Source organism: Euprymna scolopes, chromosome 7 (genome assembly GCF_053919585.1).
Source record: "Euprymna scolopes isolate OS-2025 chromosome 7, ASM5391958v1, whole genome shotgun sequence".
Classification (NCBI taxonomy): domain Eukaryota; kingdom Metazoa; phylum Mollusca; class Cephalopoda; order Sepiida; family Sepiolidae; genus Euprymna; species Euprymna scolopes.
Window position 1 is genome coordinate 49,792,723 of NC_136488.1, and position 213,876 is coordinate 50,006,598.

At 33.4% G+C, this 213,876-nt stretch overlaps 3 protein-coding genes across 8 annotated transcripts; 2 read left to right on the forward strand and 1 right to left on the reverse strand.

The window, feature by feature from the left end:
- Positions 1 to 44,331: 44,331 nt before the first annotated feature.
- On the forward strand, positions 44,332 to 115,895 carry LOC145279731 (transportin-1-like). 4 transcript variants are annotated; one of them, XM_080131025.1, is made up of 22 exons: positions 44,332 to 44,535; positions 44,854 to 44,929; positions 80,978 to 81,234; positions 81,654 to 81,787; positions 82,000 to 82,081; positions 89,411 to 89,533; positions 89,650 to 89,829; positions 91,085 to 91,189; positions 91,938 to 91,998; positions 92,519 to 92,844; positions 95,407 to 95,556; positions 95,668 to 95,742; positions 96,909 to 96,995; positions 97,161 to 97,268; positions 97,360 to 97,530; positions 97,645 to 97,732; positions 103,310 to 103,408; positions 104,370 to 104,465; positions 106,183 to 106,258; positions 110,762 to 110,936; positions 111,095 to 111,228; positions 115,234 to 115,895. In XM_080131025.1, the coding sequence occupies exons 1-21, from the start codon at positions 44,437 to 44,439 to the stop codon at positions 111,200 to 111,202; spliced, it is 2,676 nt and encodes an 891-aa protein (XP_079987151.1). In that variant the 5' UTR covers positions 44,332 to 44,436; the 3' UTR covers positions 111,203 to 111,228; positions 115,234 to 115,895. The 4 variants fall into 4 exon arrangements, 2 of the variants coding, with proteins under 2 accessions (XP_079987151.1, XP_079987152.1); XM_080131026.1 differs by having other exon boundaries at positions 97,360 to 97,518; XR_013868437.1 differs by lacking the exon at positions 106,183 to 106,258.
- Positions 115,896 to 117,464: 1,569 nt separating this feature from the next.
- On the reverse strand, positions 117,465 to 190,868 carry LOC145279729 (DNA ligase 4-like). 3 transcript variants are annotated; one of them, XM_080131022.1, is made up of 19 exons: positions 190,730 to 190,868; positions 180,501 to 180,749; positions 176,708 to 176,785; positions 173,288 to 173,389; positions 168,059 to 168,367; positions 162,950 to 163,054; positions 160,246 to 160,352; positions 158,316 to 158,461; positions 154,487 to 154,688; positions 150,864 to 151,146; positions 134,247 to 134,414; positions 131,073 to 131,210; positions 129,207 to 129,359; positions 122,852 to 122,969; positions 122,624 to 122,756; positions 121,697 to 121,835; positions 118,010 to 118,104; positions 117,769 to 117,921; positions 117,465 to 117,654 (listed from the first exon to the last, which is right to left on the reverse strand). In XM_080131022.1, the coding sequence occupies exons 2-19, from the start codon at positions 180,699 to 180,701 to the stop codon at positions 117,519 to 117,521; spliced, it is 2,766 nt and encodes a 921-aa protein (XP_079987148.1). In that variant the 5' UTR covers positions 180,702 to 180,749; positions 190,730 to 190,868; the 3' UTR covers positions 117,465 to 117,518. The 3 variants fall into 3 exon arrangements, with proteins under 3 accessions (XP_079987148.1, XP_079987146.1, XP_079987147.1); XM_080131020.1 differs by lacking the exon at positions 190,730 to 190,868 and adding an exon at positions 189,456 to 189,965; XM_080131021.1 differs by lacking the exon at positions 190,730 to 190,868 and adding an exon at positions 189,456 to 189,943 and having other exon boundaries at positions 180,501 to 180,746.
- Positions 190,751 to 213,377, forward strand: LOC145279734 (intraflagellar transport protein 25 homolog). The gene is made up of 4 exons (XM_080131029.1): positions 190,751 to 190,884; positions 206,684 to 206,790; positions 210,142 to 210,216; positions 213,035 to 213,377. The coding sequence occupies exons 1-4, from the start codon at positions 190,784 to 190,786 to the stop codon at positions 213,172 to 213,174; spliced, it is 423 nt and encodes a 140-aa protein (XP_079987155.1). The 5' UTR covers positions 190,751 to 190,783; the 3' UTR covers positions 213,175 to 213,377.
- The last annotated feature ends 499 nt before the right edge of the window (positions 213,378 to 213,876 follow it).

A 213,876-nucleotide genomic window follows, 5' to 3' on the forward strand; every position in this document is an offset into this window, starting at 1 on the left:
TAATGATGAAATAATATTTATTCTGTTTTTTTGGCTGTATCTTGTCAAACTCTTTTTGTATGTGGAATTTGGGAATTTGCATGAAAGTTCAAATAGAACACTTCATAGAAGTTTTAAGTAATTTGCAATTGTATTCTTAGTATCACGCACACTGAAGATTGAATCATCAACGTTCAGAACAGTGACACTTAGAACTGAATTTTACTTAGTACTGCATCTGTTAAATAATGGGTCATTGTGGACAATTTTGTGAACCTTAAACCTATTGTTTTCAGATGTATAATCTTACTACATATGACTATATATATTTTTTTTATTACATGTTATTAGTAGTATATATAAAGCAAAAGGTAAAATGATTTATAGAAAAATCGTTTACTTGAGGCTTCAATTCAACATCAATAACTAATCAGTGTACAATCGTTTCTAAGACGATGCAAATTATTTTTAGGTGAATAGTCTCATCATCAACACCAGAATTAAACACCTTAAATATATGATCAACGCCAAAGTGAAATTTCATCAAAAGATTATTCAACAAATCATGGTTATAAGAGATAGATAGATAACCATAATTTACTTAGAGAAAGACTTATAAGGTCTATATCCGGCAATAACAAATACTATTTAAACAAAGGGTTACAATAATTTTTGTAGGCAGTTTACATATCAAGTACCAAAACAAAGTGAGGAAACAAGATGGCAAGTTGCTGATTAGAGATTATTGAAAAACATAATAATTTCAAAGGAAAAGTATTGAAAGAAAATTTCATGAAAATGCAGAAATATAGCCCAAATAATAAATAATATTTTAAAAAATGCAGATTATCTAAAATAAAAATAATATAAAAAAATAGTAATGATAAATAATAAAGATAAAAATTAATGAGTAATATAAAAATATGTAGAAATAAAAGTGCAAATAATATTAAGTTACAACACGTCTGATATTAATAAATTGTGCATCTGAAATAAATTAATTTCCAATTTCTGTGAACCTGCTCCATGTACAGTAAAACCCGTCATGCACATTTGAAAGTCGAACACACGCCTGACAAAGGGAAGGCATCCCGAAATATAGCATCAGAGGCACACCACTTAACTGTGTGACACAAGTAAGAATATCCCACAAGTAAAATATTGTATAAAAATAAAATATGTATGTATGGTTATACATATACACATGAATTGCATCAATAAAAGTGAAACTGTATAACTAGTTCCACAATTATATTTTAAGTTTCTGTTTGAATCTATCCATCACACCTTTGCATTGTTCTGCCCACTATAAACTTAAATTTCTTTTTATCTACACATTAAACAATGCTTCAAGCAAAAGACTTTAATATATTAAAACTGAAGTGTTCAAGTAGTGCACAAATTTGTATACAATAATTAAAAAATAATTGTCAACTTATCTGTGTTTAAATTAAATATTACACTATTTTTTCAAATTATATATGATAATACTAGTAGGGAGACCCGACATTACCCAGGATTGAATAATGAGCAACAAATGTTTCACACTCCTATATTTTTATTGTCATCAAAATCAGTAAAACCACCCATTTTTGAATCAAATCAATTGCTTAGTTGGAGACCCATCGCAGTACACCAAGAGGAAGATTCACATGTCTCCCTTGCAGTGACAGTCCACAATTCATGGTAGTCTACATTGCACCGTAGAGAATCTACTGTTGATTTTATGAAATTATTTTTTATATATAATGGCTTGAATTAAAGTTTAAAATATAAAATCAAGTATTATACTTCAATTGTACTTTAAACAGAAACATTTATTTCAAACACGCCCCTGTCATATCAAAGAACCTACTGTTGATTTTATATGTCAGACCTTTCGGCTTGCATAGTAATAAATTTCTCAAATGCACTTGTGATGTTAGGCTGTGTTAGGTGTTAATTTTGGTCAAAATCGCCTGTTCCTTCTTTCATCAGATTATTTTGATTATCAACACTTATCGAAGACATTTCAATACAACACCTATCTAAGAACACTGCCAGGCACATAAAGTACCTTCATGTGAAATTTCATAAAAATCGACCCAGCCGTTTTCAAGTGTATAGGGAACAAAAACACACAAAGTTCCTTTTATATAATAAAAGAGATTTAAAATAATTTATTTCTACAACCTACTTCCGCAGTTGTCTTAGTGCTATGCTATAAAGAGGCCTTAAATATGAAAATTACAAATGGTTGGTTGCTTAGTAAGTCATTTCTTAATCTGTTTTCTATTTTGTATTTTTAACTCACTAACTCCTCTACAGGTACATAATGTATTTAAATATCGAACATTAGTATAATTTTCTTTCAAATGCAACACTATATTCCATTTTTTTTTTTTTTTTAGTATTAATTTAATTTATATTTTCTGTTATTTTATTTTTTCTTTGATTCATACCTTATTGTTTTTTGTTTTTTTGTTAACTATAATTAAGACATTTCTTTTTCATAATGGTGTAACTGAACAACACAACATGTAATAATATAAAGTAGTTTGAAAATAAATAATTACGCTTACTCTTTTCTTTTCAACACTAAAACATCTTCTGTTGGTTGGTAAACAAAAATGTCTCTTAAATAGCAAATGAATTTCTCATTCTCAGCAAAAACAAAATATAAGAAAATTGGGGAAAAAATAATAAGCATCCAATTAGAAACATACCTAATAACATGTTAAACACAACCTCCTATAGCTTATTACAACACACACACATTAATACAGTAAAGAATTGCACACTGCTGTTAAATTGCCATAAGCTCTGTAAAAACGCTTTAAGACATGAAATATATCAAGGACAAGGACAATGACTATCAATGTAACAAACAATAAGTATTTTCAAGATAGAAAGTCTTATAAAATGCTGTGTTTGTAGATGCATAAGTATTAGTATCTATTTCAACAAAAGTTAAATTAAAAATGAATAATTCAGTAGGTGATTAGCTAAATTATTGGAAGGAGTTAAATGTTATACACACACAGGAATAAAAGTCATATTAACTTAGCAGTTTTATTCATGGTGTTACTGATAATTTATTGCTCCTTTGTATTATAGATGCTGTGGGTCTCACGTAGCATAGCGAAGTATTGTCACAGTGTTATCTGTTAGTGTTATTAAAAAGTGAATAAAGTTTGTTGCTTTTGTAGTTGGCAGTATATTCTTTTAGTGGATGGAAGAAAAAGTTGGTGATGAGTTGATCATTGCATTTTTAATGGTGTGAAAATTCCAGTAAAAAGTGTAGAAAAAAAGTTTTGTGTGGTAGTGTAAACATTTTGGATTATACTAATTTCTTTTCTTTTTAAACCGATGATTTCTTAGTCAACTTTGTAGAAGGTTCTAGATTCAATTGTTTCTTGAAATACATGCATTTGATTGGACAACCTGTGCATGGATAATTAACTCACATATGCATATTCAACTTTCCATCCTCTGGATGAGAAAGTATCCATATAATAAAGTGAAACCGGTTTATTTCTCAAGGTTTATCATTGATATGTACTCGCCTACAAAATCAATATTTGATTCTGATTAGCCATTTTTCTACAGCTCAGCTAGCTAGTTTTATGATTTAGAAAATAAGTGAATGCCAACACAGCAAACGCATTACAGATGTTTTATTTGGTAATTGACCAACATCACTTGTTACATTTGTAAAAAAAAAACAAAAAAACTTTACTGTCTTTTCTACTTAACTATGAAAAAATATTCAATTGAATTTGTATAAAGTTCTTGTTTATTTATTTGAACATTATCCCAAAGAAGATTTTCAGAGAGTAGAATTTTGATTTACTTCTGAAAGTCTTATAACTCTTGCTTCCGTTTTTTTTTTTTTTAGTCCTTTAGTTCTCACATACCTCGAGCAACATTTCTGACAAAGGGAGAAGAATGGAATACTTATTGTTAGTTAGTTTTTTACTTTGCAGTAGTATTTTTTTTAACTTCTTACATCAAGTGGTTTAATGCCTTGTCTAGAGCGATTTCCATTAAAAGAAGAAAAATATCTTGTATTGAGTGATCTTTTGAGTTGCTTGTTCTTTTCACTTTTCTTTACTAGTTGAGCCTGCGATGACAATTTCTGATTTTAGAAATGAAGTTGTAGAAGCAAGACCGCAATTCTTTGTTAAAAGCAATCAACAAGATAGGATTAATGGAACTGTTGGAGAAAGCAAAGAATGTTGTAACGAGATTTGCCATATACGAAATTGGCTGAGTGTTGTGGCTTAATGACCAGATGTTTACGATGATATATGGACCCCAACACACGAAAAAGGCACCTGCAAGAATAAAAAAATAGAATTTTTGTAACAAGTTTACATACATGTGTCATTTACTTCATCCTCTCTCTCTCTCTGTCTGTCTGTCTCTCTCTCTCTCTCTCTCTCACACACATATACATATATATATATATATATATATAATGTTACGACGTATCCCAGCCCTACTGAGGATGGTAGAGGTGGGTGACGTAATGAGATATATAAAAAAAAGGAAATTTCCCAGGTTCCTTGATAAGGCGTGGTTATGGGAAGGGATTAACCGTCTCGAAGACAACAATAAAAAGAAATGTACTGGACAACGAAATCACAAGAAATAACGAGGACAAATATCGTTTAAAAAATCAACAAACTTATATTTATATAAAAATGAATAAAATTCAAGAAAAGAAAAAGAAATATATCTAACTAAATGGAATGGTTTTATATTATTTAAATTCTACCGAAAGAAGAATATATAGTCAACACATAACGCAGTCAATGTTCACATCAAAGACAAGAAATCGTCTGCTCAATTAAATACAAGTTTTAGGATAAGAGAGAGATCTTAGAGAGATGGAAGTTTTGATAGAAAAACTCACTAAATGTTTGTTTTTTTATATATATGTTTCTTTCCTGTAAATTGTTTACGTTTCATTATGTGCATGCATATTAATTGCTCTAAGTCTTTGTTTCTGAAGCTCATCGAAGTCCTTGATCTAAAGTTAATATTTCACTGCTCCTGTGATCCTTCCTTCGCTGGGTTCATTTTTTTCTTTCAGTCAATATTCTAACTTTGATCGCTGATCAAAACAGATTTTGGCCATCACCGCTGTCTTCGCTGATAGCGATACGACGCCACTGACGTCGCCTTCCTCCTTCGCCTCTTGCAACCTGTCACTTCGAAACGCAAAGCTTCACTGACTGTTGACAACTTTTTTCAGTACCCTCTCTCTCCATACGGTTTATCTCTCTCTATATACGGCCTATTTCTCTCTATATATACAGTGTATTTCTCTCTATCTTTTCTCTCTCCTCTCTTTCTCGTCTATGAGCTTTCTTTTCTCATCCCTCTTCCGCCCTTCATTCATAATATCTCTTTCTCTTCCTTCTCATCCTGCTCGCAGGCTTCCTCCTCTCCTTATTTTTTGTTTTGTTTACAAAATGCAAACAAGCAGACGAGAATGGGCCTTTTTAGGTGCAAAAAAACAAAGTGAATAAAATATAGGGAAAATATATCTCCTCTCAGGTTTAAAAATCAATAAAATAATTTATTATACATTTTTATAAATGTATCACAATATATATATATATATATATATATATATATATATATATATATATATATATATAAGAATGACAGTGTAGCTACATTCCAAGTTCCAAATATTTATTTTTCTTACCAAACAGTTCTTTCAGTATATCAAAACTTCAGTAAATTTATTACAGATCTGTTCCATTATGCAGAAACAATCAATTATTATTATGTCAATATCAAATCTTCATGCGTATACTCATCAGAAAAATAGAATTTTTTTACTTAGAAAGAAATATGAATGACAATATAATGTCAAAAATAGAAATTTCAGAGAAGATGCGGTATCACATATTTATTTAGGTAGTTATCTTAGTTTTGAATCATTAAAGTTAAGATGGCTACTTAAATACGTTTTTTCTTAAAATGGAAACAGTATTTTTATGTAAAGGATTTTACATACTATTCCAGCTGGCTTTTCTATATGTTGGTGAACAATTTCCTATACATTTGTTCTGCTGCTAAACTTATTTCCCCTTTTTTTTTTTTGTTGTATATTTTTTTCTCTTATTTCACTTCCTAATACTCGGTGGGGATGAGGTGGGTCAATAGTATCCAACTTGAATACGATATGGAAAAATGTAAATTCATCTGACAAGTACAATTATTTCTTGCTTTGTCATTGATGATTTCTTTAATGATTTTTGAGACCAGCAAGTGACCTGCACTATAATCTACAATAGGTACAGGGTAGATAATTATTACCAATTTGCTTAGAAATCCTTTACAATTTTTTAATTCATTAAAAAATATCTGTATAATAAAATGAAGTCGGTCTATTTCTTGAAATTTGTCATCAATACATTCTCTAATTAATACTTTTTTTCCTTTTTTTTTTTTATTACATTTTCACCCCAAACAAGGCACATCACCGCTTTGGTGTAGGGGGCCACTATCAGGGGCAACAGCTCCTAGGGTACTATGTAAGGAGTTGGGCAGTAAGATGTTGGTTCACGTTACACTTGAACTTCTGCATGTCAGTACAATTGGGGAAGCAGGGACCCGGAATGGAATTCCAAAGTCTAGCGGTTCTGGGGTAGAAAGCTTTCCTACATCTAAGTTCTCCACTGTGTAGGGGGTGGGGTTTAGCGGCTTGTCGGGTTTGTCAAGGGTATTTACGTCAAGGGGGCACAAGTGCTTGCAGTTCGTCGGAGGATTCACCATTAAAATACTTATAGAACAAGCAGAGGGATGCAACATTTCGTCGGTGGAACAGAGGCTGCAGCTTAAATGACAGTTCAAGACCTATCAGGTTGGCGACTCTTTTTTTTAACCTTATCTAGGAGTGAGAGACTAGTAGCAGATGCACCAGCCCAAATATGACAACAATACTCCATACATGGGCGAATGGTGGTCTTATAGAGGTACAGGATACTTTCGGGCATTAGTAGCTTTCTAGCACAGTAGAGAGAGCCTACCTTCTTTGCAGCGGTCCTGGCAATGCTCTCAATGTAATTGTTCCAATTCATGTTTCCTGTGAACTTAAGATTGAGGAGTTTAAAAGAAGTACTTTCAGATAATGAATCTTTGGCCATTGCTATTGGTGGTAGAGAAGGTTGCTTGTAATTATTGAAGGAAACAAGTTTAGTCTTGGCAGCATTGAATGTGACCACCCATTTTTGTACCCATTCTACTACAGATTGGAGGCCATCCTCCAGTGTTTCTGCCATTTCTTTAGATATGTGTTCATTTGTTTTCCTGTCGTACCTGTTATAGAGCGTGGTGTCATCAGCATATATATTCATCTCAGAGGCAATTTTGTCGGAGAGGTAATTTATGAATATTAGGAATAATAAAGGCCCAAGGATAGACCCCTGAGGACAACCTGGATTTTTCTGTTATCTAAGAAGGATTTAATTATGTTAAGTATTCATCCAGTGATACCGTATGATCTGATTTTCCTGAGAAGACCTTCATGCCATATCCTGTCAAAAGGCTTAGATATATCTAGAGCTACTGCTCTACCCTCCCCTGCTTTGTCCAGTGAATGGTATATACATTCAGAGATCACAGTTAGGATATCTGCTGTGGAATGGGCTTGCCTAAATCCATATTGTTGGTCGGTCAGAAATTTAGCATCTGTAAGGTGATGGACTAGAGCTTGGTTAATTATGGACTCAAATATTTTGGCGAAAAGTTGGAGGAGGCTAATGGGGCGATAATTTAATGTGTCAGTTCTTTCGCCAGAATTCTTGAAAACTGATACCACAGAAGCAGTTTTCCAGCAGTCTGGAAAGCAAGATTCATTAAGGCATTTGTTGTAAAATTTAGAGAGAACTGGAGCTCCTTCGGCAGAGCATTTTTTTAATATCACAGCTGGGATGAGATCAGATCCACATGCTTTTGAAGTGTCAAGGTTTTTTATGATAGCATGCACCTGTGATAGGATGATTTTCAGATTGTCTAGAGTGACGTCTGTCTGCAAAGGAAAGTCAGGGAGAGGGTGGTTGGCAGAGTCCAGTGTGGAGTTTGAGGCAAACTGACTGGCAAGCATATTAGCCTTGTCGGTTGCTGAGCAAACAACCTCATGATTGTTGGTTAGTGAGGGAATTGTTGATTGCCCATCATTTACTACACTGTTGTAGATTTTCCAGAAATCTTTTGAGTAGCAATTTTCTTCTATTTGCCATTTAGTTAAGACCAATAAAATTTAACATTACATTTCTGAATTTTTGAGATAAGGATTAATTATTCATATTATTTGGAGTCTTGAGTGTTATTTGCACAACATTTCTGCCGATAGTACCTCCAACCTTCGTCAGATGTATATTGTTGAACTCCGGAACATTTCTGTAAATCTGTCTAGAATTTCAAATGGGATCCTTTATTTAATCCATGGTGAGGGGGGGGGTGATACTATAGTCAGTTAAGAAGTAGGAGAGAAAAGTACAAAGACAAAAGAAATAGGAAATAGAATTTATCACTAGACAGTAGGGTAGATAAAAGACTATACAGTAGGGTAGATAAAAGAAACTTGACATGGAATGGTTGGTCTAATTGATTGGAACAATGGACTTGAGATATATTTAGATTTAGTTTATGGATACTTATGGATTGATATTGGGTTTTATTACCTTAGGGAGTGGCTATGATTTAATGACAATAGAAATGATTGATGGACAACAAAATTGGACTTAACGGTTGGGAGTGTTTGATAACAGTAAGTTGATGAGACCATGGTCAACTGATGACAGTCAGAGTTGAGAGTTGAGTTGGACACAGTTAAAGATGGATGAAGCTTTGGGAGATTAATGAATTGATCAACTAACTGACAGAAATGGCCTCAACAGTAGATACAAATGTTAGCGTGTAGAGGTTCGATGGTGACACACAAACCCAGAGTCCAACCAACATATATGTGAAGCATTCTTTTTTGTTTCCTGTTTATTTTTATACTTGTGGACCTGTGTGTTATCCTCAACAGTCATCAGTGTGAGAAATGATGACAATATGGCCTTAAGAAGATCAAGAAGAAATCCGCAACACACCACACTGGGGTCAGTGACTTGTCGGTGGGGCCATGTGATGTCACAGGAGTAGCATGTTCTCATTCCATCATGACTGGGTAAAAGTTCTAAGTAATTCACAATTGTATTTTTGAGTTACCCGCACTCAGGATTGAACCTTCAATCTCCAGGAATGTAACTTTTACAACTGAGTTTCACTAAGTAGTCTATCCACTGCACCATGGATCCTTGCAGATTTTAGTATGAATTTTAGGAGTCTTAAACATATTTTTTATTGTTAGATGTAGATATCACTATTTATATATATATATATATATATATATATATATATATATATATATATATATATATATATATATTCGAGGATAAATAAACAAAAATCATATACACCAGACATTTCTCTCATAAACAGACATCTTCTTTTACTTACACATACCAATAATACAATAATTAGCAACACACTAAACAGACTAGGAATTCAAATCATACAAACCACATCACAAATTATAAAACAAATTTAAAAAACAACACAACATCTCCAAAACAAACCAATTTCCAATCCTTGCCAAAATTGCCATCATATATACATTGGTGAAACATAACATAGATTAGAGAAAACGCTCAATAAACATATAAGAAATAGCAATTCTCTGAATGCATTATTCTCTCATTCATGACAACATAATCATACTTTTGACTTCAAACAAACAAAAAATAGTTAAATTTATTTCAAATAAACTGACGTAGACTTATTGAATTTACCCCAAATTCAAGCACACTTAAAAAACGTGGAGCTTTTTATAATGTATTAATGAGTAAATTTCTATTAAAAGAACATAATTTAATTTTAGACAAAGATTAACTCTCTCACACCATAGAAAACACAGCCTATAACTTTGTTTCTTCTCTCTCTGTCTCTGTCTCTGTCTCTGTCTCTGTCTCTGTCTCTCTCTCTCTCTCTCTCTCTCTCTCTCTCTCTCTCTCTCTCTCTCTCTCTCTCTCTACACACATAAAAACTGAAAAGCTCTCCATTAATAAAATTAATTTTGATAACAGTAAAAACATCCTAAAATGCTTTTAACACTAATATAAATATTCTATTAATACTATAACTAATCATACGGTTCCTGCTAAAACTATCAGTAAACATTGAAAATACACATTCTTTACTTGATACCCACTCCTGAAGATGGCTTCAGATAGATTCATAAGTATTAGGGTACACAAAGAGCATGGCAAATACACTGACCAGTTCCAGGCTGAAGCTTGAAAACTAATAATATATATATATATACTAGCTGGCCACCTGGCATTGATCCGGTCGTACAATATGCTTAAACATGATATTTTTATTTATGCAGATTGTGTATGTATTGTTATAAAATCAATCCTCAATTGTTTTTTATATACTAGCCTGGGTACCCAGCATTACCAGGGTGTTTGGAGGTGTGTGTTGAGGGGGTGAGGAGTGGTAGTCGGCAGGCAGGCTCAAACCCAACAAAAAAATTTGATGTCTTTGCTGTTGCACCCATCGCCGAACCGGAAGTGGTGAAGGTTTAAATTAAGATTAGTAAATCAAAAAGAGGGATAACTTTCAAAAACATTGGTGAAAAAAGCGACTCCTCCCTGTAGAAAAGAACCCAGTTGAGGATGACAGAATTAATGTTTTTAGCCAATTTTTCAATATTTGTCGTCCGAAGGTCGAGCTTCAAAACAATACTGATCTTGTGAAAATCTATCGCTTCTGTTGAAAGTTTTAGGCCGACATACATACATACACATATACATACATACATATATACGTACATACATTTAAACAGACGAGTGAGATTTATATTGTAGATTATGAAGAATAATTTACCTGATGGACTAATTCACAAAAAATAAAATTAAAAAAATGATAATGATAATCTCGTTTATCTGTCAATGTTTGTTTACAATATCATGTCAGCTGATATGTGGGCTTGACGATCTTAAACGTATTCTTCATTCTCTTATAGATAAAAAAAAAGAATTTTTACAGGGGGATATTTTACGTTATGCCAGCCGATGTACCGTAAAATATTTCCCTGTAAAAATTCTTCTTTTTTATCTATAAGAGAAGAAAGACTATTTTTGATACTTATAAAATGGATTTCTGTACAAAACATATCCAAGAACACCACCAGACATATAAATTGCCTTTGTGTGAGATTTACAAAAGATAGGCTCAGCCGTTTTGAAACCTATGAGGAAGGACCCCCCTACACACACACACAAAGTGATTTTTATATAATAGTGTGTGTATATATATATATATATATATATATATATATATATATATATATATATTGTATATTGGAAGGTTTTTTTATTGACTGACATTTTTCAAACATTTTACTTATTTGCCTTAACCTTTATAATTTATTGTAGAAATACGACCATGCGACATGCAGAAGGAAATGTCAATTCTACAAAAATTTGATATTTGGGAATGAAAAAAAAAAAAAGATAACAAGCAAGGTCATTGTGAAAAAATTTGAATAATTTCGGTTTGTGAATTAAATAAATCTGTAACGTCATCATCAGTTTGTTAAAGCAAAGAATTTTTTTCCTCCCTCTCTCTCTCTCTCTTTCTCTCTCTCGTATATATATATATATATATATATATATATATATATATATATATATATATATACTTTTTATTTGTTTTACATAAGCGTTAATATATATATATATATATAATTTTAGTCATTCAATGAATTCAAAAATTTATGACGTGAAATGCTTAAATTTCAAATCAAAAGATTTTTATTATTCTATGTAAGACAAAGAATACATTTGAAATACTATAACTCCTTATCCTATAGGATTTCGATGTCTATCGTCTCTTCAGAGGAGAAAATATTAGCAAATAGTTATAATGGTTTACACCTTATTTGCTAAAGTCAGTGAGACATGGAAAATCACAATTAAGAGTTGTTTAAGTATTTAAATGTCATAGAGTAAGGAAAGTTAATGAAAAGAATATAAAAGTTCACATCCAAATTGCATGGTAAAATCCAAAGTGAATGTCTTTGATAGCAGTGTGGTAAAATGATCCAAACTGTATTTTGAGTAACCACATCACAATGTAATGGTCCAAAGTAGGCATTTTCCTGGAGCAATTTTCTTTGTTTATATAATGAATCCGGTACAAAAAAAAAATTTATATAGGTCTGGTGGATCTGTTTATTAATAAACATATAAATTGATATATTTAATATTTTTTATAATTATAGAACATGAGCTTCAAATTCCACTCCAAAATAACTTCAAATTGTTAATAAATTAAAATTAAAACCGCTTTCAGTAGACAGGCCAAGCAAAATGAGAGAAACTGAACTGATAAGAAAAATGAAAAATGAAAAAAGAAAAAGAAAAAAAAAATTAAAAAGTTAAAAAAGAAAAAATAAAAATAAAATTAAGAATAAAAATAAAAATATAGATATAAAATGGAAAATGAAAATAAATAAATAAAATATAATAAAATAAAGTAAAAGAAAGAAAAGAAAATAGAAGAAAATGCTTACGCGTAATAAAACAGCGAATACAAGATAAGATAAGATAAAAATAAAAAAATATATATATATATACTTTTTTTTGTTTTACATAAGCATTAATATGTTGTTACACATTCATGAGCATGTTTCGGTCAGCCAGTTACTAGTAACTAGAGACTTCTTCAGGCGATGTTGCTTATACAAAAGCACACACACACACACGCAGGCACACACGCACACACACACACACACACACACACATATATCCTAGAAAAACTGTGCCCTATTGGATCAACCATTGAGCTTATGTTAAATTGTTTGTATTAAAAAAGGGTGTTTGCAAAGCTTGTTAAATTAAAAAAAAAAAAAAAATTCTCCCTTTTTTTCTCTCTTTCTATTTTTTTCTTGTAATTATTTTTCTCCTAGATGATTTTTGATAATTTTTGGAATTTTTGCTAATTTCGACATGACATGTAATTATGTAATGTTTGACTTAAATGCATATTTTAGATATCTACTTATAATGTACATGTACCGTTTTTTATTTTTCAAACATAATTTCAAAACCAAGAAATATTTCATGAGATCAAACTACATAGGAAAAAAGTCTTACAGAAACAAACATTGATCAATTCAGTTTTAAGTTTACTAACTAGATTACCTGTGACCTGTTGGATCATAGTCATTTTTATTTTTTATTATTTTAATTTTTATTCATCCCAAACAAGGCATATTGCCACTGAAGTATAAGAGGTTACTGTGATAAGAGATAGATTTATAGGGAGGATGTGGGAGGAATCAAGATGTTTGTTTACATTACATTTAAATTTCTGCATGTTTATACTGTTCTGTTGAGGCAACAAAGAGTAGGAAGGGAATTCCAAAGGTAAGTGATATGAACAAAAGAGCTATCAGAGAAAGTCGTTCAGTATCTAAGGACTTTTGTAATCAAGGAGGTGGGGGTGGATTTAGCAGTTAGTCGGGTCGTTTTTTAGGGAGTATAAGTGCAGTAAGTTCATTGGAGCACATTCCGTGGAAGTATTTATAAATAAGCAGAGGGATGCAACAGGGGTCATAGCTTGGCAGATCGTGCGGACCTATAAGGTTAAAAAGTCTTATCCATTACAAAGAGGCTAGTGGTTGGTGCACCAGTCCAGATGTGGCAACAATGCTCCATGTGTGGATGAATGATGGCTTTATAAAGATATAACATACTAGCAGGTGTGAGACGTTTACTAGCTGAGTAGAGGGGGTGGGGGCTCTCATCTTTGCAGTAACCTTCGTAACATTTTCTATGTACTTTTTTCCATTTCAATTTGCCTGAAAATGTAAGGCCGAGAGGTTTGAACAACTGACTCTCAGGAAGGGGGCTATTGGTCATGAGAATTGATAGTAACGTTAGACTGTATAAGGGTGTTAACTTTGATCAAAATCGGAATGTTCTTTTGCTAATCGGACTTTTTTGATTATCGATTTTTTATACTTATTGGAAGCATTCTGATAAAAAACCTATCTAAGAACACTGCCAGTACATTTGTGTGAAATTTCAAAAAATTTGGGACTGTCATTTTGGAGTCCATAGGGAACGAGCTCACACACACACACACACACACACACACACACACACACACACACACACAAAGTTTCTTTTATAAAATAGTAGATACATGATGATGCCAGTGATGATGCCACACACACACACACACACACACACACATATATATATATATATATATATATATATATATATATATATATATATATATATATATATATATAAGTGCTTTTCATATATAAGTAGATTGAGATTAGACGAATTAAAATGGAATTTTTTCAAACATAATTCAATTCCAAAGCTAAGGAATATTTTAGTATGTATACCCTGTGATTAAACAAGAAGTTTTTACTCTGAACTTTTGGGAAGGGTGCTATCGGTTATAAAAATTGGTAAGTGGAAGGTTTCTTATTGTTGTTAAAGGAAAGAAACTTTTCTTGGTAACATTACTATATGATCATCTATTTTTCTCCCCATTCTGCTACAGACTGGAGGTCATTCTTTAAGAATTAAGTCATTGCCTTCGAAGTGTGGATCTTCAATATGCCCTTATACCAGTAATAGACCATAGTGTTATAAACAAAAATATTCATCGCAGACACTATTTGCTCCATTTGGATTTCATTTAAAAAATTCATAAACTCTGATATATTATTTAGGAATGTGCAATGAAAGTGAAAACAATTTTTTGTCAAGCAAAAGATTAATTAAATCCATAAATGATTTTTTTAGTATAAATGTAGTACAAGCTCTGAAACCATTAATTTTTTTACATTAAAATTTGCGATTTTTAAGTACAATTTACTGAGAACAGTATTCATTTTATTTTTTAGTTACACCTCCAGGATGTCATCTCTTTGTGAAGATGACAACTTAGCTTTTACCTGTTCACATTTGACTTTTAATTGAAGTATCCTAGTGTTCACGTCAATTTAAAAAATTAACTTCAAATCAAGAAGGCAAAAAGAAACTCCACAGCAACAAATGAGCTTAAAACCAGTTTAAAATATCCACCTTTTAGGCAACAAAGCATCACTAATCGTAATTGTTGTTGCTCCAGGTCATACAACATAACATTTAGTCCATATGCCTCGACTTTCTCTTAGTGATTGTCAGGAGCTCATTAATTTCCACCTTTTTGATTTATCCAATCGAGAAATCGGGTGCAGATTGAAATGTGATTAAAAAACGGCAGGAATGTCTGTGCAAAAACACCAAAACACTGGCAGTGTTCATAATGTCCCTAAATCTAGGTGTCCTAGAGTTACTTCTGAAAGGGAAGACAATGCTATCAAGATCTGCAGCTTCAGAAACAGATTTGAAATGGCTCCTCACATCCTATAACAGTGTAATCTTGTTTAAAAAAAAGCTCTCTTTCTACAGTAAGAATAGCTTGAAGGAATTTAATTTGCTAGCATGATATTCTGTGTTTGGATTGACCTGTACAATCTTCAGACCTCAATCCTATCAAAAACGTATGGCAATTCATCAAGCAACAGCTACACAATGATAAAATTTGAAATCTATAAGAACTTTGGACAAAAATTAAAAAAGAAGTAGGATGCCCTTTCACCAGAGTATTGCCGCAGACTAATTTAAGGAATGTCCAAAAGATTACAGGCTGTCAAATTGCAGAAAGGTTATGCTACTAAATATTAACTCGTTCATTGTGTTCCTGTTGTATTTGCATTGCATTAATGCTCTAAAATTACATTTAAATAACAATTTTCGATTGTGCAGAGTTTCTTCTTGCCGTCTTGATGTGAAGTTAATTTTTTAAATAGACGTGAACACTAGGATATTTCAATTAAAAGTCAAATATGAGCAGGTAAAATTATAAAGGAATAAAAGGCGAATCAAACGAGGTATAGGTAGTTTAAACAGTTACTTAAATTTAGTTTAAATTTGCAGTTTTTGAAAAAATGCCAAGTGTGGACTTTCTTTTTGGCGCCACTGTATATATTACTGTTCCGCAAGTTTATCTTTGTTGATCTAAACTTTACTTAGGCAAAACTGTGTAGTGCCATTGTTGTAATAAGAAAATGATAAAAAAAATGGATAACATAAGAAATAATTGTATCAGAGAGAAAAGAAAATTATACAATTTTAAATCTTAAATATACTTGTCTCAAGCAAAGTTTAGTAGTATTAATCCAGTCAGAGACATTTTGAATTGTAAAGAATTCCAAGTAAAGAATGATAGTCTTAATCAAATTAAGGTCAGTAATGGTCCTCCTCTTATGTTAAGGGAAAAAGCTATGACTGAAAAATTCAAAGAGATTTTTTTTTTTTTTTTTTACAAGAGAGTCACCACTTACCAAGGCCTGAAGGTCACTCGAAGATAAGGGTTAATGAATATGAGGTGGTTGTGCAGTAATCGTTAACGGTGTAGATTGGGTAGAATTTAGATTGTTTGAGGAGACGGCTCAACAAGAACTTGTTTACATTGGACTTGAAGGCTACCATATTATAATCAGTCAGGAAGCAGACCAGTGGAACAGTGTTTCACAGGCAGACAGTTCTAGGAAAGAATCTTTGTTCATGGAATCTTTGTTTAGATTTAGGCACAGATAGAGAGTGAGGGAAATTGTTGATAGGAGTTGTAACTAGTCAAGAGATTCAGTATATTCTAAACAACGATTCTGGTACCTGATTCAGTTTGTTCTTTACACTCTTGGCATTAAATATAAATGTTCAAATCTGTGATTATACTCAGTACAATTATGCCCAAAATATTGAGCCTCTACTATGGAATTTGAACCTGGACTCTGTGGTTTTCATAGTGTCTTTTGAGAAACATTTTCTTGAGTGGGGAGTCATTGTAATAGGAAAATGATTAAAAAAAAATGGATAACATAAATAATTGTATCATAAAGAAAAGAAAATTATACAATTTTAAATCTTAAATATACTTGTTTCAAGCAAAGTTTAGTAGTATTAATCCAGTCAGAGACATTTTGAATTGTAAAGAATTCCAAGTAAAGAATGATAGTCAAAATTAAGGTCAGTAATGGTCTTCCTCTTATCTCAAGACTAAAGTCTATGACTGAAAACTTCAGAGATTCAGTATATTTTATACAGCGATTCTGATACCTGATTGGTTTGTTCTTATCACACATGGCTATAAATATAATCGTCCAAATCTTTGTGATCATGCCCAGTACACTTATGCCAAAAATATTGCTACACATACATTTCCATTGTCTGAGCTAACTGACATTAGAGAAGAAAGAGGCTGTTCCAATTTACTTTTCCTTCTTTTACCACATGCAACTCACGTCTAATCATTCGACATTTAAAATATTTGGTAGCTGTCTGTGTACTTTGAAATCTGTCAGCTTGTCATGCAGTTTTATAGGTCAACCTCAAAGTGGTTTACTGTTTGTTTCACACCTGTGCTAGTCTGGAAAATATCTGTTGGCCTTGATTATTTTCTTTTTAAAACACTACTTGTAAACGCTATTGAAACTGTTCTTTTTCTAACATGTGGATTCCTAAATCATGTGATCATGTGATGATCAACCATTGGCTGAAGAGGGTGTTACTGAAAAATCCACTTCCTCTTTCTGTCTGCCCTTTTTATCTAACCATTGAGAGAGCACCATGTTTGCCAAATCCCTATCTCTTTCCCTTTTCTGGTTTTATCATCAAAGCAACAAACATTCATTTGTTAATATGTAAATAAAATGTAATTATTATTTTTGGTCACATCTTTACCTTATTCTGTGTGTCCCATAGCATTAAGTTTAGCAGATATGTTTTTCCCTTACAGAGTAGTAAAGGTCATGTAAATAAGAACTAACAAAATGAGCATACATGAACATAATATGTATGTGCTTGGCAAAATATTAAATTATATCATTATATCATTATCAATTATGGAATATATACTCTAGGCAACAGGGTAATTACATAGGTAAATTATTATTATTTATTTTTTTATTTATTTTATTTTAAAACTTTACCATTTAGGGAGTGCTACTGAAAACCTATCACCATAACCCACAAATAAAGAAAAATACATTTAAACTAATGCTATATTTATTGCTTATATCTGTTCTTGGGCATATTTTGTAATTTAGTGTTATTGAAGAAATTAATCAGTGCTCAATTACTTGTGCAAGAACATTTTTCTTATTTAATTATCTCCATCTCCATATATAATATTTTGATTGTAGAAATTCCTCTCCGAACCAAAGTATCATAGGTTTGCAACAACAGATGCAACATAGAAATTCAATACATCTACCCTGACAGCCACTATCTTATGTAGCTTATGACCACCATTTCTGTCGCATTCACTCGTGATAATAAAATGCTACATTACATCTGATGATCAACACCATCACAATTACCACATCTAAAACAGAAGAAGTTCCTATTTTTCTCTCCCAATATTTAGTGCACCCACCACTACCAGTTCAGACCAGATCAAATTCTATATTTTCCTATGATACTGTGCTTGCGCCACCATTAACTGGTTATTACATACATACACATGAGATAATCTTTCCATTTCCCGATTCAAAAATAATAAATTCTCCATTCTCAAATTCTGCCCATTTTGGTTGGTTGATACCTGACTAATTTTTATTTATTGTGGACTATTATTTTCATTTTTTCTTAGAATAATAGTCTGCAATAAATAAAAATTAATAAATAATACTCATCCAAATAATGAATTCCAATTAAATAATAGATACCTGACTATTTGCATATTCCGGAATTCACTTCTATAATAAATAAATGAATGCTCCAGAAATTATACAATATGGTATCACTCTCTACAAAAGAAAATCGTACTAAAAAACTAACTAGATTAAACATTTTAACCAATTGTCATTGCACTCTATGCATTACAATCGTGTTAAAAAAAAAAATTAAACATATTAACCGATTAGCATCGCTCTATGCAGAAGGCAATAACTGTTTTTTTGTGAGTAAGTTTTTACATTAGCTCCATATCCACAATTTTCTTTAACATGATGACTTTTCTAGGTTTTCGACTATGCTGATTACAAAAATCCTATTTAAATTTGGCAGAAACAAGTACTTTTTGATGGTTGGGGGTGTCTATTCCAAAAGCTGTTCTTAAAATGAGGCGGTTAAGGTTGTCTATTCTGAAAACCGTTTTTAACCCGGGGAGGTTGAGGAAATCTAGTCCTAAAGCTGTTCTGAACATGCAGAGGTTGGGGGAAGTCTATTCCAAAAGCCGTTCTTAACATAAGGAAGTTGGGGGTTGGCCACCAACAACAACCGTACTTTAATTTTTTACAAGGGAGGAGAGCCTGAGTCAACCGGGCAATGTTGGTTAACAGGTCCTGCTAGTATACAATAATGTCCAATGTGTAACAAACCCATTCTGGCTTAATTACAATCCCACCATTATCTCAATATTCCTGCGACTATCCCTCTCACTCCTCTCTATGTTATAACCTCTAGGCAGGAGATCTTAATATTTCACTCCTACTATCCCTATTGCTAGTCTTTGCATTCATTATTTGTTACCTAGCACCCTCTCTCCTCTTCTGATAAGAAGCATTAGGCTTCAAAATGCTCAACTTTTATAACCCATACTCCTATGATGTATCTTCCTTACTGAATTGATAATTAAATCTATATGCATCAGCATACACGTTTGTATTATCAATATTTTTCCATGTGTGTAAAGATATATATATATATATATATATATATATATATATATATATATATATATACTCCTATAAATTCAGTTTTCTTTTGTGTGTATCGATATTCATATTAAAAACCCTCTTTTCTATTTATTTAATGTATTTATTTGCTTCCCCACCAAAGAAAATTAGGCACAAGGACGTTTTTAATGTGGGGTAAAAACCAACTCCCCTAAAAGTAGGCAAAAAAAGGGGCACTCTAAATATAATAATAATTGTCCCAATATAAAGGGTTTCCTCTCCATTGACTGGTACAAATTATCTTAAGTGCAGCATCTGCAGAACAGATACTACACTTTGATCCCGGCCCAAAGGCCAAGGTATTTATTTGCTCCCAACCGAGCAAATTAGGCACAAGGCCGATTTTTAATGTGATGATTGAAGGGGAAATGGGGACCAACTCCCCGGGGAGTAGGGGAGCTGGATAGTGACAATTGGTATGAAGGGTTTCCCTTACATTGACCAAGGTCTTATATGTGGGGTTGCCCCCACATATGGTCTTTGCTTGCAGTATCTCTCGGAGCAGATACTACACTTTGCCCCGAAGGCCAGGAACAACAGAAAAAAGGCAAACCTCTTTTCTACTTATTGTATTTATTTGCTTCCCCAACAAAGCAAATTAGGCACAAGACTGTTTTTAATGTGGGGTAAAAACCAGCTCCCCTAAAAGTAGGCAAAAAAGAGGGCACTCTGGTTACCAAAAATAATAATTGTCCCAGTATAGAAGGTTTCTCCTCCATTGACTGGGACAAATTCTCTTAAGTGCAGCATCTGCAGAAAAGATACCACACTTTGATCCTGTCCCGAAGGCCAAGAACAACAGAAAAAAGGCAAGGTATTTATTTACTCCCCCACTAAGCAAATTAGGCACAAGGTCGATTTTTAATGTGAGGAGTGAAGGGGAAATGGGGACCAGCTCCCCGGGGAGTAGGGGAGCTGAATAGTGACAATTGGTATGTAGGGTTGCCTCTACATTGAACAAGGTCTTACATGTGGGGGTCACCCCCACATATGATCTTTGCTTGCAGTATCTGCCGGACCCGGAGCCAAGAACAACAGAAAAAAGGCTAAAAAAAAAAAAAAAAAATATAATTTTTCTGATATCTTCATTGTGGAATTGCATTCATTAGCAAACGATCTAGCTAATTTGCATATTCTTTTAAACATTCATTTTAATTAATTCCCTATTAGTTGTTTCAGTTTTTTAATGGGATAATCATCTTTAGTTAACTATTACCTGTAATTATATTCATACAGATATTCTACATGATTTATACTTGCATAATATTTGCGAAAAAAGTTTATAGTAAACACAAAATTGTTTCCATATATATTTATGTATACGTATATATTTTTGTTAAACAAATCTATCTATCTATATCTATATATCTATAAAATGTGTGTGTGTGTGTGTGTGTGTCTGTCTGTCTGTCTGGCTGTGTACATTTTCCCTTGCAATAACTCCGTTAATTTTCAGTCTACAGACTCGAAATTTGATATACAGGGTACTGAGATTTGGGGAAATCGATGTGATTGATTTTTGGCCAGAAATTTGGCTGTTAAGGGGCCAAAGTTCAACGATTTGACTTTTGAAAACTCTACCAAACTCTTCCGACAATTTTGGGTCTAAACACTTGAAATTTTAGATATAGGTTCCTTGGACATGGATCTAACTTAATAACTCAATTTGAGTCCAAAACAATAAATGTTAAGGGGTCATAATAGGGGTCAAAGTTTAAAAAATTGACCTTTTTTTTTTTTTTTTCTCAGCATACACCTCCGAACACCCAGGCAACACCGAGCACCCATGCTAGTATATCCATAAAAATGAACACGTGTGTGTGTGTGTGTGTGTGTGTGTGTGTGTGTGTGTATCTGCCTGTCTGTCTGTGGTCTGTGTGTCTGTGTACATTTCCCTATGCAATAACTCTGTCAATTTTTAGTCTACAGACTCGAAATTTGATATACAGGATACTGAGATTTGGGAAAACCTATGTGATCGGTTTTCGGCCAGAAATTTGGCTGTTAAGGTGTCAAAGTTCAACGATTTGACCTTTGAGAACTCTACCAAACTCCTCCGACAATTTTTGGTCTAAACACTTGAAATTTTAGATATAGGTTCCTTGGACATGGATCTAACTTAATAACTCAATTTGAGTCCAAAACAATAAATGTTAAGGGGTCATAATAGGGGTCAAAGTTTAAAAAATTGACCTTTTTTTTTTTTTTTTTCTCAGCATACACCTCCGAACACCCAGGCAACACCGAGCACCCATGCTAGTATATCCATAAAAATGAACACGTGTGTGTGTGTGTGTGTGTGTGTGTGTGTGTGTGTGTGTGTGTGTGTGTGTATCTGCCTGTCTGTCTGTGGTCTGTGTGTCTGTGTACATTTCCCTATGCAATAACTCTGTCAATTTTTAGTCTACAGACTCGAAATTTGATATACAGGATACTGAGATTTGGGAAAACCTATGTGATCGGTTTTCGGCCAGAAATTTGGCTGTTAAGGTGTCAAAGTTCAACGATTTGACCTTTGAGAACTCTACCAAACTCCTCCGACAATTTTTGGTCTAAACACTTGAAATTTTAGATATAGGTTCCTTGGACATGGATCTAACTTAATAACTTGATTATAGCCCTAAACAGTAAATGTTAAGGGGTCATAATAGAAGTCAAAGTTAAAAAAATTTACCGTTGTTTTTGTTTTTTTGTTTTTTTTGATCAGCATACACCTCACACCCGGGCAACACGGGGCACCCATGTTAGTATATATATATATATATATATATATATATATATATATATATATATATATATATATATGAGGGGAACCAAGATGAATTAGAGAAATTCTTTACAAGGAGACTTATTGGGATAATACAAAGCTCAACAATTGAGGTGGAGCTTATATACAGAAGGAAAAAGAAAAAAAATGACATATAAAGGTGTATACTAGTTCATATAAATTTAATCGTTCATTTAATAGGGAGGTTATATCAATTAAGAGTATTAGGTATATATCCTCTTTTTACCGAGGAATTTCGAATCCTAATGCTTCTCATCAAAACAGGAGATAAGGTGCTAAGTAACATATTAGAAATGTCAACACATATCATCTTAAATATGTTTTTAAGAGAAAATATATTGATTACGTGGTAGAAACATTGATTACTATAAATTAAATGGTCGGTATCGATAAAGGTGGTACGGCACAATCACGTTGACACACCGGTTCTCGCCAGATCACTGGAGTTAAGCAATGTTGAGCCTAGCCAGTACCAGATGGGTGACCATTTGGGAAGGCAAGGCGCTGTATGTACCTTCTGGGAAGGTTGGGTGTGAGGCCAGCATCCTCACCCCGTAAAAAGAAGTCAGTTGCTACAAAAGCGTCTACAAAATTGTAGATGGCCTATTCCCCTTAGAGGCTCAAGGCTATGGATGAATGGATAAAGGTAAATACACATAAATTGCATGTTGTTTCACCATTATTCAAACTTCAGGGTTTGGACTTCCATTTCTTTGAACTTCTGGAATGCTCAGCAGCAGGGAGGTCTCTCTTTAGATTCCAACAGAAGTTAGCCGTCTATAATATAAATCTCACCTGTCTGTTTAAATGTATGTATGTATGTATATATGTATGTTTCACAAAAATGTTGAATAGAGGCGACAGATTTTCACATGTTAAATGTGCAGATATTTTCTACTAGTTTAACTATAAAGTTGTAATTTTCCACGATTACCGTAAAAACGCATGTTAAACGCACAGATATTTTCTTAAACGTAAGGATACACTTGTGAGGGATGATCTATCGATTTTAGTTTAACTAATAGATTAAAATCAGCAGATATTCACTATTTTAGTATCATTATCAGTGGTAGAATATTTTTTTTTTAAAGAATATCAAATAAAAAAGCCAATCAAAACAATCGTTGTTCGCATCAGAAAATAGGCACAAATTTTTCCGATTCCGATATCCCCAAAATTTCCGATTTTTTCGATTCTTGATTCCAATTAATTAACCCAACACTAATATATATATATATATATATATATATATATATATATATATATATATATAGTTTTGTGGTGAACTTTGAAGGATAATTTATGATTGGATTTTATAATACGTATGTCTAGAACACGTAATGAGTGATTGTTTTCTGTTTCATAGATAAACTTTATGGAGGGTTCAACTGAGTCTAATTTGTCTTTAATATCATCTATGTGCATGTTTTCAGGAAGAAAAATTAAAATGTTGTCAATGTATAAAAATGGTTACATACATTTCTACTCACACCATATATATATATACATATATATGATATATCCTGATAGATATTACTTGAAATAATACTTTCAAGGAGATCCTAGCCAAAAAGGAAAAGCTCAATATTTAAAAATAGAGCAATAAAGAAGTTTCGTGGTTTAATTTTAAATTCTGAAAAAGCAACATATAGAGACATATATTCGATTTAAGAATTTATTGCTTGACAAAGGAATATATAAAGAAGGGGTTATTTTAATTTCCTTCCGATAATGGACTACTCAGGTTGTATCAACTTCTCTTTTTGTATAATTTTCTCCATATAATTATCCACAACCACTCAAAAACTATTTTCAATAATTGTGCTGAAAAGCAAAATAGCGTCCATTCGCAGCTGAACATTTTGCTAACTGCATTTCATTTCCTCTGATGATATGAGCCATTGTTGAAAATCCATGGATTAAGGAAATTAAAACAACGCCGTTTATATATTCCTTTGTCAAGCAATAAATTCTTAAATCGAATATATGTCTCTATATGTTGTTTTTTCAGAATTTAAAATTAAACCACGAAACTCATTCATATATATATATATATATATATATATAGAGAGAGAGAGAGAGAGAGAGAGAGAAAGAGAGAGAGAGATAGAGTCTGTTTATTATACAAACATTATTGGTTACATATGTACATACATATTTCAATGGTATCTCAATTCAATGAGACCACCTCATCAGACGAAAGAAAAGGGGCGATATTGAAACAAGAGTCAAGGTTACATTCGTTTTTTATAAAATATATTCAGGTGTGATTTACACTCTGAAAGAAAGGGGTGTGTATAGTTTGTGAATGTAAACAGTAGAGGTTTTGGAGGGAGGTGTGGTGAAGAAAGGAAGTAGGGGTGGAGGTGAAGGAAAGGGGAAAGTATGATCCCATATGGTCAAGCTGTTGCAGTGGGGAGGTATGGGTTTCATTTTAGCTTAGTGGTTGTTTGTTGGCCTAAGTTTTCACTGAAATAATATTATATCCTCATCATTGCTACTTTCCTATCTTAGGTCTTTATGGTTAGTTTTTCTTTTCTGGTGGTGACTTTCTTATCCATCTATTTTATTTATAAGCTCTATTTATTTATTTGTTTATTTTATTCATCGCATTTTTTTATCCGTTCATTTGTTTCTCATTTTTAATTATTTATTTATTTGCTTATTTATTTCAAAATAAAATATGCTAGGATATTTCAATTAAAAGTCAAATATGAACAGGTAAAATTATAGAGGAATAAAAGGCAAATCAAATGAGGTATAGGTTGTTTAAACAGTTTTTTTTTGTTTTTTTTTTACATGGTAGTCACCACTTATCAAGGCCCGGAAGCCACTCGGGGATAAGGGTTATTGCGTGTACAGTAATCAGTTACATTCAATTTAGCTTAAATTTGCGTTTTTTGAAAAAATGAGAAGTGCAGACTTTCTTTTTGGCACCACTGCATGTATAATTCCTGAGTTTCTTTTACTCTTAGCCACTAAAAAAATGTTTCTTTTAAAATAATATTTATGAATTTAAGAGAAAAACTCAAATTTTTTGTATTGTCTTATATACTTTAATGAAGACTCAAACGTGTGCGTTTTGATAATGAGTTTTATTGTTTTGTGAATCGTTTTCCGATTTTGCTTAAAATCTTATCACACACACACACACACACACACACACACACACACACACACACACACAAACGTAAAAAAAAGAAAAACAAAAAACAAAGAATGTAAAATACTCACCAATCACAGGAAAGATTGTTTTGATGGATTTATGCCTGTAAAAAAACAGATGAATAATCCTGTATGGTTTTCCATAAAGCTCTCGACTGATAGCATCCGATCTGCTGGATAGTTGAGGCAGTTGCGATTCCAGCGTTCCAATTCTTTGAAGTTGGTGCTTAACTGCTTTCAGAATGAGACAATATGAACACACTATCGTGGTGATGGGTAAAAAAATGATGACCGTCCACAGAAACGAAGAGTAGCCAACATAGCCACTAAACACTGAACTACATATCGGTATTTTCTGAGGCCTGAATGTATACTCACCCCAACCATAAAATGGTGCACTTGCCAGGATGAGACCTAAGATCCAGATGGAAAGGATCAAGATACATATCCGTTTGTGTGTGACGAAGATCGGATAGCGTAATGGGTGACAGATACACAGGTATCTGTCCACTGATATGGCGGCTAATGTCAGTGTGGAACTTGTTATCAAGACAATCGACATAAAGGCGTTGATCGAACAAATGGTCATGGGTAAATGCCAGTCTTGCCAAAATGTGGCTACTGCCCAGAAAGGTAAACTAATGCACCCGATTAAAAGATCGGCTAAAGATAAATTAATACAAAATAAATTGGCGGGTATTTTTAGGTTTTCGTTCGAGCAAAGCATGATGCAAAGAAGGGAATTTCCAACTACACAAAATAAAATTAGAATGGCAATGATGCTTACTTCAACGATTTGGGCCCAAAATGGTGGGAAGAAGAAAAAATCAGAAGGATTATTGAAACTTGAGTTTGTTGAGCAATTCTTTACTTCATCCATTTTGTCATTTGAAAAAAAAAATGAACTCATTTTGTTAATATTGAACTCATTTTGTTAATATTGAACTCATTTTGTTCTTGAGATTGTTGCTGGTGGATGTCTTTAATTCAAATGGACAAAATGGAAAAAGAATCTGATTCAGAATCGATAGAAAAAGAAACACATTTTTTTTTTATGCTAAAACATTTTATCTTGTTTTTTTATGCAAGAAAAATATTTTTACCGTTAAGCAAGTTATTCATCACTAGTCATAAAAAGAGAGAATTAAAAATATTGTTTAACAAATCTGTCTATATATCTATAAAAGTGAAAATGTGTGTGCATATGTGTGAGGACACTTCTTAACCTATATACTCAACAAATTTTTTATCTACAGACTTGAAAATTGGTATATAGGGTATTCAGACATGTGAAAAACTTTTTGATCTGTTTACATTCAGCAAAAGGGGCTGCTAGTCTATCTTTAAAAGTGTGTGTGTATGTGTGTGTGTGGGTGTGGGTGTGTGTGTGTGAGAACACTGTCAACGTGTTTTAGATCTACAAACTTGAAATTTCATATAAAGGGTATTCAAACAAAGAAAACATTTTAATCAGTTTTCATCTGGAGAAAAGGGGTCAAAATTGAAAAATTAGTATATGGGGGGGTATTGGATTTTTATCTGTTTGGTGTTTTACGACTGCGCATGCGTGAACTGTTCACATGACAGATTTATTGTTAAGAATAAATAGGTTCAAAACACTTTTTGAAAAATCATATCAAGCTGGCCTAATGGTTATCGTACTTGACTCACTGTCTTTAGGTTTTGGTTTGGATCACAACTGGAGTATTTTTTTTTACTTACAAAAAGTGAACTGTTTAGAAAAAACATAATACTATTATGCACATGTCTCAGCTCTTGTATGAATTAAAATATAATATTTATGCATATTTTATGACCGCACAACGCTGGGCGGCCTGCTAGTACATAAATAAAAATAAAATTTGCATGAAAGAAATTTTTTATGGATTCAAATAAGTAAAATATTGTTTTCAAACAGCAAACCACATCATTTCCAGATCCTCACTGGCTGTACTTGTGTCAAATATATCATGAAGAGCTCTTAGACCTTTACACGTTTTGTAGGCACATGCTAGAGACACAGAGATCCTGAGACAAATGTATTATATACCGAGATGGTATTGAAAGACGTTAATACCATTCATTATTTTCAATCCTCTCAGAATATTCTTCATCATTCAACTGATAATCTATTCATCTCATTAACCCTTATCCTTAAATTGATTTTTACCTTGATAAGTATTGACTTAGAAAGAAAAATGGAGTCAGTATTAATTAAGATTTAATAAATATATATTTTAAGTAAAACTTTTTCCTTTATCATGTATGCACATTGATATAATGCTGGAAAAGGGATATATATCGTTTGAAGTAGCTGAGCAGTTTTGCTTCAGTTTGAGTAATAAATCTGGTATGTCACAGTATGAGCAAGTGTTGTAGTTAAAGCGGAGTTCTTAGAGTGAAGCTTGTGTACTTTTTGATGTATCTCTCAAATGTCTCTACCAGTCAGTGTTTATGGCTTAACCAGCCAATCACAATATTGCAGGAGGAAAGACCCGGATGTCCTTATATTCATTACATCACTCATGTGTTTCCAACTGCTCAAGAAACTAAACCACAACATCAAGGCTGACCTTAAAATGAGAATAGAGAAGCGACTACTATCTATGGCTCCATGAAGATGACCCTCAAAATGACAAGGATATGATTCCACAGCATAGATGATTTGTTCTTCGATTCAACAATGAAAGTAAAAAATATATTTTAGTTTGATAACATTTCTAGTTTTGATTCCATTTTTTTTTTTTTTTTCTATGATTTTGTGATATCCTGGGATTAGTTTTCAGATTAGGGAATCAGTGTTTATAAGGATGATGCGCATTGATTTGTGTAAAATTTTAACTTGACATGTAGAACGGTCTGTTCCAAGTCAAATAATGATCAGTTGGTCAGCATGTTCTTGGAAATTTCATTTTAGAAATAATAATGTTGATATAAAGTTATTTTTGGAAGAAGCAACACATTCAAGTTTTTTTTTTTTTGTTTTGTATTTCATAAAAATATCTGCGCAAATAAGAAGAAATATGATAAGCAATTATGAATCATATGTTAAAAAAAAACAATCCAACGCTTTCGAGCAGCTTTAAAAGACCCCACAATCTCGCCATCCGATGTGTCTGTCTGACACACAAGTTTGAAGAGTAAAAAGCAGACCTTGGGTTTACTTTCATTAACCTTGTAACTCTTACTTCTTTTATTTTATCATTTAGTTTTTACAGTCCATGAGCAATGTTTCTGACAAAGAGGGAAGAATTGCTGTTTTCTGGGGTATAATCTATCCATCTAACACTTATTACAGGTTAGTTTTTGACCATGAAGTGGTATTTTTTAGCTCCTTATATCAAGTGGCTTCATACTTTGTCTGGAATGATTTCCTTTATAAAATAGCATTTTCATCACAAAGAGTGCAGATTGAATGAATTAAGAATATTCCTTCTTGTTAATTCTCCATTGTGTGGCAAAACAACAATCTGCGGCGACCAGATATGACCAAAAAAAAAATATTGCAAACTAAAGATTGTTAATCATGGGGGAAAAATGTACTGCAGTTAAAATAAAGACAATTGTATATATATAAAAAAAAAATGGCAAATCGAGTAAATATTTCTAACAAACTGTTGAAGACATTAAATGAATATTCATAGAAATTATGCTTAGCACAATATTAAATTATTGGAAGAACCTTCTTTTGTCCTCTGATTAACGTTTCTGCTTTCACTACAAAAATATTAATTATCGTCTGTCCATGATTTAATGATTTTTTTTTCTTGATTGATTTCTTGATATAGGCAACTTGGAAGAGATAATAGTGAAAAACATGATTCTGCTGTGGTCAATTCATATCTAAGTTGTATGGAACATGATCAGTTGTGATATCAAAACAATTTCTTTTGTATAAAAAAAAACAGAAAAAGAAAATTGATTTCAGAAGATCCATAAAACATCCCCATTCTACAAAATAAAATAGCCTTGTGTCAGACTTGGCTGGTCCAGATATTACATGTTTTATATAAAATTGTGTGCATTTCTTCTCCTATAGAAGAGTGCTTGTGGAACTCTGAATGTAACTGTTAAACAAAACACTTACTTTATATAAGAAATTTGGTTCTGTTTTCCTTTGCAGAACGATGCGTCCAGCATAACCACAACTTGTAAATGGTTATCAAGTAGCTAGAAACTCCACCAGACTAGATGAATTCTTATTCTGAAATCCAGTAAGACCAAGCGACAACAAAAAAGATATACTATAACACAGTTTGGGAATTTTATTTTTTTAACCTTCTCGGCTTTAAGTGATGTAGGGATGTGAGTAGGGGATTCGCCCCTTTTCTTCTGTGTGGCATGGCTAGTACGACTCATCTGCCATCCTTATCTCCATAGTAGTCAACCAGGTGTGAAAGAGAGAGAGAGAGAGAGAGAGAGAGAGAGAGAGAGAGAGGATGTTTGAGGAAGGAAGTACCTTTGCCCATTTTAATCAGTTTTTTTCAATTTCTCTCCTGTTGAACGGTCATGAATTTTTTTTTTTATAGACATTAAATTTTTAACTGGATCGACAAAAATAAAGAAAAAGTAAGAATTTCGGCTGTGTCTCCAGTATTCCGGAAAAAATACACTTTCCTTTTGAATAAAGAAGGAAAAAAAAATCCCTTACATTACATGAGAACTTCTACAAGTTTTTTTTATTAAAAATAATGAGAGTCACAGACGAAAAATTTCAACATATTTTGAAGGGAAAGAAGGCTATAGCGGACATGTTCTTTTTAAACATGGAATGCAGAGGTATAAATGTACAGAAGCTATCTCAGTCAGCCATAGAGTATTGATATACTGTACAATGAAGAGGTACGTTTAAGGACTTATTACATTTTGTTTTTATCTTAACTGAGACAACCAAGTGATCAAATTATCCCAGTGGAGATAGAATATCCAGGAGTGAGAGACAAGCAGCTGATGCACCAGCCCAAATGTGACAACAGTACTCCATACATGGGCGAATGGTGGCCTTATAGCGGTACAGGATATTTTCAGGCATAAGTAATTTTCTAGCATGGTAAAGAGAGCCCACCATCTTTGCAGCAGCCTTGGCAATGCTCTCAATGTATCTATTCCAGTTCATGTTCCCTGTAAACGTTAGGCCGAGGAGTTTAAAAGAAGTACTTTCAGGTAATGTGTTTTTGGCCATTGCTATTGGTGGTAGAGAAGGTTTCTTATACTTATTGAAGGAAACAAGTTTAGTCTTGGCAGCATTGAATGTGACCATCCATTTTTGTCCCCATTCCATTACAGATTGGAGGACATCCTCTTATGTTTCTGCCATTTCCTTAGATATGTGTTCATTTCTTTTTCCCTCATGCCTGTTATAGAGAGTGGTGTCATCGGCAAATATACCCGTCTCAAACAATCAAACAATATTATCATTTATGAATATCAGGAATAATAAAGGTCCAAGGATAGACCCCTGGGGTCGTCCCGCATTTATATCATATTGTTTAGATGTACGACTGTCGAGGACAACTTGGATTTTTCTCTTACTTAAGAAGGATTTAATTACATTATATATTCTTCCAGTGATACCATATGATCTAATTTTCCTTTGAAGGATTTAATTACATTATGTGTTTTTTTTTACATAGGCATAACCACTTATCAAGGCAAAGAGACCACTCGAGGATAAGGGTTAAGAGTGTACAGTAGTCAATTGGACAATATAGTAATCGTTAGTAATGGAAATTTGGTAAATTTGTTAATAAGTGGAAAGGCTAATCAAGAACTTGTTTACGTTGGACTTGAAGACAACCAAGACAATTCCACAGGCATGCAGTTCTAAGAAAGAAGCCTTGTTCATGGAATCTACATTTAGGTTTAGGCACAGATAAAGAGTGGGGGGAATTATTGATAGTGTTTTCAGCTAGACGAGTGTTTCTTGTGAAAGTTTGGTGAGGAGGTACCATAGATTGAAGCTCAGTCGAACACTTTCCATGAAAATAATGATAAAGCAGAGAAAATTTGCAACATCTCTTCTGTGAGATTGAGGTTGCAGTGAAGAAAAAAGGACATCTCCTACGAGGCTACGAATTCTATTTTAAACTCTATCAAGAGAGCACAAGTCCTTTCTAGCAGCTCCTGCCCAGATGTGGCAACAGTATTCCATCCTTGGACATACCTGGCTCTTATATAGATAGAGAAATTGCATCAGCAGTGAGATATCTACTGGATCAATAGAAGGATCAGATTTGATGTACATGTTCCATTTAAGATCAGGAGTAAAGGTCAAGCCCAGAAGCTTGTCAAAACTTAAGGCCACCCCAAGACAAGAGCCATTCATTTCAATTGATGCCAGATGTGGATTAGAACGCTAATGATGTAAAGAGAGAAGCTTGGTTTTAGATGCATTAAAATTAATCAGCCACTCCTTTCCCCATCGTACCACATACTCAGGATCAGAGGAGAGAGAATCAGACAGACCTTGGTCATTTATAGCCTTCATGTCTTGCCATAGATGGTAGTGTCGTCAGCATAAATGCCTACGAATGATGTAAGGATGTGATTTGGAAGATAATTAATGTAAATCAGGAAAAGATTTGGGCCCAGGATGGACCCCTGAGGGACTCCGGCATTAATACTGTGAGCTTCTGATTTTTGCCCATCAACTACTACTCTTATGAACCTATCAGAGAGAAATGATTTAATAATTGAAAAGACATTTCCAGCTATACCATAGCTGGAGATCTTGTGAAGTAAACCTTTATGCTATACCCTATCAAAGGCCTTTGATATGTCAAAAGCAATTGCCCTAGAAAGGTTGTCTCCGTCGAGAGATTCGTTAATCCTATGAGATATAACTGTAAGCACATCTGCTGTAGATCTAACAGAACGGAAACCATATTGTGCGTCACTAAGAAGGTTATTTTTGCTGAGATGATTGATTACTTCCCTATTTAACACAGATTCAGGCAACTTACTCATGACGCACAGGGGACTTACTGGTCTGTACTGAGAGTGGGATGAGCGATCACCTGAATTCTTAAATACAGGGCATACTGATGAGATTTTCCAGGGTGATGGGAAGCAGTTCTCCTTAAGACAACGTTGTAACAGTTTTGTAAGTATGGGTGCTAGTTCTGGTTGAAGTGTTTTGAGTACTATAATTGGAATACCGTCAGGGGCAGTTGCTTTACTGGAATCAAGGTTTTTGATTAGCTTGGCAACATCACGTACAGAAGGATTTAATTACATTATGCATTCTTCTAGTGATACCATATGATCTAATTTTCCTTAGAAGACCATCGTACCATACCCTGTCAAAAGCCTTAGATATATCAAGGGCTATCGGTCTACCCTCCCCTGTTTTGTCCATTGAATGTTCAGAGACTACAGTTAAGATATCTGCTGTTGAACGGGCTTGCCCAAATCCATATTGTTTGTCGGTCAGGAGTTTAGCAGTTGTTAGGTATTGGACTAGGGCTTGATTAACTAAGGACTGAAATATTTTGGCGAAAAGCGGGAGGAGGCTAATGGGGCAATAATATAGTGGGTCAGTTCTTTCACCAGAATTCTTGAAGACTGGTAACACAGAAATAGTTTTCCAGGGAAAGCAAGATTTGTTAAGGCATTTATTGTACAGTTTGGAGAGAACTGGAGCAACCTCAGCAGAACATTTTTTATTAGTACAGCCGGGATGAAATCTGGTCGACATGTTTTTGAGGTGTCTAGGTTTTTTATGATAGCATGTACCTGAGAAGGGGTGATTTTCAAATCGTCTAGTGTGGCGTCTGTCTGCAAAAGAAAGTCCAGGAGGGAGTGGTGTGCCGAGTCCAGTGTGGAGTTTGAGGAAAACTGGCTGGTAAGCAGATTAGCCTTGTCGGTTGTCATGCAAGCAACCTCATGATTGTTTGATAGTGGGGGAATCGTTGACTGCCCATTATTTACTACACTGTTGTAGATTTTCCAAAAATCACGGGTTCCTAATTTCTGTGCTTCTATGTGTTTTCTGGTGGTTTCAGTGGATTCTGTCTTAGCTGTCACTATTACTCTCTTACAATTACTTCTAGCTTCTATATACTTCTGTCTGAACTGAACTTATGTCGGTTGAATCTGCGGAATGCATGCTACCTTTGAGCAATGGCAGCTGCACAAGCAAAAGTAAACCATTGCGGAGAGTGGGGCTTGCTATAGAATTTCCGTGCGGGAACATGTGCTTCAATTGAAGTTTTTAACCATTCAATGGTCTCATTTGCACACTGTTCAGCTGGAAGAAAAAAGATATTTCGCCATGGGGCATCTCTGATGAGTTCCCTGATGGCTTCCCAGTCAGCCTTTTTGTAATACCTCGTTGTTTTGAGTAGTGGGTCTTCAGTTTTAGGATGAGAATTTAGGGTGATTTCTACCATTATCACAGCATGATCAGCATTCTCGAGTAGGCTGTAGGCATTTGTTGTACAATCATTGGGAACTGTTGTCAAAAATAGATCTAGAAGTGAGGCATGTTGATCGTGCTGGTCTGGGAAACGTGTTGGGAATGTAACCATCTGAGATAGGGAATGGAATATAGCAAAGCTATGTGTTGTGCTACCAGCTATTTCTGTGTAATTAGAGAATCCAAGCCAGTTACTGTGGTGGACATTTAAGTCACCAAATACATGTACTTATGCGCTAGTATTGAGGGAGAGTGCTATATCTATGCTGTCAGAGACTTTGTTTATTAGGGTACAGTCCTGGGTTGAGGGAGAGCAGTAGAGAAATACTAACATATCCGGGGTGTTTACAAGGAGAAATGATTCAACGTCATCTAATTTAGATCTAAGTCCATGGATATTTGTAAATGCAAGCCTCAAGGGAGGAGGCAGGTTGCTTTTCTTTGAGTTTGGTTCTGGTTTAAACGTAACTTCTGCTTGAGATGTCATTTCATTTTATTTAATTTAAAAGTTTCAGTTAGGGTGAGGGAGTGAGGGGTGCTGGACAAGTGGTTGTGCAGAATATCAGACATGCAACACAAGTAGACCATCAGCTGTCCTCACCCACAGGATTGTGGCCTCAGGAAAGCTCACCGTGTATGAGTGCAGGGTCCCTTTCCATGTGCGACATGGCACTACAAACATCCCGATATTATACAACTGTTGATGGAGCAGCCACTCTAAGCACTACCAAAGAGTTAGGGCTTCTGTACTATCAGTCGGAAACAGCAGCCAGGAAACTGTCAATCCGGTACTCTCAATCCATTAGGCAAAGCCAGCCGAGTCCAACTGCACTGACATATATGATATTGAAGCACCCCCACTGTGTCCAGTTTAGGAGGATGGAATGTGGCGGGAGCGGGGAAAAAATGGCGTTCATTGCCCTTGTCAGAAAACAAGGTCAACCACTGGGCGATTCTGACAAGTCCTTGTGATAGCACCTCTACGCCTGGCTAATAGGCAAAGAAGGAGTATGAGAGCCGGGCGATAGACAGGGCCTATCTCCTCCTTAAGCAGTTTAGGTTTGCCAACCGGTGATTTGTTTGAGTCACCAGCTCTAGGAAGGTTATTGTCCAGGACTGAAGAGGCCTCCCTCCCCTAGGTTTAGCGTCAGAGTTTTTCTTCTAGATGGATGACCTGGGAAGATGTACGGGTCTATCAGCATCGAGAGGGTTTGCCCCGTGCCTGGGTCCTAATCCAGGTATTTCTGCGACCCTGCATGGGTAGTTAATATTAATCGTTTTTTTAGATTAATATCTACTGAAAAAGCGGTTATTTAGGTTAACATCTACTGTAAAATTATACTCCTCAAAGTGATTACTATGCTTTCCATTTTCATTGTTAACAGGATAGGTAAGAATTCATGCAGTGGAAGCACTAAATTTGCAACAGCATTGATTTGAGAGAGACGAGTTAATGTATGGTTAGATATAGTTTTGTAAGTTCAGGAATAGGATAATATGAATAAATAAATAAATGGAATAGTTTTGTAAGTTCAGGAATAGGATAACATGTAAAAGTATGATCTACTTAATATCAGAAATTTAAATTTGGTGCCCAGACTGAGTATTTAATACGACTGAAAGATAAGATATATGCTCAATATAGATACAAGAGAACATTTGATTTGAAGTGCAGTTAAGTACAGGTATACCTGGAAGATACAAGTTATGACATATTCTGTAAGTATAGTTAAATATAAGTGGCATGTTTTCAGTGTATGTGAATGCATGGAATTTTAGGCATTGAGTATGTTGTCTTCAGACTTCTAACGAGGGAAGATGGTTTCGCTTTTCTCTTAATATCCGGAAGTTTGTATTATGATGAGTACCGGTTCAGTTTGTGCATAAATTATTGCAATACTATCTCCTATCAAAAGAAGATATTAAGGGTTGATGTTGATTACAGATCACTTTTAATCTATGTATAGGACTATGGCTAGTAAGTATTTACTTATAAGCTTAGTTTTGGGATAAGAGTATAATTAATTAGAAGCATGCCTAAGAAATCTTTAAGTGTATCGATTTATGAGAAGTCAGTCTATTAGGGTTTAGGGTTGAGAGTTAGGACCCCTCTAAGTTTCGTGCAATGGATTAGATTTAATGGCAACTTAGGAAATAGAGCAGTTGGTTAGTTAGTGATCAGGAGAGAGGATTTAAGTAACAGTGCAGTATACTTACACATTTTCATTCTTCATTTATAAGAATTGTCCATATTTATATTTTATATTCCATGTATTTTTTGCTCATACCCAGGCGCTGTTGCATGCATCTACCGACATTGACCACATTCAGATGGAAAGCATGCTCAATCAAGCAAGAGCTGTCATGAACAATGAAAGGGTTGCTGTCACTGTCAACCGATCAGTCACAGAAAAAGTGCTTTTACCCAAGTCCTTGCGGCATTCTTTTAATTGCTCCAGGCCCAATCATCTGGGTAATCACTGCCAGTTTGAACAACTGAGACAGGGCCATGTCACATCAAAATGTCCAGAAAATAGAGACAGGGGTGAAATATGAGTGTCACTCTAGCCCCAGATAAAATGAACATCAACCTGTCAGTTATACACGTGTGTGTGTCAATGGAGTGATGAATTTTTTTTTTTTTTTTTTTTACATAGGAATCATTACTTATCAAAGCCTGGAGGCTACTTAATGAGTGTACAGTAGTCACTGGGACAATATCGTAGTAATCGTTAGTCATGGAAATTTGATAAATTAGATTACTTAAAGGGGACAGCTCATATTGAACTTTTTTACCTTGAACTTGAAGACGACCATATTCTAGTCGGCTAGAAAGCAGGCGAATGGAAGAGAGGAAGAAAGAAGCTTTGTTCATGGAATCTACATTTAGGTTTAAGCACAGATAAAAAGTAGGGTAAATTATTGATAGTGGTTTCAACTAGATGAGTGTTTTTTTGTGAAAGTTTGGTGGGGGGGACCATAAATTGGAGCTCAGACGAGCACTTGCCATGAAAATAACAATAAAGCAGAGACAGGCTTGCAGCATCTCTTCTGTGAAAAAGAGGTTGCAGGAAAGAGAAAAGGACCCCCCCCCACTAGGCTACGAAGTTTATTTTGAATTGTCAAGGCAGGTAAGTGCTACTAGCAGCTTCTGCCCAGATGTGGCAATAGTACTCCATCCTTGGACGTAGCTGGCTCTTATACAGGTAGAGAATTGTATCAGCAGTGAGATACCTACTGGAGCGGTAGAAGAATCCCACCATTTTTCCAGTGATCTTAGCAACGGACTAGATGTACATATTTCATCTCAGATCAGGAGGAACAGTCAGATACAGAAGCTTGTCAGAACATGGAACTTTCCCAAGACGAGAGCCATTCATTTCAATTAATGCCAGATAGGTATCAGAGCGTTAATGATGGAAAGATAGAAGCTTGGTTTTAGATGCATTAAAATTAACCAGCCACAATTTTCCCCATTGTACCACATGCTCATGATCAGAGGAGAGAGAATCAGACAGATCTTGGTCATTTATAGCCTTGATGTCTTGCCATAGTGTCGTCAGCATAAATGCCTACGAATGATTTTGCATGTGATTTGGGAGCTCATTGATATAGATCAGGAAGAGAGTTAGGCCCAGAATGAATCCCTGAGAGGCTTCAGCATTAATACTGTGAGCTTCTGATTTTTGCCCATCAACCACTACTCTTATGAACCTATCAGAGAGAAATGATTTAATAATTGAGAAGACATTTCCAACTATATCATAGTTGGAAATCTTATAGTTGACCTTTATGCCATACCCTATCAAACGCCTTAGATATGTCAAAAGAAATTGCCCTAGAAAGGAAGCTTCCGTCAAGATGTCTTGATTAACTCAGGGTGTACACAATTTCTTATGAGGAGTTCAGTTTATGATCTACTGAATGGACACCAACCAGAGGTGCTGAATGTTGATGCAAAGAGCATGATCAGCTGGGAAGTGACCACAGTCAATCTGCAGGTAGATAAAAGGATCCGTGTTTTGGTAGAGATGGTGGCCATGGATGGAGATCTATTGGGGTTTGATCTCCAGCTCAGACTTGACATCATCTATCTGTTGAATTGTGTTCATATAAATAAACGTCAATTTCCTGAATGAAGTTACCAGTAAAAAATAGAATGACCCAATTTCAATGTTGTGTTCAACCCAACTAAGGAACATTGGACTGCGACATGGAAGTGGTCGGCTGAGTGGCAAATAAAACAGTTGATCAACTGTTACAAGCAAAACAAGAAAAACATTAGATAGACCGAGATTCAAACTTTGTATGCAAGGTTCAGAAATAGATTCAGAAAGGAATTTGGCATTGTTCAGTTTCACATGAAATAGTTTAGAGATGTTGTTGGAAAAGGAATTTTAATTGTTCAATTCTTTTTATGAAAACTGAATTAAAATAAGGTCAGAGAAAATAAAGAACAATGAAAGTTAAATATGTTGAAAAATAGGTTAGGTCGAAAAATAGATTAGTGAGAATTCTTTGTCTGCAGAGATGGTGGAGACATGTCCGAACCACGCATATTCAGGCCATGTGGGTCGATCACGTTTTTGCACACACGTATGATGTCATGGCAGAAATGAATTCTCAATATAGGAGCTAGAGTCGAAGATGAGTTAGAGAGAGTTGGAGACGACAATAGGAGACAGAGTCGGACAGAGACAGAGTTGAACGGAGACAGAGCTGACATGAGGAGGTTCCACCTTTAGAAGCGAAGGGTTAGAACATTAAACATGTAGAAACAACTTTGAATTCCTGGATGTGATCATCATTTTGACCGGTCAAATTGAATAAAAAACATCTCATATTTTTGTAACTGTCATCTTTGTGTCATCATTCTACCAAATTGAAGGCAATGTGAAATCATCGTTATTAATGAACTTTGTTTTCACTCATCTTTTAATGAACATTGTGTATAACTCATCTAAGTAATGTGTCACCCTCTCCATCTAAGTAATGAGTTGTCGCCTCCTCTTGTGATATAAGAACTGATCACCCTCCCTCAACTCTCCTACAAGATATGTTATAAGAAACCACAGACTGTAAAATGTTATAAATGTCACTTCTCTTTTCCATCTCCTCCTCATCAGCACCGTTTCCCTAATATGAAATCCCTTATGCAACACAATCAGACACCTGTATACACCATGCCTGAACACATTCAGGAAAATTAAAATTCCAAATTTCAAACTTGGATTCACAACAGAAGGAAAAATGCAATCTGTTATGGATTACTTTAAACTGAACGACCAGCGGTTTCAGTGTGCCTATGTCCCAGCAGGCAATGGCATTGCAGAATGATGCCACTGCAGTATTAAACAAATTACAGCTAGAAAGAGGTGCTCCATTCAAGAAGCAGTGTATTCATACAACATCATGCCCAAAGATGATGAATCATCATTGACTGCATCTGTCAACAGGATTTACAGATATAAGGTTAGGATAAAGAATATTGACAAAGTACTCACATCACTGGCCTCGACACAAAACCAGTACCAAGACAACACAGTATGGGTCAAGTAGCGATACACATTCAAGTTCCAAGAAGGAATGGTAATAGAAGTAATTAGCCTGCAAGCCATTATTATTGATGGTATCCTGTACCATATGAAGAATGTTCAATGCCAGAATAATGTCAGCTGTCTGGTAGAGCAGATGATGAAATTTCAGATTACACTGGGTTTATTACTCTACCTGGCCAACAGACAAAACAAAATGGAGAAATCTTAGGAACCCAGATGAATACCATCCCATCTGGCAGAACATATGATGAAATTTCAGATAACCCTGAGCATATCACACTATCTGGCCAAGATGACACCAAATCTCAGAACCACTCATGCGATGAAGCACACACCGGAGATTACCAACGTGACCTTGCACATGTTGTGATTAGGGGTCAGGGGAGTAGTATAGACAAAGCATGATGAGGTGATTGGCATGTTGACTGTACCACAACTGGACACAAAGCAAGGCTCATACTCATTTGCATATGTGCAATCCTCAAGGGGCATAAAAGACAATGAATTTTCTTGCATGGGCAGTATTTGTTTCGAACAGATCCCACGCATCATTCATTTCAGAAAAAAGAGAAGGGGAAGAAGTAGGAGACAACCAAAACAAAAAAAAACTCAAACACCTTGTCATGTCAAATTAAGTAACACATCAAAAAATTACAAAAAACGATAAGATAGAAATGTAATTATTAATGAAAATAGTTTTTGAAATAAATTTCAAGTTTATACATAAACAAACAGCATGAAGGCGGCAGAATAACTGCAATTCGTTTTGTTTAAATTAATGGTGGATATCACAATCATAGATTCTTCAAAATACATATTTTATGTAATAATGCAGGAACATTTAACTAATTGCGACATGACAATTAAATAACATTGCTTTTAGGTGAAATTGATATAAAAAGTAAGTAGATAGCATTTTTTTAAAAATAAAAATTCATTTTTTTTGACTATCGGATTTCACTATTATAATGAAGAAGAGTCAATAAAACTACTTTGATCAATATATGTGATTTTTTGTGTATGCTATTTTCTTTCCATTACGATTACATACATCATAAGGATTTGCCAATTCTTCTTCATTATTGTAGGAAAATTTGACAATTGAAGTATAGAATTTCAAGTGAAACCAATGGTATCTACTAAATTGTTATGTCGCAGTAATAAAAATATCAAAAATTACAAAAATGATAGGGTAGAATATTAATTATTAATGGAAACAGTTTTTGAAGACAATTAGTGGAAATTAAGTTTTGCTAGATTTGTCAAAGGTTTTCATTTTTCAGAAAATATTTACCCCCCCTTTTTGAGAATTTTATTTTTTTAATCCTAGCAGCCATCAAGTCGTGCTAGGAAGCAGGGTTGGGTTCATCCCTTTTTTTTGCCTTTGTTAAGTAGAATGCCTACACTTCTTGACCTGGCATCATCATCATTATTATCATCAACATTATTATCATCATCATTTCCTTCCAGTGGTCATCTCCTCTTGCCCTGTCAAGTGTGGTCGGTGGGAGGAAGGGCTTTTGCTCGTTTTCCTCAGTTTTCGAGTTTCACTTGTTTGTGAAGGACGTGCTGATTTTAACTCCGGCAAGAAGAAAATTTTTGACATTAAATATTATGTTCTACACTTTTCTCCGTTAGGAAAAGACGTTTACGATTTCATTCTCAGTAACCTTTTTGATAATGACAACTACAAAATATGTTATCTTCTGTTTCAATTAGAACACCTCAGATTTTTTTTTTTTTTTTTCAAAAATTTTCAAGAAAAATGGCCGGAACTTGGCACCTAATATTTAAAGTTTTGATAATGACTTAAAAATAAAAAATATACAAACTACTGTTATAAACCCACCCAATATATATTACCATGACATATATTGGGTAGATTTTTTACAGTATTTTTTTTTTTTTTTTCTATTTTTAAGTTATTTTCAAGACTTCAAATATTTAGATATCCATTCATGGTCATTAGGGGCTGCCAAAATTCACTACAGAATTACCCCACCCTATATGTAACACGATGTAACTTTATCATAAATTAATATTATCAATATAACTTTTGTACCATTTAAAAGAAGGGCAAAATAAACCAGTAATAATTTTAAAAAGTTTTTTTCCTCAAACGAAAATAATAAAATTGCAAGACGAAAATCGTGTTTACATAATTGGCGCTTTAAAATAACGTTCCCATGTAGTAGACATTCCGAACGTGAAAACATACCCGTGTTTAATAAATCTGGCAAAAATCAACTAATGGTCAAATTTTTGTGAAATTTTCGATACTTATCCATTTTAGAATGAAATTACATATAAAATGCAGTTTCCGTAAAATATATGAGGGGAAATATTTTTTAGTGCGTGCCCCCCCCCTATTTATTTTTTCGAACAAAATATATTTAAATCTATCCAAATTTCTATTTATTATGAAACATAAGAGTTCAAATAAGTAAAAAATATTTATTTATTAAAAGTTTAAATTCACGTATTGAACAAAAATTTACCTTGAAGTTGCTATTAAAAAAATGATATAAATTTAATATTATTATTATTATTTTTTTAAATAACATTTTTTCGAATTAATGTATACTATAATTAGTTGAATTGCCAGAAAAAAAGAAACTTCGTAAACATTAATTAATTTAAAAAAAATGAAAATTCCATTATTTCAAAATGTTTCGTTACAACATAGATTTTTAATTAATTGTGTTTAACTTTTTTTTTTTTAAATATTAAGTTTTTACATAAACATGGCTCTTGTCACCCATTTTATCGCCAGATTAAAACAGATTTGAAAATATTATTGCACAAATATTAAGCATTTTGTAGCCCCCCTCATATTTTGTTCGTCTCTTTTTACCGAACAAAATATGGAAGCCCGTAGTTAACCAAAAGAACATTAAATAAAACCGTATTTCATATTTAATATACAAATGTTTATAATATTATTAATCATTAAACTGTGTAAATCTTAAAACCTAACAAAATTATAACAAAGATTAATTATTAATTGCAGTTTGAAGAAGATAAACAAAGGTTTTAAAAAATCATTAAGTCGCTTCTGCTTTTTCATAGTTCGTACAGTTAACACAAGTTTGACGTCACGGGAACATGCGCTCCGTTTTTCACATTGTTTTGGGGGATACCTAATAGTCATTCTTCTGGTTCCCATTTAACGCTCAACACTATATGTTTTTTTTTTTTTTTCAAACTGAATAAACGTTTTAAAGTAACTAAAACTAGGTGGAAGAATAACTTCTCTTGTCTTTCATAACATTTATTTGTTATAGATGTGAATTTTTTAAATTACTTTTTCGAATTTATGCGGATTGCAAAACATCCCCGTAAATCAAATTTTATGAGTAAGCAAAAAGGAACTGTTTCACGTCGCCATCTTAAAAAAACAAACAAACAAAAAACAAACAAGGGCAGATGTCCACAATAATACAAACTTGCGAGATCAGCCTTGTATGGTACCAATTTCACATTAATAGCTTTAAATCGTTTAAAATTTTGTTTATAAAAATAAAACTACTTCATCAATTTACGCGATTTTTTGGAATATGACATTTTCGTTCTGTGACGAACGAGTACGTACGTCGTACATTACAAAGATTTTTCTGCAGTTTTGTATTCTTTTTTTTTTTTTAATTTAGGTTGATTTCTACTGTTTGAATAACAGTTTATCATGAATTATATTATAAATATTTTGCAAATTTCTCCTTTCATATTATCTGAATACGAAGATAACAAAATTGGAATCATTTCTGTCTAGTCATTGTATAGCTAGCTACAATGCAGTAACCGGAAGTAAAATTTAATACTAAAGTATTTTTCTGTTTCTAAATTGTCACTTTTTTATAAAACAAAACAAAAAAAAACTAAGAGCAACAATTTACAAATAATACAACAATGTAATTCTAATTATATAAGGAACGTGATATAAATAAATTGCTGTTTTTTTTTTCTCTCAGGAACTCGAGTTTAATTTTGTGTAGTCTCGTTTCGGCTGAACTCGTTACTAGATTTTAACGAGGCAGTATTAGCAGTAAATGATTTTTCTAGAGTTCCACGCGAATATTTGTCTTTTTATTGCATTGGATGAATTAATGTCAAAAATAAAATAAATAAACAGGGCTATGAAATATGTTTCTTTTTTCTGGGGGAATAGATTAATAGTAATGAGCAAATTGAGAATGGCCGCCTAAAACGATTCTTCTGATTGGTCAGTTAGAAATCTATAGGAAAATTTGAAATCGATATAACGTTTTAAAATATTCATTTATTATTTAAGTCATGATTATGTAAATATTATTATGTGATTCTGTAAATAATTTCATAAACCAGTCGAAGAAAACATTTCAAAATAGTTATATATGGATATAGACATGAAAATGTTCTCATAATTCTATAGTTTATGTTTAACCAATCAAATCATTCGTTTCGTGCTTGTTGTGGCAATCCCCGGAAGATTCCGATATTAATATTAATATAATGGAATAAAAACGTTTTTTTTTTAATTTAAAAAACTAAAGCTATGTTTGTTTTTAAAAACTAAGCTAAATATATTAATAGCAACAAAAAAACTTGCGTTATTTAAAACATATAATATTGCAAGAAGTATATCGTTCATTTTCGTTGTGTGTAAGTGTTGCAACTACAAGGAAAAATGGCGTGGTCTCCAGAAGAGGCCGGACTTCGCCAAATTTTACAGCTATTGAAAGAATCTCAATCTCCTGACACAGCTACACAGCGAGCAGTTCAACAAGTATCCTTAAAAAAACATTATTTTCTGAAAACTATGTAATTATTTTTGTCTTAAAAAAAGATTTTTTTTTCTTAAGTAATGAATGTGGAAATGACACCCCACGTGTTTTATTCTATGTTCGACACTTTCTTTCCGTTTTTAATCTCTTATTTAATTAGAGACTGTTGAATAATTTACTTTTAAAAATCCCTTTATTTCGTTTTAGGAAGGTTTATTTTAAGACTAATAATTTCTCCTTATAATGTTTAACCTAGTTATTTTTTCTTTTTTTTTTTTTTTTTTTTGTCTGTTGAACATAATTCCTTAACAGCTGTTCAGAAACTCGAAGAATTGAACACCTATCCAGATTTTAATAATTATCTCATCTTCGTGCTGACTAAATTAAAATCTGAAGGTAAGATTTGCTGTTATTTTTAGGTTTATTTTAAGTTACTAATTGAATCCTTTTAATTTTCAAAGAGAAAGTACTTCCTTATGGTTAAACAGTATATTTAAAACGTAATAAAAATCAATGGAGACTACTTGAAATGTATCAGTTGTAGTAGCAAGCAAATTCTTAATGGCCGAATTATAAGGAAAGCTCGTTTACGGATTTTCTCGGAGTTTTATTTCTCGTTTTAGATATTTCCTTAATGTCGATTTAAATTTTTTTTATTTATTTATACAAAGAAAATATAACACAAAATCATCTTTTTATTTAAAGGAACGAAAATCCGTTATAAACTGACGCTTGTTTTTTTTTTTTTGTTTTTTTCAAAAGTAAAGCTATCTTAGCTAGGCGATATTAATAATATAAAATATTGAGCGTCCAATATTAATACCGATAATAAGTGATCATTTATTTTTTTAATTTTTTTTTTTAAGACAAGATCTTCCGTCCGTTACTCTGTGGGTCAATATATTTATGATTTATGAAAATCTTTAGGAATTTCCTATAGATGAGAATAAGGGAAAGGGTCGATTATGTCTTTAAGAGAGTTAAATATTTGGAAATTCCAAAATGTTTTCGTGAATATTTTTTGACCATTTAGAATTTTCAAACATGAAATTCTCTTTATTTCCCTTCCCCTCTACACTTTATCTTTTTTTCTCTTTCCTTCTCTACTTCCCCCCTTTCCTTCCCTTCTCTTCCCTTCCTCCTTCATCTTCTCACCTCAACTTATCCTTTTTCCTCTTCTCCCTCGCCTCAACTTATCCTCTATATACTCTTATCTCTTCTTCCTCCTTTTCTACCTTCCCACTATTATTCTCCATCCTCTTCCCCGTCTTTATCCTCCACCCTTCCCCGTCTTTATCCTCCACCCCTTCCCCGTCTTTATCCTCCACCCCTTCCCCGTCTTTATCCTCCATCCTCTTCCACCCATCTTTATCCTCCATCCTCTTCCCCCCATCTTTATCCTCCATCCTCTTCCCCCCATCTTTATCCTCCATCCTCTTCCCCCCATCTTTATCCTCCATCCTCTTCCCCCCATCTTTATCCTCCATCCTCTTCCCCCCATCTTTATCCTCCATCCTCTTCCCCCCATCTTTATCCTCCATCCTCTTCCCCCCATCTTTATCCTCCATCCTCTTCCCCCCCATCTTTATCCTCCATCCTCTTCCCCCCATCTTTATCCTCCATCCTCTTCCCCATCTTTATCCTCCATCCTCTTCCCCCCCATCTTTATCCTCCATCCTCTTCCCCCCCATCTTTATCCTCCATCCTCTTCCCCCCCATCTTTATCCTCCATCCTCTTCCCCCCATCTTTATCCTCCATCCTCTTCCCCCCCCCTCTTTATCCTCCATCCTCTTCCCCCCCCATCTTTATCCTCCATCCTCTTCCCCCCCCATCTTTATCCTCCATCCTCTTCCCCCCCCATCTTTATCCTCCATCCTCTTCCCCCCCATCTTTATCCTCCATCCTTTTTCCCCCCCCATCTTTATCCTCCATCCTCTTCCCCCCCATCTTTATCCTCCATCCTCTTCCCCCCATCTTTATCCTCCATCCTCTTCCCCCCATCTTTATCCTCCATCCTCTTCCGCCCCATCTTTATCCTCCATCCTCTTCCGCCCCATCTTTATCCTCCATCCTCTTCCGCCCCATCTTTATCCTCCATCCTCTTCCGCCCCATCTTTATCCTCCATCCTCTTCCGCCCCATCTTTATCCTCCATCCTCTTCCGCCCCATCTTTATCCTCCATCCTCTTCCGCCCCATCTTTATCCTCCATCCTCTTCGCCCCATCTTTATCCTCCATCATCTTCCCCCCCCCATCTTTATCCTACATCCTCTTCCCCCCCCATCTTTATCCTACATCCTCTTCCCCTGTCTTTATTCTCCATCCTCTTCCCCCCCGTCTTTATACTCCATCCTCTTCCCCCCATCTTTATCCTCCATCCTCTTCCCCCCATCTTTATCCTCCATCCTCTTCCCCCCATCCTTATCCTCCATCCTCTTCCCCCCATCTTTATCCTCCATCCTCTTCCCCCATCTTTATCCTCCATCCTCTTCCCCCCATCTTTATCCTCCATCCTCTTCCCCCCATCTTTATCCTCCATCCTCTTCCCCCCATCTTTATCCTCCATCCTCTTCCCCCCATCTTTATCCTCCATCCTCTTCCCCCCATCTTTATCCTCCATCCTCTTCTCCCTTCCCTTATCCTCCCATCCTCTTCTCCCTTCCCTTATCCTCCCATCCTCTTCTCCCTTTCCTTATCCTCCCATCCTCTTCTCCCTTTCCTTATCCTCCCATCCTCTTCTCCCTTTCCTTATCCTCCCATCCTCTTCTCCCTTTCCTTATCCTACCATCCTCTTCTCCCTTTCCTTATCCTACCATCCTCTTCTCCCTTTCCTTATCCTACAATCCTCTTCTCCCTTTCCTTATCCTACCATCCTCTTCTCCCTTTCCTTATCCTCCCATCCTCTTCTCCCCTTCCTCATCCTCCCATCCTCTTCTCCCCTTCCTCATCCTCCCATCCTCTTCTCCCCTTCCTCATCCTCCCATCCTCTTCTCCCCTTCCTCATCCTCCCATCCTCTTCTCCCCTTTCTCATCCTCCCATCCTCTTCTCCCCTTTCTCGTCATCCTCCCATCCTCTTCTCCCCTTTCTCGTCATCCTCCCATCCTCTTCTCCCCTTTCTCGTCATCCTCCCATCCTCTTCTCCCCTTTCTCGTCATCCTCCCATCCTCTTCTCCCCTTTCTCGTCATCCTCCCATCCTCTTCTCCCCTTTCTCGTCATCCTCCCATCCTCTTCTCCCCTTTCTCGTCATCCTCCCATCCTCTTCTCCCCTTTCTCGTCATCCTCCCATCCTCTTCTCCCCTTTCTCGTCATCCTCCCATCCTCTTCTCCCCTTTCTCGTCATCCTCCCATCCTCTTCTCCCCTTTCTCGTCATCCTCCCATCCTCTTCTCCCCTTTCTCGTCATCCTCCCATCCTCTTCTCCCCTTTCTCGTCATCCTCCCATCCTCTTCTCCCCTTTCTCGTCATCCTCCCATCCTCTTCTCCCCTTTCTCGTCATCCTCCCATCCTCTTCTCCCCTTTCTCGTCATCCTCCCATCCTCTTCTCCCCTTTCTCGTCATCCTCCCATCCTCTTCTCCCCTTTCTCGTCATCCTCCCATCCTCTTCTCCCCTTTCTCGTCATCCTCCCATCCTCTTCTCCCCTTTCTCGTCATCCTCCCATCCCTTTCTCAACTTCATTTTCTGCCTTCCCTTTCTTATCTTTACTATTTTATCTTCCCCCTACTTATCCTCCTTCCTTTTCTCCCCTACCTCCGTTTCTTATTCTCCATCCTCTTTTTCCCTTTTTCTTTTTCTCATCCTTCTTCCCCTACCTATCCTCCTCACCCTCCTACCTATCCTCCATCCTCCTCACCTTCCTACCTATCCTCTATCCTCCTCCTACTTACCTTCCTCTCTTCCGCTATTATTCCTTTTTCTTTTTACATCTCCTTTTCTAGATTTTTCCATTTATCTATCTTCCCTCTCTCTTCCCCTTTTATTTCGGCTTAAACCATTCTTATTAAATTTTTCAATTTTATTTAAATTGCCGATTTTTATTTTTCGTGAAATTTTATTTCATATTAAAAATACTATATTTATTACAATTTTTTATTTTAATATATGTTGCATCACCTCAGTGAATATAATAAATATCGGTACTCGTGCACTTGTTATCGCGCTGAAATAATGTTATTTAGAAAGCCATTCTTAACATGAGGATGTTTTGTAACTTCCACTTAACAATTTAATAAAAAGATATCGTGAAACTTAAGTTTAATATGAAAATACTACTTGAAATAAATAACACGGTAACATAAGTCCATAAGCACCTAAATATCTAACAATTCATACTAATGCTGATTACTTTTCTGTGATCGTTCTTGTTCGTCGTCAATATCGATTGATAAATCGATAACGTTTCGAACGTCTTCTACTTCCGGAAGGAAGGGGGTGTATTCGACCCTGACACAAAAAGAAATGAATCACAGCTCCCCTCCTACTCCATTAGTATTCGTTCTCAAAAATTCCTACGGCTGAAAATAAAAATAAATATATATGTATTTTATTTAGTTCTCTGCACTCGAGGGCAAAGTTAGACACAATGTCGATTTTAATGGGTGGTGGGGTGGGTGGGGTGTTGAGAACAACAGATATTACATCAGTAGCTTAGATTTACGTCTTTCAAATTTCAAAGGTTAACCAATCCCATCCTGTAAAACTACCAGACCTCGAAATGAAAATTTAATTTAGTCTAAATTTATCTGTTCTATTTCGCTTCATTTCTATATTAAAGACTTTTCATGTTTTTCCCCCTTTAAATGACATTTTTTTTTACTGTTTATCTAATTCAAATTAAAGCAATAGCGTAAAGTACAGAAACAAGCATTTTTTTTTATTTCAAAATTAATTTCATGAGAATTCATCCATTTGATTTAAAAAAAAAAAAAAAAAAAAAAAAAAAAAATGAATTTCTCCGAAATTTGGAAGGATTTTTTGCCACAATTTATCAAGGCCAAAAGTCACTAGAAGATAATTTGGAAGCATTTCACTTGTCGAATAGAAAATTTTGAAAGCTTTAGATCCATTAATTTTACCATAACACTAATTTAATGATCTAACAATGTAATAATTAAATTTAATTTTGAAAACAAAAAAGGTAATACTCCCGGACAACACGTATAGAAAAATTTTATTTATTTTATTTTTTTCACGATGTTTGACATTCCCAAAATATTTTTTAAGAGGATGGTAAAGTTCATTTTTTTTTTTTTTTTTTTTTTTCCTTCAATATTTCTTTGTTCGTTGTGACGAATTTCCGTCATGTTGAAATCTGTGAGCTAGGAATTTTATGAGGAGTGACACTGATAGAGAAAAAAAAACTACTGCTGAAACACGAGTAGATGTGTTCATACCAATTGAAGATACGTCCTCGACAATTAGTCCAACAGAGGGTGGATCATTGTTTTTTTGTTTTTTTTTCTTTTGGTTTGTGTTTTGTTAGTCTTAAGATGTCTTTGAGAAGAGATTCGTCTATTGCTAATAAGTTAGTGTCTGAGGTGTCCCTACCGGGGAATAGCTAGTGGCTGCTCAGGCTTTCTTGGTTTGTTTGTAGCCTAGAGCGCACCAATTCTAGTGTTCTGACTTTTCAAAATCACACTTGACTTTGTCTAACCTCTTGCACAAGAAGTAACTAAAATATTGAAGCCCAAATTGGATTTTGCTTTGCATCCTTTATGGCGTCATTTATTTTCAAGCGTATTTATATATAATATATAACAATTTCGTATGAGAGTAGCCTGGTACAGTATTAAGCTTACATTTAAATCTAAATTACCTATTTTTACTCAATTCCCACTAAAACTTTGCACATAACATCGGCATTTAAAAAACGCATAAATTTCACTTATAAACGCTTTAGAATTTTAATGTCCGTTTCGAAAAAAGAAAAAAAAATGGCGTCGTAGATGCATTACGTATTTTCAAATTTTCACGTTTTTTTTTTTTTCCTAGAAAAAGTCATTTCAGTTTTCATTAGCAGAGAGATCCGAAATTGAACGAGGATTAACGAATGTTCCACACTTCTCATACCTTCGTCATCGAAATCTATAAAATCACTCGTTCGTCAATCAAAATTGGACTGTTATGTAATTTCTTCGATTTTCGATACTTATTGAAGGTATTCCGATACAAAACCTAGTGTTTAACACTTCCGTGTTCGAAATTTAAAACAAAAATAAATCGACACAGCTGTTTTGGAATCTATAGGGAACGAACTCGCATACACATTTTTTTTGATTACGTCATTGGTGCAGACTCTAGCTTATCACATTCGGTCTGATGAGGAGGCAGGTGAATAATATTCTGAAGTATTTGACAACGGAGCACGGATGTCTTATTCTGCTTGACAATGTGCACACTTTTCACCTGTACGTGAATGTTTTAAATGGGAGGAAGGGGGAATAAGTGGGGGCTAGTTGTTGATGGGCAGATGTCCAAAACTCATATCAGGTATCCATTCTAAATGATCTTCCGAATATGCAAACTATCTATGGCAACACATTGAAGAGCACTGATAACAAAGATCTTTTGACTTTCTCTTTAGACTTGGAGCATGTGGTAAATGGAAGGCGAGAAGTAGCTTGTTAATTTTTATCAACCTTCTCTCTTTTTACCATGCTTTGATTCTCATTTCTCCCTAGTCGAAATAACTTTCTCCTTAAAAAAAGCTCACTGGTCTGACTTAAGATTGGAAGTGGAAAACTTGCATCAAATCTATTGCTAAAGTTACTAGAAAAATGGTTGGATCATTCTATCTCTCCGGAAGGTACCTCAATGTAGTTTTCTACCTGTATAAGAGCCAGATCGTCTTAGATCTAATATCACATCTGGCAATATTTCCCTTTCAGCATCCTTGACTAATTTTTTTAATTTTTTTTTTTTATTTTCCTAAAGCATACCTCTGTGGAACAAAATATGGCATATATTTTTTCTTATATACAAAGGAATCACTACTTATCAAGGCCCAGAGGCTACTCGGAGATAAGGATTAATGAGTATACAGTAGTCAATGAGACGTCGTAGTAATCATTAGTAGCGGAAATTCAGTAAATTGGATTACTTAAGGGCATGACTCGTCAAGAACTTGTTTATGTTAAACTTGAAGATCACCCTATTGTAATCAGCTGGAAAGCAGGCAAATGGAAGAGTTCCACAGGTGTGCAGTTCTAAGAAAGAAGCTTTGTTCATGGAGTCTGTTTAGGTTTAGGCACAAATAAAGAGTGGGGGAAATTAGTGATAGTGGTTTCAGCTAGATAAGTGTTTTTCATGTGGAGGTCAGATGGGCACTTGCCATGAAAATAAGGGTAAAGTAGAAACATGTTCACCATATCTCTTCTGTGGGAAAGAGGTTGCAAGGAAGAGAAAAGGACATCTCCTACTAGGCTACAAAGTCTATTCTGAACTCTGTCAAAACAGGGTGGGCTCTTTCTAGCAGCTCCTGCCCAGATGTGACAACCACACTCCATCCTTGGACGCACTTGGCTCTTATACAGATAGAGAATTATATAAACAGTGATATCTACTTAAACGGTAGAATTCTAATATATATTTTCCATCAACTTTGTCTTACTTCAAATACTTGTTGATCCATCCTCCTTGATAACCAAATCTTCTGCCCAATCCTTGTGTTGTGGTACCCATTGTCCAATTGATACCTTTAACTCTTCTATTAGAGTGTACCCCCTTCCCTAAACCGGGCCTTGATAAGCGATGATCGTTCAGTTAAAAAAAAAAAAAAAAAAAAAAACGGTGACGGGGGGGGGGGACAATTTTATATATTTCCAAATATTTAAAAACAAAATTGACATTTTAAAATGTTTTGCTTTTATGCCCTTCTCCCCGTTTACGAATATAATAAATATGGATTCAACAAGTCACCTTAATTCAAACCAGAAATGATTTATGAATCTGCCATGAAAATCAAGAACTTTCTACTTCGTTAATTTTATTTTAATCTATGAAATGATTAATGGGTTGTTACTTCATAGCCCTATAAAGACTTTGTGTATGATTTGATGGCATCCACTCGATATTGGCTTAGTAAAATCCGGTAACAAATTAAAACAATCAAAAAACAACCTAACAAAATTAATTCTGGTTTTTGATATGTAAAAATTGATTTATTTACATATATATGTACTAGCAAGCTGCCCAGCATTGCCCGGTTGTAAAATACGCTTCAATATATTTTGATTCATGCAGATTTCATATTTATTATATTACTAGCAGTTCAGCCTGGCTTTGCTCAGGCCCTACGTACTGTTCATAACTTGCCCTACGTGTGAATACACTTTATGTAAGATTTCAAATGTTTAAACCAAAAATTGTCTGAGTAATCTCGTAGAGACTATGACCTTCACCTTCACTGAGGTGCGCAACTTGACACACAAAAAAAAACCAGCCTCTTAATCACCTGCTAACGCACGCGTCACTGTAACGTCCAATGACAACAACAACAACCTTCTCACTCGACCTGCCTTTTATACCACTATCTCAATCCCTTCTCTTGCGCATACGCCTGTAGATTCCTGACAACCTCGAGACTTCCGCTTATAAAAATCCAAGTTTTGTTGTCGCGCATGCCTATACAAGGCACAAACACGTGGGCGTTTGTTTTGTTGGTAAGTACTACACTCCCCCCTGATCTGATGATCACATAGAGTGCACTCCGGGGGTGGCCTCTTAGTTCGTTGGCTTCTGCCAATCTCGGATTCAGGTTCTGGTTCTGATTCTGGTTCTGATCCTGCCTGATCAGACGAACTACAACTACCACTCTCTTGCTCGGTGACCTCGCTCATCAGCAGCTCATCATCTGATGATTCATCACTGTGTAGTTGTGGGATGTACTTCACTAGCTCGGAGAAGATCGCGCACATGGCTTGGGGTTCCATCAACAAGGACCGACTGCTGGCTGACCACTCCAGATATTCGTCCTCGCTTGAACTTGGTGGTGCACCGGTTTCCAGGGGTTCTAACCCAAACTGGATCCCCTACCTTGTATTTGTAATGACTCTCCTCGTCGATTGGTTGGACAGTGTCAATGCCCTTTATCCTAATACGGTATTTGTGTATGGCATTGGCCGGTGCTGTTGTTAGTGTCTTCCCATCCTTTGGTGTGATGTTATACCAATACGTGGCCTCCGTAATGGTACATTGCTTTCTGGCAGCAATTCTCTTCATGCTGCAATGGCTCCTCTCAGCAATGCCATTCTCTGATGGCACATGAGCACATCGCAGTCGTAGTCGGACACCCCACTCATTCAACAACTGCCGAACTTGGTGGCTACAAAAAGCAGCATCGTTGTCCGTCAATATCTCTTCCGGCGCACCTCGCTCAGAAAAGATAGATGACAGTTGGCGGACAACATTCGCTGAGTCCTGCCTGGTCATTTGCCGCCACACCGCAAAACGAGTGGGTCCACAGTCGATAAGGGTTAGAAAGGGCTTACCACTGTAATGGGTGATATCCATCGCTAATCGTTGCCACACATGCTCAACTTCCAATCGCCCCTTCTGCCATTGCTCCGGTGCAGGATCGATAGACTGGCATGCCTCACAGTGCTTGATGATCTGCCTGACATCTGCCCTTGTCACTGCCGGGTCCACACGCCTCGCAAAATACAAAGTTCTTTTGATACCTGGATGTCCACTCTGCACATGAATTCTTTGTATTTGGCATGAACTAATCGCGCAACTGCGCAAGATCGAGCAGTGAACTCCACGCCTGTCTTCACAGCTTCATACCATTTGTGAGGCGCACGGGTTAGTTGGTCTGCACGATTACAGTGTGATGCCACGAGCGTTACACTCACTGACAGGTCATACTCTGATACCAGACTCTTCAGGGTGTTTAGCCTCCGCATGATTAACATCTCACTGGCTGCCTTAGTGCGGACTCTCGTTCGTCCCGAAAGAGTGTCGGACACCCAGTGGTAGACGCAGAGAGAATCCGTGTACAAGTGTAACTTCTTTGACTGCCATTGCAGTGCCAGATTTAAACACTTCACAACAGCATCCAGTTCCGCCAGGTTGATGTGTTGAGCATCATTCACGGGTCGCAGCCAGCACGCGTCTTCAATTACATTTCCACGTTGCTCCAATAACACTCCCAATGCCAAAGAACTAGCGTCAACCCACACATTCACAGTGTCCCCATCGACACACCATTCTCCACGAGCAGGGTCCTCCTTGTTAACTCTCTCTAGGGTTTCTGTCGTCATCAGAGTTAGAAGAGCATCATCAGATACATCATCCCAACCTGTAGTTACTAAACTTGCCCTGCGTTTGATGATGCCCACAGCTGCTCGGAGCCAGCCACACGCTGGTAAGTGACCAATAAGTTTCCCACACAAGGAAAAAATAGTCCGCCGCGTAATAACATCAGGAATGTTTGAAATCTCACTGCCACGCCTCCATCGTAAGGTACCGTCTTTCCCGCAAACGTCCAATCTTAATACCCGTGCTCCATCCCTCAGACGTTCGGGATCCTTGCACTCCAACCCGAATTGAGCTAACTTTTCTCTGACGTGCGACGCAGATTGTACGTCTTCATTGACGTACACATCGTCAATATAGGCCGATGTTGCGTCCTCAGTAGTCTTTTCCTGTGACAACACTGCATTTACGATGGTCTTCATGATTTGTGGTGCCACATTCAGCCCAAAGCCAAGTCGAGTAAAGCAGTATCTCTGACCCCGGAACCACACTGTCTGGAACGGCCACAATGTCTCATCCACATCCTGCAAATAAGCCTTCCGCAAGTCTACTATACACACATTGGAGCCCTTCTGGCGCCATTCTCTCAGCTTGCTGGCGCACACGTCAGCATCGGCCTCAATGTATCTATTGAGTTCACAATAGTCCAGCACCGAACGAACTTTTGATTTGTTATGCTGGACTACCGCCATTAAGGGAATCAGACCCTTGGGTGGTCCCAGCTTGTTGAGGTAGGGGATCAGCCATCCATCCTGGATCCATGCCTCAAGTTCCTTCTGGTATTCATAACGGGCCTTGTCGGGTATCGAGTACTCTGCAATGCTATTCTTGAGTTCGGTTGGCGCCCTTCCTTCTGTCCACTTCCACGATGCAGTCCATGCTTTTCGGTGAGGGTCGTAGTCCACCTTAAAATCAGGCCAATCAATGTGAACTGCAGCACACACTGGGCTTTCCAAAAATCGCACAGTCCCATCTCTTCCGATAACCACTCCCCCCAGTGCCTTAATAGCATCATATCCCAACAGTACATCGAATCCCAGCAAATCCCCCTCGCATCATCAGCACATTAATGTCTGCGGCCACACCAGTCTGTGTGGACTTTGACAGTTCCGACTCCACAGCAAGCTTGCGTATTGCCACCTATTGTGGTTACTTTGATGTTCTGCTTTGTCCAGTTTCGACAACTTGGCACTCATGATGGTGTGTGAGCACCCGGAGAGTCGAGAAGAGCTGAACAAGGCACTTGGTTCACGTACACATTTATTGTCGGTTGCGCCTCAATTAAATCTTGTCCGGGGAACAGGGCGGCGCTGACGTCCTGCCTCCTGATGCATTTCCCGCACAATTTTGGGATAAATGTCCATAACTACCACATTGGAAACAGCGCGGGCGCGCCCGCCCCTTGTTGGTACAATTTCTTGCGAAATGGCCTCGCTGGCCGCAGCAGAAACATCTCCCATTGGTCGTGGGTCTCAAACTGGGACTCTTTTCAGCATTAGTCTTGGCTGTCTGCGCCATCATTACAACCGGTTCCCTCAGGTCCTCTTCATCTCTGATAATGGCTCGAGCGCGTTCTAACAAATGTTCCATGGGCGTTACAGATACGCTAGTGGAAGCCCTCAACAGTTGCTTAACATGGGTGGGAAGGCCGGCCACAAACGCATACGCCAGTGTTTGCTCTGACACTCCATTGCCAAATAGAACTGCAAGTTTCTTCAGCTCCGCGAAGAAAACGTCCACGGTTTCTCCTGGCATGAGCTTCCTAGCGGCAAATGTTTCGTAGGCCGTGCAGGGATCCATGGCAAATGCCTTGTATAAAGCATTTTTTATACAGGTAACATCAGCCTTCTCCACGGCACTAAGTTGCTGATATACACTTAGGGCGCCTCCAGCCAATCTCAGGGGAATCACGGTATGCACCCCCTTTACTTCACAGAGGCTGCAGGTCAGCTCGACCCAGTCGACAACAGAAGTGGATCCGTCGAATTCGGGTATCAGTTTTAAATCAAACTTTGCCCCAGCCATAGTTGTCCAGGAAAAGAGACAAAACAAAATAGCCGAAATAGCTTATGACCTTCACCTTCACCGAGGTGCACGACTTATATGATCTTCACCGAGGTGCGCGACTTGACACACAAAAAAAAAACCAGCCTCTTAATCACCTGCTAACGCACGCGTCACTGTAATGTCCAATGACAACAACAACAACCTTCTCACTCGACCTGCATTTTATACCACTATCTCAATCCCTTCTCTTGCGCATGCGCCTGTAGATTCCTGACAACCTCGAGACTTCCGCTTATAAAAATCCAAGTTTTGTTGTCGCGCATGCCTATACAAGGCACAAACACGTGGGCGTTTGTTTTGTTGGTAAGTACTAGAGACCACAGAGGTAATTTTTAAAACTTTGACCCCTTAACATTTATTATTTTGGTCTCAAATCAAAATAAAGTTTTACCCATGTTCAATTTACCTACATCTAAAATTTGCGGAGGAATTTGGTAGAATCTGCAACGGTCAACTTTTTCAACTTTGACCTTTTGGCAGTCAAATCTTTTGAAGTTTGACCTCTTGGCAGCTCCTTGCCCTATCTCTGAATACCCTTTATGTAAAATTTCAAATGTTTAGAATAGAAATTGGCTGAGTAATTTGGTAGAGACTGCAGAGGTCAAATTTTTTTAAACATTTTTTGGGGGGCTCAAATCAAATTAGAGTTTAATCTGTCCAAGTAACGTACATCTAAAATTTCAAGTGTTTAGACCCAAAATTGGCAGAGGAGTTTGATAGTTTTCAAAGGTCAAATCGTTGAACTTTGACCCCTTGACAGCCAAATTTCTAGCCGAAAACCAATTAAAGATTTTCCCAAATCTCAATACCCCTAATATCAAATCTCGAGTCTCTAGACTGAAAATTGACAGTTATTTGGTAGGGAAATGTACACACACACACACACACACAGACATTTTCACTTTTATATATGTATAGATATTGGACCCAATATATAGTAACGATTTAGAAAGGTTTAAAAAAAAAAAAAAAAAAAAAACCTGACTCGTGCACCACTAGGTGTGTCAGAAATTTCGTGAAAATAGTGAATAATTCCACCCCATCTTTCCAAGCTTATAACTCCTCGAAAAATGCAATTCAAGCCCTAATTTTTTTTTTTTCAATTAAAGAAGCAAGGACCAAGGTTTCATTAAAAAAAAAAAAAAAAAAACGTGTTTTTTTTTTTTTTTAAAGGTTTTAAACTTCGGACTTTACAGGTAAATTTCTAAAAAACAGTATATTTTTTTTGTTTTAAATTTGAATATATTATGTATTGACCTTTTCTCTTCAATTTGTGAGTAAATAATTATTTACTTTTCGGTGTCTAAATTAATTATTATTAGACATTTCAAAATGGGAGGCGTGAATTATTCGACCCCCTGTCTTTCCAAGCTTATAACTCCTCGAAAAATGTAATTCAAGCCCTAATTTTTTTTTCAATTAAAGGAGCAAGGACCAAGGTTCCATTTTAAAAAAAAAAAAAAAAAAAAAAAAAAAAAAAATAACGTGGTTTTAAAAAAAAGGTTTTAAACTTCAAACTTTACAGGTAAAATTCTAAAAGAACAGTTTTTTTTTTTTTTTTTTAATTTGAATATATTATTTATTGACCTTTTCTCTTCAATTTGTGAGTAAATAATTATTTACTTTTCGGTGACTAAATTAATTATTTACTTTTTAATAGACACTTAAAAATGGGGGGGGGGGCGTGAATTTAAAAAAAAAAAACGTTTGTCTAAAATATATTCGATTTATTGGAAAGAACATAAAATTTCACATTGACCCTGAAAATATCGTAAAAATAGAATCAATAGAAAAATTTTGATAGATTTTTAAAGTTTAAAAATTGAAAAATATTGAGTTTAAAAATTGAAAAATATTGAGTTCGGAAAATTCATTACTGTTTAAAAAAAAAAAAAAAATATTTCTATTACTTTTAAAACAACTGTAATAGTTTATTTTGGAAGTATAATCCATAAAGAAAATAAATAACCCAGTTTTAACAGAGAAATTCCGAGATTTTTATATTGTATTCGCAGTTTCGTGTTAGGGGTGTCAAAAATTCCTACAAAAATTCTGATACTGCTAGTGCACCACCTCCAAAAATCGAAACCAAAACGTTTAGCTGACGATTTACTTTTTCCTTTGTTGTTAATACGTGGTCTATGAAGACCTTTTTGCTGCAAGGGTAAAAATTAAAACATGAGTGCATGCATATTCGTAATGCTGTCGTTCAAACTTCACCTGGCAAATTCCATTTAAAAACTTTCATTTTTGCACAGATTTTCCCCGGCTAAAACCAGAGTTTCGTATGGATTCAAATATGCTATATATTAAGTTTCATGTTTGTAGACCAAAAACTGACAGGAGTTTGGTAGGCAAAATTTTTTTAAGCAAATATATATATATATATATATAAAAAGAGGTCTGTCTACTATAACCCTTTTACACAAGTATAAATCATAATATATATATATATATAGAGAGAGAGAGAATATCTATATTTTTTTATATTCATGCTGATATTATATCTGCATAAATATAATTACACGTAATAGTTAAGTAAAGATGATCATCACATAAGAAAACTGGAAAAAAACTAATAGGGAATTAATTAAAATGAATATTTAAAAGAATATGCAAATTAGCTAGATCTTTTGCTAGTGAATACAATTCTATGATCCATATATAACAAAGTTGTATTTTCTTTTTAAATAAATAGAAAAAAGGGGTTTTAATATGAATATCAATACACACACACACAAAAAAAAACATTTATAGTATAGATTTGTTGAATGTGGTTTTAAAATATTAAAAATAAATGCCTGTGTCACTGGGAAAAAAAGCTAAGAAAACAATTACAAAAATCTAATGCAACAGTGTAAATATATTGGTAAATAAAAAAAATCAAAACAAAAAAAAATACTTAACTTTTCCTTTTAGAAGCCAGTGTTTAATTTTGTGTAGTCTCCTCTTTACTGGATTTTATCCAGCCAAATCATCCAGGGTTCAACCTTACATCTTCAGATTTTGGATATGAAACTGCTTTTCTTTTACTATTTAACTTCTCAAAATCATATTGTAATATGAACTTTATATAAATTTAGAGGGTCTTCCCAACTTCATCTCACATACCCAAACTAGTTGCTTCCCTCAATGAACTATTTCTGAACCCTTAGCAAAAAGACCTAACTTGGAATAACCACTGAATGAACAAAGAAATTTTAATTGCTTTTAGTCCAGAAATGCTTCATAGTGTTTGTTTGAATGCCCAAAAGAAAAAATCCTGGTGCCATATTGGCCTCTTTTTTTTTTTCTTCCCCTATATTGTAGATATGAAAAATTTAAACTCTGATAAAACTTGCACAGAAAGATTAATTTCTGAGCAAATTTGTTATTTTTGGATTCATCAGATCAAAAAAACCTTACCTAAGTGGACTTTCGGGTTCACATTATGTCCCAAATTGAAAATATTTAAGAAAATATAATTATTAAAATATTGCCCAGGCATTGGTAACCATTAAGTTACATGCCCAAATTTCAGGATTTCTTAGTTTTTATAATATCCATCTCTGGTGCAAGTTACAACAAAATCTGAGTATGCGTTTCAAAACCTTAAATTTATAGATTTCACATCGAATTGCCTTACTTGTAGTGCTTAAAAAATATTAAATATGCAAAAATGAAAGTTCATTGCTTTTTAGTAGAATTCTACTTTTTAAACCAGAAAAAGCCAATTTCCGCTTAAATCACTAGAGCCTCAATGGTTTAGAAATTCTGCTAAATTACAAATTTTTTTTTTTCATTATTTTGCTGGATTTTCTTTCTTCATCTTGTCTTGGCTTTTTCCCTATGAAAATATTAATTTTGCTGTGAAGATAATTCATGAGGGATAGGGGAGTTAGATGACTTTCATTTCAAACAATTGCTTTCTATCTCCTATCCATAATATGCACACTTGACGTTATTTTTGGAATTCTGATGCCCCAAACACACGAGTCATGACCTACTGGGGTTGGGAAATTTCTCTAGATTTCAGCCGTTTTGCCATTAGCTGCTCTCATTCTTGAGTATGACGTTTTATACATGAAGTAATATGATTTTTCCCCTGTTCTAAGGTTATAATTTGCTTTTGCTTCGTTGGTGACAGTTACTGGTATATTTTCTGAAATTTAATTTCATTCAAGTCTATTGAGAAATCTTAATCCTTATTTTAACCCATTATATTGTAGGTAAATCTAATTATTTATTGTCATATTTACTAAACGTTAGAATAATTCATGGTTAATAATAATACTCGAAATTTCATTTTCTTAGAATATGCATTTCAAAAATACATTTTTAGTTTTAAACAAACTTAAACATTAGCACTATTTTCCACTTTTCTTTTTTAACACTGGTACTTTTGATATATATAATTACTCCTATGACATGTCCAAGAAATATATTTAATTTTATGTAATCATAATGATGTAGCGGAGTATTTTATTAATATATAAGTAATTATTACAATATATTCAATTGATTAACAAAAAATATTCATTGCAAACAAGCATAAAATCAAATGACATAACTGTGAATATACTTAATAAAACACTATTGAAGAACAACATTTTTGTATCCATAACTTAGATGTTTTAATCTGCAATGGCAACCATGTGTACATTTTTAGCATTTAAAATTCTTTTTCCCTCTTTAAAATAACTTATTTACGTTTCATTACTTGGTAAAACCATATTGACAAGCTCTTGGAACTTAAATGTTCAATTCGGATTGTCGACCATTATTTATAATAAAAAAAGAATCTTTGCTGTTTCTTTTAATAAATATTTGTTTCTCTTTATAACATATCTAAACTTTCACATTTTTCCTTTTTAAATTAGTTTTTTCCATTCACTAAATGAACTTAGAAATTTGATTATAAAGTTCTTGTATGACGTTTTTGGGTCTGTGCACTGCATGAGTTTCTTGGATTCCTTAATTTTTCCAGGGCATGTCTTGCTCGTTTAAGATTGGAAACAGAAACGGCACTAACCAGCTTCCTCCAAAAGAGGAAGTTCTGTTTAACGCTAAATCAAGTTTTGTTTAGTTAACCTAAAGTAAGTTTGGTTCAGTTGAAAATTTACACACACACACACACAATTATTTGTGTGTGTGTGTATGTATGTATATATATATATATATATATATATATATATATATATTCTGTGTGGTGGCTACTTTTGGTTACCTTAAACAAAATTATTTTCTTATTTATCCATCATTGCCTAGGTGGAGAATTAAAAATAAAGAATCTTTTTAAATTGGATTTTTAAGAATTTGTTATGGTTTTCTGTTATCTTTTATTCAATATTTGATTAATAGTAATTGAAAAAAAAATGAAATGCTTAAACATGGGGCATATAAGAATCTTGTCTCAGTTTTAATACAGATGATCACATCAAAATCTTAACTGTTGGCTTTAAAATTTCATTTAATTTCGAATTTCTTATTACAATTAAATTTTTAATGAAAACTGACAGAATTTAAATGTCATTTGAAATTCATTCAAGGAAAGTTTTCACCCTTATTGATGGAAAGTATTGCATAAAACCAGAATAAATTATTCTATTTACAACTTAAAAGAAAAATTGAAAATGAAAGATTAAATTAAGAGCATTTAAGAGCATTTTTCTCTTACTATTCTAAATCTTCTATGTGCAATCATAAAGTGAAACATCCCTCACTATAGCTTCATTTGCTTTGCTTTTAGGTCAGTTGTTGGTACATGTTTAAAAAAAGAAAAAAGAAAAATTCATAGTTTTCTTTTTTATCTGATCACCAGTTTTCTCTTGGATTACTAATTTCAGTGCAGGAGAATAAGTGATTAGAGTACTATCCTCATCCTTTGAAGTGCGATAGAATGCTAATTAGGACCACACCCCATATTGCACCGTTTGCTTACTTAATATTTGCTATGCCTATCTACAATTACTCTGCTAATAAGGCTTTCTAAATTTATGGTTTTTAAATTATGGTTCAGGGAACTTGTCATTACAAATCAGCAGAGCATTACTATTTGTGACTAAAGGAAGAGCCTATCAGGCATGTATATGCAATGTAATGTATGGAAGTGAAATCTAGATAATGAGAGTTGAGGACATGCGTTGTATGGAAAGATGTGTAATGTTTGGAAGAAAGGCTTGCATAAGAGGAAGATTAAAACAGGACAATATAGCGAGATGTGTTCAGAACAGAAGACTGTATGACCACATTGAAAGAATGGATGAGAGTTCTTATGTTAGATGTATAACAGTTTAAGTGGCAAGTTCAGTTGACAGAGGAAAGCCAGGGAAATTATGGGAGGAAGTAATAATCATGAATTTGGAGAATAAAGAGCTGGTTAGAGATAGGTTATTTTGGAAGTGAATTTTTTAAAGCTTTCCAACATATGCCAATATGTAAAAATGAAAATAAGACGGAATATAATGACAAACAGCCATAAGCTTCTTTCTATGATGTTATACATAACAAAACATTCCCTATACGTTTGTTTTAAACACAGATCTAATAATTATGCATTATTTTTCACTTTAGTTTGTAAAGTATATGTTTTGGTTATTGTTATAAGTAGCAATACCACACCATTTTTTTTTTCTTTAGATCGAATAAACTCAAATCAAGCATTATTGAAAAGAGCACAAAAACAAAAAAAATTAGTTTTTTTTTAAATCGGCCCATTGGAATTGGAGTTATGACCATTCAAAGTATCAAAAAATGTGTGGTTCACTGGACATTTTGCCTTAAGTCAGTCCTATTCACTAAGTACTTTTTAACGGACCGTCTTTTTAAAAATTTACCAAAAATCAGGTAATTATCCAATCAATACGAAATTTTCAGAGATTATTAAGAGAAGAATGAACTTTATAACAGAATACTTATTTTTCATAAACGATATATATATATATATATATATATATATATTTTATTTTTATTTTTTTTGCTTACAAAATCCCCCCTTGTTTTGAGGGGGTTCTAAATATGCTTAAAATAATCATCTGAAACTGAACAAAGCATATTGTCTTGTTGTAAGGGACAGGATTATAGATTTTAAAAAAAATTTAAAAAAACTTGTTTGCATACCTTATTTTGACGTATGAATATCAGAAATTTAATTGTGTTTAATTCTGCTTTTGAGTTTGGAAGTGTGAAATTCAGTGAATATGTTAAAGTAAAATAATTTAAACAAAACAAAAAAAAATTTTTAATATTTATACGAAAAAAGCCATTTTAAAATCTTCGATAAATTAACAATTTTTCCTTTTTTTTTTTGTGAGCCGAATAATGCATGACCATTATTAAACAGGGAATGCTTTGAAGAATTGATACAAAAAAAAAAAAAAAATCAATAAATATTGTGTCCTTTGTGTTAAAAATATAATTTTTTCCGATCCCATTTGAAAACGTTTGCCGCCTTTTGACTACGGTGGACCAAATGCGCTGAAATAATTTTTTTTATTCTGCTTTAAATTGTGTTCCCCTCCCATTTTGGGGGCCTGACCCCCACACACATACACATTAAAAACCAAACTCGTACAAATGATCACCCATCTGGTACTGGCCAGCCTCAGTGTTAATAATACATTGAAATTTTCGTCACTGAAAAATAAGTTGTTTTTTTTTTTTTTGGCCTGTTTGGTCTTCGGTAGTTTGCTTTTTATCAAGTACAAATCTAAACATTGTCTCAAATTGATGCGAAGTAACTGGTTGCCTATATGAATAAGTGGAATTATTTGAAATCCAGGTACTTATATTATAATATTTTTGCATATTCTCATAGAAAATCACCCTAGATCTTAGACAAGTAATAAACAAATTCTTTCAAAAACCTTTTTTTGTTTTTTCTTTTTTTTTTTTACTATTTATATACGTTTCTTGTGCAAAACAAAAAATGTCAATTGTTAACTTTGGGGAAATTTTAACATTTAAAATTTAATTAAAAATAGAAAAAGTTCTACATTATTCTGCTTTCTATATGATAAAATTCAGGGTTTTATCATTCTGGATAAAAAAAAGTTACTCAGAAATAATGGATTTTAATAAATGTAATTTCGTTTTAAAAAACAACTTGATTTTTCGGCCATTTTTGGCGGTGTCTAATCTAATCTGTTAACAAAGCCACTGGAAAAATGGTGGGATCCTTCTATCGATCCAGTAGATATCTCACTGCTGATGCAATTCTCTATCTATATAAGAGCCAGTTACGTCGAAGGATGGAGTACTGTTGCCACATTAGGGCAGGTCGATTTGCAACTTTTTTCAGAAAATCAACATGGCACTGGTGATGATAGTTGAGATTTGATGTGATAAGAACAGATACCAAAAATTAGATTGAACAGAAAATTGAGCATTTAATTTTAAAAATCGTGTAGAAACATGCTGAAAAATCCTTTATTTTCATAGCATTTTACACAACACCGACTTTGAAATTTCACTATTTTTATAAAAAATCCAATTAAAATTGATATATTTATATGAAATACATTGAAAGAAAATAAATACATGAATTATAATTTTAATTATGAATCACAACTAGCAAAATGTCTCAACTTTTTCTACATTGATTAAACAAAAATTGTAAAAAAACCTAATAAGCAACTAAGTCTTTTAAATTTCACAATCTAAAAAGATGTGGAGATGTATTACACAATATTGTAATTCTGTAACTTGATACAAGTTACAGAACCATGTATTTTAATTTTTTATCAAACACAATAATATAAACTGTTATGATAGAACTAAATTGTTCTGTATTTCAAGGAAAATGAAGGTCTAATTTGCTGGCATGATGACTTTATAATAATGTATCTATGTCTTGCTTCCTGCCCATATACAACTTTTTAGAAAAATCAATCAAATTTGACTAGTGTTTGGCTTCAAAATTGATAGCAGTAATCTTTTTCAGTCTTTTAAGTTGTTCACTATTTCTGGAAAAAACAACACGCAAAAACAATTATTTGAAAACACTTATTTTTTTATATTTTTGTGATGAAATATGAATAAAACTGACTATTGTTTGGGTAAATTGAGAAAACTAATAAAATTTAATGGATAAATATTTATTTACCTAATGAACAAAATCGTTTGAATGCCCTCTTCTCTCACATCTAATTCATCTGAGTTTATCATCGATATGATATTTTCCGAAAGTAGTGCAAAAGTATCATATTTGGAACTGTTTAAAACAGTAATTTGGATTTCAGTTAACTGTTTTGTTCTCTGAACATTAAAATATATTGTTATTGGTTAAAAAAAAATTGTCGGTTTTGATCTCAAACCAACTAACTGTATACACTTAGATGATAAATTTGACCAGAATGTTTGATTTATCATAGTGTTTGAGGATAGACACCTCTGGTCCATAAACACATTAACCTTGTGGCTTATGTTAGCCATCTTGCTTGATTCAAGGGACCAATTTTCTAAGCTTCATATCTTAGTTTAACTTTAAGAGAAATGCCATCAGCATACTCTCAAAAAGTAGACTCTGGTCATCACACTTAAATTATTTGTTTCTTCTGCTGTCAGATAATGATGATCGGGAGGGACACTATTTTTTTAGAATTCTACTTGAGGCAAATCTTGATAATTGTTGATACAAAGTTTCCCCAAAGGACCAGTAAATGTTGTTAGGCTTTTTCTTGTTACATCAATTAATTTAAAAATTGCTCTAAATGGCAGTTCTTCTAGTGGAACCTGAAAATTGCAAAATTTGTATGTTTAATAATACAGCCAGATTACATGATAAATACCAATATATTATTTTATTTTCCACAAAAAAAGAACATAATTGCAGGTGAATCTATAGAATTAATTTTACCTCCTTGTTAGCAGGACAAGTGCAGACAATGTGCCTTTTTGACAATTTCCTGTCTTGCACTTTACGGCAAAGTCATCACATCTCAAGTCGGGAAGTTTACAGCTACAAGAAAATATATCAAACAATCTGTCTTGCAGTTCCTTCATTCTTTTCACTTTGGTTGCTGGAAGAGATTTCCTGTCAATCTATTTGGTCCTCTTATAGCAAAATATAATTTACATTTTTGTCCTATATAACGTTCTTCTAACAAAGGCGATTGTGGATTAACTACTTGCCAAATACTAATTAATTCCTTAGCAATTAACATAGAAATCCCACTATTTTTTAAGTGGGGATAACTGTTTTGAGGAAATAACTAAAGTGGATGACTTGTCGTGAAGTTGGAGGTGCTGTTTCATCCAAACGACAAGGTGGACCAGCAAATTTTGTGAACCACGGGTTAAAACTGAATTTTGTGCTTTTACTGACATTTTAATCTGAAAAGTAAAATAAATAAATGGATTATAACTGAGGGAAACTGTTTTAGATTATCTTCCAGTTTCATAAGTAAAAAATAAGTGCTAGTTATAAGAAATAATGAAAAACTTTGTAGAGTTGCATTAGATGTATTGAAGAGAGGACAAAACCAAATCAGAGGCATAGTAGTGTTTAGTTTAGACATTTTTAGCAGACTTTAGCTCTTCCTTTGATAACATGAATTTAATCATAAAGAGATTCATTCTTGTCATTTTAAACGAGTGTTTAGAGTTTGAAAAACCAGTGCTTGTCCATCTATGTTACCATGCTATTTTTAATAGTATTTTCAAGTTAAATTTAATTTTTTAATTTTTATGAAATTTTGGTTTATTAAATTTTTAGGTGAAAGTACAGAATAGTCTCCTGTCTTCATGTTTAGAATGGTTTTCTAACTAATAAAGTTATTTTAGCACAATAACATAGATACACAAATAAGGAAAACCTTTAAAGCAGTTTCCTTATTTACTCGTATCTTTTGTGTTATCTGATTTTGAAACTATAATATTTAGAAGAAAAATACTGCTTAAAAACAATTACTCCTTGAAAATAAGAAATAAAAATTTGACATTAATTTTCTGCAAAGTATTTTTTTTATTAAGTAGAAAAACTTGAGAATTTATGTGGTTATGTTTCGTAAAGAATGTGTAGAATAAAATTGTATGGACTATTTATTTATTTTTTTTTTTAATATAAAACTGGAGTATTACCATATTTTAATAAAATTTTCAAATAGGATTTTGATGTGAAATATAAGGTTGGTGCAACCTAATAGAAAAACAAATTAAAAGATAAAACAATTATGTTTAAATTCACTGCAGACACTAATGATATATATTTTAAACAAGTCTTTTTCATTTTTCCTTTCGAAATAATTAAGCCTAAATCGTAATGCTTTCAAATTAAATAATAAACAAACGCTAATTTTCAATATCAATAACTAGCGTGTTTTGCGACCGTGAAATCTAAAATGTTTCCACCCCCAAAAAGTTCCTGAAATGAAAAAGCGAATTTTGGTCGCTATTATTTTAAAAAACATAATTTTGCCTTTACACTTAATATTTATTTTATTAATTCGTTATCCTCACTCATTTAATTTAAAAATGTATTTTAAAATTTTCTAAATAATTCCATTTTCTTAAGTGTTGTGGGTTTTGATGACTGGACGTTCTTAGCAATTCACCAAAAAACTTTTAATAGCTTCAGTTTTTTGATTTTTAAAGTCATTTCCTCAAGCAAAGATAATAATTTTGAAAAAAATATTTTGTGTAGTTCTTTTCTATGTCAAACCCCAACTATCATCACCATTGCCTCACCGGGGTTCCAAAATCGACCTACCCTATTGCCACATCTGGGCAGGAGTTGCTAGAAAGGACTTGTCCTGCCTTGATAGTTCAAAAGACTTTGTAGCCTCATAGGAGATGCCCTTTTCTCTTCCCTGCAACCTCTATCTCACAGAAGAGATGTTGCAAGTTTGTCTCTGCTTTATCGTTATTTTCATGGGAAGTGTTCGACTGAGCTTCAATCTATGGGCCCCCTTCGCTAAACTTTCACAAAAAACACTCGTCTAGCTGAAAACACTATCAATAATTCCCCCCACTCTTTATCTGTGCCTAAACCTAAATGTAGATTCCATGAACAAAGCTTCTTTCTTAGAACTGCACGCCTGTGGAATTGTCTTCCATTTTCCTGCTTTCCAGCTGACTACAATATGGTTGTCTTCAAGTTCAACGTAAACAAGTTCTTGATGAGCCGTTCCACTTAACAAATTTACTGAATTTCCATTACTAACGATTACTATATTGACCAATTGACTACTGTACACTCTTAACCCTTATCCTCGAGAGTCTCTGGGCCTTGATAAGTGGTTATGCCTATGTAAAAAAAAATAAATAAATAAATAAAAAATAAAATTTTGTAGAGATTATTTGTTTTTAAATACATTAAACTAATAAGGATAATTAAAATTCATTTTAATGGCTTCATGTTACCTTGACAATTATCGAGTGAGTTTCTAGCAGTGTCAGAAACCGATCTTAAGAATGCGTGAAAAAAATTGAATAATTCGACCTCTATCTTTACAAGCTTATAACTACTATATTATAACTACTTTTTTTTTTTTTTTTTTTCAATTAAAGGAGCAAAGACCAAATCTAAAAAAAAAATAACAAGTTAACAAATTATGCAATATTTGTTTTTTGTTTTTTTTTTTTTTTTTTTTACATCGGTTTTCTTTAAAAAAGATTTGAGAAAATCAACAAAATTTTACTTACTTCGGTTATAAAAATCGATATAAATTCGAAAAAACCACTTGCCTATAAAAAATACTATTGGAGGTTTAGTTCCATTCTTCATTGTTCAGAATTTATCCATATTTATATTTTAAATGCCATTTATTTTTTAAATAAAAGAATTTTTTAAACGACTGTTTGAAAAAAGCGCGATTATGCAAGCATTTTTACGTCTTTATCGAAAAAACGGAAGTAGCCGTTTGTCCTTGTTTAGAACTACGGATGGACAGAAGGCAGTAAAAACCACACGTTCGCGTTAGCCGTCTAGCTTTGTCCCTGAAGAAATGTGTTCCCATAGTTTAAAAATAGTCAAATTTTACTTATAAGTTTTTGCCTTTAAAAAAAAACATTCAAATTTTTTTTTTTTTCTTTTCTCAAATACATAAATATTTGGTTTATTATATTTTCATTCTTCTTTATCGAGTGAATTTTATATTTTTTTTTAATATCTAAAAAAGGGAAACATTAAATGAAATAGAAAAAATTGTCGTCAGCGTCCATTACTTACTGGACAATATAAGTAGAACAATTGAAAAAAAAAAAAAATCAATGTGGTTTTAAAAAAAAAAGGTTTTACACTTTGGACTTTAAAGGTAAATTTCAAAAACACTTTTTTTGTTTTAATTTACAATATATTATTTATTGATCTTTTATCTTCAATTTGTGATATGTAAAACTTTGGTACATAAATTATTAAAATTTTAATAGACTTTCAAAATATGGGGTGGGGGGTAAGAAACGTTTGTCTAAAATATTATGTTCGGTTTATTGGAAAGAGCATAACATTTCACATTGACCTTGAAAATATCGTAAAAATTGAACCAATAGAAAAATTTTGATAGATTTTTAAAGTTTAAAAATTGAAAAATATTTAACTCGTAAAATTCAATTGATTTCATTACATAAAAAAAGAAAATGGCTGCATGAAAGCTCGCGGGCACTTTGTAAACACTGTTTTTTAAAAAATATTTCTATTTTTTAAACAACTTTAATAGTTTATTTTGGAAGTATATTCCATAAAGAAAATAAACAACCCACTTTTAAAAGAGAAATTACGAGTTTTTTTATATTCGCATACATGTTAGGGGTGTCAAAAATTCTGATACACCTAGTGAGTTTCTACCACTATTTTGTATAATTTTTTTAAATTTATTTTTAAGTCATTAAAACTTCAAGATACATCGCGGCCATTTTTCCTTGTTCTTATGTAATGCTCGATACTACTTGTTTTTTTTAACAGAATAAACATTTACAACATCAAAAATTTATCGAGGTAGGTAGAAGAGTAACTTGCCTTCGGTAACATTTGTTATTTGACCACTTTTTCATACCTTTGTGGATTGAAAGTTATTTTACTTAACTGGATAAGTGGTTTGTGTGTAACTCATTTAAAAGCGTGGTCATTGTCTGTCATTCTTTTTAAAAAAAAAAATTATTTAAAAAAAAAAAATTCTTTTCCTTTCCTTTCCATTCCATAATTAAAACTTATATTTTCTAAATAATAACAAAAATAAAAGGAATACTTTGTAAGTTAATTGAACATGTGTTTACAGATTTTTTTTTTTTGTGTGCCACGACGCACAAATTCTCATGTTTATATGTGCTTGTCACTATTAACGACTAGCATAAAAAGTTTTATCCAATTCTTTTTGAATTTTAGGACAAAAGAAATTAATATATTCGCTATTAAATAGCGCTTGAACACAGTTTCTATCTTTGTTATATTTGTATTACAAAGCATCAACTTTGAGATTAACTTTTGACTGGAAATATGTACGTGCTGTATTCAAATTCCGTAGCAAAGACAATTATTTTACCTGATTAGCTAAAATAACTAGAAATGGTGTCGGCAGGTACAACTTCCGCTTTGAGTGTTTAAACACACACACACACCCAACCACTTATTTGCAAAAAGTGATCTACCGTCAGCGGGCATGCTATGTTAACATGTTTCGTCATTAATAGTCCGGTTTAAATAGCGATTTCTTCAAACATACAAATCACAAAAAAAATATTAAAATACCATTTTAAAGTAAATTTTATTGTGAATCCAGTTATATAAGTTTTATTTTGATGGACATAGGAGAAATGTACTTATTACTGATTTAAAGACTGAGTGTCAAATTAAGTAACAGTGTGCGCCTTGTCCAGCGCTAAATGCTATGGTATCTGGTATTGCTATTATAATTACTTTTGGGTTTCCATGTATTGAAATAAACTTCTATAAAGATGCACTTTTAGCAGCTTTTACATATTCCTGTAACTATAATTAATGGTGGAGAAAATAGCAAAGGTGCATATTCATTGTTACTCTGTAAGGAAATGTTAGTTGTAATGGATAGTTACCATAGAAACTATTGTCTGTATGCTTGCATTTTTGTAGGGTTTAGAAAAATGACAAATTTAATTCTATAAAATAGTACCTTTCTTCTGTGTTTGTGTATGGGCACTATCATCTATCCTTGTCTCCAAATAACAAAACAAACGTTGATGCAATGATGTTCATTCTTAGTTTAGAAATAATACAAATATTTATAAATTTAATTAAAGAACATAACTTATATGAGATTCAAGGGTTGGAACAAGAGTTTCTTGTGTAATGTTGGTGCACAGGCCCTGCTAGTTTAAAAAATTGCAGGTAAAATTTTAAATGCTATTCAAACTTTTCTCAACCATCACCATGTCTGCTTTCTTTTTCAGTCTAGCAATCGGTTACTACCTTCTCCCCCCCCCTCCCTCCCTCTAGAAAACTTCTCTTTCAGATAAATAAACCGTTTTTTTTTTTTTTTTCATCTATCCTAACTATATTAACATAACATCCTACCCTTATTTAATTTTGATTCAAAATATTTTGAAATAGTAATTTGCAAATCCCTACTGAATTATTTTAGAAATGGTTTCTAATTCATTAATGTTCTGTAATATACATTTCTAATTTGTATTGTCATATTTTATTATATACAAATAGTTTTGTTAACAGTAATATAATCATTAAAATTAATCTATATGATTACACAAAAAAATTTTCTCAGAATGTATTTCATTATTTTTCAAATGAGATTTACATGGAAACTTCAGGTTTAATTTTTACAGGCTTAGTACTAAGAACAGATACTGCACTATGATCTTAGCCAAAAGATAATGTTTTTATGAATAAATCAGTAATAATAAAAAAAATATTTAATCAGAAATCTATTGTATTCTTTAAATGGATGTGGATAGTGTAGTTTATGTCCTCCTTCCAGGAATTAACTCCTTTTTTGTGGTGGTAAGATGAGAAATTGTTTGTTCCCTCATGATACTATCTGTTCAGGGTAGTAAAAATATGCGACTTGAGGGAGCATATATTCTCTAGTTAATAAACTCATTTTCTATAAGTTTTCCTCCTATCTAAAACTATTGGCATTGGAAAGAAATCAATATTTTCTAAGTTTCTGAAATATGGCATGAAAATAGCATGACCACTTGTCTGTTTCTTGTTTCTATGTAACTTAAATTTTTATTTATTATAAAGTGAGTTATTAGAATTAAAAAAAAAATACAATAGCATAAAGTACTAAATTTCTATTTAAAAAAAAATAATTACAAAATTAAACTCACTAAAGTATATTTCAATTTATTAAGCAATTTGACTATTTCAATCTTTTAATAGTTAAAAAGTTATTAATATGACCTTTTGAAATTTGAAAGTTTCAACTGTCAAATCATTTTGGCTTTAAATCTTGATTAAGTTTACATCCAATATAATACATAGCAAAATTTAATTTTATAGCAATTTTATATTTGTTCAATGTAAATTACAATGCAGTCATTAAATTTTACTTTCAAAATCCACTATAAATTTTAAAATTGTACAAAGTGAATCAAGTATGTAATTAAGACTATGAAGTTCATTGAAACAAAAATACTCGTTTTTCAATATTCGTAAAACTGATTTTTCCAGTGTGTGTATAATGACTGCAATGTCTTGTCCAAGTGCCACCCCTTCATCCAGAAAAGTCGTTAGTATAATCCTAATGTTGCCAGTGTGCAAATAAAACTGTCACCTCAACATTTTCATTGCCACAGTCATCATCTGAAGGAATATCTGTTAATATAAAGATCTAACTTTGTATGACAGTTCCCATCTTGGTTCAAAATCTTTATCCAGCATAAAGTTAAAACTGATCATGTGAGAAATGTTCTACTTTATTTTTTTAATAAAAACAAGTCTCTACATATCAAAATTTTTATATATATATCTATATACCTATAAAGTTGATTTAATTTTATTCTCGCTCTAACATTGATATTAAAAACTTTCTTTTTCTAATTAAAAATTATTAAAACGCACTTAATATACCCTGTCATGAATATGCAAGTGACTACATGCAGGTTAACTAATTTGCATATTTCTTGGAAACAGAGCGTTAATTAATTACTTAGTTTTTATGGTTTCATTTCACTATTACACTGAATTCTATTTATGCATAATTTTTACATTCTGAATATTTGCATAAAATTTAAGAGGAAAATATTCTAGTACATGGAAATATTTTATGTATAAAAGTAACCGTATCGGTGTGTGTGAAAAATTTCTACCAAACTCCTCTGAATATTTGGTCTAAAGTTGAAATTTGTCATGTAGGGTATTTGGACCTGTAGCACACTTTCGATTTGTTTTTAGCCAGCAAAAATTGCTGCAAAGTGATCCAAATTAAAAACAAAACTTTCACTTTTTGTATTCATTTTTTTTTTTTTTTTTTTTTTTTCTCCCCCAATTGTTATCCTTATCTTCATAGTTGTTTCACCACGTTTCGGCCAACTCATCCTCTGGCCTTCTTCAGGTGGCTAATCACAGCAGGATAGAAATGCTGAGTCTTGTAACCGTATCTCCAATAATTACTGCCTTCCATAGTTGTTGTATCACCATGTTTTTGGCCAACTGATCCTCTGGCCTACTATAATACCATTTGAACAAACCTGACTATGTAAGATATAAATACCAAATTGGATTTATAAGACTATAAAATCCAACCTTGATTGCCCTTCAGGGCCCATGGTCAAGTGAATAGTGATGAGTCTCTATGGTTCCAGATAAGCATTGTCTGAAAATAGTGGTTTCAATCCTACCTAAAGCAGGCCAGAGGATTAGTTAGCCAAAACATGTTGTTGCAACAACTATGGAAGGCAGTAATTATTGGAGATACGGTTACAAGACTAAGCATTTCTATCCTGCTGTGATTAACCACCTGAAGAAGGCCAGAGGATGAGTTAGCCAAAACGTGGTGAAACAACAACTATAAAGATAAAGATTAACAGCCCCCCCCCCAAAAAAAAAATGAATACACTAATTATGGCGCTCCATCTCAAAGGATTCCAAAAAAATAAAATAATATAGAACATCGTTGACCATGACAGGTTAAGTCGAATAAAACATTACACCTGCTGTTTCTTTTGTGCATGCTCACAATTAAACATTCATAGCTAAAAAAGTCTCTTAATTTTAAACCTTACATATACATCTGTCAGTAGCTCATACAGGGATAGACGCTGGAAAGATAAATAACACTTAACGTTCTGGTTTTAATTCTAGTGGTTGGTGCTCAAGTCATATTTTTTTATAACTTTTGAAATCATTACTATATTGGATATATATATATTAGATAATGATCAATAAAGAATTGGCTCTATAATAAATACAGAATCTGCATGAATTAAAATATATTTATACATATTTTATGACTGGGCACACTGCTAGTGTGTGTATAATCATTCATTGAAGCAGCACTTACCATACGCTGGTTTAACTGACTTCTTCCAAAGGAAGAAGTTTCATGGGAGTATGAAATTCACAAGCGATCCTCCAGTCACATTTTTATGTAATATATATATATATATATATATATATATATATACACACACACACACATTCGTTTTCTATAACTGAAATTTTTCAGAAATATTGAGTTATTTCCACTTGTGCATTTTCTCCTTTTTATTTCAAGATGAAAAATTGGTCTTAGTTATTAATTTAGTCAGATTATAATATATGCTAGTATGGATTAAAAAAAAATTTGTTGTTTGTTTTTAACTTCTGCCAGCAAGCTGAATATAATTTGTCAGTATTTTATAACCAGCTTGTGACCATACTGAATTCCAATATTTTCTCCTAAATGTGTTTTGTAATTTGAGTTTAGCAGGACACATGCATGACATTATTTATATAAAAACTCTAAAAGAAAAGTATTCTTTTTGAATGTCATTTTTAAAGAAGCCAATTACTTCATAAATGAATGCAATTATGTAGAAAAGAAGCTAAATGTGTAAATTTTCTATTTAAAGAAATAGATTTTGGTTAAAGAAAATTCTTTTCTTTTCTTCTTTGCATTATTTGGCTTCTTTGAATGATTGTTGTAATCTTGGATGTTATTCTCATAATGTTTCAGCCAGTGTAACTGGAATCTGTGCAGAATTTCGAATGGAACCCTTTATTTAATCCAGAGTGTTAGCTTGCTCTCAATCAACTATGACCGGGTAGAAGTCTTGAGTAATTTGTAATCTTATTCTTAGTATCACCTGTACTGAAGATTAAACTTTTCTCACAGGAGATTATTACTTAGCACTTACAAGTTGCATCAGTTTCTTGCGAGCAATGAAAATTTTTAAACCTTAAACCTATTGGTTTTGATGTTTAGTATTTATTATGAAACCACTTTCTCTGTATTACTAAAAGTAATTTATATCTTGTGTTGATATAAAAATAAAATTTACGTAAAATTAATTTATGAAAATTTTTAATTACTGCTCCAAAAAACCCAAAAAGAATGAACAAAATTACTGTATAAAAAGAGGAAAAGCTTTTTTTTTTTTTTTTTTAAATATACCGATTTTTACTTTGACAGTGATTCTGTAACATTTAATTAAAATTTAGAGGCAGACAAACGTTAGCTATGTTGGAAATGTTCGACTAAAGAATTGTATGTTATAAGAGGCAAGAGTTACATTTTTTTTTTTCAATATTTATTAGATCGAATAGTTATACAAGGTAAATATTTTTGTAGGAACAGATTTTCTAATTTTTTTTTCCCCACTTTTCTATATGAATAAAAATATTTATAAAATAACCTTGTCTGTAAATAACGGTCTCTACCAAACTCTTATCAATTTTTGGTCTAGACTTGAAACTTGATATATATAGGGGGTTTGGATCTGTAAAACAAATTGGTCTTTAGCCATAAAAATAGTTGCTAAAATCAAAATTGCAAAACAAATGTAACTTTGCCAATAGTTGATTTCTTAAGTATCTTTCTATGCATGCACAAATATACATTCATAGGTTAAATGTTATTTAACTTTTTATATGGATATGGCTCGTAAGAGCTGTTTTGGTTTTAATGCTAGTTGATGGCACCCACATGTTTTTTACCTTTGAAATCACTACTATATATTGAATACCATATAATTGATAGAGAACTGGTTTTATACTAATAAACATGAAATCTGCATAAATTAAAATATATTTAAACATACTTTACAACTGGGCGGCCTGCTAGTAAATTAATGAAACTATTTACTATTAATAAACTATAATTGCTGTTAACAAAGACTGCTGATTTTAATTAAAAATTAAAATTTACTAGCAGATAGCATCCATCTAAAGAATATTAGTTATCTAAGTATTTTATAAAAAATTAAATCAAATTACATTTTCCTTTTCTAAAGAACATGGTACCATGCGATTTACAATAATTGGCTTTCAGAATAGAATCTTTATCTTGTAACAAGGAACATAAAAAATATATATTAGTACTTTAGAAAAACTTTTCATTACTGAAAAAGCAGTTTTAGATTTTCCTGAAATCATTTAGATGTTTATTTATTAGTAACATAATATTTAAAAACACCCTTAATTAAAAAATTTTTTTTAATTCTTGGGAGCTTTTACACTATCAGAACAAAATTTTGTAGTTGATAAATGGAGTTTTAAGATAAAAAAAAAAACAATGGCTTCTACTGTTTTTTTTTTTTTTTTTTTGTCAATTCTAATAAATTACAATATTAGCTTCCAAATTATGCAGTCAAAATTACCTGAATATTACTGAATTATTTAAAAACAAAAAACAACTTAAATCTTATTAGCAGGTGAAAAATTGTGGCCATCTTGTTTAAATCGAAATGGAAAATTCTCTCTTTTGGACTCTTATACAATAAGCAAATACGATTGTTTTCTTCGAATTCTATTTTCTTTAACAAATTTGCTACCATATCAATTTTTGTAATTTTTGTATAAAAATATGAGGAATACTTAAATACCATTGTTTTTGTGTGAAATTCAGTATTATGATTTTCAAAATTTTGTTCTGATGGTGTAGAAGCACCAATTCTTGCATTTACTAGTATCCGAAATTTCATATCGCATTCACAATATTTGGTAATGTTAATAACAAAAATAAAAATTATTGCTTTTACAGTATATAAAATTTTTTATTCACTTTTAATTCTCTCATTTAGTGTGCGTGTCTATGTATATACTTAGTGTGTCTGTGAATTTGTTAGACTCCAAAGTAACTGGATGTTTTTATAACTTTTACACAAATGTTCTTTGTATCTGTGAATAGTCTTAGATAGGTTTTGTATAGGAATGCTTCTGATAAGTATCATTGATAATCTAAAAATCTGATTAAAGAAGGAACCGTCTGATTTTTTTAAGTAAAAGTTAAAATCCTTATGCAGCCTAATATCACAAGTGCATTTAAGAAATTTTATCACCATACAAGCAGAACATAAAATTAAGTCGATTCTTTATAAAACAAGGGTATGTGAGAAAGGAATCTTTCTGTTTAGTGCATTATTGAACAATGATACTTAGCTTTTGCATTTAATTCAAGCCATTATATAAAATAATTTTATAAAATCAATGTTAGGTTCTCTACAGTGCAATTTAGACAATACTGGGTGGACCAAGTCACTGAAGCTAGGCGTATGAAGCAGTGGGTCCCTGATTAGAGCAAGCAATCGATGATTTGATTGAAAAATGAGTGATTTTGATGACAAAAGTATTGGAAGTGTGGAACATTTGTTGATCCTCGTTCAATCCTGTGCAATGTCGGGTCTCACTGCCAGTAAATTAAAAATATAAAACACTGAAGTCTTAAAAAATGGAACTTATTTAGTTAAAAATGAATAGAAAATTAGTTCTGCTTTTTTAATGTGGAGAACTTTTTTCTAAATTATAACTACATATCAAAGATACTGTGTAGAATGTTTTTCCTAAAATAAAATTCATGGTCCTAGGATTGAGTATTGTTGCCACATATAGGCAGGAGCTGCTCGAAACCCCTATTCTGCCTTGACAGTTCAAAACAGATGTTGTAACCTAGGTGATACCCTTTTCTCTTTCTTGCAGCGTTTTTTGATATAAAAGAGACATTGCTAGTCTGTCTCTGCTCTATCGTTATTTTTATGGCATGTGCTCATCTGAGCTCCAATCCCTTTGCCAAACATTCACAAAAAAAAGTTAAATGACCAGTTAAAACCACTATCAATAATTTCTCCTACTCTATCAATGCCTAGAACTCTCACTTGTAGAACTCTGTTTTTCAACTGACTACAATATGGCAGTCTTCAAATCCAAAGTAAACAAGTTCTTGTTGAACTGTCCCTTTAAATAATCAAATTATATACTAAGTTTCTACTAACAATTACTATGCTATTGTCCAATGACTACCTTACTCATTAACCCTTATCCTCGAGTGGCCTCTGGACCTTTATAAAAAAAAGTTTAGGCTGGGATCCCCTGATAAGTGATACATATCTAAAGCCATTGCTTTAAATAGTAAAGCTAGAGTGACTTAAGTGTCAAAGGTGACTCCAGAACACATCGACAAAATCATGTGACTTCTAGATGGAAATTTTCTGTCTTTTTCCTAGCAAGACTTCAGAGGAGAGGTGTCCAAAGAAGAGGGTATAGTGAAACCAGCTTTCTCTCTCTCTCTTGCATGTAACAGTCTTATTTTTTTCGATGATTGTTTTTCTCTTTTTAAAAAACTTTTTTTTATAAATTAATATCAGTATTTGTGGTTTTGTCAGCAAACAATGCAGAACCTTGATTTCTAACAGGTGTAGAGTAGTTTATACATATATCAGTAAGTTAAAATACAATAGACAAAGAAAATGGTTTGAAATATATAAGGGTTCAAATTGGAATTGTTTATTTCCTTCTTATATACCAAAGGGCAGACAGGCTCAACATAAAGTTGAAATCCCCCCCCCCTCAATTGGTATTTGATTAGATTGTATTTCTTTTGCTTTATCTTTATCTTTCTCTTCTTGCTGTGAAAATTGTCTGTCTCTGGATTTTGACTTTTTGATGGGAATTGTTTGGGGGAGTTCAAAGCTCTCAAACCAATTATCTGGGAAAAAAAAATTGACCTTTGATTTTGATTAATCTGATCATAACTTATTTGTAAATTTTGCAATTATCTCCACACAAACAAATGGGGGTGGGTAACTTAATTTCAATTTTTTTTTTCTTTTAGTTACCATTTCTATTTTTAAACAGAAAACATTAGAAAATATAGTTACAGAATTGTAATTAATATAATAGGAAATCCTTTAAAATTAAAGCTTTCAAATAAATCCATGAATTTTAAACTTTTTCAATTATTACAATATACATTTATGCATCCCACTTTTTTCATTAGAAATATACTTTTTATCGATCTATTTTTTAAAACAAGAGCCAACGGAACAAATTTTAGATTTTAATGTTATTTTAATTAAGATTTTAAAGTAGAGTTTTTATGAAGTTAAAATGGAAGGTGTGTATACTATTAAAATTTAAGTGTGATTTAAAAATATTTAACCCCCCCCCCCCCATTTTTTTTTTTTTTTTTTTTTTATTAATATTTTTTATTATTTAAGGGACAGCTGTCGGTGTCCTGAAATATAAAACCTATCTCCAATGAATATTTCATTTTGCATATCGTACAAACATTTAAGATGTAAAAGAAATAAGAAGCTAATGCCATCTTTAAAAATAGTTTCAAAATAATTTTGGAACATAATTTAGAATGAGACCCAAGAAACTGACATTGCAATTTTGAGAAATACGAAACAATAACATTCCTTAAGAATAAGACCTTAATTAAATTTCAAATATTAAAGACTTTGAATATTCGATTTATTTACATGTGACAAATATTTAAATTTCTTTTTGCTTCTTAGTAACAAGTATACAAAGAGAAAATCCTCAAATAAAAAATTTTTTGTAATATTGCTGAACAAAAATCAACACAAAGCATCTTAATACATAATATTCGGTTGGAAATTTCCAATAATAAAAACATTTGAAGATAAACAAAAACAAGCAAAGAAAGTAAGAATGAGGAGACATTTTTAATAAAATGAATTTTTGTATATTTTTATACATGTATTTCATAACACTTTGGTTTTGTTTTATATGGTTCATCTTTTGAATTTTTTATTTTTTAATTTATTTCAGATGATCCAACTCGGTCATTGAGTGGTCTCATTCTTAAGAATAATGTGAGAGCCCATTTTGAAAAATTTCCAGCTGAAGTGACCAACTTTATAAAGTCAGAATGTTTACAAAGTATTGGCGACTCGTCTCCTTTAATTCGAGCCACAATTGGGATTTTAATCACGACTATTGTGGCTAAAGGAGAACCTCGGAACTGGCCAGAATTATTGCCAAGTCTTTGTCAATGTCTTGACTCAGAAGATTACAGTGTTTGCGAGGTGAGCACAGCTAATTAATATTTCAAATCCACTTGAATGTGCATGAATAATGATCTGATGGATACCATCACAGGCTATGAAATCAGCTATGCTAAATTTACATCCTGTCCAATCTATTGTGGCACTAATACTATTGGGAAGTGAACCCTCCATCAAAATAGCAATTTGTGTTCAAATAATTGTATATTGTTAAAATAGTTTTTTGCATTAAATAATTTCAAAGGAACTTGATGTTAAAGTTATGGGTTGTTTTTATGAAAATCTGCACTTGTACAATATGGGTGCATTCATCTTTTAAAGTTTAAAAAATTTATAACTGTACCAGAAATCTATCCAATTTACTTTGAATTGAGTTCTTTTCTGTTTAAAATATTTTTGTCATGTTTATCTTTTTATTTATTTATTTTTTTTCTTTTTAGGGTGCTTTTGGTGCCATGCAAAAAATCTGCGAAGATTCTGCAGAGGCTCTTGACAGTGATGTTGTCAACAGGCCATTAAATGTCCTCATACCAAAATTCTTACAGTTCTTCAAGCACAATAATGCAAAGATTCGGTAAGTAAATGTTAGTTTTATTAAGGTTTTTTTTTTTTTCAAAAATCTTTTCTGCTTAGATTAAATTTTTTAGCTTGTAATAAGTTTTATCACAGTGCCATTATGAAAAAGTACGTTTCTTTTTTATATACCTATTAAAAATTTTTATATTTATTTTATTTTTATTCTTTATAATAAAAAAAACATTGATTTTTATCTTTTCCCTTCTTCAGTTCCCATGCAATTGCATGTGCCAACCAGTTCATCATAAGTCGTACACAAGCATTGATGATGCATATTGATGCTTTTATTGAGGTAATTTTTTTTTTTTTTTTTTTTTTTTTCCATTGTGTATTAGATTTATTTTATTATATACTAGCGAGGGGTATCTGGCGTTGCCTGGGTGTTTTTCAGTGTATGTGAAAAAACCCCGGAAATATGAAAAAAAAACAAAAAAACAGGTGCCCGTGAAAAAAAAACGAAGTCTTCACGACGCGCAGTTGGAAAATAGTAAAGTGTTGAAAAAAACAGGTGCACGTTTTTTATTGACGTGACGGCGATAGGTATTCAGCAGTTACGATTTTGTGCGGGACAGTTTTGAATGAGGTGAATAAATCGGTTTGTTTGTTTTTAAAAACTCGCTTCCTGTTTATTAGGAGGAGCGAAATGAAAGCTACAGTCTGATATGACGAAGTCGACATTGAACAAACGTTACTTAGCTCTCTTGAGACAACTGGCTTTCGGCCTGTGATTAGAGTCGAGTTTCGCTTTTTTTTATACCGAAAACCAAATGTAACGCGTGCCGGTGCGGGAAATGTGGAATAATTAACGTTTGAAAGTCAATAAAATTAAATAGACAGGCGAGCTCCATGGATAACTCTAAGATATTACAATTTATAGATGATATAAAAAGTTTTAAGAAGTTGTGAACCGAGCAAGCGCTTCTTTGAAAGAAGCCTTTTGTGGACATCGAGGAAAAGCGTACATACATACACACATACATTTTCGCTTTTATATATATAGATAACTAACAGAAATAACCAGCTGTAAGTTATAATTTTAAAATGTATAACTATTTTGATTATAATATAAACATTTCCATTACCTGGTTTGTAACAGTCATTAGAGGTAGGGAGTACTGGGTCGGGTCTTCAGATTTTGGTGGAGACCCCCTCAGATCAAAATATGCACTAAACCTAGGTAAGAATCGAAAAAATTTTGAAAAAAAAATCAAAATTCATCTGTTAGCACCATTTTTTAGATTTATAGGCTCCGGGGGCCCAAAAACGCCCATTTACCCATCTTTGCAAAAGAAGGGATAAGAAATAGCAGTTGAAACTTAGGTATTTTCACTTCTTTTGACTTGGTCAATGAATTAGGATAGGAATGACACAATGTATAGCTAAATTGAGTTTTATTTTAGCATATAAAAGTCATTTTTTAGTACAAAATCGGGATTTTAGCACAATTTTCACGGTGATTTACACCCTAGATGTCATTCATTTTGCGGAAAGAAATACCCTTAATCGTCCAGTGTTCCAAATCTGGTAAATTTTACATAAGAATGTTTCTTACAAAGCTTCATACAAAAATTGTAAGTGTTATTTAACTAGTTTCCCAAGGGGCTTGGGGACTAGTACTAGTAGAATCGAATGATTGATAACATTGTAGTGTTATCTGAGAAAGGAGTTTTGTTTATTTGGTCAGTTCAAAATGAGACTCTGAAATGTAGAGTCTCCTTGCTATGTTATTTTTATCATAATCATAGCACACAGTTGAAATCTCCTTCTCCTTGGGTCCATTCATATTTTTATTTGGGTCCATTTTGAATATCCTGACACAGTTATATTTCTCTTTCAGGATTGTATTGAAGAGTAAGCCGGTAGAATGAGTAGTGTTGCAGAGCAGTTCACAACTTTCTCTTTTGGTGATGTTCTTCCTTCAGAATATGAAGTCATTGCTAAAATTCTTGAAGTCGCACCATCTGGACAACCAACTGAAGAGAAAGAGACTAGACTCAGAAAACAAGCTGTGTCAGATTGCGCCAAGGGATTAATGATAACCTGGTCGAAGGCGTTCTCCGCATCTAATGTTCTGTCTGCGAAATCGGTGAAGAAGAAGATTCGCAAATTTTTGCAGTCATACTACAATGCTGTTACAACCAGCAAGAAGAAGAAAAGACGTGCAGAGATGGAGTGTAAGAAGGAACATTCCGAACTCTTCAACATCAAAAGCATGGCGGTAGATCCTGAGAAGTTTGCTCTAGCGGAAAAGACATTCTACTATGATCAGTTGAAAATGAATCGAAATTAGGGAATCGACTTGACACAAGTAGACAAGGAGTTTGAAAAAGAGATGGAGGACATGCGACAAAAAGAAGCAGCTGAGGTAGAAATGGTGGAGGATGAACTTTCATACATGATGGATGAGGTGGTTGACACACTCAACAGTACTACTAGTAGGTAGTGAAAAGAACAGTCAAGAAGGAGTTAGCATGACTCGTTCAGGTCTGGTTCGAGTTCTTGTAGATTGCGCTGACGCTGCGTCACAAACAGACCGGTATCCACAAGAATTCCTCTGCCCACTAATGATGATGCCCTAAAAGCCATCACTTGCATTCCACGAGTTGCAGAGGAAATGGTTGAGTTACCTTTAATCCTGAATGTGAATCAGATGTGTGTGGTGTTGTGGATAGTAAAGGGGGTGCCAACATGGTTTCTGGGGTACTGTACTAAAATCCTAGACAACCAGAAATACGAAATTGAACATTTGGAGCGTGTTTATGAAAGGAAGAACTTAAAATGGAGGTACCCAAACCCAGATGATAAGCAAACTATCGATGCAGATCAAATTGTCGAATGCGAAATCAACGGAGACTGGGATGTTCTTTCGGACCGAAACCTGCAATTCACACTGCACAACCACAAAGAGATTGCAGCCAAGTTTGATGGATTATTTTAGTGCTTGTAGTGTATATCTGAGTCACTTTTGTTAAGTCTGTTAAGCACTTGGAAATCATAAAAGGACGGGATTATGTCGATTTCAGCCTATTTTCAGCAATTTAAGGTCCAATTTGGCCAAATTCACCCCTAAAATTGCCCTTAAAGACCCCAAGACCTGTCAATAATCATGGTTCTCTGCCTTATATGTGTGTCTGAAGTCATTCATATCCATTGGGAATGAACAAGGATCGATTAAGTGACCGAGAACAGGATTTTGGCAATTTCGTCCTATTTTTGGCAATTTTGGGTCAAAATTTGGTCTATTTCTCTTCAAAAAAGGCTCAAAAAGATCTGAGACCTGTATATAATCGTACTCCAATGTCTATTTTAGGTATCTACAGCAATATATACCTTTATAAAGGTGGACGAGGATAATTTATGTGACCCAAGATGGTTTTTGTGATTTTTGCCTGTTTTTCGGCCAATTTATGGCCAATTTTGGCCATTTTTTGACCGAAATTGACCAAGAATACCACAAAACCTGTTTAAATACATGACCCTGTGTCATTTGAAACTATTTATATCCATTAATGGGCATTGGAGATACACAAGAAGCAAAATTATGTCTTGAAATCACTCATATTGACATTTCGGACACATATTTCTTGAAAAACCAGCCCCAGATCTAAAAAATGCCGCCAACAGATGAAAAAAATTTTTTTTTCAAATTTTTTTTCGATTTTGACCTAGATACACCTTATATTTTGATTTGAGGGGGTCCCCACCAGATTTTGAAGATGTGACCTTTTTTCGACCCAGTACTCCCTACCTCTACAGTCATTTGGTCATTCTTAGCCTTTTCTTTTAAATAAAAAAAAAATTAACTCTTCCACCCCTTCATTTGTTTTACAGACTATGAAATGTAAAATAACACCGAATAGTTATTCATTTTAAAAGTATTTTATAAAAATTCTGTAGAAACTTAAAAATATGACATGTAAATTTAGTTAAATTGATGGTTGTTTATTTACATATAAATGTATAAATATTTTAAAGATTTTGTGTTCCTATAGATGGTCAAAGAAGAATTTAAGAATTTCTGATTTTTTTTTTATACAAAGAAGATAATAATTGTAATATTTTAATAGTATCAAGTAAACAATGTAGTTTTTTCATGTACAGAAATCTTTTAATGAAGATATGCGGGGTGGAGAGAAAAAGCTTTAAATAGAATTTTTGGGTCTGATTTTCAATAACTTTTTTCTTTTTTTTAATGATATTCTGATAGAGTAGATTTACAAATTTGGTTTTATCAAAGGATATTGTGGGTTTTCATTAAAAAAATATTTCTTCCTTTATCAAAACCCCTCTTGATTAAAAATCTGATTTATACTCTAATCTTTTTGTTCTCCTCTTTCAAATGTCCGGGTATCATAGATATGTTTAACCACTGTCTTTGTCTCCATGCATAATTAAAGAAATGTTTTGTTCTAAATCCATCCCTCCGCCCACTCACATACAGACTAAGGTAATTCAGTTCATATGTATTGATAGGGGGGGGGCAGTGTTTTTATATTTAATTAAAACTAATAACTTTCAAAACTTTAAAATAAACAATTTCTTTAATAGTTGTATTTCCATGGGTCCTTTATAAGAAATTGAAATTTCTTTGATACATTTGGCTAAATCAATTGCCACTGCTAAGCATGTTATATATATAATTATTTACTATAATTATTAAATACCTACAGACATCATCCTTTTGGGAATCTTCAGTGCAGGGTGTCACGATTAACACCAGTCGATAGATTTGGACCCGGCTGCAGAATCCATCTCTGGCAAAGACTGTATCCATTCGGCTACCATTAACTGCGAGAGATGTTGTTGAATTTTAAACATTTCATTAAGTGTTTTTAATGTCAGAGTGATCTGGTCATTATATGATGATCTGCGCTTAATATGTTTGTTCATGACTGATAATCTAAATAACCACTGGACCAATTTTGGTATAGAATTTTCATCGTACCCATGCGTATTTTTATATATATTCTTTTTAATTATAACATTATACTTAATTTTTTTAATAAATTAGGTTGTTTTCTTTGTAACGATGTTGCCATTTTTTTTATTTAGGGAAATGTCACCGCCTGCTGGTGATTCATTAATCACGTCACATCACTAAAAGGAACTTTCGGTCAACATCAGTATCTCTCTTAATGTAAACAGAATTTGTTTACAGTATGGGTATATTAGAAATGTTTAACAAATTTTAAATGGGAAAATTTAATCATGTGATTAAAGTTTAATTTAAATTAACTATGTGTGGTCGCTTTCCTGTCAGTTATTCATCAAAAATGGATATTAGCAGCAAAGTGACCCTTGTGGATCATGTTTTTACTGTTAAGGAAATTAAAGATGTATATTTGTTCAGTGACTAATGAAATTCCTATTTCAGTCACCTAAATTATTTAGAGTGAAATGAGTTTAGGAATTTATATCCAAACCTAAATATTATTTTTACTTAAAAAACTATTAATAATACAATAAGTTATAACAAGTTTCATCGTGAAACCACCACAAACTTCTATATCTACTTAAATTATATTAGAAACTGAGCGACCCCTAAAAATCTTTAAATATTTAATTTTTGGCATTTAAAAAAAAAAAAAATTGAATCTTATATGAGTGGCAAATCGATAATAATCTGCTGAAAATATTGAAAAAAAAAAAAAAAAAAAAAAAAAGAACTCTTCCCATATGGGCAATGATTTGGTTTTGTGTTTCCAATAAGGGGGATCGATTTACTAGAACTTTGTATTAGAAAGTAAGGCCCCCCCCTCCCCCTTAAAAATCTTTAAATATTAAATTTTTTGCATTTTTGGTTAAATTTGTTAGTTTGCAATCACCAATAATCCGCTCCAAAAAAATTGTAAAAAAAAAAAAAAAAACGAAATTAGAAAGAATCTTGTGGAATTTGACCTGAATCCTCGGGATTTTCCGTCAATTATGGTTAGGGCTCGACTGGCAATCACTGGATGAATCCTATTTGTTCTCCAAATGCTGAATCAACATTATTTTTTGTATACAAAAATGTATTTTTATAACATCTGTTGGCAAAAAATAGTTTTAATTCTTTTGAATAATAATTTTTCTCTTAATTTCACCTAACCATTTACCGTTTTCTATAAAAAGCATTCATCTTTTCTTATAAAAAAATTGTTCACAAAAACAAAAAAGTTTTGTTAAACTTTCACCTAACAATTTACGGTAAAAATATTTATCTTTTCCTATTGATGACAAAAAAAATTGCAAAAAAATAAAAGTAAATAAACAAAATGCAATTCTCTTGAGGAAAATAAAAATATATTTATTCAGTAAATTTACAATAGGTTTTTATTTATTGTATTTCTTTTTTTGGTTTGTTTATTTATTTTGAAATTTGGGCTGCGCCTGTTACTTTGCTTGGTTTGATTTGGTGACCTCTGGTCAAGCCCAAACCATAATTGACAAATAAATCCTGAGGATGCGGGTCAAATTTTGCAAGAGTACCAAAAAACATATGGGGTGTTCATTGTACAGATCTGCCGATTTATAAAAAAAAAAAAAAAAAAAAACTTTTTTTTGGGCAGTTTCAACAATAAGCAATGTTATCTCCCTAATTGTCATGTCACAATTATTTGTCTTCCATGAATCAACCCAAAAGTGATGTCGACTATGTTTGTTTTATCATACCTAAACACAAGGGAAAATTTCTAATTTCTTCAAAAACTATTTTCTTTAATAATTAATTTCTATCTTATCGTTTTTTGTAAGTTTTGGATATTTTAATTGCTGGGACATGTAAATTCAGTAGATACTATTGGTTTCACTTGAAAATTGATATTTTGATTTGCGAATTTTGATACAATAACAAAGAAGCACCAAAATGTTTACAAATATTCTCATTAATTATATTTGAAAGCAATATATTTTCTCAAAAACAATATGCGAAAATAGGGATATATTTGAATAGAAAAAACAAATTTGCCAAACTATTTTTTTTCTTCCTTCTGAATTATCATTGGTCTTCTACTGTGTTGGTTTATTCTTTAAACAGTTTTCTTTTCAATTCTTCAATTTATTTTTGATAAAACACTTTTTATACCAAAAGAAAATAGGCAAGATTTTCCAGTGCATACTCACATACATGTCTATAGTAAAATTAAACCCTCATGTTTTACCCTCTGTCAACCGCAGGGAGAACGGACAGTAAACATGCATTTAATGATTTAAATGGATATACTATTTTAATTTAAGATATTGCACTTCACAATTCGCTTGGCATTTGCAATACCTATTAACAAGGCTCAAAGACAATTTTTACATTGTGTGACATCTACACTCTTATTGCTTCTCACATCGACAAGTGTATGTTGCGTGTTCTACAGTCTGAAAATCAGACAATCTGTCCACCTGCACAGAAAAAAGGAACACCTCAAAATATTGTGTATCTACAAATATTGAGAACATAAAAATAAGAAACATACAATGTTTTTTTTGTTTTTTTTTGTGTGTTCCATTTAAACAAACTGAGCCACAGCAACGCGTGGTCAGGTACAGCTAGTATATATACAATTTAGCGACTACTTATCAATAGAAATTTCCTCAGATGGAATTTTTTTAATGAAATTTAATTGGATTCTTTTGTTTCTATTTATTTCAGAACTTGTTTTATTTGGCCACTGATGAGGACACAGAAGTTCGTAAGAATGTATGTCGGGCTTTGGTAATGCTTGTTGAAGTGCGAATGGATAGGCTCATTCCTCACATTAATGACATTATTGGTGTAAGTTCATCTGCATTCTCTTCATTTTATGTTTTAAAATTATTAAATTAACCCTAACCCATTTTGTATTATTTTATTGCTTATTGAAGAGAAAACTTTTAATTTCTTTTTGATAGTATATGATGCTTCGTACTCAAGATGATGATGATGCTGTTTCCTTGGAAGCATGTGAATTCTGGTTATCCCTGGCAGAACAACCCATTTGCAAGGAAGTTCTAGCACCACACATCGTACGTTTAGTACCAATATTAGTCAAGGGAATGAAATACTCTGAAATTGACATCATTCTTTTGAAGGTTTGTAAATATTTGGAGATCAAAAGTTTTTGTTTGTTTTAATTAAATATTGACACGGTATACACAGTTGAAGCTAATACAGTTTCATTTTAGTAATAAAAAAAACTTAAACACCTAAAGATCTTTAGGAGAGTAGCAATTTAAGGTTTTTATGATCTTAAGATTCAAATTCATTCAAGTTTTAAGTGGATAAATAGCAGTGCATAACTCAAGATTTTAAAGGAATCTTCTGATTTATAACTGAATTTTTTGTGATCATTTTTTTTTTTTTTTTTTTTTTTTTTTACATAGTTATCGCCACTAATCAAGGCCAAGAGGCCACTCGAGGATAAGGGTTAAAGAGTGCGCAGTAGAAATTGGACAATATAGTAACCGTTAGTAATGGAGATTCGGTAAATTTGTTAACTTATATGGAATGACTCATAAAAAAACTTGTTTACGTTAGACTTGAAGACAACCATATTGTAGTTAGCTGGAAAGGAGAAAAACGGAAGACAATTCCATAGTTGTGCAGTTCTAAGAAAGAAGCTTTGCTCATGGAATCTACGCTTAGGTTTAGGCATAGATAAAGAGTGGGGGAAACTAGTGATAGTATTTTCTGCTAGTCGGGTGTTTCTTGTGAAAATTTGGCGAGGGGGGGGGGCATAGAATGGACCTCAGCCGAGCACCTGCCATGAAAATAACAATAAAGCAGAGACAAACTCGCAGCATCTCTTCTGTGAGAAAGAGGTTGCAAGGAAGAGAAAAGGACATCCCCCACAAGGCTACGAAGTCTATTTTGAACTCTATGAAGGCAGGATAAGTCCTTTCTAGCAGCTCCTGCTCAGATGTGGCAACAGTACTCCATAGAATTGAACCCACTTTTCTTTTATGAAATAAATTTACAAAGTAGGGCACTTTATCTAATGTCTGAAACTTTCTTGTGAATTTTTGTCTATGCATTTAACTTTTGATAAATACACTTTGATATATACACAAACACATACTATTAAAGTATTAAAATCAAATAAGGGAAAACTAAAACTATTTTTAATCTTTAAAAATAAAGAACTGTAAACATACTATGATTTTTAATTATGCCCCCCCCCCTCTTTCACCATTCTGTTAATGCTGGGTAAGTCTACTTTGGTTTAGATAAATTTCTAAGGAATTGTTTCCTTCTCTCTTTATTTTCAAATGGTGTGGTAATAGTAGTGAACTACATTTTGGATATTTTTTGTAAAAAAATTTTTCTCTCTTCTCATTTTGTGTGCAGGGTGATGTTGAAGAAGATGCCACTGTACCCGATAAAGAATCTGATATCAAACCAAGATTTCACAGATCCCGAACGCACAGTCAAAAACATCAAGAGGGTGAAGGGGTGAGTTTATTTCTTGTGCAAATAAGGGCATATTAAAACGGGGGAGGGGCATTCTGCTTTAAACTTTTTACAAATATTTATATTCATTTTTCATAGTATTTTGTCTATGATGACGCATCTACGATCAGCTACATAAATTTAAGAATCCAAACTCTAAACTAAGTAACATGTAAGGAGTCAAGAGCTGTTAAATCAAAGGGAACTATGTGATGGCATGGTTAAGGAAAGGTCTTTTACTTTCAACATGAATACAAATTGTAAAATGAAATTTATGCTATGGAAAAGTTTTTTATTGCCCAGAAAGCCAATTTGTGTTAAAATTCAGGTAAAAAAAATTTTTTTAATCTATTTACTTGGTATATATATTTTTACAAAATATTTTTTTTTTTTTTTTTTTCGGGTAGATGGAGTCAGGATACTGTGCATGTTAACCATTCTTTACTTAAATCAAGTTTATATTGTCTTAAATTTTTTTTTTTTTTTTTTAAATCCTCTTAATGATTTTTTTTGATTTTTGTGCTATTAATTTTATTGAATTTTACTGTTTTTAAAATAATTATTTTTTAAAAATTAAAATAATTTTTAGATGCATTTGCATAAAATTCTGTTATCAATTAGACACACATAAGCTTAAAATTTTAGGCAATAAAAGTGCACCATAATTGATGCACTTTTTAGGAATTTTTATTTTTCCTCATAACTTTAGAACAAATTTATTAATTGAACTTTACACGTTTATCATTTTAAGGATGGTGAATATTCTGATGAAGGATTTGATGATGATGATAGTCTGTCGGATTGGAACTTGCGTAAGTTTTTATTTTTTTTTTTTTTTAACATTTACAAATATTTGCATTTTGATCAATTGTTTTTGTAAATCGTATTTAAATCTGCCTTTTTAATGTAGTACATTTTTATAGGGAATTTTTTTTAAAGTGTCATCAATGACTAGTATCCTCTGCAAAATCAACACTGAATTCAATTGTGCATTGTTGAAATAAATGTATTGCTACTTTTATCTGCTCATCTGTGGATCAATAGAGTTCAAGATCTACTGGAATGTAGTACGACTTGTTGCTTTGTATATCTGCATGTTGCTTATTGACAATGAAAATAGCTAAAACAAAAGGGGTTGGATATTCTATGCCAAAGATCTCAAAACGGTTTGACTTGATCCTGACCAGACAATTGACTTTGTAGGGAAAATTCAGTATGAACTTTAGGGGGGGGGGGGGTATCTCTATAGGGAAAGGAAAATGCTGAACAAATTTCCAGAATAACTTTTTTATCTATCCAACTTCTAATGCAAGTATCATTAATGTTTTTCAGGTAAATGTTCTGCTGCTGCACTTGATGTCCTTGCCAATGTATTCCGTGATGAACTGCTGCCAATTTTATTGCCTATATTGAAAGAAACGCTGTTCCATGATGATTGGGATATCAAGGAATCTGGCATTTTGGTGCTTGGGGCAATTGCTGAAGGCTGCATGAATGGGATGGTACCTCACCTCCCTGAACTTATTCCCTACTTGATCAATTGCCTTGCTGATAAGAAAGCCCTGGTCCGCTCAATTACTTGCTGGACTCTAAGTCGTTATGCCCACTGGGTTGTTGGGCAACCGCATGAACTTTACTTGAAGCCTCTCATGACTGAGGTAAGTTTGATTTCTATACCATGCACACTTCACATGACCGGAAGGAAGGACAACTAACATAAATACAAAGCAAATGGTAGTAGTGAGAAGAATGGAATGATGTAAATAACTATTGTCAACATAATTGTTTCAACATGATTAGTTATGTTATGCTAAGTAAAATAATACAAAATGCAAAAAAATTAAATTATTTGTAAACCAAGTATACAAAAATATATTAAATAAGTACTTTAAAATCTCTTGGAAATTTCAAAATGTTTTCATAAATATTTAATACTAGCAAGACTGTATTGGCGTATGACAAAGGCGGAATACATTTGGTAACCCCCTCCCATCCTATTAAGCTATCGTTATCAATCCTAGAAAATAGTGGACACTGACGGCCATGGCTAAAATAAAATTATCTGTCGGGCATTATCTGGCAGTGAGCAGAAATCATTGTCATCACTAAGTTACTGGTGGTAGGAACTGGCAGTTAATGGCGGTCGTGATCAGTGATGGTTTCTAGCTGAAATAGTCTGTCCTCAATGATTCTTGGGCACTGACATCCACTGATGGTTATTCGTGGTTAGTGCTATGTTGAGGCTATTACTTAAGTTTACTGGTGGACACTGGCTGTCTTTCCAACTTGTCATTGTTGGTTCCAAGTGTTCACTGTTGACTATGGCCAGTATTAGACTAAACTGGACTGCTCTGAAATTAAATTGCTTGTTTTCAATGGCGAGCACTGGTGATCATAGACATTTTTATTGTCAGTCACTATCGATCATGACCAGTGTTGAGCCCTATTGGATTGCTCTGAAATGAAATGGCCTGTCTTCAATATTCATGCACTGTCATCCATTATATGGTACTTTTGTCCAGTGGCAGTTATAATGGTGATTTACAGTGATTGTCAAGTGGGTACTGTCACTTTTAGATAGGGGTCGATCGAGCACTATCTTCAAGTGGCGGGTACCATCATCCATGTTTGTTATTGCTCTTTTGAGTTGGCTACTGTCACTTAGCAGTAGCAAACACCGCTGCTGTTTTAATGTGATTACTTGCGGGTATTGAGGTTTATCCACCAGCACTGGTGGCGATTCCCTGCCTTAACAACTGTTGTACACTGGTTGTAACTGTGGCGCAAAGGTGGACATGACTAATGTGGTGTCTTTTTTCCAGGCTGAGCAAAGCAAGGAGCACCAATGCAGAATAAAGATTCTGTTATTTGTTAGCCGAAGAGGTCTGTTTAAATATAACTATATACAGTAGTGTTTGTGTATGAAAATGTTATTGGAAAGTCCTTAATAGTTAACAAAATCTGTCATTATTTTAGTACAGTCTATATTTTGCATAAGTAACTATTTATGAAGTGGTAAGTGACTACGCAGACAGCAAAGAAAAAAAAAAAATGCAAAGCATGAACAACAAAATCTAATGATTAGAAAAGGCTAGAATACAATATTTTGTTTTATGAAGTTGATACTTATTCTGTATTTACGAAAGTAAACATTTCTGAAGAGAAATCCTTCTAGACTGAGTAAAATGTTACAACAATGTACTCGTTAAAGAAAGCGATAATGTAGGAAAATAGTTATTAATGACAACAATTCGAAGATAGTTACTAAAAGTAGAGTTTTGTTAAGTGTCGGAGGTAGGTTTATTTTGAAAAAAATCGATCTGAGGAAAAAAACTTCTAGAACGAAGTAAATGATTTTACAATGTACTCATTCGGGAAAACCCTGAGATAGAAAAGTAATTATTACTGAAAACAGTTTTCGAAGAGAATGACCGAAAATTGAGTTATACTAAGAGCTTCAAGATTTGTTTATTTATCAAAATGTGATGATCCTTTAGTTAAGAATCAATGAGTCCGTATTAAGACATTTTCGTAATTGGATGAAAGGAATGACAAGGTTCTGAAATGTGGTGGCCATGTTAGAGTACTGAACAACCATTCTGTAGTGTTCGGTTAATCTGGAACCTAGAATGATGGTTTATGTCTGTTCAGCCAATGAAAGTGTTGCAAATAGAAATGAAATTAACAGGAGCATTCCATTAGTTATCAAGGTAATGGTCTGCTCATGTAAGGTAGAATAATATACTGTCAAAATGAAATAGTTACAGTGAATCATAAGTGTAGATTAGGAAATATTATCTCTGATCACTGGGGTAGTGGAAGTATAAAATAATTAGTAGGTAAGTTGCCTTGCTACCACCTGAGTATGTTGTAATTGGGAGAGTGGATCAAATTGGAGATAACTATTTACGAATTGTAATTAAACCGATTGATTATTAGAGAAAAGCATGCATGAGATGCAGGCAGGTAATGTGGCCATTTTCGTTTAATGTCTAGCCTCAGTGTTTCTTTTTGCTATAGTGTCATTTTTAGGCTGAAATAATTGTTCCTATTTTATTATATAGAAGTAAAAGCTATACATAAACAAATACTAACAGATAGGGCCATGGATGGTTTGATTAAAAATAAACCTGAGTTCCAATATGTCTAAGTAAAATTTTTTGGTTTTAATCTTATTTTTTTCCTTGTTAACTTTTATTTATTTATTTTTTTCTTTGTAGTTGTTAAAATGTGTTCTGGATACGAATAAACGTGTCCAAGAGGCAGCCTGTTCAGCTTTTGCTACCCTGGAGGAAGAAGCTTGTACTGAACTCGTTCCATATTTGGGTTATATTTTGGAAACTTTGGTTTATGCTTTCAATAAATATCAGGTACATCTGAGAACACTATTTTTAGTGATGAAATTTTGTAAAATGGTTTGAACTTTTTGTTTAAATTTCAAGTAAATGCTCTAATTTGTGGTTATTTGCTTTTCTTTTTAGCACAAGAATCTGCTGATCCTTTATGATGCAATTGGGACGTTAGCTGATTCTGTTGGGCATCATTTGAATAAACCTGTGAGTTTTTTCTTTACAGATTGGGGGGGGTCTTTTGTTTGGGGACTGAGGTTTTAATTTTACTTGTAGTTCCATCAATTTGTAATATTGCAATCAGACGTAATTTTTATCTTTATCAGTCATGATTTATCAAAGATTTTAAATGTTGGGCCGACATGGGTTAAAGGCTTGTATTTATTATGGAGAGGCTGGTTTTCAGCTGACCAGATTGTTGTTTTTGTTAATTTATTTAAGCTATTTTAGTTGCTTGTAAGGAGATTAGTCATGGTGAAACCCATGGGCCAAACAGTTATGAGGTGCTTTTTCACTTCAAAGCAAATCTTTATGCATGTAATAGCAAACAATTCTTAATTCACTATTCTTATAGTTTATTATATGAGGATTTTAATTTGAATTATCAAACTTTGGTTTTAATATTCTGGATAGTTTTTATTAACATATTCCCACAATAACAAACTTCCAAAAAATTTTGTTTTGATATAAGAATGGAATACTTAAAATCCTCAAGTTATTTTTACAAGAAATTCTTATTATTTTACTAATCAAAAATGTCTTAGAGTGAGCCAGTTTTAATGAAGTGTCTCAGATGTTTAAAAATTGAATTTTAAATATTGATGGTAAAATACATTATATAGATCTTTCTGAGAACAGGTGGAGGCATACAGTAATGTGCTGGTGCTACATTGCTCTGTTTACCAAATATATCTATATTTCTCGTTTCCCTTTTGTAGACACTTCATCTTGCTCTGGATCTTAAGTCGCAGATTATTGGACAGGATATTTTGCAGGTTTAATTCATTAGTTTGTAGTTATGAGTTATTCCTCAATATACACGTTGAGGTGCTAACCTGGATTGCTGTCTTCCCAGCAGTCTCTTTAGTAGTGGTGTGGTCACCTGTTGTTTTTTTTCCCCATTGATAATTCAAGATGGGTTCTCGCTGTATTTAAGTCTCATAAAACAGAATAACAAAACCTGACTTATGTCTAATTATTCGTACCTATTTTCTTCAACTGGTTACTTTGTGTTGATTTTTTTTTTTCTTCTTCTTCATTGGAGAATTACCCCCCCCCCCCCCAAAAAAAAAAACTTTATTTAACCCCTCCATCCTCCCCCCCTTATAAATTTTTGGATAGAAAAGTTCATGATTATTTGTTTTATTTTAAAGGAATACGTTAATCTGCTGATGCCGCCATTAATTCAGAAATGGAATGTGCTGAAAGATGAAGATAAAGATCTTTTCCCCCTGTTAGAAGTAAGTATTTCTTTAAACTTGTCTCTATATATTTGTATATATATCTTCAGTTACTATTATTTTTAATAGTTGTCACAATATTTGCTTGTGTAGGAAATTTACAACAAAGCTTTTACTCTAATTTTTATTTTCTAACGCTCTATTGATTTTTCTTTGTTTCTTCAGTGTCTGTCTAGTGTGGCGACAGCTTTACAGTCTGGATTCCTTCCTTATTGCGAACCAGTTTATAAGCGTTGTGTCTCTCTTGTAGAACAAACTTTGAATCAGAATTTTGTAAGTAGTTTTTAAAGTTTCTATTGACCTATCTTTACCTCTCTCATCATTTCTTCCATTCTCCTTATCATTCCCCTCTCTCTCTTATTAGGCCAATCTTACTCACCCTGACCAATATGATCCACCAGATAAAGATTTCATGATAGTGGCTTTGGATCTTCTCAGTGGTTTGGCCGAGGGTCTTGAGCATCACATTGAGGGCCTAGTGGCCAACAGCAATATCCTCAAGCTGCTCTTTCAATGCATGCAGGTAAGTGAAAAGGTGCACACATAAACTTTTTTCTTTTTTACTGACTTTTGCATCAAATTCATTTCATTTACTATTTTGATCTTTGCAAAGAAAATAATTGTAATAAAATGAATTAACTCGTTGAAGGATCCGATGCCTGAAGTTCGACAGAGTTCATTTGCTTTATTGGGTGATTTGACCAAGGCCTGTTTTCAGCATGTCAAGCCATGCATAGGTAATCTTTATTTCTTTTCCCTTCTATTTCTAAATATATATTAGTTCATTAGACATCTGTTTTGCCTTATTGTAGATTTTCAGTGCCGTTGAAATTTGAATGCCTATTGCTTGCACAAACGTTGGCAAGCTTACTCATATGTTCAACGGAAAGGGAAATTATTTTTATATTTTACATCACTGGTTGCCGAGAGTTCAAATCTAATGAAATGTGAATCAGATGTGAATAAACACAAAATTTTTCAGATTTTTGTTGACATTAATATCAAAACAGCTAATTTGTCATTCTGTTATGTACCTTAAATGCTACTCTTAAAACAATTAATCAGTGTACATCACATAATTCATTTATTTATTTTTTTCAATCATTGCTTTGTTCAGAATGCTTTATGCATAAAGAAATTCTAAAACATATTTTGGCAAATTTATTGCTTTAGTGTAACAAGAAAATGAAGCAGATGTATAACCGACCTGTTTACTATTTTAATTTAACGTAAATCATGAATATTTCTAGTTTGTCATAAAAAAAAACAAATGAAAAGAAAAATAACTTTCCAACAATGAAACTAGCCAATGGGATCTTGATGTTTTCAATGATATAATGAACTCACAGAAGTCGTATCAACCAGTATCAAAACTTGTTTTAGTTGTGAAGGATTTTGTTATGAAATTTAGACCTCTTTTAAGATACAAAATGGATGTACGCTCTGTTTATTAACAATTAAAAAAATAACTTCTCTAAGGAAAACTAATGAAAATGTCTTAAGGTTTTTGCAAGATAATGTAGTTTTTTTTATTTATTTTTTTGTTGCATTTTCATCTCAAACAAAGCACAGGATTTTGCTGCTTGTTTAGTTTGTCAGGGGTATTTACGTTGAGGGGGTACTATGGCTTGTAGTTTGTCGAAGCATTTACCATTAAAGTACTTGTAAAACAGGCAGAGGGATGCAACATTTTGTTGATGGGACAGCAATTGAAGATTAGCTGATAGTGCAGGACCTATTAGGTTGGCGACACTTTTGAACTCTTGTCTAAGAGGGAGAGACTAGTAACAGATGCACCAGCCCAAATGTGACAATACTCCATACATGGGCGAATGGTGGCTTTGTAAAGATAGAGGATACATGCAGGCATAAGTAACTTTCTAGCACGGTAGAGAGAGCACACCTTTGCAGCAGTATTGGCAATGCACTCCATGTATATGTTCCAACTGGGTTCCTTGTGAACGTTAAGCCAAGGAGTTTAAACAAAGTAATTTCAGCTAATGTATCATTAGGCATGCCTATTAGTAGTTTAGAAGGCTCATGTTTGTTATAGAACATGGTGTCGTCGGCAAATATACCCATCTCTGAGACAATTTTATCAGGGAGGTTATTTTTGAATATCAGGAATAATAAAGGTTCAATGACCCCCATTCCCTCCCCATCCTCTGGAGATACACCCGCATTTATATCATTGTTTTGATGTACAACCATTGTAGTCAACCTAGATTCTTTTGCTTAAGAAGGATTTAATTATGTTAAGTATTCGTCCAGTAATATCATTGGATCTGGTTTTCATAAGACCATCATGCCATACCCTGTCAAAGGCCTTAGATGTAGGACTACTCCCTTGCTTTATCCAGTGCATTGTATGTATGTTCAGAGATTAGTTAGGATATCTGCAGTAGAACAGGCTGTTGGTCGGACAGAAATTTGGCAGCTGTGAAATGGTGGATTAGAGCTTGATTAATTATGAACTCAAATATTTTGTCGAAAAGAGGGAGAAGGCTAATGGGACAATAATTTAATTCTTGTAAACTGGTACCACAGAAGCAGTTTTTCAGCAGTCAGGAAAGCAAGATTCATTAAGGCATTTGTTGAAAAGTTTGGAGAGAACTAGAGCATTATTTTAATAACACAGCTGAAATGAGATCAGGTCCACATGCTTTTGAGGTGTCTAGGTTTATTATGATATCATGTATTTAAGAAGAGGTGATTTTTCAGATCATCTGATGTGGTTTCTGTCTGCAGAGAAAAATCTGGAAGGGAGTAGTTTGCTGGGGCCAAAGTAGAGTTATAGGCGAACCGACAGGCAAGTAGATTAGCCTTCTTGTTTGCTGTTCAAACAACTTCAAGATTGTTGGATAGTGGGGAATTGTTGATTGGCATTATATGCTACGCGGTTATAGATTTTCCAGAAGTCAAGAGTTCCTAATTTCTGCACTTTTAATGCGTTTTCTGGTGGTTTTAGTATATTCTCTCTTGGCTGTGGCTATTTCCTTTTTACAATTACTTCTAGCTTCTATAAACTTTTGTCTATTTGTACTGGATTTATGTTGGATAAATCTGCGGTATGCATGCTGCCTTTGAGCAATGGCAGTAGCGCAAGTAGAAGTAAACCATTGGGAAAGTGGAGTTTGCTATAGAACTTTGCGCACTGTTCAAATATTTCCCCATGGAGCATCTCTGATGTGATCCCTGATGACATCCCAGTTGGCCTTATTGTAAAACCTTGTTGCTTTGAGCAGTGGATCTTCAACTTCGAGAGAATTTAAGGTGATGTCTATCATTATCACAGCATGATCAGCATTCTCAAAAGGGCAATGGGTATTTGTTAGACAATCCTCAGTCGGTCAGAAATAGATCCAAAAGTAAGGCTTGCTGGTCCTGGCAATTTGGGGAACGGGTCTGGAACGTTACTGCCTGTGTCAAGGAATCGGATATAGAAAAGTTATGTGTAATGCTACCAGCTGTGTCAGTGTAGTTAAAGAAGCCAAGCTAACTACTGTGGTGGACATTAAAGTCACCAAATGCATGTATTTGGGTGCTAGTGTCTAGGGAGATTGCTGCATCTATACTGTCAGACATGATTGATTAGAGTACAGTCTTGGATCAAGAGAGTAAGAGATAAAGAAAATGTAAGTAGCTAATGTTATGTTGTAAAGTTAGTCTAAACCACATGAAGGCCTGCTCGTCTGATTTTAGTTCAGATTTCCTAGTCATGAAGAGGGTGTTACGAATATAGACTCCAATGTGTCTGTCTGAGTCTTTACAACAAAGTGGAAGATAATCAGACATGTTAAAGTGGTTAGAAGGGTGAAGGAGTGCAAGTTAGTTTCACTTAGTGCGAAGATATCCGGGGAATTTGTTAAGAGAAATGATTATATATCCTTTAAGTTAGTCCACGGATATTTATAAATGCGGACCTCAAGGGAAGAGGCGAAGCGATGTTCAAGTGTGTGTCTGGTTTGATCATTATTTTAAATTAGCTGTCATTTTTATAGTTTGCGTTTAGGGTGAGGGATGCTAGGCAAGGTGGATATGCATTGCCACCATCATGTAACACAAGTTGATCATCAACCGACTCCTCGTCCACAAGAATGTGGCCTCAAGAATGCCCACTAGAGATGAGTGCAGGATCCCTTTTTATGTGCGACATGGCACTACACCAATCCCGATATTATACAACTAGTGATAGAGCAGCCACTTTAAGTGCTGCCAAAGAGTTAGGGCTTCCGTACTGTTAGTCGGAATACAGCAACCAGACAAACTGCCAAACCAATACCCACAAACCTGTTAGAAAAGAGTGGCCCAGTCCAATCATGTTAGCAGACATGGTAAACACGCACCCCCAAGATGCCCAGTTTTAGGGAAAGGGAATGAGGCACGTATAGGGGATGGCGTTCATTGTCCTAGTCAAGAAACAAGGCCACACACTGAACGTCTCTAAACTTCTGCTTCTGGCCTAATAGGCAAAGGAGATTGGAAGCCAGACGATAGGCAGAGCCTATCTACTCGTTAAGCAGTTTAGGTTTGCAAACCAGTGATTTGAGTCACTAGCTCTAGAGAGGTTAATGACCAGAACTGAGGCGGCCTCTCTTCCTCATTTGGTGCCAAGAAATATGAAGTCAGTGGCACAGGTTTAACATTGGAGTTTTCCTTCTAGGTGAATGACCTGATGAGATCTACAGGTCCATCAACACCGAGAGGATTAGCCCCATGCCTGGTTTCAAAGCCAGGTATTTCTACCCCCTCCCCTCCCCGCAAGGGTAGTTAGGATTAATTAGGTTAGTATAAAAAGCAGTTAGTACCTGCTATGGAGTTGCACACCTCAAAATAAGATTAAGATTGGAAGATGTGGTTATTCACATTATGAATGGAAGACTTGGGGGTATGTATGTATGTATGTATGTATGTGAGTAGGGGGTGTAGGTTTAAGATTAATATCTACTGGAGTTAAACGAGGATTAAATATGGTTTAAGGAGTTAGGGTATGATTCAAAATGAGTTTCCAGCTTGATTTAGTTTTCATGTAGGGACAATCTGGATCATCTAAGGGAAAGAAAAATGTAGTTTCTACTTTAGGTATAAGTTCAAACTATGGATCCATCTTATAATACAGGGTGTTTCAAAAGTCTTGGGAACATAAAGATTTTTAATAACTCAAAAACTATTAGGAGTTAAAAAATGAAATTGGTACCGTTGGAAAGGTTAAAGTTTCAAGTTTTGTGGGGAATCTTCAAACTTGCTCAATATGAGCACCATTCGTCACACGGCAGACATCTAGTCGATAGTCCATTTCCTGCCAAACGCGTTCCAGCATCTTGACGTCAATGGTTCCCACAACTGCCGTTATTCGAGCCTTTAGTTCGTCAATATCTCTTGGAAGGGGCGGCACATAGACTTGTTGCTTGACAAAGCCCCAAAGGAAAAAGTCACACTCAGTACCCCATATGCGAGTGCTATGCTTGTTAACTTTGCCATTCAGATAGAAGGTCGCCTCATCGCTAAAAACAAGCCGGTCATCAAAGCCGTTATCTTCCAACTTCTCTTGCATTGCAATGCAAAAGTCACGGCGAAGTGGCTTATCAGTGTCATTCAACTTTTGGACCAACTTGAGCTTGTAAGGTACCATTTGCAGTCGTTTCCTTAAGACACGCCAGACAGTTGCTGGAGCAAGCTGAAGTTCCCTGCTGGCTCTTCTCACTGATTTACGGGGGCTTTGCTGAAAGGCTTCCGGACTTGCTCAACTGCATCTTCTGAAGTTGAAGGGCGACCTGTTCGCTTACTTGGGCACAAACACCCATCTTTCACAAATTTAGCATGCCATCTGACAATGGGTTTCCTTTCAGGGACTTCTTTTTTAAATTTCCTGCGAAATGCACGCTGAACACATGTCCACGATTCAGTCTTTGCAAATTGGAGGACGCAAAACGCCTTGTCTTGTTTAGAGAACGCCATTACTGCACATGGAAAGATAAGACGAAAATCATTAGTATGACCAAAAACTTGATTAAGCAAGCTTTAAAATGACACCAGTTTCATTTTTCTACCTGGAATAGTTCAGGAGATATACGCATTTGTAATGTTCCCAAGACTTTTGAAACACCCTGTACATAGAGTATAGGTATATATTATAGATACTACATGTCTACTAATATAGATTACTATAGATTTATACAAAATACTAACATTAGGATACCATAATTTATAATAGGCTATTGTTAAAAACAGACTAAAGTCTATGTAAACCATTTCAAATATAAACTTATGAAAATTTTTTTCAATTTAGATAATTAAAACTTTTTGTTTCTTAGGTGAATTTATGCCAATACTTGGAGCCAATTTAAACCCGGAGTACATATCTGTGTGTAACAATGCTACTTGGGCAATTGGAGAAATTGCCATCAAGATGGGTAAGTGTTCTGAATCATATAGGGAATTTAAGAAAAAAGTATTTACTTAAGTCTAAACCTAAGTTCCTTTCTGTAGATTCTTTCTGTCATTCTAATTGCTCCAATAACGGCTAATATAATTTATCTTTATAAACAAAAGTATCAAACAAGCTTGTGCTTTTCATTTATATGCAACTTTGAGATACTTAAATTTTTGTTTACTAATAGCGAATTGTTGAAATCATAAATAAGGGTAAATTAAAATTATTTTTGAAAAAAAAAAAAAAAAAAATGCAAACCTGACTATATTTTGAATTGTTTTTCTTGAAACCCTTCATCCTGGTAAATACACTTCTCTATTAAAAATAAATCTTTTCTTAATGAGAAACTTTTGTGCTTTTAAAATTATATTCTTCCTATAATTGAAACCTTTCAAAACAATTATTAAAATGATAATCCAATTTGGTCAATAATTGCCATTGATTGGAGTAGAGATAGAAGTTATTTCTGCTCAAATGAGTTTTTGATTGAAGTTTTTTTTTTTTTTTTTTTTTATCCCTAGCAAATTGCTTGAATCCTTTTATCTCTTTTCTGCTTCCATTTTATCTTGCCTTCTTATGACAATTTATGAAAAACATGTTATTGCTGCTATAAAAATAGGCTGCAAATGAAGCTAAATTATGTCAAGTAGATGCAAGCATAAAAAAAAATAAATTTAAGAGATTGTTTCTAGTGGCAGTAATGGAGACTTCCAAGGTACACATGGGTATAAGACGTAGCTCCACAAGTTTGGAAATTCAGTATTTTTTTTTTCTATTGACCACTTGCATCCCTGTCAGATTGATGAGATGTCAGAAGTGCAGTGGATCCTTTCTATTCTAGTCTCAAATTATTTGTAAAAATAGCCAAAAAGTTTTCATAAAATGTTTTTAAACAATTTAAAACTTGGGATTTTAAAATCTTTTTCCTTTTTGCCTTTCAGGTCATGAGATGCAACCTTATATTACGTTGGTTGTGACTCCTTTAATAGATATAATCAATAGACCAAACACACCAAAAACTTTGCTAGAAAACACAGGTAAGCTCTTCAGAGGTTAAATTTTTACTCATTTTAGATGCATTTTAAAAAAAAAATTTTTTTTTATATAGGTTTGAGGAATAATTCCAAAAATTAGGTATCTGTATTTTCTTGACAAAATCTTGTATCTTTATTCATTTAAAACTTTGTTGTAAAATAAAAATTTACAAACTTTGGCATTTGGTTGGATGCTGAGACAAATTGCAATTTATTCTCGGAATACAAAACCATTTACAACCTTAATCCCCTCTACACACACCTAAGTAATTATATACTTTGGTTGTTTCTTTTTGAAATTGTTAGAAAAATTTATCTTCCTAGTGTTTTATGAGTTTTATCATTGCCATTTCTTTTGTTTTGACACAGTCAATTGGGATGTAGACATAAGGGTTTTTTTTTTGTTTTTGTTTTTTTCTCAAGCCACTAAAGACCTTCCATTTTGCTGAGACTAGAATGTTTTCCTAGCATTTTGCCTTAACTTTAAATATATTTTTGATCTATAGTTTGTTTGGCAGCTAATGATTCAAAACAATTTTTTTTTTTTTTTAGTTGCAACTGTACCTGTTACTACATATTTAAAAATCTGATTTAACCTTCAACAATTTCATTGCTAATACCTCTACTCAAATTTAGAAAACTTTTAAAAAACCCTAGGAATTTAAAAAGCATTTCACTCTTTAATTTGCTCCATAACATATTGCTATGTTGGACTTCAAATTATACATGAATTGGTTGAAACAATCCAGCTGATAAAATGGCTAAGTCTGCTATAAATAAATGTCTAGCATTCCATATATAAATTTAAAAATAAAACTAAACAAATATATACACCAGCAGTAATAAACATGAAGTCTTAAGGATCAAATATATATTAGAATTGAAAGGAACTAATGTTATCCAGACCTTGCATAAAAATTGTACTTTTTTATAAGTAATGAATGTTATGTTTGTAAGACTGCATACTCCATAAAACCCGTTATTACTGAATGCTTTCAGTTGGCTTTCATAAAAAAAAAAAAATGAACAGCACAAGCAATATCAAAGAATTGTTTGAACAAACTAGACACTATATCCTTTTGTCCCGGGAAAATTTTTTTTAATTGATCAAATAAATTGTATCAAAGTATAGGAATTAATATTTGAAAATTACTGCATAAAACACTGCACAGAAATCTACAGTATAAATAGGTAATTGAAGCATGAAATATTTTTTTGTCAAAATCACAGAATTTCTGTTTGTCTACTTTTGAGACATGTAATTTTATAGTCAAATTTATTTTTTTTATTTTTTTCACTTTATGCATTCCTATAACCACCTCTCTCCTAACTGCCTATCATTTTTGGTTGGCATAGAAAGTTGTAGGCTGAAAAACGAGAACCATTTCAATTCTGTTCTCCTCCTCTCCCCATTGAAACTAATAAGTGATTCAATCCAATCAGCATCCAGCTTCCACCAAAATGGCCTTGTTGTTGTTATCATTGTCATTAGTAGTGTTGTCTTTTTTTCTTTTTTCTTTACTTTTGCTCTTTTTCTCTGCTTTGTGCTGCAATGTAATTGTTGCTATGATTTAAAATTATTTATTTTACTTTATTTTTCAGCTGTTTAATTTGAATTCTTGCTGATTGCATTTAATTTGAACTTTTTTGTTGACTTGTCTTTTTCTTTGTTCTCTTCCCGATATATTTGAATCCCCGTCTTGTCACCATGGTAACATAGCCATAACAATTGGTCGCCTCGGTTTAGTATGTCCGCAAGAAGTCGCCCCTTTGTTACAACAGTTTATCAGGCAGTGGTGTGTAAAACTTTTTTTTCTTTTTCTTTTCTCTTTTTCTCTTTGGTTTTTAATTCCATCCTTTTTTTATTTTTCAGTCGTGGATTCTTTTTGCTGACTGATCTCTGCCCTCCTCGACTGCTCTCTTGCTTACTTTTTAAGCATTGCTGCAGCAGTCGAGGTGTGTACAGACATTAGTCAATAACTAACTTTTATATAAATTTTTATTTTTTTTTATATATATAGTTTTATTTTATTTTTTCCTTTTTTACCTTTTAAAAATTTTTCTTTCCTCAATCAGTTTCCTAATAATAGATTTATCAATTTAAATATTTTTATTTTAATTTTTATTTTTATCTTTTTTTTTTTTAATTACATCATTGCCAACTTTTATTCTATAAAAATATTTGGGTTATTTGTGTTTGCAAATAATAGCATTTAATTTTTGTAATAAATTCCCTTTCTTTTGCGTGGCTTGTAAAGCCTGGTCCTAGTTGCTGGGGGCCATCTACTGATCTAGAAAAACAAACAGTCATGGACTGTTTGGTGCGATCCGTGTTTACCAGACACTAGCCAGCAATGAGATTCATTTCAGAAAGGCATATGAAAATAGTATAAAACTATTTTTTGAATTTATAGACCAGCAGAATACTTGTTCCGAAATGGGTATTTTGCTAGTGAGTTATATTATTTATATTTTTATATCCACATGTTGAATTTTTATGAAGAATCCTCAATGTGACAATATATAACTACCACCAGTCGCAAGTATCAAATCTGTACTAAAAGTCACTCTCTGACACCTTTACCCACATGATCGCTGGAACAGGGAAATATTAAGTTGTTACAAAAATAGCCGATTCCAGTGATCCTGCCATTGGTATCATAAAGGATTCACTTTTTGTCACAAGTGACTATTCGGTTAAGGAAGGGGTCATTATTAGTATTACAGATGGAGCATTGGGCATTTAAAACCACTTTTATGATCATGAGGAACCTTTTCAAAAAACTTTATCTTTCTATAAAATGTGTAAACGTAAAATGTGAAACTGTTGTAGTGCTAGTGTCCGAGATGCTGACTTGATATGGATTTTGCTCAACCAGTGCAATTGTTCATTATCAAGGCTTGCTGTTTTCTACCTTCATCTTCAAGGCTCTCTGGGACCACTGTTGTATTGTTTGATCATTGTAGATTCATTTCCATGCTCTATTGATATTGGCAGAAGTTTTGGAGGCATATGTTCAGGTTTGAACTGTAACATAAGCTTATGTTTTAATTTGATTATCATTGACGGTTTTCTATGTTTCAAAAATACTTTCTATCTGAAAATAAGTTACAAATATTGAATGAGAAAATATTAAAATTTACCAGAAATGAATAAGATATTCTGTATTAAAATGATTTTTAAAATCCAGCACTTCAGGCAAACATTTTTGTAATGACCTTAATAACACAATAAGCCTATCTATGGAAAAACGAAGCATTCAATTTCCATAACTGAATATTTTCATAATCGTGTGTGTATGTGTGTATATATGAGAGAGAGAAATTTGATTGGCAGTCATAATATAAGATTCTTGTTAACAAAGATTTTACTACAAAAACTAATTGCATAAAATTTCATTGTTTGAAAAAAAAAATTTCTTGTAAAAGAAACAATTTGAATCTGAAATTGGAAATGAAACAAAAACTTCAAAAAAGATAAATTTGTATTTCTACAAAACATCTGATGTGTTTTGATAAATCATCTTTTTTCCACTTTAAGTTGGACTTAAAACATTTTTGGTAAGTTTTTAAGAATTCTAAATGTAGTTTTTTAAAATAAACACATGCAAAATAATTAAAAATATATTTGAAGTGAGAATTGGACAAAAAAGAAATGGCAAATTATACTTGAATCATCTTTATTTTTTCCTTTTTTTTAAGCTTTTTAAATGTGGCTGCCTGCAGCATTTCAAAAATTATAACCATTTCTGTACAATTTTCAAAAGTTTAGTTTACATTTTCTCAATGTAAAAATGCACCACTGCCATCTTTGTTTATGAAAATGAATGTCTGGAGTTGCTTGACTGGGTCTTTTTTTTTTTTTTTTTCAGAGGCTGACAGCCAAGTAATTGGCAGTCTTTTTCTTTTCCTGACTACCATTTTTATGCTGCTTCAAATTTCATCTCCTCTTTTAAGAAATGCCAATTCTTAAACTTCAAAAAAAACTAAAATAACATCTTCCAATTTGAATTTACAAGAAAATTTATTGATAAAAATCATGATCCTAATGAACAATTTTTTTATCAATTCCCCCCCCTTCTCGGTTATATTTTTTTGTCTTTTTTATTTTTTGTTTCAGACTACACTCTGCCTGATTTTGCTTAATATGTTGGTTGTAAAAGTAGGAAATGACTCTTCACACCTACTGCGACCACAGCCCAAAGTGTTTCTGCACTTAGTGTATTTTTTTTTTTTTTTTTTATCTAATGGAAACTGATTGTGGGGAGAATCCCAACCCTCACATTTTTTTTCTTTCCAATAAATTTGTCTTTCAGAGTTTCACCCATTTTCCTCTAAGAGTTTGGAAATTCCCTCCTACCCTACGTTATGTTCATTGTTGTTAAAGTAAAAAGAAGTTTGCATTTTCCTTCTCTGTGAGAACGTTCATTTTCATTTTTTGTTTTTTGCTTGTTCGTTGTTCCATTTACCGGGGTGGGGAATTGGTTGTGCTTATTGTACCCCACCCGTTTGTTTTGTGAAACCCCTATTCATTCCAATCTTTTCTATATTTTTACCTCTGCAGCATATTTGATTTGTTAATATTTGCCGAACAATTGGGATCAAGATTTCTAATTCTTCTAACCTTAGCTTTTTATGAAAAAAAAAAAAGATACTATCAATAATATTAGTTATCTGGCATTGTTTGGGTGTAGAAATATTAAATTTTTATTAAAAAAATATTTTAATTTCAAGTAACTTTCAAACCTAAAGATATCTGGCCTACTGCCATGAAATGAGTCTATTTTGTTCTCACTCAGAAGTGCTTAGTAACTTAAACAATTACTTCCAAATCAGAGTACCTCCTTTTTAAAATTATTTATTTATTAACTAATAAGCCGTTCAAATTATTTGGATTCTTAAGATTATTATTCTCATCTTGTGAACTGTGACACAGTGGTTAGAGTACTTAGAAAAAAATCAGTTGTAAAAGTGACCTCTTGAAGGTTCAAGTCTTAATGTGTGTGACCAAAAATTACAATTGCAAATTTCTCAGGACCTCTACCCAGTCATGACTAACAGAATGAGAGCATGCTACCCTCATGAAGTAAATAAAGGGCTTCGTTCGAAATTCCATCCAAATTCCCAAGTTTGACGAGATATACCTGAAAAAGGTTGGAGTTTAGATTGACCAAAATGTTGTAAAAATGACACTCAAGATGAGAATAGTAGTCTGAAGAATCCAAATAAGAATAACCAATCCTCATTTCCTAAAATTCAAATACTAATAAGCCAACGTTAAAGTAGGTAATATATTTATGAGAAAATTTTTAATACTAGAAGACAGGATGATTGGAAGTTTTTTAATTTTGGAATTTTTATTTATAGTGAACACAAAGATTAGCTAATGGACAGTGATGATTATCCACTGTAATTAGCTACATTAATCATAGAAGGTTCTTTTAGTATGAACTTGTAATTTCTTTTTCATTATTCAAAGAAAAATTTGGATAGTATATGTAGAACTATTGCGGTAGCAACGTCAGAGGAAATCCAATGAAAACTTGGGAAGTTATAAGGTTAGATTTGAGAAAAAGTATGGAAAAATAAAAATTTGGCCAGAGATTTGCTAGTTTAGGAAATCAATTTCTACAAATCTCTCGCTGTGAAAAATGTGACATGTAAAATAGACGCTAAATTGAAGATAAGATGGATTGAACAATTTCATAATTCACTGTCTAGAAGAATTGATTGCAATCTCTTTGAGAAGGGGTTAGTTTATTGCTAATCACCTGAGGCACCCCTACTGTGGAATGCAATTGGTGCTGCCCAGGCCCTTTTTCCAGCTTAATACTTAGAGATGCTGACTTTTCAATCCCACTTTCTTACTCTTGTCACATTTTTCACAGTGAGAGAGATAAATACCTAGAAATTATTGATTTGTCAGATAAAATGCTATTTGGGCATAAAGTCAAATTAAAAGAAGCGTGTAGAGTTAGTATTTATATATTTTCAATTTTCATTGCAAGTTTCATATTTCTGCACAACTTCATATTGTGAGGTCATAATTTTCTCTTCCCCTTCTCCATTTCGTCCTCATATCTTAAAATTGTATTATTCACGTTAAATAAATTGAATATAGTTAATTTCATATCTTACTGCTCATACTTTTTGTAAAAATTATTTTCTAAATTTTCATTAAATGTAAAATTTTCAGAATCTTTTTTTCTCTTGGCGTGGAAATCCAATTCCTTCGTTTTATCCCAACTCAGACTTGAAAAAAAAAAAAAATTATTTTTTTCCTGAAATATCTGCTACAGGTGCACTTCCCTACGTAACATCAGAGACAACGAAGAGAAAGATTCTGCTTTCCGTGGAGTGTGCAATATGATCAATGTTAATCCGGGTGGCGTTGTACAAGACTTCATTTTCTTCTGTGATGCTGTTGCCTCATGGGTACACCCCAAACATGATCTAAAGGACATGTTCTACAAGGTAAAAAAAACAAAAAAAAAACAAAACTTTTTTCCTTTTTCTTTTATGAAAGCTTCTGTAACAATTCTATTTCAAAGTGTATTGCTTGACATATTTATTTCTCTTCAATAATTAAAATGTTTGACAAAAAACATTTCCTTTTGTTCCTTTGTCTTTAGATTCTTCATGGATTCAAACAACAGGTTGGCGAGGAAAATTGGTCCAAATTCTCTGACCAATTTCCGCAGCCTCTCAGGGAACGGCTTGCTGCTAATTATTGTGTCTGATCATCTAAGGTTACTCATCAAAGATGGTAAGTGCTCCACTTCTATTCGATTGAAATCGTTGCTTTTTTTTTTTTTTTTTTTTTGAGGTGGGGGGCACATACCATTCCAAAGAGAATTGGTCGAATGGTATTAATCTTCTGCATAGGCAATTTCATAGACTACAACAATTTATACATTAACACCCCCTCCCCTGTTTAATTGACATATTACCAATTATAATACCATTAGTTTGGAAACAAGGCAAAGATTTTTTGTCTTTGATTATTATGGTAGGTTCCACCTCCCCTTTTATTTCTAGCTTTTATTCTTTCAGAAATTTGCTAACTTTCTCTGAATTCAACACCATCACACTTGTAGCTTGATCTGTAGTTTTCAAATTGCTAAATTGGTTGACATAATCTTTGCATTTGACTGCAAACAATTGTTGCATACTCATTTGTGCAGCTTTCTAATTGTACAAAGTGAAACAATGCAACTATTACATTACATCAGCCAGAAGCAAAACCGAAAGCAAAATTTTGTATTAAAAAAAAAAAAAAAAATTGCGAGTACAAAAAAAAATAGTAGGCAGGTAAGCTCAAACCTGTAATACGAAGGAGAAAAAGTGAAGAAAAAGGCAACCGTTTAGCTCCAACACCCAGTGACAAATGATGTCTGTGGGTTTCAAAATAAGACTAGTCATTGCCAGACGTGTGGTGACTTTGCAAAAATATCAAAGAAGTGACCCCCTCTTTGTAGAAAACTGCCCAGTTGACAGTGAAAGAATGAATGTTTTTGGCAAATTTTTGGATATTTTTGGCTGAAAGACTGATCTATCAGTGTTGGTCACATGTCAAAAGCTTTTAATAGACATATGCACAAACACATTTGCCCTTTATAATAGACTAGCAGGGGTGCCCGGCATTGCTTGGATGTTTGTAGGTGTGTAAAAAAAAAAAAAAATAGTAGGCAGGCAGGCTCGAACCTGTGACACTAAGGTGGAAAAGAAAGTGAAAGAAAACCTGACATCTTACCGCTACGCTATGACACGACTGGAAGTGTAAAGTGTTGAAATTTAGCAATGTCAGTCATTACACTATAGCGAAATGAATGAGTAAATTTGGCTGTAGGCCAGTTAAGCTTTGTCGTATTTGTTTCCCCACGATGTTGGGGAAAACCAGCTCCTCCCAAAAAGGAGGAACTCTGGCATTATCCAAATGAATAGCAATTGTCTGATATGAAGGGGTTTCCCCACATTGATCAAAGCCTTCAAGATGTCCTGGCCTTCCAGGCTAGGAGGCGCTTGTTTGCTTTGATCAGTTTCGCTTTTATACGAAAAAGGCATTGGATACAGGGGCTTTTTTTTTAAACTCTATCAAATAAGATAGACGATATCTGTTCGCAAATCGGAGAGATTACGATCTAGGAAGTATAACAAAACTTCTCCATAAATGTAATCGCCGTGAGAAGGCCAACGGAAAAGGCCTTTCTTGGACATACACAAACGCTTGTGCTTATTTTGCCTTTTATATAATAGAAGATGGGAGACAACTTAATTTTAATTACAATTTATGCTATTAAAATCGCAAAATGATTTTCTATATAAAACTACTTTATAAATTTGATTTTTGGAATATGACCTTTGTTCTGTGACGGGTACATACACAGGTGGAAAAAAAAGAAAGTCCACACTTGTAATTTTTTCAAAAACTGCAAATTTAAGCTAAATTTAATGTAACTGTTTAAACAAACTATAACCATTTGATTGGCCTTTTCTTCTATAATTCTACCTGTTCATATTTGACTTTTAATTGAAATATTCTAGTGTTCACGTCAATTTAAAAAAAAATAACTTCAAATTGAGGAGGGAAAAAGAAAGTCCGCACAATGAAAAATTGTTATTTAAATGTAACTTTAGGACATTAATGCAACACAATGAACTAGTTAATATTTAGTAGCATAGCCCTTCTGCAATTTGACAGCCTGCAGTCTTTTGGGAATTCCTGCAGCAATACTACGGGGAAAGGGCATCCCACTTTTCTTTAATTTTTGTCCAAATTTCTTCCAAATTTAAATTTTTATCATTGCGTAGCTGTTGCTTGATGTGATGCCATACGTTTTCGATAGGATTGAGGTCTGGAGATTGTACAGGCCAATCCAAACATGGAATATCATGCTCTTCCAAGAACCTCTCGACATTGCCAGATGTGTGAATGGAAGCATTATCCTGCATGAAGATGGGATTATGATCCAAATTCCGACCAAAGTAGGTTAGAAAATACTCAGTCAATATATTATTGTACTTGATCGAATTAATTCACCTTACAAGCGAACTATAGGCCTTGGACCATAATGCCCTACACCAAAACTGAACCTCCACCACCTTGCAGCGTTGAAATTGAGCACCTAGGACTTTTCCTCCGGACGTAATGCCTACCATCACTGCCTAGCCTATTGAACTTGCTTTTTTTGCTAAAAAGTACTTTTGACCAATATGAAGAGTCACGATCTTCATTGCATATGACGAAGTCCAGACGGCACTTTCTGTTCTTTACAGAAATCATTGGCTTGTCTTGCAAAATATCCTCACAAATTAAATTCCTTTAATTTGTTCTTGACAGTAGAAAAAGAGCACTTTTTAACAAGATTGCACTGTTGTTGGATGGGGGGGGGGGGGTCAAATCTGTTTCTTAGGCTGCGGATCTTGATGGCATTGTCTTCCCTGTTAGAAGTAACTCTGGTACGATCAGATTTAGGAGCATCACAATCATTGCCGGTGTTTTGGTAGTTTTGCACAGATTTCTCATCACATTTCAATTTGCGGCTGATTTCTTGATTGGATAAACCAGAAAGGTGGAGATTAATGAGCTGACGATCACTAAGAGAAAGTCGTGGCATGTGGACTAAATGTTACGTTGTATATCACATTTCAATTTGCGGCTGATTTCTTGATTGGATAAACCAGAAAGGTGGAGATTAATGAGCTGACGATCACTAAGAGAAAGTCGTGGCATGTGGACTAAATGTTACGTTGTATATCACATTTCAATTTGCGGCTGATTTCTTGATTGGATAAACCAGAAAGGTGGAGATTAATGAGCTGACGATCACTAAGAGAAAGTTGTGGCATGTGGACTAAATGTTACGTTGTATAACCTGGAACAACAATTATTACGATTAGAGATGCTTTGTTGCCTGTTGGTAGATATTTAAAACTGATTTAGGGGCGATAATTTAAGCTGGTTTTAAGCGAATTTGTTGCGGACTTTTTGCCTCCTCAATTTGAAGTTATTTTTTTAAATTGATGTGAACACTAAAATATTTCAATTAAAAGTCAAATATGAATAGGTAAAATTATGAAGAAATTAGACGAATCAAGCAAGGTATAGGTTGTTTAAACAGTTACATTAAATTTAGCTTAAATTTGCAGTTTTTGAAAAAATTACAAGTGCAGACTTTCTTTTTGCTGGCACTGTACATCAGAGATTTTTCTGTAATTTATTTTTATTTAAATTTTTTTTTTAATTTTTTTTTTTTTTTTACTATGTTTAATTCTAAAACACCAAACTTTTTATTCTTGCCCCTTCCTCTTCCAAAAAAAAAAAAAAATTTCCCTTATATTAAAAACAAAAATAAAAATTTTGGTGAGGTTTGTACCTTTAACAAAAGGAAAATATCTTTAAAAAATCACGTAAATTGATCAAGTAGTTTTTTTTTTTTTGTTTTATATATAAGAAAATCAAATTTTATGAATAACCGAAAATGAACTTGTCCGCCATTTTAAAGCCAAAAAAACAAAAATAATTCAAACTTTAAACTAGACTTAATGTTGTAATGCTTACAAATTTTTATTAATTGCTTAAATATTTTATTAGTAAAAAAAAAAAAAAAAAAAAAATACATTAATTTTTTTTATTTTTTTATATTTTTTTTTATTTCATTTCATTGTGGGTACACACAATATAGATTTTTCTTTATTTTTGTTTAATAACGGGTAAATTCTTTTATAAAAAATTTTTCTCCACACTAATTTTTTTTATTTTTTGTTTCAGGGACGGGGTTCTAGGGATGGTCATCAAGTAATCGGGGCAGCGGCGGCAGTAGCTGTTGCTACTACAGCAACAGCAGTATCAGTGGCGGCAGCAGCCTTAATCTCATGGCTACTACTCCAGGGGGGCCGTCCGTTACAAGGGTTGGCGTAGGGGAGGGTAGGGCCAGCTCAGCTAAGTCAGGAGGGGGGTGGGTCCCTGCAGACGACAGTTCCCCAGATTGGAGGAGTTTAACAATGATAATTACTATTATAAGTAACAAACCAGGGGGGGTGGATAAGATTAGTCCATCTATGACCTAATTGCTACTACTACTACTACTACTACTATTAATACTACTACTACTACTAGGGGATTGTCAGGTGTCCCTGCAGCAGTTTAATCAAATATAAAGTGAAGGAACACCAACCCAAAAAAAAAAAATAAACATTTTAAAAACACATGTCAAATAAAAAAACAAAAACTCCAACCTACTTGAGCTCGATCAGCTTCATGGGGAAGGGATTGTCATTGGGAGGGATTTTTCTTTTCTTTCTTTTTCTCCATGTAACTTGTTCTTTTAGAGTGTGTCTTGCATTTTCTGCCTCTGTCAACAAATGCTGACGATGCAAAACCACTGCACGTGCACGCAACAGCTATCAGGCATTTTCCTTCTAACAAATAAGCACTTCACCTCCTCTTCCTACTCCTTTATCCCAAATGATCCTCTCTTTCTAACCATTTGTTACTCAACCACCAATCGTAACATCACTCTAAAACTTTTATTCTCTTTTGCACATGCACATATGCATTGTGGCAAGCCACTTGATACATTCTGAAATATACAATACAAACACACCTACGCATGGTCACATAACAAAAATATTCTGTGGCCCCTATAGTTGGGAGGAGAGGCATAAAAGAAAGAATTTTGGTATATTAGAATTGCTTTTGTGTGCATGCAAGACTTTTAATGACTTTTTTGCCACCAGTGGTCGGCCTGGTTTGATTAGCTCGGAAGATTTAGCCTAAATCCCTCTTATGCCCTCGTGATTTAAGGAAAGTTTGGTTTTTCCTCGTATCCTCATTCATCTAGACATATCCATTTGGCATGCTTTGCCCCCTCCCCACAAATATTGTTTCTACCCTACCCCAATCTATTCCAATTAAATATCATTCATTGCTTCTGTTTGTCAATCAGTTTTAAAAAAAAACGAACTATTTTTGAAAATGAAGTTTATTTCTCAAAATGCTTTAGAATTTTAACTAAATATGAATCTTTTTTGTAATTTATGATTTTGCAAGTACTTATATACATATTTAAATATATTTTATTTTTTTAACATCCCATCCCTCAAAAAAAAAAAAAAAAGTCTTTGTAGTATTCCAGAACTTTCTATTCATTCCCTTTTCATAAAAAAATCAGCTTTGAATTTGGCTAATTTAAAATCTGTGATAAAAGTTTTTCTTTTGTAAATTTTTTTTTTTTTTTAATTATTTTTGTTAAATATTGAAACAAAAATTTGAGTAACTTGGATTTCAAGTAAATTTTGCAATCAGTTAAAATTCTTTAGAAAAGCAAATGTGAAAAATATCCAGACAGGAGGCTTCTAAATCTGAGGAGAATTGTTTTCCTTTCTTTTGAAAATGAGACAAATCAACCTATATTCTTTCCTTTCAATATTTCAATTGGGTTGACTAAGTGATGCTGGCTTCCTTCTCATGTGTTAAGTTTCTTTTTCCGAGTTTTTAAAGTTTGTGCTGCCATGGTGGTTGTCGTTAATGGAACGTTTACAAGAGGGGCAATATTTAAGTTCACACATACTCTTATCTGGTCATGCAATTTTTTTTTTTCCTATGGATTATTCCTTCTCTTTAAAAATTCAATAATGCCACTCTTTCAAAGGTGTTAATACGAAATTCTCTCTCCTCCTCCTCCCATTTCTTTCCACTCTTTAAAATAAAAATGTCACAGCTATGACAAACCAATTACCCCCCCCCCCTATTCCAAGGTTCCAGGTGGTTATAACTTAATTCATTGGGAAATTTGCTGGCGGTGGGGATGGGAGTTATATTTTGCCCTGATGGGAGAGGTTCATTATTACTTTGCCCCCAGCATGTTTATTTCCCCAAAGAAGAAAAAATATACTTGAACTAATGAAGATGTTTGTTGGCTGATTTTTTTTTTTTTTTTTTTCCACTTCCTTTCCCTTTAAAACAAAACATGGAAAAATAATAAAAAAAAAAAAAACTGATAGCAAATGAAATGTTTTTATTTTTATTTGTCAAAAATGAAAGTGTTTTTCTTTTTACAAACTGTATGCTTCTTCTGCAGTTAATTCGCCTTCTGACAAGCAGACTTTAATCCAATCTGAAGTGACAATGTGAAATTTTTTGTTACGTTGACGCCGTTTATCTTTAAACAGATCCAGTCTTTTGAGGTCACTATAAAAAAAAAAAGTTTCTTTTCAACATTTGAGTTAGATAACTTAGTTAAAAAAAAGATGAAAGATTGAAAATGAAAGAAACTGATAACTATAAAGCCAGAAAATTACTCACTTTTTGTCTAACACGACATGTGATACTTGGTCATCTAAGGTTGAAGTAATGCATGCCCCAAAGTAGCGGACTTCTAAAGATAATAAATCCAATGGAGAGTGAGGAATTGGTGTTGAGGCCACAATTGGATCCAATTGGTTATCTATATATATTCTGAGAAAATAAGAATTGCTGTTTAGTTTTTTTTTTTTTTTTTTTTTAAATGTTGAAAGATCTATAAAAAAAAAAAAATCTCACCAACCTGCATAAACGAAATAATCCATAGGGAGATTCGCCAGGAAAATATTCTTCTTCAACCGCTGCAATTTCTGAAGGTGTCAATTGACAGAAACCAACCTATGGGGAAAAGAAAAAGAAATGCGAAGTTATTTATTACAATGTTTGTCTGCAACACAGAATTGACAGTCAATTATATCAAAATGAAGTTTACAACGTATGCACTAACATAGAATGATAATTTTAACTTTTTCTGCAATGACTTGATAGTTTTGATTTGATATTTTGGAAAGAAAAATGAGAATTCACTAATGTTTAACAAAGCATACATGTTGTACAGGGGGGTTTGATAAATTTGACTTTTTTTTTTTTTTTTTTTTGAGATGTGATACAGCGCGGTTTTCTATGGTTACATTTAAAACCTTCTCGCTCTCCACCTAATGCTTAACAGTAATGGATAGCAACTCAACACTGCTGTCTAAATTCACTTTCAAAGATGTGGGGTGGCCTTCATTGGAAACGCATCCAAAGATCATAGTTTGATGAAATTGACTTTATTTAAGAGTAGGCATGTAATTGGTCCTGGCAGAAGTTCTTGTCTAAGGCATCCATGGTTCAAGTTTCTTTGCTTTGTAAAGCGGTCATCTTAGGATTTGATGAGTGATTGGGCCCCTTACAACCTTTGTTTCAGAGAGGAGTTCTCCACTCATTTGGTGGATTTGTTTCCTCTTTTTATTTATGAAAATTGAAAATGTTAATTTTGTCATGAAAGCTAAGACTTCAAATAATTGGGTTAGAATAAGATGACCCCCTTTCTTTCTCCCATAATTTTTCTCATCTGAAACTAGTTATTTGACTAGGAGGAAGTATATTTATTCTGATGCTACACTTTATCTGTCTCTTTTTTTTGGATGAGGAAACGATCCTTCTAAATTTAGGGTATTTTTATTTTTGTCCCCATCCAGTGCCCCTCCCCCTCTTTGCAAACTGGATTTTTGTTTAACTCTATCCTCAAGGGGAGACAAGTAAATAGAGCTTTCTGCCATTAACCATACACATCCCTATGTATGAGAAAATCCTTGGTTCAGCACTTGTAGTTGCGACTGTCAAACCTTACCCTGCCTGGATCTTGTTGCAATTATTAAATTTTCAACAAATTTTGTTGTGCAAACACTGCTTCCGTATGTGTTATGATTCTCACTGCCTTTGAATAATACTGAACAACTTTTTTCAATATTCTGGTGTTTTCCAGTTCTCATACCTACCAATAGTACATAGAGGGTGCATTTTAATGTTATTAAAAATACTTCAAATGATTTTAAAATGAAAAAAAAAAAATGTCAACTTTGTTGCAAAAACATTGCATTTGTCAAATTATTTGATGTGATCAGTAATTTTAAAACTTTCTTAATTATACTTAGCCCAGATTGATTTTCTCTTTAGATGGTCATTCCTGAAATTTACTTCCCAGGAAAACTTTTTTTTATACATTTAAAAACATACTTTTTGTTTATACATTTAAAAACACATACTTGGGTATTGGGCAAATATGTTTATCCTCACTAAAAATTATCTTAATTAAAAAATAAATTTTTTTTCTTTTTACTGAATCCACTGGTTATACCAGCAAAGTATATAAAACAAAATCTATCAGTTTGATTCCTACCTCTAGGAGCAAAGTGTAGTATCTGTTTTGATACTGCACTTCACCTTTTCTAACCTCAATCAGTGGAGAAGAAATCCTAGATTAAGGCAATTTTTATTTTTGTTCCTATCCAGGGTGCCCATCTTTGGAGACTGGAGTACGATCGCTTAAGAGTTAATTATTTACATTTATTGAATAATTCGCCTTGTCTAGGATTCATTAACTGATCTTGACTGGATGTTATTTCATTCTTCTGCAAATGCTCCATTTAACAAATAAATGACTGCCTTGTTTTTAAAATACAGACTAATTGCTTAGATTAAACATTTCACTTCATAATGCTGGTGTCCCAATGTGGGAACACCTAATACAACAGTAGCAGTTCTATCGTTACACTAAATGTTGCCACTACATGCCTTAAGAGTCCTTCATAACATTCACGATTATCGGCTATTATGTTGTCACACATCACAATAAGCGTTCATGGATGTAGCAGCTATTTCAATGAAATCCTGAGAAAAAGCATTACAAAAATTGAATTAAATCTACTAAATGGCTTTTCAATCTTTATATATATATATATATATATTAAAATGATAATGCATACATTATACCTATTATAAGTCATTTTGGTTTCTTATAAAACAATGTTTCAATGAATTTGAAATGTTTACGAAATATTTCACTTATAAAAACTTACAATCAAGAAGTCACACATTTTTATAAAATAAACATTTTTTTTTTTTTTTTACCAAACTTTAATTATATTCCCTAGAATAAATTTCTGTTCTAGACAACAAATCAGGCATTTAAATGAAATACTCTCTATATTTATAATGTTTTAAACATTGGTGAGCCTAGGTGATAATTTTGTGAAGTGCTATTTCTTTGCCAGGTTTATTAAATTTATGTCATTTGATTCTTCTGGGAACTAAAATTTCTGATAAAAATGAAAAAAAAAATTTTAAGTACTGTTTTCTGATTATAAACTTTTTAAAAACTACATTGAGGGTAGGGGGGTATTTATGCTAAATGAGAATGTTTTTCTCAACTGTTTCATTAGTTTTGTCAGTTCTAATCTGAATACAAATAGTCTTATCAAAAATGAACTTTGTATGCATATATCTAATTCCATTTATTAATGAAAATCTACCAAATGTTAAATATTAGTTATTTAAATTAATCATGCCCCCCCCCCTTCCCCACACAAAATCTTTCTATTTAAGAGTAAAATAAGTGACTTTGATTGTTACCTTCAAAATTAGTTTTTTTTTTTTTTCTTTTTCAGATTTTTGGTTAATGAAAAATGTTTAAAAATTGTCTACATTTTACTTTTCAAATATTTGGTTAAGTCCTCCCACCACCACCAAAAATTTGGTTGAGAACTTAAGTAACGTGTTATAGTAATTTCACTTTTTCTTATTTAAATATTGAAGACGAACTGAATTTGTTTTTCTAAATATCAAAACTCTAATAAGTAAAATTAAACTTTTAACTGAATTAACATTTTTCACTTAGTAAATTTTAAAAACTTGTCTCAGTTTATCCATAATTAGAAAATTAGTACTAAAACGTGACACTAAATATTTATCCATATAAAAAGACAAAACTATTTATACAGGGTGGGCCATAAGTTGCGCACCAAAGGATTTGAAATAATTCTGATAGTAATAAACGTTATTTATTAAAACCAAACTAAACTGAAATACACGTACACGCTCATACAATCATAAAAGATGTATCTTATACCCAAATAAAATATATTTTGCCCAGCAGATTTTACAGTTTCACATCACTTAATTCTTTGGTGCGTGACTTATGGCCCACCCTGTATATCCTGTTTATTCTACATTGCTCACGTTATGAGCAAATTATTTTTTAATCTTCAAACTTTGATAGTCATTGCAAATTATCTCTGAAAAGCAGCATTTTGTGGACATGAAATGTTGCTTTTCAGAGACAAAATCTTTATTTTTACAGTGCCCCCATAACACAGGTTTAGCTTATACTGAACTTAGAACTGTTTTAAAAGAGGTTTATAAATTAAAAATAAAAACTGTTTTTTACCTGTTGTTGAATGTTCTGAAAAACTTGTTTCAAGTCTTCAACTGTTGAGGCATTTGTATAGCTGTCACCAAACTCATCAAAATCCTTCTCAAAATTGAACAAGGTTTTCGAAGAAGCATGAATCATGTCTTGAGGCGTCCTGCAACCGCAAAAATTAGTGGATGAAAATTTTTAGAAGAATTTTGATGCATCCATTCAATGATATGAGCCAATCTATGTTAGGTTCAGAGAAAAATCAGCAAATACAAATCTGATTTGCTTTGTCAAAATTGCTCTGACAAAATTGATGATATGGCTGTGAGATATTCACACACATGTACTGCTTGTGATGTATCTGTTTCTCTGACCAAATCTCAAACTGATATGGAGACTGCTGGTTTGGTCATGGAAGAATTCATTTACAAGTTGGTAGCTTCAATCACACCTGCTGGCTAGAGAAAGCACAGACATTATCTATTAAAATGTGGACTGACATGGAATTAGTAATTGTCTATTTTTGAGATGAGGTGTTTTCATTTATTGAGATTGTCGGACTGACTTCCTCATCTTGGTTGTTATAGTCACAACGTTTTGGGCGGTTTGCCCTCAGGCCTTCATCAGGTGTTTTGTATCGAACTGGGGAACCATTTGTTAGGAGTCTCGAACCCAACCCTTTATTATTATTACGGGGGTACCATGTTCGGACTCCAGCTAGACTCTGGGACATAGTTGCTGATTCTGTTTTGAATGTTAGTTTTTACTGCCTTCGTTCAGGATTGAACTCAGCACCTTTGGGTAACTGTAATGGAATTAGTTGTAGACTTTTTTTGTATGCTTGGAACAACTGAAGGGTGGACAGTCTTCAAGTGTCCAACTTGTTTTGAGCCACTTAAACCCACCCCAAGAGTGAATGGTGTTGGAGCTTTCGTGTTAAACAAAAAAACTTACCATGGTAACATATTGCTTGCTTGTGTAGCTTTTTGAAACCAGGATACTTTCACAATGTCATGAGAATTGGCCTTGATGAGATTCTGAACTCGAACTGTCACTTTATCAGCTAAAACAAAACTAGTAATGGAATCTACAACAAAAGAAGAAAGTATAGCAGAGAATTTTCAAACTTTTAAAAGCTGACAATGAGAACTAAGAAAAGGTGGGAAGACGAGGTAAACTTACCCGGGTTCTGAACAACTTTGCCACCAAATTTCACTATCAGCTTCTCAAGATCAGCCTTTGAACATTCCAAAGATCCATTGTAGACACAAATTTCTTTCCCGGAAAACATGTTGGATTCCTGTAGAAATAAAGTTAGGACAAGCAGCTTTCATAAGAAATGTATTTTTTTGTGGATTAATAAATCTGGTATTTACTGAACAAAACATTCTTTATTTGGTATTTTTAACAAATTTTTTGTTTTTAAATGTTCGGAAATAACATTTGCTTTGTTTGACTAATTTCTATCAATATCACACATGGCTACAAAAATTCTTCAGAGCAGGACGCAAGTTATATAAGGATAAATTCCACAATATATCAATAAAATATGGTGACAATGTATGAAAAAAAAAAAAGATCAACACCAAAATAAAAACCAAACAAGAGGTTGTTAATCTAAATGAAACCAGTCAAACTTCAGAAAAAAGTGGAGATTTAGACTGGGGGTAAACATGGGAAAATTGGATGAAATGCAACAAAATTATAAGTACTTAATCAGAAACAAATCAACATACAACAATTTCCTCAGCAATATCACCAGCACTAAGTTTAATAAAAATTAATCTTAAATAGTTATCTAATTCCATGGCTATTGCCTTACAAAAACAATTTAAACCTGACTTAAAAATGGCATTAACTGCTAAATCAATTAATTTACTTGACACCAAACCTATCTTCACCCCTTTTGATGCGATATCTTCCCTATCCAATATCTATAAAATAAAATGTGCATCATGTCCAATGTTTTATATTTGGTGAAACACATTAAATCCCATATTTAGGAATATAGACAAGACCTGAAACAACAATCTCATTAACATAAGTCACAAACTGAATTTTCTCTCCCACACAGCAAGTGCATCAAAAGTGCTATAATTCTACTCATCACCATATAGTGTAAACTTTTGATATGACTTTTACTTAACCAAACATCTGACAAAAATCACATAATGCAATATATCTCAACACCTCATCAACTGATCCTCATTAAGTACTACTTACTGCATTTAATTCAGGTTTGTACTTTTTCTTAGTTTTTTTTTTTTTTTATAGTTAAGCACATGATAAAAAACCCCTCCTATTTGACTTCCCTTTCAATGTTTGTTGATTTAAACAGAACTGGTCAACAGTTTCATTTGATTTACTTTTTTCCTGTGTCTTTTACATACATATATAAACGTAGTAGAATCAGCCAACAAAAAAAAAATTGACTTTCATGTTCATTTTTCTTATGGCTTTTAAATTGACAAGCAGGCACACACATTCATTCTAATCTTCCAATTAAATATATCAAATATACGATATATATCTGTACTCAATTTTTTTTGTGTGTGTGTACAACTTTATTATATGGGTTGTGGAATTTCATCTACAAAAAAATCTAGCTAATTTGCATATCCTTTTAAACATTCGTTTTAATTCCGTATGTTTTTGGTTTTATAGGATGATCATCTTTAGTGAACTATTACATGTAATTATGTTAATGTAGATATTCTACATGATTTATTCTTGCATAAAAAGGTTACTGTAAACACAAACCTCTTTCTATATATATTTAGGTATGCATATTTTGCCTACCAAACTCCTAGTATTTGGTCTACGGACGTGAAATTTAATAGAGTATTCAAACCCATGCAAAACTATATTTGGGTTTTAGGCGGGGGGGATTGGTGAAAATTAAAAAAAAAAAAAAAAAAAATAGAATTTACCAGGTGGAGGTCGAATGACGGTATTATGAATATACATGCGTAACGTAATAGCTATTGATTTGTTTTAATTTTTAGCTTTGCAGCAAACATGTCTTCAAAGCTCAGGCATTAACGTCAAAGGAAAAAGTAAATCATAAGCTAAATGTTTTGGTTTCGATTCTCTGTTGGCACACAAGTTTTTTTATTTATTTATTTATTTTTTTTTTTTTAAATCATTACAATATATTGGGTCCAATATTAAATTTAAACATATTTTATGACCGGGTAACCTGTTATATATTATCCAGACAAGTAAAATTAACTGCATGAAAATTGGTTTTATCACCACTTTCATATATTACAAGATCAAAATCAAGATATTAAACCTTATGTCCAGAATCTTAATTCAAATTTTTATCAAAGTAAGGCTTAAGGTGGTCTTAAGAAATTGCGTAGTTTAATAAATGGATCAAATTTAATGCCAATCTGAAATATTTGAAACTTAAATGGAAAAATTCTTTAAACTACTCTTAATAAAAAAAAAAATAAATAAACCCTAAAATTTGGGAATTTAAAATTTCACAAAAAATCAGAGGTATCTGAATTAAAACTAAACTAAATATAGCCCGTATTACTCACCCTTATACCTATTGCTATGTTACAAAATCTATGAGTGGCTAATTAGTTTTAATGCATAGATATACCTAACACACGCATAAATGTTGCAAAATTTTAACTTCTTATTCAAAACAAGTGGTATTGCCTTATTCCACAGAGTTTCAAATAATGGCTCTAATCCCTAAGAAAAAGTTAGCAAAATAACATTTATATAAACTAGCTATAAATTTGCTGGTCTGCACAGTTTAAAAACATCAAGGACTGAGAAGTAATGCATTAAAGATAATATATGCAGATTAAAATGGATGTTAAAAGATGAAAATAAAAAATGGAGCTTTAAAAAATCCCAAAACAGTGGAATTGGTTTGAACTTGAATGGTAAGGGTAGATCCTTTGGTATTATTGGTGAAATGTCCATCTGTAAAGCTGAGAAATCCAAATCCTGTAGATCTATAATTCTTGTAGATTGTTACCTTGAAAAGTTTAGAAAATTAGCTTGAGATTGAAAAGCTCCCATTGGCATTAAACCAGTGTGAAAATATATACTTCCATGAACCGGCTTCCATTACCAAGAAATGAAAAGTAAATTAAAAAAAAAAAAAAAAAAAAATTAAAGATGAGAAAATTGGCAGGACATGAGTGAGGAATTTGTTGAAAAAGAAGAGGCTTTTACGTATGAAAAGTGAACTTAATGTAAAGCACTGAGATGCTTGCGACTAAGCAGCAACGGCAAGCTTAATGGATGTCTTTGAGGATCAAATTACTGGGGCCCGTGGCGCAGTTGACAGACGTTGAATCTCTACGGTTCCAGATGAGCATTGTCTGAAGATAGCGGTTTCAATCCTACCCAAAGCCGGCCAGAGGCTTACTTGGCCAAAAACGTGGTGAGACTACAACTACAGATGGCAGTGATTGCTGAGAATGCAGTTAGGAGATTCTTAGTTCCTATCCATCGCGGTTACCACATGACGAAGGCCAGAGGAATAGTTGGCCGAAACGTCATGCAACAACAATAAAGATGAGAATGATAGTTCGCAATAAAATAAATTAATATAAATTACTGGGTGTAATAAAATTTTGGTTAATGTTCACTGTTACGCCAACTGAAAACGCCTCCACAGTTTTCAATAAAAACTTATAGGTTCTTGGCTATACTGAACATGAATATCACAGGGAAAATTAGCACAGACAAATGGTTTTCAAGATATAAATATCTGTGTTATGCATTGCAATTTCTAGTAGTTTGAATTGACCACCATCTTTGTTGTTTCAATGAAATGGGATAGTGAGCATGCGCAGACGATGTGTGTAGTCAAGTCTACGAGATGCAAATGTTTATTCAATGTCATTTCTTTCGGAATAAACATCCCTCCACCTCCCCATGTTAAGAACGGCTTTTGGAACCCCCCCCCCCCCCCAATGGCTTTCGGAATTGCATTGAATTAACTACACAAGTTGTCTGTTCACTGCAGTGTGTGGGTGCATTGCTCAATATAGCATTTCATTGAAACAACGAAGATTGCAGCCAATTAGAAATTATGTAACAAAATACAGGTATTTATATCTTAAACTATTTGTCTGCGCTAATTTTCCTTGTGATATTTATTTTCATGTATTCTGAAAACATAAAAGTCGTCATTTTTTAAGAAAATGTTGAGGCGTCTTCAGTTGGCGTAACAGTGAACATTAACCAAAATTTTTATTAAAGATGGATAGAAACATTCTCACATGACTAGACAGATATAGATAAAAGTATACATGCACACAAAGGTAAGTCCATATCCATCTATAAATACATATACTATCCACATGTATAAATAAGTAAAGCCAGTTAGAAATTCAGGGTTGGAAATTAAAAATATGGAAGAATGAGGTTTATGGTTGCATATATGTTAAAGAACTTAGCAGGTGACTTAAAATATCTAAATTGGCGGACTTAATTTGTTATGAAAGTTAAATCATTTAAAAGGATCTATTTTAGTTAGTCAGGTTGAAGTAAATTAAGGCAATTGGTCAGATTATGGAGATAAAATAAATTTCAGCCTCTTGCTTAGCTAAATAGTTTTTAATATGGTTTGTGTGATATTTTAGGACAGGAATTCGGTTTAAGTGGGGTGGTGTTAAGAGTAATTGTTAGGTGTCTAGAAGTTTAGAGTTTATTTTAGTTGCGAGCAGTAAAAAGTATGAGGATTAAATTGATGTGATGGGAGATCCTTATACAAATTAGAGCAAGACCTGATAGAGGCAAAGAAGAGCGGAGTATGAAAAAATGTCAAGCATAAATTTATCTATCTGGGTGGCAATAATATAAAAAATATTTTATTTTTTCCTTAAGTTTTATTCACCCCAAACAAGTAATATTACCACTAAGATGTAAAGGCCTACTATAAATTAGGATGCCTTTGTAGGTGTGGCACCTAAGTAGAATTGTGCAGTAAGATGTTTGTTCACATTACATTTACAATTCTGTATGTTGGGAAACTGACTAGGGAGGGAATTTCAAAGTTTAGCAATTTGAGGAAAGATGCTGTTGGTTAAAAAAAAACAAAAAACTTTCAACATCTGGGGATCGCTACAGTGAATGGGTTAGATTTTGATGATTGTTGCGGGTATTATCATCAAGGGACTATCAATGCAACAAGTTTGTTGCAGCACGTACCGTTAAAGCTAGAGTTTGAAAGATAGGGAGTTACACTTGCTCAGATATGACAACAACACTACATGCATGGGTGAATGATGGCTTTGTAGCGATATAGGATACTGGCAGGTATGAATATTTTTCTAGCACAATGGAGGGAGCCCACCTTCTTTGCAGCAACTTTAGCAATGTCTTCTATGTATTTGTTCCAATCTACAGTTGAGGTTTCTTATATTTGTTAAAAGAAAGGAGTTTTGCCTTACTAGCATTAAATTTTACTGTTTCCATTCCACTACAGTTTTGAGGTCATTTTCTAAGGATTCTGCCATTGACTTGGATATGTGTGCATGTTAAGAATAGTGGGGGTATCAAGGTTTTTTATGATATCTCAGATTTGGGGAAGGATGATGATCATATTAAATATGGCGTCTGTTTGCAGTGGAAATTTGGAAGGCAGTTGTTGATGGAGTTCAGTGTGAACTTCTAGGCAAGCAGTTCAGCCTTATCAGTTGCCATACAAATGACTTCATGTTCTATCATATAGATTTTTCAGAAATCGCAAATTCTTAATTTCTGTGACAATGCATTTTCTGGTATAACTTCTTGTGAGAGAAGTGGGGAGTGGCAGTTATTTTAGAATTTAGAGTGAGGGATCAAAATGATCTTTCCCAATTGATTAGCAAACAGTCAAATTAAATTTGATAATTACAGAAAATTAATAATTATAAAAAAAAAATTGAAAGACAAGTTGGTGAAAACATTTAATTCAAAACTCCAAATGTCATTTACATAGATCAGAAAAAATAAATATAAAATCGGTTGTTAGATTAATTTAATAAATTTAACATAAATTATTAATCACAAGATACTTCATATTTACATTTTTGTATGTCTTAACCTTTCTGTGATCCCTGAAAATATTTCATAGGCTTGCAAGGGAATTAATCCAGTTCATCTGGGATTGTCAAAAATTTCTAAAATTAGGTTTATTTTTCAAAATTGATCTTTGCTCCACAACAGTTGTGCGTAGATGTTCGGGACCTTGATTGTATGTTCCAGACTCGAATATAAATTCTAGTTCTGAGAAATATTATGAGGAAGGGAGATAATTTGAATATGATTGGATGCTCCCCAACAGTTAGAAGTGTAAAAAAAAAAAAAAAAAAAATTTTTTTTTCGAATACCACAGTTATTGTGTGTATTCTGTGATTTTTTTTTTATTTTCATATTTTTGTAGATAGGAAAGAAAGGTAAATGTTGAAGAGTCAATTCAAAATTGAACTTTTTTTTTTTTATGTGGTATGAAAACGGGTGATAAGACGAAGAATCTCCTTCTCCCAACAAAGGTCATGAAAAATTTGAAAGGACTTACTTGTTTTACTTGTGACGTGTCAGCAGGTTGAAAATTCATGCCAACTTTAACCCGTTCTGTTTGGGCGATGTTTTTTTTCCTTTTCTTTAATTCTGGGGGTTGGATTTCTGTGCCTAATTCCATAAACTTGCCAGCCAGTTTGCCCCCAGATTTCTAAAAATGCAAGGAAAAAAAAAAAAACTTAAATTATTTCAACATCATTCATAGGAATCGACAATAAAAGTCAAAACAAGAAACCATAATTAGCAGATTTTTCCATGAAGGAAAATATCTTAAGAATGCTGTATATTTTTTCCATCATTTCAATTTTAATGATGTAAACATTTTTTTAAAAATTCTATAATCTATATATTATTCTGCTTGTTCTTTCCTTAGTTAGTCTGTACGTTACGTTCTGAAAAAAATGCAAATACAATTTTTGAAGTTCAAACTGCTTAAAAAAAAATTATAAAAATTAAAAAAAAAATCAAATTTGTGAATAGCCAATCTGGACAAGCATATAAGAGTGACCTCCCTTTGACGTAGCCTCGTTTTTTAATATCATAATGTCATTGTTGTAATGGTGTGAGAAAGGTAATTTCAATGTGCAGAAGTCAGCGAAATGTTATGTAAAAAAGGGAATGTTCAAAAGAAACAGGGCAAAACAGAATATTGTCTATGCTGGACTGAAGGAGTAAATTAAAGATTATCTCTTACACTGTGATTTTATTATTTGTATTGAACTATGTATCATAATATTACTTTTTGAGTATTTATTATTACTCATTAATTTATCTTGTTTAAGTCAGTTCTATATTTAAAATACAATAGAAATGTCAATAAACTCATATTTGCTGAGTGCTATTGGTTTTTCTGTCCAAGTAAAACTAATTATTTATGCTATCCAGAAAAATATCAGCTCTATAAAAACATTTGTTAATTCCATATATTTCTAAGTCCATGGAATTTTCACGAATCCTGCTAGTATTAAAAATTTTATGACAGAAAAAAAAATCTTGAAAAATAGAATCAGTTATTAAATTATACATTTTCTGAATTAACATTTTATTTATTTTTTTTATTGAAATATTTTTAATTTAAAAAAGAAAAGTAACAGGTTATTGATCAAATGTATGTTCTGTTATTTTGTTTTACGGCATATATCAGCCATTTTCAGGTTATTTCATACGGAATCTAATAATTTTGGGAAAAGTTTTTATGCATCAAGTTCTTTATATATTCAAATATGTACTTATGGTAAATTGTTATTTTTGGCTTTGTGAAACATGATTGAGTTTTGAAAAGAGAAAGGAAAAAAATGATAACATCAATGTTTGCTGTATTTTAGGTCACAAAGCCAGTATCTTCAAACGGCCTGATCTAGTAACATCAACAATCAAATTTCGGGGCTATGTGGAGAGAGAAATATAAGTATTCATGTGAAAATTCAACAGGAACCTTTTCAATCAAAACAAAAGGTTACTTTTCAGAGAGGAATATTTTCAAAGGTTAAAAAGAACAGACTTGAAAACATTGTCTTCAGCTATTTCATTATCGAAGCATCTGATATTTTGCCACTTGCTTGTTATAATTATAATAGCAAATACTTTTAGAAAATATGTATTGAGATTTTGAGGACCCTGACAAGGAATCTCCCGGGAGTATGTCAAATTTAGTGCAAATTGTTCAGATATTCATCAGATGATGCTATGTCTCTGTTATAACTGTATTGATATGACACCATAGATGTCTTTTGTCTGAAGTTCCATGAAAAATCAAAGCAAAAAAAAAAAAAAAAAAAAAAATGGTAGAACATTCTTGGTAAGGAGGGGTGGGGGGCTTTACATAAACATCGAAATAAAGAATAACACTAAAATTGGAACGTACATTTCTCAGATCGTTTAGATCTTCAGTTGTCATGCATTCAAACCAAGGTTTATCTTCACGAATCTTTTCTACGCGAGGAAATCTCAAAGTGTAGCCAGTCTTGAATCGACCACTTGAAACGATTTCAGCTGCTTTCACCTAAAAGAAGAAATAATAAAATCAAGTATCATTAGCAAAATCAGGATTTTCTTCTAAGGAGGTTCATTGACAGAGAACAAAATTGACTTTGAAATCTAGTGGAAGATGTTTCCTAAACTCTCTTGCTCACAGAAGAGAATTCGCTAGCCTTTCTCTACTCTGTCTTTATTTACATGGTAGGTGCTCGACTAAGTTCTAATCTATGGTTACCCCTGTAAACATTCACAAAACAAAAAACTCGTCTATCTACAACCACTATAAATAATTTTCTTTTCCTCCTCTATGTATCTAAAACTTAGTGGAAATTCCATGAACAAAGTTTCTTTACTGGAACCATCCAGCTGTGAAACAATGCTATGGAGCTGCTTTCCAGCTGACTACAATATGACCATTTTCAAGTATAATGTTAACAAATTCTGGTTGAGCAGTCCTGTTAAATAATCAAATTCTGCCTGGTTGAACATTGTTACCAACCCTTAGTGTTGCCTCGTCATCCACCTAACAACCTCATTAGCCCTTATCCTTGAGTAGCTTTGAGATCTGGATAAGTGGTGACTCGTTATTACATGAATATTAATTCATTTTTATTCAAATGTATTCGATTATCTGCATTAGAGATTCTATCAATGATGCTTAAAATGGACGCATCCTAAGAACATTTGTTCATATTTGTATCTCAACCACATTAACCCTTTATCGCCAAGTTTTACGTTCAAGTCGCATTTAAAAAAAAACAAAAAAAAAACACCTGTATAGGAAATATTTCTTACTGTAATGGCTTGTTAGTCCAACTGGTCTTCAAAGTACAGGTCTATGCATTGTTCAACAATTGAATGAGGAGTTTGTTTATGTTAATGTGTCAGTTCCACGGTAACTTCCCATCACATGTGGGTTTCATAATAAAAAAAATTATTTATTACATAAAAAAGATTGTGGTGGTAAAGAGTTAAATTTAAATTGTCCGTCATTACTACCAAGATAGACACACAAGTCTAACCACGTGGTACTCTGCTTAACAATAATTACCAACCCCAATGTTGTATGCCATGGTATTCTCTTTCATCTTTCTGATTCTCATGTTGGCTGTATTGTTGTCTCTCACATTGGTGGCTGTCAAGTGGGGTGAACAGTGGTTTACAAGTATATTAGGTACGCACAAAATGAATGCCGATGCTACAAATGTATAAACATTTTGACCCCTCACTATACTTAATAATTCATCAAAAATCAAGAAATTAATTTTAATGAAATTTTCAGTATTTATCAAATAATGATCACGGAATATATTGAACTCATTTTTATTTAAATCTTCATAGAAATATATTATTTTTTTAAACAAAAAATACTTTTACTAAAGTTATGGTTTCTGTAGTATAAAAAAAAAAAATGAATGAATTTATTTTTACTTTTTTTATGAAAATAAAGCATCGTAAATTATAACAATTAAAAAAAAAAAAATTTAATTTTTACAGGAACATTACAAAAAAATGCCCCTAAAGTCCGTATTAATGAATTCGATATATCTTGAAGAAAACTTAATTTCTCGAACTACTGATATTATTATTGAATTAAGCATTGTTTATTTAATATTTTCACACAAAAAAAAATTATAATAATAACAAAAAATATTTCTACTTTTTTTTTAAAATTACAGGTTTCGCATAATTTTTATATGTAAAATTTTAATATTTTCCTTGCTTGCATGAATGTGAAACTTTCGGCATAAAATAATTTTTATATAATCTTGAACAATAATTAAAAAAACATTAAATTTAAAAACAGGTACATAGAAAAATAATTAAATTAAAAAATGGTAAAAATGATACAAACGTTCAGGATAGGAATGTATGGATGCATATCTGGGGGGGGGGAACTACCCCCCCCATCCCTTTTAATTACATGACATCATTTTCACAGTCTTTTGACTGGCTGAAATTTTGGGCTTCCATATAATCCGTGTTTACAAAACTTTCATTTGTTGTGATTTTGCGAAGAGCAAAATCGCTCGTTTTTTTTTTTTTTTGGCTAATTAAGATATTTTTTGTGCAAACAAGGTGTTTTATTTTTTATTTATTTAATTCAATATCTTAGGACTTTACTTTAATAATTATCTTTGAAATAGACACAGAAAACTAATATATATCTTTTAAAGGATTTTTAGAATAAATTTATTTAACTTAAAAATTTAGCTGAATTGTTTAGCTTGCTGTGAAAACATTTTTTATAACTTTTTTCACGTGTACAAATATTTTTTTCCTTTTGGAAATCAAGTTTAGTCTTTAATCTTTCAAATACAATAAAAAAGTAGTCGGAAACCTACAAAAAATTATGATAAATCGACTTTCAAAACTAGCCCCCCCCCCTATCTTTATTCGGCCATTTTTGCCTGTACCTAACAAATATAAAAAAATAAACAAACTGAAAACACAGAAGACACAAACTTTAACACATTCCATAATTCCAGTTCAGCTCTGGGTGCTTGTGTGACACCACCATGGAAAACAGTGCTCTAAATGCTAACGTCCACATCTTAGTCATATGTCGAGGGCAGTTTTATCAGTCAGTAATCAATTCATATTCGCATCTGCTTCAGACCACAACTTGCCTTCAACTGTTCCAAACTAGAAACAGTCCTAAACTGTCGCAAACTCAAGACAGTCCGTGAATTGTCACAAAACCGACTCCGACTCCTAAAACTGTCTGCAAACTAAGTTAATATCAACTTCTAAGTGAGAATTTTTTCCCCTGTTACTGCCACACCTTGATTAATGATCCTTTTTCAGCTTCCTTTTGTGTACCTTGGTGAACAACTTCCTCTCCATTATCTTTCCACCAACTCCATTTCCCATACTTTTGTTCTGTTGATAAATTTATTTCCTCTTTCTTTTTCCTTCCTAACACATTTTTTTTGGGGGGGGGGGGCAAGTAATAGTATCACACACAGACACTGTTGCAGATGATGGAAGTCAATACAAAGAGTTTATGCTACAAAACCAAGAAAAAGCAGAAATAAAATCAAGAATTTCCAACATTCACCTGGACGAGGAAGGATTTTGATGGCTCAATCCAAGCATCTGGTTGTTCTTTAAATCCTGGTGCTAAAATGATGGAGGTTGGAGGATTTTTGCGATCGAATGGTTGCCAATGATCAGCCAGTTTCTTATTGAAGTCAATCAATTCTTTTTTAGTGTAACCAGAACCAACCTGTTTAGACAAAAAAAATTTTTTTCTTTTCAAAGTCTTCATTAATAAAACAGTTTTTGTTTTTTGCTGAGAAATTTCCAAATTTATGGATATTTATGATCTTATAGGCATGATCAAAGAATTTGGATTTTTTTTTTGTTATGAGGGTTTTAGAAGCAAAGTTAAAAACTTGTGAAAACAATGTATTATAAATTATTTTAAAAAATAAACCTTAAATTCATGAAAATAAAGAAAAATGAATAAACTAAATCAATAAAAACTAATCTTTAAAAATGTTAAACATTTTTAAGTTCAAAATCAATAATGACACTTTTTTATTAACATTTTTAGTCCATTTAAATTATACGTTTTTTAACAAAATATTAATAATAACAGGACCCATAGAAATTCCACAAAATGAGAAATATATTTAATCAGCAAATATGTTTTCATAAAGTTGATATTTTTCTGAATAGTGCAAAAATTAGTTTTTTTGTACAGAAAAACCAATAACACACAGCAAATATGAGTTTAAGATTACTATGAAAATGGTGTATTTGAAATATGGAACTGACCCAAATAAGATAAGTCCTAATAAATACTTAGAAAGTAATATTGTGATACATAGTTCAACACAAATAAAATGTTGTAAAAGACAATCTTTAATTTACTCCTTCAGTCCAGCACTTCTTGGCAGACAATGTTCTTTCAATATTCCCATTTTTTTATATAATATTTCACTGATTTCTTTCTTCAGTGAAGAACTGCTGCACGTCAAAATTACTGGAAGTTCCTTTCTCACACCATCACAACAACGATTATATATTATTAGAATGATATTCGAAAACGAGGCAGCAACAAAAAGAAAAAAAAGAAAAGGAGGTCACTTTCATATGTTTATCCAGGGTTGCCAGATTGGCTATTTTTAAGCCAAATTTCATGAATTTAGCCTTTTTTTTTTTTTTCTTTTTTTTTAAGCAGTTTAGTCTTAAAAATTTTTATTTAGCCTTTTTCAAAGCATAACATATGGACTAAGAAATAATATAAATAATATTCAATTGTCAGATAAGCCAATTTTTAATGACTAGAACTGTATATATTTTTGATGCAAGTCTACAGTTCAATTAAATAAAAAACAAAATGTTTCTAATGTGCATACCCGTAATATTTAAAAAAAAAAAAAAATCACATAAATTGATCAAGTTGTTTTTTTTTTTAACTAAAAAAAAGCAAGTTTTATGAGGGAGTAAAACATCTTCTGATCCATGATGCTTAATAAATAAAGAAAACTCAATTTGAACTACCAAGATCAAAATCCGCATTGTAATGGTATATCACTAAAAATTGTAAAAAAAAAAAAATTGGTTTTTATATATATATCATTAATTTACACAATTTTTGAAATATGACATTTTTGTTCCGTGACAGGTATGTACATCATGTAATTTTTTTTTTTTTTTTTTTAATAAGGTTGAACTCTGGACTTGCACCATATTTTTTTATAGTGTCATATAATCGCCTTTTTTTTTCTTTTAATTTTAATAAGGAATAAACATAAACAAATTAATGGCAATATTTTATATAAAATGAACAAACAACAAAAAATGACAATCTGGCCAAGATAATAGTGTAGTATCTGTTTTGTCCTTTGTCAAAAGAAGAAGTAATCCTTCTCGATTAGAGCTATTTTTATTTTTGTACCATCCAGAATTCCCCTTTTTTAATATAAACTTTCCTTTTAGGGTTAGGGTTACTTTCCTTTTAGGGATAGACAGTAAATAAAGCAAGAGAAAATTATTTAATTTGACGACATAAAGTTCATTTTAATTTTGATAGGGTAATAATTTTTTGTTCAAAATTAATTTTAGATTATACAGAGTTTAATCTCATTTTAATAAGATTAAGAGAAACATAACTATAGTAGGATTGAAAAGGCTTTTGACAGGGTATGGCATGAAGTCTTCTCAGGAAAATCAGATCATACGGTATCACTAGACGAATACTTAACATAATTAAATCCTTCTTAGATAAGAGAAAAATCCAGGTTGTCCTCGACAGTCGTACATTTAAGCAATATGATATAAATGCGGGAGTGCCTCAGGGGTCTATCCTTGAACTTTTATTATTCCTAATATTCATAAATTACCTCCCTGACAAAATTGCCTCTGAGATGGGTATATATGCTGATAACACCACGCTCTATAACAGGCACAACAGGAAAACAAATGAACACATATCAAAGGAAATGGCAGAAACACTAGAGGATGACCTCCATTATCTGAAAGTACTTCTTTTAAACTCTTCGGCCTAACGTTCACAGGAAACATGAGTTGGAACAATTACATTGAGAGCATTGTCAGGACCGCTGCAAAGAAAGTAGGCTCTCTCTACTGTGCTAGAAAGCTACTAACGCCCAAAAGTATCATGTACCTCTATAAAGCCACCATTCACCCATGTATGGAGTATATTTGGACTGGTGCATCTGCTACTAGTCTCTCGCTCCTAGATAAGGTCCAATCCAAAAGAGTGTCTCCAACCTGATAGGTCCTGAACTGTCATCTAAGCTTCAGCCTCTGTCCCACCGATGAAATGTTGTATCCCTTTGCCTGTTCTATAAGTATTTTAATGGCGAATGCTCTGACGAACTGCATGCACTTGTACCCCCACGATGAAAATACCCCCGACAAACCCAACAAGCAGCTAAATCCCACCCCTACACAGTAGAGATCCCTAGATGTAAGAGAGCTTTCTACTCCAGTAGTTTCTTCCCCAGGACAGCTAGACTTTGGAATTCCATTCCGGGTCCCTGCTTCCCCAACTGTACTGACATGCAGAAATTCAAGTGTAACATGAACCAACATCTTGCTGCCCAACTTCCTACATAGTACCCCAGTAGCTTTTGTCCCTGATAGTAGCCCCCTACACCAAAGTGGCAATGTGCCTTGTTTAGGGTGAAAATGTAAAAAAAAAAAATAAATAAAGTTACACAGAGGCATTTCGTCCCTGCAGGGAATCACCACATAAGAACTGATGATTTCATGGACGTCTGTGTAACTTAATTGCCATAGATATAATACTATTACTAAGCTCTACTCGGCTATTGAGCACTGTAGATCGATGCTTTGTCTGGTAATCTTTTGATTAGGATTGTTTTATTGTGTATGGCTGCACATCCAACATTATCTCCATCTTTTGAACCGTCTGTATAAATTGTTGAGTGTTCGGAATATTTATCTTTAATTATTTGGAATTTTTCTTGTTATATGATTGGATTGGTTTTTGTTTTAGGGTATTTAATTAGGTCTGATATTATTTTTGGTTGTTTTGTCAGCTAGGGGGGATATTTAAGTTTTAAAGATTCATGTCTTGTTGCAATGTCTATCTGAGCATTATTTATGGATTCTTCCATACGCAAGCTAAATAGTTTTATAGCATTTTCTTTTCTTTCAAAGAAGTTTTTGTATTAGGAGTGGAAGACACATTTATAGGCAAGATTAGTTGGACATGAAGCCAATTTTGTATAATATTGTAGTCATAGTTTTTCTCTTCTAAGTGATAATGACAGTTCATCCGTTTCTACATGTAAACTTTCCACTGGGGAGATGGGGAAGGCTCCTAGAACCAATCTTAGCATCCACATAGAGGGCACATTCTGTTCCTACATTTATATTTTTAACAATGTTATTTATTTTAATGCTAAAAAGTGTGACGGACAGGATGCTTCCTTGTGGTACTCCCGTTTCTTGTTTTTTACGGATGGATAGGGTATCACCTAATCATACATTAAATTGTCTATCATTTATAAAATTTGTGATAAAAATGAGCAGTCTGTCTTTTCATCCAAGCTCTTGTAGATCTTTTATAATGCCATGCCTCCATACCGAGTCGTATGCTTTTTCAATATCGAAAAAGACTGCTGTAAGATGTTTTCTTGATGAAGGTTTCTAGCTGAATCAGGTGGTCCATGGGGCTTCTTTCATTCCTAAATCCTGACTGATGATCTGTAATCAGATTATTTGTCTCAAGGTACCATTCTGCTGTTAATCATTCTTTCCATTATTTTGCAAATACAACTAGTGAGTGCTATAGATTGGTAATTCATGGGATTTGTAGAGTCCTTTGATGGTTTAGGTATAGGGATTACTATGGCCTGCCTCCATATTTCAGGGACATTGCTACTTTCCCAAATATCATTAAATATTTGTAGTAGGTAATCTGTTGATGTATCAGGAAGTTGTTTTATAAATTGATAGTGGATTTGATCAGGTCCGATAGCCGAGTCATGAGCTTTGTTTAGGGATACTTTCAATTCATTTTTAGAGAATGGCTGGTTGTATTTTTCTGAATTATTTGTCTGAAACTGGAGTTTTCCTTTTTCTGTTTTTTCCTTAATAATTTGGAATTTTTTGTTAGAGTTTTTGGAGGAAGAGGAGTTTTTTTTTTCAAAAGTTTCAGCAAGACAATCTACCATTTCTTTCTTGCTAGTAGTTTTTGGTTATTATAGGTCATGCAATTTGATTTGGTGTTTAGTAGGGTTGCTGTTACTTTCCCTGAGATTTTACGGCTCATGTCCCAGACCTTTTTACTTTTTGTATTTATTTTTGATACATAGTTTTTCCATGATGTTCGCTTTGATTCTTTAATGGTTTTGCGAGCTTTAGCTCTACTGTTTTTATATTTATCGAGATTTTCTTTAGTTGTTCTTTTTTGAATTTCCTTAGCATAGCTTGACGAGTTCTGATGGCTACTTTGCATTTTTTGTCAAACCAGGATTTATTATGTTTTGGGAGGTAGGGCTTTTTGGAATGCATTCCTCAGCAATAATATACAGTGTATTCGTAAAGTAAATGGTATTATTTTGGTTTGGATTATTATCCGATGTTAGTTTAGTCCAGCATAAATTTTGGAATTTTTTCCAATCAGCCTTCTGTAAGTTCCATTGGGATATTTTGTTTTCTGGCATTGGATCATTGTTTTCAAGTGTAATGGGAAAGTGGTCACTTCCATATGAATCTTCTAGTACATTCCATTTGTAATCCAAGGCAAGTGTTGGATCACACAATGTTAAATCAATTGATGTGAATGTACCAGTTCCTGGGTATAAATAAGTGTGTGTTTTATCATTAAAGAGGTATGGGTTTTCGTTATTTATTATATTTTCTATAATTTTTCCCCTTTTGCTTGTTTTTTCACTTCCCCATATCTTATTATGGCCGTTTAAATCTCCCATAAGGATGTATAGCTTTAGAAATTGCTGTATTAGTTTGTTCAAATGTTTCTATGATGCTTTCATTGGGGGGGTATGTATAGTGAGCAAATGTTGATGGTTTTGGGGAGTATTACTTTTATTGCAGTAGCCTGTAGTTTAGTATTAAGTTGTATTTGACTTTGAGGTATGTCATTTCTAATAAGGATTGATGTACCTCCAGAGGCTCTGAGTCCAGTATTGTCTATATAGTTATACTGATTGTAGTTTTTAATTTTTATATTGTCATCCGATTTCATAAAGGCTTCTTGGAGACAGACTACTACTAGGAGTAATTTATCGAGTAGAATAGTGAGCTCATTTAGGTTTGCCTTTAAACCATGACAATTCCACTGGATTATATTATTTGTCTTATTTCTATCCGGTATGATTCTATGTGTCATGTTTAGTATTTTAGTTTGTTATTTGGGTGTTTTGGGTTTAGTTATCATTTTTTAGTTCTTATCTATCTTCATCTCTTTGGCTGTAGGGGGGGGGGTCTCTTGTTAGTGTCTGTGTCTCAGCTGAGAAATGTTGCTGAGTTTTTTTTTATGTTTTGGTTTGGGGCTTTTTGATTTGTTCTGTCTTATGTGTCCTTCCCGGCTCTCTATCTCGATTAATTCAAATTTATTTTCGTTTTTAATTAATACTGTTTCTGTTTATTTTGGTTTTTGGAAGGGGGTTTTGTGTTTCCCTGTTCTGTTTCCATCTTTCTTGATATTGTGTGTTTAATGTCTGCTTTTGTACTTGTTCATGACTTGGATCTTTCACGTTGATTTATTTGTAGTTTTTGTTGATCGGATTCTATTTTGCTCTTTGGAGCTTGTTTTTGGTTTTGGTTACTTAATTGAGTTTTCAAGGATACTAGTAATTGTTTCTTATTAGTTTCATTTTGGTTTGTTTTTAAAGTTTTAATTAGATTTTTGAGTTCAAAAACTAATTTATTGAGTAACTCTTGGTAGTTTATTTGGTTAGTTTGGCTTGAATTTTTTGTGATATTTGCATAGGTGTTTACTTTTTGGTAGGAATCTACCATTTTCCTTGCTTCAGGGAAGGATATATTTTCTTTGTATTTTACTTCCACAATTTCTTTTTCCTTTTTGAAAATTTTGCATATTTTGGAGTATGCTGGATGGTTTTCCAGGCAATTTGGGCATTTTGTTTCATTGGGGCATTCGTCTTCCGTGTGGTTGGGTTCTTTTAGACCACATTTTCCATGTTTTGTGCCCTACGCAAATTTCTCTATGGTGCCCATATTTTTTGCACCTAAAACATCTCAGAGGGGCTGGTATATATGTAACGGGATCCCAGGCAGTGCCAGGTATCCTGTTCAGCTAGATGAAGATGGGAGAGGATGAGGTATGGTTAGGGGGGGGGGGCATGCTGACACTTGGTCAAGGAAAAACAGATGTTTATGAGATTTCTGTCCACCAGAGAAGAAATAGTATCTTTTTCAATGAAAATAAAATATAAAATCTGATAATAGGATTTGTGGAACAAGAGATTGTTTTTCTAGTTGGATTTGGTAAAAATGAATTTTAACTACTAATTGAGTAGACAGGTACAATGACTTGGGTTCAAAAGGTCTACTTTGGTGTCTGGGAGATGTTGTCATTTGGGTCCACCTGTTGTATTTAACTACCAGGCCACCAAGTCAGTGATAAGTTAGTTGGACAGATAAATAAATAAATTGAACCTAGGGAGAGATATGGTCATGAAAGAGGAAGAAGAGGGTCACAAGAAAATAGAAAATGAAAAGAATAAAATAAGGGGATAGAGAAAGGAGTTCACGAGAGAAGAAAAAGAATAAGATAATGGGATAGAAAAAAAAAGAGGTTCAGAGGAAAAAAACAAAAGGAAAGTAATCTTCAATATGACAGAGGGGAGAAGAGGCCAGTTTTATAAAAACGATTGGTTTTTTAGAGTTAGGGTTCTTTTACTGGCTGGCATCGAGGCGTCCACATCACTCTCACCCTGCCTGGGGGGGGGGGCGAAACCCTCATAAGAGTTAAGTTGAAAAGATCTTGTTCTTAGCTGGGAAATTAATTAGAGGAACTTAAGTTATACAACTTGCATCATGAAGCTCGGATCAAGGAACTCGACTTTAAACAAGTGTAGAACGATTTATGAATAATTATTTTGTTGATTTTTACGAAAATGAACCAGAGTTTTTCTTTGTTTCTCAATTGCTGGCCTGAATGGAGATGCAGTTTGTTTCAGGTATGCCCTGACGCCAGATGATGAAAGAGATAGACTGGATCCAGCACAAAGCCAGAGTGACGGCCGAAATCGACAATGTTGCCACACGGACTTAGGGTCAAGCACCTTTCATGTGCCCCGAACAGCAGAAGGATATTTTCCAGTGACCAGTGAGAGTCTGGTCACCCTTGAGGGGTCCACCACTAGACAAGTAAGAACGTAGCCTTGCTGGGTTGTATCTACGGTCCTGTGTGCTAGGAGCGACAAACACGGCCAGAAGTACATCACAAGTATGCTCCCGTGAACCAGGTTAGCGACGGATGCGGCCCGGCCCTCGGACAAGAGAGGGAGTTAGGGTTATATATATATAGTTCCACTTTTTCAATTGTATATCCAATTTTTACTTCTTTTGGAATTTTAGGAGTATTAAATGTTAGTATATACGTTGTTATAGATATAGATTGACCGTTCCTTTTTATATTGATTCGGACATGGTCAATTACTCCCCGTTTTCTTAGAGCATTTTTGATTTCTTCTGTTGTAGCTAAGATTAGTTCATGGCTTCTTATGACGCCTTTTGAAGTGTTGAACCTTACGTGAGCAAAAGTCTTGCATTTATAAATATGGAATTTTTCCATTCCTAGGAGGTTTTTTGCATCTTTGTAATTGTCTATCATAACAAGTAGGTTGCCATTTTTCATTTTTTTAACTATTTTAGGATTGCTATTTTGAGTTAATACTTTTTCAATTAGAAATGCAGACAGATTGCTGGCCTTTTTTCCTTCCAAGGTTTCAATTACTATGAATCTTGGGAAGTTTTCTTTATCAATATGTTCAAGATTGAAATTCTTGCTCACTGTCTGAGCTGGCGACATCTGAAACGTCAGAGTGAGTTCTTTTCGTTTTTCTGGGTTTTTGAATTATTAGATCCATGTATAGTTGATTAGTTTTTCATTTTTCTTGCTCCCCACTCTCCTTGGAGTCCAAATGTGGGAGATGTTAGGGGGGAAACCCATTTGCCCTTTCATCCCAAGGATACAAAAAAAAATATACTCAATTGGTTCAGTTTGTGCCATCGCTTCCAGATTCCTCCTTTAGTTTCATTTTCCCAGTTTAAGAGAAACATTGGGTAGGGAACAGTTGTGTGGTTTTATCTCAGCAATTGATTGACCCTTGCCATCGCCTTCTAACACTTATTTGGTTTGCCTGTGTTTGTAGTAAGAGTAAGATATTGTATTATCTTTAGACTTCATTTTTTTTTTTTTGATGTTGTAATTAACATTTGCCAGTGTAAGTGGTTAGGATTTGGCATGACTAGCCGATTGATCGGATCAGGCTTCTCCAACCTCCCGTCTAGTCGAGGTAAAGGCTGAAGTGGTGTGTTGCAGAGCCACAACTTTTTTTTCCCTAGTCATGGACTCCTCAACCACCAGGATCCTGTCCCAAGACATTACAGGTTGCTACCTATGGTCAACAGGTAGCTTCACTTAAAGACTTCTACTCTCTACAGGGGGGCAGTTGGCATATTCTGATGCCCCGCCAACGGAGTCTAGTGAAATCTGGTTCATTTCTTCAAATAAACATTCTTGGATTTTAGTTTGGTTGTTTTTATTATTTCCTTTCTTATCATAAGCTTGGTTTGATATTCTTGGTGGATTGTTGTTTTCATTCTTGGCTTTGCAGAAAATAATTGAGTTTTTTTTTTTGTTTTGTTTTTTACATTTTCACCCCAAACAAGGCATATTGCCACTTTGTTGTAGGGGGCTACTATCAGGGACATAGGCATCAGGGATACTATGTAAGGAGTTGGACAGCAAGATGTCGGTTCACGCTGCACTTGAACTTCTGCATGTCAGTACAGTTGGGGAAGCAGGGACCCGGCAGGGAATTCCAAAGTCTAGCTGTCCTGGGGAAGAAACTACTGGAGTAGAAGGCTCTCTTACATCTAGGGATCTCTACTGTGAAGGGGTGGGATTTAGCTGCTTGTCGGGCTTGTCAGGGGTATTTACATCGAGGAGGCACAAGTGCTTGCAGTTCGTCAGAGCATTCACTATTAAAGTACTTGTAGAAAAGGCAGAGGGATGCAACATTTCATCGATGGGACAGAGGCTGAAGTTTAGATGACAGTTCAGGACCTATCAGATTGGCGACTCTCTTTTGAACCTTGTCTAGGAGCGAGAGACTAGTGGTAGATGCACCAGCCCAAATATGATAACAATACTCCATACATGAGCGAATGGTGGCCTTATAGAGGTATAGGATACTTTCGGGCTTTAGTATCTTTCTAGCACGGTAGAGAGAGCCTACCTTCTTCGCAGTGGTCCTGGCGATACTCTCGATGTAATTGTTCCAACTCATGTTTCCTGAGAGTGTTAGGCTGAGGAGTTTAAAGGATGTACTTTCAGATAAAGAATCATTGGCCATTGCTATTGGTGGTAGAGAAGGTTTCTTGTAATTATTGAAGGAAACAAGTTTAGTCTTGGCAGCAATGAATATGACCATCCATTTATGTCCCCATTCCACTACAGATTGGAGGTCATCCTTTAGTGCTTCTGTCATTTCTTTAGATATGTGTTCATTTGTTTTCCTGTTGTGTCTGTTATAGAGTGTGGTGTCGTCAGCATATATACCCATCTCAGAGGCAATTTTGTCAGGAAGGACATTTATGAATATTAGGAATAACAGAGGTCCCAGGATAGACCCCTGAGGCACCTGCATTTATATCGCATTGTTTAGATGTATGACCGTCAAGAACAACCTGGATTTTCTCTTATCTAAGAAGGATTTAATTATGTCATGTATTCTTCCAGTGATACCATATGATCTTATTTTCCTGAAAAGACCTTCATGCCATACCTTGTCAAAAGCCTTAGATATATCTAGAGCTACCGCTCTACCCTCCTCCGCTTTGTTCAGTGACTGGTATATATGTTCTGAGATTACAGTTAGGATGTCTGCTGTTGAACGGGCTTATCTAAATCCACATTGTTGGTCAGTCAGAAGTTTAGCATCTGTAAGGTGATGGACTAGAGTTTGGTTAATTATTGTCTCAAATATTTTGGCAAAAAATGGAAGGAGGCTAATGGAACGATAATTTACTGGGTCAGTTCTTTTGCCAGAATTCTTGAAAATTGGTACTACAGAATCAGTTTTCTAGCAGGTAGGAAAGCAAGATTCATTAAGGCATTTGTTGTAAAGTTTGGAGAGAACTGGAGCTACTTCGGCGGAGCACTTTTTTTATAGCACAGCCGGGATGAGATCAGGTCCAAATGCTTTTGCAGTGTCAAGATTTCTTATGATAGCATGCACCTGAAAAGGGGTGATTTTCAGATCGTCTAGTGTAGCGTCTGTCCGCAAAGGAAAGTCAGAGAGGGGGTGGTTGGCAGGGTCCAGTGTGGAGTTGGCGGCAAATCGACTGGCAAGCATGTTAGCCTTCTCGGTTGCAGAGCAAAAAATCTCATGATTGTTGGATAGTGGGGGGATTGTTGATTGCCCATTATTTACTACACTGTTGTAGATTTTCCAGAAGTCGCAGGTTCCTAATTTATGTGCTTCGATGCGTTTTTTGGTGGTTTACTTCTGGCTTCTATATACGTCTGTCTGTTTGAACTGGACTTATGTTGGTTAAATCTGTGGTACGCATGCTGCCTTTGCACGATGGTGGCTGCACAAGTAGAAGTAAAACACTGGGGAGAGTGGGGTTTGCTATAAAAGTTCCGTGTGGGAACATGTGCTTCAATGTCTGTTTTGAACCATTCAGTGGTCTCATTTGCGCACTGTTCAGCAGGAAGTGAAACAGATATTTTGCCATGGGGCGTCCCTGATGAGATCCCTGATAGCTTCCCAGTCAGCCTTTTTATAATATCTCGTTGTTTTGAGCAGTGGCTCTTCAGTTTTGGCTCTAAAGTTTAGGGCTATTTCAATTATTACCACTGCATGATCGGCGTTCCCAAGTGGGCTGTGGGCATTAGTTACACAGTCATCAGGAACTGTGGTCGGAAACAGATTAGAAGTAATGCGTGTTGTTCTTGCTGGTCTGGGAAACGGGTTGGAAATATAACCATCTGTGATAGGGAATGAGATATAGAGAAGTTATATGTAGTCATACCAGCTACGTCTGTGGGAGTAGAAAATCCAAGCCAGTTGCTGTGGTGGACATTAAAGTCACCAAACACATGCACTTGTGCGCTAGTGTCGAGGGAAAGTGCTGTATCTATGCTGTCAGAGACTTTGTTTATTAGGGTACAGTCCTGGGTCAAGGGAGAGCGGTAGAGAAAATAAAAGTAGCTAATGTTATGTTGCATGTTAAGTCTAAAACACATAAAGGCTTGATCGTTCGATTCTAGTTTAGTTTCTATAGTCAAGGGAAAGGTGTTTCGAATATATACTCCAAGCCTGTGCATATGTCTGTCAGAGTCCTTACGGCAGAGTGGGAGATATCTAGGCATGTTAAAGTAGTTAGGGTGGATGGAGGAGTGTAGGTTAGTCTCACTTAGTGCTAAGATATCCGGGTTGTTTGTTAGGAGAAATGCTTCGACATCATTTAAATTAGTTCTAAGCTCACGGATGTTCGTAAATGCAAGCCTCAAGGGAGAAGGCAGGTTGGTTTTGTTTGAGTTTGGGCCTGGTTTTAGCGTAATTTTTTTTATTGTACTGTCATTTTTTTTTTTTTTAAAGAGTTTCAGTTTAGGTAAGAGATGCTGAACAAGTGGTTATGCAGAATACCAGATATGCAACACAAGCAGACCATCAGTTGTCCTGCCATCTACTAGGATTGTGGCCTCGGGATAGCCCACTGGGGATAAGTGCAGGGTCCCTTTCCATGTGCGACATGGCACTACAAACAACCCGATATTATACAACTGTTGATGGAGCAGCTGCTCTAAGCGCTACCAAAGTGTTAGAGCTCCTGTAGTACCAGTCGGGAACAGCAGCCAGAAACTGTCTATCCGGTACCCTCAACCCATCAGACGATGGTCAACCCAATCTACTTGTACTGGCATTATGGCATTCAAGCACTCCCATGTACCCAGTTTAAGGGATGGGATGTGAATGTGTCGGGAGTGGAGAAAACGGTGTTCATTGTCCTAGTCAAGAAACAAGATCAATCACTGAAGGTCTGTTGACTCCCTGTGATTCGACCTCTACGCCTAACTAATAGGCAAAGAAGGAGTATGGAAGCCGGGCGATAGACAGTGCCTATCTACTCCTTAAGCAGTTTAGGTTTGCAGACCGGTACGTTGTTTGAGTCACCAGCTCTAGGAAGGTTGTCATCCAAGACTGGAGAGGCCTTCCTCCCCTTAGGTTTAGCTTCAGAGTTTTCCTTCTCCTAGACGGATGACCTGGGAAGATCTATGGGCCCATCAGCACCGAGAGGGTTTTCCCCGCGCCTGGGTCCTAATCCAGATATTTCTGCACCCCCGTGTTGGTGGTTAATGTTAACAGATTAATTTATAAGGGTTATATATCAACTGGGCCCATCAGCACCGAGAGGGTTTTCCCCGCGCCTGGGTCCTAATCCAGATATTTCTGCACCCCCGTGTTGGTGGTTAATGTTAACAGATTAATTTATAAGGGTTATATATCAACTAAAAAATTATACTCCTCAAAGTGATTACAGGGCATTGCTATTTCATTATTTGTTACTGGAGGAGGTGGAAGCAGCTATATTTGCAAACAGGTCTGTTGGAAGGAGTTAACATGGTTTGTTTTTTCCTTCAGGTTAAAAAAAAAAAGAAAAAAGTTTCCTTTTCTTATTTTTATGTTGGCTTAGGAATAGGTATGGTATTACAAATTAGAATGGTATGGTATTACAAATTAACTAGAAAAAGTTGTACAAGCTCTGGATATTTTAGATAGCAGGAGGGTTAAGTTGTATATTCAATAGATACAAGTAACTTCATTTTTGATATGAAGTACATTACAGTACAGGTATAATTGGGAGTAAATTATATGCTATGTCGTATACAGTATGTATAGTACAATAAATAGTTATATGGGCATATTTCCAGTAGATGTGAATTGATGGAAATTGTAGGTATTAAGTGGGTTACCATTTCTAATGAAGATATCTTCAGCCTTCTTTTAAAAATCAGGAAGTTGTATTTTGCATTATAGAGTATTGGTTCAGTTTTTGTATTTAACATTGCAAGGCTAAGGAAGGGACAGCTATTGCTATGTAATATAGATAGTTGTAAATCTAAGTACAGACTGTTGTTAGTGAGTATCTACCTGGATAAGAATAAACTAATGCATACCTAAGGGGTAGAAATGTACAGATGTTTAGTGATCATGACTTCCAATCGGTCAGCATGCGAAGGTTAATGGTTGAAAGCTAAAGACCCCCATCAAAGTCGGGTGTATTGTATGAGTGTTAGTGGCAGCTTGGGGAGTGGAGCAGATTGTTAGTTTTCAGGAGAGGATTAAACTTACAGAATACAGTTAGGATTAATTATAAGAGTTTTGAGTGCCAAGTAACGTCTAGTTTGAGAAAAAAAGAAAAAAATTTTTTTTTTTAACTTAGCATGCAAATCAGACATAGGCAGTTGTCTTGGAGGCAAAGTACATATTGGATATACGTAGTAATCCAGCAAGGGTGCTTGTACCGTAATGAGAAAAAACTATTAGTATATAGCGCGTCGGGATTAATTAAATGCAGTCAATTTGGTCAAGCTCAAAGCATTATGTATCTATTCAGCAATAGTCCTAGCGACGTAGCTAATGTCACTGTGTATTTTAGTTTCAAATATAATTGAAAGCAAGACTAACTATATTAGATGGTTTGATTGGCTAGCAAGGAAGCAAGCATTTTCAATACAAGCAAGCTTATAGTAATATAATATATTAAGTATATTATTTAAATAAAGTCCTAACTTCATCTAATGTAATAGAGAATAATTCCCGGCTTTTGTTTTTTATTGCTAGTTTACTTGAATATAGCATGAGTGAGCAGTGTTTTGCCTGTTCGAATAGAAGTCGGGTAGGGGGGGGGGGGGTGACGAATCTCATCTTAAAAGTTTTACAAGACAGGAAAAGTAGAGACAGATAAATAAATATACATAAATAAAACAAGAAAAACAAATTTAAACAAAACAACATGAAATACATTTGTTAGGAGTTAAGATGAATTTTAAAATTAGTACTTAACGTCTGTTTGACACAATGGTTCGGCATCCGTTTTTTTTTTTTGTTTTTTTTTGGCCGACTGGAATATGGCTGTGTCTTTCTAGAGCGGAAGAAGATTTCTATTTCCGGATGACTTGTGCACACGTGCCTATCTATTTATAGAATAATAGTCGTTACGTTCAAATGTGTAAATGTTAATTTAATTTTAATTTTTTTTTTTTTTGTAAATAAAGTCCTAACTTCATCTAATGCAATAGAGAATAATTCTCGGCTTTTGTTTTTTATCGCTAGTTTACTTGAATATAGCATGAGTGAGCAGTGTTTGCAAAGGAAAAAGATTGTATTATTGGCTGGACTGTTTTAATTTAGGACGTCAGTAAGAAAGTGGGGGGGGGAGGGGAAGGAGGGGAAGGGGGCTGTTGTTTTTGTTTTTGCAGAACATATTTAAGTTTTACAAAAGAGAATAGAAAACAAAAACAGAAATTCAATGTAGGTGCATTTCGTCTCAGGAAGCCAATGGACAGCCTGATCTGGTATCACCAGCTATACAATATGACAAAATGGAGTGTGTAGATATCCTTATTGGAGCACCTGTAAAAAGTTGAATATCAAATATAACAACAAGTCTTGGGAACCTTCGAGGGTCATTCCCAAAAGTAAAGCCTCCTATTTCTTTTTTACTCAAAAAGTTGAAAAGCCATGAAGATGAGAGTGGTACCATTAAATCGAACAACCATTTGTGCTAAAGAATGTATTTTTCTGCATAGTGAACACCATTCTCAATGCACTTTTGCCAAGAATTCAATGAAACCGCTTTGCTTTTAACACATGTGCAGGGGTTGCTTCTTTAGAGTCCCACACCATCAACATCTGCAACAGGGAGATGAAACTTTCAAGTCACGAATGCATAAGTTTAGTCATCATAGCAATGCAATTTGTAATCCCGTCTGATCCATTTGGGTATAATAAAAATAGGAGACATTACTTTTGGAATGCCCTTCGTACACCAGAAAGAAGAGTTGGAAATAAATCATACACCATCCATTATGACTAGGCAATTTCTACTGCTAACACAGATGTGAAACAAAAAGGAGAAAGAAGCAACCTTAGTAGAAGTTAGTGTTCCCAATGATGCTGGGTTAAACAGAACTGAGAGGAGGAAAGATAACATAATATCAACGCCTTATAACTGAATACCAAAGTCTTATGTACGACATGAAAAGAAACTGGATAAACTATAACATAGTTAAATGATCAATTGGGGAAATAAATAAGTGTAGGTTAAAGAAGTAGACGAAAACCTTAAGTGAACACTTAAATATCTATGTCTCGTATAAAGTAAATGGAGTCTCTTGACCTCTGAGAGCTAACTGAACTAAAATGCAAACAAAAAGTGAGAATAAGATGCTCTGTTCATGTGTCACTTTGTCTTAAATTTCATAACAAAATATGAACATCGAATGAGCATTATGGATAAAGTACAAGTAAAATTTAGTTGTGACACTATTCTGGAGGTTGAAGATTCAATCCTAATTGTGAACAATACAAAGAATACAATTACAAATTACTTCAGATTTCTACTTGATCATGGCTGATGGAACGAGAACATGCTACTCTTGTGGATTAATTAAAAGGTTCTGCTCAAAAGCAGATTCCCTGAGTTTGACAAGATACAACTGAAGAAGGTTGGAGGTTACATCAACCAAAACATGAAAATAACATTCAAGATGAGAACAGTAGTTCAAAGAATCCAAATAATACACATAATCAGTCAACATCTCAAAAATGAAGAAACATAGTAATACAAAAAGAATAGACACATCTTAGTGTCTATTCTGTTTATCTTTCGATGCCAAATCTTCTGAAAACATTGAAGGAAAAATAAAATCTCAAATTCTTACTTTACAAAATGACCAGAACACACTGGGCTTTTTGCCTGCTGCGGTTGGAAGGGCCAAAGCACAAAGGAAATGTGACATCAAGCCAGATCGATGGCCGACGCCCCAAAATCCACCCACAATTAGGATATCAAGCTGATCCATCAAACCGTCTACATATTCGGGTTTCAGTTTGAACCATCCACCTCGTCGGGCACTCGGTCGGTAGACAGACTCGCAGTCTTTTATCATGACACCCTCTTCATTGTTATCGATAGCAGTATTCAAAGCCTCAATGCAGTCATCTCTAGAAGGAGAAGTAAAAAATAACAGCAAATCTCAACAAGAGTTTCAGGGTTCTAGCATTTATCCATCTACATATACATGTATACATATTTGCAAACAAATGGAGATTAATTGTTTCTTAAACCCACAAATTCAGGGTCATTTTTTTCATTTTTTACGCTTTAAAATTTTTAAGATAAGAATTTGTATTTTTACTTGACATTTTAGCTGTTGGGTCATATAGACATGTGCTGCAAAGAATAAAGTGTTAACACTAGTGCCCAAATGCATGTATTTGGTGACTTTAATGCCCACCACAGAAATTGGCTTGGCTTCTCTAACTACACTGACACAGCTGGTAGCGTCATCCATAACTGCTATATCCCATCCCTTGACACAGACAGTAACATTTCCGACCCGTCTCCCAGATCGCCAGGACCAGCAAGCCTCACTTTTGGATCTATTTCTGACAAAAGTTCCTGAGGATTGTGTAACAAATGTTCATTGCCCACTCGGGAATGCTGATCACAATGTGATAATGATAGACATCACTCTAAACTCTCGACCCCAATTTGAAGAGCCACTGCTCAAAACGACAAGGTACTACAATTAGGCGAACTGGGATGCCATTAGAGATCACATCAGAGACGCCTCATGGGGAAATATCTTTTCTCTTCCAGCAGAACAGTGTGCAAATGAGACTACTGAATGGTTCAAAGCAGCAACTGAAGCACATGTTCCTACACGGAAGCTCTATAGCAAACCCCATTCTCCCCAATGTGCAGCTGCCATTGCTCAGAGACAACATGCATACCGTAGATTTATCTGGCATAAGTCCTGTACAAACAGACAAAAGTATATAGAAGCTAGAAATAATTGTAAGAAAGAAGCAGCAACAGCTAAGAGTGAATATACTGAATCCACTAGAAAACACAAAAATTAGGAACTCGTGATTTCTGGAAAATCTACAATAGTGTAGTAAATAATGGGTTATCAACAATATCCCCACTAGTCAACAATCATGAGGTTGTTTGCACAGCAACTGAAAAAGCTAACATGCTTGCCCGTCAGTTTTCATCAAACTCTACCTTGGACCCAGCAAGCCATTCCCTCCCTGATTTTCCTCTGCAGACAGAAACCACACTAGATGATCTGAAAATCACCCCTTATCAAGTACATGACATTATAAAAAACCTAGACACCTCAAAAGCATGTGGACCTGATCTCATCCCAGCTGTGCTATTAAAAAAATGCTCCGCTGAGATTGCTCCAGATCTCTCAATTCTTTAACAAATGTCTTAATGAATCTTGTTTTCCTGACTGCTGGAAAACTGCTTCTGTGGTACCAGTTTACAAAAACTCTGGCAAAAGAACTGACCCATTAAATTATCGCCCAATTAGCCTCCTCCCTCTTTTCGTCAAAATATTGGAGTCCTTAATTAATCAAGCTCTAGTCCACCACCCTACAGCTGCTAAACTTCTATCTGACCACCAATATGGATTTAGGCAAGCCCATTCTACTGCAGATATTCTAACTGTAATCTCTGAACGATTATACCAAGCATTGGATAAGGCATGAGAGAAGAGGGATATAGCTCTAGATATATCTAAGGCTTTTGACAGGGTATGGCACGATGGTCTTCTCATGAAAATAAAATCCTATGGTATTACTGGACGAATGCTTAGCATAATTAGATCTTTCTTAAATGAGAGAAGAATCCAGGTTGTCCTTGATGGGCATACGTCCAAAATATTTTATATAAATGCGGGTGTACCTCAGGGATCAATCCTTGCACCTTTATTATTTGATATTTACAAATGACTTACCTGATAAAACTGTCTCTGAGATGGGTATATTTGCCAACGACACCACGCTCTATAGCAGGCACGTGGGGAAGACTAATGAGCACATATCTAAGGTAATGACAGAAACCCTAGAGGAAGACCTTCAGTCTGTAGTGGAATGGGGTCAAAAATGGATGGTAACGTTCAATGCTGCCAAGACAAAGCTTGTTTCCTTTAATAATTACATGAACCAACCACCAATAGCTATAGCTAGAAATATTTTACCTGAAAGAACTTTGTTCAAGCTCCTTGGCTTAACGTTCACAGGAAACATATCAGAATAGATACAGCGAGATCATTGCCAAGGCTGCTGCAAAGAAGGTGGACTCTCTATACCGTGCTAGAAAGTTATTTACGCCTGAAAGTATCCTGTATCTCTACAAAGCCACCATTCACCTATGTATGGAGTGCTGCTGTCACATTTGGGCTGGTGCATCTGCTGCTAGTCTCTCGCTCCTAGATAGGGTCCAAAAGAGAGTCACCAACCGAACTGTCATCTAAGCTTCAGCCCCTGTCCCATCGACGAAATGTTGCATCCCTCTACTTGTTTTACAAGTATTTCAATGGTGGATGCTCTGATGAACTACAAGGCCTTGTACCCCCTCGACGAAAATACCCCAACAAACCCGACAAGCAGCGAAGTCCCACCCCGTACACAGTTGAGATTCTTAGATGTTAGAAAGCCTTCTACTCTAATAGCTTCTTTCCCAGAACTGCAGGACTTTAGAATTCTCTTTCAGTTTCCTGCTTCCCCAACTGTATTTGCATGCAAAAGTTCAAATGTAATGTGAACAGACATCTTGCTGCTAAACTCCCTACATAGTACCTCTGCAACTTAGGTCCCTGATAGTAGCCCCCTACATCAAAGTGGCAATGTGCCTTGTTTGGGGTGAAAATGTAATTAAAAAAAATAAATAAATAAAAAATAAAATATGTCTTGCTAAAACTTGAAAAATATTCAACAAACCTCTATCAAGTTGGTATTTTTTAAAAATCAGCATAACACGAAAAAATTAATATCGAAAAATTAGAGAAAAAAAAATGATTCATTCTTTGGGGGTCAAATGGCCATTAATATTATTTAATATTATAAAAAAAATAAACACGATTTTTAATGCTATCATTTAACATGAAGTAACTGAGTTTTTTCACAGTTATTTCCCTGATATTGACTCAAACTAGAGAGGAATGGGCTGAGGGAAGAAGAAAGAAAGCGTGGGAAGGGAGAAAACAAAGAATGAGAGAAAAGAAAGGGATAGAAGTTATTTTACAATTTTCTTCCAAGTAATGCTGGGTAGCCCTGCTAGTCAATTCTAAGAGATAATCTTCTGGAAGTGATACTAACTTAACTGAAAATTAAATAAAAATTACCAAAAACTTCTACCCCATGAATTATATAGGATTCAGTTCAAAATTCTGTATAAATGACAAAGTTCGACAAGATGCACCTGAAGAAACATCGAAGATGAGAACAATGGATAGAAATATTAAAATGTTGAAATTATTTTCAAACTCACCTTGTATTTCCAATTTTTGATTCACTGATGTGAATCCGGCCCTCAATTGGGTGGAACACTTTCTTCAAAAAGCTCATTCTTTCTCGAATCGGACGGTTGGATAGAACTAAATCGTTGTAGAGAAGAATGTCAAACACAAAATAACAAGCTTGATAGTCTCCAAGATTTGTGGCTTTGATGTCATAATGGTCAGCTTTTGTGCCTTTAAAAACAAATATGATAACAGGAAAATGAGTGATGCGCTTCAAGCAAAATTTTAAAAGAAATGAGATTTATATTAACATGTGAAATCAAGTCTGCATCCAGGATATATCAATCAGAGTTATTCCAAAGTGTAACAGTCTTAGGGAAGAAACTATTAGAGTAGAAGGCTTTCTTACATCTAAGGTTTTCTGTGTGTAGGGGGTGTAATTTTGCTGCTTGTTGCGTTTGTCGAGGGTATTTACGTCGGGCTTATAGTTCGTCAGAGCATCTACCATTAATGTACTTGTAAAACAGGCAGAGGAATGGAACGTTTCGTTGATAAAACAGCAGTTGAAGACTAGCTGATAGTGCGGGAGCTATTAAGTTGGCAACTTTCTTTTGAACCCTGTCAAAGAGTGAGGGACTAGTAGCAGATGCATCAGCACAAATGTGGCAACAATACTTTATACATGGGCAAATGGTGGCCTTACAAAATTTCAGGATACTTTCAGGCGTAAAAGGGGCGTGCAATAAGTAATACCCCTGACCCACTTCCCATAGCAGTAGAGCAATGAAACTTGGCACAGTTATTAGTCTTTCTCTACATAGGAACCACTCAGAGTTATGCATTTCTCCCATCGTTTGATGCAGTTCTGGAGACCGTTTTTGTAGAACACCCCAGGTTGGTCCTCCAACCACGACGTGACTTCAGAAATCAAAGCTGCATCATCTGGGAAGAAATGAAAGCAGCATCATCTGGGACAATTTTATCATGGAAGTTTATTATGAATATCAGGAATAATAAAGGTCCAAGGATTGATCCCCTGAGGTACACCTGCATTTATATCATATTGCTTTGATGTACGACCATCAAGGACAACCTGGATTCTTCTCTTATTTAAGAAGGATTTAATTATGTTAAGTATTCGTTCTATGATAACATAGGATCTGATTTTCAAATGTGCAGTGGTGAATTAGAGCTTGATTAATTATAGACTCAAATATTTTGTCAAAAAGGAGGAGGCTAATGAGGCAATAATTTAAACAGAAGCGGTTTTCCAGCAATCACGAAAGCAAGATTCATTTAGGCATTTGTTGAAAAGTTTGGAGAGAACCAGAGCAACCTCGGCGGAGTATTATTTTAATAGTACAGTCGGGATGAGATCATGTCCACATGCTTTTGAGATGTCTAGGTTTTTATGATATCATGTACTTGAGAAAGGGTGATTTTCAGATCATCTAGTGTAGTTTCTGTCCGCAGAGGAAAATCTGGGAGGGAGTAGTTTGTTAGGTCCAAAGTAGAGTTGCAGGCAAAAATGTAGAATTAACAATATTGCCTGTCAAACCAGTAACAATATTTTAAAATGCTTTTTATAATACCACTCTTTTCCATGTGGTTGGTTGCTTTTGTTTTACGGCATATCAACCATTTTCAGGTTATTTAATGCCAAATCCAGTTATTTTGAAGAAAAATTTTTTAATAGAATATATTTGTTTGTTTTTTTTAAGTCTGTTTCTATTCAACCCATAGTTGGGACCTTAACAGGTACTACGACTCTGGGTCAGAGTGGACCTGGGAGCAATGGCAACTAAAGGCTCACTTCACACTCCCCAAATACCGCAAGCTGGGGTATCACCATCGAATATAGTTTAAGGTCATATCCAGAACACTTTTCCATGTGACCCAAATTCTGAGCTCAGAATTCAGCTTTCTAATGGTCCCCCAAAGCACTGACATCCTGCTGTCTTTGAATATTCCAGTTTTCCTATCCTACTTGAACTTGTTTATTTTCTCTCTCGCCAAGAGATAATTTGATGTAGAATCGAAAACAGAACTTATATTTTTTGATTTTCACACGAAAAAGATGAAACGAAGAAACATATTCCAAAAATTATGTAAATTGATTAAATAGTTTTATTTTTAAATAAAATCAAATTCTATGAGTAATCACCTCACCTGTCATTTTGAAAACAATCTCAAGAAACAAAGGGAGATAACTCAATCTAAACTTGCCAGGTTCATATTGTAATGCCTACAAATTCCCATTAATCACTTAAAAATGATTTTCTTTATAAAAATAAAAATAACTTCATCAATTTCTGTGATTTTTGGAAGATGATATTTATTGTTTCATCATGATTGTTTTAAAGCACATCACTTTTCAGATTGTTTAATGTCGAATCCAATAATTTCTGAAAAAGTTTTTATTCTTCAAGTTGTTTATATTTCCAAATATGGTGTTCAATCTGGTTGTTTTGTTTTATGGCATTTTCAGGTTATTTAATGCAAAATCTAATAATTTTGAAAAAAAAGTTTTCATGTTTCAAGTTCTTTATATCTTCAAATACTAAAACTAACCCTGGCATGCGGCAACTCACAAAGGGGCTACAATTGCTGAATCCGCATGCAATGAAGAGAACATGTGACATTAGAAAAGACAGAGCAGTCAGCACCTCTGATACAGAATTATCCCACAGGTGTCCAACAGGTGCAAAAATACTTCAGTGCTTAAATTGCTCTAACAAGCCATCTTTGAACCCACAAAACAATTGCATGATCACTGTCAAGTGATAAACAAACATCATCATCATATCTTCAAATAATTATTCATGGTGTTTGGTTTAGTTGTTTTGTAGAGGAAATTGTTTTGTTTTTAAATTTGCAGAACATGATTGAATTTTGCAAAGGGGAATCAAAAGAAAACAATAACATCAATTCTTGGTGCATTTAAATCAGAAAGCTGATATCTTTAGACAGACTGATCTAGTAACATTAGGTATGAAAGTGGAAATTTTCTGGTTGGCCGTCGGAGATGTTTTTTCTCTTCAATTTTGATTTGATGATCAACATATATAATGCCACTCTCACTCCCTAAAACTGATTTTTATTGATTTTTTTAAGAACCCCCTTCCATAAATGAAACCAATCAGTTCTTAAAAAATGCTCTTATGACCTGAAAACTTGCATTGCAAAAAACGATTACATAAACATTTTATTTAAAGAATAAAAATTTGTTATATATATATATATGTATACCAACTGGTATTTTGACGCCCTCCCCCCTGCTTCTTCACAATAATGCTGAAAAAAAAAAAAAAAAAAACAACAACAAAAAAATAAAAAAATGAGTAAACAGAAGGTTGGTATCCTTAAACTGATTGATAGTTAAAATTATTTTTGATACTTGTCCAAAATTCCACATATTAAAAAACAAAAATACAGAAAAATCTTTATGATGTACGCACACATGATGAAATGAAAAGATCATTCAAACATCATGTAAATTCATCAACTAGCTTTATTTTTATAAAGAAAATAATTTTTAAATGATTTTAAGCGATTAATGGGAAATCGTAGGCATTACATTGCTGATCTCACAAGTTTAACTTACTGTGTTATCTTTCCTTGTTTCTTCAAGATGGCAAGATGAGACGATCCCCTTTTACTTACTTATGAAATTTGATTTTCTTAGTTAAAAATAAAATTACTTGAGCAATTTACATAATTTTTGGAATATGACATTTTTGTTCCATCACAAGTACACATATCATACAGATATTCTTATTTTTGTTTTTTCAATATAGGGGAAATTCCGGGCAACTTTTTTTTTTTTCAAACAGTAAACATTGCAAATTACAAACTTACCAAATGTTTTTGTGGCTGAATGATATCCAAGCATTTCTCCATCCAAAATGCATGTATGAATTTCGTCATAAAAACAATTGTGGATGTATTGACTTAAATTTCCATCATATTTTGTGCAACCAAATGAATTGCTATAATCATTTCCACTAAAATATAAAGAAAAATTAAAAATTAATTTTCTATGAAGAAGTAATTAAGGAGAGAGTAAGTCCGCACAAAAAAGGATATCAAAAAAATAAATTTTCCCATAGTGACTAAGGAGGTTATAGTTAGCTAATGTACTTCCTAATTTTCAGTGTAACACTAATGGAAACGGCAACAAGGCAAATTGATTCCTTCATGTTTATTGTTCTTCAATATTTCTATTGTGAAGCGATTTATTAAAATAAAATATAAGAAAAAGGACATTATTGAAAAATATACAATAAAAATTAACAACATTATAAAAAGATAAAAATAACACAATTAGTCTTTATTTGCACTTTTAATAACAAAATTTAAAAAATAAAAATTTTATTTTATTTGAAACTTTATAAGAAATATATGTTTATGAAATTTTAAAAATAATTTTTTTTATTTGAATTTATATAATAAATATGTGATTATGAAAATATAAAAATAAAATTATTGAAAGCAAAATAACAAATATATAACAGATATAGGCATGAGAGAAAAAAAATGAAGGAATGATTTGCCTTGTCATCGCATCCGGTAGCGCAATGCCGGAAATTAGGAAGTATGTTAGCTGACTATAACCACCAAGGAAATATATAGAAATAAAAAACAAAAATCCCAGACAAAAAATCTTGGCAAAAGGTCATAAGGTCTTCAGAGTCAACCTTTCTACATATTTATGTACATCCTCAAAATTAAGGGTTCAAATGAAGGCTTGCTGATAGTGGTAATGAGGGGTTTCAGTATATTTCCCTGCAAAAAAATAAAACAAACTTTGCTCACCTCAAAATTGATAGATTGAATCCAAAGTAAAATTTAATATTGATAATGTCAAAATATGGAAAGGGTGAGGAACTAGTTAATAAAATTTGATGAAAACATTGGTTGCCCAAATGGTTTCCTGTGGGTTGCACATGGTCGGTTTGAAATCCTAGGTTTAGAGAACGATGATTTTCTGGACACAAAACAACCTTCCTATTCCTATTTGTTTTTCTTTTTGGTAAGACTAATTTTTAGGAAATTTTCACAGAATCCTAAACAGATTCAAATTTTTCTAAATTCAAATAGAAAAGCAAAACAGAAAAAAAAAATTAGGAAGAGAAAGCATTGATACAATGCAAGGGAAGATTGCAGCTTAAAAATCAAAAGATCCTTTTTCTTTTTTCAAAATAAAATCTATATTATATTTCTCTTTGCTTGTCTGTCTGTCTGTTCCACTTTTTCTTGGAAAATACTTGACGGATATGGCTGAAATTTTGTACATACCTTTGTTATGATAAAGTGCAGCAAATTATTATGGTGTCAGTTTGGTGTACAGTGTGGGATATGAATTAATAAAATTAGTCACCACAATCCCACATTTACTCTAGAAGTTTTCTCAGAAACTAGTGGGCCAATATGGCTGAAATTTTGTATGAACCTTTGTTATTATAAGGTGCAGCAAATTAAGCATTATGGTATTTGTTTGATGCACAACTAGGGATCAGTATTTAAATTCAATTTTTTATTGGAGACTATTGAGCTGATATGGTTGAAATTTTGTATGGACGTTTGTTATGAAAAGATGCAGTGAACTAAGTATTATGTATTCGTTCTATACACTGTTAAGGATTAATGCAAAAATGAGCATAGATTTAACCATATTCAACCATCAAGTATTCATTCTAATTGAACAAACTAAAAGTTTAGTTATTGTTAATCCTCCTTATAATCAATATAAATGAATAAATGAAATAGTTTTGTTTTTCTGACTAACCTTCGAGAGAAATACTTGTATTCACCTTTTCGTTTATGAAGCAACATTCTTTCACCATCAAATTTTGTTTCAATAAAAAATTGCTTTCCGGCCATTACTTTAGCAATCTGCAATTATGAGAAAAAAAAATAGAAAAGAAAAAATAGAAAATCATTGCTTTCCCCCCTACAGAAAACAATGTTTTGTTTTTTTAAGAATTATGATTATTTTATAAATTATCTTTGTAATCATTGACATATTTTAGGGAATTACAAAGTGGAAAACTGAAGGAAAAAGAATGATTAAGGTTTTCGATTTCCTTGTAAGACAGACTTGCACAGCATCACCCTCATCTGTCTCAAATAATCCATGTAACTATTTGGCATTTCTTTTTTCTTCCCTAAAGGAAGTTGACACATATTGCCCTTGCAAATGTAAAATGGTAAGTTTCCAGTTGGTAGAGATCACAAAGGCTACCAGTGGTAAACGCTATCTCCTTCACAGATATGAACTAACTAATAAAATCAAAAAGCTTATTAAGCCATGTCCATCTCTGCAGAAAATCTCAGGAAGAAAACAGATTATAGCTTTGGACTAGAAAGGAGAAAATGTTAGCATAGGGGTTCTCCTTTCTGAAATATCTCCTTCTGGTTCATAAGCACCATGAGTCCAATGAATAGTTTTACTATTTATGCAAGACAAATTAAGACATGACAAATGTGTTGTTTTTTTTTTAGATTTAGGAGAATATTTTTTTAAAAAAAGTAGGAGTCAAAAATATGAAAAAAAATTTGTTTATTTTAAAAAAATGTTTTTTTTTTACATCAAGTGTTTTTGAAGAGTAACTGACAAAAATGTTTGACTCATATTTTTAAAAAATATTCTTTCAAGTTTGAAAAAAAAAAAAAAAAAAAAAAAAAAACTTATTTTATTTACAAAGATTTTCAACAAAAATAAAAACAACAGCATGTCAATTAGTGTAAATTAAATTAAAATCAGTTGTTTCTGCAATTAAAAAACATTAAATTTGACACACTGCTTCCAAAAACTTGATACTTCAAATCTCTGCTATCAAAAACTAAACTCTAAATCTTAACACTCTACTGTTAAAACTCAACTCTAGAACACAACACACTGCTAACAACGTTTGCTACTCTGACATCCAAGTCCAAAATCAACCCTGTCTCCGAAAAATCAGGCCCTTTATATCCAACTGGAAGCATCTTATTTGCATGTTATGTCACAGCATATAAAAAGAAAAGGTGGCTATTTTTTTTTTTCATTATTTTTTCTGTCTACACGGAGCTGCAGACTGCACCCCAACCAACTTTATACTAATTTTCAATCACAGTTTCTTGTTTTTGACACAAGAATCCCAGGTTGTTTGAATGACGTGCTTAAATATCTCACAAATACAAAATCAACAGGAGTCATTTGTCGTGCCTTAATTTGTTGTAGCTTTTATTTGCTTATTTTTTTTTCTTCTTTTTTCTGCAGTTCTCTTAGGATCGTTGGGAGTTTTCATTTTATTTTTTTAATATTTTTTGGCATTCAATATTATTTATAGTTTTTAATTAATATTTAACTTTAATTACTTTGTATTATTAGCTAGTTTTTATTCGTTTATTGTATTTTTTTTTTTTTTTATTATTTTCTGCTGTTCTATCATATTTTTTTCTGCAATTCTTATTAGGTGTTTTGACATTTTTTATAATTAAGTGGGAGTAACTATTTATATAGTTATTCTCAGTTTAAGATTTTTTTTTAATTAAAGGGATGTAACATTTTTTCTTTTTTAAAGACTAGTTAATAATACAAACATAAGTAATGAAGGTTAGAAATTAATATAAAACTGCAACTATCAAGTTTTAATTTTTAACATAAATAGCTTCCGAAAATTGTAACCTTTTAATATGAGAATTTGATAAGAATTTTAAATCTAGTTTAAGTAACTTTATTTGATAGATAATGCTTCCAAATTTGAAAGGGTGATGAAATAATTCGTTCTTTTTGTTTTTAAATATTAGCAAAAGCAAAAGATCAACATGGCATACTTGTTTACAAATAAAACAAAAACGTTTTAATGAATTTTAGAACTTTTGTTTAATAGGATTTTTCAATTTCGTTTTATCTTATACTACTGCATTTCTTTATTTCAATAAATGATCGATCTATGATTCAATGTGTAAGTATCAAAGTTACGTAGATATGAGAAACTCAATACAATTTAGTGCTTATACAGTGTGGGGCATAGGTAAAAGTCGTAGTTACATAAGCAGAAATCATAGTTATATAATAAATTAACAGTAAATCTCTTTGATATATTTACGGTTTAAAAATAGGTACCTATACCAAAGTTTAAGAAAAATTATTTAGTAAAATTTTAACTCCAAATAAAAATCAGTTTTATCGCATTTTGCTAATCTGCATTTGATAAAAGCAGAAATCCTGTAAAGCAAGGGGAGATAAGTCAGTCTATCATTTAGTCAAATGATAATAAAAGCAAAAAACAGAAACTGATTTTTACCTTTAATTAAAATACTAATAATAATTTTTTTCCCTAATTTTTGGCAAGGATACTTATGTTTGTCTGGTACGTAAGTAAATCGAATAATTTTTACTTGGAATGCGATTTTCACTTCTGTGCTATACTGTATAAGTACCAACAATTTAATTAATTTATCAAGATTTTGTCAGGTTATGTATTTCAATTTGTGTTACTTACTTTGTCTGGGTTTCCAAACTCACCTAACATGGGAGAGAATGGAGAGAAAACACTGACGGCGATTTCGTGTGATCTCAGATTTAGATCATGAAGCTGTACACAAACCTGGTGTGGAGAAAGAGAAAAAGAAATTGTATTGCAGGATTCATTTTTACTACAAAAAGATAATCTCCAACATAAAATTGATTTTACTCTTGTAATAATAAGACAGGAAACTTGTTTGGGTAAAACATTGTTAAAATTCACACAAACAGATTACTTTGATGTACTACTTCATTTACATTTGCTAAAAAGAAAAGGAGTTTTTTCTGCTCCATCTTAATTATTGTATTCTATATACATATTTATCTTCTCTTTATTTTGGTTCATCGTACATGTTTACCTAAATTGTCTCATTATTTATTATAACAATGTATGTTCATTTAAATTTAGCACTATTTAAATAGATATGACAGCTGCGATTCAAATTTTTTTTTGTTTTTTTTTTTAAAAAATCGCTCCAGATAAGGCATGAAACTACTCGATGTAACAAGAATGAAAGCTGATTATTGCAAAGAGAGGAGATGCCTATTGAGCTTAGTCTTGAAAAGGGTCAAGGATATAGGTAGGAAGAAAACAGTCAGCAGGAAAAGAGTTCCACAAGCTTGCACTTCTTGTAAAGAAGCTACTGGAATAGGAAACTGTACTACAATGACATATTAAAATAGTGAATCGGCGGGGACCACTAGACCAATGAGTCAAATGAGCTGTAACAATCATAGGCCCTTAACGTCGAGGACGACGATTGGCAAGGCGCTTCAGTCTTCTACAGTTCAGGAAGTCTGTGTATTGCTGGCAGGATCTTTTGGCACCAGATCTTATAGCAGCTTGCCACTTTGCTCGGTTGCCGGCAGAGGTTTCCCAAGTGTTGTGAGGGATGCCGAAGACCTGGAGGTCACGTTTCAGGACATCCTTGTAGCGGAGGCGTGGCCTGCCAGCACAGCGAGGGGCATCAGCTATCTCTCCAAAGAGAAGTGCTTTTGGTAGCCGGCTGTCGTCCATGCGGCAGGTGTGGCCAGCCCAACGTAAGCGACGGATGCGCAGCACTGTGTACATGTCAGTACTCTTGGTCGTGGAGAGGATAGCTGTGTTTGGTACATGATCCTTCCATGTGAATCCAAGAATTGTGCGCAGGCATCGGAAGTGGAAGGCGTTCAGACGGTGTTCGTGTCGGCGGTAGGTGCACCAAGTCTCACTGCCATACAGGAGAGTGCTGAGGATGCAGGCCTCGTAAACCTTGATCTTTAGGTGTAGCGAGAGGGACTTGTTCTTCCAGACTCTCTCACTAAGCCTGCCGAAAGTTGTTGATGCCTTTCCAATGCGGGAGTCCAGTTCACAATCAAGACTGTTGGTGTTATCAACTGTAGAACCCAAGTAAGTGAACTTGGTGACGTTTGACAGTACATGATTGTTTACGGTTATTATGGGTGAAAGCCCAGCAGGCTGGGCAAAGACCACCGTCTTGCCTAGGCTGATTTTGAGACCAAACTCCTCGCAGGCAGAAGCAAAGGAGGAGCACATTGCCTGAAGCTCAACCTCCGAGTTGGCGATGAAGGCAGCATCATCAGCGTACAGGAGTTCACGGATCTGTACGCGGTTAACCATAGTTTTTGAGCGTAGCCTGGCCAGGTTGAATAGGCCTCCAGTACTGCGAGTGTGAAGGAGCACTCCAGTTGGGTTTGGGAAGGCTCGGCGCAGAACAGCTGAGAAATATATTCCGAACAGAGTAGGAGCTAACACGCAGCCTTGCTTGACACCACAAGAGATGGGGAACTCTTTAGAACGAGAGCCCTCAAACTGTACTGTAGCCTTCATCTGATCGTGAAATTCTTGTATGGTTTTCAGGAGTTTGGGAGGGCAGCCCAGTAGACGGAGGACTAGAAATAGCCCTGATCTGCTAACATAATCAAAGGCCTTCGTCAAGTCAACGAAAACTGCATAGAGAGGACGGCCTTGCTCAATGCATTTCTCCTGGATCTGACGAACAGAAAAGATCATGTCAGTGGTAGAGCGGCCAGGTCGAAAGCCACATTGACTCTCAGGAAGAATTCTGTTGGCAATAATCTGGAGACGTGGCAGGACTAAGCGGGCATAGATCTTTCCAGGCTGGGAAAGTAGAGATATGCCACGGTAGTTGTTGCAGTCGCAGCGAAACCCTTTGTTCTTATACAGGGTAACTATGTTGGCGTTACGAAGTTCATCGGGAATAGTACCTTCATTCCAGCAGATTGAGAAGAGATGATGGAGTTCCTCAGTTAGTGAGTCACCACCGCATCTGAAGATTTCTGAAGGTAGCCCATCCACGCCGGGGGCTTTGTTGTTCCTCAGTAGCTTGATGGTCTTGTGTACTTCATCGATGGTGATGTCGTAATCTAGCTCATGGAGGACTGGTAGTTGGGGAACAGCAGCTATTATAGCAGCCTCACTAGCTGCTACAGGTTGAGCATACAGTGAGCTGTAGTGCTCCACCCAACGGTCAAGCTGATCATCAGGATTGGTGAGTAGTTCTCCGGTCAGAGATCGCAAAGGAGATGATTTCTTCACAGGAGGACCTAGAGCCTCTTTCAGAGCTTGGTACATGCCACCGGTGTTGCCGGTGGCAGAGCAGTCTTCAGCACGCTTGGAGATGTCACTCCAATAGTTGTGTTTAACCTCTCGAGTTAGGCGCTGCACTTTTGAGCGGCTCTGCTTCCAGAGGCTAGTAGCTTGAGGAGAGGGGTCCTGCATCACAGCCAGTCTTGCCGCTCGCTTTTCTGCTAGTGCTTGATGGAGTGTGTCCGCGTGGTGTCTGAACCAGTCCGGCTGCTTTACTGTACGTCTACCAAAACTGGAGAGTGCGCAAACTCCAACAGTGTCACGAATCCGCAGCCAGGCAGAGGCAGCATCCTGAGGGGGTGCAGACTGGACAAAGGTGGATTGTATTGAAGCTTGAAAATGTTGGCATTTCTCCTTGGACTTAGTAGCAAGAACATTGAGCGTTGAAAGTGGTTTTGAGCAAGACAGGTGGATTTTCTTTGGCTTTAGTTTAAGCTTACAGCGCACAAGTGAGTGGTCTGTGTCACAGTCCGCAGAGTGCATTGTCCTGCAGTGGATGATATCCTGGAGGTGCTTCTTTTGAGTGATCACATGGTCCAGCTGGTGCCAGCGCTTAGAGCGTGGGTGTTGCCATGTCATCTTCGACCACGGTGAGCCCTTAAAGAAGGTTGATGGGATGCACAGCCTGTGTGTAGCACAGAGTTCCAGAAGACGCTGTCCATTTTCATTCATAGAGCCCACTCCGTGAGGACCCAGGACATCAGGCCAGGCATTGGTGTTACTGCCTACTCGAGCGTTGAGATCACCCAGGATGATTATGCGGTGACCGCGGTCGATTTTGGAGAGGGTCTCACTCAGCTGGAGATAGAAAGCATCTTTCTGGTCATCCGGCGAGGTGAGGGTTGGGGCGTAGGCAGACAATAGGGACACTGGACCAGAGGTGGTGTGTAGCTGTAGTGACATTAATCTGGGAGAGATGGCGACGGGAGTTTCGACAAAGCTGAGCAGCTTGTTGCAGATGGCAAAACCCACTCCATGTTTTGGTCTCTCCAAGTCAGGGCAGCCAGTCCAGTAAAATGTGAAGTTAGCTTCACGTATGGAGCCATTTCCAGTGAGCCATGTCTCGCCTAGTGCTGAGACATCCACCCCCAACCGGAGTAATTCCAGGTCGATAACAGCAGACTTCCGAGGATGAAAACTGTCAAGAGAGGAAGTCACCCCAAGGGAGCGGACATTCCAGCAGGCCAGGTGTAGTGGGGAGGCAGTAGCAGGATGTCGACCGGGGCGCGCCTGCCTAGAACGCGGGCCCTGCCGAGCAACGACAGCACCCCCGACTGCAGGGGGCTCCCGAATTGCCAGTCGCTGAGAATTTATTCTTGACATATCCATAGTAGTTGCCTGAAACGTCAAGCGCCGGGGCAGGGAAGTAGTGGATGAGTGCATGCCCAGAACAGAACATCCACCTCTGGACCCAACATTGCGGACCCCAGCGGAGCACAGGAGTGCGACAGCTGGAGCAGTGGTAGGTTGCCCCGCAGTACCCGCTAACTGGGTGTTGATCCCTGACCGTTGATCGTTCTTGATTCATCCGCTCAGTGATCCGCCATGGGAGACCGGTGGTTGAAAAATATATCAGCTGCGCTCATACCATGACTGCCAACTCCTGCTGCCGAGATGACATTTTGCTATTTGACCACATAGCTGGGGTCTGGATTGGTGTAAGCCAGGGCGTGTCCTCACGCCGGAGGGCCATGCACTCAACACCTCTGGGGCTCCAGACTACTCCGAGATCCCACATACACTTAGCCTGGGGCCGCAAGGTACCCAGTTAAACCGTGATGTACCACGAGGAGGTGGCATGCGAGTCTTGACCAGTGAGACGCTCTAACCACCAGTGGGCAGGGCTTACTAAACTGCCTCCCCTTCACTCTTGCGAGTATAGGTGGCGGTTACAGCTGGAAGCAAGAGGAGCAAAGCACCTGAAAGCCAAGCAGCTAAGCACTCTACACATTCACTAAGCTACAACACTACACGCTCAAAGGCCCTGTGTGCAACACACCACATCATTACTGCAGGGGGCTCCCGAATTGCCAGTCGCTGTAACAAAAGAAGCAGGAAATAGATCAATTATGAATAACACATGCCATACTATTATGGTATGTGTTTTTCAGAATTTTTTAATCTATTTCTTGCTTCCTTTGTTCCAGCTCTTCTGACTTGTTGGTCTAGTGGTCTCCATTAATTCACTGTATTAATACCTCATTGTCATGCAGTTTCCTATTCCAGTAGCTTTTTTTTCAAGTACCATGCAGACTTGTGGAACTCTTCCTGCTGACTGTTTTTCTTCTACTTATAGCCTTCTATACCCATACTCTTTTCAAGAATAAGGCCAATAGACATATCATGCCATTGTGATAATCATCTTTTGTTCTTGTTAGCTCTTTACATCAAATGGCTTCATGCTTTGTCTAGAGCGATTTCCATTAAAAAAAAATTTGCAGGCAGCCTGTAAATAAACATCTTGGAATTCCTTACTTTTTCCAAACTGTTATTGACGTTGTACATTTCATCGGCATCTGGATGAAACACAGCTAATACAGATTGTTGGCTGAGGCCAACTTTCAAATCCTTCAAGATCATTCGAATCAACCATTTTTGTTCCAAGGCGGTCAAATTACGTAGTAGGTGCATCATGTTCTTGCGCACCAATTCTTTGTTCTTGCTGGAATTATTGATTGCAATGGCATCCAGGCAACGATTCACGTCAGCAATGGTCAGTGTTCCCTGTTCTGGGCAGCGGTTCTTAAGGACAAAGTAAGCCATGTTTGCAAAATCTCCAACACCCTAACAGATTAAAGAAAATAAAATAAGCATAATTCAAAGAAATCTTTAGAAAATAATGAAGATAAATTGTCAAAGGAAATATCAGTGTTAATTCAGATTGGAATATATATATACATATACATATATATATACATATACATATATATACATATATATATATATATACATATACATATACAGCAATAAACAAAAAAACTTTTATGTTGTACCTACTTGTCAGGAATGAAGATTTTATAAAAAAAAAACCCCAAAAAATTGATTAAGTTACTTTTGTTTTTACTTATGAAAAATAAATTTGCCGTATTTTACTGATGAGTGACGGGGACGAGGCCATGTTTTACTAGAGAACATAGCAATGGAAGGTAATCAGTGTCAAAACAATCACCGATTGCCTCCATTACTATGTTCTCTAGTAAAACATGGCCTCGTCCGTGTCACTTATCGGTAATTTTGACAGTTTCCACGTGCATTAGGGTTGTCTGCCCTTGTCTACCGATTTGTTGCATGTTTCCCCCCCCCATCAAAATAGTAAAATTCGATTTTCTTGAATAAAAAAAAAAAAACTACTTGATCAAATTCTGTGATTTTTTAAATCTTTCATCTTCATCCCGTGACTAGTATGTATATCACACAGACATTTGTGTATTTTCTTTAAATTTTAAATGCCGCCATAAGTGCCAATCTGAATAAACACTGAAATATCAAAAATAAATAATGAAAAGCATAACAAAAAGTCAGCAGTCTTATGTTGTCTGCTTTTTTTTTTTTTTTTTTTTAAACACTCAATCGCAGTTAGGCATGGAGATCAGTGGACTTCATTCATTTGATATAAATCAGATGATTCTGTTGTTGGCATTGGTTTCCCCAATATAGTTCTAGTCAAAATTCTTTCTAGAAAAACATTGGGTACCTACAGAAGGAACCATGCAAAGGCTGCCAATATCTTAAATGAAAATGTTTCTGTGGAACGAACAGAATTTGAACTTGGCACACCCAGGTTGGCAGTCTGCATTGTTATTAACTTAGCCACCATCACCTCCTAATCATCAGGTTGAGAAACAATGTTGATGTCGAATAGATTTTTCCATCTCTCCAAGATGTGAAATACATGCACTGGGTCAAAAGTTTGGACATTATGATGGGTGGAAGCAAGTAGTAACAGGGCTCTACATTGCGACTGAAACAGTCGCATTTACGAGTGACTTTTTCAAAATGGCGACTAGAAATAATGAAATGCTTATCTTTTGGCGATTGTATTTCTTTTGCTAACGATCTTCCAAAGCTCACTACTGAGTGAAAAATATCTTTTCAACTATTTTTTTAAATATAAACGTGCAAAGTTAAATTATTTAAATAATAAAAGTTTAATAGAACAATATACTTTTTTTTTAATGAAGGCTGTTTAAAAAACATCTGAAGACATTAGAATGTTTATACGTTCAAGTATCAACATAAAATTTGTTGTATATTTAGATTTACACTTATTAAAAAAAAAAACTTTATGATGTACAAACTCATCACAGAACGAAGATGTCATATTCTAAAAATCATATGGGTTTGGCTAGTAACTTTTCTATTTGGCTAGTGCACGAAAATATTTAGTTGCCAAAGGTCAACTAAAGATAAATTTATCCATAGAGCTCTGAGTAAGTGCTAGTGAACTCTTTCTTAAGAGGCTGCTGAGCATCATTCATTTTCATACAAATCAGATGATTATTGTTGGCATCGTTTTCTTCAATATATTTCAAGCTAGAATCCTTTCTAGAAAGACATAGGGTACTTATAGTAGGGACTATATGAAAGTTGCCAACATCCCTAAGTGAAAGTATTTCTGTGGAAATTAGATTTGAACTTGGTACATGCATATTGTCAATTTGTGCTGTTAACCATTGAAACATTGTCGTCTTCCTGCTACTGCTCCATAACCATCTAAGACAAGTGGATAGTAGACAACAAACATTTTCTATACTATATTTTTGGCCTCTTTCTATTTTATATTTTTTGGAATGTAATTGAAAACAATAGCGTACATGTAGATCAAATAGCATCAATAGCCGACAAAACAAAATGAAAAGATGAAAAACATAAATACACAACAAATAAATGTTATCGAAGGCAAGATAAGTTACTCTTCTAACTACATGGATAATGTTTTTATGTTTTAACTTATTTTTAAAGGTTTTTTTTTTTTAATTTACTACATACCTAGTGTTAACTCAGTTAAGTTAGAATGGAAAAAAAAGGCTAACATTAGATGATCACAAAATAAATAAAAATTAGACAGAATCACAGCTAATAGCTGTCATCAATTGTGTGAAAATATGCTTTACAAAACTGCATAATTTTATTACCGGTATTTTTGTGTAATTTTTGATTTTTGAGCAATTATTGAAACTCCACATGATTGTCTAATGCCAACCATTTTTTTTTCTTGTTCTAACCAGACACTAGATGTGTATTAAACTAAAAACAATGCTTTAAATTAAGTTAAAACACATGCAAATAAAGAAACTTATATAGGTAAGTAATATTTATTTGCTGTATATTTGTTTTTTTTTCACCCCATTTTCTGTTGTGGCTATTATTTATAAATTGTTGTTTCAGCTAATGCATCAACCAGCAAATTCTAGCTTTGCTACAATTATAATTTGGTAATTTCCTATTGTCCTCTGATGATAAAAATAGCAAGAGTGACATTCTTTGAAACTCCATAGAATAAGGACTTTGAAAATTTTTTTTGGAGTATTCTGCTGAATAATAAATTTAATTGTAAATTTTAATTTACAGTTTTAAATTCTTTTATTTTTCCCTATAATAATCTCTACTTTCTATTGTGTTTGTATTGAGCTTTTTTATTTGGTTGGGATCAATTCATTAATATATGAATATTAATATTTACATTAAATTGAAGTTTACCTCTGATTATATCGGGTAAACATTTCTTTTCTGCTGTATTGATAGTTTATATATATATATATATATATATATATATATATATACACTCCTATGAATTTTTTTTTTTGTGTATTGATATTCATATTAAAAACCTCTTTTCTATTTCTTTAAAAAGAAAATACAACTTTGTTATATATGGGTCGTGGAATTGCATTCATCTGCAAAAGATCTAGCTAATTTGCATATTCTTTTAAACATTCATTTTAATTCTCTATTTGTTTTTTTTTTTCAGTTTTCTTATGGGGTGATCATCTTTAGTTAACTATTACGTGTAATTATATTCATCCATGCAGATATTCTACATGATTTATACTTGCATAAGGTTATACTTAGCACAAATCTCTTTCTATATATATATTTATGTATGCATATATATATATATATATATATATATATATATATATTTGTTTAAAAAATTTTGCTTAACACACTTCAGTCAATTTTTAGTCCACATACATGAAACTTAATATATAGGGTATTCGAACCCATGTGAAACTTTGTATTTGGGTTTTAGCCAGAGAAAATCGGTGCAAAAGTGAAAATTAAAAAAATGAAATTTGCCAGATGAAGGTTGAACGACAGCATTACGAATATGCATGCATAAGGTAATAGCTATTGGGTTCATGTTTTAATTTGTAGCCTTGCAGCAAACACGTGTTCATAGTTCAGGCATTAATGTCGAAGGAAAAAGTTGTAAGCTAAACATTTTGATTTTGATTCTCAGTGGTGGCGCTCGAGTCATTGTTTTTAACTTTTTAAATCATTACAATATACTGGCTCCAATATAATATAATAAATACGAAATCTGCATTAATCAAAATATCATATTTAAGTATATTGTACGACCAGGCAATGCTGGGTGGTCTGTTTTATATATATATATATATATATATATATATATATATATATATATATATATATATATAAAGAAGCATAAATAACAGTAAATTAAAATTTACATTTAAAATTTATTTTTTGACAGAATAGCTCAAACAAAGATAATCCTTATTCCGCAGTTCAATTTGTTTAACAATCTTTTTGCATTTTATGACCACCTTCATGTAATGAATACAGTTTCATACTATGCTAAAATCAGCAAATTTTTAGCTTTGCTTTATGTATAAATTTGCTAACATTTCTTTCCATCTGAAGAGAAAAAATTTATAATCTTTGAAACTTCACGGAATATGGATTATGCTTCTTGTGTCAAGCTCTACTTCCTATTGTCATCGTACTGAGATTTTTTATTTGGTTGAGATTAATATATAAATATTTTTATTAGATTGAAGTTACATTTGCTTTTATCTAGTAAACTTTTCTTATCTATTACCTGATTGATATATATATATACGTACTAGCAGGCTGCCTGCTAATGCCCAGTCGTAAAATAGGTTTAAATGATATTGTAATTTATATTTATTGTCATAGAGCCAATTCTCTATTGATTATCATATTGTACCCAATATATAGTAGTAATTTCAAAAGTTAAAAAAAATATGACTTGAGTGCCATCAGCTAGAATTGGAGCCAAAATATAGCTCTTCAGCCTTATTTGTTACTATTTGCACATATAAAAACTAAAATAACATTGTAAAAAAGTATAAAAGTATATTTGCATATGTGTAGAATGGAATTTTAAGTTGACTTACTCTTGCCAAGTTCCAATTTTTTTTCAATTTTGACCCCCTTAATAGCTATTTTTGCCAGCTAAAAACCAAATCAAATTTTTTCCACAGGTCCAAAGATCCTATATATCAAGTTTCAAGTCTGTAGACAAGGTCATTTTTATATATCTATATATAGATATACACACACACACACACACACACACACACACACACACACACACAACAATAATTGATAGTGAAATGATATTTTGAAATAGTTGAGTAAAAAATTTTTTTTTAGATATTAAATGATTTCGAAACTCAAGTTGACAAATTGAAAGAAATTCATAAAACGTACAAACTGAGTAGTTTTGGTAGTTTTGTAGTGCAACAATTTCAATGCATCTGCGCTGTCCTTTGCTAAACACAATACATCAATCAGAAGCCGAGCCAACATGTGCTGAAAAAAATAAATAAAAAGATGAGGAGTCAAAATAAATATTTTCTACAAAACTTGTTTAAATATTTGGTGGAGGTATTTCATTTTCAGACAGAACTTGTCTAGTAGGTTTAGATATATTTTAATTATATTAGCTTATATATATTGATATATGATGAATTAAACATGTTTTGGTGAGTATTCCAATTAGGCAGATATATATATATATATATCTGCTATTTTTTTTAAAAGAAAATTTTTTTATAGTTGCACAGAAAATTTGGGATGCATGTATAAAAAGCAACACAATAAAATTATAAATATAAAATAGTAGGAGAAATGTAAAAAGAGAAGTAAATGCTACAGGAACGGGTTATGTAATAGGAAAAATATAAAGCGAAAGTAAAGCAGAAAATCCAAATGAAATATACAAATATATATATAGAGAAAAAATTTACCAAAGAAAATTTAAAGTCGTTTTTACAGATAGCTTTGCATTACCACAATGGCAGCGGTTATATATATATATATATATATATATATATATATACATATATATGGCAATTAAGCTACACAGAATATTCCGAGTTTCATTCTCGTAAGAATTCCTCAAGCCTGACAAATTCTCCCAAAAATGAAACATGGAATATTCTGTGTAGTTTAATTGCCATATATATATATATATATATATATATATATATATATATATATATATATATATATATATACATACATACACACACACACACACAAAAATGACAAAAAGTCTATATTCCAAATTCCAAGATGTTGTTCATCTTAGCATTTATTTATTTCAGCATGTTAAAATGTTCAATTTTTGACAGCACCTGTTTTGTAGCGCAGAAACACTCATATAATTATTATGTCAATTTTTTTAATATTTCTTACCCTGACTCATCAGAAAAATAAGAACTCGTTAACTTTAAAATGAACAGGAAAAAGAATTTCAGCATGATTACTTAAATCCGAAAAAAAATATGAAGATTAATTGCATTGTTTTTATGATATTTGTGCCATCTTTGATTTTTTTCTTTCTTTGTAAAATTAAGGAGTTATTCTTATTATGCAAAAAAAAAAAAAAAAATTTTATGACTGTTTCTGTGCTACGAAACATGTCAACAATTGAACATTTTAACATGTTGAAAGAAATAAACGACAAGATGAACAACGTTTTGGAATTTGGAAATCGACTTTTGTCATTTATTTGTATATGCTCTGTAATTATATTATATTTAACATACATTGAGCTTCATAGATAAAAGGATTGATATAAATAAAGAGTGTAATATAATTGAATATGCATATTTTCCCCACAAACATATATATATATACATATATATATATATGACAAAATTGAAAAGGAAACAAAAGGATTAAAATGTCTTTATGAACATAACAGAGCCATTAAACTCATCGATGTGAAAAATGCTCTTGTTTTGCGCTTGAATGTTCGCTTATGTTGCAATAATCAAATAAATTCATAAATTGCATCACAGATGCTTCATGGAAAGAAACCTGATTGCACGCTTAATCAATAATATAAAGTAATGCCTGTTTTTGTTGTAATTTTCTCAACCCTTGCCAAAAAACAATTGTGGAAAAGCTATTCTAATAGACAAGTTATGTCCCAATTTTACCTCTCATTATATTTTTTGAGTCTCCCTTCTCTTCACTTTGGACATTACACATACCTCCTTTGCTTCCATCTTTTCACAGTAAATCTATCGTATGACCCCTTCCTTTCTCCATCTACTGTGTTAGTCTTTTTCTCTTATTAGGTTGGTGCAAAAATAATGTCGTTTTTGACGTTCAACTATATATAAAAAAACATTATTTTTGCACAAACCTAATAACATGATTATCTTCTACATACACACACCTTTCTAACCCATTATACCTACTCTCCATTCACTCACTACCTAACTGGCAGGCCAACCATCTCTTACTACAGCCCATTCTGCATATATTTTGAAAAGCTAGCAAATTAGGTAAAGTGTGCTTGGACCTACAAAAAACGCCTGAATAGTCCCATCAACATTCTTCAGCAGGAGTGCTGCAAGTGAATAGCAATAAACTCCTTTGAGAGAAGGTAAAGACTGGGAAGGAGGACTTTTTAGGGTGAAACAGAACCATGCCTGACAGCAACAAAGCCATTCTCGATATACATGCTTACTTCTTTACTTACATATACCCAAGTTTTTCCCCGCACCGTTTCAAATCATTTCTTCTACTGTTATATTGAGAAATTATCTGTTATCTATCTTTATATCTGTTCATCTAGCTATTGATCTATCAATCAATCTATCTATCTAATTGGAAGTAATCAAGAGATGAGATGTAAAACTATGTTTTGATAAAAGTTGTCAAAACATGTTAAGGTGTAAACTGGACAAGTGCACCCGAAGCATTTGATCAACTGATCGGAAGTACGCGTCGCTGTTGTCACATGTTCAGGTTAGTAGAGATAATAGATGAATTGGAAAGAAGACATCAAACAGATGACGGTTTAACAGGTCGTCCCCCCCTCCCCTCACCTGGGAGAGAGCTGACGTGTCTCAAAATGGAGACTAGAATTACCCCCCCCCCCAGCAAAGGTATTCACTTTTCATTCTTCTGCGATCGACACCTGCGAAGTAATAAAAAACTATATAAAACCAACAATCGTCTTGGAGTTGAAATGCATTCGTCTAGTTTCCAGTTTCCATCCAAGAACAGATGAAATTTTCAGGTAGACCAAAAGACCAATGATGCAGTTGAAAAGTTGATGAGGTATGTCGAAATACATGTATATGTTTATGTCATGTCTGACACATACACACACGCAACACACACACACACACACACACGCAACACATTTTGATGATCACGGAACATAAATAGACTGCAAAATGATAATTTAAGGTTCAGATAGTGAAGAAGCCACTATTTAGTAACACGACACGCAATCACACGACACATATATATATAAACACCACCCCACAACGTAACACTACTGCCTAAGTCTGTATGCATGATTGAATTATTTTTCCCATAACATGCCTTTATCTTGAAAAAGCCTAAATAAACTCTTTGGTGAAATATTGATCTCTTCCCTATGCATTTCTTTGTTGTTGATTTTATTTCATTTCATACAGACATGTTTATTTTAATCCCTTTGTTTCTTTCAAATTTAACTTTTACATTTTGTCAGATTTTTGCCCTTTTAATCTATTTCACGTATAAATAATAGATTTGTTCCTTAGCTTTTAAATGTGTAAAAAAAAAAAAAAAAAAAAAAAGAAGAAGAAGAAAGAAAGTGTTGCTCTTTGTGCCACTGACTTCTTTGATGCCATAAGCTAATCGTTCTCTTTCCAAATGTGGCAGCAAGAGACGTAATGCAGGATAAAAAGAGTCGGCCTGAAAATAAATAAAAATCATTTAGAAAAAAAGTAAACATGCATGTATCTCTTAAATTTTCATCTTTGTCATTTATAGTCAATTAATCGTTCGACTTTTTTCTTTTAAAAAAGTTTTCTAACCAACATGTCTTAAAAACCTATCCAGGTACTCTTAAAGTTTTATGTTATGTTTATGAAAATTTACAATGCTAATCTATCCCATCCCCCTAAAAAATATCAAAATTAAAGAAAAAAATTCTGTATGATGTATCTACCCATGATGGAAAGAAACTATTGAACACCAAAAAATCACATAAATTAATCAAGTAGTTATGTCTTAAAAAGAAAATAAAATTTTATGGTTAAATGACAATCAATGATCTCTTGATGTAACATAGCATGGATGCGTGTTTGTAAATGTATGAGAATTGATGTCACTGGTGGGTGGTGGGGAGCTATAAAAAAAAGAAAAAGACAAAGATCTTGTGAGAGACATGGATAACGTTCATGATCATGTGCGAGGTGTGAAGGATGCTTGAGATCATGTGAGTGGTGTCACGGCTGTAATAACGAGGAAATAAATGTTGTTAAAAAGAACAAGCAAGTCAGAGTTATTTTCTATTCTTTGTCTTGGTCTCCTTTGTGCTTGAAACTGCACACAATATGTGTTGGTCCATAGACGACGTTACATCGACACCATTTTGCAAGAAAAAGATAATTCCAAATAATTCAAACTTTTGTGAAATCTTAGAAAGCGATTTTTAATACGGGGAGGGCATTAGAAAAAAAAAAAATCAAATTTGTTTAAAAATGATTTTTATTATAAAAGTAAAACTACTTGATCAATTTACATGATTTTTGGTGTATGATATTTTTTCCATCACAAGAAATTAGCACCAAATTTGACAAAGGTGATATCTATGAATTTTTTTTAAGTATGATTTACTTTAATGATAGATTAATTAAACAAAAAATATCTATAATGCACAAATCCAATATTAAACTGGAAATTATATCAAATAATAGATGCAGTAACATGAAACTGAGAGTATGTTAATATGTTTAAAACTGCCAACACATCAAAACACAGGTTTTGCACAAGCATGCTAAATGGAGCTCATGGGAAAAAGAAGAGAAATTCATATAACTAGCATCAATGTGTTTGTTTTTAGGAGTGATTATAAAGAACGAAGAGACAGAAATTACTATTTTTTAATCCGTGTTGGTGAATAGGTGTGGCAACATGATGGCAGGCTGACAAGTGAGTAGATGCAACCCAAGTGCCGAGTTAAGTCATCAAATTTCTACTGGTTAATTTTTGGATTTCATCACCTTTTTATGGTCTTGTTTTATGGGCTCACAAAACAATTTCTTATTTAAGATTTAAACACAGACATTTTTGTTTCAAAATGAAAGCATTTTATATTTATTATTTTTACTAGATGTTCTGTGTGGAGCCATTTGCACACAAACCTGAAAGCAGAGAAAAAAAGGGTCAGAACTCGTCTTAATTCTCAGTATTGTACTTTTCATTTCACTTTGCTGATTCAACCAAGCAGTAATCACACTTTTCTTTTTGTCTTCTTCCCAACTCACAATGAACACACATGAACAAGATATTAAAAAAAAAAAAAAAAAAAAAAAAAAAAGTCTCCTTATGCTGCCAGCTCGAATCCAGACATTCATCTTATTCTTATCTTATTTTTTTTTGTTTTGGACGAGTTTCATGTTTGAGTGCCAGTGCTTCTTTACAGTCGGTGCACACCAACTCTCCACACATTTTTATCACAAACAGTTTACACACTTTATTTTCATATTATTACAATAGACAGGTTATCAATATGTTTGTTATTATAAGGCATTTTAACACATGTTCTTTGGTGTTTCTTTTTCATTTAAATAATAATCAAAGTTTTTGTATTGGCATCTGCTTTATTATGTGGCTTTTCATTGAAATAAAATAAATTGGCTGAGCAGAGAGAACATCTACAAATAAATAAATGACTGAGACATCTTATTTTAAATGTAGTAATATTGGATGTGGTGTGTTTTAAAATAATGTTTAAAATGGAAGTTTCTACATAAGGTTATATTAAGCAGAAAATCTGAAAATTCCATTAGAAGTTAAAGATTAGAATTAGAGCTATGTGTTTAAGATGTTGTATCACAAACAAAAAGTCTCTAGTGACACAGTGGATAAGCAGATAAAATCTTTGTGTTCTTTTTGAACTGTGAAAGAAAGCAGTTGTGTTTAAGATAGCTAGATCGAGTAGGGGAGAACCCACATGTATGTGTACTGTAAACAAAAAATAGAAACTGCAACAAAAAAAATCATTCAATTCTTAATCATCGTGTGCTGTCATTCTTAATAACTTTTACAACTGATGTTATTAAAAAAATAAGATGGCTATAAGGGAGACAACTACTTCTGTTATGTGCCACTTACACAACAAGAATCCAGCTGTTTGCATATGAGCCATTGTCTGGATTGTCCACTAGTCAAAGAATTGGTTCATCATAGCACTACATAAATCATCATTGTCATCATATTCAGTCTAACATCTGTTTTACATGGTGGCAGGTGTTGGATAGCTTTGAGAAATTGACTTCCAAACTAACCTATCTCTGGCTAGGTCTTTATTTCTCCCTCTTTTTCTCAAGTCCATCCTTATCATTTCCTCCCAGGTTTATATGAGACTTCTCTTGTGAACTGAACCTGCTACCTTACCTATTCTACATCTATTAACACAAGAACTCTTTCAATGTGACCATACTATCAAAGCATCTTGTTCTGCACACATCTCCCTATACTCTTCAGGTTTAATCTTTCTGAAGTCATAAGATCTAAGACTGTCTTTAAGACTCACATTACGCATCCACCATATTATTCTCATGTCATTTCTCTTGATGCAATTATCATTATTTAATACTAATAGATTATTACTGATAATAATAGATATTACACATCTATCTAATACCATTTCTCTCCATTGCGACATTTATCTTCAACCCTTACTGACCAAATTTCATTTCCATACATCATCACACTATGCACACACGTCTGATACTCTTTCCTTCGTCAACAGTTGCAATGCTCTGCTGGTTAGTAATAGCAAAAGTTCCCTGAACTTACTTCATCTACTTCTGTTGCAATCACACTAAAACAAAAACTAGCGAACACCATTTTTGATGGCTAATTGTCGTTATATTTGGTTTAACACCAATTTTACATATTTGCAAGCATGTGACAGCTTTAAGAAATTAAATTCTGAACAGTGATTTATTTATCCCTCTTTCTCTAATTTTTATCACTTCTTCCCATGTTTTCCTTGTCCTTTTCCCTGTGAAGTGACACTGCTATTTTAATGGTTCCATATCTACTGACCCAAGAAATCTCATCCACTCTTTCAACATAGTCACACCATTGAAGTCTCCTGTTTTGCAGACATCTCCCTATATTGTGCAGATTTAATCTTTTTCTAAGATCATCAGAACCAAACCAGTCTTTAAGACTCATATAACACATTCATTGTATTAGTCTCATATCATTTCTATCCATACAACACGTTCTCAACCCTTATCGGCCAAATCTGAGAGAAGCAAAATCATCAATTTGTCTTGTTTAGAAATTGAACTCTAAAATTGATCAATGCAATATTTAGCAATTGTTAAAAAAAAAAGAAAAATTATATATATATATATATATATATATATATATATATATATATATTTACCGTTTTTTGGTCTTTATGGAGATTCTTATGTATCTCCCTCCAGTGTTGAATAAAGCGATGGAGAATTTCTCGTTTCTTTGCATTTCCATTCACCTTTTGAATTTTTTCCAATAAGGTCACTAAATCTCCAAAGGAAACATTTTCTGCTACTTTAGGTTCAGCAGCTGGAGGGTCAGCTGTTAGGGGTTCGTTGGGATCCATCAGAATATTTTGGGGGTTTATTGCAGAAGATGTGTAGGTTGGTTCCTGCTGAAAAAAAATTAAAGCTTACAGATCAACTTCAGAATTTTCTTTTTCTAAATCAAATTATGATGAATGTGATTTAAATCATTTGTGTGATATTTCGTTTGTTGTGTGATATTTCGTTTGTTGCGTGATATTTCGTTTGTTGTGTGATATTTCAATAAATAAAGATTATAAATAAATGGAGAAAATTATTGCTAAAAATTACGAAGAAATTGTAATGAATGAGTAGTTAAAGAATTTCAGTATTTTGATGATGTCAATTCTGGAAATGATCAAAGCAGTTTACAATTCGAAAAAAAAAAAAAAAAAATGTAAAAAGCATGTGATGTTAGGTAATTTTTTATTTTAGGAGTATAAATTTTTTTTAAACCTAATATACTTGGTATCATATACTGTAAACTGTTTCTGCCATTTCTGAAAATAACTCAAGATTCTTAGTTAAATAACTGAAATGTTCTGGGTATCCATTCATTACAAACATTCAATTTAAACTTCTTAGAATATTGTTTTAATGTTTTTCACAAAAAGTAAATAATTATATTTTTTTAAAACTGGATTTTTAGTTGAGAGTTTAGTCAGTTTCTTCTCTGGGGTTGTTGTTGTTTTTTTTTTTATTATTGTTAATTTACACAACACAAGGCACAGTACCACGAAGTCATAAGTGGCTACTATATGGGGCCAGATTTGCAGAGATACTATGTAGGGAGTTGGGCAGTGAGATGTCTGTTCACATCACATTTGAACTTCTGCATATCAGTACAGTCAGGGAAGCAGGGGCCCCCCAGGAGGGAATTACAAAGTCTAGCAGTTCAAGGGAAGAAGATATTTGAGTAGAAAGCTTTATGGCATCTGGAGATGGAATGGGATGAAAATGGTCAAATAATCATCTTTGTAAGTAGGAACAGGCATTTAGACAGTTGTAAGGTCGTTTGACTTTTGTCACAAATAGAATGTGGTATCCTGGAGTTCCATCTCTTGCTTGGCCGGTTCTAGCAGAGGATAGATTTTATCAACACAATATTTATTTGGGCAGAGATATGTCTTTGATGCCAAATCCACACAATGGAAGTGCTAATCACCTTTGACTGAACTTCAACTCAATATAACGCAAGATATTACACGTACATATAAACAAAATAAATCTAATGTAAATCTACTACAAATGAAATGTAATATGCAAAAAAAAAAAAAAATCAATAATTGGACTTCTGCTTCTAATAGTTTTTTTCGTTACAATCAAATTGAAACCACAAAAAATATATCGGTTTGAAACATTGTCGCTTGACTCACCATTCCTCTAATACATACACATATTTCCGTTTAATAAATGTTTTTGTCTTAACTAGAAAATTACGAACTTGAGTAATCAGCTTTTGGATTTGCTTTATAATGACTGAAATTACATTTTTCAGCATTTTTGTTTCGCCTTTTCCCTTGCCTGATAAAACCTGCTATAGCCTCGTGTTTTATTTATTTTGATACTTATGCAAAATGCAGATTGGACTATTTTTTTAGATTAGATTTAGGAGTTCAATTCGAATTTTATAATATTTTGTTTGTTAAATTATATGGTAAAAAAATATAGATGCATTAATTTGCATATAAACGAATTAGCTGTTATTAGAACAACGAATTTGAGAGAAGAGTGGATGGAGTGTTTGGCAGCGAAGGGAACATGCTGAAATTAAGTTTTGTGTATGTCCTGGGTTTGTTATCAATTTCTTTTCTTTTTAGATAACAAGCTATTTTTGGCAGAAAAGTAAAGTTGATGCGATTATGTTATGGAGGAGTTTAAATTGCAAGTCGAGAGTTGAATTTTTTTTATAGTGTCATCATGTTTTGGAGAATTGTTTATACAATGCAAGAGTCAGATTTTTTTTAAATGGTTGCCGTCATGTTATCATGATAAGCATAAATAATGATTTAATAGTAAAACAGTTTGAACATTGTTGTCATGTTTTATGAATTATTTAAATAATTATTTGATAATCAAACAGTTGGTTAAGTTGGAGTTTTCATTTTATGGAGAATGATATGATTTGAATTGGACTTTTTCTATTCAAAGGCTGTCTAGCCATGTGTGGAGGGCTAGTTGGGTCTTGCCTGTCTGTGGAGGGCTAGTTGGGTCTTGCCTGTCTGTGGAGGGCTAGTTGGGTCTTGCCTGTCTGTGGAGGGCTAGTTGGGTCTTGCCTGTCTGTGGAGGGCTAGTTGGGTCTTGCCTGTCTGTGAAGGGCTAGTTGGGTCTTGCCTGTGTGTCGAGGGCTAGTTGGGTCTTGCCTGTCTGTGGAGGGCTAGTTGGGTCTTGCCTGTCTGTGGAGGACTAGTTGGGTCTTGCCTGTCTGTGGAGGACTAGTTGGGTCTTGCCTGTCTGTGGAGGGCTAGTTGGGTCTTGCCTGTCTGTGGAGGGCTAGTTGGGTCTTGCCTGTCTGTGGAGGGCTAGTTGGGTCTTGCCTGTCTGTGGAGGGCTAGTTGGGTCTTGCCTTTCTGTGGAGGGCTAGTTGTGTCTTGCCTTTCTGTGGAGGGCTAGTTGGGTCTTGCCTTTCTGTGGAGGGCTAGTTGGGTCTTGCCTGTCTGTGGAGGGCTAGTTGGGTCTTGCCTTTCTGTGGAGGGCTAGTTGGGTCTTGCCTGTCTGTGGAGGGCTAGTTGGGTCTTGCCTGTCTGTGGAGGGCTAGTTGGGTCTTGCCTGTCTGTGGAGGGCTAGTTGGGTCTTGCCTTTCTGTGGAGGGCTAGTTGGGTCTTGCCTTTCTGTGGAGGGCTAGTTGGGTCTTGCCTTTCTGTGGAGGGCTAGTTGGGTCTTGCCTGTCTGTGGAGGGCTAGTTGGGTCTTGCCTGTCTGTGAAGGGCTAGTTGGGTCTTGCCTGTCTGTGAAGGGCTAGTTGGGTCTTGCCTGTCTGTGGAGGGCTAGTTGGGTCTTGCCTGTGTGTCGAGGGCTAGTTGGGTCTTGCCTGTGTGTCGAGGGCTAGTTGGGTCTTGCCTGTCTGTGGAGGGCTAGTTGGGTCTTGCCTGTCTGTGGAGGGCTAGTTGGGTCTTGCCTGTCTGTGGAGGGCTAGTTGGGTCTTGCCTGTCTGTGGAGGGCTAGTTGGGTCTTGCCTGTCTGTGGAGGGCTAGTTGGGTCTTGCCTGTCTGTGGAGGGCTAGTTGGGTCTTGCCTGTCTGTGAAGGGCTAGTTGGGTCTTGCCTGTCTGTGAAGGGCTAGTTGGGTCTTGCCTGTGTGTCGAGGGCTAGTTGGGTCTTGCCTGTCTGTGGAGGGCTAGTTGGGTCTTGCCTGTCTGTGGAGGGCTAGTTGGGTCTTGCCTGTCTGTGGAGGGCTAGTTGGGTCTTGCCTGTCTGTGGAGGGCTAGTTGGGTCTTGCCTGTCTGTGAAGGGCTAGTTGGGTCTTGCCTGTCTGTGAAGGGCTAGTTGGGTCTTGCCTGTGTGTCGAGGGCTAGTTGGGTCTTGCCTGTGTGTCGAGGGCTAGTTGGGTCTTGCCTGTGTGTCGAGGGCTAGTTGGGTCTTGCCTGTGTGTCGAGGGCTAGTTGCGTCTGCCTGTGTGTCGAGGGCTAGTTGCGTCTGCCTGTGTGTCGAGGGCTAGTTGGGCCTGCCTGTGTGTTGAGGGCTAGTTGCGTCTGCCTGTGTCAAGGGCTAGTTGGGTCTGCTTGTGTGTCAAGGGTTAGTTGTGTCTTTAAGTCATATGAATGTCATGAGAGTACTGTCAATTTCTTTTTTTTTCTCTTTATCAATTACAAATTGTTAGATAAAAGTATAGAATAGTTACAAAAAACCTTTTCCATATTAAGAATGGATTTCTAAATAAAGCTATTATTTCAGCATAGTTCGTATTCTGCATAAGTACCCTTTCTTTAACGAAATGATGACGAAGTGGATAATTTTTATCAAACTGGTTAGAGTTAGTTTAGGATTTGTGAGACTGAATGGCCAATGCTAACATATTTATATTGGTTTTAGGTTTGATCATTTTTGTTTTTAATTGTGGTCTGCCAGAAATATTTTTCACAGCTTCCGATTCGAAAAATGCTTTATGTTCAAATTCTGTAGAAATATCATAGCTTATATTCCTGAAATATTAATATTATTTATAGACTAGCATCTTTAGCTAGCCTGCCCCCATCATCATTACAAGCGTATATTTACCAAGACAAACAACTTCCTGCTGTAAAAGTGACCCGCACTAAACAATGTAGCTAAATGAAAAATAAATTTTTCTGGTAATATCTACTGGATCCATGCTTATTATGAAGTTGAATTATTTTTGGAAAAATGCACATTTTCTTTTCTATTAAGTTTTATTTTATGGTACTTATGCAGAGAAGGTACCATGCTAAAATAATGTTATTTAAAACCCCATTCTTAACACGGGGAAAATGTTTTGTAAGTATTCTGTACTTTCACCGAGCAATTTAATAAACAAAAGATACCATAGAACTTGAAAATACTATAAAAGAATAGCACGGTACCTTCTGTGCATAAGTACCAATTTAATTTATTACATATGAAAATTCTTAAGGGATTGTGCAGTTAAGCCAACAAATGACTAATTATTTTTTTGGTGATGGGTGATCGATTACCAAACTGGAATTTGTTTCAGTTTAAAATAAATAAGTCAATTGGCATGAAAGAAAATATGTAAAACTTTTGAACACGTTCTTTTTTTATTTATTTTAGGCATGGCCAAAACGGAAGGAGGAAGTAAGTATTTATGATGAAGTCTCTCTTTAAAAATTTACCAAAAATTAAGTATCCATTCAATACAAAATTTTGACCAATTATTAAGTGAAGAATGAACTTTATAATGGTGTACTTTTTTTTTTCATAATCGATATTTATATATATTTCTTTTTGTCTACAACCCCCCCCCCTCCCCTTCTTATTTGTGGTTACAAATATGCTTAAAATAATCAGCCGGAACTGAACAAAATATATTGTATTGTGAAAGGGTAAGAATTGTAGATAATAAAAAAAACAACTGCGCACGTATTAGATTTTAAAGTTGAAAATACAAATTTTTTAATGCGTTCAATTTTTCATGTTTTGTATTTTGAAGTGTGAAATTTGCTGAATATGTTTAGATAATAATTATTATCAAAAAATAAAAAGCATATATTTTCATTATTTTTACGAAAAACACTACTTTTAAATCTCTGAAAAATGAATTAATAATTTTCTTTTAGTGGGCCCAATATTGCTAAGATACCATTAAATAGGAAATGCTTTGAAGAATCGATAAAAAAAAAAGACTTGATAAATAAGTGCGCATTTTGCTAAAGATACTATTTCTTTTGGCAAGTTCTTGTTACTTGATATTAACTCACCTTTTTTTTAATTTTTTTTAACATAAGAGTAACCACTTATCAAGGCCTAGAGGCCATTTGAGGATGAGTTAAAAAGTGTATAGTAGTTAATAGGAAAATATCGTAGTAATCGTTAGTAGTGGAAATTTGGTAAATTGGATTACTTAAGGGGACGGTTCATCAAAAATTGTTTATGCTGAACTTGAAGGCACCATATTGTAGTCAGCTGGAAAGCAGGCAAACGAAAGCGAGTTCCACAAGTGTGCAGTTCTAAGAAAGAAACTTTGTTCATGGAATCTATGTTTAGGTTTAGGTACAGATAAAGAGTGGGGGAAATTATTGATAGTGTTTTCTGCTAGACGAGTGTTTCTCTGAAAGTTAGGCGAGAGGGGACCATAGATTGGAGCTCAGACGAGCACTTGCCGTGAAAATAGCGATAAAACAGCGACAGGCCCAACGTCTCTTCTGTGAGAAAGAGGTTGCAGGGAAGAGAAAAGGGCATCCCACACTAGGCTTTGAACTCTGTCAAGGTAGGATAAGGTCTTTCTAGCAGCTTCTGCCCAAATGTGGCAACAATACTCCATCCTTGGACATACCTGGCTCTTATATAGATAGAGAATTGCATCAGCAGTGAGATATCTTCTTCTTCTTCTTCAAAAAAGAAAAAAAGTACTTTGCTTATAAAAGTCTGTTTTCAGATGAACAACAAAAAAACTAGTGTTTTCCACATTCTCTGTATTAAAAGAAGTCAATTTATTTATTTATTATCCCTAAAAATCGTAAAATTTGATTTTCTTAAAAAAAGAAAAAAAAAAAGTACTTGGTTGATAAAATATTCGATGGTCTGCATGTACTGCCCTTGTTGACCCATATTTCTGCCAGGGGTCGTTAGTGGCATTATCTCTCAAACAAGATGGCATCTGGCTTTTTCTTTGATAAAGCATCCGATAATATTTGATTTTCTTAAATAAAAAAAAAAACTACTTGATCGATTTACATGATTTTTGGAATATGACATTTTCATGCAGTGACAAGTACGTACATTATAAAGATTTTTTCCAGATTTTTATTGTAAAATAGATTACTTGTGGACCATTTAGTGCCCATACTTACAAAACTGTTTAAACGTTGTCTTAAGGAGAAGTGCTTCCCATCACCCTGGAAAATCTCATCAGTATGCCCTGTATTTAAGAATTCAGGTGATCGCTCATCCCCCTCTCAGTACAGGCCAATAAGTCTCCTGTGCGTCATGAGTAAGTTGCTGGAATCTGTGTTAAATACAGAAGTAATCAACCATCTCAACAAAAATAACCTTCTTAGTGACACTCAATATGGTTTCCATTCTGCTAGATCTACAGCAGATGTGCTTACAGTTATATCTCATAGGATTAGCAAATCTCTCGACGGAGGCAACCTTTCTAGGGCAATTGCTCTTGACATATCTAAGGCCTTTGATAGGGTATGGCATAAAGGTTTACTTCTCAAGATCTCTAGCTATGGTATAGCTGGAAATGTCTTCTCAATTATTAAATCATTTCTTTCTGATAGTTTCATAAGAGTAGTAGTTGAGGGGCAAAAATCAGAAGCTCACAGTATTAATGCTGGGGTCCATCTTGGGCCCAACTCTTTTCCTGATCTACATTAATGATCTTCCAAATCACATCCTTACATCATTTGTAGACATATATGCTGATGACACTACCATTTATGGTAGCACATCTAAGATAGTAAACGACCAAGTTCTCTCTGATTCTCTCTCCTCTGATCTTGAGGTACAATGGGGAAAGGAGTGGCTGGTTACTTTTAATGCATCTAAAACCAAGCTTCTGTCTTTACATCATCAACATTCTGATCCACATCTGGCATCAATTGAAATGAATGGCTCTCGTCTTCAGGAGGCCTCAAGTTTTGACAAGCTTCTAGGCTTGACAATTACTCCTGATCTTGAATGGAACACGTACATCAATCTGTTGCCAGGGCCGCTGGAAAAATGGTGGGATCTTTCTATCGATCCAGTAGATATCTAACTGCTGATGCTATTCTCTATCTATATAAGAGCCAGGTATGTCTAAGGATGGAATACTGTTGCCACATCTGGGCAGGAGCTGCTAGAAAGAACTTGTCCTGCCTTGATAGAGTTCAAAATAGACTTCGTAGTCTCGTAGATGTCCTTTTCTCTTCCCTGCAACCTCTATCTCATAGAAGAGATGTTGCGAGCTTGTCTCTGATGTATCGTTATTTTCATGGAAAGTGTTCGACTGAGCTTCAGTCTATGGTCCCCCCCTTGCCAAACTTTCACAAGAAACACTTGTCTAGCTGAAAACACTATCAATAATTCCCCCCACTCTTTATCTGTGCCGAAACCTAAACGCAGATTCCATGAACAAAGCTTCTTTCTTAGAACTGCATGCCTGTGGAATTGTCTTCCGTTTTCCTGCTTTCCGGCTGAGTACAATATGGTTGTCTTCAAGTCTAACATAAATAAGTTCTTGATGAGCCGTTCCATATGAGTTAACAAATTTACCGAATTTTCATTAATGATTATATTGTCCAATTTCTACTGTACACTCTTTAACCCTTATCTTTGAGTGGCCTCTTGGCCTGGATAATGTGGTGATGACTGATGTCAGCCTGTGTAAAAAAAAAAAAAAAAAAAAAAAAAAAAAAAAAATTCACTTAATTTCATCAAGTAGTTTGTTTTTTTTTTACAGCGGAAAAAACACGTTTTTTTTTTATGAGAGCGCGTTGAAGGCAGCCATCTTGGATTAAAAAATTGTTTGAATTTTAGAAATGCCAAAGGGAGATAACTCCAGTTAAAGCGCTGACACCCCTTCCCATGTTTAATACTAGCTTTTCTTCCTAAAAATCGAACAGTTTGTTCGGTATCATAACAAATTGTTTTTTCCGTTGTAAAATAAAAACTACTTGATGAAATTAAGTGAAATTTTTTTTTCGGAGAACTTCGTTCCATAACGATACATACAATTTAAACTTTTTTTCGATATTTTCATTTTTTAATGTCTTGACTAAACTGTACAAGTACCAAAAAAATAAAAAAAAAATAAATTAAACAAATTTTTTTTTTTATTATTATTTTTTTAATATATTTTAAACTAAAACAGGAAGTCCCGTTTTGTAATCGGAACATTTTCACATCGAGACTAGGTTTTCACCCGACACCGGGACGGTCGCACTTAGGGTCGCCTATGCTTCTGAATAGCCGGCCATAAACAGGGAAACAAAAAGGTCCATGAGAATCCTTTTTTTCTTGTTAACGATAGTGCACAATTACCGGAAATAGTATTTTTAAGTGTCGTATTATTAAACGATATTTAATGAACGTGAACGAAAATATTAATTTAAAACTTTGGTTTTCTAATTTACTTAGTTGGAATGAATCAGAATAAAAATAAAATAAAATACCTGTTTTTTTTTTTTCATGTAAAGAAATTTTCCATTTTTTCCTGTCAATCAGATTTTGCTTGTGTCGCAAAGTGCCGCCCCGAGGAGAGGAACGAGCACGATCCCAAATTGCGATCTAATGGAAATATTTTCTAGTTAAAGAAAAAACTGTTCTGAAAAATCGGCCGATACCAGAATGTAATTTTTAAAAAATCAGAGAACTTTGGTTGTCGAGAAAAAAAATCGCAGTTAGATATGGCCAAACGGCGAAAAGACAAAGTTAAAGTAAGAAACACAACGACATGGGAGAAGGAAAAACTGGCTGTTTTAAACAATTGGTTGGCCAGACCTAATAAAACTAGCACAATTGACAGAGTTGAGCTGAACTGAATACATTATATGAGATGAGTTTGACATTCAAATTTAATTCCTTAAGCATTTCTTAAACGTTTTAAGAAAAATATTCACAGCTAAAAAAATCGTAAATAAAAATGAAAACAAACGGAAGTGATATCCGGTTTCGTCAAATCTAATCCGGATATCACATCCGCCACGTGAGAAATTGTTTACAACACTGGATGAAACAATAACAAAGTAGAGTTTAGTATTATATTAAATACAATTAACAAAAAAATATCAAAACTTTTTTTTCCATACATTTAATTACACACACATGCAGTATTATTATAGATGATCAACACCCTCAGCTAAATCACTGGCATAAAAAAATGATTTACTTTTTTAGGCGATTTACGTGTGAATACCTTTAGAAACTGCGTAAAAAATAATATATATACACTTAGAATTTAGAGTGTGAGATCAGTTTCGCATATAAATTTGACGTAAAATGGTTCAATTTCCTGCAGCTAACCATTTTTTTTCCATGAAACATAAATAGTTTTTTTTTGTTCTTTTTTTGGTAAAAGCGGTCTACATTTTTAGGCGATTATATATAAAGAATAATACAATCGTGTCAAATTCAAATATAACTAAATTTAAATCTGTAATATATATATATATATATATATATATATATATATATATATATATATATATATATATATATATATATATATATATAAAGTGAATGAATACATAATTACTTTAAGTGCGTTCAATCCATAAAGCCATAAACCTAATGTGTCCACCCACCTGGTGAGGGAGTTAAAAACAATAGGTTTGGACTTATTTTATTTTCTTTTTCATTAATTTACTTCTAAATTTAAAAAAAAACACAATAAATTGTTAGGATTTTTTTTTTTTATATATATTTTTCGTCAAGGGAAATAACTCACTTTAAAAAAGTTAACATCCGCTTTTCACAAAAAAAGGTCAAACGTTGTCCGAGGATGGAAATTATGTCATCTGCTCCCTTGCTAAAAATTGGGGCCAAAATTGCTTTGGCTACTTCCAGGGATGAAGATTATCCACCCGAAAATATTATCGATGGGTAGGTACAGTTTTGGCCTTTCCATTTTTTTTTTTTTTTTTTTTTTTTCACTATTAAATAATGTGTAAAAGCTTCCTTCATCCTTCTGGTTGGCATGGCAACGATGATTACACGTACCTCAAATTTTAATTTCAGTTTCGTGTGAAGTACGCTCAAATAAAAAATTAGAATAAAAGTAATTAGTTAAGCTATTTATATGTAAAAAGTTCCAAATTATTAAGCCATTAAAACAATCGGTACTTGTTAAGTCAACAGTTGATTGTTTTTGTTTTTTTTTATTTTAAATATGTGGTATTAAGCCCAAACAACAGTACTTAATTGTCATGTCGAAAATAGTAAAAAAACAAAAACAAAACAAAACGAAAATTCATTGAGTAGAACAATTGCTATTGTGTTTTTAGTTAAAAATAATAATAGAAACAAAAAGGGTAAATTTATACAAACACCGTGACAGCGAATTAACCCTAACCCTAACCCTAACCCTAAACCCTAACCCTAACCCTAACGCTGTCACGGTGTTTGTATAATAATACCCAAAAAAGAGGTTTATCGCTATCGGTTAAAGCAAAATGTCAACCATTACATTTTAAACAATTTAACTCTCATGCGGATTATCTTCTGAATTGCATTGGTACCATTAATCGGAATCGGGACTCGGAAACATCAGAAGTTTTGGGGGATATCGCAATCGTTAAAATTGGTTCATATTTTCCGATGCCAAAACGATTCTTTTTAATTATCTTTTCTTTTATTTTTTATTTGATTTTGTTTAAAACAAAACCTACCAATGCTGGTAAGTGATAACAAAATAATAAGTATTTATTAATTTTAAACTACCAGTAACGCTAAAATCTATAGATCAACCCCCACCCACAAGTATGATTTTACGTTTGAGAAAATGTGTGCACATTTAACACGTGTTTTTACCGTAATAGAGAAAAATAGTTAAATATTTAGAGATTTATGAAGAATCGGAATCGGTAATTGTATCGGAAACGGAAAAAATATTAGAATCGTCCTATCACTAGTATAATCCAAGTTGAAACTCAACTTTCTCTCATAAACATTTTGTGGTTCACCGACATTTCATCACCTGACATTTATCACTCGACTATTAATCACGGACATATAATCATTAGATATTTAATCACATGCGTTTCATCACGTAGACACTTAATCACTCCACACCGAGAGTATTAATTACCTCTCAAGGAAAAAATAAAATTTATTTATGTAATAATGTTGTAGTGGACTGGTGGATATGTTATATATATATATATATATCCTCCAGTCGTTAGGAAAAATAGGAGAAATGATTTGAATTGGGAAAGGAAAAATGAATTGCTTTGAGGAAGGAATAAAGAACTAGGATTTGTTTCATGAAGAAACAAGTGAAAGAAAAGGGTACTACACGTGTTTAGTTTGGCGTGCGTCTCTCGCTGTTTACTGGTGAGGAGAAAAGTCTATTGTTGTAGAGAGAGAAAGAGAGAAAGTTAATCCAGTTTGGTGTGCGTCTCTCGCTGTTAGCTGGTGAAGAGGAAAGTCTATTGTAGTATAGAGAGAGAGAAAGAAAGAGAGAAAGTCAATCCAGTTTGGTGTGTGTCTCTCGCTGTTAGCTGGTGAGGAGGAAAGTCTATTGTAGTATAGAGAGAGAATGAGAAAAAGTCACTCCAGGCCATGGAGATAGAAAACGTATAAAGTGTACATATTGTCTGTTAGGTTTTTGGCCCCACATAGTAGCAAGTGGCGTAAGGCACGGACGCACGCCTCCCTTTTGGGAGGCAGCTGGTTCGCCGAACCTCTCAGCTCGAGAGCTGGTCTGAAATAGGGAGATGCTGCTTATTGCTCTTGCTTTTATAATTGTTTCCGGTGGTATTTTGCGCATGTGTGGATTTCCTTTGAAAGGGAATTGACGTTGTCCATCTGTGCGTACATGTGCATACGTTAGCGTGTGTTTGCATACACATGAATATGAGTGTATGTACACGAACATGAATATATGTGCTGTGTGGACGTGCGCGCGTATGTTTGTGTGCGCGTATGTATGTGACAAGTAATATAGCTTGAGATGTGAACGCGTGTTTTTGTGTGAGGCTAGAAAAGGCTCCCACAATGTTATGTGATTATGTCGTTATTACATTAAATTTTTAGCCCCTTTGACAATTTTGGGGTTATTTGTACAAGAGATTTAAATCTACAGGGTAAAACGGTCCCCCTGCCAATCGTCTAAGAGTAAGAGGAGAGGCTATCTGTTAGCTTAAAGTAAATATCAGACATTTTTTAAGACTTTTAAACAAATAAACAATAGACATAAGATTTATTTTAATTTATTTTTCATTTAAATATGTAAAACTTCTGCAAATAGTTTGTTGTATAAACAATAGGGTCTGCCAAACGATTGTGAAAAATAGACCGCATGTTTCGATGATGTCAAATTTGTGTTAACTGCTATGGAAAAGCAGAAGCGACTTAATGATTTTTTAAAACCTTTATCTTCTTCAAACTGCAATTAATAATTAATCTTTGTTATAATTTTGTTAGGTTTTAAGATTTACATAGTTTAACGATTAATATTATAAACATTTGTATATTAAATATGAAATATGGATTTACTGAATGTTCATTTGGTTACCTACGGGGTTCCATATTTTGTTCTGTAAAAAGAGACAAACAAAATATGAGGGAGGGGGGACCTACAAAATACTTAATATTTGTGCAATAATATTTTCAAATTGGTTTTAATCTGGCGATAAAATAGCTGACAAGAGCCATGTTTATGTAAAAACTTAATATTAAAAAAAAATTTAAACACAATTAATTAAAAGTCTATGTTGTAACGGAACATTTTGAAATAATGGAATTTTAATCGTTTTAATCTTTTAAAAGTTAATTAATGTTTACGAAGTTTCTTTTTCTTGGCAATTCAACTGATTATAGTATATATTAATTAGAAAAAACGCTATTAAAAAAAAATAATAATATTAAGTTTATATCAATTTTTTAATTGCAACTTCAAGGTAAATTTTTGTTCAATACGTGTATTTAAACTTTTAATAAATAAATATTTTTTACTTATTTGAACTCTTATGTTTCATAATAAATAGAAATTTCGATAGATTTAAATATATTTTGCTTGAACTTTGAAAAAATAAATATGGGGGGGGACACGCACTAAAAAAATATTTCCCCTCATATATTTTACAAAAACTGCATTTTATATGTAATCTCATTCTAAAATGGATAAGTATCGAAAATGTGACGAAAATCTGACCATTAGTTGATTTTTGCTAGATTTATTAAATACGGGTATGTTTTCACGTTCGGAATGTCTACTACATGGGAACGTTATTTTAAAGCGATGTAAACACGATTTTCGTCTCACAATTTCATTATTTTCGTTCGATGAAAAAAATTAAAAAAATTTATTACTGGTTTATTTTGCCCTTCTTCTTTTAAATGGTACAAAAGTTATACTGATAATATTAATTTATGATAAAGTTACATCGTTTTACATATGGGGTGGGGTAATTCTGTGGTGAATTTTGGCAGTCCCTAATAAACAACTATGAAGATGAGGGCAATAGTTCGTAAAAATAATGAAGAATTCTCTTAAAGGATTTCAAAAAAGTAGGCGAATATAATGTGGTGAAAAAAAATAATAGTCTTCAAGCGCTTTCGAAATTCCTAAGTGATTAAATGTCCACGTGATAAAAACGTGATTAAATGTCTAGTTATTAATAGTTCGTGATTAATAGTCGTGTGATGAAATCTTGGGTGATGAAAAGACCGTTAATTGTGTAGTTAAAGTTGTTCTTTGCTTACCGGTTTGATATATCCTTTGACCCCCTATTTTCATGTTAGGTTTTAATCTTGTATAATGTTTTAATATTTTTTTTCTCAATTTATAAAAATAAATATCTGTGACTTTATAATTTGGTTGCTTGATATTATTTCACATTTGTTTGTGTATTGCTTTTCTTTACTGTATTAAATTGGAGAACCTTTTCTCCTGTGTTTTCATTTATTTGGTAAATCAGAACCCTGGGACCTCCAGCCATATTTTTCATATTATCTTGCATAAAAGTTTTCGTAATAAAATATATATATCCTTTCATTTGTTCCTTATTAATTGCTCGTTCATTTACTTTGACATTTTTATTTTCTTTCATGCCGTTGAAGATGCCTTTTAGTTAAAAAAAAAAATGGTTTTATTTATTTTCGACTTGATGCTAACCAGTAACACACTTTTTACTGATTTTTATTCTCTGATGAAAAAAGCCTGTCTTTGAAAATTTATGAGTTAATGATTAAGAATTTTGGTTATAGGGGGTAAACCAAAAATATTGGTTATCTTTTACTGATTCATGTAATGCATTTGTTACTTTAACATTCTAATGGCAGGGAGGGTTAGGGTACTCATTGGTGGCAGGAAAAAAAATCTACAAACATTGAAAGAATATATATATTCAACATTAGATCTCTGTGTCACTTTGATTTTGGTTTCATGGAACAAACTACTGTATATTTTGGCATATAAGGCGACTGTCAGATAAGATGAGATACAAAATTGGAGCAAATGTTAATAAATTTATCAGATATCAGTTGTATATGACGACTGCTAAATCACGAAACCATGTTTGTTTAGCCTAGGTTAGAGATTGCAATACTGGGTATCTTATGAAATATTGTTTTTTAAAGATGATTTTTTAACTTTAAGGGTCGTCTTATACGCCAAAATATACAGTAATCTTTTTTTTCTGCTGAGACACAGTGAACGTACACTAATTTCTTTTAATGTTGGCATAATTTGGCACTCTTTGAACCTCTTCAAAGAAATCTAATTTAATCATAAGTTTTTTTTTATTCATATACTTGAAATTAATCGTTTTAGATTTGGATTAAGTGTTTATTTGTATGCATTACTCTCCCAGCAACTTTGAAATTCTCTTCACAATGGTATTTTTCTCTTTTTAAATAGGTTTTTGTCTTCTGCTAATGATAAATTCTTTTTTTACTGAATTTTATGTATTTTTCTTTTGACATTTAATACAAAAGCATTTTTTAAATATTAACTTTTAAAATATGGTTGAACCAATTGTTAACAACAAATGTTAAAGAAAACAAAAAACTTTAATAAAACTCAATTTTTCTTTCCCATAAAAAATAGATTATAGTAAATTTTATATTATGTGGTCTGTATTAGTAAAAGGTTAGCGATAAGATGGAGAGAAGAGAGACACACATGTGAACGTAACAGAAGCTTTATTAACGCTAAAGAAGGAGTAGTAGTTTTTGCTACTACGATATACGACATGATTGTGTGGTGGGAGGTTGCAGACAATGATGGTGGGAGTAATCCCAGCCAAGGGGAGATAACTTGTGTTACTTGATGTATATAACAGTAAGTTAACATACTTCCAAACTTTCTGCATGGCTGCTACCGGAAACGATGACAAAGCAAATCAATTCCTTCGCTTTTATTGTTCTTCAGTATTTCTATTGTGAAGCAATTTATTGAAATAAAATATAAGAAAAGGACATTATTGAAAAATATACAATAAAATTTTTTTAAATTATACAGATTAAAATAACACAATTAGTCTTTATTTGCGCTTTTAATTACAAAATTAAAAATAAAAGCTTTTATTTTATTTGAAATTTTATTATAAATATGTTTATGAAATTATAACAATATGTTTCTTTTTTTTAAATTTTAATAAAAGTTTTTTATTTGAATTTATATGATAAATATATATTTCTGAAAGTATAAAAATAAAATGATTGAAATTAAAATAACAATATTTCAAACATTATATAAAAATGTAATCAATACATAATATTCCTAAAATATGAGGTGCCTTAAATAAGTTTCCAGACTTTTTTGTACAGGCATTTAAAATTGTCATAGACTTTTAAAAATTCAGTATGTTATTGCTATATATCTTATGAGATGACTGACCAATTATTAAGATTTCAGATTCAAATGAACAGCTAGAGCAGGAATTGGAATACACCTTACTAAAGCCTGATTGTCACAGCTGGTGAATTACAAAAATGCAATCTGGACGTGAGGACACTTTAGAAGAACAATATGCAATAAAATTCTGTTTTTAACTTGGAAAAAAATGTCAGAGAAACGTATGGAATGCTTCAGACGGCTTTCAGATCATCTTACATGAATCGAGCATCAGTTTTTGAATGGCATAAGAGATTCAAGGAAGGCAGGGAGTCTGTGAGGGATGATGAGAGGTGTGGAAGGAGTAAGGAAGACAGAACACCAGAGTTGATTGGGCAAATAAAGAATTTCATGGATTGTCGTGTGTCTATAGAGGCAATACGTGCACAGTTTTATGTAAGTGTGGGAATTGTACACATAATTATTCGTAAGGAATTGAAGATACAGAAGATTTGCACAAAGTTTGTCCTAAGGGTGCTCAGAGAATATAAGAAAGAAAGACGTTGTTATGACAGCAGGAAGCGGATCAATTCCGATCCTGCAGTTCTTGATACTCTGATGACTTGTGATGGAAACTGGATCTACTGCTATGACCCAGAGACCAAGAGACAGTTCTCTGTGAAAGCATGCTGGCTCACCCAGACCCAAAAAAGGCCAGACAGAGCCAATCCCTCCCAGAAACTTATGATGATTCTTTTTTTTTTTTTTGATAGCACAGGCATGATCTACATGCAATGGGTTTCCACTGGACAGACAGTCAACAAGGAATACTATGTTGAGGTTTTAAAGGAGTTCAGGAAAAGAAAGTGGCCAGCACTCTTCAAATCAGGTCAGTGGTATATCTCTAAGTAAAATGCACCAGTCCACAACTTCATCCTCCTCACAGACTATTTGACCAAGATGGGCATCAAGACATTTCCTCACCCTTCCTATAGTCCAGACCTTGCTCCCTGTGACTTTTGGTTATTCCCTAGGCTAAAGGAAAACCTTAGAGGCTGTCATTATGAGACAATTCAGGAGATGAAAGAGGCTGTGATGAGAGTCATTGACATGCTCACACAAGAGGACATCCATGGGGCTTTCCAGAAGTTGTTAGAACAACAAGGGCATTACAGCTAGAGGAAATTACTTCGAATGGGACTAAAGTTTCGTGTGTGTATAAGCAATAAAAGTGCCTATACAAAAAAAAAGTCTGGAAACTTATTGAAGGCACCTTGTAGTTTAAAAAGATTTTAAAATGTTTTCAATAACATAAAACAAAGAAGAAACAAAAAACATGTTTTCAATAATTTGAAAAAAAAAAAAAAATTATTTCAATAATTCTTAATTAAAATAAGACCAAAAAAAAACTTTTCAATGATTATTAAATAAAAAAAAAGAAGGACCGGAAAAACATAATTAAAGAGAGTACATGCGCACAGAAGATATAGGCGTGAGAAAAAAAAAATGAAGGAACTGATTTGTCTTCTCATTGCTTCCAGTAGAAGCTACACAGTTAGACAGGAAGTATGTTAGCTGACTATAACCAGAATTATTTATTGTTTATTTTAATCTCTTGTTTTTTTTCATTAATAAATATTGTAATGTATTCAATTTTTACTTTCATCATCAATTTTCTTAAAAAGATCTATCTAGTATATTGAACTTTGTATCATCGCAATAGATTCTAATTTAAACATAATATTGATCCTTGTAATTATATATATATATATATATATATATATATATATATATATATATATCAGTTTGTGATGATTAATCGGAAATCAGAAAAATCGAAACTTTTGTGGGTATCGGAATCGAAACAATTTGAGTCTAGTTTCCAATGCCAAAATGATTCCTTTACTTATCTTTTTTATTTTTTTTTTTGTCTGAAACAAAATCTTCACCAGTTGGTAGTAATAATAAAGTTATAAATATTTATTGATTTTAAACTATCAGTAATAATAAAATTATAAATATTTATTGATTTAAAACTATCAGTAATAATAAAATTATAAATATTTATTGATTTTAAACTATCAGTAATAATAAAATTATAAATATTTATTGATTTTAAATTATCAGTAATAATAAAATTATAAATATTTATTGATTTTGAACCATCAGTAATAATAAAATTATAAATATTTATTGATTTTAAACTATCAGTAATAATAAAATTATAAATATTTATTGATTTTGAACCATCAGTAATAATAAAATTATAAATATTTATTGATTTTAAACTATCAGTAATAATAAAATTATAAATATTTATTGATTTTAAACTATCAGTAATAATAAACTTATAAATATTTATTGATTTTAAACTATCAGTAATAATAAAATTATAAATATCTATTGATTTTAAATTATCAGTAATAATAAAATCATAAATATCTATTGATTTTAAACTATCAGTAATAATAAAATTATAAATATTTATTGATTTTAAACTATCAGTAATAATAAAATTATAAATATCTATTGATTTTAAACTATCAGTAATAATAAAATTATAAATATCTATTGATATTAAACTATCAGTAATAATAAAATCATAAATATTTATTGATTTTAAACTATCAGTAATAATAAAATTATAAATATCTATTGATTTTAAACTATCAGTAATAATAAAATCATAAATATTTATTGATTTTAAACTATCAGTAATAATAAAATTATAAATATCTATTGGTTTTAAACTATCAGTAATAATAAAATCATAAATATCTATTGATTTTAAATTATCAGTAATAATAAAATCATAAATATTTATTGACTTTAAACTATCAGTAATAATAAAATCATAAATATCTATTGATTTTAAATTATCAGTAATAATAAAATCATAAATATTTATTGATTTTAAACTATCAGTAATAATAAAATCATAAATATTTATTGATTTTAAATTATCAGTAATAATAAAATCATAAATATTTATTGATTTTAAACTATCAGTAATAATAAAATTATAAATATCTATTGGTTTTAAACTATCAGTAATAATAAAATCATAAATATTTATTGATTTTAAACTATCAGTAATAAAATCTTTAGATCATCCACACACAAATTGGTTTTTATCTTTGAGAAAATATTTACACATCAAACATGTGTTTTTATGATAATTGAGACAAAATATTAACTTTATGATTAAATATTTAGAGATTTATAAAGAATCGGAATCAGTAATTGTATCGGAATCAGATAATTAGTATGGGATTGGTAATTGTATCGGAATTGGGAAAGATATTGGAATCGCCCCACCACTAATATTATATATATATATATATATTATATATATATATATATATATATATATATATATATATATAATGTATGTATGTATCCTTTATTGATCTGTATACATACATATATATATATATATATATATATATATATATATATATAGTAAATTATAAAATATATATGGCGATTAAGCTACACTGAATATCCCGTGTTTCATCCACTCTAGGACCTTTCAGTTCTTCATGCTGAAGAGTCCTAGAGTGGATGAAACGCGGAATATTCAGTGTAGCTTAATCGCCATATACATTTTATAACTTACTAACTAGCTCTACATACATATTGAGCACTTTTGAAGTAAATACTTAAAGTTTACGCATAAATCTATACTTTCGTATATTAATTTTATGTGAGTAAATTAAGTAGTTATATATATATATATATATATATATATATATATATAATCAGTTTTGGCAAATAGCAAACAGAATTCTGAACAGAAGCGTGTGCTCCATCCCAACTATCATCAATGGACCTGAGGTAATCTCGTCAGCATCAGACAAAGCCAAACTCTTTGTCAAGAACTTTGCAGCTAATTCTACCTTTTGCGATCAAGGCCGCCAACCCCCAATATTTCCTCCTGTATCTGAAAACACACTATGTGATATACGTATATCTGTACGTGATGTTGCCAAGCTAATCAAAAACCTTGATTCCATTAAAGCAACTGGCCCGGACGGTATTCCAATTATAGTACTCAAAAAACTTCAACCTTAACTAGCGCCCATACTTACAAAACTATTTAAACGTTGTCTTAAGGAGAATAGTTTCCCATCTCCCTGGAAAATTTCATCAGTATGTCCTGTATTTAAGAATTCAGGTGATCGCTCATCTCCCTCTCAGTACAGGCCAATAAGTCTCCTGTGCGTCATGAGTAAGTTGCTGGAATCTGTGTTAAATACAGAAGTAATCAACCATCTCAACAAAAATAACCTTCTTAGTGACACTCAATATGGTTTCCGTTCTGCTAGATCTACAGCAGATGTGCTTACAGTTATATCTCATAGGATTAGCAAATCTCTCAACGGAGGCAACCTTTCTAGGGCAATTGCTCTTGACATATCTAAGGCCTTTGATAGGGTATGGCATAAAGGTTTACTTCATAAGATCTCTAGCTATGGTATAGCTGGAAATGTCTTCTCAATTATTAAATCATTTCTTTCTGATAGGTTCATAAGAGTAGTAGTTGAGGGGCAAAAATCAGAAGCCCACAGTATTAATGCTGGTGTCCCTCAGGGGTCCATCCTGGGCCCAACTCTTTTCCTGATCTACATTAATGATCTTCCAAATCACATCCTTACATCATTTGTAGACATTTATGCTGACGACACTACCATTTATGGTAGCACATCTAAGACAGTAAACGACCAAGTTCTCTCCAATTCTCTCTCCTCTGATCTTGAGCATGTAGTACAATGGGGAAAGGAGTGGCTGGTTACTTTTAATGCATCTAAAACCAAGCTTCTCTCTTTACATCATCAACATTCTGATCCCCATCTGGCATCAATTGAAATGAATGGCTCTCGTCTTCAGGAGGCCTCAAGTTTTGACAAGCTTCTGGGCTTGACCATTACTGATCTTAAATGGAACACGTACATCAAATCTGTTGCCAAGGCCGCTGGAAAAATGGTGGGATCTTTCTATCGATCCGGTAGATATCTCACTGCTGATGCTATTCTCTATCTATATAAGAGCCAGGTACGTCCAAGGATGGAATACTGTTGCCACATCTGGGCAGGAGCTGCTAGAAAGGACTTGTCCTGCCTTGATAGAGTTCAAAATAGACTTCGTAGCCTCGTAGGAGATGTCCTTTTCTCTTCCTTGCAACCTCTATCTCACAGAAGAGATGTTGCGAGCTTGTCTCTGATGTATCGTTATTTTCATGGAAAGTGTTCGACTGAGCTTCAATCTATGGTCCCCCCTCGCCAAACTTTCACAAGAAACACTCGTCTAGCTGTAAACACTATCAATAATTCCCCCCACTCTTTATCTGTGCCTAAACCTAAACGTAGATTCCATGAACAAAGCTTTATTATTAGAACTGCACGCCTGTGGAATTGTCTTCCGTTTTCCTGCTTTCCGGCTGACTATAATATGGTTGTCTTCAAGTCTAATGTAAATAAGTTCTTGATGAGCCGTTCCATATAAGTTATCAAATTTAACAAATTTTCATTACTAATGATTACTATATTGTCCAATTTCTACTGTACACTCTTTAACCCTTATCTTTGAGTGGCCTCTTGGCCTTGATAATGTGTTGATAACTATGAAAAAAAAAAAAAGAAAAAGTCCAATGTGAACAAGTTCTAATTGATTCGTCCCCCTAAGTAATCCAAGTTACAAAATTCCCACTGTTTACTATGCTAAAATCACAATGACTAATGTATACCTATTAACCCTTATCCTTGAGTGGCCTCTGGGCCTTGATAAGTGGTGACACCCATGTAAGAAAAAAAAAAAAAAATCTGTAGAATATTACTTCTCTCATACTTTGAGACTTACTTTCAAATTGTGTGCTAACCAGCAAAATTATAGCTAGTCTATTTTTACTGTTTTTCTTCTGAGAATAAGTGTTATGCTTTGAAACGCCATGGAATAAGGAAATAATTATCTTTATTTTGTATTCCTTTGTTTGAATAATAAATGTTGCAAATTGTAATTTCCTTTAATATATATTAGTGTTGCGATGATTAATCGAAATCGGGAATTGGAAAATTTTTAGCTTAATTTTTCAATTTCAAAACGATTCTTTTAATTTTTTCTTGAAAATAAAAAATTGAAACAAACACAAATTTATTTATTTATTAGAAGTTGTTCGTTTACAATATAAGACTAAGGGCCACAGAAATCGGTTATAAATCCAACTTTCAGATTTAACATTGATTCTTAGGGTCTAATTTATTTCTTTTATTGGTACATTACTGTAAATATCCCTTTGTAAACCTTTTTTACACATATTCGCTAAACGTTTCAGGGAGTTCACACTGGATATTAAAAAATTTATAATGCTCTGGATAAGGTTTTTCAATTTTGTTGGCACTGTCTGTACACTGTTGTTGTTTGCCATCAGCATCTTCTGAAATAATTATGATATTTCATTGCTTTGGACACAAGTGAAAAAGTATAGATAAAAATCTCATAATGAGTTTATCAAAATCTTGGATAAAAAACATAAAAGGAAGTTTTAGAATTTAAAAGGAAATTATGGTTACGTTTAAACTTACCCCTCTTCCCTCAAAGAAGAATGAGTTTCAGACATTTGTTACTCTAACTAACATAATAAAAAAGTGATGAAAAACAAATACGCAAAAAATAAATGTTACCAAAGGCAAGACTCTACTACCTACCTGAGTAAGTTTGTGTTTAAACTTATTTTAAAATGTGTTTTTAGTTCAATCACTCAGTTGAATTGGAATAAAAAAAATGGCTGCCCATAAGCCCTTCACAAAGGCCCTTGATAACCAGTCAAAATCAAAAATTAAACAAAATTTGTAGAAATACATCAAATAAATGTCAACGGTTGAGCAAAAATGTTGTTTTACCAGTTTCGATTTTTGAGTGATTAGACAAGATTAAAAAATTAATATGGGCTGGAAATGATTATTTTTGCATTAAATTTATGTGATTCTAAACTAATTCTAAAATAATAATTTTTTTTCTTTCTGTCACATCATCATCTAAAAAATGTAGAATCTCATTTTGGGGGATGGATTTTTTAGCTAAAGGTATTACTCTATTTCCCATGATTATTATTAATAGTATTACTATTATTATTAGTAGTAATATTTTCTTTTTCTTTTTATAGTAATGCAAATCAATCTAATAACCAACCAAATCTTTATAATTAAAGAAAAAATATGAACATTTTTTTATAGAGGGAAAGTAGAGAACAGTTAACAGACCCGTCACAATGTTAAGAATGGTTTTCTAAATTGCAACATTATTATTATGTAGAAACTCATTCTTGACATGGGATGGATTTGTTAACTATTTTGTCCCTTAACTGTTTTCATATTTTGCATACCAATCATTGATTCTTTTTGTTTATGAAAATTTCAAATGGCATTAACGACGACCAAATACAAATGAGATTTGTTTTAAAAGAAAACAAATCTTGCCTCACAATTTTCAATCAATTATAAGGAAAAGATCTGAGAAAAATATTTAGAAAGATCTACTCTTATAATATACCCACCAACCTCAAGTGTATAATTTTTACGTTTTGCAAAATGTGTGCACATATTATACCGGGGTTTACTATCTTTTGAACGTATTTTAAAAAGAATTAAATCTCTAATTAAATATTAAGAAATTTTTAAAATATTGGAATCACTACTTGTCTCAGAATTGGGAAAAATTTTTGAATCATCCCATCACTCATATATATATATATATATATATATATATATATATGAACAAATGATTAATAAAACATGTTAAAAGACATCTTGAAAAAGAGTTAAAAACATATTTAATTTTAAAAAGGAAGCACAAAATAAGTGGATAGTCCTTAATCCACGGAGTTTCAAAGAAATACTCTCCTTCTCATCAGAGGGCAGGAATTAGCAAAATGCGGGATCGGATTTTGCATGTAAAAGTATTTAATGAAACTACAAGTAAGTCACAGATCTTACTTGGTTAAAAAAAGGTTGAGGTAAGGGGAATAGGAGGTAAAAGAAAAATGATAAAAAGATTTCACATGAATGGATAGTCCGGTGAAGGGTAAAAAATCCAAGAATTGTAAATTCCAAGGAACTCTGCCTTTTGGATTATTTTGGACCATTTGGAACTTACCCATTGGATTGGAAATTTTTAATTCGACCGTTTTGGATTTTACCATTCTTGGATTTTTTACCCTTCACCGGACTATCCATTCATGTGAAATCTTTTTATCATTTTTCTTTTACCTCCTCCTATTTCCCTTACCTCACCCTTTTTTTTAACCAAGTAAGATCTGTGACTTACTTGTAGTTTCATTAAATACTTTTACATGCAAAATCCGATCCCGCATTTTGCTAATTCCTGCCCTCTGATGAGAAGGAGAGTATTTCTTCGAAACTCCACGGATTAAGGACTATCCACTTATCTTGTGCTTCTTTTTTAAAATTAAATATGTTTTTAACTCTTTTTCAAGATGTCTTTTAACATGTTTTATTAATCATTTGTTCATATTATAAGCTCTATTTCCTTTTCGGTTTTATTGAGCTTTTACATCTGGTTGAGATTACTTTACTTGTAAATATTAACTCTTTAATATTTATAATATATTTTAAGTTTACCATTTTGATTACCTTGGTAAACTTATTGTAATTTTTATTTTTTTAAAATTTTTTAATATATATATATATATATATATATATATATATATATATACTAGCAGGTTGATTCGATGTTGCCTGGGATCGAATGATGATCAACAAATGTTTCACACTCCCATATTTTTATCATCTGGTTGAGATTACTTTACTTGTAAATATTAACTCTTTAATATTTATAATATATTTTAAGTTTACCATTTTGATTACCTTGGTAAACTTATTGTAATTTTTATTTTTTTAAAATTTTTTAATATATATATATATATATATATATATATATATATATATATATATACTAGCAGGTTGATTCGATGTTGCCTGGGATCGAATGATGATCAACAAATGTTTCACACTCCCATATTTTTATCATCATCAAAATCAGTGTAATCGCTCATTTTTCAATCAAATCGATGGATTGCCTGCTTTAATTGGGGACCCATCGCGGTGCATTTGAAGGAAGCTTCATATGTCTCTTGCAGTGACTTAGTTCACAATACATTGTAGTCTACATTGCACTGTACTGTTGATTTTATAAAATTATTTTATATAATAGCATAAATTTAAGTTTAAAATGCAAAAGTCAAATATAATGCTTCAGTTGTGCTCTAAACAGAAATATTCATTTCAAACATGCCTCTGTCATATCAGAGAACCTACTGTTGATTTTATATGTTGGGCCTTTCAGCTTGTGTGGTATTAAAACTTCTCAAATGCTCTTGTGACGTTAGGCTGTGTAAGGTGTTAACTTTGGTCCATATCACGTGTTCCTTCTTTCATTGGATTCTCTCGATTATCGATATTTAAGACATTCCGATACAAAACCTACCTAAGAACACTGTTAGGCACATAAAGTATCTTCATATGAAATTTCATAAAAATCGTTTTCAAGTTCGTAGGAAATAAACACACACACACACACACACACAGAGTTCTTTTTATATAATAGTATATATATGTACTCTAACAGACGTTGAAAATATTTTTAAAAAAAAGAATAAATGTTTAAATTTCAACAGTATTTCTTGCGGTTAATGGTAGCCGAATGGATTAGGTCCTTGCTAATGAAGCCAGACATGGCTTCTGTCGCTGGGTTTGAGTCTATCGACAAGTGTTAATCGTGACACCCTGCAGTGATGATTCCCAAAAGGATGAAGCACCAGCGTCTGTAGGTATTTAATAATATTGTAGTAAATACTATATAATTAAATTCTCTATTTTTGTTTTTCAGAAAGACTGGTACTTTTTGGGCTACAACTGGCCTGTTTCCACAAGAATTTATCATCTCTTTTAAGTCTGTGTTGAATATTCAACAGATAACCATCTTCTGTTATAATGGTAAGATTTTTTTTACTGACCAGAGAATTATTACTTGTGTATGTCAATGATATCTGTCGGTACTACTACTACTACTACCATTGAGACGCAATGCAAAAAAGTAATTTTTAAAATTTTATCTGATGTTGCTGTTGTGTCAAACATGAAACGTTTAACTAAAATACACTTTTTTAGCTTTTGAACTAGGATTAAAATATAATTTTTGCTTTGTTCAAAAATGGTACAATAATAGTTTGAGGTCTGTGTTTGAGCCAGGCATCCATAGAATGAAAATATGCGACAAACTCCTACAAGATAGACACGATAGCCAGATATACTCTAAAAGTAAATTGATCGGAGATCTTAAATAAGTATGTTTCAGTTTGAATAAAGGTGGTATAATAATTTTGTTGGGCCTGTGTTCATGTCAGAACACAAATCTGTACCCTTTGATGCTCACATCTGTACTTTTACAACTTATTGGTGGAATAGAATGTTTATGAAAGAAGGTACAATAAATTCAGTTCTAAAAATAAATGTACGGATTATTAACAGAAAAACAAAAGGCATTGCTAATCAAAACATTCAATGCAGAATTCCTTTGTTTTAAAGAAATTATTCCTAAGTAATCTAAGTTTTTGATACATGCAAATGCATTTGTGCATAAACTTAACCGAAAGTTGCCATTTAAATTTCAAAATAATCAAACATAGAATGCTACAAAACAAACATTAAAGCACATCTTTCACACGGAAATACTATGGCAAGCCCCACCTATCCTCAATGGTTCACTTCAACTTGTACAGCTGCCACTGCACAAAGGCAACATGCATTCTGCAAATTTGTCTACCATAATTCATATGCAAATAGGGAAAAATCTATAGATACTAGAAATCATTGTAAAAGCGAAATAACCACAGCCAAGAGAAGGCATACCGAAATGACCAGGGAACATATCGAGTCGCAGAAATTAGAAACTTGGAATTTCTGAAAAATTTATAATAGTGTAATGAATAATAGGCGTTCAACAATTACCCATTATCCAACAACCATAAAGTCGCTTGCATGACTATCGAGAAGACTGACCTGCTTGCCTGGCAATCTGCCTCTACCTTAGATCTCGCAAATCATTCGCTCCAAGCTTCCCTTTACAGACAGAATCCACACTGGTAGATCTGAAAATCATCCCCTTCTCATGTCCTTGATATAAAAAAACCTAGACATCTCCAAGGCATGTGGGCTTGATCTTATCCCCTGCTATACTAATTATGAAATACTTTAACATGGTCATCTTCAAATCCAATGTCAACAAATATTTGTTATAAACCATCTTCAAAATCAAATTTTTGTTCATTCCATTCATCAGTCTCAATCCTCTCTTAATATTCATCACTCAGCTAACCATCGATCCATCTTATTAACTCATACCCTTAAGTGGTTTATGGCCTTGATAGGTGATGACTCGTTATGATAAAAAAATGTCAATAACACCAGCAATCCCATACAGAAAAATGAATTGCTTAGAAAATGGAACCTGGGAACAATATACAGGTGTAAGTCTTGGAAAAATGGATGTACTCTAGGGTTAAAATGTCCAATCCCTCCATTTCTGGTTCTCCAATCATAGAAGCAAACTTTCAAAAGTGTCATTTAATAACATGTTAATTTCAAAAGGGAGAGGAGCCCAATCAAAGCAAGGCCAGGTTACTGGTTGAGTGCATATGATGTGGAAAAATCTTGAAACAAGCAATAAAGCATGACTAAGGATTAACTGGAAGTATTTTCAAGATGTATTTTCATTAAGTGAGATTATTCCGGCATGTAATAGTTGTCTACTTGTTGACACCAAAAGCTCTATCAAACAATTTGTTAGTAAAATAGAAAGTGATTGTCAGTGCATAAGTGAGAATGAAATGGAACCAGTAACAATTTTAGTAAATGTTATTTTCTTCATGAAATTAAACAAACTATTCAGAAAGCACTATGGTCTGCAGTTTGCTCATAGGTGTAATAGATGGTGAAGAAATGGATAAAAAAGTGTTAGACTGATACCAATAAAATAATCAAAATGCGACTCTGCAGATATTTTTAAGAAGTAAAAAGGAAGCTGACTGTAAATCTAAAAGTTTATTCATAAATCATTTTGTTTTTATTATCAATCTTAATGAAAGTAGATATAGATAGGAATAAGGTAATAAGCAAATAGTTTACATAGGAATAAGGTAACTATCAGGTCGCCCAATCGTAAAATATGCTTAAATATATTTTAATTCATGCAGATAACAAAAAGATAAATAAAATAAAATAAAATATGACTTGTGTGCTATCAGCTAGAATTGAAACCAAAACACTTAGCACTCCAGCCCTGGTTACTACCATTTGCACTATTGACAGATAAGAAAGAATAAAAATTTAAGCAACTTCAAGCTATGAATATATTTTACACATGTGCAGAAATAACAGGTTTAGTCAGCTTATTTTTGTCAAGGCAAACTGGGTTTTTTTTTTGCAATTTCGACCAATTTTTTTACTGGTTAAAAATCAAATCAAAATTGTTCCTCAGGTCTAAATTCCATGTATATATCAAGTTTCAAGTCTGTAGACCAAATATTCAGAAAGGAGTTTCATAGAGATCATTCTGCACACACAGAGACAAGGTTATATATATATATATATATATATATATATGATACATTTTTGTTCTTTTGTTTAAGGGATCAAAACTGTTGGGGAACCATGATTTAATATACTGCTTTGTTTTTAAATCCTCAAACCAGTGTTTCATGATAAACAACTGATGATCCCTGAAACTTAGAACTATCGTGAGTCGGAGAAAGCGAGTTGATTCAGTGATTGCAGGAGATTAAATAACTTACTGACAAAATAATTTTCCAACAAAGGACTAAAATAATGAATTAACAAAAAAATTAGTTTTCAAGGTTTAAAAACTTCCAAGACTATACACACACACGTGTGTGTGTGTGCTTGAATTTTTTTATCCTAAATGTTACACATTTATGCAGAATGTAGAAAATATGCAGAAATTGAATTGAGTATTGATATAATAATGAAATTAGCCAGCCAATAAGAAACCAAAAAAAATGTATAATTAATTAGTGAACATTCATTTTTCAAAGGAATGTGTAAATTAGTTAATCTTCATGAAGTTGCTTGTATATCCATAACTGAGTATATTAAGAAGTTATTTTTAATAATTTTTAAATAAAAAAAGTAGGCTTTTAATATCAATGTCAGTGTGACAACAAAAAAAATCAACTTGATACGTGTATAGATAAGCAAAGAAATAAAACAGATGAAAATGAACACAGAAATATTTCCTTGTATGTCTAAAAGTTAACTTTTCTATTTCAGTTCTTGACCTGGAAATTGAATGCAGTAAACAAAGTATTTTGGATTGCCAAAAATGGGAACCTCTAGTGAAACAAGGTTGAGTAAAATTTGTTTTATTTTCTTGTTTTGTTCTATTTTTATGTATTTTGAACAAGTTACTTATTTTCTATTTACTTGTAGAGTATGAACCGCCCTCTCTCCCAAATGACACTTATAGAATCGTTAATCCAATGCCAATGAAACATAAGTGTTTATTACTTTTGTAAGCTAATAAAATAACTTGACTCAAGTCATACTGGATGACCCCCCCCCAACTATATCATCCATAGATACAATGTACAAAAATGTCAATAGCACAGTTTCTTTTACCTCATCCTGTTCACACCACTGCTTATCCCCCATAACGTTTCTTTGTCTACCCAAAACCTCTTAATAACCACTAAGTAGTGCTCAATATTGATCATGACTGACTGTTCATTCTCAACTTCAAACCAGTAAGAAACCAATTATCTTTGTTGTTTTGATATTGCAGTCAATGCAGTGCTCTTGATGGAGTGCAATGGCCTTTGCAGAAAGTCTTCTCCACACTTCGTGTTACACCTTTGAATTGCCTGTGGGAGATACTTTAGCAATTATCACATCAATATATGGTGTGATCCACAATAAACTTCACACTACCAAACCCTAATCACCCAGATTTTTATCTGTGAGATTATCTCAAAGATAATGTTTGTTAAAACAATCTTCAGACAATTTCTGAACTGATGTGAGCCATTACATCAAAAATCAAAGTTGTGCCAAATGTTAAGGTTGTGTCCGAGTTGTTGATTTTTATGCATGCTGTATTCAGGTGTGTTTGCAACATAATGGTGCATATTTGCAGTGTATTCTTGAATGGCAATTAAATAAAGACTATTGGATATTTATGACTTAAGCTTGGTGGACAAATCAGACACAAAGTAGAGTTTATTTGTTATCGAAAAGGGTTGGTTTGCATAAAATATTTTAACAATTCTAGGAGTGATATTTTTTTTTTGGATGGGGGGAGGGAGGTGAAATCATCCTGTATAAATGGAACCAAGTTATTGTCATGGATATTATAGAAATCATTCTCTAGAGTCCTAGATGACCATCCAAATATGTAACACAGTTGTATCAGATTTTTTTGTAAAGATCATTTTATATTTAATAATAATAAATGTTGGTTTGATAAGCTGTTTTTTGAAAAACAAAACAAAACTCAAACCTGCTTGTTGGATCCAATTGTGTTTATCTTTGTTACTTGCAATGTGAAGTTTTTAATACTATGGCATCAGACTACATTGATTTGAATGTTGGATTTATAGAAAGAAACAGTTGATCCAAACTATATTTAAAATCAAGTATGAGGAGCAGCTGATCTGAATGTTGAATGTTTATGTTTTATAAGAAGTCAAAGTAGTTTGAGGAACGGCTGATCTGGGAATCTCTCCTTCTGAAGCTTTCCCTCCCCGTTGACATGGCAATTTCTCCTTTTGAGACTTTCCCCTCATGGTTCAGAAGCACTTTGGCTCCAGTGGAAAACACTCAGTTGCCTTATGAATAGGATGATCAACAGTAGCTATAACCAGTTGAAACTATAAAACTGGTCCAACTGTTTGTAAATGTAGAGAGGAGAACCATACTATGTCACACTGCCTTGTTTACCCTTTACTGTCGAACTGGTGCAGCTTGAAAGATTTTGCAGAATACAACAATAATGCAAGGGAATTGCATAAAAAAATGTGTTTGTCCACATACTTCAAAGACACGCAAAGAATTTTTTTTTTAAATATTTGCTTTTACACTTAAATTTAAAATAGCATTTTGTCAGTGATACGATTGGTTCAGGTATCTAGCAATATATATTGTATGATAGCAAGAATTAAGAATTGATAAAATTCAAGGAACTTTTATCATTACTAACCAACAGAATACTGCAACTATTGACTAAAGGAAGTGTCTATCAGGCCTGCACACAGTGTGATGATGTATGGAAGTGAAATTTGGCTTGTGAGAGTTGTGAACATGTATTGTATGAAGTCCAATGATATTGTGGATTTATAAACTCATCTTAAAGACAGATTCAGATCTGATGAGTTCAGAGAAAGATTAAATCTGGACAATATAGGGAGATGTGTGCAGAACAAAAAAAACTGATGGTATAACCATGTTAAAAGAATTTATGGGAGTTCTTGGGTTAGTAGATATAGAACAGTTGAGATAGCAAGATCATTTCACAAGAGAAGGCCAAGGAAAACAAGAGAAAGTGATGAGAATGGATTTGAGAGAATGAGTGATAAAAATTGGATCATAAATAGGTTAGCTTAGAAGTCAATTTATAAAAGCCGTCCAACACATGCATATAAGATGGACGTTAAACATGATGATAATGGTAAGTCTGTTATGTTTAAGTTTGAAATAGCATTGTCATCATTAAATGCACAGGTTGAATGGAACTAAAAAAAAAAAGTCTGATGTGCATACCCGTAACAAAATAAAGATGTCATAGTCCAATACTCATGTAAATTGATCAAGTAGTTTTATTTTTAAATAAGAAAATCAAATTTTATGAGTAACCAACGTACGGCTGTCTTGTCTACCATTTTGAAAAAAAATCTTTAAAAAAATAAATAAAAAAAAGGGACAAAACTCAACATAAATTCAAACTTACAAGATTTATGTTGTACTGCCTATAAATTCCCATTAATCGCCTAATTTTCTTTATAAAAATAAAACTGCTCGATCAAATTACATAATTTTTGGAATATATTTTCGTTTTATCTCAAGTACTTACATCTTAGAAATTTTCTTTATTTTTGGTTAATAAAGAGGAAATTCTGGACAAGAACCAATTTTTTTTATTCAAGTTCAATTATTTTTATTTATTTGGTAGGATTGGTCCAGAATAAAGGAGAAATAACCAAGAAAGAATTCCTCGTGAACACAAGTGCACATCATCTGCGATTCGTCATAGCATCAGGCTATGACCATTTTGCATGTGTCTACAATGTTGGCATCACCACAAGTTCATGATTTGAAAGTTTACAATTCTAGGATTCATTTCAAGACATTTTTCTGAAGGAGTAAAAGCTTTCTTTTAGATTTTATCTGATTTTCAAAATAAACAAAATTTTTTGTTATAATTTAAATTTTCTTTTGTTTTCAGATTCATAAAAAAACAAAAACATAACTTTCAGGTATTATTAATCAAATATTTATTGAAATAATAAAATGGATGTAAAAAAAAGGATGTATTTGAGCTTCATTACTTGTTCTTTTCTCCACTTTACTTGCATACCAGGTTGCCATTAGGTTACCAGACCCCCCTCCACCATCTTGGAGTAGTTATAATATAATCGATTAACTTTTCCAGGTATTAAGTTGGTACAAAAATGATGTCATTTTTTGATGTTCAACTTATAAGGTTGGAGCAAAAATAAAGTCATGGTATAACCACGTGTAAGGTTGCCAGGAACCAACACGTAGGCTTCCGTCACAAAGTGGACAAAAAGTAGAAATAACTCCACTGCGTTTTTTCTTTGTAACAATGACGTTTTTTTTTTAATTGCTACAGCCATGACGTCACCCACATGATCTAGAATGTTCCCCATGCCTCTCATGTGATCATTCTCTTTTTTTAGTCTTTTCTTCTTTACTGGTGACGCCATTTCGCATGTATTTACACATGTGCTGTGTTACATGTGTTAAAAGAATGGATGAGCGGTTTAGTAGATG

Bases quoted from the DNA above. Each gene is read 5' to 3' on its own strand.
- LOC145279731 (XM_080131025.1), top strand. From the start codon at position 44,437: ATGGCGTGGTCTCCAGAAGAGGCCGGACTTCGCCAAATTTTACAGCTA. The intron at 81,235-81,653 runs GTGAGCACAGCT...TTTTCTTTTTAG, and splicing joins AAGATTACAGTGTTTGCGAG to GGTGCTTTTGGTGCCATGCA. The intron at 110,937-111,094 runs GTAAAAAAAACA...CTTTGTCTTTAG, and splicing joins TAAAGGACATGTTCTACAAG to ATTCTTCATGGATTCAAACA.
- LOC145279729 (XM_080131020.1), bottom strand. The intron at 173,390-176,707 runs GTCAGTGGCACA...TATTTTTTTCAG, and splicing joins TAGCTTATGGCATCAAAGAA to CACATGTTGGCTCGGCTTCT. The intron at 122,757-122,851 runs GTAAGTTTACCT...CTTTTGTTGTAG, and splicing joins CAAAGTTGTTCAGAACCCGG to ATTCCATTACTAGTTTTGTT.
- LOC145279734 (XM_080131029.1), top strand. From the start codon at position 190,784: ATGGAAATTATGTCATCTGCTCCCTTGCTAAAAATTGGGGCCAAAATT. The intron at 190,885-206,683 runs GTAGGTACAGTT...TTTGTTTTTCAG, and splicing joins CCCGAAAATATTATCGATGG to AAAGACTGGTACTTTTTGGG. The intron at 210,217-213,034 runs GTTGAGTAAAAT...TTTATTTGGTAG, and splicing joins GGAACCTCTAGTGAAACAAG to GATTGGTCCAGAATAAAGGA.